The sequence below is a fragment of the Meriones unguiculatus genome, chromosome X (genome assembly GCF_030254825.1).
Source record: "Meriones unguiculatus strain TT.TT164.6M chromosome X, Bangor_MerUng_6.1, whole genome shotgun sequence".
Classification (NCBI taxonomy): Eukaryota; Metazoa; Chordata; class Mammalia; order Rodentia; family Muridae; genus Meriones; species Meriones unguiculatus.
The window spans coordinates 28,685,246-28,889,512 of NC_083369.1; the positions used below are offsets into that span (position 1 = coordinate 28,685,246).

Here is a 204,267-nt window from a genome sequence, read left to right on the forward strand (position 1 = left end):
AGAACATCTTGTTACCTGTTAAATCCAATTTTTATGACCATAAAGGCTTGCAGCTTTTTTTTTTAACCTGAGAAGCTGCTGTTGCCCCTATAAGAGCTTACTGCTTGCACAGAAGCCTTAGACATTTCTCAAAACCTGTTTTAATCCATTTCAGCAGTAGCATCAATCTTAAAGTTGTGTACTATAGGGGCTGGCATCCCATATATGATCTCAAAGGGAATTAAACCTAGTTGGTAAGATGAATTCCTAACCCTATAAAAGGAAATGGAGAGGAGCATCACCCAGTCAGTGCCAGTCTCCAAGGTCAATTTCGTTAAGGTCTCTTTTAATGTTCTGTTCATCCTCTCTACCTGTCCTGAACTTTGGGGCCTATCTGCACAATGCAATCTCCAATCTGCCCCAATAAACTTAGCTACATTCTGAATTACCTTGGACACAAATGCTGGCCTATTCTTTCCTTTTTCTGTACATCTTGGCCAAATTAGTGGGCCTTCTTGTGAATGCTTTGAGACCTGTCAACAGAGTTTGGTAGTAGACTAGGAGACGTTCCCTACCTGCAGGCATGTTGTAATCCCAATTGGGCCTCTTATAGGGAAAGTAATTATCAATATGGGATCTGTAGTTGGAACTCCTGTAGTGTCTGGGACATTTTTGTCTACTTCTGAAATAATACATCCCCACTCCTCTTGGTAAACAAGACCTGTAAAAGCTGCTGGCAATCCTCCCAGGTGGGCTGGTGGGTAAAAAGCAGAGAATTTGGTATTCTGAGTTCTCCAGTTAAACCTGTGATGTGGAAAAAGGCCAGTAATGATGAGATTGATTGCCATTAGCATCTGGAGGGCCCCGTGTCCCATAAGGGAAGGACTGTAGAATCTGCCTCTGGTTCCCCAGCGGGAGAAGGTGCCTGGAGGATATGGGTCCTTGGTGCTGGGCCAGATGGTGGTTCCAACCTGGATAAAGGAGCAGGAGTTAGTTGAGGAGTGGGAAGAGGAGGAGGTGGAAAAATTATCACCATGGGAGTCTCATCCTGCAAAACAGATTGAGGGGGGATGTCTATGGAGCCAGGGCACTGGCCTCTGGTTTTGGAGAGCCTGTGGAAGGAGGATTGTTACTGGGGGTCAGAAAAGGCTTAATCTATGGAGGCAGATGAATAAGTAGATCCTTCCAAACTATAATATGGGGCACTTGGTCTGGGTGCCTGCATACTTTCTGAAAGACTCTATTTCCCATCGCAAGGTCAGTGGGAAGGTGGAAAGTTCCTTCTGGCAACCAGCTCACATTGAAGGTGAGCCATTTTGAGCTACAAAAAAAGTCATTTTTTTTTTCTTTTCTCACATCAACTGAAAGACTGTGAGCTCTAGTTTTAACTTCTCCAAAATGAGTCAGAACCAAGTCAAGAGGTTTGGAGATATTCCGTCCCATATCGTCAGTCAGTGTATTCATCATGAGAATTCAAGAGAACGCAAAGGAAGTAAGGAGAACAATTTCAACAAATAGTAAATCACTCATACACAAAAAAGAACCGGCTGTCTCAGACAAAAACAAAACCAAAGGCGACAACTTACAGCCTATACCCGGGCTAACATCATGGGACAAAACTGAAATCATAAAAACAAAAACAGCTGCAGTTTTAAACAAAAGTAAAATCAAGCACTCTCAACTAGACACAAAACCACAAACAATTAATCACAAAAATTAAACAGTAATTCCAGGCAAAACACCAAGAAAAAAAATTAATCACACACAGAAACCAAGTAAAACTGAAAACCCGGACTTGTCTGCCACAGATGTTCCAGAAAACCGATCCTCACTCCAGTCCCCCTATCCCAGGGTTTCTGAGGCAGAAACAGACAAAACCTGGACTTCCCTGCCACAGAAGTTCCAGGAAACCGATCCTCACTCTGGAGGCAGAAACAGATCCTCACTCCAGTCCCCTTATCCTAGGGGTCCCGAGGAGGCAGAAACTATAGGGCAGCAAAATGTCTTTTGAAGCCCCCACAGCCTAGGCCCTGATACGTCTGTCATACCTAATCTGGCTGCTCCCGTAAGCACCTCGAGGCATTTCAGGATAAGAAACAAAGAATAAAGGCAAACAAACATTTAAAGCAGATGGACAACATAGATGTTTACCCACGGGATTATGCCCTCCGGCCCAGGGTCAGGAGTCCTAGAGGTCTTGAGGCATCCCGGACGAGCCCCCAAATGTTATGCCAGGATCACGGGACCCTCAGAGACCACCAGGAGATGACTCGATGCAATTGCAAGAGAGCTTTATTACGAGAGCCATCAAACTCGGGACCCAAGTCTCACTGGAGCAGCAGTAGAGAAGTGGGACCCCAAGCTCTGAGTGAACAGGATTTGAAGTTTAGCAGGGCAGGGTGACCTTTTCTGAGGCACACAATCTCAATGGCTAAGGCATATAATCACAATGACTATTTTTCTAAACCACATCTGAAACATTGGAGAGAATTTTCCCACCCGATTCTCAACCGATTCCCATTGATTATTGCCAGGGAGTTTGTCTCTATTTTCTATGAAGCATTTATTCTGTTATATTTCCTGGAGGCTGTTGCTAGGAGAGTTAACTTTGGTTTCTGCCAGGTGTACATTCTGTGATATTTCCTGGCACCTGAATTCAGTGCCCAGTCAAGATCTTTATTTCAAAATGGAGTTATATTCAGGCTATCTTAAGCTCTTCAATATGTCTTCCTCTGACTTTTTAAGTCACCACACATGAACACAACATACATACATACATACATACATACATACATACAGGCAACACACTCATATGCACTAAATAAAAACATGTAAATTTTTTAAAAGTATGTTATGAAGAGGCACAGTGTGAGTTTCTATATATGTTGTTGTTTTTGAGGCAGAATTTCTCTGTGTATCCTTGGCTCTCCTGGACTTGCCTTGTTGACCAGGCTGGACTTGGACTCACAGAGATACAGCTGCCTCTGCCTCACTGAGGCAGTATGAGTTTCAATCTATCATGGTTATTATTATTTTCTTTTTTTAAAACAGGGTTCAATTCTCAGCACCTACAATGCAGCTGACAACTGTTTGTATCTCCAGTTCTGGGGTATCTGACAGCCTCACACCAATGCACACTGAATAGAAAAAGGTGTGAGAGATGGCCTGGAGAGATGGATCAGAGATTAAGAACACTGGCTGAGAGGTTAAGAGCATTGCTGTTCATCCAAAGGTCCTAAGTTCAATTCCCAGCAACCACATGGTGGCTCATAACCATCTATAATCAGATCTGGTGCCCTCTTCTGACCTGCTGGCACACATGCAGGCCGTATACTGTATAGGTAATAAATAAATAAATCTTAAAAATATAAATAAAGAGTGAGAGCTTCTTGTGCTTCCTGGGGTTCTGAATTCAGTTCTCAGTACTCACAATCAAACAGCTATACCTATAACTCCAACTCCAGGGGCAGTCAACACCTCTGGCCTCTCTAGAGAACTGCACACAGTCGCATAAACCAATACACAGACATATACACCTAATTTTAAAAAATAAAATTTAAAAACTAAAGAAAACTTCCATGGGGAAGTTTAGTATATCCATGGGGATATACTAAAAGGACATGATCAAATGTAATTTCGGGGCTGAACCTGGTGGCAAAGACCTATTACTTGGTTAATTGGGAAGCCGAGACAAGAGAACGGAAACTCAAGGCCAGGCCTTGGACTCTAAAAACAAACAAACAAAACACGAATAAGGAAACACGAAAAATGCATACTAGGAGAACTGAATAAAGTCCCAGGTTTGGAAACAAAGTGGATGTTCCAATTCCAGTGATTCTTTGTGTGCCACCATGGTGAGCTAAAACATAAAATACGCCTACTTTTGTATGTTTCAAAGGTGTCACAGTTCCTCGAGATGGGACTCAGGTTGGGCTGGAGGCAAGTGCTTTTCCCCCCTAAAGTATTTCACTGGTTCAAGATGTCTATTCAAATATGTATTTATTTTTCTTTTAGATAGGGTCTCCTTGAGTAGCCTGGAACTTTTTATGTATACCAGGCTGGTCTTGAATTCACAGACATGCCTAACTCAGCTTCCTATGCCAGGCAAAATAAAACATTTTTTTAAGTACTGAGAATTGAACCTAGCTAGGTCTCAGAATTCCCATCTACTGACAAGCACTCTCCCAGTGAGCTGTAACCCCAGCTCTTCATATTTACTCCCCCACCCCACCCCCCTCGCCCACCACCTCGACCGATCCTGCCACTCTTTTTCCAGCTGTTTCGTGCCTCTCTACCAGCTTTTAGAATATCTCTCATATCTATGTTGGGGCTGGCTGGGAACTAATCGGAGGGCCTGGCCCACTAGTGCTCCAAAAATAAAAAATAAAAAATAAAAAATTTTAAAAAAGGCTGTGAATTTGTTAAAGGTTGTGAATGTTGAAGTTTCGGGTGCTCGCTTTACTAAGCTTTACATTTTATTATGAAAAAATGTAAATTCAGGATATGTAGGTAGTAATCCACCCCTAGCACAATTCGAAGCAAAGTTCCTGTGGAGAAATGGTACAAACCGGAAAATCCGGTTCCAATCCTTACTTCCGTTTATTGTAACCTTTGACCTGAGGGCAAAAGTCATGTGGAGCCAGAACTTCTTTCCTATTGGAGGAAAAATCTGCCGCTGTTACCCTAGCAACCTGAAGGGTTTCGCGCCTTTTGGGTGGACCAATCACAAACAGTGAAGTGGCGCTCGTTAGTCACTGATCGGTGATCTCTAAGGACAGTCCGCTCTCACCGTTTTTTTTTTTTTCATTTTCAGCTTTAGGGAGGATCTGTAGGTCACGGAGCTGGCCAAGTCACTTTCCTGTGACTGATATATTTGTTTTTGGCCCATGGAGCCCGGCTGGGCTTTGCGGCGTTCCCGGACGCGTGGCGGCACACATGCCGCCATACCTGCCGCCATGTCGGACACGGACAGCGACGAGGACTCTGCCGGAGGAGGCCCGTTTTCTTTAACGGGCTTCCTGTTCGGCAACATCAACGGAGCAGGGCAGCTGGAGGGCGAAAGCGTCCTGGATGATGTGAGACGCGGGCATGGGCCTGAGGCGGAGGGCGGCGGCGCTGGGGACGTCGGGTGGAAGAGTCCAGGCTGTTTGCGAAACTGTAGTAGTAGAGGGCGTTTCAGCCCGTTCTGGGTGCAGGGGTTCAGCCTTCTCTTGGGTTTGGGGACTACTGGAGAGAGAGGCGGGCTCAACTCTGAGGAAGAAAGGGGAGAAAAGAGGAAAACGGTTAAGTGCCGGTCATTTATCCTGAGGGTTTGTTTGAACGTAACATTCTACTTGCCTGGTTGGAAAACTAAGATTTAAACCTCGTAGAGTTCTCAGAACCGCTACTGGGTAAGATCCTTCTTGATGACTTTTGGAACTCTTGCTTTTCTGCCTTTTGGTGATCTGGAATAGCTGCAAAGCCAGGACTATGGCTGAAACCTGTGTTGTTTGGATTTGATCTACATGGAGTTTAGTGGGTTTCCTATGCAATATTTTGATGTGGTGTTCCTTTGAGCACATTGTGGAATAATTTCTTAAATGGATTTGTGACTTTATTATGAGCAAGGGAAATAGACCTTGTGTAGGACCTTCAGGTTTAGTTGTTACTTTCAAGTCTTCTGTTGTCCCTTTTCCAGGAGTGCAAGAAACATCTTGCAGGCTTGGGGACTTTAGGTCTGGGCAGCCTGATCACTGAACTCACAGAGAATGAAGAATTGGCTGGGACTGGTGGTGCCTTGCTAAATGATGAAGGTGAAGTGTGGACCATGGGGAGTATTGTGTGCATCAGGGGAGGAGGCTAGCTACTATACACTTATTTTTAAGTGAGGATTAGCTAAGAAAGTGGTAATTACATACTTTTACTTGAGTTATCTCCTTTTATTTTTTACCCATAGGATGTATTAGGAGTAAAGAAGATGCTGTGGACTATTCAGACATCAATGAGGTGGCAGAAGATGAAAGCCAAAGATATCAGCAGACAATGGGGAGCTTGCAACCCCTTTGCCGAGGTCTCTCAACATAGCTCTGCTTATTCTAGAACTCACTGTGTATGCCATATGATCTCAGGCTGGTAGAGATCCACTCTGCCTCTGTTTCCCAAGTGCTGGGATTAAAGATGCAGGTTTAGTGGAGAGTACCCAGAATTTTGTTTTGTTTTGTTTTTGGATAGGGTCTCATGTGTCACAAGCTGGCCTCAAGCTTCATACATAGCTGAGGACTTGAAGTGTTTGTCAAGGGTTGGTCTTCCTGTTCTTGTGTCCTTTGTATTGGGATAAAAAAACATAGTGACATTTGGTGTAAAGATATGATTTGTCTAGAGATTTGAGAAAATGAGAAATAAGAAAGTAATGGGGAAGCCAGGCGTGGTGATTCTAACCAGCACTCTAGAAGTGGAGGGAGGTGGATCTCTGTAAGTTTGAGACCAACCTGCTGGTCTACATAGTAAGTCGAGGTTAGTCAGAACTACATAGTAGAACAAACGAAAGATAAAACAAAAAAAGATGAAAGTAAAAAGAAATGGGGAAATGAATTAGCTAGTGCTCTTTTTTGTTTAGAGACAAGTTAGGATCTCATCATGTAGCTGGCAGGCATGGAATGTACTTGTAGACCAGATTGGCCTGGAATTCATAGAGATCTCCTTGCCTCTGCCTCCCATGCATTGGGATTAAAGCCATGTGAGTATCTGGCCTCAGCAAGCTTTTTTTGTATATTTGTGGGTTTTTTTGGGTTTCTTTTTTTTTGTTTGTTTTAAGAAATGGAAAACACTGCTAAAAACCAAAACCAAGGTTAAAACAAATTTTGTAGCTTCTTTATATATACATTATTTGAGATTTGATGCCATAACTAGTTTCTAGCCAGCATGATTGTTAAATAATGTAGTAGAATGGAAAGAATAGATTTCAGGGTCAAAGTACTAAAGGTTCTAAATGCAACTCCATATTTCACTTATTATCTGACACTTGAATTTGTGGTTTGTAGTAATCACCCAGTTTTCTTCAGTAATCACTAAAATTGTTAATGCTTTTTGGGAATTTAATTTTTTGGTAACATGATGTGAAAGCATCTAATAACCTCCCCTACTTCCACACCCCTAAAAAGAGCCTTGATAATCAGACTGAAAAGGTTCCTTTAGGCAGCCAAGATGTGGTAAAATTGTAGAGATGAGATATGTTGGGACAAAATATATCTATATAGATTAAAATTGGTAGGGTGAGAAGCTGAGGTAGGTGAATTTGGCTCAGCCTCTATTTATTGTTAATTTAGAATTACATTTTTTTTTTAAATTTTGTGTGTGGAAGCCCATGATCCAACACATAGCTTAATAGAATCAGTTCTTTCCTTCTACCATGTGGGCCCTAGGGATCAAATTCAGGTTGTTAGGATTAGTGGTAGGTGCTTTTACCCACTGAGCCATCCTGCCAGCTCCCTTTGGGGCTTTTTGGTTGCTGCCTTGAGTCATCATGTCTTATAATTTAGACCGGCCTTAAACTTGGTATGTAGTTAAGGATGGCCTTGAACACCTAATCATCCAGCCTCTGACTCCCAAATGTAGAAATTACAGGCGTGTTCCACCATACTGGCTGGTAAGGGTTATTGTTGAAGAAGAGAAATATTCAAAACAAAAGAATATTTGGGCAGGCAAGGTAGTGCATTCCTATAATCTCAATACTTAGGCTACAGAAGACTTTGTGTCAAAACATTAAATACAGAATATGGGGTGCTGGAGAGATGACTCAGCAGTTAAAAGCTCTTCCAGAGGTTCTAAGAGTAATTTCCAACCACATGTCAACTTATAACCATCTATAACGGGATCCAAGCCCCTCTTCTGGTGTGCAAATGTACATGCAGAAAAGCACCCATATACATAAAATATATTAACAGACCTTTGCCCAGTCCTGGTAGTGCTCACCTTTAATCCACAGCAGTTGGGAGGCAGAGGAAGGTGGATCTCTGAATTCAGAGCCACTGTCATGTACAGAGCAAGTGCCAAGACAGTGAGGACTATATAGAAACCTTGTCTTGACAAACCAAAACAAAGAAGCTGGAGAGAGGGCTCAGTGGTTAAGAGCACTAGCTGCACTTCCAAATGGACCCGGGTTCAATTCCCAGCAACCACGTGGAAGCTCACAAGTATCCATAACTCCAGTCCCATGTGTTCTGACACCTTCTTGCCAACACACAGAGAATTAAATTATATAAATTATTTTTAAAAGAACATAACAAAATATATTGTTTAGGACCAATTACTGAATATGGCCAGTAGTTTAAAACACTTGATAAGAGTGATCAGCTGCCAATGATAGACAGAAAAGGTATATTAAGGACTTGGGAACTGTGAAGAAAAAGATCTAGTTTTTTGTTCGTTTAATTTCTTTTTAAACTGGGAAAGAATATTCAACTAGATTGAACAACAGAAAACAAAACCCAATATGATAAGGAAAAGGTTTCAAACAATTCTTGGAAGCTCTTATACCCCATGTAACAGATGAGTATTTGGCTATACTATATCTTTCTGAAGGCAGAAGCTTTATCTTCTATTTTGTTTTTTGTTTTGTTGTTTGTTTTTTGAGATGGCTTCTTACTATGTGGCCCTGGTTAGCCTCAAACTCAGATCTACCTGATTCTGCCTCCTTAGTGCTGATATTAAAGGCTAGTGGCACACACACACACACACACACACACACACCTGATTCTGATGTATTCAGGATACATAACACTTAAAGGATACATAACACTTTCATGGTGCTTTAAATTCTTGAGAGTTGAAGGGAACTCCAGGGTATTGTATAGCATTCTTCATACTAAGGAGATCACCTTGGTTTTACCAGATTATGATGAAGATGACTATGATGCTGACTGTGAAGACTTTGATTGCAAGTTGATGCCTTCCCCACCTCTAAGCCCAGGTTCAATGTTTAAAGAGATGGACCAAGATGGTACTACTGGTGGTAAGTAAAATCAGGGTTTCGGGCATGTTTAAGGGGATTTTAAAATATGTTAGAAAAGGATGGTACTTATAGAAAAAAATTACATAGTGTCAAATGCTGATACTGAATAGAAAATTTCCTTTTAAAATGTTCAGTAACTGACAGTCAAGAAATAATAAGTTAACTCAGTGCTTCTCAAATTAGGCTGCTCATCACAGTTATCTAGATACCTGGTTCTTCTGCAGTGTTTGCTTCAGAAGAGTTTCCAAGAATCTTTTTTTAAGACATGGTCTTATTATGAAGCCCCTCACTGGAATTTTGTATAATAAGCGAGACTGCCTTCAGACCTGTAGTAGCAGTCCTTATATTTCTGCCTTCTTAGTGCTGGGATTACATGTACGAGCTACCACATTCTTTGATCCACCAAGACATTCTGGTGCAACTGAATTATATACTTGTACTTGGAAATTATGTGTTTTGAAAAAAGAAAAAGCTTTTAATCTGGGCATGGTAGTGGACACTTATGTTCCCAGGACTCTGAAGGCAGGAGGATGACTGCTAGTTTGAGGCTACCTAGGACTATGTAACAAAGCACTTTCTTAAAAACCAAACAACCTTCTGGAATGTAGAATCACTTATATTCAGAAATTTCAAAGATTGATAAGGTCTTGAGCTGTCGTTTCACCATTCTTATCCCTGTAATGGTATTAATCCTGTCATAGGTCAAACAATAGGGAAAGAACAACATCTTTTTTTTAAACAGTGCCCCACTGTGTATTGCTGGCTGGCCTTGAACTCACAGAGATTTGCTTGCCTCTGCTTCCTGAGTACTGGGATCAAAGGTGTGTGCCACCATGCCCAGCCTTGTTCTTCTGTATTTTGAGGCTATGTTAATCCACATTTTATAGTTGAAACTTTGAGCCATTTTCTTTAGTTTTTAGAGTAAATGTTATTTAACTTTGTGTATAGAATTCATTTTTTGTTATTCTGTGGGCTTTTAATATTCTCCATTCTATAGATCTCTGAACTGAACATAACAGGGCCTGATTAATGTGAAGTATTACCATAATTTTGCTGTTAATCACAATATTGGGCACAGTCTTGGTCATTTATGGAAAGTAGTAAATGTAGTAACAGTGTTGTTTTCTCTCATCTCAACCCTAGGTTACCAGTTCCAAGGTGAGTGGGGGATGGTGGGAACTAACAATTTGGATGAGTTTTCTGGCCTGCATACTAGCAATCTGGGTGCTTGGGCTACATTCCCTGCCACAGAGCCACACATAGTATCTTAGAAGGGGTTGTTAGCTGAATTTAGGAAATGTGTTCACAGTTCCATGCCAAAGGGTTTTCTCTTCCTTTTGCAGAATCTGAAGATGGAGAAGGCATTGTCTTGCCCTCCATCATTACCCTTTCCTCTTTGGCCTCAGATAAAATGGACTTCAGTAGTTCCTCTGACTCAGAATCTGAGATGGGAGCTCAGGAAACAACACAGGCAGAATCTAAGGATGGAAAGCTGACATTACCATTGGCTGGGATTATGGAGCATGATGACACCAAGCAGTTGCCAAATGTCACAGAAGTTTTTCCAGAATTTAAGCCTGGAAAGGTACTTTGCATGGGGAATGTCCATAATGAAAACTGACTTTTTCCAGATTCCAAGTTCTGTTGTTATAATGCTGAATATACAGTTTATGAGATTTAATGATATTCTTACTCAGTGGCAGATACTTGTTTATATAGGAACTTTTAATGTTGTATTAGATTATTAGTGAAGTTGTATGTATTCATAGGAAATGTAGCTTAGAATTTTTAAAAAACATATTGTTGCTAAACATGATTGTGAATGCTTTTAATCCCAACTTGAGAGGTAGAGGCAGGTGGGTCTCTATGAGTTGTAGGCCAGTTTGTACTACACAGTAAGTTCCAGGACAGCCACGGCTATGTAAAGAGTTCTGTCTCAAAGAACAACAAAAGCAAAGTTGTCCTGTTAGCAGATGGTGAGATGGTTCATTGGTTAAAGGCATTTATATGCATGCCTGAGTGTCTCTGCAGACCCACAGATTATTCGGAGACAACCAACTCTTAAACCATTCACATATGTATTATGGCATGTATACCTGCACACATCCGTGAGTGTGCACACACGCACGCGCGCGCGTGCACACACACACACACACACACAAATTCAATGGCTAAAACAATGAATTTCCTGTTAGATTAAAAAGTGGACCAAGTGTCATAGTTATTGTTCTGTTGCTATGTAGAAACACGATGATCAGTGCAACATATAAAGGAAGGCTTTCATTGGATGCTTCCAGTTTCAGAGGGTTAATCCATGAACATTATGGCAGGGAGCACAGTGGCATCTAAGCAGTAGCTGAGAGCTTATGCCTGGATCTACAGGCAGAGAGAGCTTGAGACTAGGTCTGGCCTGGACTTCTGAAACCTCTAAGCCCACCCCCAGTGACACACCTTCTCCAATAAGGCCATACCCTTTAATCCTTTCCAAACAGTTTCACTAACTGGGAACACAAGATTCAAATATATGTCTCTGTGAGGACCATTCTCTTTCAGACTATCACATCAATCCTAGAAGTATAGATCTTTGATCCCAGCTACTAGGGAAGCTAACTAAGACATAAGGATCATAAGTTCAAGGCTTTCTGGGCTTCAGAGAGAGTACATGAGCAACCTGGGCAGCTTAGTACGACCCTGTCTCAAGAAGATGAAGACTAACCAGGGATGGTGGTACATGCCTTTAAACACAGGTAGAGGCAAGTAGATCTCTGAGTCTAAGGCCAGCCTGTTCTACATAGAAAGTTCCAGGCTAAGGTTGCATAGTGAGACCCAGGTTCAGAAAACAAAAATAAAAAAAGCTAAGGTTTTGGAATGCAGTGCAGTGGTAGAATGCAAGTCCCTAGGTTCAAATCCCAGTACCACCTACCTGTCAAAAAGGAAAAGAAGAAGAAATTGTCCAACTCAGGGATAACACTTTTGTGGTCTGACCTTAGCGTTCCTTCATTTCTTTCCTGCAATGAACAGATCATTGGAGAGTTTTTCAGATACTGAATCTCTGACATACTAGTATGTTCTGTGTTCTAGGTGTTAAACTTTTTACGGCTTTTTGGACCAAGGAAGAATGTCCCATCTGTTTGGAGGAGTGCTCGGAGAAAGAGGAAAAAGAAGCAACGTGAACTTACAATTCAAGAAGAGCAGACCCAGGAGGAATGCTCAGTGGAATTAGAAGTCAACCAGAAATCTCTGTGGAAATATGACTATGCTCCACCTCCCCCCCCAGAGCAATGTCTCTCTGATGATGAAGTAGGCAAAGTAGACATGGGTTTAATGTGTACAAGGGGCCATTTAGAAAGCTCTCTAGTTTATGTCAAAGTTGGAACTAACACTTAGGCATGAAGAGTTCTTTGCTAATTATCACTGAATAATTATGAGTTAAATCCAGTGGTCTAACCTTCCCTGTTGTAACAGAAAATATTTGGTGAGTAGGTTAATGCAGGGAAAAGGTGATACATTGCTAAATACAAAGCTATGACTCATGGACAGAGCATGCCATGATGTACCTCTGTTTTTCATGGTCTAACCCCAGGTTAAAATTCCTGTTCAGTAATCATCCTTGTGGTTCTTTTATGCCAACTTATAATTGTTATTCTCTGTACGCTTAGGTCATTTAGTATAGGAAACTCCACCTCTACGTCTTGAACTCTGTTACAGATCACAATGATGGCTCCTGTGGAATCCAAATTTTCCAAGTCAACTGGAGATACCAATAAGATGAAGGATACCAAACCAAAAGTGGCAGAATGGCGTTATGGACCTGCCCGGTTGTGGTACGATATGCTAGGAGTCCCTGAAGATGGCAGTGGGTTTGACTATGGCTTCAAAGTGAAGAAGACTGAACATGAATCTCCAACAAAATGCGACCTGGTGAAGGTAATCAACTCTGGTATATGAGAGAGGAATCAGTGTGCTTCAGGTTCTATCATTTTTACAAACTTCTCAGCTGGGAACTTCTTGGGTAGAAACTTTAGTAGAAGATTTGCATAGTAGGACATATCATCTTATAACTAGTCCCTATTTTAAGGATTCTGTTTTTGAAATGGGTGCTGTTCCAAAGTGGGAGTTGGAGAGGGGACAGATACTTTTTCAGTATCAGGTAATTTGCACAAGTAAAACACCAAATTTTTCCCTTGCTGGAGTGCGATTCCAGGGTCTTGCACATGCTGGGCAAGCACTCTATGGCTGGGCTACATTCTCAATCCTTGGCTTTTGAAACAGGTTTTCACTGTGTATCCTGGGCTGACCTCAAATTTGGAATTCTCCTGTCAATCTTTCTTTTGTTAGGAATGCAGGTATTGGACACTAAGCCTGGAAAAGCACCACTTGAGATATCTCATGAATCATTTAGGCTCTTCATTGTGAACTTTGACCAGTACTGGTTGATTCATTATTCTTTCTACTTGTACAGAAATTAAGAAAACCTGAGGAAAGCAATGGCGTTGATCTTCTGGCAGATGAAAACTTCCTAATGGTGACACAACTGCATTGGGAAGATGATATCATCTGGGATGGGGAGGATGTGAAGCACAAAGTAACAGAACCTCAGCGTGCAAGTATGGCAGGATGGCTTCCTTCCAGTATGGCTAGGAATGCTACGGCTTACAATGTTCAACAAGGTGTGTCTCTGTGCTGGCAGTACCTAGCACACAGTTCTTCATCTCATTCATCATAACTAATCCTAGTTATTCTCTTTTAGGCTGCTGAGGGATAGTGAAATGTTTTAAATGTCATCCCTGATTTTTTTAAAAATGTTTTTTTAATTTTCATTTTATTTTTATTAATTACAGTTTATTCAATTTGTATCCCAGCTGTAGCCTGCTTCCCCATCCCCTCCAATCACATCCCCCCTCCCTATGCCCCTCCTCCAGTCCACTGAAGGGGAGGCCCTCCTCCACTTCATCTATCTGTAGTCTATCAGGTCTCATCTTCATTGTCTTCCTCTGTGGACTGGTAAGGCTGCTCAACCCTCAGGTGGAGTTGATCAAAGAGCTAGCCCATGTCAGGGACAGTCCCTATTCCTATTATTGGGGAACCCTCTTGGACATTGGGCTGCCATGGGCTACATGTGTGCATTGGTTCTAGTTTATCTCCATGCATGGTACTTGTTTGTAGTATCAGTCTCACAAAAGACTAAAGTGCCTAGATTTTTTGTTCTGTTGGTCTCCTTGTGGAGCTCCTGTCCCCTCCACGTCTTTTTATCTCCCCCTACTTTCATAAAATTCCCTGCACTCTGCCCAAAGTTTGGCAATGAGTCTCAGCATCTGTTTTGATACCCTGCTTGGTAGAGTCTTTCAGAGGCCCTCGATGATAGGTCCTGTCCTGTTCCCTGTTCTCTCCCTCTTCCGATGTCCATCTCATTTGCTTTTCTGAATGAAGATGCTTTTCTGAACATCTTTCCCAGGGTCCTTCTCCTTCCTTAGCTTCTTTAGGTGTATAGATTTTATTATGATTATTCTATATTATATGGCTAATATCCACTTATAAGTGAGTATATACCATGTGTGTATTTCTGCTTCTGGGATACCTCACTCAGGATGATAATTTCTAGATCCCACCATTTGCCTACAAATTTCATGATTTCCTTGTTTTTAATTGCTGAGTGGTATTCCATTGTGTAAATGCACCACAATTTCTGTATTCATTCCTCAACTGAGGTTGTTTACATCTGGTTTGTTTACAGCTTCTTGCTATTACAAATAAAGCTGCTATGAACATGGTTGAGCAAATATTCTTGTTGTACACTTGAGCATCTTTTGGATATATACCTAGGAGTGGTATAGCTGGATCTTGAGGAAGCACTATTTTTAATTGTCTGAGAAAGCAGCAGATTGATTTCCAAAGTGGTTTTACAAGTTTACATTCCCATCAACAATGGAGGAGGACTCCTTTTACTCCACATCCTTTCCAGCATGTGTTGTCTCTTGAGTTTTTTTTATCTTAGTCTGATGAGTGTAAGGTGAAATCTCAGGGTCATTTTCATTTGCACAAGGATGTTGAGCATTTCTTAAGTGTTTCCCTGCTATTAGATGTTCCTCCATCGAGAATTCTCTGTTTAGCTCTGTACCCCATTTTTTAACAGGGTTACTTGATTTGTTGCTGTTTAACTTTTTAAGTTCTTTATATACTCTGGATATTAGCCCTCTGTCAGATATAGGGTTGGTGAAGATTCTTTTCCAATCTGTGGCTGTTGTTTCGTTCTGCTGAAAGTGTCCTTTGCTCTACAGAAGCTTTTCAGTTTCTTGAGGTCCCATTGATTGATTGTTGCTCCTAGAGCCTGTGCTGTTGGTGTTCTGTTCAGGAAGTTGTCCCCTGTGCCAATGAGTTCAAGGTTCTTCCCAACTTTTTCTTCTAACAGGTTTAGTGTGTCTGGTTTTATATTGAGGTCTTTGATCTACTTGGACTTTAGTTTAGTGCAGGGTGATAAGTATGGATCTGTTTGAATTTTTCTACATTTAGATATCCAGTTAGACCAGCACCATTTGTTGAATATGACATCTTTTTTACACTGTATGGTTTTGGCATCTTTGTCAAAGATCAATTATCCATAAGTGTATGGGTTTATTTCAGGGTCTTCTACTTGATTCCATTGACACGCCAGTTGGTTTCTATGCTAGTACTATGCAGTTTTTATTACTCTTGCTCTATAGTTTCTATTACTCTTGCTCTCATCTTGAGATTAGGGGTAGAGATACTTCCAGAAGATCTTTTATTGTAGCGCATTGTTTTAGCAATTCTGTGTTTCTTGATATTTCATATGAAGTTGAGAATTTGTCTTTCAAGTTATATAAAGAATTGTGTTGGTAAGTTGATGGGAAATGCATTGTATCTATAGATTGCTTTTCTTAAGTTGGCCATTTTTACTATGTTAATCCTAGCCCAAGCCATGAGCATGGAAGATCTTTCCATCTTCTGATATCTTCCTCTATTTCTTTCTTCAGAGATTGAAAGTTTTTTTCATACAAGTCTTTGACTTGGTTAGAGTTACACCAAGGTACTTTATGTCCTTTGTGGCTATTTTGAAGGGTGGTGTTTCCCTAATTTCTTTCTCAGCCCTTTTGTCTTTTGTATACAGGAGGGCTACTGATTTTTTTTTTTTTAGTTGATATTGTATCCAGCCACTTGGCTGAAGGTGTTTATCAGCTGTAGGAATTCCCTGGTTGAATTTTTGGGGTCACTCATGTATACTGTCATATCATCTGTAAAGAGTGATATTTTGACTTCTTCTGTTCTGAACTAAATCCACTTGATCTCCTTTAATTGTCTTATTGCTCTAGCAAGGACTTTAAGTACTATGTTAAAGAGGTATGGAGAGAGTATCCGGCCTTGCCTTGTACCTGATTTCACTGGGATTGATTTATGTTTCTCTCTGTTTAGCTTGATGTTGGCTATAGGCTTGCTGTATATTGCCTTTAGGTATGTGCCTTGTATCCCTGATCTCTCCAAGACTTTAAACATATATGAATGTTGGATTTTATCAATTGCTTTTTCAGCATCTAAGGAGATTATCATGTGGTCTTTTTCTTTCAGTTTTTTTATATGGTGGATTACATTGATGGATTTCTGTATATTGAACCACACGTGCATACCTGGGATGAAGCCTACTTGGTCATGGTGGATGATATCTTTGATGTGTTCTTGTATTTTGTTTGCGAGTATTTTATTGAATATTTTTACATCAGTGTTCTTAACAGAGATTATCCTGAAATTCTCTTTCTGTGTTGGGTCTTTGTGAATTTTAGATATCAAGGTGACTGCAGCTTCATAGAATGAGTTTGGTAATGTTCCTTCTGTTTATGTTTTGTGGAATAGTTTAAAGAGTATTGCTGTTTCCTCTTCTTTGAAAGTTTGGTAGAATTCTGTGCTGAAGCCATTTGGCCCTGGGCTTTTTTAGGATGGGATACTTTTGATGAGAATTTCTATTTCCTTAAGGCATATAAGACTATTTACTTTATTTAGCTGGTCTTGATTCAGCTTTGGTAAGTAGATTTGATCAAGAAAATTGTTCATTTCATTTAGATTTTCAAATTTTGTGGCGTATAGGCTTTTAAAGTAAGACCAAATGATTGTATTTCCTCAGTGTCTGTTGTTATGTCTCCCTTTTCACATCTGATTTTATTGATTTGGATGGTGTGTCTCTGCCTTTTAGTTAGTTTGGCTAAGGGTTTGTCTATCTTTTTTTTTTTTTTTTCTTTTTTTCTCAAAAACCAGCCCTTGATTTCATTGATTCTTTGAATTGTTTTGTTGTTGTTGTTGTTGTTGTTTGTTTCTAATTCATTGATTTCAGCCTGTGTTTGATTATATCAAATGGTCTACTCCTCTTGGGTATGTCTACTTCTTGTTTTTCCTAGGGCTTTCAGGTGAGCACTTAAGTTGTTTTGAATTTCTTCCTGAAGACAATTTATCATTTTTCTCAACTAAGTTAAAATAAAGAATACTGTACTTAGCTGGGCAGTTGCTGGCACATGCCTTTGATTCCAGACCTAGGGAGGCAGAGGCAGGTTGATCTCTATGAGTTTGAGGCCAGCCTGGGCTACAGAGTGAGTTCTGGGATAGCAAAGGCTACATAGAGTAACCCTGCACCGAAAAGCCAACCAAGAAACCAAACAAACAAAACCAACCCTCCAACACTTCCAGACACAAAATATGCTTAATAGCATGAAAACAGAGTCAGAAAGGAAAATTTTGATATTTTAAAAATTAGTAGTTATATTAAAATTTTAACTTTTTTTTACATATTTGTGGTTAAGTTTAGTTACTTGATTCATGTTTGACAATGTCTTGCTTTGTATCTGAAGCTAACTGGAGCTCACTGTGTAGCCCAGGATGTCCTACCCTCACCATCCTTGTAATTCAAGTTTCCAAGTGCTACAGTAACAGGTGTTTGTTGCCACTCCTTTTATTTGTTTTTGATAGGGTTGCTATAAAGATTAAACTGACCTGGAACTCAGAGATCCATCTGACTCTGTCTCCTGAGTGGTAGTGTTTTTGGAGACAGGGTCTTGCCTATCTTGTATCCCAGGTTAGATTCAGATTTGCTGGAGTCTTTCTACCGCAGCCCCACAAGTGCTAAGATTACATATGTAAGCCACCACATCCCACCATATATATTGTGGTTTTTCTCTTCCTTTGTTGTTGTTGTTTTTGAGATAGTTTCTCACTGTGTATTCCTGGCTGTCCTGGAACCTTTTATGTGTAGAATAGGCTGGGCAGAAACTTAGATCTGCCTGCCACTGCCTCCCTAGTGCTGGGATGAAAGATGTGTGACACTATGTCTTGTTGATGTTCTCTTAACATAATTTTATATGTAAGTATTCAAAGTCATATATATAAATGGTAGTGACATGGGAAACTTTTATTATTTATGAAATTTTAGAAGAAAAACAGTTTTAAATACCTCAATTGTGGCTATGTTAGAGCTGTCAGTCAGACATGAAAGCACTTTTAAACAAATCCTTGACAATCTCTAAATCTTGGTAATCCTTTGACTAACAATGAGATCAGAGGGACATATTAGAAAGTTGCCTTGATTCTTTAGATTTCCAAGACAGGATTTCACTCTGTATCCTTTGCTGGTCTAGTACTTGACATACATTTACTCCAGGTGCCACGGACCAACCCAGCTGGGTCCCACAACCGTGGGAGAATTCATTCTGTGGACCAGGCTGGCCTATAACTCACAGAGATCTACCTGCCTCTACTTCCCAGAGTGATGGGATTACAGGAGTCTACCACCTCACCTGCATTCTGTCCCCCCCTCCTTTCTGTTTCTCTTTGAGATAAAGTCTTGCTGTGAATCACTGGCTGGCCTCCCTCTGCCTCTCCTTTCCCAAATTCTAGGATCAAAGAAGAGGTCTACCACACCCAAGTCAGTTACCTAATATTGATACAAGATGTTGATATGTAGCCAGTCATGTCTCAAGCTCACAATATTTTTTTCAGTTTCCTGAGAAAAAAACAGTATTTGTATTTTGTGCATAATGTTCTCAGAAATGCATTTTCCTTACTTACTAATAATTGTTTTATTTGCTAATATAGGTTAAAGCCAGTATTTATCACCATAATTTTTATTGCTTTATTTATTATTTCTGTGCATTGGAGTTTTGCCTGCATGGATGTCTGTGTGAGTGTGTCAGATCCCCTAGAACCAGAGTAACAGTTGTAAGCTACCATGTGTGTGTTGGGAGTTGAACCTCAGTCCTCTGGAAAAGGAATTAGTGCTGTTATCTGCTGAGCCATCTCTCCAGTCCCTCACCATAATTACTTAGCTATTCCCTTAGTAAGTAGGCTATTTAAGTTTTAACTATTATACACAATATTGTAATGGACATTTTGTCAGCAGTGGTTTCTGTCTGGTGAGATATACATGATCTCTAGTAGATTCCTTTGAATAGTTTTGTGAATACCTGCACTAATTAGTTCTTTTTTTGTTTGCTAGGATAAAATCTGAAAGGAGTGTTAATGTTTTGTTTGTTTTCTGTCTGTTAACTGTTTTGTCTTCTTTTGGCCAGGTTTTTCAACCTCATTGGATGATGATAAACCTTGGTACTCCATTTTCCCCATTGATAATGAAGATCTGGTGTATGGACGTTGGGAAGACAATATCATTTGGGATGCTCAGGCCATGCCTAGAATTTTGGAGCCTCCTGTCTTGACACTTGATCCCAATGATGAAAACTTGATTTTGGGTATGTTGGTGGCAGAAGCTAATGTTCTCTTATCTTTGACATCATATTGAATTTACATCAAAGGGCAAGAGGTAACAAAAATGTTAGTGAAGGGAAAAACTGGAGAATTGTTAGGTCATGATTTTTAAAAAGCAGTGTTAGAGCTGTCAGTTTCTATTTGAATATTGTTTAGGAAACTCCCATATATGAATGTTGAAAATTATATCTTTGAAGTAGTCATCAGACATGGCTGGGAAGTGGTGGCAACCACCTTAAATCCCAGCATTTGGGAGGCAGAGGCAGATGGATCCCTGAGTTTGAGGCCAGCCTGGACTGCATAGTTAGTTCTAGGACAGCCAGGACTTCACAGATGAACTGTCTCAAAACCAACCAACCAACCAAAAGACATCAGACATGTAGTTTAGCTGGAACAAATTACCAAGTGAAAGTAGTCTGGAAGTGAAGTGAGAGATCTACTTAGAAACTCCAAAAGTTCAGTGGGAAAGGTGACTTTTAGCTGGACCTGGTAGCATGGATCCCAGTTACTTAGGAGGCCAAGGCAAGAAGACTCTAAGTTCAAGGCTACAGAGTGTGTTCCAGGGCAGCTTTGGCAACATAGTAAGATTCTGTTTAAAACTAATGCAAAAAGATGTCAAGAAGGCTGGAGATACAACTCAGTTGTAGAGTCCTTGCCTAGCCTGTATTGTACCTTAGTTTTAATCCTTAGTATTGCACAAAAGGGGAGGAGAAGAGGGGGTAAGAAGAAGGGAAGAAGAAGAGAATGAAGAGGAGGAAAGAAAGATAGTGAGCCTTTAGGGATAGCAAGGAAGAGGAGGAAAGAAAATGAGCATTCAGGGATAGTAATTGCAAAGTCATTTCTTGTTATATCCTCAGAGATCCCTGATGAGAAGGAAGAAGCTACTTCTGATTCCCCTTCCAAGGAGTGTAAGAAAGAACCATCTGTGAAGAAGAGTCGAATTCTCTTAGGAAAAACAGGAGTCATCAAGGAAGAGCCACAGCAGGTTGGTGAAAAGAAAAGGACTTGGTGTTTAGAAGAACAAAGAAAGGTATTAGGAAAGGGTAGTTTGATGATGCTTATTTGATCTGCCATTAGAACATGTCTCAGCCAGAAGTGAAAGATCCATGGAATCTCTCCAATGATGAGTATTACTATCCCAAGCAACAAGGTCTTCGAGGCACTTTTGGAGGGAATATCATTCAGGTACAAATAGCTGCTTTCTTTTGATGGAGGATATGGGTAGATATTGCCTGGGAAAGAGATAGTATTTGCTTTTAACTCTTCTGCTTCCTGTTTAGCACTCGATTCCAGCTGTAGAATTACGGCAGCCCTTCTTTCCCACCCACATGGGACCCATGAAACTCCGGCAGTTCCATCGCCCACCTCTGAAAAAGTACTCCTTTGGGGCATTATCTCAGCCAGGACCACACTCAGTCCAGCCTTTGCTGAAGCACATCAAAAAGAAGGCAAAGGTATAATTGACTCCTGGTTACAAGAAAAGGTCTAAAAGATAAATGGGGTGCAAATTGGGGGACTATACTGGATATTAGACTATATTAGGGAATTGTTTGTTTTCTCAGAGGTGATACAGTTTTATTTTGGTTATTCAGAAGAATGTCCTTATTCTTAGAAGATACATATGGTTATACTTAAGGCTAAAATATTGCAGCTTTCAAAACTGGTTTACTAAAATCTGTAGAAAATTTATAGATAAATGGAGAAAATATTTAAGTAGTGAGATGAAAGATATTCAGAGTACTAGTCTTTCAATTTTAATGATATGTTTGAAAGTTTTTACAATGAAATTGAAAAAATGATATGCAAAGAATGTTTTGGTTTTGTCTCAGATTGGATGATAACAATGTGTGTAGTTTATCTTCCTGTGGGAAATAGGCTGTATTGTCTTCATTCTGGACAGATGAGAGAACAAGAGAGGCAAGCCTCAGGTGGTGGAGAGATGTTTTTTATGCGCACACCTCAGGACCTCACAGGCAAAGATGGAGACCTCATTCTTGCAGAATACAGTGAGGAAAATGGACCATTAATGATGCAAGTTGGCATGGCAACCAAGATTAAAAACTACTATAAACGAGTGAGACTATATTCAAATATTTTTTATGTTTTTTTTGTTGGTGTATGTTTAAAAAAAGAACTCATTTATTTTATTTTATGTGCGTGAGTATTTTGCTGCACAAATGTATGTTTGTGCACTACATATGTGTGTCTGTTGTCTTTGGAGTCCAGAAGAGTGTTTCAGGTCCCCTGGAACTGGAATTGTGGATGGCAATAAGCCATCATGTGAGTGCTGAGACCCAAACCTGGGTCATCTATAAGAACAACAAGTGTTCTTAACCATGGAGCCATCTCTCCAAGCCCTGAAATTTTTGTTATCAACATAACTAATTAGGTTTGTGGTGATAATCTGTGACCATGTATTTTGCCCTACACATTTCTTAGAAGAAAGGAGTGGTATCTCTTGTTAATAGCAAATGCTGCCCTTTTGGAAGATTACATTAGTTTTATTCTATGAGTCTAACTGAGTTCACTATGTTTTTCCTAGAAATCTGGAAAAGATCCTGGAGCCCCAGATTGCAAATATGGACAAACTGTTTATTGTCACACATCTCCTTTCCTGGGCTCTCTTCATCCTGGCCAGTTGCTGCAGGTGACAATTCTTTCCTGTCTTTATTCTGTCCTAAAGAAATTGACAGATCAGGAGCAAGTTTGCCCCCAAAAGAAACAATTTTGTTTGATTGAAATACTGTTCATGTATTAGGTATAAGGAAGTGTGATCCACTAGGAGTGATGGTGGGTGTGGTGGTGTACACCATTAATCTCAGCCCTTGAGAGGCAGAATTTGAGACCAGTGTGGTCTACCTATTGAGTTCCTGGTTATCCAGGGCTGTGTAGTAAGACCCTACCTCAGAAAAGGGGAGGGGTCTGGAGAGGTGACTCAGCAGTTAAGAACACTGGATTCTCTTCCAGAGTACTGAGTTTGATTACCCAGCACCTACACAGCAGCTCAGAAACATCTTTAAGTCTAGTTTGGGGAGATCCGAACCTTCTTCTAGTCTCTATGGGTACTTCATCCTTGTGGTGCACAGACATGGATGAAGGCAAAACACCCATACACATTTAAAAATTTTTAAAAGAATTAAAAATAAATTGTTAGTATAATCCAGTGGACATAAAGTGCAGGAGGATCATAGGTTCAAGGTCATCCCTGGCTATGTAGCAAGTTTGAAGGTTGTCTGGTATATAGGAGACTTTGTCTCAAAAACAAAACCAGCAAAAGAGAAAGATTAGTATAATTTAAAAATGAAGACAAAGTTTTTTCTTGAAAATAATTCTCTGTGTTATTTTTTATATTTTTAGTCTAAATGTAGAATACTGACTTTCTTATATTTGATTTGTGGGGGGTTTCTGTGTGAATGTGTGTGTGTGTCTGTGTTTGTGTGTGTGTCTGTGTGTGGCTTTTTAGAGCTAAGATCTTACTCTACAGCATAGGTTGGCCTGCAATTTACCCAGTAGCCTGGAATGGCCTCAAGCTCTGAGGCAACCCTCAGCCTTATGAGTGCTTAGATTGCAACTATGGGCTACTAGAAAACAGCTTTTGGAAGTACACACTGGCCAGGGTGGTGATGGTGGCAGTGATGGCACACTCCTTTAACTCCAGCACTCAGGAGACAAAAGTGAGCCCATCTCTGAGTTCCAGGCCAGCCTGGCTGGTCTACAGAGTGAGTTCCTGGATAACCAGGGCTGCTGTGGGTGGTGCCTGCTTGTAATCCCAGGACTAGGAGGTCACAGGCAGGAGGACACAAGTTTGAATGGAGCTTCGCCTATAGAGCAAGACCATGTCTCAAAAATGAGAAAAACAAGCAGAAAGAACACCAGGGAGTCTGTGCAGAATTAATGTACGTTATGAGTGTTTTAAATTCTTTTTTTTAATTTTTTATTTAACTCTTATTAATTACACTTTATTTATTTTGTATCCCCCCATAAACCCCTCCCTCCTCCCCTCCCGGTCCCACCCCCTTTCTGCATGAATGCCCTTCCCCAAGTCCACTGATAAGGGAGGTCCTCCTCTATCAGTTCTCATAAGTTTGAGGGACTAGGGATGTCGCTCAGTGATAGAGCGCCCTGGGTTGGTGTCTACCACTGCTACAAGTGGTACGTTTTGATGATAATTAGTTGTGGCCTTGGGAATACTGAGCCCTACTTGAATGTTAGAGTCTTGGCTGGGTAAAGTGCTACTTTTTGTGCTTTCTTCTAAAGGTTATAGTGGGGTCCTTTGGTAATAGCTTTGAAAAAGAATTATGGAAGTCCACAAATGACATGGGATTGCCTAACTCCAGAACTGCCTTTGTTTCCCCCTAACCCCTGTTTCATTTCTCATGCTAATCTTTTCCTTTTTATCGCTTTCTTTTTTGAGACAGGGACTTACTCTGTAGTCTAGAAGCGGCTGTGAACTTGGCATATAGACAAGTCTGAACTTGTAGCAATCCTCCTGCCTCAGTCTCCCAAGTGATAGGATTACAGGTGTGATAGGATTTAAGTGTGTGGCAGTGTCCACAGCAACCTTAATAAAGCATTCCTTTATTCTTACATCTTGTTTATTTATTTCACTGTTACTATTGCTAGCTCATGTGTGCTGCAAATTTCCTTTTTTTAATCATTTTCTTCTAGGTTTGTAGAGACAGGTAGTGCTGGAGGATTAAACCTGCAGCCTTGTGTATGCAAAGCAATTGATCTACTACACAGTCACACCCTTAGCCCCTCTCAGCAGATTCTGATTATTGTTGGCTTGCCTGTTACTGTACTTTTCCTTGAGATTTCTTGTTGGGTTTTAACCAACCCATCTCCTTTAGTGACAACATTTATAGATTCTTTTCTTTTTTTACACTGTATATGAGTGTGTAGATACATGTGCACCCAGAAGGCAGCTGGATCTTTCCCTTTTGTGGTTCTTCAAAATATCACACAAATGGCCCTGATAGTCTTTGAGGGATTTGTAAACTTCTGTCTAAAACTTGAGAAGCCATGTCCCCATCATCTTCACTGTTCTCAGCATTATCTTCAGAGTTTCCATAGAACAGCTGCTTAGACTGAGCGCTCAGGAGCTTTCCCAGTCCAATGTTCCAAACTCCTTTTACAATCCTCCAAAAAAACACAGTCAGGTATGTCACAACCATAGCTTATGATCCTGGTGCCTGTTTCTGTCTTAAGATTTCTGTTGCTGTGACACAGTACCATGACAGACCAGGATTTACATGATGCAAAGAGAGAATTGACTTATGCAAGCTGTCCACTTGGCTTATATTATTAACATACATGTGCTCTCTTGTGTACATGTACACACATATAAACAATGTAAATAAATGAAAAATGTAATTAAAATTGGAAGATTACTTACTATCTTTGGTAATTCCATCTACAATTAATGATTAGAATTTATTTTCTCGTTCAGGTGGTGGTGGCTCATGCCTTAAGTGCTAGCACTTAAGAGGCAGAGGCAGGTGGATCTCTGAGTTGGAGGCCAGTCTGGTCAGGATAGCCAGGACTACACACAGAAACTTTGTCTCAAAACCACCCCACCAAAAAAAAAAAAAGGAAGAATTTAAATTTTCTACCAGTATAAAAATCTTCATTTTTAGTGTTCATTATTAAGATTTTTGAAAAGGGATTTTTTTTTTTTAAATCTGAATTTGTTGTTGTGTCTGTGTGAGGGTGTCGGATCCCCTGGAACTGGAGGTACAGAAAGTTGTGAGCTGCCTTGTGGGTGTTGGGAATTGAACTTGGGTCCTCTGGAAAATCAGCAAGTACTCTTAACCGCTGAGCCATCCCTCCAACACTCATTATTAGGATTTTAAAACAATTTACCTTTAAGCTGTGGGGTGGTGATCACAACTTTAATCCCATCTTTCCGAAGGCAGAGGCAGGTGGATCTCTCTGAGTTTGAGGCTAGCCTGCTCTACAGAGTAAGTTCCAGAATAGCCAGGGCTGTTACACAAAGAAATCCTGTTTCAATAAAAACAATAGAAATGTTATTTGGGTATGTACGCATATGAGTTCACCTGTGGAGACAGAAGAGGATGGGTCTGATTCCTTGTATCTAAAATTATGGGTATTTGTGAGCTGTTAGATATGGGTGATAAGATTAGAACTCCAGGCCTCAGAATAGAATAGCACTTGCTTTTAACTGCTTAGCCCTCTCTCTACCTCTCTTAGGACTTTTTAGTGGTGGGAGATGCCTCTCTTTAGATTCAAAGCCTATAACAATTAATCCCTATCTAGCTTCTACTTTTATCTCAAATATTTCTTATAACTGCACTTCTGTTGTGTCCTTTTAGCATCCATACTTTACTTCATTTTTTAATTAACTAATTATAAGAAAATCTTCTGAAGCCAGGTATGATGGTAGCATGCTAATACTTAACAGTCTCAGTGATACAGGAAAATTGCCTTGTTTTTGAGACTCTCTGGGCTTCTTGAGACCATATCCTTCTAAATTATTTCGTCATCATCTTTTGTGTTTGAGAATGTAGGTTAGGAGAACATTAACATGTTAATTATGAAACTCTTCAAAGCAGACCTATGGAATATAGACATTTTAAGTGTCCTGCACTGTGCAGCTAAGAAAACTTAAGCTCAGAAACTTTGACTTGTGTGACTTCATACAGTGACTCTTAAAGGCTGTTTCTTCTGAATCTAAACTGTTTGTGTCAAGAACTCTCTTATATAGCCTGTGTTGCCTCAGAATTGCTATGTAGCCATCAAGGATGACCTTGATTGAACTCAAACAAACAGCAACAACAAAAGGATGACCTTGAACTTCTGATCCTCTTGCTTCTACTTTTCAAGTGCTGGGATTATGGCTATGTGTTATAACACCTTTCCTCCAGTACCATTAATTAATTAATTTGTGTGTGTATGTATGTATGTGTACTATGTGTGTTCTATCTGTGTGTGTTGAAGCCATAGCCAGATGTCAGTGTTGGTTGTCTTCTTGTAATACTCGCTACCTTATTTTTTGAAATGGTATCATCTCTCATAGATCCCAGAGTACACAGTTCTGCCTAGGCTAGCAGGTTCAAAGGATCTTCTTGTCTCCTCTGTTCATCTTTCTTCTACCACTGGGATAATATACTTATGCCTCTGTTCTCAGCTTTTTTATGTGACTGCTGGGGATGTAAACTCATGTTCTCATACTTGTACATCAAGCTCTTGACTCACTGAACCAGGTCTTAGCCCCATTTTTTTTTTCTTTTTTGTAAGAGGAGTTTTCTCATGCAACCAGGCTGATCTCAAATTTACTATGTAGTCAAAGCTGGCTTTGAGGCCTAATCTTCCTGGTTTTCTTAGCAAAGTTGGCCATTTCAGAATATACCACTGTGCCTACTTTTGAATCATGTTTTTTAATTGAGGGACAATCTCCTGCCATAGCTTAGGCTGGCCTGGAACTTACTATATAGCTCAGGATGGTCTTGATCCTCCTTCCTTCCCCTACAGAATACTAGATTTCAAGCATAAATTGCCATACCTGGCTCTATTTTTAAAGTTTTTCTTTTTGTCTATTAGATTCTAAAAGATAGTGGGTAGAAAAAAACTTTAAAAATAATCTTGTTCTTTATATTCCATAAAATTTACCTATTTTATTGTACAGACTTTAGATCAAAGATACAGATTAAAGTAATTTCTTTCCATTTTCAATAGTTGCCTGAATTTTCTAGAGCTTCTCTGTAAATGACTTTTGTGGTTTGCTTTCATTAGGCATTTGAGAACAACCTTTTTCGTGCTCCAATTTATCTTCATAAGATGCCAGAGACTGACTTCTTGATCATTCGAACACGGCAGGGCTACTATATTCGAGAATTAGTGGATATTTTTGTGGTGGGCCAGCAGTGTCCCTTGTTAGAAGTTCCTGGTCCTAACTCCAAAAGGGCCAATACACACATCCGAGACTTTCTGCAGGTAAAGTTAGAGTTGGTCTAAGATGCTAATAGAAAGATGAAAGCATATCTGAGCTTAGTTGTGGGAATGGAACCTGGTGAGGACTTTTATTCTTTATCTAGTAAAACATATTTGGCTCATTGGACAGGTTTTTATTTATCGCCTCTTTTGGAAGAGTAAAGATAGGCCACGGAGGATCCGGATGGAAGATACAAAAAGAGCCTTTCCATCGCATTCAGAAAGCAGCATCCGGAAAAGGCTAAAGCTCTGTGCTGACTTCAAACGTACAGGTAATCAGTGTGACTACTTGTCTTCTATGATGCTCTCATAATCCCCCAAAATTATGAATTTCAGTTAAAACAAGTCATATCTAATAGAATAGAAATTGATGACTGTCAAAATGAGAGGTACCAAATCATGTAACTAGAGGTTTTCTTTTTTTATAATTTGATGATAATTGGTTACCAATGAAGTCCATGTGAGTATTTACATGTCCTACATAAGATGTAGGAAGCCTTGAAGCAGGGCGTTTGTTAACTCATCATATATAGGGCATTTCTTGTTTCACTGTATGTTTACTGTGATAATGCTTTTGGGTCTTTAGAATTCAGAACAGTTTCCCTGTATCTTTTCCAGGGATAGATTCAAACTGGTGGGTGCTAAAGTCTGATTTTCGTTTGCCGATGGAAGAGGAGATCAGAGCTATGGTATCCCCAGAACAGTGCTGTGCTTATTATAGCATGATAGCTGCAGAGCAGAGACTAAAGGTGAGCCTCTTCTTCTTAGGGACTGCTTATGTCCATATTTGTTTTCAGAGAGATAGAATAGAATACTGTAGAGATGGTAGTTACTAGATTATTTCCAGTTAGTCAACAATTTAAACTGTATGAGATACTTTCTGTCAGCATAGATTCTAAGGAAAGATACAGTGTAGCTAAACGCCAGTGTGAAGCTCATTGAGGGACTTAAGTCATAGTGCCTTTTCTTAGAAATGATCAGCTCATTCAAATGAGTTATATCTCTTTTGTAAAACAAGCAGGGAAAGGTCTTTTCAGATTCCCTGGTAGATGATAGCTGGAAGTATGGTTTAGAGATGCACAGCATATGAGTCTGTCTTAGTTAGGGTTTCTGTTGCTGTGAAGAGTCACCACGACCATGGTTAGTCTTATAAAGGAAAACATTTAACTGGGGTTGGCTTACAGTTTCAGAGGTTTAGTCCATTATCATCATGACAGGAAGCATGACAACATGCAGGCAGACATGGTGCTAAAGAGGTGTCCAGAAGTTCTACATCCAGGTTGGCAGGCAGCAGGAAGAGAGCGACACTGGTGCTGGCTTCAGCATTTGAGACCTCAAAGCCCACTTGCACTGACACACTTCTTCCAACAAGGTCACACCTACTCTAACATGGCCACATCTCCCAATAGTGCCACTCCCTCTGAGCCTATGGAGGCCATTTTCATTGAGACAACTAGAAAGCTAAAACAGAACAAGTACAACTGAAAAATTCTGTAGTTAGGATTTTAGTTTGTTTGCTCTTTAAATGGGCCCTAGCTATCCACATGTCCACATAAGTTCCTTGAAAACTTTTTTATAAGTGATGGAGAGATGGCTCAGTGGTTAAGAGCACTGACTGCTCTTCCAAAGGACCCAGGTTCCATTCTCATCACCAACACGGTAGCTCACAAATGTGTAACTCCAGTTCCAGGGATCCAATACCTTCACACAGACACACATGCAGGTAAAACACCAATTCACATAAAATAAGATATAAATTATTTAAAAGGAGATTCTAGAGAAAACAAACTCTTGTTTGAACCCAAGTCCTTGAACATGGTAGGCAAGCACTCTACCACTGAACTATATCACTAGTGTGTCAAAATTCCTTGGAATTTGGCACATCTTCAAATAGCTCAAGGATGCATAATAGTAATACATACTTCAGCAATTACAGAATCCATTTTCTATGTACAAGACAGCTTGTTTTTTTTTTTTTTTATACATGTGATATTCAGTAACACTTTTCAGAAAAAAAAAACTTGTATTTTGTAGTTGACTTTATTTATGCATAGATTTGTCCTCTTTCAGGATGCTGGCTATGGAGAGAAGTCATTTCTTGCTCATGAAGAAGAAAATGAAGATGATTTCCAGATGAAGATTGATGATGAAGTAGGACTTTAACTTTTTTTTTCTTCTGAGAGAGAATCTTGCTTTGTAATGCAGTCTGGCCTGAAACTTTAAATCTTCCTACTGCTGTCTCCCAAGTGTTGAGAGAACAGACACACCACCATGCCAAAAAACACTTATTTTTAATTGTATATATGGGAGTCTTTGTGTGAGTGTGTGCACATAAGTAAGTGAATGTAGGTGCCTATGGAAGACCAGAGACAGTGGTTTCTCTGTAGGTAGAGTTGGTTGTAAGCTACCTGACATGGGCATTGGGAAGTGAAACCAAGTCCTCTGAAAAAACAGCAAGCTTTCTTAATCTCTAAGCCATCTCTCCAGCCCCTATTGTCTCTCTGTCTGTCTATCTGTCTGTCTGTCTCTCTCTCTCTCTGCATCCATGTCTTTTTATGTTGTCCTTGCTGTAACCAGACTGGCCTAGGATTCTCAAAGATCTGCCTATTTCTGGCTCCCACGTGCTGCGACTAAAGGTGTTTACCACTCACTGCACCTGGATCTGCATTTTTTTTTCTTAATTCAAAGAAGATTTTTAAAGATTTTTTAATTTGAGTGTACCTGTGTACATTGTCCAAAGAGGGGATCATATAGATCCCTTAGAGCTTTAGTTACAGACTTTTGAGAACAGGCTTATGTGGGCGCTTGGATCCAATATCCAGTCCTTATGATTGTACAGCAAATGCTTTTAATCACTGAGCCATCTTTCTGGCCCTCAGCACCCACTTTTATTACTGCTTCTCATTATCTCTTTTAAAATGAAGGTTTGGAGCTTGTGAGTAGCACACATCTGTAATCCTAGCACTCTGGAAGCAGGAGGATCAGATATTCTAGGTTGAGCTCTAATACATAGAGAGTTTCAGGCCAACCTGGGGTAGAGACCCTACAAATAAGTAAAAAGAATAAGGAAGCCATTTGAATAATTGGACAGTCAAATGCAATTGTCTTTCTAACTATGGGCATCATGAATGTGGGTACAACACTACAAACGGAAGTTCTAGGGATAATGGACTGAAGAGCATCACTGTTCCACATAGTTCTGATCCTGGTTGCACTCGGACTCTATTTAATACCATGATTTAAGTACCAGAGAAGACAGCTGAGTGTTGGATATCTGCTATATTTAAGTTGATATTTGGGTAATTTAAGAAATCATGAACATGATCAGGGTAATTATTCTACTCATTTTCGATAGTGGCTAAGCATGAACCAGTGTTTCCCAGAACCCTGAGACTCCTTTTCTTTATCTCAGGTTCGTACTGCTCCTTGGAATACTACAAGGGCTTTCATTGCTGCCATGAATGGCAAATGTCTCCTGGAGGTGACTGGGGTAGCAGATCCCACTGGCTGTGGTGAAGGGTTCTCCTATGTGAAGATTCCAAACAAACCAATACAGCAGAAGGTGAGAGTCTTTGGATTTTTAGAAATCAAAAGAAGAAAGGAGGAGGTTTGGACAGTAGAGATGAATAGATTGGAGGGCCTGGAAATGCTTCATTTGCCAGAATGGCATAGATGCTTACTGTTAGGAGTCACCTTCATATCCTCGTTTTTGTTTGAGATAGGATGATAAGGAGCCTCAGCCAGTGAAAAAGACAGTCACGGGAACAGATGCAGACCTTCGTCGCCTGTCTCTGAAAAACGCCAAGCAACTTCTTTGTAAATTTGGTGTGCCTGAGGAGGAGGTGAGTGTAGATGAGGGAAACTCTGAGTAAGAGTCTTTGTATAGAGACAAAAAGGGTAGGAAGGTGTTGTACAGGTTCATCTGGGGTTTATACACGGGGTAGATCATCCTAAATACTTGACCAAAAGTTTCTAAACTTCATTTAGGTTTTGTGTTCTTGTCTATGTTTCTAATCTTGGCCCTAGTTTGTCATTTTACATCCCTGAATGAGTTATTGATGTTTAGTTCTGTGTTTTTCTCAGAGTAAAAAGTTGTCCCGCTGGGAAGTTATTGATGCAGTACGCACAATATCAACACAACAGGCTCGCTCTGGAGAAGGCCCTATGAGCAAATTTGCCCGTGGATCAAGGTTTTCTATGGCTGAGCATCAAGAGCGTTACAAAGAGGAATGTCAGCGCATCTTTGACCTACAGAACAAGTATGCTGATTCAGTAGTGTAGAAAGTTTAAGGTGGAAAGGGGAGGATCTCTGGACGTGTTTTGTTTTGAACTAATGGTCTTGTACATGCAAGACAAATACTTTATTACTAAACTCTGTCTCCAGCTTCCAGGGACTATGTTTCCATTTTGGGATGAGGTCTTATTATGTAGCCCTGCTGATCTGGAACCTCCTGCTATGTAGGATAGGCTGGCCTCAAATATTTGGTGATCCTCCTGTATCTATCTCCTAAATTCTGGGCCACAGGTATTCATTCTCTACCGGATGCTGTATAATGAAGATGTCACCTAAAAAATGAAAATAGGTGTTTTTGGGTATCTGAAATATCAGACACTGTTTGTAATAATACTGCCAGAGTACCTGATAATGTTTCACTATTTACCAAGGTTTCACTATTTAACTCTGGCTGGCCTGGAACTCGGTATGGAGACCCAGGTGGCCCTGAACCCATCAACTGGCTTCTTGACTCTTGAGTGCTGGGATTAAATGCATGCACAACTTTTTCTTAAAGTTTCTTTTTTTCTTTGGAGACAGGATTTTGCCAGGTAATCCATATTGGTTTCAAGCCTTTAGCAGTTAACCTGCCTTTGCTTCCTGAGTGCTGGGATTATAAGTGTATGGCACACACCTACTGAATCTGCTGTTTTCAAAGTAATTTAGCAAGAACATTGAATGTCAGGAAATGCTAAACTTGAGCTCTTGGTGCTGTGATGGTTCCTGTGGCCTACTTGTGCAGGGCCTAGTTGTTTTAAGTGTGGTGATGGGTATATTGTTTCCTCTAGTGATTTAGTTATGAAAGAATAGTTATATGCTATTAAAACCATCCATGAATGTAAATGTTGTGATGTGTTGGAGAGCTGAGCAGTGCTTGGCAGGCTGAGGCAGGAAGGATAATCAATTTAAGGCATGCTTAGTGTCTGGGGAGAGAGAGCAAACAGTGAGTCTCCTTCAACAAGAATGGCCTGTGTACTAACTTTCAGAGGAAAGTTAGGAATTCTGAAAAAGTTACTGCAATTTTGCAAATCTGTAAAATGTCTAAAAAGGTGTAGTTTTTCTGTCATGGGTTCCATGTCTTTGTGGATATACCCATTCTGAGTATATCTTTTTAAGGTTGATTTTTCAATTTTCTACTCAACTCTACTTCTTTGTACACTCATATTTCCCCTGGTCTTTCACATTTTTCCTCTCTTGCCAGGGTTTTGTCATCAACTGAAGTCTTATCCACAGACACAGACAGCAGCTCAGCTGAAGACAGTGACTTTGAGGAAATGGGAAAGAACATAGAGCACATGCTGCAGAACAAGAAAACAAGCTCTCAGCTATCTCAGGAGCAGGAGGAGCAGGAACGGAAGGAACTCCGGCGGATGCTACTGGGTGAGGGGCTGCTCAGACAAGAAAAGGATCAAAAATGGAGCTTGGGTACCTGCAGGCTATAACTGAGTCCAAGCTGGAGACAAAGTAGGGAATGAGTATAGAGAAACCTGTAGATGAGGTGTTGACATTTTTACTAACTGGACTGCAGTCTGTGGGAGCAGACCACGGTGTGTGTTCTTGTAGCTCATAGCAACTCTGTTTTTAGTAGAACTGTAGTTTTGTGGTGTGCTGAATGTCTCCATTCAACCCCGAGAAGTGGCCATTTGGGTGTTAGTAGGAATGTTTTCAAATAAATTCTTTTGGACCTTGCAGCCACAGGCTCAGCACCAGCAGAAAACAATCACAGAGATGATGATACAGCTTCTGTGACTAGCCTCAACTCTTCTGCCACTGAACGCTGTCTCAAAATTTATCGAACATTTCGAGATGAAGAGGGAAAAATATATGTTCGTTCTGAGACAGTCCGAAAACCAGCTGTTATTGATGCTTATATGCGCATACAGACCACAAAAGATGAAGAATTCATGTGAGTTTGATGTGCTGCTTTTGAGTATGGAAGGGAAAATAATGATGGAGACACAGTATGTGCGTGAGCTGTAGTGATAGGAATACACACTGTTATCCCTCAAACCTGCTGTACATTAGGACCTTCTTGCCTTTAGATCTTTGGATTTGAACAGAGCCAAATCTTTGGGAAAATAACTATGTTTGCTACTTTAGAATTGTGGCGGTTTGGCTTTGCAAAAGTCATCTCTATAATAGGGAGATTCAACAGAAGGAGCACGGATTCTAGACCAGTCTGGGTTGTAAAACATTGTCTCAAAATCAACAGCAAAACCTAAACGATTATTCAGGGCTTTAACTGAGAAATGTTACTCTATACACATGGGGGACTGACTAGCAAGGAAGATGAAGTTTATCTCACTGCAGCCTGGGTGAATTACTTACATTCTGAGATGGGAGCTTTCAGGACAGTCATCTTAATTTAGGTTGCTTACGGTCTTGTATCTTTTCCTGTTCTTTAGTCGAAAATTTGCCCTTTTTGATGAGCAACATCAAGGAGAGATGCGAAAAGAACGTCGCAGGATTCAAGAGCAATTGAGGAGACTTAAACGGAACCAGGAAAAGGAGAAGCTGAAGGGTCCTCCTGAGAAAAAGCCCAAAAAAATGAAGGAACGTCCCGACTTAAAAGTAAGTAGAGTAATATGGGCCTGGTTGGCACCCATCTTTAATCTCACCCCTTGGCAGAGGCAGGCAGATCTCTGAGTTTGAGGCCAGCCCTGTTTACACAGTGAGTTCCAGGACAACCAGTCCTGTTATGCTGAGACAACCGTGTCTTAAAAACAACTGCAGCAAAAGTGAGTATACTATAGCCAGGTGTGGTGGGTCACACTGTCATCTTAGCACTTGATAGGCTGAGGCAGGATTGTGAGTTTGAAAACACTTAATGACTCTGTCTTAAAAAGAAAAGTAAAAGGAGAACAAATGTTTCATGATATGACCATAGCTAACAAAGCAAAGGAAGAAAGCAAGCCTTTTCCCTCAGCTTTTGTCATTTTGGTTACCAGAAATGAAAGCAGCATTGTGGGGTGCTAGATTATATTATTTGATGTGTATTAGGCAAGTGCTCTACTGCTAAGCTAATTCCCCAACCTCACAATCCTTTTCTAAAATGGCAGCTTACTAAAAGAAGGGGCTGGAGAGATGGCTCAGTGGTTAAGAGTGCTTACCATATCAGAGGACTGGGGTTTGGATCTCAGCACTTATGTTGGATAGCTGATAAATGCCTGTAATTCCAGCTTCAAGGGTCTAAAACCTTCCTTCTGGCCTCAGTAGTTTCCTGTGCATGGGCTTGCACACACACCTATACACACCACTACACATACACACAAAAAATGTCTTAAGAAAAGAGTTAGAAAAAGACAATAATACATAGCATCCAGGTTGTTTTTCATCACTTAGGTTAAAGATTCCATGTACTATTATACAATGTACACAATAAGATAAGGTAACTGGTGCAATTAGAGAGAACCATGAACTTATATACAGGAGATCTGAGTCTGGTTCTGCTACTTAATAGCTTTGTGACCTTAACCTTTCCAAAATAAAATAGTGTTTTTATAAAATGGTGTCTGTTCACTGGAAGGTGATGATGAGCTCATTTACTCCCAGCATTCTGGAGGCAAAGACAACTAAGTGTCTCTCTGAGTTCAAGAAGCCAGCCTGTTCTCCAGAGAAACCCCGTCTTGATACACCGCCCCAAATGATGTCTGTTCTTGTTTTCCCCCTGCTGCATATACATTTCTTCCTAATTTTGACATGTTTTACCCTGTATATGTCTAAGGTGTTGATTTTTTTTTTCTGTTGCAGCTGAAATGTGGAGCATGTGGCGCCATCGGGCACATGAGGACAAATAAATTCTGCCCCCTTTATTATCAAACAAATGCTCCACCTTCTAACCCTGTTGCCATGACAGCGGAACAGGAGGAGGAGCTAGAAAAGATAGTGATTCATAATGATAATGAAGAACTTATAAAGGTTGAAGGGACCAAGATCGTTTTGGGAAAACAGCTCATTGAGAGGTAAGGGGTAGCAGGCAGGAAGTGCTGTAGCAGAGATCTGTTCAAGGTTAATGATGGTGGTTGGTAGGTGTAAATGTGATGTTCTTTGAAATAGAACTAGGAGTTACAAGAACTTTGGATTACAAGTAATTTTTGCCAATAATGACAACTACAGTGATTATTAGTGTTTAGTACTTGCCTTTGTACATTCTGTTTTAAGTCTTAGAATTTTTCCATTTTTGTTTGATTTTTGGTTTTTGTTTGTTTGTTTTTGTTTTGTCTTCCATACATGGTTTGTACATAGCCGTGGCAATCCTGGAATTTACTTTGTTGACCAGGCTGGCCTTGAACCCAGTTATCCACCTGCCTCTGCCTCTGAAGTGCCCAGATTAAATGCATGCCACCAAAGCTAGCTAGTTTTAGTATACTAATACTAGTATACTAGTTTTAGTATACAAGTACCTTTAACAGAGTAGTTTTTTTCTTTTGTTGTTTTGCTTTTTTTTTTTTTTTTTCAGCATTGGTAGGCACAATAGGTAAGTAAGTATTCTATCATTTAGCTATGGTCTCAGACCCTTGCATAATTTTTTTAAGGTTTTGCTAAATTACCCATGTTGGCCTCAAACTTCTAGCCTCCCACAAAGCTAGGATTACAGGCATGAAACATCACACCTGGCATGAAGATTACTGAGATAAAATGAGAGACTATAAAGTAAACTATGCTTATTCCCAAACTTCTTGCCTGCAGATAATTTTTCTTTTCTTTTTTTTTCTCTTTTTTTCTCTTTTTTTTTTTTTTTTTTTTTTTCATGATAAGCTTTCTCTGTGTAGCCATGGCTGTCCTGGACCTTCTTTGTATACCAGGCTGGCCTCAAATATATTGATCCATCTGCTTCCCAGAGTGCTGGGATTACAGGCATGTGCCACCATGCCCAGCTGCCCTTAAAGTACATAATGGATAAAAATGGAGATATTCCCGTTTTAAAAATTATAAAACAAACCTGGTTCAGCCCTTTAATCCCAGCACTTAAGAGACAGAGGCAGGTAGATCTCAGAGTTCAGGCCCAGCATGGTCTATAGAGTGAGTTCCAGGATAGCTAGGACTTTACAGGGAAACCCTCTCTTGACTTGCGCCACCAGTATAAACCTATTGAATAATTGAAAGTTCACAATAAATTATTCCAAACTCACCCTGTTCACCTTTTTGCCACATTTGCTTAATCCTTATATACCTGAAATGTTAGTAATCTGAACCATTGAGAAGTAAATTACTCATATCATGATAGTTCACTGATAGTTCACTGTAAACACATATGCTTTTCTAAGAACTGAGATGTAACACATGGTACTGTTACTACAACTAAGAAATTAACATTAATATAGTTATATGCAATACTCTGGCATTTTATTCAAATTATCCAGGTCATCTCATTGTCCTTTATTGGTTCATTTCCTAGTTCTCAATACAATACCAGTTTAAGCATTAGAGTATTTTGAGTCTGTTATAATCTAAAGCTATCCTCACTATTTTTTGTACTCTTTGTGACATGGAGTCTTTTTTTTCCATCATTCAAACCAATTGTTTCACAAAGTACCCCAATTTCTGGATCTTCTTTGAAGAATAGGGATTTATTTTTAAAAAGTGAGAAATCAAGAGTATGAGGGATTCCAAGAGAGTAATTAATACCTGCCTTGTTTTCTACTGATTGGATTCATATTAAATATTTTTGACTAAACGACCCATTTGATATTTTGTATTTTACCACATTTGCAAGCAAATAATGTCAGGTTTTCCCACCATTTTGATCATCTTTCTGTCTGAGGCTGGGGAATGAACCTAGGTTCTTGTATTCACTAGGCAAGTACTCTACCACTGGTCTGTGTCTCTAGACCTCCTAATCATTTTCCTGAAGTAGTAATGCCCAGATAAGTTAGGAAAGGTGTAGTTTTCTTTTTGCAGTTAACATGAGGATGTTCCAACCTTAGTAACTTTACTGGTTTTAGAAACATTGATGATAACTGAGAAGTTATTTTATTTTATTTATTTGTTATGTATTCAGTGTTCTGCCTCCATGTACTCCTGTAGGCCAGAAGAGGGCACTAGATCTTACTATAGATGGTTGTGAGCCACCATGTAGTTGCTGAACTCAGGAATTGAACTCAGGACCTTTAGAGGAGTGGGCAGCTCTTCACCTCTGAGCCATTTCACCAGCCCCTTATGAAGTTATTTTATTGGGACTTGTAAAGTGGTGATTTCTCGAATTCTAGACTTCCTCTACTCTAGCTGTTTCTCTCTCTCTCTCTCTCTCTCTCTCTCTCTCTCTCTCTCTCTTTCTCTTTGGTAAGGAAAACTTCATCCTTTCTATTTTAGATATTACAATGAATTCTACCCCCTCTCTTCCTTTCATTTCTCCTTTGTTTCTTTCCTAGGACTACAGGCATACCTCTTTCTCATTTATGTTGGTTTTATTTGTGCTGTTTTAGCTTTTTGTTTTGTTTTGTTTGAACAAGATCTTGCAGTGTAGAATAGGCTGTCTAGGGACTGTTTGTAGATCAGGCTAGCCTCAAACTCACTGAGGTCCTCCTGCCTCTGATGCCCTGGTACACCACCATGTCCAGACTCATTTATATTCTGAATGAATCAAATGTTCTAGCTTATGTACCCCAGGATAGAGTGTTAGAACTGGAAGGAGTCTTGAAGTGCATTTAGCCTGGTTCCCTCATTTTCTAAATAGGAAACTGAGACAAAATTGTGATTTGCTTAGTTATATATTATTTTGGAGGTCCTCAGGCCCTGTGTAATCTGAGTTTGGCCTTTATCTTCTTTGACTGTTGCCGTCCTGTACTCACACTTTAGGTACTTTGGACCTTTTATTGTAGTTGTTTTATTTCTGGGAACTCTAAAAATGTGTTTTGAGTTATATGGTTTATTTTATGTGTATGAGTGTTTTGCCTACATGTATATAAGTGCACCGATGTGTGGGTCAGGTACCCACAGAGGAACTGGAGTTACTCTAGTTGTGAGCTACCATGTAGGTGCTGGGATCTGGACCAGGATCCTCTCTGTAAGAATAGCAGGTACTTTTAGCTATTGAACCATCTCTCCACCCTTATTTCTGGGAACTAGTGCAAATAACACACTATGACAATGTTGTTGATTGCAGTGCGGATGAAGTTTGCAGAAAATCTCTGGTCCTGAAGTTCCCTAAGCAACAACTTCCTCCTAAGAAAAAATGGCGGGTTGGAACCACTGTTCACTGTGACTATTTGAATGTGAGTATCTGCATTTTCTTCATACCTGATGGGTTCCCATTGATTCCCCAGCCTTCTGTGACATGGTGTTAGTGTCCTATGTTCCCTATGTCTATTCCTTGAGAATTATGTGTACTCTATTATATAACTTACTAACATTCATGAGTTATTTTTGTGTGTTTTGAGACAGGGTTTCTCTGTGTATCCCTGGGACTTTCATGGAACTCACACTGTAGACCAGGCTGGTCTTGAACTCAGAAATCTGCCTGCCCCTGCCTGCCTCTGCCTGCCTAGTGCTGGGTTACCCTCCTTCTTTACATGGAGTGTAGAGATCAAATTATGGTCACTATCTTGTATGGCGAGTGCCCCTCTTTTGGATGTGCATGAGTGCTTTGCCTGCATGTGTATAAGTGTGCTACAACATGCCTGGTGCCAGCAAAGCCCAGAAGTGGGTGCACTGTGCAGTTAGTTGTAAACCACTATATGGGTGCTGGGAAATGAATCCAGGTCCTCTGCAAGAGCAACAAGGAATCTTTACAATTGAGCCATTTCTCCAGCTTACCCCCCACCTCAACTTTGCTTTTATGGTTGGGTTTTCCTCTAGTCCAGGCTGGTCTGGAACTTTACTGTGTAATCTGGGCTAGCCTGGAACTTGCAGCAATCCTCCCACCTTTGCCTTCCAACTGCTGGAATTATAGGCTTAAGCCCTACAAGTCTAGCTTTATTGAAGATGTCTAAAATGTAGCAGTATATTTGAAAATATTTAGGAATTTTTTTTTTGGTCTATCTAAAACATTTGAATTTCTTTCTTCCTTTTTTTTTTTCTAGAAACCTCATAAATCCATTCATCGGCGACGGAGAGACCCTATGGTGACACTGTCTTCTATATTAGAGTCTATCATCAAAGACATAAGAGATCTTCCAAATGTGAGTTCATTACATTAGATGTGTAGGAAAACCAAGACCCTTTTCTTTTTCTGTTTCTTTGTCACACAGCAGTAGTGTATATACTTGTGTGTCCGGAGCTCATAAGTCTCTGGGATTTGTTTTTAAACTATTTAATAGAATATTAGGTAATGTAGACGGACAGCATGTAGGCAGAAGGTCACATGAGTTATAAGAAGATATAGAGCTAATTTTTTCTAGTTTCCATTCATTTTTTTTGTGATAGATATGTGAATTCAAATATCTTGATACTAAAGTAGCAAGAATCATTTTAATATAATTTTTGTTTTATTAATTACACTTTATTCATTTTGTATCCCCCCATAAGCCCCTCCCTCCTCCCCTCCCGATCCCACCCTCCCTCCCCTTTCTGCATGCATGCCACTCCCCAAGTCCACTGATAGGGGAGGTTCTCCTCTCCTTTCTGATCTTAGTCTATCAGTTCACAACAAAAGTGGGTGCATTGTCCTCTACTGTGGCCTGGTAAGGCTGCTCCCCCCTCAGGGGGAGGTGATCAAAGAGCAGGCCAATCAGATTATGTCAGAGGCAGTCCCTCTTCCCATTACTATGTAACCCACTTGGACACTGAACTGCCATGGGCTACATCTGTGAAGGGGTTCTAGGTTATCTCCATGAATAGTCCTTGGTTGGAGTATGAGTCTCTGGGAAGTTCCCTGTGTTCAAATTTTCTTGTTCTGTTGCTCTCCTTGTGGAGACCCTGTCCTCTCCAGCTCTTACTATTTCCCACTTCTTATATAAAATTCCATTCACTCTGCCCAACAGTTGACCATCAGGCTCAGCATCTGCTTTGATAGTCTGCAGGGCAGAGGCTTTCAGAGGCCCTCTGTGGTAGGTTCCTAGTTTGTTTCCTGTTCCTAGTTTGTTTTCTTCTTCTGGCTTTCAGAAGCCCTCTGTAGAAGATTCCTAGGTTGTTTCCTGTTTTCTTCTTCTTCTGATGTCCATCCTCTTTGCCTGTCAGGATGGGGATTGACTGTTTCGGTTAGGTTTCTCTCTCTTGCTTAGTTTTGATAGATGCACAGATTTTAGTGGGTTTGTCCTCTGTTGTATGTCTATATGAGTGAGTATATACCCTGTGTGTCTTTTTGCTTCTGGGACAACTCACTCAGGATAATCCTTTCCAGGTCCTACCATTTACCTGCAAATTTCATGATTTCCTTATTTTTCATTGCTGAGTAATACTCCATTGTATAGATGTACCACTGTTTCTGCATCCATTCTTCAGTTGAGGGGCATCTGGGCTGTTTCCAGCTTCTGGCTATTACAAATAAAGCTGCTACAAACATGGTTGAGCAAATGTCCTTTTTGTGTACTTGAGCCTCTTTTGGATATATGCCCAGGAGTGGTATGGCTGGATCTTGGGAAAGCGCTATTCCTAGTTGTCTGAGAAAGCGCCAGATTGATTTCCAGAGTGGTTGTACTAGTTTACATTCCCACCAGCAGTGGAGGAGGGTTCCCCTTTCTCCACAACCTCTCCAGCATGTGTTATTACTTGAGTTTTTCATCTTGGCCATTCTGATGGGTGTAAGGTGAAATCTCAGGGTCGTTTTGATTTGCATTTCCCTAATGGTTAATGAGGTTGAACATTTCTTTAAGTGCTTCTCTGCCATTCTATATTCCTCTACAGAGAATTCTCTGTTTAGCTGTTTCCCATTTTTTAACTGGATTACTTGGTTTGCTGCTTTTCAGCTTCTTTGGTTCTTTATATATACTGGATATTAGCCCTCTGACAGATAAAGGGTTGGTGAAGATCCTTTCCCACTCTGTAGGCAGTAGTTTGGTTTTGATGACGGTGTCCTTTGCTTTACAGAAGCTTTTCAGTTTCATGAGGTCCCATTTATTGATTGTTGCTCTTAGAGCCTGTCCTGTTGGTGTTCTGTTCAGGAAGTTGTCTACTGTACCAATGAGTTCTAGGGTCTTCTCCACTTTTTTTTTCTAACTGATATAATGTGTCTGATTTTATGTTGAGGTCTTTGATCCACTTGGACTTTAGTTTTGTGTAGGGTGATAAGTATGGATCTATTTGCATTTTAGTGCATGTAGACATCCAGTTATACTAGCATCATTTGTTGAAGATGCTATCTTTTTCCCATTCTATGGTTTTGGCATCTTTGTCAAAGATCAGCTGTCCATAAGTGTGTGGGTTTATTTCTGGGTCTTCTGTTCAGTTCCATTGATCCACCATTCTGTTTCTATGCCATTGCCATGCAGTTTTTATTACTGTTGCTCTATAGTACAACATCAGGGATGGAGATACCTCCTGAAGATCTTTTATTGTAGAGGATTGTTTTAGCAATTCTGGAGTTTCTTGTTATTCCATATTAAGTTTAGAATTTTTCTTTCCAGGTCTGTAAAGAATTGTGTTGGTAATTTTATGGGAATAGCATTGATCTGTAGATTGCTTTTGGTAAGATGGCCATTTTTACTATGTTAATCCTGCCAAGCCAGGAGCATGGGAGATCTTTCCATCTTCTGATATCTTCTAATTATTTCTTCAGAGACTTGAAATTTTTTTCATACAAGTCTTTGACTTCCTTGGTTAGGGTTACTCCGAGGTACCTTAGGTTAATCCGAGGTACCTTATGTCATTTGTGGCTATTGTGAAGGGTGTTGTCTCCCTAATTTCTTTCTCAGCCCTTTTGTCTTTTGTATACAGGAGGGCTACTGATTTTTTTTGAGTTAATTTTTTATCCGGCCACGTTGCAGAAGGTGTTTATCAGCTGTAGGAGTTCCCTGGTAGAGTTTTGGGAGTCACTCACGTATACTATCATATCATCTGCAAATAGTGATAATTTGACTTCTTCCTTTCCAATTTGTATCCCCTTGATCTCCTTCAACTGTCTTATTGCTCTAGCAAGGACTTCCAGAACTATGTTGAAGAGATATGGAGAGAGTGGGCAGCCTTGTCTTGTCCCTGATTTCAGTGGGATTGCTTTAAGTTTCTCTCCATTCATTTTGATGTTGGCTATAGATTTGCTGTATATCGCCTTTACAATGTTTAGATATGTGCCTTGTATCCCTGATGTCTTCAATTCTTTAAACATGAATGGATGTTGGATTTTGTCAAATGCTTTTTCAGCATCTAGGGAGATTATCATGTGTTTTTTTTTTTTCAGTTTGTTAATATGGTGGATTACATTAATGGATTTCCGTATATTGAACCACCCCTGCATACCTGGGATGAAGCCTACTTGGTCATGGTGGATGAATCTTTGATGTGTTCTTATATTCGGTTTGCGAGTATTTTGTTGAGTATTTTTGCATCAATGTTTATAAGGGAGATTGGCCTGAAGTTCTCATTTTTTGTTGGGTCTTTGTGAGTTTTAGGTACCAAGGTGACTGTGGCTTCATAGAATGAGTTTGGTAATATTCCTTCTGTTTTGATTTTGTGGAATAGTTTGAAGAGAACTGGAGTTAGCTCTTTTTTGAACATCTGGTAAAATTCTGCACTGAAACCATCAGGTCCTGAGCTTTTTTTTGGATGGGAGACTTTCGCTGACTGCTTCAATTTCCTTGGGGGATATAGGACTATTTAATTGATTTACCTGGTCCTGATTTAGCTTTCATAAATGGAATCGATCAAGAAAATTGTCCATTTCATTTAAATTTTCAAATTTTGTTGCATATAGACTTTTGAAGTAAGTCCTAATTATTGTTTGAATTTCCTCAGTCTCTGTAGTTATGTCCCCCTTTTCATTTCTGATTTTGTTGATTTGGATGGTGTCTCTCTGCATTTTAGTTAGCTTGGCTAAGGGTTTGTCTATCTTGTTGATTTTCTTGAAGAACCAGCTCTTGGTCTCATTGATTCTTTGAATTGTTTTATTTGTTTCTAATTGATTGATTTCAGCCCTGAGTTTGATTATTTCCAGCCGTCTACTCCTTTTTGGTGTGTCTGCTTCTTCTTTTTCTAGGGTTTTTAAGTGAGCCATTAAGTTGCTTGAATGCGCTGTCTCAAATTTCTTCTTGAAGGCACTTAGTGCTATGAACTTTCCTCTTAGCACTGCCTTCATTGTGTCCCACAAGTTTGGGTATGTTGTGTCTTCATTTTCATTGATTTCTAGGAAGATTTTAATTTCTTTCTTTATTTCTTCCCTGACCCAGCTGTCTTTTAGTAGCAAGTTGTTCAGTTTCCATATATGTGTAGGCTTTTTGCTATTTCTGTTGTTATTGAGGTCCAGCTTTATTCCATGGTGATCAGACAGGATACAAGGGATTATTTCAATCTTCTTGTATCTGTTGAGGCTTGCTTTGTGACCATCTATGTGGTCTATTTTGGAGAAGGTTCCATGAGGTGCTGAGAAGAAGGTAAATTCTTTTGTGTTTGGGTGTAAGGTTCTGTAAATGTCTGTTAGGTCCATTTGATTCATGACCTCTGTTAGAGATCTTGTTTCTTTGTTTAATTTCTGTTTAGTTGACCTGTCCTTTGTTGAGAGTGGGGTGTTGAAGTCTCCCACTATTAATGTGTGGGGATCTATGTGTGGTTTAAGTTTTAGCAATGTTTCTTTCACAAATGTGGGTGCCCTTGTATTTGGGGCATAGATGTTCAGGACTGTGATGCCTTCTTGGTAGAATTTTCCTTTGATGAGTATGAAGTGTCCTTCCCCATCTCTTTTGATTAATTTTGGTTGAAAGTCTGTTTTATCAGATATTAGAATGGCTATTCCTGCTTGCTTCTTGCATCCATTTGCTTGGAAAGCCGTCTTCCATCCCTTTACCCTCAGGTAATGTCTATCTTTGTAACTTAGGTGTGTCTCTTGTATACAACGGATTCCTGGGTTTTGTTTACACATCCATCTGTTAGTCTTCCATTTGTGTTTTTTTTTTTTTTTTTAATTTTTCCAATTCTATCTTTAGGTCTTGAGCTATTTTGATGGTTTCCTTCACCTGTCTGACTGTATTTTCATGTTTTTCCATCAATTCCTTCAGCTGTTTGTTTGAACAATCCACTGTTTCTTTTATTTCATTCAGTGATTTAAGCATTTCCTCTCTAAAGGCCACAGACTGTTTGGCTCCAGCTTCCTCTATTTCTTTTCGTATTTTATTTGTTTCCTCTGTTATCTTCTTCATGAGCATAGATATTAGGTCATCTCCTTGAATTTCAATTATGCTGGGGTGTCTAGGGCTATTTGCCCCTGGATAACTGGGTTCTGGAGATACCATATTGCTCTGGCTTTTGTTGGTTGAACTTTTATGCTGTCCTCTACCCATTGGGCTATCTTAGTTGTTTGAACTTAGTTTCTGGTTGTTTCTGGACTCTTGTAGTGGAGAGAATCCCTTTGGCAGGAAGATGGTTTTTCCTGAAGGAAGCCTTCTCAGCTTTTTGGGTATAGTCACTGGATGGCCGGTGTTTCTCAGGAGTTGCTACAGCTCACCTCAGGCATAGAGACCTGGGTGGTAACTGTGGTCCTGATTAGTCAAGAGGGCTCTCCTCTCACCAGGAGAAATCCTGGAGACAGCTGTCCTGCTTCTGGGTTTCTTGCTGTAAATTTAGTGATCAGCTGCTGTAACCTGTGTGTCCTGTGTTTTCGTCGGTTTTGTTAGGGATAACTGGTTGCCCCTTGGAGCGGTATCTAGGGATTGATCTCAGGGATTGCGGGCTTTTGTAGGTCTGAGGTTGGAGCTCTGTGCCCCAGAACCCAAGTGGTAATCTGTGGAGGGTGAGTAGTGCTATCATGGTAACAGCAGGCTATCTAGGGCACAGCAGTTCCCTGGGTTGGGCCAGTCTGTGGGACCTTTGCCAGGGATATACTGGGCTGCCTAAGTCCGTCCCTTTTACTTCGTTCCTTGTTCCTTGTGAGGGTTTCTCCAGACAGTGACTCTAAGACTCTGGTGTCTTGGGGCACACAGTTCTGTCTGTAAGGAGTAGTTGGTACAAAGCAGGCCTCTGGGCTGGCGGAACATGCGCCCTGCCTGCTAGTCTGCGGGGCCTGGGTTCCCAATATCTCTGTGCTCCCTTCTTAGGCCCGGATCTGTGATGGCTGGGCATACTTGCCTGTTTGCAATCTGCAGTCTGCTAGACTTTCCCCAGGCAAAGTGCCGCTGGTGACCCCAGCAGCACGGTTTCTTCCTTCCCTGTGGGGCCCTCTCCGGGCAGGGGTTCCCAGTCCCTGTTGCACTGGGGTGTGCACCTCGTCTGTACTGGTGAGCTGGACATGCAGTTGCTCAGATGACCCAAGCAGCCCGGTTTCTTCCTTCCCTGTGGGGCCCGCTCCGGACAGGGATTCACAATCTCTTTTGCAGTGGGGCGCACAGCTCATCTGTAAGGGTGAGCTGGGTGCACAGCTCTCAGTGCGGTGGGAGCTCAGTTGCGATGGCGGTGGGTACCCACGGTCCATAAGACCTTCCAGGGAAAGACTGGGTGACCCGTGATCATACTCACAACTTTGCTTCCCCGTGGGGTTTTCTTGCGACTGGGACTCCCAGTCTCAGGCACCCTTGTGCCCACCACTCAGCCCGGGAAAGTGATCGGGACACGCAGGCTTGCGGCTCCAGCCCAGAGACCCAAAGCCCGCATTACCCGGGATTTCTTCCGGGTTCTGGCCATGTGGCCCGAGAGTGGACCTGACTGATTCCCACGCCCTGGGAGCCTCCCCTCACCTGGGAAACATGATCAATGTAGTTTTAGTTCCCAGAGTTCAGTCTCCTGGTCGCTGCACGGAGAGTGCTGTCTCGCTTCTCAGACACAGTGCTCTCCCAGCGCAGCCATCTTAATATAATTTTTTTATTTATTACAGTTTATTCAATTTGTATTCCAACTGTAGCCCCACCCTTGTCCCCTCCCAATCCAGCCCTCACTCTCTACCTCCCTCATCTTGTCCCATGCCCCTTCACCAGTCCATTGCTTAGTGGAAGACCTCCTCCCCTTCTACCTGAATCTAGCCTATCAGGTCTCATCAGGACTGTCTTTCATAGTCTTCCTCTGTGGCCTGGTAAGACTGCTTCCCCTTCAGGGGAAGGTGATCAAAGAGGCAGCCATTGAGTTCATGTCAGGGACAGCCCTTGTTTCACTTACTAGGAAGCCCATTTATAGTCTGAGCTGCCACAGGCTACCTCTGTGCAGGGGGTTTAGGTTATCTCTGAATGGTGCTTGGCTCAAGAATCAGTCTAAGAAAAGAGCCCTGTGCCCAGATTTTTTAGTTCTGTGTTCTCCTTGTGGAGACCCATCTTGGGCATTCTATCTTCCCCTTCTTTCATAAGATACACTGCACTCTGCCCAAACTTTGGCTATGATTCTCAGCATCTACTTTTCTACCCTGCTGTGTAGAGTCTTTCAGAGATCCTCTGTGGTAGGCTCCTGTCTTGATCCTTGTTTTCAACTTCTTCTATGTTTATCCCATTTCTGAATGAAGATTGATCATCTTACCCAGGGTCCTCCTCCTTGCTTAGCTTCTTTAGGTATACAGATTTTAGTATGATTATCCTATATTCATAGGTGGATATATGAATATCCACTTATTAGTGGGTATATACCACTGTGTGTATTTCTGCTTCTGGGATGCCTCACTCCGGATGACCTTTTCTAGTTCCTACCATTTGCCTGCAAATTTCATGATTTCCTTGTTTTTAATTGCTGAATAGTATAACACTGAGTAAATGTACCACAATTTCTATATCAATTCCTCAATTGAGGGACATCTTGTTTGTTTCCAGATTCTGGCTATTACGAATAAAGCTACTACGAACATGGTTGAACACATGTCTTTGTTGTATACTTGAGCACATTTTGGATATATGCCTAGGAGTTGTGTAGCTGGATCTTGAGGAAGCACTATTCCTAATTGCCTGAGAATGTGCCACATTGATTTCAAAAGTGGTTGTACAAGTTTATATTCCCACCAGCAAAAGGGGAGGTTTCCCCTTTCTCCACATCTTCTCCAGAATGTGTTGTTCCTTGAGTTCTTGATCTTAGCTATTCTGATGGGTATAAGGTGAAACGTAAGGGTCATTTTGATTTACATTTCCTTGATGGCTAAGGATGTGTTGAGCATTTCGTTAAGTGTTTCTTAGCCTTTCATTTTTCCTCCATTGAGAATTCTTTGTTTAGCTCTGTACCCCATTTTTAATAGGATTACTTGATTTGTTGCTGTTTAACTTCTTGAGTTCTTTATGTATTCTGGATATTAGCCCTCTGTCAGATATGGGGTTAGTGAAGATCTTTTTCCAATCCATAGGCTGTCATTTTATTCTGAGACGTTTCCTTTGCTTTACAGAAACTTTTCGGTTTCATGAGGTCCCATTTATTAATTATTGATCTTAGAGCCTGTGCTGTTGGTGTTCAGTTCAGCAAGTTGTCTCCTGTGCCATGAGTTCAAAGATCTTCCCAACTTTTTCTTCTAACTGTTTTAGTGTGTCCGGTTTTATGTTGAGGTCTTTCATCCACTTGGACTTTAGTTTTGTGCAGGGTGATAATTTTGGCTTTATTTACATTTTTCTACATGTAGACATCCAGTTAGAGCAGCACCATTTGTTGAAGATGCACTCCATTTTCCATTTTTTGGTTTTGGCATGTTTGTTAAAATCATGTAACCATAAGTGTGTGGGTTTGTTTCTGGGACTTTTATTTTTTATTTTACTTTTATTAATTACAGTTTATTCACTTTGTATCTCCCCTGTACCTCCTCCCCTCCTCCTCTCCCAATTCCCCTTCCCTCTGCCCCACCCGTGTCCCTCTCCCAGTCCACTGAAAAGGGAGGTCCTCCTTCCCTTCCCTCTGATCCTAGTCTATCAGATCTCATCAGGAGTGGCTGCATTGCGATTCCAATGATCCACCAGCCTGTTTCTATGCTAGTACCACACAGTTTTTATTACTGTAGCTCTATAATACAGCTTGAGATGATGAATGGAGATACCTCCAGAAGATCTTTTATTGTAGAAGATTGTTTTAGTGGATTCTGGGGGGTTGTTTGTTTGTCTTGCCATATGACGTTTTGAATTTTTCTTTCAAAGTCTGTAAAGAATTGTGTTGGGAATTGCATTGAATCTGTAGATTGATTTTGGTAAGATGGCCAATTTTATTATATTAATCCTGCTAAGCCATGAGCATGGGAGACCTTTCCATCTTCTGATATCTTCTTCAATTTCTTTTTTCAGAGAGTGGAAGATTTTTTCATACAAGTCTTTGACTTGCTTGGTTAGGTTCACATCAAGGTACTTTATGTCCTTTGTGGCTATTGTGAAGGGTTTTGTCTCCCTAATGTCTTCCTCAGCCCATTTGCCCTCTGTAAACAGTAGGGGTACTGATTTTTTTGAGTTAATTTTGTATCTAGCCACTTTGTTGAAGGTTTTTATCAGCTGAAGGAGTTCTCCCTGGTAGAATTTTTGGGGTCACTCAGGTATACTATCATATCATCTGCAAGTAGCGATACTTTGACTTCTTCCTTTCTAATTTGTATCCCCTTGATCTCCTTTAATTGTCTTATTGCTCTAGCAAGGACTTCAAGAACTATGTTGAAAAAATATGGAGAGAGTGAGCATCCTTGCCTATCACTGATTTCAGTGGGATTGATTTAAGTTTCTGTCCATTTAATTTGATGTTGGCTATAGGCTTGCTGTATATTGCCTTTACTATCTTTAGGTATGTGCCTTGTATCCCTGATCTCTCCCAGACTTTAAACATGAATGGGTGTTGGATTTTGTCAAATGCATTTGCTGCATCTAAGAAGATCATCATGTGTTTTTTTCTTTCCATTTGTTTATATGGTGGATTACATTGATGAATTTTTGTATATTGAACCACCCATGTATGCCTGGGATGAAGCCTACTTGGTCATAGTGTATGATTTCTATGATGTGTTCTTGGATTCAGTTTGTGAGAATTTTGTGGAGTATTTTTGCATCAATGTTCATAAGGGAGATTGGCCTGAAATTCTCTTTCTCTGTTGGGTCTTTGTGAGGTTTAGGTATCAAGGTGACTATGGATTCATAGGATGAGTTTGGTAGTGTTCCTTCTGTTTCTACTTTCTTTTTTCTGAGCCAAAACAATCTTGCCCTGTACTTTTTTTGGATGGGGTACTTTTAATGATAGCTTTTATTTCCTTAGTGGATATAGGACTATTTACTTTATTTACCCAGTCTTCGTTCAGCTTTGGTAAGTGGAATTGATCTAGAAAATTGATAATTTCATTTAATTTTTTTAATAATTTTTATTTTTTATATCAGTTTATTCACTTTGTATCCCACCTGTAGCCCCCTCCCCTATTTACCTGCCTATCACAACTTCCCTCCCTCTTCTTCTCTTATGCCACTCCCCGAGTCCATTGATAGGGGAGGTCCTTCCATCTGACCCTAGTTTATCAGGTCCCATTCAGACTGGCTTCATTGTCTTCTTCAGTGGCCTGATAAGGCTGCTCCCCTCTCAGGTGGTGGGATCAAAGAACCAGCTCATGAGTTCATGTCAGAGACAGTCCCTGTTCCTATCACTGAGGAACTCTCTTGGACACTGAGCTGCCATTGGCTACATATGTACAGGGGTTCTAGGTTATGTCTATGCATGGTCCTTGTTCGGAGTATCAGTCTCTGAAAAGACCCCTGTGCCCAGACTTTTTGGTTCTGTTGCTCTCCTTGTGGAGCTCCTGTCCCTTCCAGGTCTTTCTATTTTGTGTCATATAGGCTTTTGAAGTAAGACTTAATGATTGTTTGAATTTCCTCAGTGTCTGTTGTTATGTCCCCCTTTTCATTTCTGATTTTGCCTAAGGGTTTGTCTATCTTGTTGATTTTCTAAAAAAAAAAAAAAAAAAAAAAAAAAAAAACAAACAACAACAAAAAAAAACAGGTCTTGCTTTCATTGAGTCTTTGAATTGTTCTATTTGTTTCTAATTTATTGATTTCAGCCCTGAGTTTGATTATTTCCAGCCATCTACTCCTATTGGGTGTATCTGTGTCTTTTTTTCCTTGGGTTTTCAGGTGAGCCATTAAGTTACTTATAAGATGTTTCAAATTTCTTCTTGAAAGCACATAGTGCTATGAACTTTCCTCTTAGCACTGCTTTTATTGTTTCCCATATGTTTGGGTGTTTCCCGCCTTCATTTACATTGAATTCAGGAAGTCTTTAATTTCTCTCTTTATTTCTTCCCTGACTCAGCTATCACTGAGTAGCGAGTTGTTCAGTTTCCATGTGAGTGTAGGCTTTTTGCTATTTCTGTTGTTGTTGAGATCCAACTTTAGTCCATGGTAGGATACAAGGGATTATTTCAATCTTCTTATATCTGTTGAGGCTTGCTTTGTGACCAACTGTATGGTTTATTTTGGAGAAGGTTCCATGTGGTGCTGAGAAGAAGGTAAATTCTTTTGTGTTTGGATGAAAAGTTCTGTAGATGTTGTTAGGTCCATTTGATTCATGATTTCTGTTAAAGTCATTGTTTCTTTGTTTAATTTCTGTTTTGTTGACCTGTCCTTTGTTGAGAGTGGGGTGTTGAAGTCTCCCACTATTAATGTGTGGATCTATGTGTTGTTTAAGTTTTATTAATGTTTCTTTTACAAAAATGTGTGCCCTTGTATTTAGGGCATAGATGTTCAGAATTGTGATGTCTTCTTGGTGTAAGTTTCCTTTGATGAGCATGAAGTGACCTTCCTCATGTCTTTTGATTAATTTTGGTTGAAAGCCTATTTTATTAGATATTAGAATGGCTACTTCTGCTTACTTCTTGGGTCTATTTGCTTGGAAAACTGTCTTCCAGCCCTTTACTCTCAGGTAATGTTTGTGACTTAGGTGCATTTCTTATATGCAAAAGATTATTGGGTCTTGTTTAAGTATCCATTCTGTTAGTCTGTGTCTTTTTATTGGACAGTTGAGTCCATTGATGTTGAAAGAGATTAATGACAAGTGGCTGTTAGATCCTTTGATTTTGATGTTGGTTGTGGTAGTTTGTTTGTGTGGTTGGCTACTTTTAGTTTTGCTTTAGTGAGGTTATTTATTTCTTGTATTTTCCTGACTGTAGTTAGCTTTCCTGGGTTGTTTTTTTTCCTTCAAGTATCTTTTGTAAAGCTGGATTTGTGTGTAGGTATTGTTGAAATTTGTTTTTGACATTGAATATCTTGTTTTCTCCATCTATGAGGACTGAGAGTTTTGCTGGATATAGTAGCCTAGGTTGACATCTGTGTTCTCTTAGGGTCTGCATGATATCCATCCAGGCCCTTCTGGCTTTCATAGTCTCTGTTGAGAAGTCAGGTGTGATTCTGATGGGTTTGCCATTATATGTTACTTGGCCTTTTCCCTTTGCAGTTTTTAGCATTTTTTTTTTCTTTGTTCTGTATACTTACTGTTCTGATTATTATGTTGTGGGAGGATTTTCTTTTCTCGTCTAATTCATTAGGTGTTCTGTAGGCCTCTTGTATTCTTATAGGCATTTCCTTTAAGTTGCAGAAATTATCTTCATAGAAGATTTTTCTGGGCCTTGGAGACATGAATCATACTTTTCCTTTATTCCTATTATTTTTAGATATTGTGTTTTCATGTTATCTTGTATTTCCTGGCTGGTTTGTTCTGGGATTTTTTTTTTTTTTTTTAGATTTAACATTTTCTTTGTCAGTTACTTCAGTTTCTTATATTGTTTCTTCCACCCCTGAGATTCTTTCTTCCATCTCTTTTAATCTGTTGATTATGCTTACCTCTGTAGTTCCTGATTTCTTTCCTAAGTTCTTCCTCTCCATGATTTTCTCCATTTGTGTTTTCCTTAATTTTTCCAATTCTATCTTTAGAGCTTGAACTGTTTTGTTGATTTCCTTCACCATTCTAACTTTACTTCCTATTTTTCCTTCAATTCATTCACCTGTTTGTTTCAACAAAGAATCATTTTTTAAATTTTATATGTGTGTGTGTGTGTGTGTGTGTGTGTGTGTATCTGTATGCATATGCAAGTGTCCTTGGACACCAGAGGCTTTGGATCATCTGGAACCAACATTACAGGAGCTTGTAATTCCCTAGACATGGGAACTGAGAACCAAAATTAGGTCCTCTGGAACATCATACTGTGCTATTACAACCACTGAGCCATCTCTCAAGCCTCAAACTTGTATGTCTTATAAGAACAATTTTTTCATTCCATAAGTGTCCAACATATATGGAAAGACAGCTCAAAGGTTAAGAATACATATTGCTGGTGCTGTATAGTTGGCTCAGTGATTAAGAGCATTTGTTGTTGCAAAGGACCCAAGTTCAAGTCCCAGCACCCACATAGAAGCTCACCACCTCTTTAGGCACCAGACATACATGTGGTGCACAGACCGATATATAGGCAAAACATACATACACAGAAAATAATAAAAATAACCCCAAAAAGATTTAAGTAAATACATATTTGCAGAAGACCGTACTTGGTTCCCAGCACCTATGTTGGGTGGCTGACAGCCACCTGTAACTTTAGTTCCAATGAATTCAATACCTTGGTAGGTGTGGTGGTGCATGCCTTTAATTCCAACACTTGGGAGGCAGAGGCAGGCAGGTCTCTGAGTTTGTGGCCAGTCTTGTCTACAGAGCTAGTTCTAGGACAGCCAAAGTTACACAGAGAAACCCTGTCTCAAAAACCAAAGAAAAGAAAAAAAGAAAAAAAAATGGTTTAATGTAAGAAACAAACGTACTACCTCTGACAAATCCCTTGCAGAGTTGGTAAATCAGTATGATATAATTGGTTCTGTCAAGTGGTCTTTGCTCACAAATGTTGCTGGCTCTTTGTTTCCACAGACATACCCTTTCCATACTCCAGTTAATGCAAAGGTTGTAAAGGACTACTACAAAATCATTACTCATCCAATGGATTTACAGACACTCCGTGAAAATGTGCGCAAACAACTCTATCCATCTCGGGAAGAATTCAGAGAGCATTTTGAACTAATTGTGAAAAATAGTGCAACCTATAATGGTAACAGTCCCTTGTTCCTTAACTGCAAATATGACCTTTTAGATTCCTATCTTCTTCATGGTTCTAAATTCAGAGTAGATTACAATAAATGAAAAGCATTTTTGAGTATGAACATCAGGTAGTGTACATTTCAGTCAAGTAATAAGTGTTACTTCTTTTTTGTTTCTTTGTTTTGTTTTTGTGAGACAAGGTTTCTCTGGGTAGCCTTGGATGTCTTGTATACAATTTGTAGACCAGTCTTGATCTCGAACTTACAGAGATCCCTCTGCGCCTGCCTTCCCAAGTGTTGGGATTAAAAAGACCTGTACCACCACTCCTGGTGTGTTACTTCATTTTACTTACACTATTTAATCTTTTTTTTTTTTTAAAGACAAGGTTTCACTGTGTAGCCCTGGCTGGCCTGGAACTAACTATGTAGAACAAACTGGCCTCAAAATCACAGAAATACTTTGGCCTCTTCCTCCCAAATGAGTGCCAGGATTAAAGCCATATTCTACCACACCCAGCCTCCCACTAATTCATTTCTAATGTATTCTCTGGGGAATTGGAGGACTATGTGGTGAAACAGTTGGGGTGAGTAGGGAGACAATAAGGTAAACCTAGGTAAGTTGAAGAGGCATTGGGTGTGGGTGGACTCTACAAAAGATGTTCCTGTGGTGTTGATGATTATTAATACTTATTATTGGTTTATCTTTTAGTTAAACAGTATTGGTTATTCTTAAACCAGCTGTATACCCAAAGCACCACACAGAGACTAGGATTTATTTAATTAACCTAGAACACAATGCTGGGCAATAATTACTCTATCCTAAACCTCCAAGCCCTCATAGCTTCCTCCCATGCAGGTTTCCTACATTATACTTGCTTGGTAGTCATATCTTAGGTCTGGTTCATCTCTCCTGGTATTTCCTCTCCTCTCAGATCTCTCTCCCAGCCTTTCCTCCCATTTACTTCTTTTCTCCTCTGTTCCAGACCAGGCTATCTCACTCTATTCTCTCCACTGCTCAGCATTGGCTGATTATTTTATTGGCAACACGGAGAATAAATAGAAGCATGTTTACACAAACTTGAGACAGCTGATACTTAGAATAAGCATCACAGTGCAGTGTTCCGATTGAAACCAGATAGTGGGGTAGAGAAACAAATATGTGAACTAATAAGGGTATACTATATACATTCCTCATTATACCAACACTGTAGCCATATTTATTTTGTATGTTTTAACTCAGTCTGCATTTTTGTTGCAGGACTAGATGTCGAATTTAAAAAAAAAAAAAAAAGAAAAACCAGGAAAGGCAAGGAGGAAGAAATCAGTGTGCATTAATTCATATATAAATATGGGCATCCAGAGTATAGATAATACTAATAGAGCTATGATGGTCACGTTATTCAATGTCTCGTAACCTGTTCTGTTTTCTTATGTATAAACAGGACAAAAATGATACCTAGATTCTGAAGCTTTCCACATCCAGTCTAACTTATATATCAAATTTCATCTCCAATGACTAGCTTCCATGCCCACTGTAGACTGTAGTCATACTCACAATTATATTTCATTTTAGTATCCCACGTACATTTCCATGTTTTTACATTTTTCTGAAGTTCCCTTTCTTCCTGTCAATGGTGAATTTCCATTCATATTTCCAATTTAAGTCATGTCATCCTCTTCAGAAGACTGATTATTTTTGGATATGGTGGCACATGCCAATAATTCCAACACTTGAGTAGTAGGGGCAGGAGTATCAGGGGTCAAAGTCATCCTTGGTGGCTACATAGTGAGTTCAGGGCCATCTTGGGCTGCATAAGACTCTGTCTCAAAAGTAACAAATAATGACAGCGAGGTCTTTGTTACAAATAAATGCACCTGAGTTCAATCCCCAAAAACCTACAGTGTAAGGAATGAACTGACTCTTGAAAGTTGTTCTGACTACACATGTGCCATGTGTGGCTTATATACCCATATTTACACACACACACACACACACACACATACACACAATGTAATAAATAAAAAGAAGGAAAACTAAAGAAAATTATTTATATGGTAGCTTTTAGGGTAGTCATCTTAATTTAGGTTGCTCATGGTCCTATATGTTTTTCCTGTTATTTACTTGAAAATTTGTCCTTTTTGATAAGCAACATTGAGAAGAGAGCCTGTCACTGAGTTCATGCCAGAAACAGCCCCTGTTCACCTTACTAAGGAACCCACATGTCGACTCATTCTATGGGCTACATCTGAGCATGTGTTTTAGGTTCTCTCCATGCATTGTTCTTTGCTGGGGTATCAGTCTCTGCAGGGCCTTCAAGGGTTAGTTTTATTGGCTCTGTTGGTCTCCTTGTGGAGCTCCTGTCCCCTCCAAGTCTTTCTTTCTCCCCCTTCTTTCATAAGATTCCCTGCACTCTGCCCAAAGTTTGGCTATGAGTCTCAGCCTCTGCTGCAATAACTCAAATCAGTATAGTCTTTCAGAGGCTGTCTATGGTAGGCTCCTGTCCTGTTCTCTGTATTTTCCTGCTTCCAATGTCTATAGCGTTTGTCCTTCTGAGTAAGGATTGAGCATCTTCTCTAGGGTCTTCCTTGTTGTATAGCTTCTTTAGGAGTAGAGGTTTTAATATGTTTATCCTATATTATGAGGCTAATACTCACTTATGAGAGAGTATATACCATGTGTGTCTTTCTGCTTCTGGATTATCTCATTCAAGATGATCTTTTCTAGTTCCTACCATTTGCCTGCAAATTTCATGATTTCCTGTTTTTAGTACCTGAGTAGTATAGCTGTGTGAATGTGTCACGATTTATGTATCCATTCTTCTGATGAGGAACATCTGGGTTGTTTCCAGCTTCTGACTATTATGAATAGACCTGCTATAAACATTGTTGTGCAAATGTCCTTGTTGTGTACTTAAGCATATTTTGGATATATGCCTAGGAATGGTATAGCTGGATCTGGAGGAAGCACTATTGTAATTTTCTGGGAATGCTCCAGATTGATTTCCAAAGTGGTTGTACAAGTTTAAATTCCCACCAGCAATGGAAGAGGTTTCCCCTTTCTCCACATCTTCGCCAGCGTATGTTGTCACTTGAGTTTTTAATCTTAGCCAATCAGATCAGTGTAAGGTGAAAACTCAGGGTCGTATTGATTTGCATTTCCTTGATGACTAAGGATATTGAGCATTTATTTAACTGTTTCTCTGCCATTCAGTATTCTTCTGTTGAGAAGTCTCTGTTTAACTATGTACCCCATTTTTTTTATTGGATTACTTGGCTTATTGTTGTTTAACTTCTTTACGTATTCCAGATATTAGCCCTCTGTCAAGCATAGGGTTGGTGAAGATCTTTTCCCAGGTCGTTTGTTCTGATGAGAGTGTCCTTTGCTTTACAGAAGCTGTTCAGTTTCATGAGGTCTCATTTATTGATTGTTGCTCTTAGAACCTGTGCTGTTGGTGTTCTGTTTAGGACGTTGTCTTCTGTGCCAGTGAGGTCAAGGTTCATCCCACCTTTTTCTTTTAACAGGTTTAGTGTGTCTGGTTTTATGTTGAGGTCTTTGATCCACTTGGACTTTAGTTTTGTGCAGGTCATGAATATGGATCAATTTGCATTTTTCTACATGTAGACAACCATTTAGACAAGTACCATTTGTTGAAGATGCTATCTTTTTTCCATTGTATGGTTTTGGCTTCTTTGTCAGAAATCATGTATGCTTAGATGTTTGGGTTTTATTCTGGGTCTTCTATTTGATTCCATTGATTCTGTTTCTATGCCAGTACCATGCAGTTTTTATTACTGATGCTCTACAGTACAGCTTGAGATCAAGGATGGAGATACCTCCAGAAGATCTGATATTGTACAGAATTGTTTCAGCAATTTTGAGCTTTTTTGTTTTTCCATATGAAACTGAGAATTGTTCTTTCAAGTTATGTAAAGAATTGTGTTGGTAATTTGATGGGAATTGCATTGAATCTGTAGATTGCTTTTGTTAGGATGGCCATTTTCACTACCTTAATCCTACCGATCCATGAGCATGGGAGATCTTTCCATCTTCTGATAGCTTCTTTAGTTGCTTTCTTCAGAGACTTGAAGTTTTTGTTTGTTTGTTTGTTTTTTGTTTTTTCATACATGCCTTTCTCATGCTAGGTTCAAGTAATACCAAGGTACTTTCTGTTCTTTGTGGCTATTGTAAAAGGTGTTGTTTCATTAATTTCTTTCTAAGCCCTTTTGTCTTTTATATACAGGAGGGCTACTGATTGTGTGTGTGTGTGTGTGTGTGTGTGTGTGTGTGTGTTTTAGTTTTGTATCCAGACACTCTGCTGAAGGCGTTTTTCAGCTGAAGGAGTTCTCTAGTAGAATTTTTGGGGTCACTCATGTATACTATCATATCATCTATGAATAGTGATACTTTGACTTCTTCATTTCCAATTTGTATCCCCTTGATCTCTGTTAGCTGTTTTATTGCTCTAGCTAGGTCTTTAAGTACTATGTTGAAGAGATATGGAGAGAGTGAGCAGCATTGCCATGTCCCTGATTTCACTGGGATTGATTCAAGTTTCTCTCTGCTTAGTTTGATGTTGGCTATAGGCTTGCTGTATATTGCTTTTACCACATTTAGTTATGTGCCTTGTATCCCTGATCTCTTTAGAAATTTAAATATGAATGGGTGTCAAATTTTCTCAAATGCTTTTTCAGCATCTATTTTGATGAACATTTGGGTTTTTTTTCCTTCAATTTGTGTTTATGTGGTGGATAACATTGATGGATTTCCATATACTGAACCACCCCTGCATGCCTGGGATAAAGCCTACTTTGTCATGGTGGGTGGTATCTTTTATGTGTTCTTGGATTCAGTTTGTGAGTATTGAGTATTTTTATGTCAATGTTCATAAGAGAGATAGGTCTGAAATTCTCCTTTTTTTGGATCTCTGTGATTTAGGTATCAAGATTACTGTGGCCTCATAGAATGAGTTTGGTAATGTTCATTCTGTTTCTATTTTGTGGAATGGTTGGAAGAGTATTGGTGTCTGCTCTTCTTTGAAGGTCTGGTAGAATTCTGCACTGAAACTATCAGGCCCTGGGCTTTTTATTGGCACAGAGACTTTTGATGACTTCTTCTGTTTCCTTAGGGGATATAGGACTGTTTAGTCTATTTACCTGATCTTGGTTTAGATTTGGTAAATGGAATCAATTTTGAAAGTTGTCCATTTCATTTAGATTTTCAAATTTTGTAGTGTATAGGCTTTTGAAGTAAGACCTAATGGTTCTTTGAATTTTTGCAGTGTCTGTTGTTATGTCCCCCTTTTCATTTCTGATTTTGCTGATTTGGAAAATTTTTCTCTGCCTTTTAGTTAGTTTGCCTAAGGGTCTGTCTATCTTGTTGATTCTTTGAATTGTTTAATTTTTTATTGTTTTATTTGTTTCTAATTTATTGATTTCAGCCCTCAGTTTGATTATATCGAAGGGTCTACTACTCTTGGGTGTGTCTACTTCTTGTTTTTCCTAAGGTTTTTAGGTGTGCCGTTAAGTTGCTTTCATGAGTTGTCTCAAACTTCTTTTTGAAGGCCCTTAGTGCTATGAATTTTCCTCTTATCACTGCTTTCATTGTGTTCCATAAATTTGGGTAAGTTATACCTTCATTTTCATTAAATTTTAGGAAGTCTCTAATTTCTCTTTTTATTTCTTCCCTGGTCCAGCTGTCATTGAGTAGAGAATTGTTTAGGTTCCATGTATGTATCCTGTTGATCTCTGTTAGTTGTTTTTTTTAATTATTATTTTGTTATTTCTGTTGTTGAAGTCTAGTTTTAGGCCTTGGTGGTCTGATAAAATACAAGGGATTATTTCAATCTTCTTGTATCTGTTGATAAATAAAAAAAGGAAAGACTGGCATGTCTACCTAACTTAGTTACTAGGCTGGTGCCTGGGACTTTTAGGTCCTTTAGTAAATGTGTTAAGTGTTGGAAACATTTGTCAGCTTTGAGTTGCCATTTATAATGGTCACTTCTTATTCCTCGGTAGGGCCAAAGCACTCACTGACTCAGATTTCTCAGTCCATGCTGGATCTCTGTGATGAAAAACTCAAAGAGGTAAGAATTAAAGATAAGACAAAGTAGTGGGCATAGTGATATACACCTATAATCCTACCACTTGGGAGTTGGAGATAGGAGGATCGGTAGCTTAAAATTATCCTCAGGTACTTACTGAGTTTAAGATTAGCCTAAGGTACATGGGACTTTGACTCAAAAAATCAAAATAAGCAAATTTAAAACATGAGAAATGCTGTGGTATATGAAGGTGGACAATAGTGGAGTTTAGGAACTAAAGTATTTAACAGAAGGAACAGTGCCTGAGGGAATGACAAATCTCTGGTGTATTTGAGGATAGAGATAAAGATATTATATAGACACTGTCTTCTGTAATTGGGAAAGCCAGTTGCAATGAAGAAAATTCTTTTCTCTAGAATCATGCAGAATTAAGATCCAGAAGCTAGTAACTTTAAGAATGATGATGGAAAATTACTTCCCCAGAGATCTCCTATATCTTACATTACATTTCATTGTTATACCAGAGAAACAGATTTAAAATTTTTTTTTGAGCTTCTTTCTAATCTAGCTTAGGCTGGCTTGGAATTCACTGTATCTAATAGTTGGTGTTAAATTCATGATGCTCCTTCCCCCCCTCAGCTTCCTGAGTTCTAGGATTATAGGTCTGTCTGAGCTACCAGGCCTAGAGACAGTTTAATTTTTAAAAAGTAATCTAAAATAGTTAAAAGATAATGTTTTGGGCTGTTTTTGGTTTGTTTGTTTCTTTCCCTGTGTGCTAGAAACTGAACCAGGGTCTTGCCTTACTAAGTAAGTACTTTACCGCTAAGTTACATCCTCAGGCTCTCTATAAACCCCTGTTCTTACCAGAGAAGGTTGTGGTCCCTTCTAGGTTTGTAAAAGCCCAGGTAATAATGAAACTTGATATTGACATAGATATTTCACCAAAGAAAACATGACTGATAAATATGGAAAACTTTCTCAACTTGGTTGACATAAATTTTGTGTTTAAGCCACACTTAGCTGAGCATTGTAATACATACCTGTAATTGTACCACTTGAGAGTCAGAGGCAGGATGAACACAAGTTCTGGGCCAGCCTGGGCTACACATTGAGACCCGCATCTCAAAATTAACAAAACACCCTCTCCTATTTAGATTTCTCTTTGTGTCTGTTAGAAGGCTAAAGTCCTGTATCCAGTATGGAACTTAAATATTGTTACACAGGGGAGTTGGAGATTCCAAAATCCAAGGTAATCTTTGGCAACATTTCAAGTTCAAGGTTAGCCTGTGACTTATGAGACCCTCTCTTTAAAGAAAGGCTACTGAGACTAAGGATTAAAGATACAGGCAATGAGAATACAAAAGTTTTCATAGTATACAGACTGAAATGAATTTGTTGGATTAAGTTTCCTTACATGGGACTGGAGAGATGGCTCAGAGTTTAGGAATATGTCCTTTTCTTCTAAAGATCCCAGTAACCACATGACAGCTTACAACCATCTGTCGTGAGATCTGGTGCCCTCTTCTGTTGTGCAGGCACAACACTATATAAATAATAAATAAATAAACCTTTTAAAAAGGAGTTTCCTTATATATGTCACTAATCAAGTCATGGTTTCATACTGAATATAAAGCCAGCCTGGAATAAATCGGATATATGCCCTATTAGAAATGCAGAAACAAAGTAATTGTAATAGTAATGTTGTTCTCTAGTCTCAGCATTCATTTTAACAAAAAGAAAATGTTATAAGAGCCTAATTAGTCAAAGATAATTCTTCTTGTAGATAAACTAGTGATGTCTTGGGCTTTTTGTTCTTCATATTATACGAGAATTGAAGGTAAAATACTCTATTTGCTGACATATGTGTTTGTGATTTTTACCTAAAGTATCAATTATCTGGATTGGCCTAAAATTGAATAGTAGATAATTCAAAGGTAAATTTTTGTGGGCTGGAGTCATACACAACTATCTGGACTTTAAACTATATTTAGCTTTTTTTGTGATCACACTTTAAGAAAACTGCGTTCATTTTGCTTTGTTTCATTTCAGAAAGAGGATAAGTTGACACGTTTAGAGAAAGCTATCAACCCCTTGCTTGATGATGATGACCAAGTAGTATTTTCTTTTATTCTGGATAACATTGTCAGTCAGAAAATGATGGCAGTTCCAGATGTAAGTAAACTTTCATGCCAAATATTGTACAGATAGTCCTAAGGGATGGAAAGAAATATACAGGTTAAGACTGTGTATATTAACAGATTCTTTATAATGGTGTACGTCCATAGCAACTGGTGTGTAGTTTTAAATATCAGCCTTTTGCTATATGAATTCATTAACATTGAAAGCAAAGATGCCAAGTGTCTTTGAATATTTTTTATTTTATTATTATTATTTTTTTATCAGTTACATTTTATTAACTCTGTATCCCAGCCGTGTCCCGATCCCTCATTCCCTCCCAGTCCCTCCCTCCCTCCCTCCCTCATCTCCACCGTGCCCCTTTCCAAGTCCACTGATAGGGGGGACCTCCTCCCCATTCATCTGATCCTGTTTTATCAGGTATCTTCAGGACTGGCTGCAAAGCCCTCCTCTGTGGCCTAACAGGACTGCTCCTCCCTTCGGGGGTGGGGAGACCAAAGAGCCAGTCATTGAGTTCCTGTTAGAAATAGTCCTTCCTCACTTTGGGAAACCAATTGGTTACTGAGCTACCACAGGCTACATCTGAGTGGAGGTTCTAGGTTATATCCATACATGGTCCTTGGTTGAATGTCAGTCTCAGAAAAGACCCTGTGCCCAGATATATTTGGTCCTTGTGGAGCTCCTATCCTTTCCCCATCAGACTAGCTCCCCTTCTTTCTTATGATTCCCTGTACTCTGCCAAAGGTTTGGTCATGAGTCTTTGCTTTGAAAACACTGCTAGTTAGAGTCTTTCAGATGCGCTCAGTAGAATCCTGTCATACGTTCAATGCACATCCCATCTGTCTTTCTAAACGAGGATTGATCATCTTACCCCATGTCCGCTCAATTGATTAACTTTTTTAGGTGTATAGATTTCATTATGTTTATCATATCTTATAGGTCTATATAAGTGAGTATATCCCATGTTTGTCTTTCTCCTTCTGGGATATTTCACTCAGAATGATCTTTTCTAGATCCCACCATTTGCCTGCAAATTTCATGATTTCCTCCTTTTTGATTGCTGAGTAGTATTCCATTGTGTAAAAATACCACAATTTCTATACCCATTCCACCGTTGATGGACATCTGGGTTGTTTCCAGGTTCTGGCTATTACAAATAGAGCTGCTATAAACATGGTTGAGCAAGTATCCCTTTTGTGTACTTGAACGAACTTTGGGTATGTATCTAGCAGTGGTATAGCTGGGTCTGGAGGAAGCACTATTCCTAATTGTCTTAGAAAGCGCCAGATAGCTTTCCAGAGTGGTTGTACCAGTTTACATTCCCACCAGCAGTGGAGGAGTGTTCCCCTTTCTCCACAACCTCTCCAGCATGTGTTATCACTTGAGTTTTTCATCTTGGCCATTCTGATGGGTGTAAGGTGATATCTCAGGGTCGTTTTGATTTGCATTTCCCTGATGGCTAATGAGGATGAGCATTTCTTTAAGTGTTTTTCTGCCATTTGATATTCCTCTGTTGAGAATTCTCTGTTTAGCTCTGTTCCCCATTTTTTAATTGGATTACTTGGTTTGCTGCTTTTCAGCTTCTTTAGTTCTTTGTATATACTGGATATTAGTCCTCTGTCAGATAAAGGGTTAGTGAAGATTCTTTCCCAATCTGTAGGCAGTCGTTTTGTTTTGATGACAGTATCCTTTGCTTTACTGAAACTTTAGAGTTTCTTACTTCCTTTTGTCAGTATTTGTATTTGCATACTCTTGAATAGCCTGGGAGGGAGAAGCTGTCAACTAATAGTATGTTCTTGATGTAGAAATGCTCCTATACAAATAACACTACAACATTTTTATTACATTTATTTATCTATGCACATGGGGGAGTATGGCTGTATGGTGTGTGTGGTCAGAACAACTTGGTCAGGTGTGGTGGTACAACCTTTCATCCCAGCACTTGGGAGGCAGAAAGCGGGTACCTACACAGTAAGGCCTTGTCTTTAAAAAAAGAAACAATCGGGCTAGAGAGATGGCTCAGTGGTTAAGAGCACTTGAATACTCTTCCAGAGGTCCTGAGTTCAATTCCCAGCAACCACATGGTGGCTCCTAACCATCTATGTTGAAATCTAATGCCCTCTCCTGACATATAGGTGTATATGCAGATAGACGATTCATACACATAAATAAATTAAAATATTTCAAACAAAAAAACAAACAAAAACCTTGGGGAATTGGGCTTCCCTTCCATCCTTTGGGTTCTGGGAGTTAAATTCAGGTCATTGGGCTTCTTGGTTAGCATCTCTACTCACTAGGCCATCTTACCTATTCACAGAAAACACATTGGTAATTATTCAATGTTTGTTGCTCTTTTTGTTTTCTTTTCTTCAAGTTTTAATCGCAAGACTATCATCTATCATACTGGTTCTTTTGGCTATTTTGTGATACTGCCCCCCCCCAGATATTCTGAATTAAATTTTCTGTTGCATATAGTCATAGTGTTCTGTCTACAGTGCTGTTGTAAAATTCCTAGGTGGAATGACAGAATAAGGAATTTTATTCTATTTTTGCAAAACTTAGTCTTTAACACACAAACAAAAAAGACTTTATTTGTAAGTTTAGAGGATGGAGTCTTACTTTATCAGGCTATAATAATCCTTAATGAGATCTTTAAATAGCAGACAGTTCTCTGTGTGGTTGTGTGTTTCTGTGGAACGAGTCTAGATTTTTCAGCAGAAATATTTGTAATTCAATGAAAATTGGGACTTTCTGGTATAAGTAATGGTTTTCATTTGACTTCCCATGCTTTCTTTTTACTAGTCTTGGCCATTCCATCACCCAGTTAATACATTTGTTCAAGATTATTACAAAGTGATTGTCAGTCCAATGGATTTGGAGACTATACGTAAGGTAAGTGATCTTTATAATCAATGCCTTTTAATAATCAATGCTTATGTATAGATAGCCAAGTGACTGATTGTTTTTTTATTATAGAATATCTCCAAGCACAAGTACCAGAGTCGACAGAGCTTTCTAGATGATGTAAACCTGATTCTGGCCAACAGTGTTAAGTACAATGGTGGGTATTAATTTATTTCTCTTTCATTAGTCTTAACTATCCAGTATTAATTTGCATTATTAACATTTTAAGGCTTAAGCAGCTTTGAGTAGCGATAGCTAAATCAAGTAACTAACTTTACTTCATAAATTCTGTGTTTACATTTATCTTTTTGTTGCAAGGGTGGGAATGCTGTTCAGGTATGCTTTTAGAAGTTAGAGGACAACTAACAGAGAGTTGGTTCTCTGTTTCCACTATGTGGGTTCCGGGGACTGAACCTAGGTTGTCAGGTTTGGCGCTGTTCCATTGAATCTGCTCTCAGTTCAGTTATTGCTTTTTTAAAGTAGGCACATATTTTAGTGTGTGTGTGTTGTAAGAATCACTATTAAGCTTTTAATCATGGAAATCAATCTATGCTTCCTTTAGGAATTGTAGAAAGCATAGGAAAATGAGGCATTGATAAAACTCAAGTGGATGATTCTTGTCCTTTTAGACATCATTGTGTTTCTGTAAGATTAGAGAAGTTACATCCCAACCCTACATGGAACTGAGGCTGAACTGTAGCTGGCTATAGACCATGGCAAACATTGGTGTATGGAATTTTGCTCAGCACCTAAACTGATGCAATAATATGTGCTAAACTCTTTGCTAGCTGCTTAATCTTCTGATAGGAAGGATGGTCTCTGTGTTTAAGTACTTCATACTTCATTTGATAGCTTGTCAAGGGCTATAATAGAAGGATATACAAAGTGCGTTAGAGAGAAAACAATACTTTAACATTAGGGCTAGGAAAGGCTTCATAACTAGTAAAAGTTAAAATTTTTGCTAATCAGGTTTGGTGGCACAAATCTATAATCCCAGCACTTGGGGAGGCAGAGGCAAAAAATAAACAAAAACAAAGCAACCCACAAGGTGGTGGCGCATACCTTAATCTCAACACTTGGGAGGCAGAGGCAAGTGGATCTCTCTGAATTTGAGGCCATTCTGTTCTCAGAGCCAGTTCCAGGACACAAGGGCTACACAAAGAAACCATATCTCACAAAGACAAAACCAAACAAAAGGAAGCAATAAGAATGGAAAGGTGGAACTGATAACACAGATAAAGCAGAATTGATATCTTCATAATTGGACCACAACTGATACCTTCACATGCTACTACTACTGTGTGTGTGTGTGTGTGTGTGTGTGTGTGTGTGTGTGTGTGTGTGTGTGTGTAAAAGAAAGAGAGAAAGAGAAAGAGAGAAAGTTGTTTTATTTTTTTTTTCTTGGCTGGACATCAGAAGAAGAAGAGAGAAAGTTTTAATGGGATATTAGAGTCAAACTGTTTCATTACGGAAAGCCCTGTGGGCCATGTGTGGTGACTCGCACCTTCATTTGTAGCATTCAGGTAGAGGAGACAATCAGATTACAGGTCTCTTTGAGTTCTACATAGAGTTCCAGTCCAGCCAGGATTACACAGTGAGACCCTGTCTCAAAAGCAAATATCAAAATATCCAAAAATGCTGTAGATTATAACCTACGATATGTCTAGCTAGAATAGAAGTATAAATTATTTGACATGATGTTTTGCAGTGATTTCATTTTAGGAGTTGCATTTTAAAATTATTTTTTGAGATGAGAGGAGGATCTTACTGTATTGCCCAGACTGGCCTGCAACTCCTGACTTGAGTGATCCTTCTGCCTCAGCTCCCCAATAACTGAGTCAGTGGGTACACACAGCCATGCTTACTCTTATTTTAATTTTCCATTTGATTTTATGTCCTTAATTCATAATACCACATTATATATAAGAATATTTCCATAGAACTTAAAATTTTCATTCTTTTTTAATGATAGCCAGATTTCTTTGAATATCTACTATTTCTCCCATGCTTTCATTTCCCATTCATGTTTCACTCACTTAGAGCTTTTTCTTTTGTTTTGTTTTGGGGATGGTCTTGCTATGTTGCTCAGGGTAGCCTCAGACTTGGTCATCATCCTCCCTCAGCTTCCTCAGTTCTAGGATTGTAGATTCATATGCCACTGCACCCAGCTTTTTACTGCAGTATAGCCTCTGCTATGCCAAGTAGATCCACTATGTGGACAAGGTCACATAATTGCCCTAGACAGTAAGTAGTTTGCAGTCTCTATCTTGATCTTGCTCCAAGAGTTACAGTCATTTCCCTGAAACTGTATTCTGAGGACAACTGTCCTCCTCCTTAAGCCTTTTCAGATTCCTTTGCTGAATATTCTTATTCATATACTTCAACTTTGTTTTAACTAATTTATATTATTTTTATTTTATGTGTGTTGATGTTTTGCCTGCATGTATGTCTGTGTAAGAGTGCTGGATCCAGGCTGAAGAGATGGCTCAGTGGTTAAGAGAACTGGCTGCTCTTCCAGAGGTCTTGAGTTCAATTCTCAGCACTCATATGGTGGCTCACAACCATCTGTAATGAAATCTGATTCCTTCTTCTGGTGTGCATGAAAACAGAGCACTCATATGCATCAAATGAATGAATAAACGAGTAATTCAGAAAGAAGACTTAAGAAAAAGAGTGTTGGATCCTGGAGTAACAGAAAGTTGTGAGCTGCCATGTTTCTTGCTGGAAACTGAACCCAGGTTCTCTGGAAGAGCAGTCAGTTGCTCTTAACCGCTGAGCCACTTCTCCAGCCCCTACTTCTCTTAGCTTTTTGAGTCAGGGTTTCTCTGTGAATAGCCCTGGTTGTCCTGGGACTATCTCTGTAGACCAGGCTGACCTGGAACTCACAGAGACCCTCCTGCCTGTGTCTCCCAAGTGCGGCATTAAAGGTGTGTGCCATGGCCATCCCCACTGAGCTTCTACCATCTCATTTTTTTTTATTAATTACACTTTATTCACTTTGTATCCCCCCATAAGCCTCTCCCCCCTCTCCTCCCTATCCTACCCTCCCTCCCCCTTCTTCAGGCATGCCCCTCTCCAAGTCCACTGATAAGGGAGGTCCTCCTCTCCTTCCTTCTTATCTTAGTCTATCAGATCTCATCAGGAGTGGCTGCATTGTCATCTTCTGTGGCTTGGTAAGGCTGCTCCCTCCTCAGGGGGAGGTGATCAAAGAGCAGGCCAATCAGATTATGTCAGAGGCATTCCCTCTTCCCATTACTATGGAACCCACTTGGACACTAAACTGCCATGGGCTACATCTGTGCAGGGGTTCTGGGTTATCTCCATGTCTGGTACTTGGTTGGAGTATGAGTCTCTGGGAAGACCCCCGTGTTCAAATTTTTTGGTTCTATTGCTCTCCTTGTGGAGCTCCTGTCCTCTCCAGATCTTACTATTTCCCACTTCTTACATAATATTCCATGCACACTGCCCAACAGTTGGCCATAAGTCTTAGCATCTGCTTTGATAGTCTGCAGGGCAGAGCCTTTCAGAGGCCCTCCATGGCAGGTTTCTAGCTTTTTTTTTCTGTTTTCCTCTTCTTCTGATGTTCTTCCTCTTTGCCTTTCAAGATGGGGATTGAGCATTTTAGTCAGGGTCCTCTCCTTTAATTAGTTTCTTTAGATGTACAGATTTTAGTAGGTTTATCCTATATTGCATGTCTACATGAGTGAGTATATACGGTGTGTATCTTTCTGCTTCTGGGGCAGCTCACTCAGGATGATCCTTTCCAGGTTTCACCATTTACCTACAAATTTCATGATTTCCTTATTTTTCATTGCTGTGTAAATTCCATTGTGTAGATGTACCACAATTTCTGCATCCATTCTTCAGTTGAGGGGCATCTGGGCTATTTCCAGCTTCTGGCTATTACAAATAAAGCTACTATAAACACGGTTGAGCAAGTGTCCTTATTGTGTACTTGAGCCTCTTTTGGATATATGCCTAGGAGTAGTATGGCTGGATCTTGAGGAAACGCTATTCCTAGTTGTCTGAGAAAGTGTTAGATTGATTTCCAGAGTGGTTGTACAAGTTTGCATTCCAACCAGCAGTAAAGGAGGGTTCCCCTTTCTCCACATCCTCTCCAGCATGTGTTGTCACTTGAGTTTTTCATCTTGACCATTCTGATGGGTGTAAGGTGAAATCTCAGGGTCATTTTGATTTGCATTTCCCTGATACCATGTCATTCTTGATGACACTCTATTTTAGACAAAGATTTCTTTTTCCAACTACCTGCTAAAAAATGTTCGTAAGTAAATGTCTGTGAACCATGTGCATGCATTCTCTACAAAAGCCAGAAGAGGATATCAGATTCTCTGGAACTAGAGAGAGATAGTTATGAGCTGCCATGTGGATGCTGGTCATCTGCAAGAGCAGCTAGTGCTCTTAATCACTGAGCCACCTCTCCAACCTCATAAAATAAATATTAGAAAGAAGACCAAAGATAAAAGCACAGTGCTTGAAATGTGCAGTTACAGATGGTTTTGAACCACATGTCAGTGTTGGAAAATGCACTGGAATTCTCTGCCAGAACATCTGTTTTTTGCCCACTGAAGCCCTCTCTTCAGCTCCTGAAAAAGACTTTATTATTCATATAATGGCTTATAATAAATATAGTAGATATGGCTAGAAAGCTTCACATGAATGTGTGATATACTTTTTGTGTTGCTTTAGATCAAGCCCTGGGCCTTGTGCCTGGTAGATAAGCTGTCCCACTAAGCTATATCTCTGGTCCCCTCCCTCCAATGTGGTACACTTTATTCTTTATGTTATGGTAATCGGGAGATATACTCAAGGATCAATCTGTGAAAGCTTTCATTATTGGGCTGGGGATACATTTCAGAGAGCTTTTCTAGAATTCAGGAAGACCTGGGATCAGTACCCAAAACCACCTAAGCTGGATGTGATGGCACATGCCTGTAATCTCAGCACTCAGGAGGAAAAGGCAGGCAGATCTCTGAATTCCAAGGCCAGCCTGGGCTATATAGACCCTGTCTCAAAACAATAAATGAAAGATAAAAAGAGGAGCTTCTCAGTTCTAGGCCATTGGTGTCCTGGAAGATAGTGACCCTTTCTTTTGCCAAATCTTAGTTGTTGTGGTTTTTTAGACATGATCTCAACATGTAGCTTTGGGTGGCCTGGAATTCACTATATATCTTCCTGCCTCTGCCTCTTTAGTGCTTGGATTAAAGGTATGTGCCACAATGCCTGGCTATTAACCCATCTTTTATTTTTTAAGAAACATAAAACCATTGCATTCTTATCTGAAATCATGTGGTAAATGTTGTGTATTAATTAGTTTTTTAAAGTTTTCATGGAGATATAACGTACCCTAGAAAAATGCATATAGGAGCTGGAGACATATCTTAGTTGATAGAGGGTTTGCCTAACATGCATAAAAGTCTCAGTTTAATTGCCAGGAAACATAACTGGGCATGGTGGTGCAGGCCTCTGATGTTAACATTAACTACATGTTTATTTATCTTAAATAAATATCTATTTATTCATTCATTCATTTGTCATTGTAACAATGTATCACTCTATAGCCCTGACTGGCATGGAAGTATGCAAGCCATGCTGGCCTTGAATTAACATAGATCCACCTGCCTCTACCTCTAGAGTACTGGAATTAAAAGACATGTGCCATCACACCTTGTTTAAGGGAATATTATATTAGATATGATACAGTTTGGCTTAAAAATAATTCTTATTTTTCAATTAGTCTTTATATTTTAGACTTGTTCTTGGCCCGTAGCAAAATTTATATAAGCTACAGAGTTCCAGTACACTCCCTACTCCCATTGTCTACTTCCTTATACCAAAGTGGTACAATAATTGCATTAATAGATGAGCCTCCATTGACAACTCCATCTCACCCTGCAACTATAGTTCACATAAGTTTTCTTGTTTGTTAATTGAGGGAGGGTCTCTTTATGTATCCCAGGGAAGCTTAGAGCTTATTGTGTAAAGGAAGATAGAGTGGTGCATGCCAACAGTCCCAGCACTCAGGAGGTGGAGACCAAGGGGATCATGAGCTTGAAGCCAGTCCAGAGCACACAATGAGATCTTGAATCCAAAATAATTAAAGAATAGTCTGGAAAGTGGAAATATAAATGAAACAAGATTAGTGGGGGTACTAATTAGTCTGATTTTTATATTTTTTAAAGTTTTTCCACTTACAGCTAGGTGTGGTGGCAAAGGCAGGTAGACCTCTGTGAGTTTGAGGCCAGGCAGGTCTACATAATGAGTTCCAGGACAGCCAGAGCTATGTAGTGAGACCGTACCTCAAAAAAACGAAAAGAAATCCAGGCACGTTGACATACCCTTATAATCCCAGCACTCTGGGAGGAAGAGGCAATCAGATCTCTGTGAGTTCAAGGCCAGACTGATCTACAAAGTGAGTCCAGGACATCCAGGGTTACAAAAAGAAACCCTTTCTCAAAATCCTAAAAATGAAAAAAGAAGGAAGGAAGGAAGGAAGGAAGGAAGGAAGGAAGGAAGGAAGGAAGGAAGGAAGGAAGGAAGGAAGGAAGGAAGGAAGGAAGGAAGGAAGGGAGAGAGAGAGAGAGAGAGAGAAAAGAAAGAAAAGAGAAAAGGAAGGAAAAAAAGACTGAAGGAAGGAGGGAAAAGAAAACACAAAGAAAAAAACCCAAAAATCAAATGAAAATTTTTATTCATGAAAGCCAAGCAGAAGTTTAAGTTAGGGATTAAACATAGGTTTTCTCAAATCATAAATAATGATATACTATTGGGTAACAAATTGTTTTTAAATTGCAATGTATGAAGGTGGAGAGATAGCTCAGTGATTAATAACACTGGCTGCTCTTACGGAGGACAAAGGTTGACTTTCAAGCACATAATGTAACTCTAGTTCAGCAGCTTTTTCTGGCCTCTTAGAGCATCAGGCATGCATATGGTGTGCAGAAATACACATAGACAAAACACCCACATATATAACAACAGCCAGTTGTGGTGGCATGTACCTATAATTCCAGCATTTGACTAGGAAGACGCAGAGGCAGGCATATCTATGTGAGTTTGAGGCCAATATGGTCTACATAGCTAATCCCAGGAGAGCCAGGGCTACACAGAGAATCCCTGTCTCAAAAATAAATAAATCAACCTTAATAATTATTTTAATAAATAATAAATGTTTTAAATCAGAATGTTATAGAAATGTAAAATTCTTGAATTTACAAAGGTAATGGCATTTTACTTGTTTCATAGGGCCTGAGAGTCAATATACAAAGACTGCCCAGGAAATTGTGAGCGTTTGTTACCAGACATTAACTGAGGTAGGTGATAGAGAAGATCTAGCTTCCTGAAACCTTTCAGTTGTGTCCTTGAGTTTAAAGTTTAACCACCCTGTTTTCTTTCAATGTAAGATTTCAGCTTCTACCCTCATTCCACCATTTTTATCTCTGCTTTGTTTAGGTTATCAGCTGTGTTCTGCTACTAGAAAAAAAACTATCAAGACAGATTTTTTTTCTATTTATATTCTTACTCTATTTGTGTATACACCATAATTTAATCACTCAGGGTATTTTGCTGTTACCTGTATGAGCCCTATCATGCTTTTTGAATATTTTTTAAGTTTATTCACTTTACATTCCAACCTTAGCTTCTCCCTACTCTCCTACTACTACTTCTCCACCTTCTTCCCCTTTTTGTCCTTTCCATTTTTAGAAATGGGGAGCCTCCACCTCCATATCAGTCCACCCTAGTACTTCAGGTCTCATCAGGACTAAGTGCATCCTCTTCCACTGAGGCTAGGCAAGGCACCCCTCTAGGGGGAAGTGATCCAACAGCAGGCAAAAGAGTCCGTGTCAGAAATAGCCCCTGCTCCACTTGCTAGGGGACCCCCATGATGACCAAGCTGCCCAAGCTGCCCATCAGTTACTTATATGTAGGGGGCCTAGGTCCAGACCATGCATGCGCTTTGGTTGGTTCTTCAGTCCCTGTAAGTCCCTGTGGGCCTTTATTAGTGACTCTGTTTGTCTTGTGGAGTTCTTATCCCCTCTGGGTCCTTCTAGCCTTACACCCACACTTCCACAAGGCTCCCCGAGCTCTGTCCCATGTTTGGCTGTGAGTCTCAGCATTTGTTTGTATCCACTGCTAGGTGGAGCCTCTCAGAGGACAGTTATGTTAGTCTACTCTCTGCAAGCATAGCAGAGTGTCATTAATAGTGTCAGGATTTGGCTCTTACCTGTGGGGTAGGTCTCAGGTTGGGCCAGTCATTGGTTGGACATTGCCTGTCTCTGCTCCCTCTTTATCCCTACACATCTTGTAGGCAGGGTAAATATTGAGTCAAAGCTTTTGTGGGTCATTTGGTGTGTCCTTCCCTCTACTAGGAGTCCTGCCTGGCTAGAAGATGGCTACTTCAGTCTCCATGACCCCCACTACTAGGAGTCTTTGAGTAGAGTCACCCCCATATCCTCCCAGGAGCCCACCCTGTCGCAGGTCTCTAGCTTGTCTCAAAGGTGGCCCATCCTTGGTTTCCCTTTTGTCTCCCAGCCCTGTCACCTCCTGCCATTGCTCTTCCCTCATCTGATCCCTACCCTTGATTCCCTTCCTACACCATCTCTTACCCAGTTCCCTCATTCATTCACTTCCGCTGTCTATTCTATTTCCCCTTAGTGAGAGTCAAGCAACCTCCCCTGGACCTTCCTTGTTCTTAGCTTATTTGGGTCTATAGATTGTAATATCTTTGTCCTGTATGATATGGCTAAAATCTGCTTATAAGTGAGTATATACCATGTGTAAGATATTTTTTAAAGATATATTGATTTATGTATTTTATGTATTGGGTGCTCTGTCCGCATGTACACAAGAAGAGAGAATCAGATTCCATTACAGATGGTTGTTGGCCACCATTTTTTTTTTTTTTTTTTTTTGCTGGGAATTGAACTCAGTGCCTCTGGAAGAGCAGACACTGCTTTTAACCATTGAGCCATCTCTCCAGCCCCAAAGATATATTTTTGTCTTTTGTTTATTTTTGTAAGCCCAGTACCTGAATGTTGAATGAAATCATTAATTTTGTTTTTCAGTATGATGAACATTTGACTCAACTTGAGAAAGATATTTGTACAGCTAAAGAAGCAGCTTTGGAGAAAGCAGAATTAGAAAGCCTGGACCCAATGACTCCAGGACCTTATACACCTCAGGTAAGCCAAAGGATTAGGAATTTCTTACAATTTTCTTATGGTTTGGGAAACTGGGAACATGTTAACAGATATGTTTAGTGGGATACCATTCTTCTGTCCTTTCTCTTCATATGCCTTTTGTGTGCTTTACTGTCTTCTCAAAGGCTAAGTTAAGTGAGGCTGTGGGTCCTCACGGCCTTGTTGAATCCAGAAGAGGCAACTATGGGATGAATGAGTTGGGTGGTTGTTTATACTCTGTGAGAACACCAGATTCCTGACTGCTATAGCCAGAGGCATCCTCTAGGTCTCCAGTTGTTTTGTTGGCAAATTGTGGGGTTCTAGGACATCCCTAGAATGTGGGCTGCTCAGCTACAAATGGGCCATATTGTTCTTGTGCCTTCTAGATAGCTGATTGCCTATTACTTTAGAAGTCTGTCAGCATAGCTCTCATCACTCCATTTCCAGAATTAATTCACTTTCATACTAAATGAAGATTGTTTTAAGTTTATTTGTTAGAAGACTAGAAAGCAGGGTGAATAAGAAACTTTTAGTGTTTTTCTGGTCTGACTGATCCTTTTTGGGTGTTTCCTCTATATAACAGTCTTAGAAAGTTGGCATATTTGAAGAACAGACTTTAAATGGAATATTAACAGGTCCTTGGTTTCTATATTGGAGACACGGTGATAGAGTGCAAAGGACATGAGATTTGATGAAAAACAGGTCTGGGTGTGAGTCTTAGCTCTGCTACTTTCTAGTTTTGTGATATTGGGAAATTTAACGTTTCTATTCCCATTTCTGTAAGATGTCCTTTCTGACATTAAATGAGTTAATTTTTATGGCACACAGAAGGTGTCCTGTAAACATTTGTTTCCTTCTTTGTATGGAGGATTTTTCGTAAAGTTTACAGAGGCTCTTTAAAATTATTTTTAATTAAATTTTTATTTTTATATATTGACTGCAGTTTATTTAATTTGTATCCTAGGTGTAGCCCCCTCCATTATTTCCTCCCAATCCCATACTCCCTCCCTCATCTCCTCCCTGCCCCTCTTTAAATCCACTGATAAGGAAAGTCCTCCTCCCCTTCTATTTGACCCTACCTTATCAAGTCTCTTCAGGACTAGCTGCAATCTCCTCCTCTGTGGCCTAGCAAGGCTCCTCCTCCCTTGGGGGTGGAGGTCAAAGAGCCAGCCACTGAGTTCATGTCAGAGACAGTGCCTGTTCCCTTACTAGGGAACCCTCTTGGATACTGAGCTGCCATGGGCTACATCAAAGCAGTGGTTCTAGGTTGTATCCACGCATGGTCCTTGGTTGGAGAAACAGTCTCAGAAAACACCCCTGTGCCGAGGTATATTTGGTCTATGTGGGGCTCCTGTCCTCTCCATGTCTTACTAACTCCCCCTTCTTTCATAAGATTTCCTGCACTGTGCCCAGAGCTTGGTTATGAGTCTCAGCATCTGCTTTGATACACTGCTAGGTAGAGTCTTTCAGAGGCCCTCTATGGTAGGCTCCTGTCATGTTACTTGTTTTCTCCTACTTCCAGTGTCCATCCCATTTGTCCTTCTAAGTGAGGATTGATCATCTTACCGCAGGTCCTCCTCCTTCTTTAGTTTCTTTACATGTGCAGATTTTAGTATGTTTATCCTATCTTATAGGTCTAGTATCCACTTATAAGTGAGTATATACCATGTGTGTCTTTCTCCTTCTGAGATACTTTGCTCAGGATGATCTTTTCTAGATCCCACCACTTGCCTGCAAATTTCATGATTTCCTTGTTTTTGATTGCTGAATAATACTCTATTGTGTAGATGTACCACAATTTCTGTATCCATTCCTTCGTTGAGGGACATCTGGGTTGTTTCCAGGTTCTGGCTATTATGGATAAAGCTGCTACAAATAAGGCTGAGCAAATGTCCTTGTTGTGTACTTAAGAATCTTTTGGATATATGCCCAGGAGTGGTATAGCTGGATCTTGAGGAACCACTATTCCTAATTGACTGAGAAAGTGCCAGATTGATTTGCAAAGTGATTGTACAAGTTTACATTCCCACTAGCAAAGGAGGAGGTTTCCTCTTTCTCCATATCCTCTCTAGCATGTGTCACTTGAGTTTTTTTATCTTAACCATTCTGATGGGTGTAAGATGATATATCAAGGTCATTTTGATTTGCATCTCTCTGATGGCTAAGGACGTTGAGCATTTCTTTAAGTGTTCCACTGCCTTTCTATATTCCTCTACAGAGAATTCTCTGTTTAGCTCTGTTCCCCATTTTTTTTAATTGGATTGCTTGATTTGTTGATGCTCACTTAACTTATTTAGTTCTTTATATATTCTGGCTATTAGCCCTCTGTCAGATCCAGGGTTGGCGAGGATCCTTTTCCAATCTGTAGGCTGTCTTTTTGTTCTGATGACAGTGTCTTTTGCTTTACAGAAGCTTTTCAGCTTCATGAGGTCCCATTTATTGATTGTTGCTCTTAGAGCCTGTGCTGTTGCTGTTCTGTTCAGGAAGTTGTCTCCTGTGCCAATGAGTTCTAGGCTCTTCCCCACTTTCTCTTCTAACCGATTTAGTGAGTCTGTTTTTATGTTGAGGTCTTTGATCCACTTGGACTTTAGTTTTGTGCAAGGTTATAAGTATGAATCTATTTTCATTTTTCTGCATGTAGACATCCAGTTGGACCAGCACCATTTGTTGTAGATGCTGTCCTTTTTCCATTGAATGGTTTTGGCTTCTTTGTCAAAAATCAAGTATCCATAGGCATATGGGTTTATTTCTGTGTCTTCTATTCTTTTCCATTGATCCACCATTCTGTTTCTACGCCAGTACCATGCAGTTTTTATTATTATTGCTCTATAGTACAGCTTGAGGTCGTGATGGAAATACCTCCAGACGATCTGTTATTGTACAGGATCGTTTTGGACATTCTGGGTTTTTTGTTTTTCCATATGAAGTTGAGAATTTTTCTTTCAAGGTCTGTAAAGAATTGTGTTGGTATTTTGATGGGAATTGCATTAAATCTGTAGATTGCTTTTGGCAGATGGCCATTTTCACTATGTTAATCCTACTAATCCATGAGCAGAGGAGATCTTTCCATCTTCTGAATTCTTATATAATTTCTTTCTTCAGAGACTTGAAGTTTTTTTCAAACAGGTCTTACACTTGCTTGGTTAGAGTCACACCAAGGTACTTCATGCTGTTAGTGGCTCTTGTGAAGGGTGTTGATTCCCTAATTTCTTTCTCGGCCCTTTTGTCTTTGGTATACAGGAGGGCTTCTGATTTTTTTCTTTGAGTTAATTTTGTATCCAGCCACATCAGCTAAAGGAGTTCTCTGGAAGAATTTTTGGGGTCACTCATGTATGCTATCATACAATCTGCAAATAGTTAAACTTTGACTTCTTCCTTTCCTATTCGTATCCTCTTGATCTCCTTTAGTTGTCTGATTGTTCTAGCTAGGACTTCAAGTACCATGTTGAAGAGATACAGAGAGAGTGGGCAGCCTTGCCTTGTCCCTGACTTCAGTGGGCTTGATTTACGTTTCTCTCCGTTGAGTTTGATGTTGGCTATAGGCTTGCTGTATATTGTCTCTACAGTGTTTAGTTAGGTGCCTTGTATCCCTGATCTCTCCAAGACTTTAAACATGAATGGGTGTTGGACTTTGTCAAATGCTTTTTCAGCATCTAAGGAGATGATCATGTGAGTTTTGTTTTTTTTTTCAGTTTGTTTATGTGGTGGATCACATTGATGGATTTCCGTATATTGAATCACCCTTGCATGCCTGGGATGAAGCCTACTTGGTCATAGTGGATGATATCTTTTATGTGTTTTGGATTTGGTTTGCAAGTATTTTATTGAGTATTTTTGCATCAGTGTTCATAAGAGAGATAGGTCTGAAGTTCTCTTTTTTGTTGGGACTTAGTGTGGTTTCGGTACCAAGGCGTCTGTGGCCTCATAGAATGAGTTTGGTAATGTTCCTTCTGTTTCTATTTTGTGGAAAAGTTTGAAGAGAATTGGAGTAAGCACTTCTTTGAAGGTCTGGTAGAATTCTGCACTGAAACCATCTAGGGCTATTTTTTTGAAGGGAGGCTATTGATGACTGCTTCTATTTCCTTGGGGGATATAGGGCTATTCAGTCTTTCTACCTGATCTTGACTTAATTTTGGTAGATGGAATCTATCAAGAAAATGTCCATTTCCTTTAGTTTTCAAAATTTGTGGCATATAGGCTTTTGTAGTACAACCTAATAATTGCTTGGATTTCCTCAGTGTCTGTAGTTATGTCCCCCTTTTCATTTCTAATATGCTGATTTGGATAGTTTTTCTCTGCCTTTTAGTTAGTTTAGCTAAGGGTTTGTCTGTCTTGGTTTCACTGATTCTTTGAATAGTTTTATTTGATTCTAATTTATTGATTTCAGCCCTGAGTTTGATTATTTCCAGCTGTATGCTCCTCTTGTGTGTATCTGTTTTTTTCCCCATAGGGCTTTCAGTTGGGCCATTATGTTGCTTATATGAGATGTTAAAAATTTCTTGTTGAAGGTACTTAGTGCTATTAATTTTCCTCTGAGTACTGCTTTCATTGTGTCTCCAAAATTTGGGTATGTTGTACCTTCATTTTCATTGAATTCTAGGAAGTTTTTAACTTATTTCTTTATTTCTTCCTTAATCCAGCTGTCATTGTTCAGTTTCCATATGCATGTAGGCTTTTTGCTATTTCCGTTGTTGTTGAGGTCCAGCTTTAGTCCATGGTGGTCAGATAGAATACAGGGGATTATTTCAATCTTCTTGTATCTGTTGAGGCTTGCTTTCTGGCCAACTATATGGTCTGTTTTGGAAAGGGTCCCATGTGTGCAATTTCAGAGTTTCAGATCCTTTGCCCCTAAGATATGCTGCATGCTTGTCACCGCCATCTTTGATCCCCTTAGGCTCTTTCAAATTTAACTGAATACTTTAATGAAGAATGTTTCTAATTTCTATAGGATTATTTTTCATTCTACCAAGGTTTCACTCTGAACTTCAGTGCAGCATACATGATCTCTGTTGGATTTTTGCTGTCTCTGTGTCTCATTCACACACTTTGCCTATCTATCTTTTACTCTCTCCTTCATCCCAAACATAGGTTACTGAGGGTAACCAGGTATAAAGAACCCTCAGATACTTCTTCAAGGCCCAGAACAAGGAAATGCTCTTGGAGTTGTATGGGCACATTGGGTCAAGGGGGCTTGGGTGAGTGATGGTACCCAGGAAGGCCTTGTTTGCTAATAGGCTTATGTTTGCACAAGGTACTTTCTGGTAAGTTAGAGCTTGGGTAGTAGCCATCTTTCTCCAGTAGAATATAACCACCAAGTGGTATGTGCTTTTCTCAGGTCTTGAATAATCATAAACTCAGACCATTGGTAGATCAAACTTTGTCTTTCCTGAGCAATAGCTGCTTTTGGTGTAGTTAGTGATCTATGGAGAGTATGGTACAGATAGCACTGCTTCATTCTTTTCAGTTCACATACTCATCATTCCCTTCACTTAAGTGTGTAAATTTTAAGATAGCCCAACTCACTGCTTGTTAACTCAAGGAAAATAGATTCCCCATGTGTGACCACCCTTACTCATTACTATGTAAAATCGAAACATTATTAGAAAGTATCTAGAAAGATTATTCTGTCAGACCAGGCATGTTAGTGCTCACCTGTGATCCCAGAACCCTGGGAGGCAGAGGCAGACAGATCTCTGTGAGTTTGAGACCAGCCTGGTCTACAAAGTTAGTCCAGGATAGCCAAGGCTACATAGAAAAACCCTGTCTCAAAAACCTACTAAACTTGCACTGAGTTCACTACTTTGGAGTTATTAATTTTACAGTTTCCCAGAACCCTTTCTTCACTCTACATTTTAAATATTGCAAAAAGTTTATCTGTGTGCTAATGTTTTAGATTCTGTTTTGCATTTATTTTGGAAAGTCTGATTTTCTCAGTTAATCTTGTTTTCTTGCTTGTTTACGGAACAGCACATATGTGGTTGTACATTTGTTTCTTTGAGACAGGGTCTAGCTTTGTGGTCCAAACTGGCCTTAATTTTGTGTTCTTCCTGATTGAACTTTTCTGGTGCTGGGAATAAAGGCTTGTTCTACTGTTCTTTGCTCATGAGCAAGTTTATTATTTTTTAATCAAAGTATTACTATGGTTAGGGACTATTAGAAGATGGGGCTGGAGAGATGGCTCAGCCAGTTAAGAATGCTTGCTACTCTTTCAGAAGACCTCACTTTGGCTTCCAGCAACCACGTTCTGTGGCTTGCTGTCTTAACTCCACATCTAGAAATTCTGACACCTTCCAGCCATTAAAGACACTGCACTCATATGCACAAACCACACTCAGACATGCACATATACACATGATTTTTTAAGGGATCCTCCTGCCTCTGCCTCCCAAGTGCTGGGATTAAAGGCACACTCTACCACAGCCCAGCCACATAAGTCTTTTTCAAAGATTGCTTTATTCATTATTTCTACAATATTCTGCCTGCATGTGTGCCTGCAGACCAGAAGAGGGCATCAGATCTCGTCATAGATGGTTGAGAGCCACCATGTGCTTGCTGGGAGTTTAACTCAGGACCTTTAGAAGAACAGCCAGTGCTCTTAACCTCTATGCCATCTCTCAAGTAACATTCAGCCACATAATTTTTTTAAAGAAATAAATACAATCCTTTTAAAAAGAAAATTGTAAGATACAAATAAGAGGTGTGATACTTCTTATCAGTTCCATCTTTCATAATATCAACCACAAAATATTTTGAGGGTTTTTATATCGGTGGTATGTGTGTTTATTTGTATGAATATAATTTAAAGTGAAATTGATGAATATTATTTTTCTTTTTCTATTGACTTCATGAATGTTTTATGTAGTCCTTCTTATTATTGACTAGAATCCATCTGCTAAATCTCTGCTCTTTTCTGAGATGATAAGAGGGAAGCTCTCATTTATTGAGTTACAGGTATTGAGTACACATAGCTCTTAATTCTCACTGCAACCATGTGAGGTCGCTATTATATCCATGTCTCACAGTTCATGAAAACAGGGTGGTTAATTATGGCAGAGCCAAGACTCATTTCACGGCTGTTTACTCCAAAGCCCATGATTTTTTTCCCATGGAATTTTGTTCTGATTCATTGTCCACAAACTCATAAATGTTAAACCATTCCATGTTCTTGTTGAAATTTAAATTCCTTTGTCTAGTTTCCTTACATGTGTCTAAGTCAATAAAAATATTACTAATGTGAATCCCTGAGCTTAAAAACAGCAAGGCAAGGCTTAGAAGAAGAAAATAGGTTACTGAGCAGAGAGGCTGTTACTTCATGAACTTGTTCCTAAGCTTTATGCATTTCTGCTTAATTTTTGAACATATATACTAGATGCCAGTCTGCTAGAGTGGTTTTTGTTTGTAGGATTCTAAAGCATTGTCTACATTGTTATACCGGGCTGTGTTTCCTCTTTTACTTGTTTGTCTTGCATGTCCCTTTTCTTCAGTGAATGTTATAAAGGAGAATTCTTTGCATTTCTTCTAGCCATTTCCTTGGTAGAAACTAAGTTGTATCTTTTATGCCACAGCCTCCTGATTTGTATGATAACAGCATGTCTCTCAGTGTTTCTCAAGATGCTTCTGTTTATCAAGATGAGAGCAATATATCTGTCTTGGATATTCCCAGTGCAATTTCAGAAAAACAGCTAACACAGGTAGGATGTTATTTCTCTTTGGGAGATAGGTGGTCTGCCTGGTGGGTGAATGTGGAGGGCTGGGCTGATACCATGCATACATGAAGGATAGCTGGATCCTTTGGTCCTGCAAACAAGGCTTTGAAATGTGACTTAAGCACAAGAGACCTTCAGGGAAAGTATTTGAGGCATCAGAGCAGTCTAAAAGGTGACTGACTAGAAAGGCCAGCTGCATTCAGACACAGGGTTCACAACCACTGGTGTCCTGTTTTGTGTCTCTTATAAGTTATAACCCAAATTGAAATATGCATAATTTTAACTGTACTTTTCCAGAGCTATCAAAACATAATTCTCATCTAAAACTACACCTACTCTCAAGGTTCCATAAAAGAGTACAAAATCCAGAAGGGGTTTCAATCTCAAAAGTTTGGGTCAGAAAGGAAACGTTCCCTTCTGATGAAAGTTAGGAGTGTACCAAAAACATTCCTGTTCTTTGGTTTGTCTTGCCCTGTCTCTTATTTCCACAGAATGACTGGGGAAAATGCACAAGCCTTGGGCTGTGTAAACAACCTGCTCTAGCAGTGAAGGTGGCATGGATATCAGGGCAGTACATCTGTACTATGTAAAGAACCCTTTGTTAACTCCTACAGGCATATCCCTCAATGATGTGCTATTTGTGTTCCTTGCTCAGATTCTACAGGGCCAGGGTAGGCTGGGTGAGGAAGACTCTGGTGAAGATATTAAAGGCAATGAGGAGGAGAAGGAGGAGGAGGATGGGAAACCTATGACTCCAGCCCCAGTGAGTATGCTTACAGAAAGCTTATGGTTACATTATATATTTGTATGATAGGAGCCCTAGAAGTGCAGGGCAGGCATCTCATTCTGACTTTAATCCTTGAAATGAGCTAGACAAATCCATTCAATTCATTATTTAACTTCTTGTGAGGCAGTAAATGGGATGTGGGGGAAAGAAGGTATGCTGGTCTCTTAGTGACTGGACTGCCACCTGGACTTGTTTAGGAAGGTGAAGACAGAGATGGTGGTCTTGCATATGAAGAGGAAGGAACTATACTACAGCCCCAAGCCAGTATCCTGTATGAAGATTTGCTCATGTCTGAAGGAGAAGATGATGAGGAAGATGCTAGGGATGAAGAAGAAGAAGAAGAAGAAGAAGAATATAACCCTTACTTTAGTAAGTCTTGCTCCTTTACTTCTGTTTCTGTATACCTCAGGGTGTGTATCTCAGGAGTAAATATAAAAGTCTTTGCCACTTCCTATGTGTGATTATATAAAAAGCCATCTCTTTTATTGGAGTCCTTCTAGTATAACCTGAGAGTACTGAACACACATTCATTGGATGATCATCTCCATTAACCATAGGAGAAGTGAAGATGAACAGGCACAGGAGATAACAGTGGAAAAGTCAGTGCCCATGTCACAGCTTTGAAGAGTTGTGTTTGGGAACAGGAAAGGAAAAGTAAGCAAAATAATGGAAATGGTAAAAGTGTTGGAGATGATAGCAAACAGGTAGATTAGACTAATATAGAGGAAATAAGTTACCTGACTTCAGTTTCTGTAGCTCTTGCCACTATTGACCTTTGGTAGTTAAAAGAGATGCCTGAGAGGTGAGGACTATAGACTCAAAGTCTGTATAGACTAGTTTTGGAGTGCTAGGCTGAAGATGCTAATTCTGACCAGAATTACCATTTCTGAAGCTAGAGAGATGGCTCAGAGGTTAAGAGCACACTGGTTGTTCTTCCAAAGGTCCTGAGTTCAATTCCCAGCAACCACATGATGGCTCACAACCATCTCTAATGAGATCTGGTGTAATCTTCTGGCATGCAGGCAGAACACTGTATACATAATAAATAAATAAATCTTAAGAAAAAAAGTATTTCTATTTCTTTCTATTTTTAATTTTTAGTTTCTTTTTTGGTTTCTATCTTGTCCTATTTTTATTTTTATTTTTTTTATTAATTACACTTTATTCACTTTGTATCCCCTCATAAGCCCCTCCCTCCTCCCTAATTTTTACTTTTTTAATATTAATCACAGGTTATTTACTTTGTATCCCAGCTATAGCCCCCTCTCTCATTCCCTCCCAATCTCACCCTCCTTCCCTCATCTCCTCCCTGTCCCTTTCCAAGACCACTGCTAGGGGAGGACCTCCTCCCCTTCCATCTGATCCTAGCTCATCAGATATCTTCAGGACTGGCTGCAGTGTCCTCCTAGCAAGGCTGTTCCTCCCTCGGGGGACGAGGGGAGGTAAAGGAGCCAGTCATTGAGTTCATGTCAGAAACAGTTCCTGTTCCCCTTACTATGGAAACCCACTTGAATACTGAGCTACCATGGGCTACATCGGAGCAGGAGTTCTAGGTTATATCCATACATGGTCCTTGGTTGGAGAAATAGTCTCATAGAGTACCCCTGTGCCCTGATATATTTTGTCCTTCTATTTCTTTCTTTAGGTCTTATTTTGTTTTTATTATTTTAAACATACTATCTCATACATGCTAGGCAAACACTGTAGCTCTGAGCCATTCCCCTAGTCCATCAAGCTTATATATGAATCAACCACAATCTGTTTTGTTGTTTTTTTTTTTTTAACAGCTATTCAGCTAAGTGAAAGTGGAAGTGACTCTGATGTGGGACCTGACAGATCATCTTTTCCTGGAAAAGAGCAAAATTCATAATCTGAATTGTGGTGCCCACCGAATGTATATGGCTTTCTCTTTACCAAGAAACTGAAGTCTTATATATACAGGTCATCTAGCATGATCTCAAAGTTGTTGTTGTTGTTTTTTTCCTCATTGCTTTAATATTATTATGGAGTTATTACCTCTATGTTTATTTCTTTGTACACACACAGAGAAAGACACACAATGCATGTATGTTTTTGAAATAAATTTTCACTATGCATACCCAGGCTGTCCTAGAACTCATTATTCTCCTGCTTCAGAGATTACTGGCATGTTCCCCTACATCAAATTAGTCATTGATCTTCTTGATTTTCTTGAGTTCTCCACATTTGGACAGGAGCCTTAATTCCAAAGTCTATTTGTCATGATCCCCAAAGTCGCTTGCTCCCCTCCTATGACCAGCCACTTTTCTAAGGATGTTGTGGTTGTTGGATGTTGTGGAGAACAGTTTTGGTACTAGGATTCATTAGCACTGTTTTGTTAACATTTATCCAGTATTTCTATGATAGTTCTAATAGTATAGTTAGAATTCACCTCCCTTCCCACATGCTAGCTAGACTGGCCTTGAATGCTCAAGATCAAGTTATTCACTGACCTCAGCCTCCTCCCTAGTAGAATCTGGAACATACATCACCACACACAATAGCTGCATTGTGTAAATGTACCACAGTTTCTGTATCCATTCCACCGTTGAGGGACATCTAGGTTGTTTCTAGCTTCTGGCTATTACAATAATACTGCTTTGAACATGGTTGAGCAAATGTACTTACTGAATGGTGGGGTATATTTTGGGTATATGCCTAGGGAAAAGTGTAGCAGGATCTCGAGATAGCACTATTCCCAGTATTTTGAGAAAGCACCAGGTTGATTTGCAAAGTGGTTGTACAAGTTTACATGCCCACCAGCAATGGAGGAGTGTTCCCCTTTCTCCACATCCTCTCCAGCATGTGTTGTCACTTGAGCTTTTGATCTTAGCCTTTCTGATTAGCGTAAGGTGAAATCTCAGGGTTGTTTTGATTTGCATTTCCCTGATGACTAAGGATGTTGAACATTTCTTTTAAGTGTTTCTCTGACATTTGATATTCCTGTGTTGAGAAATCTCTGTTAGCTCCTTATCCCATTTTGCAATTGAATTACTTACCTTGGTGGTGTTTAACCTCTTCAGTTCTTTATATAGTCTGGATATTAGCCCTCTGTTAGATGTAGGGTTGATGCAGATATTTTCCCAGTCTGTTGGCTGTCATTTTGTTCAGATAACAGTGTTCTTTGCTTTACAGAAGCTTTTCGGTTTCATGAGGTCCCATTTATTAATTGCTGATCTTAGAGCCTGTGCTGTTGGTTTTCTGTTCAGGAAGTTGTCTTCCTGTGCCAATGAGGTCAAGGCTCTTCCCCACTTTTTCTTCTAACACATTTAGTGTGTCTGATTTTATGTTGAGTATTTGGTCCATTTCAACTTTAATTTTGTGCAGGGTGATATATTTGCATTTTTCTACATGTAGACATCCAGGTAGGCCAGCACCATTTGTTGAAGATGCTGTCTATTTTCCACTATTTTGGCTTCTTAGTAAAAAATTAAGTTTCCATAGGGTTTATTACTTGGTTTTGATTTTATTTCATTGATCCACTGGAATCCTTATGGAAGAAGAGGGAGATAGAAAGTACTGGAGGGATCAGGAACTCCACAAGGAGAGCAGCAAAACCAAAATACATGGGCCCAGGGGTCCCTACATGGACCGATAATCCACCCAAGAACCATGCATGGAGAGGACCTAGACCCCTGTTCAAAGAAAGCCCATTGGCTACTCATTTCCCAGTAAGGGGTACAGGGGATGTCTCTGACATGAACTCAGTGGCCAGCTCTTTGATCACCTTACCCAGGGTCCTCCTTCTAGCTCAGCTTCATTAGGTGTACAGATTTTAGTATGTTTATCTTATATTATTTGCCTAGTATCCACTTATAAGTGAGTATATACCATGTGTGTCTTTCTGCTACTGGGGTACCTCACTCAGGATGATCTTTTCTAGATCCCACCATTTGCCTGCAAATTTCATGATTTCCTTGTTTTTAATTGCTGAGTAGTATTCCATTGTGTAAATGTACCACAATTTCTGTATCCATTAGTCTGTTGAGGCACATCTAGGTTGTTTCCGGATTCTGGCAATTATGAAGAAAGCTGCTATGGACATGGTTTAGCAAATGTCCATGTTGTGTACTTGAGCATCTTTTGGATATATGCCTAGAAGTGGTATAGCTGGATCTTAAGGAAGCACTATTCCTAATTGTCTGAGAAAGTGCCAGATTAAATTCCAAAGTTTTTGTACAAGTTTACATTTCCACCAGCAATGGAGGAGGATTCCCCTTTCTCCACAACCTCTTCAGCATGTGTTGTCACTTGAGTTATTGATCTTAGCCATTCTGATGGGTATAAGGCAGAATTTCAGAGTTATTTTGATTTACATTTCCCTGATGACTAAGGACATTGAGCATTTCTCTAGGTGTCTCTCTGCCATTCTATATTCCAATACAGAGAATTCTCTGTTTATCTCTGTACCCCATTTTTACTAATTATTTTTATTTTATTAATTACCATTTATTCACTTTGTATCCCCCCTGTAGTCCCCTCCCTCCTCTCCTTCCAATCCCACCCTCCCTTCTTCCCCACCTATGCCCCTCCTCCAGTCCACTGATAAGGGAGGGCCTCCTCCCCTTCCCTCTGATCCTAGTCTATCAGGAGTGGCTCTTTTCTCTTCCTCTGTGGCCTGGAAAGGCTGCTCCCCCCTCAGGGGGAGGTGATCAAAGAGCAGGCTGATCAGTTCATGTCAGAGACAGTCCCTGTTCCTATTACTATGGAACCCACTTGGACACTGAACTGCCATGGGCTATCTCTGTGCAGGGGTTCCAGGCCATCTCCATGAGTGGTCCTTGGCTGGAGTATGCTGAATATTGTCTTTACTATGTTTAGGTATATGCCTTGTATCCCTGATCTCTCCAAGATTTTAAACATGAATGGGTATTGGATTTTGTCAAGTGCTTTTTCAGCATCTAAGGAGATGATCATGTGGTTTTTCTCCTTCAGTTTGTTTATATGGTGGATTAAATTGTTGGATTTCTGTATATTGAACCAACCATCCCTGCATGCCTGAGATGAAGCTTACTTGGTCATGGTGGATGATATCTTTTATGTGTTTTTGGATTCAGTTTGCAAGTATTTTGTTGAGTATTTTTGCATCAATGTTCATAAGAGTCATAGATGTAAAATTCCCCTTTTTTGTTGAGTCTTTGTGTGGTTTAGGTATCGAGGTGACTGTAGCTGCATAGAAAGAGTTTGGTAATGTTCCTTCTATTTCTATGTTGTGGAATAGTTTGAAGAGAATTGGAGTTATCTCTTCTTTGAAGATCTTATAGAATTCCATGCTGAAACCATCTTGCCGTGGACTTTTTTTTTTTTTTGGAAGGAAGACTTGATGACTGTTTCTATTGGGAGATATAGGACTATTCAATCTATTTACCTAATCTTGAATTAACTTTGGTAAATGGAATCTATCAAGAAAATTGTCCATTTCATTTAGATTTTCAAATTTTGTGGCATTTTGTTGTAAGACCTAATGATTGGATCTCCTTAGTGTCTGTTGTTATGTCCCCCTTTTCATTTCTGATTTTGCTGATTTGGATAGTTTCTCTCTGCCTTTTAGTTAGTTTGGCTGAAGGTTTGTCTATCTTGTTGATTTTCTCAAAGAACCAGCTCTTGGTCTCATTGATTCTTTGAATTGTTTTCTTTGTTTTTAATTTACAGATTTTAGCCCCAAGCTTGAATATTTTGAGCTGTCTACTCCTCTTTGGTGTGTCTGATTCTTCTTTTTTTTTTTTTTCACTAGGGCTTTTAAGTGAGCCATTAAGTTGCTTGTATGAGATGGTTTAAATTTCTTTTTGAAGGTACTTAGTGCTATGAATTTTCCTTGAAGTCTGCACAACATCTGCCCAGGCCCTTCAGTGGTCCGCAGACCTCGGTGGCCATGTGGACCTGGTGGACCTTAGTGGCCTGGCAGACCTGGGTGTTCTGTACAGCTGGGTGCCCACCACTGAGGGAATGGATGGCCAGTACAGTCACTGACTGAGCGGCCCTGTGGAGCTCGTACAGCTGCTTGTGGACCCTGGACCTGGAAGACTGGTAGCTGCTGCTGCAGAACTAGGAGGCCCACCTCTGCTTTCTCAGTCACTGAACCAGGGAGTTCTGTGCTATGAGCCACAGGCACTGCAGGACACCTCTGCCAATTAGGAGGGAGGTCCAACAAGGGGAAGTGCAGGGGGATAGAATGTTTGTCACTCTCAGTCCCCAGAGAAGTGTGCGGGTGACCTGGATCTAAATGGTCTTAGCTCCCGTGTTGCCCCTCTCTCCAAGGAAGCCTCATTGTTGATGTTCTGACTTCAGCTGTCCCTCCACTCACCAATTTTGGAGTTTCAGATCCTCTGCCTCTGAGATACAGTGTGCACTGGTCATCACCATCTCGGATCCTCAAGCTACACAACTTTATCTCAACAAATAAATTACTGGGTCTGTTTTGATGTTAATGGGTTAGAAAACAGAGAAGAATAGAGGTGGAGGTGGCCTTCTTTGTGACAGTTAATGATGAAAGACGTGTGAGTGATCTTTAGGGGACATACACAAGACAGCCCCCATCTTCATCAGCTTTATGACCCTGGGTAATCATTGTAGCTTTGCAGAACTAGTACTAGCCAGGCATTGTGGTATGCAACTGTTACCTCAGCTTTGGTGGCTGAGGAAGAAGGACTGCTGTGTGTCTTAGGTTAGCCTGTGCTAAACAGTGAATTCTAGGCCTGCTTGGACCAATGTGAGAGTCTCTCAAACAAACAAATGAAATAATTTATCTATAAAATGCATGCTCTGGTTGTTAAGATGATCCAGCTGGTGAAAGTGCTTACTGCCCAGCTTGATTATCCCAGCCATAATTATGTCCCTGGGATAAACGTACTACAAGAAGAGAACTGTGTTCTCTGATATCAACATGTGGGCTCTGGCATGTCCATGCCTCCATATATACCTACATATATGCACAAATAAATAAAAGTGTAATAATTTTTTAAAAACAAAAATTCAGGCTCCTTTACCAACACTACAGAAAAACAAAGAAAGCCTGACAATTCTTACATGATTCTGGTGAAACTGGAAAGCAGTCACATACTGAACTTGGTGTCTAGTATGTGGGAAACACCCAATAAACACTAGTTTTTATGTAAAATCTAATTTGCAAGAAGGAGGGCAGCCTGTGAAGCTGAAGATGTTAATCAGAGGTCATCTCATGATTTATTTGTCAGGAAAGTAAGCGCTGTTCTGAGCATTAATTAAAACAAATGAGGACAATTACCAAAAACCAGTTAAGCTGAAGCCAGTATTAATTCCACTAATAGTCTTCAGGAAGCATCTTAAGTATGATCTCCTGTTGAAGATGCCTCAGGTAGCAGCTATGCACAAGTACTTTATTAGGAGGTCCACTAATTAAGAGGCTGAATCTGCTAACATCTAATTGTGCAATTTGCAAATATTTTCTCCATCACAACATCTTGTAATTCTGTGAATTATGTCCCATTAAAAATTATTGCTAAAAGTCAGTTTACTTGTATTTTCCTGCATAGCATTTTTGGTTTGTGTTGTTTGTGGTTCTACAGATTGAACCCAAAGTGTCTGTGTATTAAGCAAATGCTTGGCCATTGAGCTACATTCCCAATTCCCAATGATTCTTTTTTTAAACTTCTCTGAGACAGAATCTCGTTTGTAGCCCTGGTTGGCCCTGAAGTCTCAACAATCTCCCTGCCTGCCTTTGCTTTTGCATTTTAAAAAAGAAACTGGCAACAGGAAATACATTTTCATTACAAAAGCCATCTCAATCATGCCATCCAAACAATAAAAAGCCTATAATTTCTGGTTGGTAACTGTCAAATTGGAGGACTTGATAATTTCTTTTTCATGTGGGGAGGGAGCTGGAGGCAGGCAGACAGTCACTGTGTAGCTCTGCCTAGCCTGCAACTAACAATGTAGACCAGACTGGTTCTGAACTTAACAGAGATCTGCCTTTCCCTGCTTCTCCAGTGCTGGGATTAAAGACAGGTGCCACCATTTTCAGCTCATTCTAACTGGATCAAAGATGAAAGCTTAAAATGGATTTCAACGTACCAACCCCCTTTTCCAAAGATCTGAGACAAATGTTTCATCTCTGTGTATCCAAGAGGGTGAATTTCAGGTTTGGTTGAGGACCAAACCTGGTTAAATGAAAGGTCAGTTAATTGGCAAAACAGCCCAAATTTACAGGAAATGTCATCCACAATGAACAGGGACAGCAGAAAAGGCCAGTGCTTCAAATGTCCATGTGGGCATTTACCCTATCAAGGGGTTTATCATTAGACTAAAAAGTGGACAGAGACTACCCAAAAGCTCTGGAGCAGTAAGCCAAATCTTACCCTGCATGAAGGGCAAAGGGCAAACAGGAGGAAGAAACTATTGAGAAGATTCAGTACAAGCAATCTTGCATATAGATTTCATTAAAATAGTCCTCAGGGAAATGCAAATCAAAACAACCCTGAGATTTCATCTTATACCCATCAGAATGGCTAAGATCAAACACTCAATTGACAACACCTGCTAGAGAGGATGTGGAGAAGGGAACCCTCTTACATTGCTGGTGGAAATCAATCTGGAGCTTTCTCAGAAAATTAGAAATAGTGCTAGCTCAAGATCCAGCTATACCTCTCCTAGGCATATATCCAAAATATGTTTAACTATTCAACAAGGATATTCGCTCAACCATGTTTGTAGCAGTTCTGTTTATAATACCCAGAAGCTGGAAACAAACTAGATGTCCATCAATGGAGGAATGGATGCACAAATTGTGGTACATTTACACAGTGTAATACTACTCAGCTATTAAAAACAAGGAAATCATGAAATTTGCAGGCAAATGGTGGGAACTAGAAAATATCACTGAGAAAAGATCATCTTCAGTGAGGTAATCCAGAAACAGAAAGACACACAGGTATATACTCACTCATAAGTAGATATTAGCCACATAATATAGGATAAAATACTAAAATCTATACCCTAAAGAAGCTAAATAACAAACAAGACCCTAGGGAAAATGTTCAATCCTCATTCAGAAGCACAAAATATGACAGACATCAGAAGCAGGAGAAGACAGGGAACAGGACAGGAGTCTACTACAGTTGGCCTCTGAAAGACTATTGATTGAGATGTCGAAGCAGAGACTCATAGCCAAACTTTGGACAGAGTTCAGGGAAAGAAGGGGGAGATAGAAAGACCTGGAGGGGACAGGATCTCCAAAAGGAGACCATCAGAGAGGGAAAAAAAACTGATCTCTGGAGGCCCTGCAGAGACTGATAATCCAACGAAGGACAATGCATGGAAAGGACATAAAACCCTGGCTCAGAATGTAGCACATTGACTCAGAGTCATTAGTAAGGGGAGCAAGGGCTGTCTCTGCCATGACTCAGCGACTTGCTCTCTGATCACCTGCCACGGGGGTGGTACAGCCTTGCCAGGTTACAGAAGAAGAAAATGCAACCAGTCCTGATGAGACCTGATAGTCTAGGGTCAAATAGAAGGGAAGGAAGATCTCATTTACCAGTGTACTAGGGAAGGCACATAGGGGAAGAAGAGGGAGCAAGGGTGGGATTGGGAGGAGATGGGGGAGGGTGACACAGCAGGGATACACATTGAATAAATCGTAATAAATAATAATAAAGAAATATATTAACATAAACAAGAAAAATTACACATCCACATGCATGCATCTCAGATTGTAGATTGCTTCTGATAGGACGGCCATTTTCACTATGTTAATCCTACCGATCCATAAGCAGAGGAGATCTTTCCATCTTCTGGTATCTTCTTTCATTGTTTCTTCAGAGACTTGAACTTTTTGTTTATTTTTTTTTCATACAGGTCTTTAACATGCTTGGTGAGAGTCACACCAAGGTACTTTATGTCATTTGTGGCTATTGTGAAGGTTGTTGTTTCCCTAATTTCTTTCTTAGCCCTTTTGTCTTTTGTATACAAGAGGGCTTCTGATGTTTGCCAGATAATTTTGTATCCAGCCACTTTGCTGAAGGCATTTATCAGCTGAAGGAGTTCTCTGGTAGAATTTTTGGGTCACTCATGTATACTATCATATCATCTGTTAATAATGATATTTTGGATTCTTTCTGTCCAATATGAATTCCCTCTATTTCCTTTAGTTGTATTATTGCTCTAGCTAGGATGTCAAGTACTATGTTGAAGAGATATGGAGAGAGTGGGTAGCCTTGCATTGTCCCTGATTTCAGTGTGATTGATTTAAGTTTCTTTTTAGTTTGATGTTTGCTATAGGCTAACTGTATATTGTCTGTCGGGAGCCACACCTCTGGCAGCTGCTTTGAAATTTAAATCTCAGCAGAGACTGCTTTTACCAGGCCTTCACTAAGTCAGGGAAGAATTTGCAAGTCCATCTCCTTTTGTTTGTGACAGCAGGTGGGATAGCTTGTGAAGATCACACCTCTTCCTCAGGCTCCTCATGGAAATTAACCCATTGTTCTGAGATGTTTCTACTCTGGCTTAAAAGCTCTACAATAAAAAGACAGGCCAGCTGTTGCTGCTAAGTTGCTGCTAGTTTTTGCTGCAGAGGCTTAAGGCTTGCTATTTGTAGCTGCTTTCTGCTAAGGTGGCTTTTTGCTATGGCTATCGAGTCCGGACCTTCTTAAAAAAGCCTCCTGTGTGCTGTGTGTTTTTTTATTAATTTTAATCCTCACTCCCGACTCAAGAACCGTTCGACTCTGCTGGCTGGCTCCGGCAATTGTCTTTACTATATTTAGGTATGTGCCTTGTATCTCTGATCTCTCCAAATCATTAAACATGAATGGGTGTTGGATTTTGTCAAATGCTTTTTCGAAATCTGAGGAGATGATCATGTGGGTTTTTCTTTTTCCTTCAGTTTGTTTATGTGGTGGAATACATTGAGGGATTTCCATATGTTGAACCACCCTTGCATGCCTGAGATAAAGCCTACTTAGTCATGGTGGATGATATCTTTTATGTGTTCTTGGATTCAGTTTGTAAGTATTTTGTTGAGTATTTTTGCATCAATGTTCATAAGAGTCATAGATGTAAAATTCTCATTTTTTATTGAGTCTTTTTGTGGTTTAGGTATCAAGGTGACTGTGGCTTCATAGAAAGAGTTTGGTAGTGTTCCTTCTATTTCTATGTTGTTGAATAGTTTGAAGAGAATTGGAGTTAGCTCTTCTTTGAAAGTCTGGTAGAATTCTACCCTGAAACCATCAGGCCCTGGGCATTTTTTGGCAGGGAGACTTTTGATTATTGCTTCTATTTCTTTGGATGATATAGGACTGTTTAGTCTATTTACCTGCTCTTGGTTTAGCTTTTGTAAATGAAAGTTAACAAGGATATTGTCCATTTAATTTAGATTTTCAAATTTTGTGGCTTCTGAACTAAGATCTAATAATTCTTCGAATTTCCTCAGAGTCTGTTGTTATGCCCCCTTTTTGTTTCTGATTTTACTGATTTGGATAGTGTCTCTCTGCCTTTTAGTTAGTTTGGCTAAGGGTTTCTATATCTTGTTGATTTTCTCAAAAAAAAAGTTCTTGTTTTCATTGATTCTTTGAATTGATTTATTTGTTTCTAATTTATTGATTTCAGCCCTGAGTTTGATTATTTCTAACTGTCTGCTCCTCTTGGGTTTGTCTGCTTCTTTTTTTCCCTAGGTCTTTCAGGTGTGCTGTTATGGTGCTTGTATGAGGTGTCTCAAACTTCTTTCTGAAGGCACATAGTGCTATGAACTTTCCTTTTAGCACTGCTGTCATTGTATCCCATAAATTTGGGTATGTTGCCTTCATTTTCATTGAATTTTAGGAAGTCTCTAATTTGTTTTAGTTTATTTCTTTCTTGATCCAGCTGTTGTTGAGAAGATAGTTGTTTAGTTTCCATGCATGTATGGCTTTCTGCTATTTCTGTTGTTGTTGAGGTCTAGTTTTAGACCATGGTGATTTGATAGGATACATGGGATTGTTTCAATCTTTTTGTATCTGTTGAGGCTTCCTTTGTGTCCGACTATATGGTCAATTTTGGAGAAGCTTCCATGGGTTGCTGAGAAGAAGGTATACTCTTTTGTGTTTGGGTGAAAGGTTCTATAGACATCTATTAGGTCCATTTGATTTAAGAATCATTATTTTCCTATTTGGCTTTTGCCTTGATGATCTGTTTCTTGGTGAAACTGGTGTTGAAGTTTCCCACTGTTAAAATATTGGGATTGATGTGTGATTTAAGCTTTAATAATGGTTCATTTATGAATGCAGGTGCTCTTGTATTTAGGGCATAGATGTTCAGGATTGGGATGTCCTCATGTTTTTTTTTTTTCCTTTGATGAGAATTCAGTGTCCCTCCTCGTCTTTTTTGATTAATTTTGGTTGAAAGTCTATTTTATTAGACATTAGGATAGCTACTCCAGCTTGTTTTCTGAATTGGTTTGCTGGAAAAACACTTTTTCCAGCCCTTTACTAAGAGGTAGTTCTGTCATTGTTGCAAAAGTGAGTTTCTTGGATATGGTGAGAGACCAAAAGATAAATTAGTAGCTATTATTAAGACCTGAAGTGGGTGGGTGGAGAAGTCCAGTAATGCCCTGAGGGGAAGGACTGCCTTACTATATTCTTTCCCCACCCACTAGAGATACAGTTGCTAGGAAACTGGACCATCCCCCTTGGGAGGGAAACCAGATCATTAATGGCCTGGGAACCTTCCTATAGCTAATCGTTTCAAAATGTAGCATTTTGACCAATAGATGCTTGCCAGGCAGGAATCATCCCTGCCTTGGGCATGCTGGGAGGGACCAGAATCTTTAAATCACCCAACTAACCTGGGTACAGTGCACTCAGCTCCCACTGCTTACGCGGTGGGGGGTAGTGTGGGCCCAAGCTGCAGCTTGTAATTTACAATAAAAAGAACCTCATGTATTTACAGCGGAGTCTAGTTATTCCTGGTCTTTTGGGGTTTGAGAACTGGGCAGAACATTTTGGGGCCTCGTTCGAGATCCCAAGACTCCAGGAACCTGACCTGGAGGTTTTTTATGCCGGCCGTAAGTGTCTAAATGTCTCTGTGCATTGTCTGTATGTGCAGTACTTTCTGTATTCTATTCTAAAAATTCCTCAGAGCTCGGGGTGTCAGTATCTGGGTAGCAAGACGTGATCAATGTGGACACACTGGTGGTCACAGCTGCGGAAGTTCAGGGGCACGCCCCTAGCGTCATCAGTATTTTCAGTATTTTGGTGGGTAATCTGTACTGCCTGGTCCCAGTGAGCACCACTCGGTATCTCCTGGGGCAACAGCCCACTCTCGGTGTCTCCTGGGGCATCAGGGCCCATGCCTCCTGCACCCAATGCAGGAGGAATCAGTATGTTCGGCCTGCCCCAGAAGAGTCAGTTTTGGTCCTGGGAAATTTGGCCAGCTGGTGAGTTTTTTGTCTCAATGTCTCTATACAGTATTTGTTTGTGTCTACCTTCTGTTTTCTGTTCTGAAAGGCCTCATGAAACTTGGTTAAGATGTGTGCCTATTTGTTTATAAGGTCTATGAATGCATATGTATAGGTTACCACGTGGTATATGAAGTGCCTCAGTGCTTCACTGCCATCTTGACTTTACCATGTGGCTTATAACGTGACCACCATCTTGGTATGGGTAAAAAAAAAAATGGGAACCTTAGTCAAATAATTCTTATTTCCTTCGAGATTAAAAGAATGAGTTATTTTAAATTGGTATTGGTTTTAGAAATTAAATTGTTTGCACTGGTAAATTCTGGTTTTAAAATCTGGTTTTGACTTTTAAGATTATGGTTATGCCTTGTGACTTCTCTCCTACAAAAGGGGTACGTTATTTTGATATTGCAAGAACGGGTTTTAAAAAAAAAGTTTAAATGTTTAAGGCTATAAGAAAACGTTTAAAGTTTATCAGGCATTTGGGTATGACAATGATCTTGGGTAGTCTAACAGAAAATTTGAAAGTTTTTTGATCCTTTGGGGGAGATCAAAAAACGTTGGTATTTATTTATTTTACTAAACCAAGCCATATGGTTTGCACTAATTGAGAAAATTGCAGTTTTTAAAATGTATCTTGTGGAGAGCTGTTTGTTTGTTAAGCTGCTTTGTTTATGGAAAAACATGTTTTCACCTAGTTCCTTCAAACTTGTTCTAAGTTCCTTAGAGTTTGTTTATGTTACCTTTATGTTATCTGCTACAGGGAAGTTATTTTAAAAAAGAATTTGGCAGTTTCAGAACTTTTTGTATTAATGTAACTTGTTTTTGTTTTGCCTATCAAAAGCAAATCGTGGATGCTGGGCTCCAGCAGGATCATGTCAGGATGGAACAGATTTTGATGAGAGTTTTTATGTTATATAAAAAGCAAGAGAGAGAGAGCAAGAAAATAAGAATGTCTGGTTAAGCCAGAAGAACGAAGCTAGGAACCTGAAGGTATATGGAATGTTGTAGAAGGTTAGTGGATGTATTATAAAAAGCCAGAGAGTTAATATGATTTGAGAAAGAACTGTATTTAAATGTGTTGTACTTCATTTAAAAGGCTGGTGATTCTTCATTGCAAAATGTTTTTTATGCTCTTTTAAGGAAAAAAATTCTGTCTGATAGGTTTGGTATGGCTAAAATAATTTATACAGTTTAAAATTGTTCTGTACTGTTCTGTTATGCAGTTGGTTCTAAAACTTATTTGATCACTATGGTAAAACTTTTGGTTGTGGGGGATTGTGGATGCTCCACAGTGTTTGCTGTATCATCAGCAGCACATTAATGGCTATGTTTGGTATTGTCAGTCGCAGCTTGTGCTAACACATGGCTAGCCGCCATGATGGTTCAGGGATAGAGAGCACGTGAATCTGTAGTTTTGCTGCCATATTTGTTTAGGACTTCCAGCTGAGTTCAGTTACACATGGCCAGCCGCCATGCTGGTCTGGAGATAAAGAGGGTGGAGCCATGAGTTTGCGATCATCTTTGTTTAGGTCTCTGAGTTATGTTTAGTCCTCTGATTAGTGCTAAATGCAAAGCTTTTTACTGTTCAATTTTAATGCAAGTGGTAGGATCAACAAGATTTGCTAGCCTCTCAATGAACTGTAGCTGATTAAAAGGTTTGCTTTGATTTTAGTTCAGAAAGAGCAGATTTAAAGTCATGCTAAATACTGCAGTTGAGCCTTACCTAGTCTCTTTGTTCAGGTTTTTTTTTTTTAAGGTTAAGCCTAGAATGGGTAACTATGAAGTTTGCCTATTTGTCTTAAAAATATATAGTTCTAGAACATGCATCTCAGAAATATGCTAGAACTAGATTGTATAGCATTCTGTTTTATAGGACACAGTTTAGAGCAGATGATAAAAACAAAGAGTAGCTTAGCTCAGATTTGCTGGCCCTCAAGCTTGTCAGAGATCTGATAAATATGGCATTTTAACTGTGTAAGCTTATTGTGACAGAAAGTCCGGAAATCCTGGCAGTAGCTCCCCAAGTTCTCCGAGAAGATTTGGGCACAACGACAGATGACTGCGACTCTGGATTGTGGTATGCTAACCACTGGACATACTGCCTCAACTGGCCCACTGCTAGGGCCAAGCCTAAACTGTGGACAAAGCCGTGGACACCTTGAGAGCTATTGTCTCACATTGTGAGAGGCAAGGTGAGGTCAATCTCTCATGTTCCTCAGAACAGAAGCAGTCTCTCATCTGTGCCTAGCTGGACCACCTCTGCCCATGATGTTATGAGACCACAGGAGCCAGGGATACTGCCTAGGTGATGGACTAACTAATCATCTCTTTCATTTTGATTGGCACATGGATTGGTATATTTGTTTATCTTATAATTTATCCTTCTCAGGTCTCTGATCACTTTGACGGCTAGGCTAAGCTTATGGTAGCTTTTCAGCTAAAGAACAGACAATTAGATCCACTGTTAGCTCATTGATCAGTTCATTAGCTAGAACTACTAGGTACTAGATCTCTAATTTAGTAAGGAAAACAGGTTTGCCTTGCTCACAGAATTCATGTTAGTTGCCTGTGTCTTAAGATATATATAGCTGGATAAAAAATATGGAGCTTATGTAGGGTCTGAGGATATAGGAGTTTAGGTTGTAAAAATCTAGAGAGTGTTGTTATTTAGTCTGAAAAAATGTTTCAGGGTTAATAAATTCAAAAAAGATTGGAGAGTCTAAGTTGATATTTTGAGGTATAATTATGAGTTATAAAAATACAAAAAAATAATTTAAAACACATTAAAAATGGGAGATACTTTAGATTCCCCCCCCCCTTTGCTACTGTTGTGCTTATGTTATAAGATTTCAGAAGTTTGGAGTTTTGGCATTAATCAATAAAGTTCTGATAATTTGATGGAGCCCCGACTGCTTATTATTCATTCATCAGCTTGAGATTTTAATTTCCTTTGGTTGGCTTCTGGAGATAGACTTAAAGGTGCTTCTCGTCATGTTAAAAACATCTGTTTAAAACATTAAAACACATGTTAAAAACATTGTGTATATCTGACCCAAAAGTCATAGCTTTTAGTATGGTATTCTTAATATCTGCCATTTCTGGGGTAGATTTTGACACAGGAATATCTTAAACCTATTCCTTCTAGTTACTTTATAAAGAAAAATCCAAACATCCAGGGTTTAGCACTAAAGCCATTAATGTATTTCTGCCTAACTTTCCAGTGTAAACATGGAAATGGGGGCTAAAAGTAGATGCTGAGTGTATGAAAAATGGCCAAGCTCCATTCGTGGCTAATTACCAACAGCTATGCCCACAGAAAAAGTATTAACGAGTTCCAGACCGTGGATACACTTAAGTTGTTTATAAAGGTTATAAAACAAACAGCTAACTGATACTCATTCAGTGGGATGAAGTTTTACCTGTTACTCTCAGAATGTTATATTAGATTTGCTAAATATATATTTCCTTTTGTGTACCAAAAAATAAAAAAGAAAGAAAAATTTCATATGAGTTTCAGGATGTGACCTGGATCTGGCATAGCTCAAAAGGATCGCAGATGAGATTTTCCCTGGTCTTTCCCATTTAATAAACAAACTTTAACTTCTGTCTCCAGTCTGAATTTGTCTCAGCAGAGACAGGTGATGCTTAGAATGAGTATTACAATGCAATGTCCAGATTGAAACCAGAGAGTAGGGGAGAGAAATCGGCATTTTAATGAACAAGGGTAAGGTGTATACATTTCAAAAGAATATTATCCTAACAATTCTGTTAGTCTGTGGCTTTTTATTGGAGACTTGAGTCCACTGACTCAAGTTGAGAGATAATAGTTGTAAGTATTTAGGCACCTACTTCTGCATTGCCTAGCAACCTATGATGTCATCATGTGTCACCAGCCAGGTGGCCACACCTTGCAGGCATTGTTACTTCGGTTCTTAAAGGGACCAACCCACCACGTTGTCCACCTCTTGCTCTCTCTTGGCCTCTCTTGCCTTCTTGCCCTCTTGCCCTCTGTTAGGCCACCTTGCTCCCTTCCCCTATCATGTCTCCCTCTCTCCTTCTCTCTCTTCAAATAAACCTCTCCATCTAATAAACCTCTTTCATATAAGATCTGTTGTGTGCCTCATCATTATTTAATTTGTCCCAACAATAGTGACTAATGCATGTTAGTTCCTTGTATTGTTGAATTTATGGTGATAGTGTGTATGTGTGCTTGTTTTCTTTAGATTTTGTTGTTGTTGTTGTTGTTGTTATGAGGTTATTTATGTCCTGCATTTTCTTAGCTGTAGTTGATTTCATTAGGTGGAGTTTTCCTTCTAGTATCTTTTATAAGGCTGGGTTGCTCTTGAGACACCTTGACAGGTCACTGACTCCTACCTAATAGTCCATTCGTCTATTCCTACAGATTCTCCTCTGGGATGTCTTCTGGAGAATTTCAGATTTCTACACTTAGTGCCTGTTTTAATGGCCTCTAAGCTTACACAGTTCTGTAAACAAACTTGGCCTCAATTTCCTTAGATCACAGATCCAAAGCAAAACCTTTTTGATTACTGCCAGAGACTGGGTAAATGGAGGCTCCCTCAGGTAAATGGAGGTTCCCATGTTCAAGTCTCTTTGGTCCAAACCTTTCACCCGTTTGCTCTCCCAAAAGTTTTAGACATACACCTAAAGAAATTTTCTCCATAACCCACCTAACTTTGTCTTCTGCCTATAAATATGTTCCAATATTCTGTCAGACCCAGGTGTTTCCTATATCCATCACAGAGCCAAAGCAGCTACCACAAGTGTTCCAGTCTGACCTCACGGACATCCATCAAGCCAGACCTGCACCTTCCATCCCAGCCATGGATATTCTCACAGATCCTGGACAGCATCAATATAGCCTGTTCTTCCTGAACTTGGCCACCATTTCAGCCTTTGACCTCCCTATAATGCCTCCAGTGTCAGCAGGAAGTAGCCAGAAGAGAATCTATACCTGTTATTCAATTATTACTAACAAAAAGCTGGAATGGTGTGCTTCAGGACCAGGACAGGCAGCTCCAGGTTCTCCCAGCATTCCTCAGTCCCTACCTGCTGCCTTGTGTGGCTAGGAATTTTCTACTGGCAATCCTCTACCATGAACTTTCCAGGGCAGGGGGTTCCCTGCCTCCTCTTAGCCATGTAATCTGGACGTTTTGTTACTATTATTTCTCTCCATCCTTCTCTCTTTCTCTCTCTCTCTCTCCCTTGCATGGCAACCAAGAGCTGCTTCCAGTGAACCTACTTTTATGTGCTTTAACTTGCCTTCCATGAGAAGCAGCCCAAGCTCCACATTTTTAATTATAGAAAAAGGGAAGAATGTTAGTATTTAGACAGCTTGCTTCTGGTTTGCCTAACAACCTATGATGTCATCATTTGTCGCCCACCAGTTGTTGCACCTTGCAGACTTGATTAAGTTTCTCCTTAAAAAGATCCACCGCCACTTTGTTGCCCTCTTGCTCTCTTACTCTCCTGCTCTATATCCTTTCTCTGTTGGGATACCCCTTCCTTTCCCCCATCATGTCTTTCTCTCTCTCTCTCTCTCTCTCTCTCTCTCTCTCTCTCTCTCTCTCTCTCTCTCTCTCATCTTCCTCAAATAAACCTCTTTCATATAAAATCTGTTGTGCACCTCATCATTTCATTGGTCCTAACAGTAACCCCAGCTTTTCATTGTTAGAAATCGTGTGGGTGAGAGTTACAAGGCAGGTTCACAAATCACACCACTAGACTGGTTCCACATGGGAGGTTTATTAGAGGAAGGGAAAGGTGTCACAGAGAGATGAAGCAAAAGAGAAAGAGAGAGGAGAGGAGCTTGGCGAGTTCTCTTGTAAGGTGACCCAGAGCATGCACAGGTGGTTCCAGGTGATCAGCGGGTAGTCTTCTTGGTGGCTTCACAAATGCCTGATAACCGGTTTGTCAGGTCCCTTAGAGCTGGTGGTAGAGATGCCTGCTTATGGATCTCAAAATTCCTCCCTTTTTGTTTTGTTAAAAAGTGAGGAGCTAGGAAGGGGTGATGGTGGGGGGAGGGCACAGGGATGACTTTTTGCTCTTCAAGCTACTTCCTGCCAATTAGGGGCATTGTCATTCTCAGGGTACAGCTGGTCCCCACCATCAGAGTCATTGTCATCTGGTTCTGTGGGCAGAGGTTGATAATCCTGTAAGAGTAACTGATTACTGGTTTGGTTAGAGAAATTTTGCATTTGTTGTTGGAAGAATGTAGAGAGGAAGTTAATTAAACAGGGTGCAAAAAGCAAAAGGAGAAAGACAAGCAGGAGAGTTGAGACAAAGGGCAGAATCCATTTCCATATGGGACTCTCAAAGGGCCAAGAGCTAGAGGACTCAAGCTGTTCCCTTCATTTTTTGTAAATCTATCAGGAGTTCTTGGATTTTGTCTTTTACTGTACCCAACTGGTTGACATAAAAACAGCATTCCTCCTAGAGGAAGATGCAAAGGCCACCTTCTTTAGCTGTGAGGAGATCCAGACTGCATCAGTTTTGAAGTACTACTGCTGCCAGCGGGTCAGTCTGTCCTTGGAGGGTTAGTATTGTCTGAGCCACTTGCTAAAGATCCTGGATGAACTGGGAAGAAAGCTGATAATACAGTTAGTGAGATGGTTAGTCCTGCTGTTCCGGCCCCTAGAGCTGTCGTGATTCCTGCAGCAGCCAGCAGGGGCAGGATTTGAATTGCCCTCTTATCCTGCTTGGCAGCTATTGAGTCCACCACTGGGATTGGTAGGGGCTCCTTTTCATTTATCACCCCCAGCTCAGGGAAGAGGAGTACCAGTGTGCAAACTACTGACCAACCAGCAGGCAGACGATGGTAGACCTGAGTGCCACAAAGAATCGAGGTATTATTAGCAGTAGGGCATTGGGGTTGAGATGAGGTATCAAGGATTATAGTTTTATTGCATTCTAAGGAATTTAGAATTCCTCCAGAGTGTGTCCCGGATTCCTTGAAACAGTTTGCCATGCCAAAGAGGGTGATATGAAAAACGTAGTGGGTTGTGACAACATCAGAGTCAGGGCAGTTGGTAAATGGTGAAGTGAGGTTGCTTGACAGAGTCACCACAGAAGCTGTCAGCGGTACTTCTGAGTTGGTCCCAGGTGGTACACACAGCCAGCAAACTTTAAAATGGCCTGGTTGGATCACATTAAGGAGCTGGTAGGCTGAGGTCAGGGTCTGAAGTAGGAGATGAAACGACAGGTTGTGTTATTTAGGAGAGGGGATGTTAGAGAGGTAATGATCTTAGAGGAGTGTTTAATTATCTTTTCTACTTCTCCCATCCCCAGGGATTGGGTAATTGGGACATATTTTCACTGAATATGGATAGTACTTATCGGTAGATCGGGTATGTAGCAGCGGTAGAGTTTTCCAAGATACCTGCTTCCCATCTGGGATCGCACGGGTCTTGGATGTATAAGTAAAGAGTCTTTTTGTACAGGTGAAGGAGCTTCTGTGCTGGTAAGTGAATTTGGCAAGACCAGTATGGGCAGCCTCCATACCTGTCCGGCCATTTTTTGCAGTGATCCTTTGTTTGATCAAAGAGAAAGCAAACAAAAATTCTATCAAATAAGAGGGTAAGGATAGATGTGGGGGTGATGGCTATTTCAATCGGCTCCTGACAGCCTCTCATAGAACAATTTCCTGACCCTATTTGGAGAGACTGTTTATTATCAATGATGGTTTCTTGAACCTCAAATTTCCATATGTAGGGATTACCTTGGACAGAAATAGGCAAGAAGAAGAGGAGGAAAAATACATATCCAATCCAGAAGGGTCTAACATAGCTCCTGTGATGAGGCCTCATTTTTCTGGAACTGGAGACAAGGTAGTTGATCTTGGCATCTTTTGGAGCTTGAGGGAGCAGGGTCCTGTTGGAGTTGATATGTAGGAAGGGGCATTATCTTGAGGAGAGGGGGTGAAAGGCTTAAGGTAGGATAGATGAATCCAATGAGGGAAGCCCTCAAGCTTAGCAGCTGTGGGGGTCACAAAAATCACTTTGAATGGGCCCTGACATTTAGGAGAAAGCGTTGGGAACTTTGGTTTGGAGGGCAGAGACCTGGTCCCCAATGTTAATAGGAGATGGACAGGGGTTAGTGTATGGCCGTGATAAACAGTGGTAGGTAAAGACCCATAGAAGAGAATGGAGATGACAGAGTAAGGGAGTAAGTAGGTGGTCAGGGAGAGGAGAGGATTTAGCTGAAAGACTGGGAATTAAGACTGATCTCTCATATATGAGCTCAAAAGGTGAGATAGAGTTTTTTTGAGGAGAGCTCGTAGCCTGAAAAGAGCCAGGGGGAGGAGTTTTACCCAATCAAGGTGAAACTCTTATGATAGTCTAACAAGAGTGTTCTTTAGGGATAGGTTAGTTCGTTCTATCTTTCCTGAAGACTGAGGATGGTATGGAATATGAAAATACCAAGGAATGTTAAGGCTTTAGATAAGGTCTGGGAAACCTGAGAAGTGAACTCAGGGCCATTGTCCGACTGGAGGGAGGTAGGAATTCCAAAACGTGGGATAATCTCACAGAGAAGATCGGAAACTGTCTGAGCTCTTTTGTTAGTAGTGTGGAAAGCCTCCGCCCATCCTGAGAATGTGTCCACCAAGACCAGGAGGTACCAGACACGTCTGATTGCTGGCATGTGGGTAAAATCAAGTTGCCAGTCAGTCCCAGGAAGAGAGCCTCTAGCCTTCTGGGTAGGGGAAGGGGGGCTATGATATCCTGAGTTAGGATCTGAGGTCTGGCAGATCTTACAAGAAGCAGTAATGGTCTTTAGGAAGCACAAGTCCTCAGAGGTAGGCTGCAGGTGAGCCCTGATGAAGTTAGACAAGGCTTGACTGTTAGGATGAAAGAGCTGGTGTAGATAGGACAGAATCTGACGAGTGTCAGGAGAGGGCGGGGGAGATATGGGTTGTAGTGTAAGGATGTTTTGTGGTGAGAGGGATGATTATAGGCCTTTAAGGGCTGCAGCCTTAGCTGCCTTGTCAGCCCAGCGATTCCCTTTGGAAACTATGGAATCGTCTGTCCAGTGGGACCTGCAGTGGACGATTCCAATGGCTGTGGGAAGATGGGAGACTTTTAGCATGGCCATAATTTGGCCTGCATTGGTTACAGATCCTCCCTTTGCTGTAAGTAACCCACGCTCTCTCCAGATGGCAGCATTGGAGAGAAGAATATGAAAGGCATATTTAGAGTCTGTGTAGATGTTAAGGGATTGTCCCTGGGCTAATTGGAAAGCACGGGTAAGAGCTATTAGTTTGGCCTGTTGATTAGTGGTGTGGGCAGGGAAGGCTTGTGCCTCAACCATCTCAGTATCTGACACTATAGCATAACCGGCTTTTCAAGCTCCCTCGTGTACAAAGGAGCTGCCATCTGTATACCAGGTATAGATGGCCTGAGGCAATGTGCCCTCCTGTATGTGTGAGGGGTGGAGCAATAGTTCCTTTAAAGTTTCAATGCAAAAGTGAGATGGGGAATAGTCAGAGTTAGGTCAAGGAAGAAGGTTTGAAATATTAAGAGGTAAATATGGTTGGAAAGTGAAGGTAGAGTCTTTTATTAGTGCCACTTGGAGGGAAAGGACCCTGGAAGGAGGTTAAGTTTGTAAGCCTTTATATGTTAAAAAGTGAGACAGATTGTGAGAAGAGAAGACAGAAATGGGTGACCCAAAAGTTAGTTGTTTGACTCTCAAATAAGCAGCTCTGCAGCCGCTAGGGCATGAATACAGGGTGCCCATCCCTGGACTGTCAGGTCTAATTTTTTTGGTATGCTACAGGTGCAAAGGAGGACCCCAATTGGTGACCCAGGGCTCCAAGGGCATATCTCTCTTTTTCTGTTACATACAGGGAGAAGGGACGCATTAGGTCTGGAAGATGTAAGGCCAGGGCCTCAAGAAGAGCCTGTTGGAGCCTCCAAAAGGGCTTAGTAACAGGTTTAAGAAGGGGTTCATGCAAAGGGCCTAAGGCTGCCTCATATAAGTCGCAGGAGAGAAGGGAAAAGGAGGGGACCCAGGACCATAAAAAACCGGCCATTCCCTGAAATGATAAGATTTCTTCTTTATTAGAGGGAACTGCCAGAGACCATATTAGGTCTTTTCTGTCCAGGGTGATGCCCTTATGGGTTGGAGTTTATGATAGTCCCAGGATTAGTGACCTCAGAAATGGATAATTGGACCTTGGAGGGTGAGACCCGATAGCCCCTGCTGGATAGGAAATTTAGAAGAGCAGAAGTGTTAGTTTGGCTAACTTGTAAGGATGGGCAACAGAGGAGAAGGTCATCTACATACTGTATAAGTTTAGATTTAGGGAGAGACAAGGAGAGTAGATCAGAGGCTAGGACTTGGCCAAAAAGGTGTGGGCTGTCCAGGAATCCCTGGGGTAAAGCAGTCCAGGTAAGCTGAGTAGAAACAAGGGTGTCAGGGTTAGTCCAGGTAAAGGCAAAGATATTTTGTGACTGGGTGTCTAAAGGAATAGAGAAAAATGCATCCTTGAGATCCAGAACTGAGAAATGGAAGGTACCTGAGGGGATAGTGGAGAGAAGAGTATAGAGGTTAGCTACTACAGTGTGGAGAGGAACGACTGCAGAGTAGCCAGAGATCTTGAACCAGGCAATAGGTTCCATTGGGCTTTTTAACCATGAGTATGGGGGTGTTAAAAGGAGAGGAAGTGGGGTGGAGGAGTTTTTTTCTTAGAAGTTCAGCAAAAATAGGATTAAGTCCCCTAAGACTCTTGAAAGGAAGTGGGTATTGAGCCTGCACAATATACTGGGTGGGGTTCTATAGATGAATGACTACAGGGGAATGGTATCTTGCCACAGAGGGGTTTTGGACATCCCCGACTTGGGGGTCCACTTGAGAGGCTGGTAAAGGAAGTGCTGTATCACAACTGGTAGGTAGGGTAACTAGGAGAAAGAGACAGGACGCTGGCGAGCTCAGGGTCAGGCAAATGGGTGGAGTAAAGAGATAGAGGCTCCCACTTTGGCTAAAAAGTCCCTTCCTATTAAGGGAACTGGACAGGCTGGCATTACTAAAAAGGAATGAGTCAAAGGAACTCTCCTAGAAACACAATTAAGTGGTGGAGTCCGGCAAAGCTGGCATGGTTGTCCCCCTACTCCAACAATAGAGGAACTACAAGGAGAGGTTAGTCCCCAGTACTCCGTTAGGACTGAGTAAGTCCCTCCGGAGTCCACAAGGAAGGAGATGGCCCACCCTGATACCATGGTAATTACCTGTAACTCCCTGTTAGTGATGGCAGTGGTCAGGTCAAAGGAACCCAGGCACTTTCAGTCTTCCATAGCCAGGCCAAGGATATCGGCCGGAGGGCGATCTGGGAGTGATGTCCTTATATCATGGGAGAAAAGGTGGCAATCAACACCACAATGTCCCTCTTGGTGGCATTTTGGACATAGCCCCGATGGCTTGCGGTGGTTAGAGCAAGTCTTGCCCCAGTGATCCTTCTGACCACATTTGGGGCAGGGGTGTGGTGGTCCTCATGTAGGACAAGCTTGGGCCCAATGACTTATTTGACAACATTTGAGACAGGGACCTGGTGGTCCTCGTGCCTTAGAAGGCAAGGGAGCCTGGTAGTGGCCGAGGCCGGTGGGATGGCCTCGGCCAGCATTTGGTATTTTTGTTTGTGGGCTCTTTCATCTCTTCTGTGGAACACCTTAAAGGCCAGTGCTAATACCTCTGCCTGTAGAGTCAGAGGCCCCTTCTCCAAGGATTTAAGCTTAGCCCTGATGTTGGGGTAACTTTGGGAGAAAAAATAGGTCATTAGGAGTTGTTTGCCCTCTGTGCTTTTGGGATCTATATTAATGTGTTGTAAGAGGGCCTTTGTAAGGCGCTCTAAGAATTGAGATGGGTTTTCTTTTCTGTCCTGAATGACCTCCTGGAGCTTTTCATAATTAACTGGCTTAAGGGCTGCCTTGCAGAGACCAGCCAGGAGGCAGGTCGTGAATTGATCTCTGGCTAAGATGCCTCCCAGAGTATTATAATTCCATTGTGGATCCTGGTTGGGTACCACCTCAGCCCTGACCAGGTGTGAAGCATTTGTTTGGTGAACCTCATCTGCATGAGTTCCAGCCCGTTCCCAAACTCACCTGCATTCCTCAGGTAAATATATCATGGAAGGTAAGGCTATAAGATTGAGTGAGATATTGAAGTTCTTTAATGAAAGTAGAAGGATTAGAGGTATAGGATCCTAACCTTTTTTCTACTTGAGAAAGTTCAGTTAATGAGAAGGGAACGTACACCCTAATTAAGCCGTCTATACCTGCTACTTCCCACAAGGGAAGAATTGAGGCTGGCTTTTGCTGAGTAGAGGGAGTGGGGGAGTGGACTTTGCTATAGAGTGAGAATGGGTAGTAGGTGGGCTAATAGTTGTTGGTGAGGTGAAAGTTTGTGTCAGAGTGAGGCGACTAGGACAGTCTGTTGCCAGGGAAGGGAGTGAGGGTTTTGGAGAAACCGAAGGAGAAGAGGAGAGAGTAGAAGGGGAGGGGAAAGGTGCCAGAGATTGTGAGGATTCTGGAGGAGCAGGAGGGGGAGAGGCTGGGGTAGGGGAGAATAAAGCACTGGAGGTTGTGGGGATTTTGGATAAGCTGGAGTTTGGGAGACTGGGCAGGAGAGGAAGGAGAAGGCACCGGAGGTTGTGAGGATTCTGGAGAAACTGGAGGCTGAGAGCGGTGAGGTGGAGCTTCATCTGCAGGGTCAAATGTAGAGAACTCTTGGGGTTGACCCTTATAGCTAGAAGAAATTGGGTAGGAGGACAGGAAGAACAGAGAGGAGGTTTAGAGTGGGGAAGAGAGAAAGCTTGAACATAGGGTACCTCCTTCCATTTACCAGATTGCTGGCAGAAATTAAGAAGATCTCGTATAATATTGGGATTTAATGTGCCGTTAATTGGCCAATTTGAACCCTTACCTAAAGAGTATGTAGACCAAATCTTATTACAGAGACATATGAGTTTAGAAGCCTTTAACTCAGGCTCCATGAGTAAGGTTTTAAAATTCTCCAGAAGACATCTTATCTGGAGGGACGGGCGTCTGGGCGTTTCCCATTGGGAGTCAGAGAAGTCAGGGACCTTCCAAAGGTGTCCCAAAGAGAAGGTGTGACTCAAGCAAGAGGTCCTACGTGGTCCAATAGCTCATCAGCTTTTGGCCAAAGACTGAGGAGCAGATGGCCAGCAGGCACGGCCAAGAGCATGATAGTTTGCCTAGTGCTAGGTCTTCCCACTAGAGAGGGGGAGAAGAAACCGTGTGCGAGTGGGGAAGCTCCCCCAAGGGAGAATGAGGCCCTAAAATGGAGGTCAGTAGAGAGGGTCAACCCTAGACAGTTAAGACTATGGCTGGGGGAGTCCCTCTGTCTCAAAAGATAGTATGAAGTTGCCGGAGCTCAGCGGTCAAGCTTCCCCTACTAAGAGAAGTGTTTTTTGCTGAAAAAAAATGGGGAGAACTCACCAATCCAGCCAGTGTTGCATGCAGTAACTAGCAGTCTGGTAGCCAGGAAAGGAAGTTCCAAAACCAGGGAAAGGGGAGGAGTCCCACCTTCTGAGATAGGCAATAACCTACTCCGGCCAATGCACCAATGTTAGAAATTGTGCCAGGTGAGAGTTACATGGGCAGTTCACAAATCACACCACGAGACCGGTTCCATGTAGGATGTTTATTAGGGGAAGGGAAAGGGGTCGCAGAAAGTCAAGGCAAAAGAGAAAGAGAGAGGAGAGGGGCTCCATCAAAGTGGCTGGATACAAAATAAACTCAAAAATATCAGTAGCCCTCCTGTATATGATAAAAGGGCTTAGAAAGAAATTAAGGAAATAACATCCTTTACAATAGCCACAAAGAACATAAAGTACCTTGGTGTGAGTCTAACCAAGCATGTGAATGACCTGTTTGAGAAAATTTCAAGTCTCTGAAGAAAGAATTAAAAGAAGATATCAGAAGATGGAAAGATCTCCCATGCTCCTGGCTTGGCAGGATTAACATTGTGAAAATGGCCATCTTACAAAAAGCAATCTACAGATTCAATGCAATTCCCATCAAAATACCAACACAATTCTTTATAGACCTGGAAAGAAAAATTCTCAACTTCATATTGAAAAACAAACAAAAAAAATGCTAAAGCAATCCTGTAATAAAAGATCTTCTGGAGGTATATCCATCCCTGATCTTAAGTTGTACTATAGAGCAACAGTTATAAAAACTGCATGGTACTGGCATAATATCAGAATAGTGGATCAATGGAACCGAACAGAGGACCCAGAAATCAACCCACACATTTATGGAAACCTGATCGTTGACAAAGATGCCAAAACCATACAGTGGAAAAAAGACAGCATCTTCAACAAATGGTGCTGATCTAACTGGATGTCTACATGTAGAAAAATGCAAATAGATCCATACTCATCACTCTGCACAAAACTAAAGTCCAAGTAGATCAAAGACCTCAACATAAAACCAGACACACTAAACATGTTAGAAGAAAAGGTGGGGAAGAACCCTGAATTCATTGGTACAGGAGACAACTTCCTGAACAGAACACCAGCAGCACAGTCTCTAAGAACAACAATCAATAAATGGGACCTTATGAAACTGAAAAGCTTCTGTAAGGCAAAGGACACTGTCATCAAAACAAAACGACAGCTTACAGACTGGGAAAGCATCTTCACAAACACTATATCTGACAAAGGACTAATATCCACTGTATATAAAGAACACAAGAAGCTAAACAGCAACGAATCAAGTAATCCAATTAAAAAATGTGGTACAGAGCTAAGCATAGAATTCTCAATAGAGTAATATTGACTGACAGAGAAACACTTAAAGAAATGTTCAACATCCTTAGTCATCAGGGAAATGCAAATCAAAACGACCCTGAGATTTCACTTTACACCCACCAGAATGGCTAAGATCAAAAACTCAAGGGACAACACATGCTGGAAAGGATGTGGAGAAAGGGGAACCCTCCATTGCTGGTGCGAATGTAAACTTGTACCACCACTTTGGAAGTCAATCTGGTGCTTTCTCAGACAATTAGGAATAGTGCTTCCTCAAGATCCAGCTATACCACTCCTAGGCATATATCAAAAAGACGTTCAAGTATACAGTAAGGACATTTGCTCAACCATGGTTTTAGCAGCTTCATTTGTAATAGCCAGAAGCTGGAAACAACCCAGATGCTCCTCAGTTGAGGAATGGATACAGAAATTGTGGTACATCTACACAATAGAATATTACTCAGCAATAAAAAATGAGGAAATCATGAAATTTACAGGTAAATGGTGGCATCTAGAAATTATCATGCTGTGTGAGGTATCCCAGAAGCAGAAAGACACACAGGATATATACTCACTCATAAGTGGATATTAGACATATAATATAGGATAAACATACTAAAATCTGTACACCTAAGGAAGCTAATCAGGAAGGAGGACTCTGGCTAAGATGCTCAATTCCCATTCAGAAAGGCAAAGAGGATGGATATCGGAGGAGAGAGAAAGCAATGAACAGGACAGGAGCCTACCACAGAGGGTCTCTGAAAAGCTCTACCCTGCAGGGTATCAAGGCAGATGTTGAGACTCATAGCCAAACTTTGGGCAGAGTGCAGGGAATCTTATGAAAGAAGTGGGAGATAGTAAGACCTGGAGAGGACAGGAGCTCCACAAGGAGAACAACAGATCCAAAAAGTCTGGGCACAGGGGTCTTTTCTCAGACCAATTCTCCAGCCAAGGACCACTCATGGAGATGGCCTGGAACCCCTGCACAGAGTTAGCACATGGCAGTTCAGTGTCCAAATGGGTTCCATTGTAATGGGAACAGGGAATATCTCTGACAGGAACTGATTGGCCTGCTCTTTGATCACCTCCCCCTGAGGGGGAAGCAGTCTTACCAGGCCACAGAGGAAGACAATGCAACCATTCCTGATGAGATCTGATAGACTAGGATCAGAGGGAAGGGGAGGAGGACCTCCCTTAGCAGTGGACTTGGGGAGGGGCATGGGTGGGGAAGAGGGAGGGAGGGTGAGATTGGGAAGGGAGGAGGTAGGAAGGTACAGGGAGGATACAAAGTGAATAAACTATAATTAATAAAATTTAAAATAAATAAATAAAAGAGAACATGAGCTGTTCTTCTAAAGGTCCTGAATTCAATTCCCAGTAACCCCATGGTGGCTTATAACCATCTATAGTGAGATCTGGTGCCCTCTTCTGGTGTGCAGGCAGAACACTGTATAAATAATAAATAAATAAACTTTCTAAAAGGAAGTTTCCTTACATAAGTCACTAATCAAGCCAGGGTTATATACTGAATGTAAAGCCAGCCTAGGATTAATCGGATAGATACCCTATTAGAAAAACAAACAAACAAAAAAAAACCATTAACTAATAGTAATGTTCTGTAGTCTCAGCATTCATTTTATAGAGAAGACAATGTTATAAAAGCCTAATTTGCCAAAGATAATTCTTATTGTAGCTAAACTAGTGATAATCTTGGGCTTTCTGTTCTTGATATTATACAAGAATGGGATGTAGAATACTGTATTTACTGACATGTCTGTTTGTGATTCTTTAGTTACAGTATCATTTATCTAGATTGGTCTAAAATTGAATAGTAGATAATACAAAGGTAAATTTTTGTGGACTGAAATCATACACATCTAGCTGGACTTTAAATTATCTTTAGCCTTTTTTTGGTGATCACACTTTAGGAAAACTGCCTTCATTTTGCTTTGTTTCATTTCAGAAAGAGGATAAGTTGGCACGTTTAGAGAAAGCTATCAATCCCTTGCTTGATGATGATGACCAAGTAGGATTTTCTTTTATTCTGGATAACATTCTCACTCAGAAAATGATGGCAGTTCCAGATGTAAGTAAATTTCATGCCAAATATTGTACGGATAGCCCTAAGGGATGGAAAGAAGTATATAGGTTAAGGGTGTGTGCATTAACAGATTCTCTATAATAGTGTATGTCACAGGAACTGGTGTGTAGTTTTAAATATCAACCTTTTGCTATATGAATTCATTAACATTGAAAGAAAAGATGCCAAATGTCTTTGAATATTAAGAGATTCTTACTTCCTTTTGTCAGTATTTAGTATTTACATTCTCTTGAATAGCCTGGGAGAGAAAATCTGTTAACTAGTAGTAGGTTCTTGATGTAGAAATGCTCCTGTACAAATAACAATTTCAACATTTTTATTACGTTTATTTATATGTGCATGTTGGGGAGAAAGGCTTAAGTCATGGTTTGTGTGTGGTCAGAACAACTTGGTTAGGTGTGGTGATACAACCTTTAATCCCAGCACTTGGGAGGCAGAAAGCAGGTACCTACACAGTAGAACCTTGTTTTTAAAAACAAACAGATGAGACAGGATAAGCTAGGGTCAGATGGACGGGGAGGAGGACCTCCCCTATACATTGGACTTGAAGAGGGTCATAGGAGGAGATGAGGGAGGTAGAGTGGGATTGGGAGGGGAGAAGGGAGGGGGCTACAGCTGGGATACAAAATGAAGAAACTGTAATTAATATAACTCCATTTTTGAAATAAAGATTTTGACTGGGAGCTGAACTCAGGTACCAGGAAATATCACAGAATGTACACCTGGCAGAAAACAAAGTTAACTCTCTTAGCAACAGCCTCCAGGAAATATCACAGAATAAATGCTTCACAGAAAATAGAGACAAACTCCCTGGCAATAATCAATGAGAATCGGTTGAGAATCGGGTGGGAAAATTCTCCCCAATATTCCAGATATAGTTCAGAAGAATAGCAATTATGATTGTATGCCTCAGGTAATTGTAATTCAAAGAAGGTCACCTCGCCTCTTTAACTTTTACCTAATCCTGTAATGTCAAGGCATACCCCCCCCGTTTGCTGTCATGGAAACATGTGGCCCCCTGCTTGCTGTCATGGAAACCCCCTGATCACAGACTTTCCATTTAAAAATCCTGCTCACTCAGAGCTCAAAGTCCCACTTCTCTACTGCTGCGTCAGTGAGATTTGGGTCCGAAGTTTGATTGTTCTTGTAATAAGCTCTCTTGCTATTTCATCGAGTCGTCTCCTGGTGGTCTCTGATGGTCCAGTGATCCTGACATTACAATCGCAGCACTTCAGGGGCAGAGGCAGGCAGATAACTTGTGTTTGAGGACAACCTGGTATATATAGATGGTGAGTTCCAAAATAGTCGTGACTATGAGAAACTTTGCCTCAAAAAACATGAAAATAAATAAAATAAAATAAAATGTGGAAAGATAAGTTCCACTCAGGCACAGTGTAGCAGATATGTGATGGCTGCTTTTCCCCACTCCTCCCTCATGGTTAAAGGACCAGTGCTGACTGGCATAAACTAAACTCTACTCAGTGAGCCTTGGCAACAGTGCCCAGAAGCACAGTGATTGGAGCCAACTTTAGCCAACCCTTAGCCAACTGTTAAGTAAGCCAACTGTTAGCCAACTGTTAGCCAACCCTTAGCCAACTGTTAAGAGCCCCAGGATAGTCCAGGAAACAGTAACAACTCAGCTTATGGTGCGCTATTGTTTGAGGTGGCTTGGAATCGACCTGGCAGTGACAACATATTGGCAAACCGTGACGGTAACCCACACTTTCTAGTTATGTCTCTATGAATGTAGCAGGTGTGTGGCAGCCAAAATGGAGTTGGTAGCTGAATTGCTGTTTGGTGCTGAGTCTGAGCAGTGGACTTTTGCCTCCTGGCCCTGGCAGACATGGGTCTAATCTAAAGCTCAGTATCTAAGAGACCGACCGACCTTGGCAGTCCTACAGCAGAGAGCTCTGACCCTGAGAACTAGATAATAAACTTCGTGCAACCATGGAAACCAGACAGCAAATTCTGTGTAACCTTGAGTGAATCCTTGGATGTTTTGCCAAGTGAAGCTGTTGCCATGAGAAACTGCTTGTAATTTTCTGCTATGTAAGTGTTGTTTTTATGATTATTAAACGACACCTTGATCAGAGTCTAAAAAAAAAAAGTGTAAGAGAGTTGGATCCAGGCTGGAGACATGACTCGGTGGTTAAGAGCACTGGCTGCTCTTCCAGAGGTTTTGAGTTCAATTCCCAACACACACATGGTGGCTCACAGCTGTCGGTAATGAAATCTGATTCCCTCTTCTGGTGTGCATGAAAACAGAGCACTCATGTCCATCAAATAAATTCATTAATTAAAAAAAGAGACTTTAAAAAAAATCTATTTATTTTATGCATTTGGTGTTTAGCCTGCATGTATTTCTGTGTGAGGGTGTCAGAACTTTGAGTTACACACAGTTTTGAGCTGCGATGTGGATGTTGGGAATTGAACCCAGGACCTCTGGAAGAGCATTCAGTTCTATTAACCACTGAGCCACCTCTCAGCCCCCTAGGAAAACAGACTTTATAAAAAGAAAAGAGTATTGGATCCTGGAGTTACAGACAGTGGTGAGTTGCCATGTGGATGTTGGGAATTGAGCCCAGGTCCATCTGGAAGAGAAGCCAGTGCTCTTAAACATTGAGCCATCTCTTCAACCCCTACCTCTCTTGGATTTTTGAGACAGGGTTTCTGTGTATAGCCCTGGTTGTCCTGGAACTATCTCTGTAGACCATGCTGACCTGGAACTCACAGAGACCCTCCTGTCTATGTCTCCCAAGTGCTGAGATTAAAGGTGTGTGACATGGCCACCCCCACTGGGTTTCTACCATCACTTTCTTGATGACACTATATTCTACACAAAGATTTATGTCTCCAACCACCTGCTAAAAAGTGTTGTTTTTTTTTTAAAAAAATCATAACTACATGTCTGTGTACCAAGTGCATGCATTCTCTACAAATGTCAGAAGAGGACATCAGATTCTCTGGGACTGGAGAGAGATAGTTATGAGCTGCCATGTGGATGCTGGTCCTCTGCAAGAGCAGCCAATGGTCTTAATCACTGAGGCACCTCTCCAGCCTCATAAAATAAATATTAGAAAGAAAGACCAAAGGGCCAAAGATGAAGGCACAGTGCTTGGAAAGTGAGGTGATGCTGTAGAATGTGGAGGAAGAAATATCCATTTCAAGTATAAGAGAGCTGCTAAGGTCAAGTCTGGGGAGTTGGTTAGCAATTAGTGTTTCATTATTGATTGAATTGAATGTTCAGCATAGTGTTCCTTGTCACTCTTTATCAGTGGTTCCTTTACCTACACTTTTGTAGCACTGTAAGCTTTATTAAAAATTGAAGTTTGGGCTGGGCATAGTGGCAGCTTAACTTTAATCCCAGCACACTATGAGCAGAGGCAGGAGGATCTCTGAGAGTTTGGGGCCAGCATAATGGTGAGTTCCAGGCCAGGCCAGCTCGAGTTACATAGTGAGATTCTGTGTCACTGTATATCTCTGGCTACCTGGAATTTCCTTTGTAGACCGCTGTATCTGTCTTACACTAAGTGCTTAAAAATGAATATTTAGCTGGGCGGTGGTGGCACATGTCTTTAACCCTAGCACTGGGGAGGAAGAGGCAGGAAGATCTCTGTGAGTTCAAGGCCAGCCTGATCTACAGATCAGAGTCCTAGGACAGCCAGGGCTACACAGAGAAACCCTGTCTCAGAAAAATGTTTAAAGCAAGGCATAATGGTGCATGCCCATAGTCCTAGCTACTAAAATACTTTGGATCTTGGGACCAGCCTGAACAACATAATAAAGACCCTGTCTCAAGAAAAGTCAATCAGAAAAAGTATTTTGGGGCTTCATATTACTACTTTTTTTTGCCATTTAAATTTTTATTTTTTTTAATTTTTTTTATTTTTTTATTTATTATTATTATTATTATTATTTTATCAGTTACATTTTATTAACTCTGTATCCCAGCCATGTCCCTCCCTCCCTCCCTATATTACTACTTTTTCTAATTCTAGAGATTTGAGATGAGAAAAGGTTTGAGAAGGTTCATTTGAAAGTTTTTTTTAAAAAAGGCAAGGTAGATCCTGATCTACATAGTAAGTTCCAGGCCAGCCAGGGCCATATCTAAGACCCTGTCTCAGAAAATATAAACAACAAACCTTAGTCGTAATAGCCTCTTTTAAAATATTGCCAAGTATCTTTGCTTGTTGGAGACATGTTATCAAGAAATGAAAATTTCAAATCATTTGTTTTTGCCAACAAAGATACAGAAGCCAGATGCTGGGGTAAAAAAAAAAAAAAAAAAAAAAAAAACCTTGCTAGATCAAAGGGGCAGGGAAAGCACCCATACAACTTTCCTACTCAGCTCATAACCCAGAGGAGAGCTTGCTGGCTCAGCCCAGGAGGAGAAAGCCAAAAGCCTAAAAGCCAGAACTAAAGAGCTCCTTCTTCTCTATGCTGTCTTAAATACCCTCCAACTCAGAGCCCCTCCTTTCTACTTAATCCCTGCCAGCTGGTTTATTCCTCCTCCTCTTGACCTAGGGTTAACTTTATTAAATTCTGTGAACAGAAAGGCTTGTGGGAGGGCAGAGCTACAACATAATCACCTGTTTACAATAAACAGATAGTGCTTGGATAAAAGGAGTGTGTTGTGGCTGAACAACACAAAATAAAAGACAGGTTTTTACAGTTCACAGAGACAGGGTCTCACTTAGTAGTCTTGGCTAGTCTTAAATTCATAGGGTTCTGCCTGCATTTGCCTCCTGAGTGCTGGAATTAGAGGCATGTGCCATCACATTCAGCTTATTTTATTCTTGCTATATAACACTGGCTGATCTAGAATTTGGTTATGGAGACCAGGCTGAACTCTTAAGTGTTGGTATTATTTTTATTTTCTGCTTGTTTTATTTTGTTTTGAGCAATATTCATTTTCTAAGGAGGGAATTATTTCTAGTATGGTAAAAACAGTATTAAAGGAACTATAGCCTAGGAGTAATTGCAAACCTGTTTACCTACTAAACAGGTGATTTTCCTTGACATTTTACAGCTATCTAGCAATACTAATGCTTGCTTTCTCCTCTCCTTGCTTTGTTTGCTTCTTCTCACATTACTGTATGCACAGGGGGAAAAGGATTTTTTTTTATCTTGATGACATCTTGGTTTACTAAAGAAGTCATTGAAATTGCCACTATTTAAGAACATGTGAATATGAATTGTATGCGATTCCCTACACTCTACAAATCTTTATGTAACTAAGTAAACTCTAAGTAAATATATTTTTTTCCGTAAGAAAATTGAAATTCCTTTGGTCATGATTTAATAAAAAAGGGAAATATACTCAAATAGTTCTTTTTGTTAGTGTGTAACTTAATCTGTTGGGCAGAATAATAATTTATCCTATCTTTCCTGGTAATTATGGCACCATTCTGGAAACAACTGGTGTGAGTGTTTGTGTGTAATTCTCCCTCCCAGTAGCCTCAAGACTTTTCTTGTTCCCAGAGAGGCCCTTTTACTTTTGTGTGTCTCTTTAACTTTTTCCCTCCAAATCTATAAAACCGAAAGCTGATCATCCTACTTTAATAAGTTCCTGATGTATTTCATTATATAGAATGGTATTTTTAGCTTTATGGAAGTGGATATGAACCTTTTGATAATTTTATTCTACCCTGAAAAAGATACATTACATATATAATTTTGTTTAAGAAGTTTGTGAATCTCTTTGCTCCCTTACTTCTTTACTGAAGAACTGCTGCTATAGCCAACAGTAAGAAAATGTCTGGGTATTTTTATTCACTTATATCAATAGTAGTTTACCAAATCTAGTTCAATGCTACTTTTCTTAGAATAGCATAATGGAATTAAACAGCTGGAAACCCTGTAACTCCTGAACAAAGGCTATCTAAAACTAGGAGCAGTAACAAATGGCTAGTGATAAAAACAGGTAGAGAAGGGATATCATTTGTAAATTAATTTTTTATATTCTAGGGGAATTGTTAGTGACTATTTCTTTAGAGATGTTTGCTTCAAAAGAAGTAGGAAGGGAAGATAGCTTTTCAAAATGATTTCCAGAGAGAAACATTGCAAACATATAAAGTTAATTGCCCTTTTGTTATAACTAACATGTTGTGAAACTGATCTGTGTTTACATGTTGAAACTGAGGCAGAATAAAAGCTGAATTCCTAACCCAGGTCCTTGTAGGCATGAGAACAAGTATACAGAAACTGGTGTTATATTAGCTCAATTTAAGGGGACCTGTAGCCTATGTGCAACCTTGATTTGTCTATGTCATTACACAACCATCACATGAAAGCTTGATGAATCTAAGTCTGGATATAAATTCTGTCCCTTAAAAGTGTGTGTGTGTGTGTGTGTGTGTGTGTGTGTTCATTTATGTGCCTATTTGCAGGCACAGAGACTAGAAGGCATTGGGTGTCCTTTTCTCTCATTCTCTGCGTATTCCTTTAAGGCAGGTTCTCTTCTTGAACCTGCACCTTGGTCTTGTTAGGCACGAAGCCAGCAAGCTCCAGCAATCCTGTCTCTGTTTTGCTCAGGTCTGCTGTTACTGATGTTTGGATACTCAGCTTATTATGCATATGCTGGGATCTGACTCTAGTCTTCATGATTGCAGAACAAATGTTCTTTACCACTGAGCCATCTCTCTGGGTCTGCAATACATTTTTATTAAGACAGAGTCTCATCAGGTGGTGGCGGCGGCATTGCACTCCTTTAATCCCAGCATTCTGGAGGCAGAGGCAGGCGGATCTCTGACTTTGAAACCAGCCTGGTCTACAGAGTGAGTTCCAGGATAGCCAGGGCTACACAGAAAAACCCTTTCTCGGGGGTGGCAGTGGTGGAGGTGTGGGTGGAGTCTCACTCTATAGGTTGGGTAGGAACTTGTAACACTCCTCCGGCCTCAACCTCCCAAGTGCTAGAATTACAGGCATGAGCCACCATGTCTGGCTTGTTGAGGACCTTTGTAGTCTCTTTTCCATCAGCTTTTTGAGTATTAAGCTACTGGTCGATTAGAACTAGGAGAACAAAAATCCAGAAACAAGCTGTTTCATTGTGGGTGTTGGGGAAGAAGGTAGGTGAGACAGTATCTTGCTGTTATAGGTTGTACTGGCCTCCTGCTTCAGCCTCTCTAATACTGAGATAAATGGGCAAGGCCACTACACTGTTCTTAATTATGTGTGTCCTTAATATTTTGATGATTCTTCCTGGTTTATTTGTGTCTGGCATAAGGATACATCTATTATTATTGGTTTTTTTTGTTGTTGTTATTTTGTTTGGTTTTGTTTTTTGAGATGGTGTTTCTCTCTATAGCCCTGGCTGTGCTAGAATTTTCTCTGTAGGCCAGGCTGGCCTCAAACTCAGAGGTCTGCCTACCTCTGCCGCCCAAGTGCTGGGATTTAAGGTATGCACCACCATCACCCAGTGTCGTTTTTATTTTGCGTCTTTATGTGTCTGTGGCGAAAGTTGAACTAGGGCCTTGCACATGCCAGAAAAGTACTCCACCAGCAAACTATATCCCCAGTTCTGTCTGATTTTTTTTTTCTAAAGATTTTGCTGTGTGTGGTGATGGATACCTTTAATCCCGGGACTTGGAAAGCAGAGATATGAGGATCTTTGTGCGTTGGAGGCCAGCCTGGTCTACATAACAAATTTCAGGATAGACAAGACTGCTTAGAGAGACACTGTCTGAAAAAATAAAATAGAATGTTTTTATTTGTGTAGTGGTGTGTGTGTGTGAGATAAAGAGAGAGAAAGAGAGAATTAATATGGGTGCCCTCGGGGGCCAAAAGAGGACATTGAATCTCTTAGAACAGTTGTCTGTGAGTCACCTAATGTGGGTGATTAGATCAAAACTCAGGTCCTCTTCAAGAGCAAAAAGTATTCTTAACTGCTGAGCCATCTCCAGCCCATGGATCTTAGAAATATGATACAAGGTCTCTAAGGTTTACATGCCAGACTGAAATTTAACTGTAGTCCAGGTTAGCTTTGAGTTCATACCCTCCCTTCCCAGCACTGAGATGCAGGCATACATACAGTATCATGCCTGGCTCCATTTCACATATTTAGAGAACAGATAGTATATACCTAGATGTTTTACTTGAGAAGGAATTGTTGTCTCTGGGTTTATTTTATGTGTATGAATGTTTTGGTCTCGTGTCTTTCTCTGCACCACGTGCATACCTGGCACCCAGTGTGGTCATGCATGCCTGTAATCTCAGGGCTCAGGAGGAAAAGGCAGGCAGATCTCTGTGAGTTCCAAGGGCAGCCTGGGCTACATAGGGAGAGCCTGTCTCTAAACAATAAATGAAAGATAAAAAGAGGAGCTGCTACTCAGTTCCAGGCCATTGGTGTCCTGGAAGATGTTGACCCTTTGTTTTGCCAAATCTTAATTGTTGTGGTTTTTTAGACATGGTCTCACCATGTAGTTTTGGGTGGCCTGGGATTCACTATATATCTTCCTACCTCTGCCTCCTAAGTGTTTGGATTAAGGTATGTGCCACTATGCCTGGCAGTAACTTGTCTTTTAATTTTTAAGAAACATATAACCATTGGGTCCTTATCTGAAATCATGTTGTAAATGTTGTGCATTAAGTAGGTTTTTAAAGTTTTCATGAATATATAAAACATATCCTAGAAAAGTGCACATAGCAGCTGGAGACGTATCTTAGTTGATAGAGGGTTTGCCTAGCATGCATAAAGCTCTGGGTTCAATCTCCAGGAAAACAAAACTGGGCATGGTGGTGCAGGCCTGTGGTTTTAACATTAACTACATGTTCATTTATCTTAAAGAAATATTTATTTATTCATTCATTTGTCATTGTGACAGTGTATCACTGTATAACCCTGACTGGCATGGAAGTATGTAAGCCACGCTAGCCTTGAATATACATAGATCCACCTGCCTCTACCTCTAGAGTACTGGAATTAAAGAAATGTGCCAACACATCTTGTTTAAGAGATTATTATTTTATATATGATATAGTCTGGCTTAAAAAGTAGTAGTTATTTTTCAAGCAGTCTTTCTATTTTAGAGTAGTTCTAGGTCCACAGCATAATTGATACAAGCTACCGAGTTCCAGTGCACTCCCTACTCCCACTGTCAGCATCCTTACTTCAAAGTGGTACAATAGTTGCATTAATAGATGAGCCTCCATTCACAACTCCATATCACCCTGCAACTATAGTTCACATATGTTTTCTTGTTTGTTTATTTGAGGGAGGGTCTCTTTATGTATCCCAGGGAAGCTTAGAGCTTATTGTGTAAAGGAAGATAGAGTGGTGCATGCTGACAGTCCCAGCACTCAGGAGGTGGAGACCAAGGGGATCATGAGCTTGAAGCCAGTCCGGAGCACACAATGAGATCTTGAATCCAAAATAATTAGAGAAGAGTCAGGAAAATGGAAATATAAATGAAGTAAGATAGTTGTTTAAGCTGGTTAATTGGGGTAAGAATTAGTCTGATTTTATATTTTAAAAAGTTTTTCCAATTAAAGCTAGGTGTGGTGGCAAAGGCAGTGAGATCTCTGTGAATTTGAGGCCAGCCAGATCTACGTAATGAGTTCCAGGACAACCAGAGCTACATAGTGAGACCTTGCCTCAAAAAAAGAAAAAGAAAAAGAAAGCCAGGCACGTTGGCACACCCTGGTAATCCCATCACTCTGGGTGGAAGAGGCAGTCTGATCTCTGTGAGTTGGAGGCCAGCCTAGTCTGCAAAGTGAGTCCAGGACATCCAGGGTTACAAAAAGAAACCTTGTCTCGAAAAACCAAACAAAACCAGAGAGAGAAAGAGAGAGAGAGAGAGAGAGAGAGAGAGAGAGAGAGAGAGGAAAGAAAGAAAGGAAGGAAGGAAGGAAGGAAGGAAGGAAGGAAGGAAGGAAGGAAGGAAGGAAGGAAGGAAGGAAGGAAAAGAAAAAAGACAATGAAAAAAACCCAAAAATCAAATGACAATTTTTATTTATGAAAGTCAAGCAGAATTTTAAGTTCACGATTAAACATAGGTTTTCTGAATCATAAATAACAATATACTATTGGGTAACAAAGTCTAAAATTCTTGTTTTTAAATTGCAATGTATGAGACTGGAGAGATGTCTCAATGATTAATAACACTGGCTGCTCTTACAGAGGACCTAGGTTGACTTTCCAGCACATACTGTAACTCTAGTTCAACAGCCTTTTCTGGCCTCTTAGGACACCAGGCATGCATATGGTGTGCAGAAATACACATGGACAAGACACCCACATACACAACATAGAAATAAACATTAGCAACCAGGTGCGGTGGTACATGCCTTTAATCCCAGCACTCAGGGAGGCAGAGGCAGGTAGATCTCTATGATTTCAAGGCCAGTGTGGTCTATAAAGTGAGTCCAGGACAGCCAAGGCTACACAAAGAAACCCTGTCTCAAAAAAGAAAAAAAAATTTAGCCAGGTGGTAGTATTTTAAACTGCAGAGGCAGGCATATCTATGTGAGTTTGAGGCCAATATGGTCTACATAGCTAATCCCAGGAGAGCCAGGGCTACACAGAGAAACCCTGTCTCAAAAATAAATAAATCAACCTTAATAATTATTTTAATAAATAATAAATGTTTTAAATCAGAATGTTATAGAAATGTAAATTTCTTGAATTTACAAAGGTAATGGCATTCTACTTGTTTCATAGGGCCTGAGAGTCAATATACAAAGACTGCTCAGGAGATTGTGAACGTTTGTTACCAGACATTAACCGAGGTAGGTGCAGCTTCCTGAAACCTTTCTGTTGTGTCCTTCAGTTTGAAGTTTTCCCTGACTACCCTGTTTTCTTTCAAATGTAAGATTCCACTTTCTATCCTCATTCCATTATTTCTATCTCTGCTTTGTTTAAGTTATCAACTGTGTTACTAGAATAGAAACACTATCAAGACAGCGATATTTTTTTCTATCTATATTCTTACTCTATCTGTGTATACACCATACTTTCAACACTCAGGGTATTTTGCTGTTACCTGTATGAGCTGTACCAGTATACGTTTTTGGATTTTCTTAAGTTTATTTATTCACTTTACATTCCAACCACAACCCTTCCCATCTGCTAAATCTCTGCTCTTTTCAGGGATGATAAGAGAGAAGCTCTCATTTATTGAGTACCAGATATAGAGTACACATAGCTCTTAATTCTCCCTGCAGCCATATGAGGTAGATATTATATCCATGTCTCACAGTTCAGGAAAACAGGGTGGTTAATTATGGTAGAGCCAAGACTCAATCCAAGGCTGTTTACTCCAAAGCCCATGATTTTCTTTCCTATATCATTTTGCTCTGAAGCATTGTCCACAAGCTCTTCAACTGTCAAACCATTCCATGCTCTTGTTGAAATTTAAATTCCTTTGTCCAGTTTCCTAACATGTCTCTTTGTCACTAAAACTATTACTAATATGAATCCCTGAGCTTTAAAACAGCATAGCAAGGCTTAGAAGAAGAAAGTAGGTTACTGAGCAGAGAGGCTGTTAGTTCACAAACTTGTCCCTAAGCTTTATGCATTTCTGCTTAATTTTTGAACATATAAGCTAGATGCCAGTCTGCCAGAGTATATTATTCATAGGAGTCTAAAGAATTGTCTACAGAGTTATACCAGCCTGTGTTTCCTCTTTTACTGGTTTGTCTTGAATGTCCCTTTTCTTCAGTGAATGTTATAAAGGAGAATTCTTTGCATTTCTTCTAGCCATTTCCTTGGTAGAAGCTAAGTTGTATCTTTTATGCCACAGCCTCCTGATTTGTATGATAACAGCATGTCTCTCGGTGTTTCTCAAGATGCTTCTGTTTATCAAGATGAGAGCAATATGTCTGTCTTGGATATTCTCGGTGCTATTTCAGAAAAGCAACTAACACAGGTAGGATGTTATTTCTCTTTGGGAGATAGGTGGTTTGCCTGGCGGGTGAATATGGAGGGCTGGGCTGATACCATGCATACATGAAGGATAGCTAGATCCTTTGGCCCTGCAAACAAGGCTTTGAAATGTGGCTTAAGCACACGAGACCTTCAGGGAAAGTATTTGAGGCATCAGAGCAGCCTATTAGGGGACTGACTAGAAAGGCCAGCTGCATTCAGACACAGGGTTCACAACTACTGGTGTCCTGTTTTCTGTCTCTTATAAGTTATAAACCAAATTAAAATATGCATAATTTTAACTGCACTTTTCCAGAGCTATCAAAACATAATTCTCATCTAAAACTACACCTACTCTCAAGGTTCCATAAAAGAGTACAAAATCCAGAAGGGGTTTCTATCTCAAAAGTTTGGGTCAGAAAGGAAACGTTCCCTTCTGATGACAGTTAGGAGTGCACCAAAAGCATTCTTGTTCTTTGGTTTGTCTTGCCCTGTCTCTTATTTCCACAGAATGACTGGGGAAAATGCACATGCCTTGGGCTGTGTAAACAACCTGCTCTAGCAGTGGAGGTGGCATGGATATCAGGGCAGTACATCTGTACTATGTAAAGAACCCTTGGTTAACAACTCCTACAGGCACATCCCTCAATGATGTGCTATTTGTGTTCCTTACTCAGATTCTACAGGGCCAGGGTAGGCTGGGTGAGGAAGACTCTGGTGAAGATATTAAAGGCAGTGAGGAGGAGAAGGAGGAGGAAGAGGAGGAAGAGGGAAACCTAAGACTCCAGCCCCCATGAGTATGCCTACAGAAAGTTTATGGTTACATTATACATTTATATGATAGGAGCCCTAGTAGTGCAGGGCAGGCCATATTCCAAGGTGATATCATAGTCTTTCTATAGTGAGTCTCATTCTGACTTTAATCCTTGAAATGAGCTAGACAAATCCATTCACTATAATTATTTAACTTCTTGTGAGGCAGCAAATGGGATGTGGGGGAAAGAAGGTATGCTGGTCTCTTAGTGACTGGACTGCCACCTGGACTTGTTTAGGAAGGTGAAGACAGAGATGGTGATCTTGCAGATGAAGAGGAAGGAACTGTACAGCAGCCCCAGGCCAGTGTCCTGTATGAGGATTTGCTCATGTCTGAAGGAGAGGATAATGAGGAAGAAGCTGGGAATGATGAAGAAGAATATAACTCTTTCTTTGGTGAGTTTTTGCTCCTTTACTTTTGTTTATTTATCTCAGTGTTGTACCTCTGGACTGAATAGGAAAGTCTTTGCTACTTCCTATGTGCTATTATAAAAAAGATATCTGTTTTATTGGAGTCCAATGGTAGACATGAGAGTACTGAACACACACTCAGAAGAAGATTAAGTCCATTAGTCAGAGGGAAATTGAGGGTAAACAGGCACAGGAGGTAACAGTGGAAAAGTCAGTACCCAAGTCGCAGCTTTGAAGGGTTGTGTTTGGGAACAGGAAAGGAAAAGTAAGCAAAATAATAGAAATTTTAAAGTAAAAGTATTGGTTATGATAGTAAACAGGTAGATTAGACTAAGATGGAGGAAATAAGTTACTTGACTTCAGTTTCTGTAGCTCTTGCCACTATTGACCTTTGGTAGTTAAAAGAGATGCCTGAGAGGTGAGGACTATAGACTCAAAGTCTGTATAGACTATTGTTGGAGTGCTAGGCTGAAGACGTTAATTCTGACCAGAATTACAATTTCTGAGGCTGGAGAAATGGCTCAGAGGTTAAAAACACACTGGCTGCTCCTTCAAAAGTTCTGAGGTCAATTCCCAGCAACCACATGGTGGCTCATAACCATTTATAATAAGATCTTGTTCCCTCTTCTGGTGCAGGCAGAATACAGTATACATAATAAATAAATAAATCAGGGGTTCTAAGATGGCGGTGACCAGTGTGCACCATATCTGAGGGGCACAGGATCCAAAACTGCAAAATTGGTTGGGGGGGGGCAGCTGAAGCCAGAACATCCACACTGAGGCTTCCTGGGCAAGAGGGAACATCCTGGGAGCTCAGACAGTTTGGATCCAGGTCATCTGTGGACATCTCCAGGGACCGAGAGTGGAGAATATTCAACCTCCTGCACTTCCCCTTTCCCCAAGTATGGGTACCCCTGCTCAGCAAGGTGGCCAGCAGTCTGCCCTAAGCACTGAGACTGCAGTGATTGCCCAAAGCACAAGCCTCTGCATTAACTGACTGAATGAAAAGGCATGGGTGGGCCTCCTAAGGGACTGTGGCTGCAGTGGGGTGGCAGCTAGTCCAAATACAAACCTCCACTTGCTGAATGACTAAAACAGCACAGACGGGCCTCCCAGAACTGCCGCTAGCATGAGAAAGCAGCTAGTACAAGCTGGGACCTCCACGCACTCTGTGACTGAGCTACAGAGGCATACCAGCCAGGCGGCCAAACCGTGAATACCACTGAGCTAATAGATCTCCTACACTCTCATTTGCCCCTGCAGATCCAAATCTGAGAATAGAGAACAGGAGGATCCACTCTGCTTTCTAATTAGGCCTTCAATTTAGTGAGTCCTTGCAGAGCCCCAGAACAAGGGTCCCTCTATGCTACCAGCCAGATATCAGATCCCTCCCACCCACACACCCACTGTGGACAATATAATGATCCTTGGGACAGCTTTCTCAACATTGAAGCCCCAGCTCTGTGGGTCTCCCAGTGGAGTCCAGGCAAACAATTCCTGGAGCCCAGACAGATCTGAATACTAGGAGGACAGTACAACAGGCCTGTAGGACACTGAGGTATTCAGGGTACCTGCTCATGTGCATTGCACCCTCGAACAGTGCCAGCATCTGCACCTCCCCCACCCGCTCCATGCTTAAGCGCCACCTTTCAGGCATCTACAAGCTCTAGCACAGTCTCCCTCAAGGCACACTGCCAAACACATGCCTGTGCTTGCCCATATCCTAAGACCTTCCTCCCTGAGCTACAGCTGAAACACCAACATCCACTCTCAAACCATGTCTCATCTTCCTGGAGAATACCCCAGACATCAGAGACAGACAGACCCAGTCTGAACTACAGACTCCAGGAACAAACAGTGAAGATTACAGACAAGCAGATGGCTACAGGTCAGAGTAAGAACACATCCAACAAAAATCAGTACATCATGGCTTCACCAGCAACCCCCAAACCAAATGGATATTTTAATTCATTGGAAACACAGGAAAATGATTTTAAAGCTATACTTATCCAGTTATTAGGGCACGTAAAGATGATATGAACAAAGCTCTCAGTGATACACAGGCAAATGCAGGCAAACAAATAGAGGCACAATTAGTGGCATATAGAGAAGAAATGAACAAAAAAAATAGAGGTCATAATGGAAAGACAAGAATCCACATTCAAACAGATGAAGGAAATGGTGCAAAACATGAAAACAGAATTAGAATCAATAAAGAAAACACAAACAGAGAAACCCCTGGAGCTGGAGAACTTAGAGAAAAAATCAGGAACCACAAAGGTAAGCATCACCAACAGAATACAAGAGATAGAAGAGAGAATCTCAGGCGTTGAAGATAAAATTGCAGAAATGGATACATCTCTCAAAGAAAAAATAAAATCAAAAAAGTTCCAAAAAAAAAAAAAAAACATCCAAGCAATGAAAGACACCATGAAAAGAAGAAATCTAAGAATAATAGGAATAGACGAAAAAGAAGATTACAGGCTCTGAGGTCCAGGAAATATTATTAAGAATATCATAGGAGAAAATTTCCCCAACTTAAAGAGATGTTGATAAACATGCAAGAGGCCTACAGAACACCAAATAGACTAGACCAGAAAAGAAGCTCCTCATGTCACATAATAGTCAAAGCACTAAATCTACAGAACTAATAAAAAATATTAAAATCAGCAAGGGAAAAAGGCCAAGTTACATATAAAGATACACCTATCAGAATCACACCAGACTTCTCAACAGAAACTATGAAAGCCAGAAGGGCCTGGGAAGATGTCATGCAGACTCTAAGAGACTACAGATGCCACCCCAGAATACTATACCCAGCAAGGCTTTTGATCAATTTAGATGGAGAAAACAAAATATTCCATGACAAAACTAAACTTAAACAATATCTACAGAGCAACCCAGCCCTACAGAAGATACTAGAAGGAAAACTCCAATCCAAATAAAATCAACTACACCCAAGAAAACACAGGATACAGATAGCTTCCCAACAAAGAATTAAAAGAAAACAGGCATTGAAACACAGTAACACCACCAACTCCACAATAAAAAGAACTATCATTCATTGGTCACTATTATCTATCAACATCCAACAGGCTCAACTCTCCAATAAAAAGACACAGACTGGGGATCCAAGATGGTGGCAACAATAGGACACTGTTATCTGATGAGCAGGACAGCAGTGACAGCACAGCTACCAACATATTGAACTCTGGGCCCTAAACACACCAGTGACTGTGTTTTCCAGGTTTGAGGAAACCACATGGTATGGGAAGAAATCGGGTCCATTCTCAGGTCACCCAGCTAAACCCTGGAAGAGTTTCTGGATCCCAGCAGGCTCAGGGTCACCATCCCAGAGCCACATACCTGTGTGCTCTGATCACCATCCCAGACTGAACTATGGACTCTACAACACCAGAGACTGGGATTTCCAGTCGAAAGAAAACCCCACGGAGAAAGAAGCAGTCAGGACTGACTTCAGGTCACCCAGACAATTCCTGGAAAAGGACTTGAGGGTCTGGCAGGTGCTCAGCCACCAACTCAGAGACCTGCCTGTGTGCCTGACTCACCATTCCAGACAGAACTGTGGGCCCCAGGGCACCAGTGACTGGGGATCTCTGTTGAGAAGAAATCCAGAGTTGAGGAAAAACAGCAGGTCTGACCTCAGGGCACTCAGCCAAATCCCCCTACCCCCCCCCCAAAAAAAAAAACGTTCTTGGGAAAAGTTCCTGGGTTCCTATAGGTTCCCAGACGCCAGCCAATTCCGGGAAACTCGCCTGTATCTGCGTGCCCTACTCACTAACCCAGACAGAACTGTGAACCCCAAAATACCACAGACTGGTACTCCCTGTCTGGAGGAAATACCACGGTGGGGGGAACATCAGGTCTAACATCAGAACATCAAGCTCCAGAAAAGTTTCTGGGCTCCCTCAGGCTACAAACCCTAGCCTTCTGCTGCATGCAGGACTGCTGCACTCACATCCCACTGATTACCATGTGGATACTGGGGCAAAGAGCTATAACCTCAGACCTACAGAAGGCTGGGATCCATGTGTTCAGCCTCAGACACTGAACCAAGGCACAAACTCTCTCCCTAGCTAAACTAACCAAACCACAGGGCTCCCTGCCTCTTCAAGAGTGCTGGGCCCAGAAAACACAGAGTAAGAGCAGCAGCAACCCACCAAATTCAGAGCAAGTAACCCAGTGGCAGGGCAGCTGTCTCCAGGACTTTACCTGGTGAGAGAAGACCCCCTCCCCTGACTAGCAACAACTATAGTTACCACACATGTCCATACACATGGGGTGAGCTGTGGAAATTCCTGAGAAGCACCAGCCATTTGGTGACCTTACCCAAAAAGCTGAGGAGGCCCCCTTCAGGAACAAACATCTTCCTGTCAAGAGGATTCTCCCCACCCAAAGGATTCCAGGAAGTATCAGAAACTAACAGCCAACACCTGAGACAGCCAGATGGGTAGAGGCAAGCATAAAATCAAAACCAACAAAAGCCAAAGACATATGGCATCTCCAGAACCCAGTTATCCAGGGGCAAGCAGCCCTGGACACCTTATCATAAGTGAAATTCAGGAAGATGACCTTACATCTATGCTTATGAAGAGGTTAATGGAGGAAACAAATGAATGCATAAAGAATAAGAGGAAGGTAAAGTCAAACAGATTATGGCCATCCATCAAGAAATGTAGGAAGATAAAGTCAAATAGAGTATGGCCATCTGTAAAGAAATACAGAAAGATGCAACCAAACACTTTGTGGCCTTCAAAGAGGAAATAATTAAGTCACTGAAAAAAATAAAAGAAACAGAGGAATGTTCAAACAAACGTGTACGAATTGAAGGAAAATACAGTCAGACAGGTGAAGGAAATCAACAAAATGGTTCAAGATCTGAAGATAGAATTGGAAAAATTAAAAAAAAAAACAAACAGAGGAAATCATGGACAGGAAAAACTTAGGGAAGAAAACAGAAATTATAGAGGTAAGCATAACCAAGAGACTACAACAGATGGAAGAAAGAAACTCAGGTGTGGAAGATACAATGGAAGAAATGGATGTATCTGTCAAAGAAAATGTTGAATCTAAAAATTCCTAACAAAACCATCCAAGGAATCCAAGATAACATGAAAAGACAAAACCTAAGAATAATATGAATAGAGGAAAAAGAAAATTCACCTCTCCAAGACCCAATAAATATTTTCAACAAAATCATAGAAGATAATTTCCCCAACTTAAAGGAGAACACTATAAGCATACAAGAGGCCTACAGAACACCTAATAAATTAGACCAGAAAAGAAAATCCTCCCACCACTAATAATCAGAACAGTTTAAGTATAGAGAACAAAGAAAAAAATACTAAAAGCTGCCAGGGAAAAAGGTCAAGAAACATATAATGGCAAACCCATCAAAATCACACCTGACTTCTCGACAAAGACTATGAAAGCCAGAAGGGTCTGGACGGATATCATGCAGACCCTAAGAGAACACAGATGTCAGCCCAGGCTGCTATATCCAGCAAAACTCTCAGTCATCATAGATGGAGAAAGCAAGATATTCAAAGACAAAAAAAAATTTAAACGACAACTACCCACAAATCCAGTGTTACAGAAGATACTAGAAGGAAAAATACAACTCAAGAAAACTAATTACTTTCAGGAAAATGCAGGAAATAAATAGCCTCACCACAGCAAAACTAAAAGTAGCCAAGCAGACAAACACAGTACTACAACCAACATCAAAATCAAAGGATGTAGCAGCCACTGGTCACTAATCTCTTTCAACATGAATAGAATCTACTTTCCAATAAAAAAAAAAAATGGACTAACAGAATGGATGTGGGAACAAGACTCAACAATCTGCTGCATGCAAGAAACACACCTAAATCACAAAGGTAAATGTTACCTAAGACTAAAAGGCTGCAAGACAATTTTCCAAGAAAATGGACCCAGGAAGCAAGCAAGAGTAGACCTTCTAATATCTGATAAAATAGACTTTCAACCAAAAATAATCAAAAGAGATGGGGATGGACACCTCATACTCATCAAGGGAAAATTCCACCAGGAAGACATCACAATCCTGAACATCTATGACCTAAATAAAAGAGCACTCACATTTGTAAAAGAAACATTAATAAAACTTAAACCACACATAGATCTGCACATTAATAGTGGGAGACATTAACACCCCATAATCAACAAAGGACAGGTCAAAAAAAAAAACAGAAATTAAATTAAACAAAGAAACAATAACTCTAACAGAGGTCATTAATAAAATGGACCTAACAGACATCTACAGAAACTTTCACCCAAACACAGAAGAATTTACCTTCTTCTCAGCACCACATGGAACCTTCTCCAAAATAGACCATATAGGTGGTCACAAAGCAAGCCTCAACAGATACAAGAAAATTGAAATAATCCCTTGTATCCTATCTGATCACCGTGGACTAAGGCTGGACCCCAACAACAAAAGAAATAGCAAAAAGCCTACACTCATATGGAAACTGAACAACTCACTACTCAGTGATAGCTGGGTCAGGGAAGAAATAAAGAAAGAAATAAAAGTCTTCCTAGAATTCAATGAAAATGAAGGCAACATACCCAAATTTATTGGACATGATGAAAGCAGTGTAAAGAGGAAAGTTCATAGCACTAAATGCCTTTGAGAAGAAATTCAAAATATCTCATTCAAGCAACTTAATGGCTCACCTAAAAGCCCTAGAGGAAAAAGAAGCAGACACACCAAGGAGGAGTAGCTGATTGGAATAATCAAACTCAGGGCTGAAATCAATCAATTAGAAACAAACAAAACAATTCAAAGAATCAATGAAACCAAGAGCTGGTTCTTTCAGAAAATCAACAACATAGACAAACACTTAGCCAAACTAACTAGCAGGCAAAAAGATAATACCCAAATTAACAAAATCAGAAATGAAAAGGGGGACATAATAACAGACACTGAGGAAATCCAAACAATCATTAGGACTTACTTCAAAAGTCTGTATGCCACAAAATTTAAAAATCAAAATGAAATGGACAATTTTCTTGATCGATTCCATTTACCAAAGCTGAATTAAGACCAAGTAAATCGATTAAATAGTCCTATATTCCCTAAGAAAATAGAAACTGTCATCAAAATCTCCATCCAAAAAGGCCCAGGGCCAGATGGTTTCAGCGCAGAATTCTACCAGACCTTCAAAGAAGAGCTAAAACCAATACTCTTCAAACTATTCCACAAAATAGAAACACTACCAAACTCATTCTATGAAGCGACAGTCATATTGGTACATAAACCCCACAAAGACCCAACAAAGAAGAAGAACTTCAGGCCAATCTCCTTAATGAACAGTGATGAAAAAATAGTAAACAAAATATTTGCAAATCAAATCTAAGAACACATCAAAGATATCATCCACTATGACCAAGTAGGCTTCATCCCAGGTATGCAGGGGTGGTAAAATATACTGAAATTCATCAATGTAATCTGCCATATAAACAAATGGAAAGGAAAAAAAAACTACATGATAATCTTAGATGCAGAAAAAGTATTTGACAAAAATCCAACACTCATTCATGTTTAATGTCCTGGAGAGATGAGGGAAACAAGTCACACACCTAAACTTCGTAACAGCAATATACAGCAAGCCTATAGTCAACATCAAACTAAATGGAGAGAAAGTTAAATCAAGCTCACTGAAATCAGAGACAATTCAAAGTTGCCCACTCTCTCCATATCTCTTAAACATAGTACTTGGAAGTCCTTCCTAGAGCAATAAGACAAGTAAAGGAGAGCAAGGGGATTCAGTTTGGAAAGGAAGAAATCAAAGTATCACTATTTGCAGATGATATGATAGTATACCTGAGTGACCCCAAAAATTCTACCAGGGAACTCCTACAGCTGATAAACACCTTCAGCGAAGTGGCTGGATACAAAATTAACGAAAAAAAAAAAAAATCGGTAGCCCTCCTGTATACAGAAGACAAATGGGCTGAGAAAGAAATTAGGGAAACAACACCCTTCACAATATCCACAAAGGACATAAAGTACTTTGGTGTAACTCTAACCAAGAAGTCAAAGACTTCAAGTCTCTGAAAAAAGAAATAGAAGAAGATCTAAGAAGATGGAAAAAATCTCCCATAGTCATGGTTTGGCAGGATTAACATAGTAAAAATGGCCATCTTACCAAAAGCAATTTACAGATAGAAAGCAATTCTCATCAAGTTACTAATACAATTCTTTACAGACCTTGAATAAATTCTCAACTTCATATGGAATAACAAGAAACCCAGAATCGCTAAAACAATCCTCTACAATTAAAGATCTCCTGGAGGTATATCTATCCTGATCTCAAGTTGTACTATAGAGCAACAGTAATAAAAACTGCATGGTACTGGAGTTGAAACAGGCTGGTGGATCATTGGAATCAAAAGAAGACCCATAAATAAACCCACACACTTATGGACACCTGATCTTTGACAAAGATGCCAAAACCATACAACGGAAAAAAAGATAGCATCTTCAACAAATGGTGCTTGTCTATCTGGATATCTACGTGTAGGAAAATGCAAATAGATCCATATTTAACTCCCTGCACAAAACTAAAGTCCAAGTTGATCAAGACCTCAACATAAAACCAGACACACTAAACCTGTTAGAAGAAAAAGTGGAGAAGAGCCTTGAGCTCATTGGCACAGGAGACAACTTCCTGAACAGAACACCAATAGCACAGGCTCTAAGATCAACAATCAATACATGGGACGTCATGAAACTTAAAATTTGCTGTAAAGCAGAGGACACAATTTTCAGAACTAAAGGACACCCAAAGGATTGGAAAAGAATCTTCACCAAACCTATTTCTGACAGAGGGATAATATCCAGAATATATCTAAAATCAAGAGGTTAATCAGCAACAAATCAAGTAATCCAATTTAAAAAATTGGGTACGGAGGTAAACAGAAAATTCTCAATAGAGGAATATCGACTGGCAGAGAAAAACTTAAAGAAATGTTCAATGTCCATAGTCATCAGAGAAATGAAAATCAAAACAACCCTGAGATTTCACCTTACACCCTCAGAATTGCTAAGATCAAAAACTCAAGGGACAACACATGCTGGAGGGGATGTGGAGAAAGGGAAACCCTCCTTCATTGCTGGTGGGAATGTAAACTTGTACCACCACTTTGGAAATCAATCTGGCGCTTTCTCAGACAATTAGAAATAGTGCTTCCTCAAGATCCAGCGTCCTAGGCATATATCCAAAAGATGCTCAAGTATACAACAAGGACATTTGCTCAACCATGTTCATAGCAGCTTTATTTGTAATACCCAGAACCTGGAAACAACCCAGATGTCCCTCAGTTGAGGAATGGATACAGAAATTGTGGTAAATGTACACAATGGAATACTACTCAGCAATTGAAAACAAGGAAATCATGAAATTTGCAGGCAAATGGTAGAAAAGATCATCCTGAGTGAGGTATTTCTGAAGCAGAAAGACACACATGATATAGACTCACTTATAAGTGGATAATAGACATAGTATAGGATAATCATACTAAAATCTGTACACCTAAAGAAGCTAAGCAAGAAGGAGGACCCTGGGTAAGATGATCAATCTTCATTCAGAAAGGCAAATTGGATAGACATGGGAAGAAGGTGAAAACAAGGAACAATACTGGAGCCTACCACAGAGGGCCTCTGAAAGACTCTACCCAGCAGGGTATTAAAGCAGATGCTGACCCTCATAACCAAACTTTGGGCAGAGTACACAGAATCTTATGAAAGAAGGGGGAGATAGAAAGACTTGAAGTGAACAGGAGAACCACAGGGAGAACAGAACCAAAACATCTGGGCCTAGGGTCTTTTATGAGACTGGTACTCCAAGCAAGGACCACTCATGGAGATAACTTGGACCCCTGCACAGAGGTAGCCCATGGCAGCTCAATATCCAAATGCACTCCTACTAAGGGGAACAGGGGCTGTCTCTCACATGAACTCAGTGGCTGGCTCTTTGATCACCTGCCCCTGACAGGGGAGCAGAGTGACCAGCCCACAGAGGGAGACTATGAAAGACAGTCCTGATGAAACCTGATAGGCTAGAGTCAGATGAAAGGGGAGGAGGTCCTCCACTATCAGTGGACTGGGGAAGAGGCATGGAAGGAGATGAGGGAGGGAGGGAGGGAGGGCAGAATTGGGAGGGAACGAGGGTTGGGCTACAGCTGTGATACAAAGTGAATAAATTGTAATAAAAATTATATTAAAATTTTTTTAAAGATACAGACTAACAAGTCATGAGCATGATTAACAAGGTATATCTTTTGAGTTGGGGTGAAGAGTTCTATAGACATCAATTAGGACCATTTGATTTAGGACCTCTATAAGTGTCATTATTTCCCTATTTAGCTTCTGTGTAGATGATAGAAGAAAACAGGAAACAAGTTAGGAACCTGCCACAGAGGGTCTCTGAAAGGTTTTGCCCTGCAGACTATCAAAGCAGATGCTGGAGACTTATGGCCAACTGTTGGGCAGAGTGCATGGAATCTTATGAAAGAAGTGGGAAATAGTAAGATCTTGTGAGGACAGGAGCTCCACAAGGAGAGCAATAGAACAAAAAAATTTGAACACAGGGGTCTTTTCAAATACTTATACTCCAACCAAGTACCATGCATGGAGATAACCTAGAACCCCTGCACAGATGTAGCCCATAGCAGTTCATTGTCCAAGTGGGTTCCATAGTAATGGGAAGAGGGACTGCCTCTGACATGAACTGATTGGCCTGCTCTTTGATCACCTCCCCCTGAGGAGGGAGCAGCCTTACCAGGCCACAGAAGATGACAATGCAGCCACTCCTGATGAGACCTAATTGACCAGGATCAGAAGGAAGGAGAGGAAGACCTCCCTTATCAGTGGTCTTGGGGAGGTGCATGGGTGGAGAAGGGGAAGGGAAGGGAAGATTAGGAGGGGAGGAGGGGGGTTTATGGGGAGATACAAAGTGAATAAAGTGTAATTAATAAAAATGAAAAAAAGAAAAAAATTAAAATTAAAAAAAAAAGATATACCTTCTTTTCATCTCCTCATGGAACCTTCTCAAAAATTGACCATATATTTGGGCACAAAGCAAGCCTCAACAGATACAAGAAGATCAAAATAATCCTTTGTATCCTATCAGACCACCATGACCTAAAAGTAGAACTCAAAAACAACAAAAATAACAAAAAGCCTACATACACATGGAGACTAAACAACTCTCTACTCAGTGACAGCTTGGTCAGGGAAGAAGTGAAAAAGGGAATTAGAGACTTCCCAAAATTCAATGAAAATGAAGACACATCTTCCCAAACCTATGGGACACAATTTAGGCAGTGCTAAAAGGCAAGTCCACAGCACTAAGTGCTTTCAAGAAGAAATTTGAAACATATCATACAATCAATTTAATGGCATGCCTTAAAGCCCTAGGGGAAAAAAAGAGCAGACACACACAAGAGGAGTACATGATTAAAAATAACCAAATCCAGAGCTCAAATCAATGAATTAGAAACAAAGAAAACAATTCAAAGAATCAATGAAACCAAGAGTTGGTTCTTTGAGAAAAATAAACAAGATAGACAAACACTTGGTCAAACTAACTAAAAGGCAGAGAGAAACTACCCAGATCAGCAAAATCAAAAATGTAAAGGGGGCTATGAGGACAGACACTGAGGAAATCTAGACAATCATTAGGTCTTACTAAAAAGCCTATATGCCATAAAATTTGAAAATCTGAATGAAATGAACAATTTTCTTGATAGATTCCATCTACCAAAATTAAATCAAAATCAGGTAAATGGATTAAAAAGCCCTATATCTCCCAAGGAAATAGAAGCTGTCATCAAAAGTCTTCCTTCCAGAAAGAATGCAGGGCCAGATGGTTTCAGTACATGATTCTACCAGACCCTCAAAGAAGAGCTAGCTACAGTTCTTCTCAAACTGTTCCACAAAATAGAAACAGAAGGAACGCTACCAAACTCATTCTATGAAGCCACAGTCACACTGGTACCTAAACCACACAAAGACCCAACAAAAAAGAGAACTTCAGACCTCTCTCTTATGAAAGTTGATGCAAAAATACTCAGTAAAATACTTGCAAACCAAATCCAAGAACACATAAAAGATATCATCAACCATGACCAAGTAGGCTTTATCCCAGGCATCAGGGGTGGTTCAATATACAGATATCTGTCACTATAATCCACCATATAAACAAACTGAAGGAGAAAAACCACATGATCATCTCCTTAGGTACTGAAAAAGCATTTGAGAAAATCCAACACCCATTCACGTTTAAAGTCTTGGAGAGATCAGGAATACAAGGCACATACCTAAACATAGTAAAGACAGTATACAGCAAGCTTATAGCCAACATCAAACTAAATGGAGAAAAACTTAAATCAATCCCACTTAAATCAGGGACAAGGCAAGGCTGTCCACTCTCTCTGTATCTCTTCAACATAGTACTTGAAGTCTTAGCCAAAGCACTAAGACAACTAAAGGAGATCAAGGGGATACAAATCAGAAAGGAAGAAGTCGGAGGGCGGAGCCAAGATGGCGACTAGCACACACAGTTTCTGAGCGGTGGGATACCTGATCTTCTGAGTTGGAGAATGGAAGGACCCCCAACCCAGGAAAACCACAGCGAGGCTTTCTGAACAACAGGGAACATCTCAGGAGGTGAAAACTTTGGCCTCTGGTCACCCGGAGACTTGCTTGGGGAAGGAGAGAAACGATCCTTTGTTCTTGCGGCACTCCCTTCCCCCAGACCTCCTTCCTCCTCGGCACAGCGGCACAGCGGACTCATCTTTCTCAGCACAGACCTAACTGCCTGGGGTATACAGCCGCTGAGACGGAGCCCCAAGCACTTTAGCGGCAGACAAAAGCCAGCAGTACGTGTCCCGGAGTCCCAGATTCGCGCAGCGGCTGCACCATCCTCCCAGGGCACGAATCTGCTAGACACCACACTAGCTCCGCAGGATCGCCATCACTGACGGTACGGCCCGCCCAATCCCACAGTGACAGAGAATACGCTATATACTCACCAAAACCAGGCAGAAACGTCATACAACCTGGACACACCAGGCGCTGGGCCTCCCAAGCTTGGAGAGCACAACGAAGAGATCCCAGGACTTCCCAGAAAGCATTGGGACTAGCAACCCAGTCTCCAGTTACAGTGGGACGTGGCGGCGGAGCAGCACTGAACTGGCGGGGCACCACAGCCCTCCAGTTTAAGACTAACCAGGGCCAAACCAGAGAACAGAGAGCCGGGTTACCCCATCCCTGCTGAAGTGACCACCCTGAAATCTCCAGCTGCAGCAAGACCTCAGAACCTGGCAGTGACAGCAGCACAGAACTGGCGGAACACATCAAAGAAGCAGGGCCAAACCAGAGAGCAGAGAGCCCTGGATACCAAGATCTCTGCCAAGAGACCTGCCTGTAAGTGAGTGCACCCTTGAGAATCTGCAGTTCCCCAGATCCTGGGTCCTTCTAAATCAGAAGCCAGGCATCGAACCCCCCTCCCACCCACATACCCACTTTGGGAAACAGAGGGGCACTAGGGACATTGAAGTTCCTGCCCTGTGGGCCTGATTGAGGAGTTAAGACAGTTAATGCCAGAAATTGCGCTGCGATCATCATTAGCGCTGCAATCATCATTAGCGCCTGCGACATATACAGTGCAGAGCCCCTCCCACACACTCAAGGGTTCAACATTAGCCATCACTCTGTCCCTCGAGAAACTCATCCACGCACACTTACACACACAGACACAAACACACGTGCGCGCGCACACACGCTTGCATTTGCCCCGTTTGCGCCTGCGTACTTTCCTCCCACAGGTACAGCTAGTCCTCAGCACACGCTGAGAGTGCTCAGCTTCCTGAAGAACTCTCCTGACACCAGAGAGAGACAGCACCAGTCTGATCTGCAGAATCCAAAAACAAACAGGGAAGATTTCAGATAAGCCAATGGCCAGAGGTAGGCGAAAGAACACTTCCAACATAAATCAGGACATCATGACTTCACCAGCAAACCCCAAAATCGATGGATACTCCAATTCAGCAGAAGCACAGGAAAATGATTTTGAAGCCATGCTTGCCCAATTATTTGAGGCTCATAAGGAGGAAATGAACAAGTCTTTCAAAGAGATGGCCAGTCAATTGGAGGCAAAGAAAGAAGAAATAGACAATATCCTTAAAGAAACACAGGCAAACAGAGCCAAACAAATAGATACACAAGTAGAGGGAAAATTAGTGGCATATAAGAAGGAAATGAAAAAAGAAATAGAGGCCATCGTAAAGAGACAGGAATCCAAATTCAAACACATGAAAGAAATGGTGCAAGGCATGAAAACAGAATTAGAATCAATAAAGAAAACACAAAATGAGAAAACCCTTGAGCTGGAGAACTTGGAGAAAAGATCAGGAACCACAAAAGTAAGCATCACCAACAGAATACAAGAGATGGAAGAGAGAATCTCTGGAGCTGAAGACACACTTGCAGAAATGGATACTTCTCTCAAAGAAAAAGTAAAATCAGAAAAGTTCCAATCACAAAATATCCAAGAAATCAGGATGCTATGAAAAGACAAAATCTAAGAATAATAGGAATTCACGAAAAAGAAGACTCCAGACTCCAAGGTCCAGAAAATATTTTCAAGAAAATCATAGAAGAAAATTTTCCCAACTTAAAGAAAGAGATGTCCATAAATATACAAGAGGCCTACAGAACTCCAAATAGACTAGACCAGAAAAGAAACACATCATGTCACATCATAGTCAAAACACTAAATCTACAGAACAAAGAAAAGATATTAAAAGCAGCAAGGGAAAAAGGCCAAGTAACATATGAAGGTAGACCTATCAGAATCACACCGGACTTCTCATCAGAAACTATGAAAGCCAGAAGGGCCTGGGCAAGTGTCATGGAGACTCTAAGAGATCACAAATGTCAACCCAGACTACTATACCCTGCAAAGCTTTCAATCAACATAGATGGAGAAAACAAAATATTCCATGACAAAACTAAATTTACACAATATCTACACAGCAAACCATCCCTACAGAAGATACTAGAAGGAAAACTCCAATCCAATGAAGACAAATTCACCCAAGAAAACAGGGCATACAGATAATGTCCCAACAAAAATGAAAAGAAAACAAGCAATGAAACAGGGTTATATCATCGACTCCATTACAAAAGGAACTAACATGCATTGGTCACTGTTATCAATCAATATCAATGGACTCAACTCACCAATAAAAAGACACAGGCTAACAGAATGGTTAAGGAAACAGGATCCAACATTCTGTTGCATCCAAGAAACACACCTATGCAACAAAGACAAACACTACCTCAGAGTAAAGGGCTGGAAAACTGTTTTTCAAACAAATGGTTCCAGAAAACAAGCTGGAGTAGCCATCCTAATATCTAATAAAATAGACTTTCAACCCAAGTTAATCAAAAAAGATAAGGAGGGCCACTATATTCTCATCAAAGGAAAAATCCACCAAGAGGACATCACAATCTTGAATATCTATGCCCCAAATATAAGAGCACCGACATTCGTAAATAAAACATTATTAAAGCTTAAATCATACATTGATCCTAATACCTTAATAGTGGGAGACTTCAACACTCCACTCTCACCAAGGGACAGATCAACTAGACAGACACCAAATAGCGATATAAAAGCACTCACAGAATCCCTAAATCAAATGGACCTAATAGACATCTACAGATCATTTCACCCAAACTCAAAAGAGTACACCTTCTTTTCAGCACCGCATAGAACCTTTTCCAAAATAGACCATATAGTGAGTGGGTCACAAAGCAAGCCTCAACAGATACAAAAGGATTGAAATAATCCCTTGTATACTATCTGACCACCATGGACTAAAGCTAGACATCAACAACAACAGAAACAACAAAAAGCCGACACGCACATGGAAACTGAACAACTTACTACTCAATGACAGCTGGGTTAAGGAAGAAATAAAGAAAGAAATTAAAGACTTCCTAGAATTCAATGAAAAGGAAGGCACAACATACCCAAATTTATGGGACACATTCAAAGCAGTGCTCAGAGGAAAATTTATAGCACTAAGTGCCTGCAAGAAGAAATTCGTAACATCACATACAAACAACTTAATGGCCCAACTGAAAACCCTAGAAAAAAAAGAAGCAGATACACCCAAGAGAAGCAGACGGCTGGAAATAATCAAACTAAGGGCTGAAATCAATCAACTAGAAACAAATAAAACTATCCAAAGAATCAATGAAACAAAAAGCTGGTTCTTTGAGAAAATCAACAAGATAGACAAACCCTTAGCCAAACTAACTAAAAAGCAGAGAGAAACTATCCAGATCAGCAAAATCAGAAATGAAAATGGGGACATAACCACAGACACTGAGGAAATCCAAACAATTATTAGGTCATACTACAAAAGCCTATATGCCACAAAATTTGAGAATCTAAATGAAATGGATAATTTTCTTGAAAGATTCCATCTACCAAAACTAAGTCAAGATCAGGTAGAAAGACTGAATAGCCCTATATCTCCCAAGGAAATCGAAGCAGTCATTAACAGTCTCCCCTCGAAAAAAAGCCCTGGACCAGATGGCTTCAGCGCAGAATTCTACAAGACCTTCAAAGAAGTGCTAACTCCAATTCTCCTCAAGCTATTCCACAAAATAGAAACAGAAGGAACACTACCAAACTCATTCTATGAAGCCACAGTCACCTTAATACCTAAACCACACAAAGACCCAACAAAAAAAGAGAACTTCAGGCCTATCTCTCTTATGAACATTGACGCAAAAATACTCAATTAAATACTTGCAAACCGTATCCAAGAACACATCAAAGATATCATCCACCATGACCAAGTAAGCTTCATCCCTGGCATGCAAGGGTGGTTCAACATACGGAAATCCATCAATGTAATCCACTACATAAACAAACTGAAGGAGAAAAACCACATGATCATCTCCTTAGATGCCGAAAAAGCATTTGACAAAGTCCAACACCCATTCATGTTTAAAGTCTTGGAGAGATCAGGGATACAAGGCACATACCTAAACATAGTAAAGGCAATATATAGCAAGCCTATAGCTAACATCAAGCTCAATGGAGAGAAACTTAAATCAATCCCACTGAAATCAGGGACAAGACAAGGCTGTCCATTGTCCCCATATCTCTTCAACATAGTACTTGAAGTCCTAGCCAGAGCAATAAGACAACTAAAGGAGATCAAGGGGATACAAATCGGAAAGGAAGAGGTCAAAGTATCACTATTTGCAGATGATATGATAGTATACATGAGCGACCCCAAAAATTCAACCAGAGAACTCCTTCAGCTGATAAACACCTTCAGCAAAGTGGAAGGATACAAAATCAACTCAAAAAAATCAGAAGCCCTCCTATATACCAAAGACAAAAAGGCTGAGAAAGAAATTAGGGAAACAACACCCTTCACAATAGCCACTAATAACATAAAGTACCTTGGTGTGACTCTAACCAAGCAAGTGAAAGACCTGTTTGAGAAAAACTTCAAGTCTCTGAAGAAAGAAATCGAAGAAGATATCAGAAGATGGAAAGATCTCCCGTGCTCATGGATTGGTAGGATTAACATTGTGAAAATGGCCATACTGCCAAAAGCAATCTACAGATTCAATGCAATTCCCTTCAAAATACGAACTCAATTCTTTACAGACCTTGAAAAACAGATTCTCAGCTTCATATGGAGAAACAAAAAACCCAGAGTCTCCAAAATGATCCTGTACAACAACAGATCATCTGGAGGTATCTCCATTCCTGATCTCAAGCTGTACTACAGGGCAACAGTAATAAAAACTGCATGGTATTGGCATAGAAACAGAAAGGAGGATCAATGGAACCGCATAGAAGACCCAGAAATAAATCCACACACCTATGAATACTCGATATTTGACAAAGAAGCCAAATCCATTCAATGGAAAAAAGACAGCATCTTCAACAAATGGTGCTGGACCAACTGGATGTCTACATGCAGAAAAATGAAAATAGATCCATATTTATCACCCTGCACAAAACTAAAGTCAAAGTGGATCAAGGACCTCAACATAAAACCAGATACCCTAAATCAATTGGAAAAAAAAGTGGGGAACAGCCTAGAACTCATTGGCACAGGAGACAACTTCCTGAACAGAACACCAACAGCACAGGCTCTAAGAGCAACAATCAATAAATGGGACCTCATGAAACTGAAAAGTTTCTGTAAAGCAAAGGATACCGTCATCAAAACAAAACGACTGCCTACAGATTGGGAAAGAATCTTCACTAACCCTTTATCTGACAGAGGACTAATATCCAGTATATACAAAGAACTAAAGAAGCTGAAAAGCAGCAATCCAAGTAATCCAATTAAAAAATGGGGAACAGAGCTAAACAGAGAATTCTCGACAGAGGAATATCGGATGGCAGAAAAACACTTAAAGAAATGCTCATCCTCATTAACCATCAGGGAAATGCAAATCAAAACGACCCTGAGATATCACCTTACACCCATCAGAATGGCCAAGATGAAAAACTCAAGCGATAACACATGCTGGAGAGGTTGTGGAAAAAGGGGAACCCTCTTCCACTGCTGGTGGGAATGTAAACTGGTACAACCACTCTGGAAAGCTATCTGGCGCTTTCTAAGACAAATAGGAATAGTGCTTCCTCCAGACCCAGCTATACCACTGCTAGGTATATACCCAAAGTTTGTTCAAGTACACAAAAAGGACACTTGCTCAACCATGTTTATAGCAGCTCTATTTGTAATAGCCAGAACCTGGAAACAACCCAGATGTCCATCAACGGTGGAATGGGTACAGAAATTGTGGTATTTTTATACAATGGAATACTACTCAGCAATCAAAAAGGAGGAAATCATGAAATTTGCCGGCAAATGGTGGGATCTAGAAAAGATCATTCTGAGTGAAATATCCCAGAAGGAGAAAGACAAACATGGGATATACTCACTTATATAGACCTATAAGATATGATAAACATAATGAAATCTATACACCTAAAAAAGATAATCAATTGAGCGGACATGGGGTAAGATGATCAATCCTCGTTTAGAAAGACAGATGGGATGTGCATTGAACGTATGACAGGAATCTACTGAGCGCATCTGAAAGACTCTAACTAGCAGTGTTTTCAAAGCAAAGACTCATGACCAAACCTTTGGCAGAGTACAGGGAATCATAAGAAAGAAGGGGAGTTAGTCTAATGGGGAAAGGATAGGAGCTCCACAAGGACCAAATATATCTGGGCACAGGGTCTTTTCTGAGACTGACATTCAACCAAGGACCATGTATGGATATAACCTAGAACCTCCACTCAGATGTAGCCTGTGGTAGCTCAGTAACCAATTGGTTTCCCAAAGTGAGGGGAACAAGGACTATTTCTAACAGGAACTCAATGACTGGCTCTTTGGTCTCCCCACCCCCGAAGGGAGGAGCAGTCCTGTTAGGCCACAGAGGAGGGCTTTGCAGCCAGTCCTGAAGATACCTGATAAAACAGGATCAGATGAATGGGGAGGAGGTCCCCCCTATCAGTGGACTTGGAAAGGGGCACGGTGGAGATGAGGGAGGGAGGGAGGGAGGGAGGGACTGGGAGGGAATGAGGGATCGGGACACGGCTGGGATACAGAGTTAATAAAATGTAACTGATAAAAAAAATAAAAATTAAAAAAAAAGGAAGAAGTCAAAGTATCACTATTTGCAGAGGATATGATAGTATACATGAGCAACCCTAAATATTCAACCAGAGAACTCCTTCAGATGACAAATACCTTCAGCAAAGTGGCTGGATGCAAAATTAACTCAAAAAATCAATAGCTATCCTGTATAATAAAGACAAAAGGGCCAAGAAAGAAATTAGGGAAACAACTCCCCTTATGATAGCACTAATAACATCTAGTACCTTGGTGTGACTCAGACAGGAGTTTAAGCCAACACAAAGTCTTCATTAGCCAGCAGACAACTACACTGAGTGTTCAGGATCCTAGTGTGGCACTGAGCCTTTCTCAGGGTGAGCTTGTAGGCACAAAAACCATGTCCTGGCCTGACATGCTTCAGAATGGAGCCATGTTACCCTGGGGAGAATCTTCTATAATAGTCAACTAGATCAAGATCACTATGATTCATGTTTTTATTAGTATTTCTACATTATCCTTGCTAAAATCTATGGCTTACACTCAGGACACTGAGGCAGGCGGACTGCCATGAGTCCAGTCCAGGGCTGCAGAGCAAGACCCTGTCTCAAAAAAAAAAAAAAAGACCCTGTAATGGAGACAGGGTCTTGCTAGGGCAGGGACATAGTGGGAGAGGAGTGAGGGAGGGTGGGAACAGGAGGAGATGAGGGAGAAGCCTACAACAAGATACAAAGTGAATAAATTATAATAAATACAAAGAAAAAGGAAAAATCTATGGCTGTGACTGTGGATTTATCTTTTTGTTGTTGATTTGTGTTTGTTTTGAGAGAGGGTCTCATTATGTAGCTCTATGTCGTGGAAACTTGCACCAGAACTAACAGAGATCCTCCTGCTCCTGCCTCCTGAGTGCTGAGATTAAAGACACACACTAGCACACCTAGCCCCTGGAACCCTGCTGTGTTGCTGCAAATGGAACCTGAGGTCTCACACATGCTAGGTGAGGACCCTCCTCCCCTTCACTGAGCTGCACTCCTCAGGCAAGCTTTGATTCTTTGTCATTTTACTGACTGCTTAAGCATTCATAGGGTAAACAGAGTACTTGTAAGAAGTATTGTACCATTGGACATGGTGGTACACACCTTTAGAAGCAGGAGCTGGGAAGCAGAGGCAGAAGTGAGTAGATCAAGGCCTGCCTGGTTTACACACTGAGTTCCAGGCCAGCCAAGGCTAGCTCAGCCACCTCCCTGTAATGAATAAACAAACAAGCAAACAAACAATCAACTAAATAAATACACTCCTAGGTAAGGTATATATACGTGTGTGTGTGTGTGTGTGTGTGTGTGGTTGTGTGTGAAACAACAATAAAGAAGAGAGCATAAATTTTCAGGGGAGTTGGAGGGAGGAAAGGGAGGTGCCTAAGTGATGTGGATGCATGGCTCATGTATGAAGTTCTTAAGAAAAAATAAAATTATTTTAAAAATTCTCTGAGTGTGGTAGAGCACACCTTTACCCTCAGCACATGATAGGCAGGTGCAGGTGGATCTCTGCATGTTTGAGGCCAGCCTGGACTCCATAATTTGTTCCAGACCTGCCAGGGACACAGCAACACCTTATCTCAAAAATAATGAAGTTCTTGAGGCTGCGGAGATGGCTCGGCGGTTAAGAGTCCTTGCAGAAGACCCAGGCTCCATTCCCAGCACCCACATGGTGGCTTGCAACTGTCCACAACTCCAGTTCCGGGCGATCCGATGCCTTCTTCTGACCTCCCTGGGCAACAGGCATGCGAGTGGTGCACATTCATACATAAAATGAAACACTCACATACACAAAATAAGAACAAAAATAAAATTTAAAAATCTGGTCTTAGAGCATTTTCATCACCATCCAAAATTGCCTGTTTTTGTGTCTCCATGTTCCGACCTCCATGGTTGCTAGAACTGTGTCTTTCCTGAACACTTAAATTGGAGCATACATGTCAGCCCGGTGTGGTGGACATGACTGTAATCCCAGCATTCGGGAGTTCAAGGCCGACCTGGTCTACAAAGTAGGTCCTGGACAGCCAGGGCTACACCAAGAAACCCTGTCTCAGAAAAACAAATTTTAAAAAAAGGACCATACCTGTGGTGAGACTAGTCCTCTACTCCTAGTTACAATACCTTCATTTTGCCTTGGTGGCAGGTGAAGGGGGTCAGCGGGGGCGAGGGAGGACAGTTGGTTTTTGTTTTTTTGAGACAGGGTTTTTCTCTATGGCCCTGACTGTCCTGGAACTCGCTGGGTAGACCAGGCTGGCCTCCCTCGAACTCAGAATCTACCTGCCTCAGCCTCTCGACTCTGAGATTCAAGTCACGTGCCAGCAACACCTGGCAAGGAACTCCATGCTATAACGAGTCACCAGGTAGCCACTGTATGTGCCCGACTTCGGTAAAACTGCCCACAGTTGGACAATGTTTGCTGAATCTGGAGCCGTCCCCCATAAGGACAAAAATGGGCTGTATGCAAAGATCACATTCTCAGAATCTGGTTCAAGCCTGGGGTCCCTTCTGCTGTGACAACACTAGGTGGCGCTCAAAACTCAGGTTTGTTAATTCTGCTGTAACCTCAGAGCCACAAAACCGGAGGTTGGGAGGTAGGAGCGCGGCAACTTTGGCAGAATTCAATGGTCCACATTTGTCCTTCCCTCTGTAAACCAGTTTCTAATAAACTCTTCTTCGGCAGTGGCACTAACCCAGGAACTTGCAGTGCTAGGTAAGCATTCTCAAAATAAGTCCTAATTCCAGCCCCATAACCTCTGTTATTGAAGATGCTGCACTGGTTTGAACGATTCTTGGAGCTCTTAGTGCCATCCCAGCATGGAGTCAGATATGGGCTCTTTTCGGACTTTTGACTAAAATCGTGTGTGGAGTCAGATGTTAATTTACATCTCCCACGGATTGTCTCACGAGAGAATGTCATCTTTCGTGGCTAGTTCAGGTTATCCTATTACAATGTGCATTAGTATTTAGTCTACTCTTATGCCCAATTACAATTCTTTGGGGGTTTTCTTTGTTCTGTTTTGTTTGAGGCAGAGTGTCCCGTAGCCAAGTCTAGCTTTCAACTCATGAGGCTGTGTGGACCTCCCAAGTGCTGGGATGACAAGGATATGTGTCACCACACCCAACTCAGCATATAGTCTTTGGTGTTCACTGTATTTTTCTTCTTTGTATAGAACCTATTTTTTACTGTGTTTAATTATGTGTAGGTGTATGTGTCTGTGTGTGTGTGTACATAGATACTAGAGGCTTAGGGTTCCCTGGAGCTGGAGTTACAGATGGTTGTGAGCCACCTGACATCGGGTCTGGAAATCTAACTTGGTTCTGGAGGAGCAGCAAGTGCTCTTATCTGCTGAGCCATCTCTCCAGTCCCTTCTTTTATGTTTCAGCTTTTCTTCTTTTGAAATTTAACTTTTTGTTAATTTTTAATTTTTTGTTGATTTAAGTTTATTTTCTGTTTCTTGGTTTCTTAAAAAAATATTTAATTTACTCTTACTTCTGTGCATGGGGGGGGGGGGAGGGGGGTCATGTCGTTGGTGTGTGATGGAGTTGCAGGCCAGAAGAAGGTATCTGGTCTTTTGGAGCTGGAGCTACAAGAAGTTGTGAACTGCCCAGTGTGCATGCTGGGAACCAAACCTGGGTTCCATTATACACTTAACCACCGAGCCACCACTCCAGCCCCTTGTCTTCCAATTTTCTTGGCATGTTTATGAGACTTACACGTAAGTATTGGGAAAATCAACGTTTCATTGTTTTTAGTGGCCTGGTAGTCATCAGTCACAGATACATGAAAAATTTGTTTCTGTTTCTGCCACTATAAAGCTGCCATAAATGTGTGTCTTTTTTGATGTTCGCTGGTATTTATCTCAATGACTGGCATTTACCTATCAGTCATTGGGTAGGTATACAGCTTCCTCTTTTAACGTTATCAGTCTATTTTTATCACACTCTGGCATGTAAATCCCAGTGCTTCCAAACCCTGCCCATTATTTAGTATTTCCAGTGGCGTTCATTTTGGCTATTCTAGTGGATATACATAGTCATAGTCCACTATAGTTTTTATTTTCACTGCTCTGATAACAGATGACTTGAGCACTTTTTCATTTAGTCATAGTTATGTATATATGTTCCACTGTGATGGGTTCCGTTTTATGCTTTCTGCCATTTATTTTTGAGATGTCTCACCGTGTAGCCTAGGCTATCCTCAAACTCATATTAACCTTCCTGCCTCAACTTCCTGGGTGCTTGTATTAGAGTCTTGAGCAACTACACCTGGCAAACTGTTTGGTGTTGTTGATCTCATGTTGCTCTGGCTAGCCCTGAGCTTGCAGTGTAGACCATACTGGTCTTGAACTTGTGATGATCCTCTTCTTCCTGCCTACCAAATGTTCAAATTATAGGTGCATACCACTATTCTCAGCTTTTCTTTCAAATGTTTATTTCATTTTATTATTTTTTGGTTTTGTTTTTACATTTTTAATCTTCTTATTTTATGTGTATAGGTGTATGACCTGCGTGGCCATAAGAGGATATCAGAGTCCCTGCCAGTGGAGTTGCAGCCTGTTTGAAGTCATCATGTGGGTGCTGGGAATTGAATCTGGGTCTTCTGGAACAGCAGCAAGAGCTCTTAACCACTGAGCTATCCCTCCAGCTCCCCTCTTTCCAACCTGTGTGTGTGTGTGCTTGCGGGTTAATTTCTTTTTATTTTATTTTTTTCCTTTGACGGGGTGTCACTATACAGCCTTGGCTGGCCTCAAACTCACAGAGATCCACCTGCCTCTGCTGCCTGGGTGCAGGGATTAAAGTTGTGCACAAATACACCCAGTCCCTTCCAGTTCCTCTTTTTGTTTTATTTGGCTTTTGGATGTTTTTTGTTTGTCTTTAGAGAGGGTCATTACACAGCCCTGGCTATCCTGAAACTCACTATGTAAACCAGGCTGGCCTGGAACTCACAGAGATCCATCTTCCTATGCCTCCCTAGTGCTGGGACTAAAGGTGAGCACCTTTGTGCTGGCTTCCTGCTCCCTTTTAAAATGCCTTTTGAGATACGGTCTGGCTATGTTGCTTAAGCAGCAACTGTTTTGCTGCTCAGGTCAACTAGAACTGCAACCTGCGATGCCACAGCCTCTTCCCTCTTCCCTTCTGCTCTTGGGCTGCTTTCTGAGTGTTGAGTTATAAAATTATTTGCATATTCTGGGCCCCAAGCTTTTGGTACAGACATGTACTGTAGGTATTTTCTGTCAGTCTATGCATGCATGTCCTTTCACTTCCTTAAATAAAACTGACAGACATTTTAGCCTTGAAGTCTAATATTTTTCCTGCTTTTTAATCCACTCGAGTGTAATTACTCTTTGCATGTATTCTTTTGTTTTGGTTTGGGATTTTTTTTTTTTCTGAGACAGGGTTTCTCTGTGTAGCCCTGGCTGTCCTGGAACTCGCTGGGTAGACCAGGCTGGCCTTCAGCTCTTAGAGACACCTGTCTCTGCCTCTTGATTACTGGGATTAAAGGATTGTACCACCACAGCACACCATATTCTTTTTAAAATTATTTCTCATATTTTTTGAGATTATAAATACATAACTTCCCTCCTCCCGTATCTTCCTCCAAACTCCCTTATATACTCCTTCTTGCTATCTCTGGCCTCTTTTTTCATTAATTGTTGCTATAAACCTATATGTATATACATCTATCTTCCTAAATACCACATGCTCAGTTTGTATAATGTATAATGTATGTTTTCACAGCTGACCATTGGAATCAGATACCGATTGGGCTCTTCCCCAGGGAAGACTATTTCCCCTGCTCTCAGAGTTTCTTAGTTGCCTGTAGTTCTTTGTGGAGGGTGAGGCCTGGAGGGCTTTCCCCACTCTATGTTACCATGTCTACTGCTGTTGACCTCGTTTCTTTTCTTTTATCACTTTATATCTTTTGTTATTATTAGGAGTGGCATTTGTTTTCTGTAAGTGCTCTTAATAGCTGAACCACCTCTCCATCCTCATGATTCAGGTATAATTTATAAGTAGTCATTTTGATATAAATGCTTTCTTTGTTTAATGAAGTGGTAAGTTTGTTGTTTGGAGTTCAACCTTATTGTGAGGTATCCACCAGAGAAGATTGCTTGGACATGGGTTTAAGCCAATAGAAAGCTTTTATAAAGTGGCCAGGGACTACACTGGGTTTTCTGGGTTCCAGTGTAGCACTGAGCCTTTCTCAGGGTGAGCTTTTAAGCACACAAAATCGTGTTCTGGGTTGACATTCTTTAGTTAACAGCTAGCCAGAAGTATAACCATGGAAGCAAAAAAGAAACAAACAAAAAACCAAGGCTAGTACACTTAGAGACTTTCCGGAACTATGGACTTTGATGGATTAGGTCTTTGTTTTAGTTTTGGCAGGTGGTACTATCTATGTGCTGAGGGTTACAGTACTATTGTACTTCCATCATGGAGTCAGTTGTGCTAAGATCTGTTACAACTGGAAATGATGAATTTCCTATTACCTTTCACTTTGATTTCTCAGTTAAGTGCATTGATTAAGGTTACCAGGAAACCTGGGGGTGTAACTGAGGGCAGAACATTTGCCTAGCATGCACAAGGCCCTGATTCAAATTCCCATTATCAAGGTGGGGAAAAAGATGCTATCCTAAGCTTAAATGGTAGCTAAATTGAAATTAGGTTCTGAGGAATAAGAGGAAGACTGCCAGCCAGGTATGGTGACACATACCTTTAATCCCAGAACTCCGGAGGCAGAGACAGGCAGATCTCTGTGAGTTCTACACCAGCTTGGTCTACATAGTGAGTTCAAGGAAAGCCATGGCTACATAGAGAGATCCTGTCTCAAAAACAAAACAAGATATATAGACAGACCATAACATCCCCTGTACCCTACCCTTCCTGCCCAAAGAAAAAAGAATGCAGAAAAAGAGCGATTCAAACTGGGTTTCAGTGGTGCATGCAAGAAGTGGAGGTGTGAGTTAAAATTAGGAGAGAACCTAGAAGAAATGCACACCTAAAGTAGCTTAAAGGCTGAAGGAAAAGCTGGGTGCACACCCAGTGGTAGACAGTCTGCCCAGAGTACACAGTACAGGAAACAGTCGGGGCTGTCGAGATGGCTCAGCGGATAAAGGTGCTGCCAAGCCTGCCAAGCCTGACCACATGAGTTCAATCCCCGGGACCCACATGGTGGAAGAAGAGAATAGATTCCACTACCAGCATTGTGGGAAATGAATGTTCCTATTACATCATAGGAATATAACAATGATATGAAAAGATAACAAAAGAGATGGCAAAGTGCCATGGCTCTCACCTGTACTCCCAGTATTCATGAGGCTTAGGGAGGAGATCAGAAGTTGAAGGTTTCTCTTGGCTACATAGTGAGTGTGAAGCCAACTAGGGATACATGACACCTTTTCTCAAAAATCCAGAAGAGGAAAGGGGAATAGGGGGGAAAGGAAGAAAAACAGGAAGGAAAGGAAAGGGGAGGGAGGGAAAAGAGAGGAAGAAAGGAAGAAGGGCAGGAGGAAGGGAGGAAGGAGGCCAGGCATAGTATCCCACCCTTGTAATCTCAGCACTTGGAAAAAAATACAAATAAGCTGAAGATGTACCTCAGTAGAAGGCCTGCACAGTGGGCACAAAGTCCCGTGTTCTAGTCCCCAGTATGGCATAACCACCTGTGCTGCTGCACATTTCTGATCTCAGCACTCTGAAGGTAGGAACAGGAGGATCAGAAGTTCAAAGCTGTCATTGGCCACAGAGCAAGGTGGAGGCCAGCCTGGGACATGTGACACTCTATTTAAAAAGAAAAAATCAGCAAGTAAAATTATTCCAGCTTTTAGGAGACTAAAGCAGGAGACCACTAGGAGCCTGAGGCCAGCTTGGATTGCACAGTTAGTTTCGGACCAGCCTAGGCTAAGGCCCTAAGGTCACAAAGTAAATGAATAAATACATACTCCAAGACTCAAAACAGTGTGGATTATAATATCATTTGTAAAAGGGGAAGACCAAGATTATGAACAACTGCTTGTGGAGATGCTCATTCAGTCTACAGGAAGTTAGTTAAATGGCTTGTTTCCTGGAAAGAGAAATGTATGATTTAGAGACCAGAGGGAGATTTTTTTCTCTTCTCTCTCTAAATTCTTGGTTTAGTAAGGCCTTGTTTATTCTATTTTATTTTTCTGCTCTTTATTTTTTTTAATTCTTCTCTCATATATTACATCCTGACTACAATTTCCCCTCCCTCCTCTCCTCCCAATCCTCTCACATACACCTTCCCCCTCCCCCGGATACAATCTTCCTCTGCTTCCCTTCAGAAAAGCGCAGACCTCCCAGAGTATCAACCAAACACACAATATCAAGTTATAATATTACTAGGCACCTCCTCTCATATTAAGGCTGGACAGGGCAACCAAGTAGGAAGAAAAGGGGCCTCAGAACAAGCAAAGGAGCCAGAGACAGCCCCTGCTCCCACTGTTAGGAGTCCCACAAGAACACCACGTTAAACATATATGAAGAGGACCTAGCTCAGACCAATACAGGGTCCCTAATCATCACTTCAGTTTCTGTGAGCTCCCTTGAGCACTGGTTAGTTGATTCTGTGGGTCATGTTCTCGTGATGTCCTCGATCCCTCTGGCTCCTATAATCCTTTCTCCCCTCTTCTGAAGGATAACCAAAGCCCAGCCTTGTGGGAATGTCAAGGTAAGCCTTTTGGAGGGCCATAGGGAATGACGAGTGAAGCATCCTTCTACTCCTGGGACTCGTCGAAAGGTCCTGATCCACTGCACACAGTGTTGATCTACTAGGGACTCCTAGCACACTAGTGAAGTCTCAAAATGGATCCGAGGATAGGACAGTGACTGCTTCCCCCTTCTTTATGGAAGTCTCCTAAGGTGACCCCCCCCATCTCCCACATTTCCTTATAGTGCTACCACCATGATTGATTGTTCCTGGTGCTTGAGGCTAGCATGGAACGGTCTGATTGGTCTTTCAATCATTTAAAGGCTGTTACACTGGACAATAAAGTTAGATCTGCACCTTTGAGTCTGGTCTCCAGAGTCTGATTCCTGGGATTCTGCTCCACCACTACTCAGCCCACTTCCCCTTGGTTCCTGATCCCCACACAGCCTAATGTTTAGCTGTGGGTTTCTGCCTCCATTTCCAACAGTTGCTGGATGAACCCTCTCTGGTGGTGATTATACGCATCTACAAGCACACAAGAGTATCATTAGGAATCACTTTATTGACTTTTGTCTGGTTGTGCTTGGTTCCATCCTGGTCTCTGGGCGATCGACCTTCTGGGGCTCGGTCCTCCAGGCTCTGTTAGGTGTGGGCTCTCTCTCCTGGCATGGGTGTCAAGTTGGGCCAGTCCTTGGTCAGCGTCTCCCACAATTTCTCCACCACCTTTACCCCAGCACATATTGGTGTCTTTTTAATTTGATTTTTTAAAAATATTTCAGGTGTAGAGCAATTGCTTGGCAGTTAGGAGCACTGCTGTTAGGCTGCTCCTGCAGAGGACCCAGGTTCATTTCCCAGCACCACATGTTGGCCCACAACCATCTGTAACTCCAGTTTCAGGAGAGTAAATGCCTCTCACCACTGCAGGCATGAGATGAGATACACACATGGTGCACAGACAAATATGCAGGTAAAACACTCATATGCATTATATATATGCATGTATTTATATTGGTTTTTGAGTCAGGGTACTTGCATGGAGCCCTGGCTGTCCTGGAACTCTCTCTGTGTAGACCATGTGGTACTCACAGAGATCCATCTGCTTCTGCCTCCTGAGTACTGGGGTTAAAGGTGTATGCCACCACCACCTAGCTAATTTTAAAAAATTAAATATTTCAGAGGACTGGATTGGTCAGGAGTATTACTGCTCTTACAGAAGACCCGAGTTCGAGTCCCAACACCACACCAGGAGGCTCATAATCACCCATCACTCCAGATCCAGGGAGATCTAGCCCCCTCTACTGGCCACCATGGGCACTGCACTCTTGTGCACATATCCCTTCCCTCAATAATACACAATTAACTCTAATAAAGATATATCTTTAAAAAATATTTCACCTGGGTTGTGATGGTGCACATCTTAATCCCAGCACTTGGCAGAGAGAGAGGCAGGCAGATTTCTGTGTGTTAGAGGCTAGCTATGGCTTCATAGTGAGACCCTACCTCAAACACACACACACACACATACATAGAAATAAAAAGATTTCAGGCAAGTCAGTGAAGGCACAAGCCTTTCATTCCAGCACTTGAAAGACAAAGGCAGGAGGCCAGCCTGATCTACAGAGCAAGTTACAGGACAGCCAAGGCTACAACAGAGAAACCCTGTCTTAAAAAAAGAAGGATGAGGAGGAGGAGAAAGAAGAGGAATAAAGAAGTAAGGAACAAGAAAGGAAGGAGGGAAGGAAGGAAGAAGTAAAGAAAGGAAGGAAGGAAGCTTTTTTTCTAGATACTTCTGACATGCCAACTTCACTCACAAAAATGCATTTGCATTGAACAGCCCCCACACCACACTCAAATTTGGGATGTAGCAGGCTTAGGTGTATCTGGAAGGCTTCCCCCAGGATTTGGCTAAATGAGATTGCCTTTGCAGTCAGGGCAGTCTACTGCTCTGACCTATGAATGGAGAGGACTGTACTCCTGTGTAAGAAGACATTATTTTGCAGACAGTTTCTAAAAACCAAAACCATTATTATTATTATTATTATTATTATTATTATTATTATGTGTATGTGGTCACTATGGAGAACTTTTCTTATGAATGTGAGGCAGGACAATTCTGGGGAGTGATTTCTCTTCTTCCACCGTGAGAGTTCCAGGGATCTAACACAAGCCTGAGGGCTTGTCCACAAGTGCAAATACCTTAGTTGAGCAAATTTTCTGGCCCTTTTGTATAACTGTTAATAAAGGATTATTAAGCCATATGTAGGGGTATACACCCGTGATCATGAGACTCTGGCAGTAGAAGCAGGTAGATCACTTATCTGAAGCAAGCTTGACTTAAAGATAGAGCCTGTGTCTCAAATAAAGAAACAACAAGACTAAGAATGGGCTCTATCCTCAGCAGTATATAAACTTGAGGTGGCATGGTAGTACATATAGACTTGTTATCCCAGCACTTGTGAGGTGGAGACAGGAGAATCTTGAGTTTAAGGCCAACCAGAGTTACAAAGGAGTTTTCTCACATATGCAAAAAGATAAACTATAGTTAAAATATTACTTTTTAGAATATTTTTCATTGAGATAGAATTACATCACTTTGCCCCTTCCTTTCTTTCCTCCAGCCCCTCCCAGGTACCCTCACTCCAACCCAACCATGCACCCCCCCAAAGTTGATAGCCTCTTTTTTTTATTATTTTTACATACACACAGGCACACATACACATGTATGTGTGTGTACAAATATTTAAATACAACCTGCTTAGTCTGTTTCTGTTCTTTGTGTATATGTTGTTTTAGAGCTCACCACTCTGCATTGGAAAATTATGACAGGATTCATTCCTGAGAGAGGCTAATTATCCTTCTCCCAGCAGTTATCAGTTGCCTGTAGGTCTTTGTCTAGGGGTGGGACCCTGTGAAATCGTCCCCCTTCCATGTTAACAGGTCCATTGAGATTGTCATTGCTCTGGTCTTGTTTAGGCAGCCATTTCTAGGAGGCACTGTTTCATAGCAAACTCCTGGTGTTCAGCCTCTTAGAATCTTCTGCCCCCTCCTCCTCGATGTTCCTTGCATCATAGACACAGAAGCTGTGATTCAAATGTTTCTGTTAGGGCTGGGCTCCCCAAGATCTGTTCATCTCTGTATTGTATCCAGTTGTGGTTTTCTGTGATTTTCTCCATCTGCCATAAAGAGAGGCTTCTCTGATGAGGGGTGGATATACGCTTATCAGTGAGTAAAGGATAAGGTTTAGAATGTAGTAGGGAATTTTGCTGACCTAGCAAAGTGGCAGTAGCAGATTCTTTGCTAAGGTCCATGACCTCACTAGCCCCTGAAACTTGGCTGGGTTTTTGGTTCCAACCACGATTTCCCTCCTTTTGGGTGGGCCTCTTAGGCAGCTGTTGTTTGGCACCCACACGTGAGTACCACCTACTGCACCTCCACAGCTACCTTCCCTTCCTGGTAACTGACATGGTTCACAGGTGTTGCAGCTGGGTGGGACTATTTCGCTGCTTTCCTCTATTGGCAGCTTGTGTAATACTTCTGTTGCCATGGAAGCTAGAGTGTAGGAGGGAGCTTTCAATTCTTCTGAATCCTGTGTCCCAAGTGTCTTCAGTACCTGCAGCAATCGGGGCCACCCTCCACTTGAGAGGCAACCACGGGGTACAGGGATGGCCTAGTCTTGAGGGTCACATGGACTATGCTGACCAAACACTCCAAGGGAGGTTCACAGTGCCTGGTACAAGAATGTTTGTTATCTTTGTCACTGAATATATGCCAGAGGATTAACGACAGGAATATACAAACAGCTTTTTAAAAATCAAGGAAACGGATGACCCAAGTAAAACATGGGGTTGGGGGGGTGGGGCTGGAGAGATGGCTCAGATGTTAAAAGGACTGGCTGCTTTTCCAGAGGACCTGGGTTCAATTCCCAGCTCCCACAGGGCAGCTCACAACTGTCTGTAGCTCCAGTTCCAGGATATCTGGCACCTTCACTGATACACATGCAAGCAAAACACCAATGCACATAAAATAAAAATAAGTATTTTCATAAAAATGGGGAAGGGATATAAAGAGTTTTCAGTAGAAGAGAGTATCGAAGCAGATACTGAGACTCATAGCCAAACTTTGGGTAGAGTGCAGGGAATCTTATGAAAGAAGGGGGAGATGGAAAGACCTGGAGGGGACAGGAGCTCCACAAGGAGAACACAGAACCAAAAAATCTGGGCACAGGGGTCTTTTCTGAGACTGATACTCCAACCAAGAACCATACATGGAGATAACCTAGAACTCCTGCACAGACGTAGCCCATGCAGTTCAGTGTCCAAGTGGGTTCCATAGTAATAGGAACAGGGACTGTCTCTGACATGAACTTGCAAAACCTGCACTCCCAGTGCAGGTTTTGCATGTGGTGCGTTGGCCGGGAAACCGACGCGACCCTTCCCCAACCCTCACCAGACCGAGTTCGGAGGTCAGGTTAAAACAGGTTAGTCATTTTGTTTGTTTGACCTCAGGTTTCTGCAGATTCTGTTTTGTTCAGTTTTTCTGGCTATTTCGATTGACGGGCGTGTCAGATAGTCGAAAAGCCGGAAAGCTGGAGGACGCTCCAGGTTCCGTTTGTTGGGAGGTTGGATCAGAGACGGTCCTCCTCCCGTCTGAGTCTGATTTTCGTAGGGACTGGCCGGGGAGCCGTTCCGTTAGGGCACTGTGGTATCACCCACAAGGGCGTCCTTGTCTGATTGCTTGTTTGGTTCTTTTTGTCTCTGTTCTTGTTGCCTCTCTGACTTTTCTGACGGACGATTTCATTATGGCACAGACGGTGGCTACACCCTTATCTCTCACCCTTGACCACTTCTCAGAAGTAAAATATAGGGCACATAATCTCTCAGTAAAAGTTAAAAAAGCAAAGTGGCAAGCCTTTTGCTCCTCGGAATGGCCTGCTTTTCAGGTTGGATGGCCACCGGAGGGCACCTTTCACCTTGACACGATTCTTGCTGTTAAGACTAAGACTCTCCAAGCGGAGGGGGGCCATCCTGATCAGGTACCTTATGTCCTAACCTGGGAGGATATTGTTCGCCATCCACCCCCCTGGGTGCGCCCCTTTGTTCTCCCCACAGAGACTCCGTCGACAACTGTTTGTGCCGTTAAAAAAGAGAAAAAAAAAGTGCTCACTTCTCCAGAAGCAGACCTCCTCCTTCTTGACCTTCCACCCCCTTATCCGCCAGCCATGGCCCCTACCCCTGCCAGTTCCCTGGCTGGTTCTCCTGCCAGACCTCCAACCGTTTCCCCTGTCAGTTTCCCGGAGGCTGTCAGTTCTCCCTCGGGGCCTAAGGCGGGGCTAGCATGTAACTTTCCTAGTCCCCTCTCACGTCCCTCAGCAGGAGCTGTCGGTCCCTCAGCACTGCCGCTGCAGACACCATCGGCGCCGCAGACACCGCCAGAGGTTCCACTGCACTCACCAGCTGACCCTGCTCAAAATGAAAGGGGCCCAGCAGCTGGAACGCAAAGCCGCAGAGCAACCCAGCTGGACTCCGTGGCTCTCCCGTTGCGAGCCTATGGATTTCCAGAGGGGGATGGACAATACCCTCTTCAGTACTGGCCTTTTTCCACAGCTGATCTCTACAATTGGAAGGCTCACAATCCCCCTTTTTCTGAGAACCCCCAAGCCTTGACTGACTTGTTTGAATCTGTCCTTTTCTCTCACCAGCCCACTTGGGATGATTGCCAACAGCTTTTACAGACACTCCTGACTACCGAGAAAAGGGGACGAGTTCTTTTAAAAGCAAGGAAAAATGTCCCGGGGGCAGATGGGAGGCCTACAGTTCTCCCCGATGAGATTAATAATGGGTTTCCTCTCTCTCGTCCTGATTGGGATTACAATACACCAGAGGGTAGGCAGCACTTAAAGGTTTACCGCCAGACTCTAATGGCGGGTCTCCGTGGGGCTGCTCGAAGACCCACCAATTTGACTAAGGTAAAAAAAGTGGTCCAGGGGCCGGAGGAATCTCCTGCAGCCTACTTAGAACGGCTGATGGATGCATTCCGCCGGTTTACTCCCTATGACCCTGCTTCAGATGAGCACAGGGCAACAGTAGCTGTATCTTTCATAGATCAGTCAGCTAGGGATATTCGTAAAAAACTTCAAAAATTAAAAGGTCTGCAGGATAAGTCGTTAAAGGATTTAGTGCAAGTAGCAAAAAAAGTCTTCTATAGTCAAAACACAAAACAAAAAAAAAAAAACAGGAGATAAGAGAGAGAGAGAGAGAGAGAGAGAGAGAGACAAGAGGCAGGAAAAAAATTGACTAAGATTCTGGCCACCGTAGTTCAGGAAAGTCGTACTAAAAGGGAGAGAGTTCCTGACAACCGTAAGGGCCCTTTGTCTAAGGACCGGTGTGCCTACTGCAAGGAGATGGGACACTGGAGGAGGGATTGCCCCAAAAGAAAGAAAAAGCAGCTAAATTCTCGAGCCACAGAGACCAGGGTCCTGACCTTAAACAATGACAGCGATTAGGGAGGACGGGGTTCGGTTCCCCTCCCCGAACCCAGGGTAACCCTCAAGGTGGAGGGAAAGCCAGTCCATTTTCTAGTGGATACTGGCGCTCAGCATTCAGTTCTGTTGCAAGACTCAGGGGCTAAGAAAAAAAAAATCATGGGTTCAAGGGGCCACTAGATGTAAGCAATATACATGGACTACCTGAAAAACAGTGGACCTCGGAGTGGGCCTGGTATCCCACTCATTCTTAGTCATGCCTGACTGCCCATACCCATTGCTGGGACGGGATATCCTGACCAAAATAGGAGCCCACATCTATTTTAACCCAGAAGGCCCACAGGTTACAGATAAGAGAGGGGATCCTATTCACGTACTTACAATTCACTTAAAAGATAAATACCGGCTATTTAAAAATTTAAAAGAGGGGAAAAAAGACATTGACTGGTGGGTAAAAAAATACCCTGAGGCCTGGGCTGAAACAGCTGGCTTAGGAAAAGCAAGAAAGCAACCGCCAGTCCAGATAGAGCAGCCCCAGTTGCAGTGCGGCAGTATCCAATGTCTAAGGAAGCCCATGATGGGATTCGCTCTCATATACAGCGACTCCTTGACCTAGGGGTTTTAAAAAGGTGTCAATCTACTTAAAATACTCCATTACTGCCGGTCCGGAAGCCTGGGAACAACGATTATCGGCCTGTGCAAGACCTGAGGGAAGTTAACAAACAGGTTATGGACTTACATCCAACAGTCCCCAACCCGTATAACCTGCTGAGCTCCCTTCCCCCTGACAGAGCCATTCTAGACCTTAAAGATGCATTCTTTTGTCTTCAACTTAGCCCTGCCAGCCAAGACATTTTCGCTTTTGAATGAAAAGATCCTGACTCCGGGGTCTCGGGCCAACTAACATGGACTCGACTTCCCCAAGGATTTAAGATTTCTCCTACCATTTTGATGAAGCCCTGCACCAAGACCTGGCACACTTCTGGGCCACAAATACTCAGGTAACTCTTCTCCAGTACGTGGATGACATCTTACTAGCTGCAGATTGTCAGAAAACCTGTCTCAAAGCCACTGGCCAACTGTTACAAGAATTGGGCGAACTTGGCTATAGAGCATCAGCAAAAAAGGCCCAGATATGCCGAAAACAGGTCAGTTACCTGGGGTATATACTAAAAAAAAAAAAAAAAAAAAAAAAAAAAAAAAAAAAAAAAAAAAAATGGTTATCGGAGGCTAAAAAAGAGACTGTGTTTCATATTCCCCCTCCGCAAACTACAAAACAACTGAGGGAATTTCTTGGTACAGCGGGGTTTTGCCGATTATGGATTCCTGGGTTCGCTAAAAAGGCAGCCCCTCTGTATGCCCTTACAAAGGGCAATGACTCTTTTTCCTGGGGAAAAGATGAACAGGCTGCATTTAATAATATTAAACAGGCTTTAATGTCAGCTCCAGCCTTGGGACTTCCTGATGTCACTAAACCTTTTCATCTCTATGTGGCCGAGAACCAGGGAATGGCTAAAGGGGTGTTAACTCAAAAGATTGGACCCTGGAAGAGACCGGTAGCTTATCTATCTAAAAAGCTTGATCCAGTAGCAGCAGGATGGCCGACCTGCCTTGGATAATAGCAGCAGTCGCCGCATTGGTAAAGGATGCTAACAAGCTGACCTTGGGACAAGATCTTACTGTTTATGCCCCTCATGCCCTCGAGAGTGTTGTCAGACAGCCACCTGATCGCTGGCTCACGAATGCGCGCATGACTCATTATCAAACTTTGCTTTTGAATAATGACAGGATTACTTTTGCCCCAGCAACGGGGCTAAACCCTGCCACCCTGTTACCAGATCCAGAGATTCAGCCCCCAGAGCATGATTGCTTGCAGGTGTTGGCGGAGGAACAGGGATGGCAAAAGGACTTAAAAGATCAGCCTCTGCCAGATGCTGAGGTGACATATTACACAGATGGGAGTAGCTTTTTGGAAAATGACAAAAGAAAAGCGGGAGCAGCGGTGGTGGATGGACACAAGGTAATGTGGGCCCAAGCGCTGCCTGAAGGCACCTCTGCTCAACGAGCAGAACTAATTGCCTTAACTCATGCATTAACTTTGGGGAAAGACAAAAAGATAAACATCTACACTGACAGCAGGTATGCCTTTGCTACGGCCCATGTGCACGGGGCCATCTACCAGCAGAGAGGCCTATTAACGTCAGCCGGTAAAGAAATTAAAAATAAAAATGAAATCTTGGCCTTGCTCAATGCCTTACTACTGCCCACCAAGGTAAGCATAATTCACTGCCTGGGACATCAGAAGGAAAATTCCAAGGCAGCAAAGGGAAATAACATGGCTGATCAGGAGGCTAAAGCAGCTGCTAGAGGAAGTCCTGCTCCAATGATATTAACTACTAAATTGCCAGAAAAGAAACAGCTAAAATACTCGGAGGATGACCTGGAGCAAATACAGAAAAAACAAGGGACATTTGATGCTAATGTGGGAGCATGGATTGACTCCAAAGGTAAGGTCATTTTGCCACAGGAAGATGCTAAGAGACTAATAGCACAAATGCATCAATGGACTCATTTAGGGGCAAAAAAATTGACTAAAATTGTTCTCCAATCTCCTTACCGAATACTAAACCTCACTACTCTAACCGAAAAAGTGACTCAGACATGTATCCCTTGCCAAAAGGTAAACATAGGAAAAAATTTCCAAAGCTCGGAAAAATGGTTAAAAAAAAACTAGACCTGAAATGCATTGGGAAGTGGACTTTACCGAGATCAAGCCGGCCAGGTATAAAAATAAATATCTTCTAGTCTTTGTAGATACCTTCTCAGGATGAGTGAAAGCTTTTCCCACCAAGAAAGAGACTGCTCTGGTTGTAGCCAAGAAGATTTTAAAAGACATTTTTCCCCGGTTTGGAGTTCCAAAGGTAATCGGGTCAGACAATGGGCCGGCCTTCGTTGCTCAGGTAAGTCAGGAGGTGGCCAGATTTTTGGGGACTAATTGAAAATTACATTGTGCATATAGACCCCAAAGTTCAGGACAGGTAAAAAAAATAAATAAAACTCTAAAAGAGACCCTTACTAAATTGACCATGGAGACTGGCGGTGACTGGGTGGTACTCCTCCCTCTGGCTCTTTTTAGGGTCAGGAATACTCCTTCCTTGTTAAATCTCACGCCTTTTAAACTATTGTATGGAGTTCCTGCTCCCTTGACTCTCCTGGGAGACCCTCTTGACATAACTAGTGGTAACTCTGACTTGTTGTCCAGGTTAAAGGGACTGCAGCTTATTCAAAAAGAAATCTAAAACAAGGTTGGCAGTGCATATGCACCAGGATCCTTAGAGGTGCCACATCAGTTCCAAGTTGGAGACTTGGTTTATGTTCGGCGACACCGTAGTCAAAATTTGAAACCCCGGTGAAAAGGTCCTTACTGCATCCTGCTCACCACCCCAACGGCTGTAAAGGTAAAAGGCATTGCTGCTTGGATCCACGCATCACACGTCAAACCCGCTCCAGAGGACTCCACTTCTGACTGAAAAATCCAGCCCAGTGACAATCCCTTAAAACTTAAACTTGTTAAAAATGTTAGCCGTGGGTGATATCCACAAACTGCTGGTGCTTTTGGCTCTGTTAAGCACTTACAATACTTGCTTGGGCTCCAGTCCTCACCAGCCCAAACTTTTGACTTGGGAAGTAACTAATCAGAGACATATTATAATTTGGTCTGTTTCAAAGATAGCCCCACCCTTCACATGGTGGCCGGACTTGTACCCTGACCTTTGTAAAATGGCTCTAGGAGCACCTGCTAACTGGGATTTGCAAAGCCACCTAGACCCCAACGTGGTTCCTGGGGACCATAGACGTGGGTCTTTTAGTGAGAAAAGGGGCTTAGATCCCTGGGGGGGGCTGCGGGACCACCAACCACCGCAGTATGCTGCGAGTCCTAACCTTTTATGTATGTCCAGGACCTCACCAGCAACCTAAAATGGTAAACAAATGTGGGGGGAGAAATGACTTCTACTGCAAAAATTGGGGGTGTAAAACCACTGGCGATACTTACTGGAAGCCTACCTCCAGTTGGGATTACATTGTTGTTAAAGCTAATTACAGTCATACTCAGCCCCCAGACTGGGGACCAAACAATAGGTGGACTAATCAGCCAATATGTACCACCTGGTGCCACCCCCTGCTAATCAGGTTCACAGACGCTGAAAAACAGATTTCAACTAACTGGGTGACGGGGTTCACTTGGGGCCTACGAATATATAAAAAAAGATATGATGATGGGTTACTTTTCACCATCAAATTAAAAATAACAGCCCCATCTGCTGAAGTAGGGCCAAATAAAGCTGGCCCTCACCTGGTTCCCCCAGTGAAAGTGGACCCCCAGACCCCCATGTCCAACAACCCCCTCACTGACTCCTAACTCAAAAATGGATAAAGATTCTTCTTCCCCTAAGCCTCCTGAACCATACATTACTTCCCTAACACAGGGGGCCTTTCAGGCCCTAAATAATACCAACCCCAAGGTTACTGAGTCTTGTTGGTTATGCTTTGGAATTGCTCCCCCATATTATAAAGAAATTGCCTTTACAGATGAGATAAGTACCTCCCAAGAGGCAACAGCCTGCCGTTGGACGCAAAGGGAGGCTAGACTTTCCCTGTCTGCCGTTTCAGGGCAAGGACTCTGTGTAGGTAAAGTTCCCCCCAGTCATCAGTTTTTATGCAACCAAACCTATGATGTTGCAGGTTTGTCTGGGTACCTCATACCACCAATCGATGGATGGTGGGCCTGTGCAACAGGGATCACTACTTGTGTCAGTACTCAGGTGCTTGTCAATTCATCTGACTACTGTGTCCTGGTCCAGGTAATCCCCCGAGTCACCTATCACCCGTATAAAGAGCTCTTCCAATACTGGGACTCTGTGGGGGAACCGCTGATACGAACAAAAAGAGACCTGGAAATTTCCTTAGCCATAATGCTTGGGGTCGGGCTAAGAGCAGTAGGGACAGCAGCTGGAGGGTCGGCTATAGCCCTCCGACATAGCGGGTTAAATGAGCTTAGGGCAGCTGTTGATGAGGACATAAAAAGATTAAAAAGCACAATTAGAGAGCTCAAAGATTCCTTACAGTCATTATCAGAGATGGTGTTACAAAACAAAAGGGGCTTAGATTTATTGTTTTTGCAACAAGGAGGTTTATGCGCGGCCCTAAAAAAAGAATGCTGTTTCTATGTCAACCATACTGGAGTTGTCACTGAGACCCTAGATAAGGTCAAAGAGGGCTTAAAAAAAAAAAGCGAGAACGAGCCCAAAGCCTAGGATGGTTTGAAGGATGGTTTAATTCCTCTCCATGGATGACCACTTTAATCTCCACCTTGCTAGGCCCTTTGCTAATTCTTCTCCTGATTGTAACTCTTGGCCCCTGCATTCTTAATAAGCTAGTCAATTTTGTGAGAGAACGGATCAGTACTGTTCAGGTCCTTATGCTTCGACAGCAGTATCAGCAATTAGAGATGCAGGCTAAATCTAGCCTGTAATTTTAGGGTTAAAATTATGCCAAAAAAAATAAATAAAAAATGGGACCATCCCAAATTAAAAAAAAACAAACAAACAAACAACTAGACCTTAAATAAGGGCCAGTTAAAAAAAAAAAAAGCAAGTCAGGCAATTTAGGGAAAGACTGTCCTTAAAGCTGTAAGCGGCCTGCTACAAAACCGAGAGATAAAAAAAGAGGGAAAGACTGTCCTTAAAGCTATGAGTTCCATGGGCTGGAGAGATGGCTCAGTGGTTAAGAACAGTACTTACTATTCCAAAGGACCCAGGTTCAATTCCCAGTACCCATATTACAGCTTACAACTGTCTGTACCACCAATTCCAAGGGATCTAACACCTTCACACTAACAGACATAAAATAAAGTTAAATAAATTATTAAAAAAAAAAAAAAAAGCTATGAGTTCCCCGCCACAGCTGCCAACCGCATAACTGCTATCTTTTCTGCTAACTAATCAATGTAAAGGCCTGAAATAAAAACTCTGTGCTTTGTATGCTCGGGTCGTCTCCTGCTTTGAAGGGACGACCCCCATCGCAATCAAAATAAACTGCCTCTTGCTTTTACATCAAACCGCGGTCTGTGAGTCACTTTGGGGGAGGGAGCAGTACGGACCCTACACCGGAAGTGCAGGTTTTACAAACTCAGTGGCTGGCTCTTTGATCAGTTCACCCTCAGGGGAGTGCAGCCTTACCAGGCCACAGAGGAAGACAATGAAGCCACTCCTGATGAGACCTGATAGGCTAGGGTCAGATGGAAGGGGAGGAGGCCTCCCCTATCAGTGGACTTGGGGAGGGGCATGGGAGGAGAAGAGGGATGGAGGGTGGGATTGGGAAGGGACAAGGGAGGGAGCTACAGGTGGGATACAAGGGAATAAACTGTAATTAATTAAAAAAATAAAATATTTCTCCTAAAAAATATCTCAAAAATTGTTCATTGTCCTTAGAAATTAGATAAATGTAAATTAAACGTTGGGATTTTTCTCACAGTCCAAATGGCTCCAGTCAATAAAATGCTGGTGAGGGTGTGAAAAAAGAGGAACCCTCATTCATTGTTGGCAGAATTACAAATTGGTGAAGCCACTCTGGAAATCAGCATGGAGAGTTCTCAAATACCTAAAAATAAAACTACTGTATGACCCAGCTATACCACTCATGGCATCTGCCCAAAGACTTGACACCCTTCTCCACAGATACTTGCTCAGCCATGTTCATTGCTGCTCTGCTTACAACAGCTAGGAAATGGAAACAGACTAAGTGTTCTTCAGCCTGATCTTTTTTTTTTTTTTTCAATGCAGTTTATTCAGGAACCTTGAACAATCCTCGGACCCTGGGGAAAGCCAGCCCACAGCTTTAAAACTTTGGTACATATACACTTTGGATACTATCCACATATGAAGAAAAACAGAACTTGCAGGTAAACAGACGGACATGGAAAAGATCATATTCAGTGAGTTAACTAGACCCGGAAGGACAAAATTGACAGGCTCTCTCACTGTGGTTTCCTGGCTTCAAATCCTCATATGTAAGTATACAACATGGAGCATCAACAGAAACCAGGAAAGAGTAAAAGGACCATTGTGGTGTGTGTTGGGCTTCCGAAGGGACTAACAAGACACAGCTGATAGGAAATACAAAACAGAAAAACTGGGAGTGGGCTCCAACTGAGGGCAAATGGGGGATGAGGAACAAATAACACCAAGGTTGTTTGATAAAACCTCAAGAAATCATGATTTTGTATTTACCTAAACTAAACCTAACGCATAGGAATATGTATGCATATATGAATACATGTATATGCAAGTGAAGGGAGAGGGGGAGAGTGTGTGTATCTTTTGTTTTGTTTCATTTTGTTTTTCCAGACACTGTTTCTCTGTGTGGCCCTGGCTGTCCTGGAACTCTTTCTGTAGAACAGGCTGGCCTTGAAGTCAGAGAGCCATCTGACTCCTGAGTGTCTGGACTAAAGGCACGTGCACCACCACCCAGTGTGTGTGTACCTTTTTAAAATTTTTATTTTATTTTTATTAATTACAGTTTATTCACTTTGTACCCCAGCTGTAGCCCCCTTCCCCAGCCCCTCCCAATCCCACCCTTCCTCCCTTTTCTTCTCCTATTCCCCTCCCCAAGTCCACTGATAGGGAGGTTCTCCTCCCCTTCTCTCTGACCCTATTCTATCAGGTCTCATCAGGAGTGGCTGCACTGTCTTCCTCTGTGGCCTGGTAAGGCTGCTCCCCCCTTAGGTGGAGGTGATCCATGAGCCAGCCCATGAGTTCATGTCAGAGACAGGCCCTGTGTGTATCTTCAAGGAAAGTGAGGCACATGGGCTGATGATCGTATCCATGAGAATTTAAGTTTCAAACAATGATTATGGGCTGGAAAGATATCTCAGTGGTTAAGCGCACTGGCTGCTCTTCCAGAGGACCTGGGTTCAGTCCACAGCACCTACATGACAGCTCACAACGTAACTCATGTTCCAGAGGATCCGACACTGTCCCCCTACATGTGGATGGGTCTGTGCACATGAGTACTGGTGTTTGCAGATGCCAGAGGCACCAGGTCTCCATGGAACTGGAGTTACAGATGGTTATGAGTCACCTCATGGGGGTGCTAGGAATTGAACTCAGATCCTCTGCAAGGGCAGCGTATGCTCATAATCTCTAAACCATCACTCTAGCCTTAAGAATTTAATTTTATAAATGTAGAGACAAAACCTCAAACAATTTTATGAAACCATTAGACATGGAGAAGGAACTAAGGCAAAAAGTGAAATCAATCATGAATCTTACCTGGGAAAGGAAAAGATTATACACACTGAATAACTATTATGTGCAGAAAAATATGTTTAAATGTTTGTCTTAGTCAGGATTTCTATTGCTATGATGAAACACCATGACCAAAAAGCAAGTTGGGAAGAAAGGGTTTATTCATCTACACTTTCACATTATAGCCCATCACTGAAGGAAGCCAGGACAGGAACTCCAACAGGGCGGGGACCTGAGGCAGGAGCTGATGCAGAGGCCACAGAGGGGTGCTGCTCACTGGCTTGCTCCACATGGGCTGTTCTGCCTGCTTTCTTACAGAACCCAGGGCCACCAGCCCAGGGATGGCACCACCCATATCAGTCACTACTAATTAAAGTGCTCACAGGCTTGCGTACAGCCTGATCTTTTTTTTTTTTTCAATGCAGTTTATTCAGGAACCTTGAACAATCCTCGGACCCTGGGGAAAGCAAGCCCACAGCTTAAATAGCCTCTGGGTAGCCAACCCAGGCGTGCCACGTGGGCAATGCAGATAGGTCCACATACATGGAAGCAAGCCAGATCCTCAGCCTTAGCCAAATGTGGAATTGTCTGTGACAGAGAGCACTCACCATCGGGAAGGTGGAAGGCGGAAACCAGCTCCATCTTTAAGGCATAGCATTCCGCAGCTCTCTACAGTTCCCCCTTTTTGTTTTAGACGCATCAGGCAAGAGTAGAGGTCTGATCTCTGATATTAGAAATAAATTGGGACTTTGTACCGATGTTCATTTAGGTGTCATCCACCCAAAGAGCATCAGACCCGTCTGATACCTTTTTCTCAGAGGCGGGACCTGGGGCATCAACCCGCATGCAATCAGAAATGCTCTTCTCTGGGTCCAAAGCGGCTGACCCTGAGTGCAGTGCTTAGCCTCACATCCTGAGTGTAACATTTTAGCTTTTTATGGTATCCAACCATGCTTGGGGAGAATGTCCTGCTTCAATGGCTGTAAAGGCCTGAATGATCATGGCTGCATCACACTGTTGTGAGACTCTAATCTTGCATATATACAACAGGCAAACCAAGGAGACCAACACCAGAAGGCCTGCTAACGCTCCCATGCCCGCCCATTCCTTCAGATGATTCATGGCTGCAGCAATCCATGATGATAATCCTGTGGCTAGTCCTGCGTCCACTCTGGTAGAATTTACTGTGACAATGGCCACTCTCAGCTGCTCCATCGTAGTATCGAATTCTCCAGTCCAATTACCTAAAATATAGCTTGACAATTGTTTAGACAGTTTTGCAGCACAGGAAAAATTCTCATGTTATATGCTAGTGACTCAAAGTCCAGCATATTTTCATTGACAGCCAAGTTGAGTGATTTGCCATAGGGTATCAATTTGCTCCTGCTCGAGGTCACTCCTCTGATTGAACACCATCAAGCTTCCTTTTAGTTGAGCATTAATTCCTTTATGTACAACTAAGGCATGAGCTACATTGGCTAAATGATTGTTCAGGGTCTGAGCAGTCTGCCCAGTATGACTCATGGCTAATGCCCCGGTGGTAGCTCCAACAGCCGCCAATGAGATGGTAGTAACAATGGTGGCTGTAGTTCCAAGATCCCTTTTCTGTCTGAAGAGAGTCATAGCGTGAGGGGCATCAACGGGCACAGGCACCCAGTGAGGCATGCGAGTAACCAGGGCATACCTAAATTTACTAGCATTCCAGCATTGGGCAAAAAAGCAAGTATGATTACCACAATTACTTGGCTCTATCTGGCTAATAATGAATAAAAATGGGGGATATAGACAAACAGGTGTGGGCTTATAGGAAATATTATGAGAAGCCTTAACCCCCTCGTTGGAACATCCTGTGTCAGTTCTAGAACTAGCAGTGGTGGTGTCCGAGCTCTGAGTAGGTTCAGGAGACCATTGCCCCCAGGGGTGAGACGTACTCCATGCCAATTGACTAACTCCATGTTTTCCTCCACTTTTGAAAGTCATTTAAGGTTCTTAAATTATTTTTTCCCTTTTTTTTTAAATTTTTCATCAATTATACTTTATTCATTCTGCATCCCCCCATAAGCCCCTCCCTCCTCCCTCTGCTTGCATGCCACTCCCCAAGTCCACTAATAGGGGAGGTTCTCCTCTCCTTTCTGATCTTAGTCTGTCAGTTCACATCAAAAGTGGCTGCATTGTCCTCTACTATGGCCTGGTAAGGCTGCTCCCCGCCAGAGGGAGGTGATCAAAGAGCAGGCCAATCAGATTATGTCAGAGGCAGTCCCTATTCACATTACTATGTAACCCAATTGGACTCTGGACTGCCCTGGGCTACATCTGTGCAGGGGTTCTGGGTTATCTCCATGAATAGTCCTTGGTTGGAGTATGAGTCTCTGGGAAGTTCCCTGTGTTCAAATTCTCTTGTTCTGTTGCTCTCCTTGTGGAGACCCTGTCCTCTCCAGCTCTTACTATTTCCCAGTTCTTACCTAAAATTCCATTCACTCTGCCCAACAGTTGCCCATCAGGCTCAGCATCTACTTTGATAGTCTGAAGGACAGAGGCTTTCAGAGGCCCTCTGTGGTAGGTTCCTAGGTTGTTTCCTGTTTTCTTCTTCTTCTGATGTCCATCCTCTTTGCCTTTCAGGATGGGGATTGGACATTTTAGTTAGGGTCCTCTCTCTTGCTTAGTTTCTTTAGATGCACAGGTTTTAGTGGGTTTGTCTTATGTTGTATGTCTATATGAGTGAGTATATACCATGTGTGTCTTTTTGCTTCTGGGACAACTCACTTAGGATGATCCTTTCCAGATCCCACCATTTACCTGCGAATTTCATGATTTCCTTATTTTTCATTGCTGAGTAATATTCCATTGTGTAGATGTACCACAATTTCTGCATCCATTCTTCAGTTGAGGGGCATCTGGGTTGTTTCCAGCTTCTGGCTATTACAAATAAAGCTGCTACAAACATGGTTGAGCAAATGTCCTTTTTGTGTACTTGAGCCTCTTTTGGATATATGCCCAGTAGTGGTATGGCTGGATCTTGAGGAAGCGCTATTCCTAGTTGTCTGAGAAAGCGCCAGATTGATTTCCAGGGTGGATGTACAAGTTTACATTCCCACCAGCAGTGGAGAAGGGTTCCCCTTTCTCCACAACCTCTCCATCATGTGTTGTCACTTGAGTTTTTGATCTTGGCCGTTCTCATGGGTGTAAGGTGAAATCTCAGGGTTGTTTTGATTTGCATTTCCCTAATGGCTAGTGAGGTTGAGCATTTCTTTAAGTGCTTCTCTGCCATTCGGTATTCCTCTACAGAGAATTCTCTGTTTAGCTCTGTTCCCCATTTTTTAAGTGGATTACTTGGTTTTTCTGCTTTTCAGCTTCTTTAGTTCTTTATGTATACTGTATATGAGTCCTCTGTCAGATAAAGGGTTGGTGAGGATTCTTTCCCAATCTGTAGGTGGTCGCTTTGTTTTGATGACGGTGTCCTTTGCTTTGCAGAAGCTTTTCAGTTTCCTGAGGTCCCATTTATTGACTGTTGCTCTTAGAGCCTGTCCTGTTGGTGTTCTGTTCAGGAAGTTTTCCCCTGTACCAATGAGTTCTAGGGTATTTCCCACTTTTTTTTCAAGCCGATTTAATGTGTCTGGTTTTATGTTGAGGTCTTTGATCCACTTGGACTTCAGTTTTGTGCAGGGTGACAAGTATGGATCTATTTTCATTTTTCTACATGTAGACATCCAGTTAGACCAGCACCATTTGTTGAAGATGCTATCTTTTTTCCATTGTATGGTTTTGGCGTCTTTGTCAAAGATCAGGTGTCCATAAGTGTGTGGGTTTACTTCTGGGTCCTCTGTTCGGTTCCATTGATCCACCATTCTGTTTCTATGCCAGTATCATGCAGTTTTTAAAACTGTTGCTCTATAGTACAACTTAAGATCAGGGATGGAGATACCTCCAGAAGATCTTTTATTGTAGAGGATTGTTTTAGCAATTCTGGGTTTCTTGTTATTCCATATGAAGTTGAGAATTTTTCTTTCCAGGTCTGTAAAGAATTGTGTTGGTAATTTGGTGGGCATTGCATTGAATCTGTAGATTGCTTTTGGTAAGATGGCCATTTTTACTATGTTAATCTTGCCAAGCCATGAGCATGGGAGATCTTTCCATCTTCTCATATCTTCTTCTAATTCTTTCTTCAGAGATTTGAAATTTTTTTCATACAAGTCTTTGACTTCCTTGGTTAGGGTTACTCCGAGGTACCTTATGTCATTTGTGGCTATTGTGAAGGGTGTTGTTTCCCTAATTTCTTTCTCAGCCCTTTTGTCTTTTGTATACAGGAGGGCTACTGATTTTTTTGAGTTAATTTTGTATCCGGCCACTTACCTGAAGGTGTTCATCAGCTGTAGGAGTTCCCTGGTAGAGTTTTTGGGGTCACTCACGTTTACTATCATATCACCTGCAAATAGTGATAATTTGACTTCTTCCTTTCCCATCTGTATCCCCTTGATCTCCTTCAACTGTCTTATTGCTCTAGCAAGGACTTCCAGAACTATGTTGAAGAGATATGGAGAGAGTGGGCAGCCTTGTCTTGTCCCTGATTTCAGTGGGATTGCTTTAAGTTTCTCTCCGTTCAGTTTGATGTTGGCTATAGGCTTGCTGTATATTGCCTTTACTATGTTTAGATATGTGCCTTGTATCCCTGATCTCTCCAATACTTTGAACATGAATGGATGTTGGATTTTGTCAAAGGCTTTTTCAGCATCTAGGGAGATTATCATGTGTTTTTTTTTCTTTCAGTTTGTTAATATGGTGGATCACATTGATGGATTTCCGTATATTGAACCACCCCTGCATACCTGGGATGAAGCCTACTTGGTCATAGTCGATAATATCTTTGATGTGTTCTTGGATTCGGTTTGCAAGTATTTTATTAAGTATTTTTGCATCAATGTTCATAAGGGAGATTGGCCGGAAATTCTCTTTCTTTGTTGAGTCTTTGTGAGGTTTAGGTACCAAGGTGACTGTGGCTTCATAGAATGAATTTGGTAATATTCCTTCTGTTTCTATTTTGTGGAATAGTTTGAAGAGAATTGGTGTTAGCTCTTCTTTGAAGGTCTGGTAGAATTCTGCGCTGAAGCCATCTGGTCCTGGGCTTTTTTTGGATGGGAGACTTTTGATGACCGCTTCTATTTCTTTGGGGGATATAGGACTATTTAGTTAATTTACCTGGTCCTGATTCAGCTTTGGTAAGTCAAATCGATCAATAAAATTGTCCATTTCATTTAGATTTTCAAATTTTGTGGCATATAGACTTTTGAAGTAAGACCTAATGATTGTTTGGATTTCCTCAGTGTCTGTAGTTATATCCCCCTTTTCATTTCTGATTTTGTTGATTTGGGTGGTGTCTCTCTGCCTTTTAGTTAGCCTGGCTAAGGGTTTGTCAATCTTGTTGATTTTCTCAAAGAACCAGCTCTTGGTTTCATTGATTCTTTGAATTGTTTGTTTCCAATTGATTGATTTCAGCCCTGGGTTTGATTATTTCCAGCCGTCTACTCCTTCTTGGTGTGTCTGCTTCTTCTTTTTCTAGGGTTTTTAAGTGAGCCATTAGGGTGCTTGAATGAGCTGTCTGGAATTTCTTCTTGAAGGCACTTAGTGCTATGAACTTTCCTCTTAGCACTGCTTTCATTGTGTCCCACAAGTTCGGGTATGTTGTGTCTTCATTTTCATTGATTTCTAGAAAGACTTTAATTTCTTTCTTTATTTCTTCCCTGACCCAGCTGTCATTTAGTAACAAGTTGTTCAGTTTCCATGTGTGTGTAGGCTTTTTGTTATTTCTGTTATTGTTGAGGTCCAGCTTTATTCCATGGTGATCAGACAAGATACATGGGATTATTTCAATCTTCTTGTATCTGTTGAGGCTTGCTTTGTGACCCACTATATGGTCTATTTTGGAGAAGGTTCCATGAGGTGCTGAGAAGAAGGTAAATTCTTTTGTGTTTGGGTGTAAAGTTCTGTAAATGTCTGTTAGGTCCATTTGATTCATGACCTCAGTCAGAGACATTGTTCTTTGTTTAATTTCTGTTTTGTTGACCTGTCCTTTGTTGAGAGTGGGGTGTTGAAGTCTCCCACTATTAATGTGTGGGGATCTATATGTGCTTTAAATTTTATCAATGTTTCTTTCACAAATGTGGGTGCCCTTGTATTTGGGGCATAGATGTTCAGGATTGTGATGTCTTCCTGGTGGAATTTTCCCTTGATGAGTATGAAGTGTCCTTCCCCATCTCTTTTGATTAATTTTGGTTGAAAGTTTATTTTATCAGATATTAGAATGGCTACTCCTGCTTGCTTCTTGGGTCCGTTTGCTTGGAAAGTCGTCTTCCAACCCTTTACCCTCAGGTAATGTCTATCTTTGTGTCTTAGGTGTGTTTCTTGTATGCAACAGATTGCTGGGTTTTGTTTACGTATCCATTCTGTTAATCTGTGTCTTTTTATTGGAGAGTTGAGTCCATTGATGTTGAGAGAGATTAATGACCAGTGGCTGTTAGATCTCTTGATTTTGATGTTGGCTGTGGTCATACTGTTGTGTGCTTGGTTGCTTTTTGTTTTACTGAAGTGAGGTTATTTATTTCCTGTGTTTTCTTGAATGTAGCTAGCTTTCTTGGGTTGTATTTTCCCTTCCAGTGTCTTCTGTAATGCTGGATTTGTTTGTAGGTATTGTTGAAATTTGTTTTTGTCATTGAATATCTTGTTTTCTCCATCTATGAGGACTGAGAGTTTTGCGGGATATAGTAGCCTTGGCTGACATCTGTGTTCTCTTAGGGTCTGCATGATATCCGTCCAGGTCCTTCTGGCTTTCATAGTCTCTGTTGAAAAGTCAGGAGTGCTTCTAATGGGTTTGCCATTATATGTTACTTGGCCTTTTTCCCTTGCAGCTTTTAGTATTTTTTCTTTGTTCTGTATACTTACTGTTTTGATTATTATGTGGGGGGAGGCTTTTCTTTTCTGGTCAAATTTGTTGGGTGTTCTGTAGGCCTCATGTATTCTAATTGTCCTCTCCTTTAACTTGGGGAAATTTTCTTCAAGATTTTGTTGAAAATATTTTCTGGGCCTTGGAGAAGGGAGTCTTCTTTTTCCTCTATACCTATTATTCTTAGGTTTTGTCTTTTTATATTGTCTTGCATTTCTTGGACGGTCTGTGTCAGGAATTTTTCGGATTTAACATTTTCTTTGACAGATACATCGATTTCTTCCATTGTATCTTCTACACCTGAGATTCTTTCTTCCATCTCTTGTAGTCTGTTGGTTATGCTTATCTCTGTAGTTCCTGTTTTCTTCCCTAGATTCTTCCTTTCCATTATTTCTTCCATTTGTGTTTTCTTTAATTTTTCTAATTCTATCTTCAGGTCTTGAGTTGTTTTGTTTACTTCCTTCACCTGTCTGATTGTACTTTCCTGTTTTTCTTTTAGTTCCTTCAACTCTGTTTCTATCATTTCATTCAGTGTTTTAAGCATTTCCTTTCTAAAGGCCATAAACTGTTTGGCTGCAGCTTCCTCTATTTCTTTACGGATGGCAATATTCTGTTTGAGTTTATCTTCCTCTATGTCTTTACGAATCTTATTTGTTTCCTCTGTTATCATCTTCATGAGCATACATGTTAGGTCATCTTCTTGGATTTCAGTTATGGTGTGGTGTCCAGGGCTACTTGCCCCTGGGTAACTGGCTTCTGGAGATGCCATATTGCTCTGTCTTTTGTTGCTTGAGCTTTTACGCTGGCCTCTACCCATTGTGTTATCTTAGGTGTTTGGGGTTATTTTCTGGTGGTTCCTGGGGATCCTGTGGTGGAGAGAATCCCCTTTGCAGTGAAAGACTCCCAAGAGCCTATCTAGACGGGGAGACCCCGCTTCCCAAGGAACAGCGAGACCAGCCTTCGGATGCAAGCCGCAAGAGGTTTATTTTGATACACGGGTACCCGGGGCGACCAAGCCTATCGGAGGACTTGCGCGCCTCTCGGTTGGGGTGACGGGTTTTTATAGGGCTCGGGAGCAGGAAGCGCGGTTACAGAAGCGAGAAGCATAGTTACAGGGGTCTGATTGGGTGGTTTGAACAAAGCCGTAGTTAAGTCACGTACCCAGAACAGGGAAGGCGGGAAGGCAGATTGTGAGCCGAGTCACGTACCCGGAACCGGGAAGGCGGGAAAGAATGCAGCGAGGTAGCTCTCCCTTCAGGGAACTTACTGCTATACCGCGCCTACTCTACATAGTGTTAACAATCGCTGCTTATCTTTTGGTCTCTCAGCAGAAAGCTGGTTTTTCCTGAAGGATGTCTTCTCAGCTTTTTGGGTATAGTCCCTGGATGGCTGGTGTTTTTTCAGGAGTTGCTCACCTCAGGGATATAGACCTGAGTGGTAACTGTGGTCTTTGTTAGTCAAGAGGGTTCTCCTCTCACCCAGGGAAGTCCTGAGGGCAGCTGCCCTGTTTCTGGGTTTCTTGTTGTAAATTTAATGATCAGCTGCTGTGACCCAGTTGGACATCAGGCACGCCTCAACTGTTTGTGCCTGTGATTGGAGCACAGCTGAGTGCTGGCGCCTCGGCCCCACTAGACTGCTAGACTTTTTCTAGGGAAGGATTGGGTGATTTAGGTCAGTAGTTTCCTTCCTTCCCCGTGGATTCTCTGGAGACACGGACTCCCAGTGTCTTTTTTTGCCCTGGTGCACACTGCTCAGTGTCCGCCAGCTGGCTGGCCACAGAAACTGCCTGTGCCTGGAGCACAGCTGTGTGATGGCGGCTCAGTCTCTGCCAGCTGTCTGGTGCTCAGAAACTGCCTGTGTCTGCCTTTGCGGCTTTTGGGAGCCTGAGTGCCTCCCTGAGCTGGGTAATTTTCCAGGGACCTTTTCAGGTTGGGGGTGAGCTGAGTGCTCTGAGATCAGACCCACCGTTTCTATCTCCGGCGGCGAATCAGGCGCGCAGGCAGGCAGGGCTCTGTGCCGGAACCTGGGTCCCCGGCTCTGGCTCCGGGCTGGCTCCTGGGGTGCCCGTGGAACCAGCCCGAGTCTTTTCCAGGGGATGTCTGGGTGACCTAAGGCCGGTCCCAATCGTTTCCTGTACCCTGGGGTTATTTCTCGACTGAAAATTCCAGTCTCTGATAGTGTGGTGCACACGGTTCAGTCTGGGACCGTGACCAGAGACACTGGCTTGTGGCTCTGGGCTGGGGCTGGGGCTGGTGGCCGGCAGCCAAGCGTCTGGCGGAACCGGGATCTCTTCCACGGTTTAGCCGGGTGAGTTAAAAGCTGATTGAATCCCCCACCGTGGGGTATCCTCTCACCTGGGAAACACAATGACTGTGTTTTATGGCCGAGAGTTCTGATTGCTGGTCACTGTGCTGATCCTGCTGTGCTGCTGCTCAGAATGAGAGTCCTCCCGGCGCCGCCATCTTGCCCCTCCCAGCCTGATCTTGTGGAGGCATTTTCTGATTTGAGGCTTCCTCCTCTGAAGAGGGCATCAGGCTGGACATGGTGGTGCCTGCCTTTAATCAGAGAACTTGGGCAGGGGGAGGGGCAGGTGCAGTTGGATCTCTGTAAATCCAGGTCGGCCTGGTCTACACAGAGAAACCCTGTCTCAAGAAGAAAAAGAGTAGGAAGAGGGAGGGGTGGGGAGAAGGAAGCACCGTGTGTTTCCCGGAACTGGAGTTATATATGGATGGCTGTGAACCACCGTGGGGGTGCCAGGAATTGAACCTGACTCCTCTGCATGACAACAGGTGCTTTTAACCACGGAGTCATCTCTCCAGCATCCCTTGTTTTCTTAGGACATGGATGCCTCACCATGTAGCTCATTTTGGCACCAAACTTGACACTGGCTGGACTTGAACTCTCCTGTCTTCTGGTGAGTTAATTGATATATATTTTCTTTTTTTTTTTTTTTTTACTTGATTTTTTTTTCTTTGTTTATTTTTTTTTATGTTTTATTTTTATTTTATTTTATTTTATTTTATCAGTTACATTTTATTAACTCTGTATCCCAGCCGTGTCCCGATCCCTCATTCCCTCCCAGTCCCTCCCTCCCTCCCTCCCTCATCTCCACCGTGCCCCTTTCCAAGTCCACTGATGGGGGGGACCTCCTCCCCATTCATCTGATCCTGTTTTATCAGGTATCTTCAGGACTGGCTGCAAAGCCCTCCTCTGTGGCCTAACAGGACTGCTCCTCCCTTCAAGTTTCAAGAGAAACTTTTGTTAATTTGAACTGTATTTAGTATTTTAAAGGTTTTCCAGGTGGACATGGTGGTGGAGGTCTCAAACAGGTGTGTGTGTGTGTGTGTGTGTGTGTGTGTGTGTGTGTGTGTGTGCTGGTGCGTGCTCCTGTGTGTGTGATTTCTACATAAAGAGATTTTCCAGGCCTCGTTGTCATTCTCTGCCTTTTGCCACAGACCCTTAGTTCTCCTAAGCTCTGCATTGCAGCAAGCTGACCACCAGAGGGAGCAGGTTCTCGGCCTTCCTACACAGCTGGCTTCAGGCTGAGTTTGGCAAAGGGAAACAATGGCAGGAGACTGGCAGGCAAGAGGAAGGAAAAGCAGGGTATTCATTCCTCTCTTCTCCTCCCTGCCCTCCAACCGCAGGCACGGTTGCTCTGTGGCGCCAGCTTTTTTGTTAATCCTTAGGTTGATTCACAGTCCCCTGTGGGGCTTCTCAGTGCCTGTCATTGTGTTACTACTAAATTTTCTCTGTGGTTCCTACTTTCCAGGTGGAAACCTAGGTGCTATTTCCAGTATCATACCAGAAACAACTTGCTAGACATTATTTCTTTTCAAATAGATTGTATTGCTCTATTTTAAAGAAGTTACTCTGTGTGTGTTTGTGTGTGTGTGTACGTATGTCAGGACAGCTTATCCACAGCTTGGAAAGCCTGCTATCAGCAGCCAAGGTAAGGGCAGTTTTTTTGTTGTTGTTGTTTTGTTTTTTGTTTGTTTGTTTGTTTTGTTTTTTGCTCAGTGGCTAGCTTTGTCATCTTTGAAGTAAACTCAATATGGAGGTTCTTCGATGCCAATCATATTCTTTGAAGTAGATTGGACGGAGCTGCCAGAAGCAGACGTGTTTATGTCAGAAACTCTTTTATTATTAAAACATCTTAAATGCCATATTCTGTAGACCTCTACGTGTTTGAAGACCACCTATCTATCTCAGTATATATGAATAGACAAATGTTATTTACTGTATGTTTAACTTGAAAACATACAAGAGCCTAAATAAAGCTTATTTTTTTTAATTAACTAAACTAATACCTAAGAAGACCACAAGTAAGATTGTTTACAGATGTCTAACTTGCATTTTAATTATCCTAAACAGTTTACAATAGTAGCTTTCATAAGACCACAACTTTACATTTCCAGATAAGTTCGGTATGTACAATACCTTAACCAAGAGCTGAACAAAATAACCTTAAATTTCTATCGATGAACAATAATCATACCAATATAAAAATATTTGAAACCTGTCGCTTTCTTAGAAGGAGATACAATAATCTACCTTTTATCCTATCATCCGATGCCTCCTTCCATTTCCCCCGAAGCCCCTCAAGGAGATACAATAATCTATCCTTTTTTGCCCTCAGGGGCAATAGGGATATAAAGGCAAAGAACCAAAAATGCCAGTGTCTATTTTGTCAGCAATACTTAGTTGCAGGGTTTTGTTGTTGTTGTTGTTTGTTTGGTTTGGTTTTGTTTTTGCTTGCTTGTTAAAGACATTATCAATGAACCAAATGCTTTTCAGATCAGTAGGTTTTTCTCTGTAACTTGGTGATTCCCAGCTGCTCTTTTCTGAAATGGCACATACTTTTTGCTGCTGAGCCTTGTAAACTATCTGCAGCTGGCAAAACCAAACCCCTGCTAGAGCACAAGACAGTCTTAGTTAACAGCTGTGGACAAACCGAAGCAGCTTGATAGCCCACACCTCGGATTAAAAGAAAAACAGTCTGGTAACTTGTTTTTTTAAAGAAGCCGAAACTCGGTCCCACTCCGCCACAGGCTCACCCTGCGCGTCTGTTTGCTGCTCAGTCACAGCATCCTCCCCCTAAGCAAGGGAAGACGAGATCGCCATCATTGACAATGGCTCTGGCATGTGCAAAGCTGGCTTTGCCGGCAAGGAGGACCCCAAGACCATGTTTCCGTCCATCATCAGGCATCCCCGACACCAGGGTGTCATGGTGGGCACGGGCCAGAAGGACTCCTAAGCGGGTGATGGGGCCCAGAGCAAGAGGGGCATCCTGACCCTGAAGTGCCCCATCGAACACGGCATCGTCACCAACAGGGACGGCATGGAGAAGATCACCACACCTTCTACAACAAGCTGCATGTGGCCCGTGAGGAGCACCCCGTGCTGCTTGCTGACCGAGGCCCCTCTGAACCCCAAAGCGGACAGGGAGACGATGACGCAGATAGTGTTTGAGACCTTCCACACCCTGTACGTGGCCGTTCAGGGGGTGCTGTCTGCATTCATCTCCAGGTGCACCACTGGCGTTGTCATGGTGACGGGGGTCTCTCTCTCTCTCTCTCACACACACACACACACACACACACACACACACACACACACAGTGCCCATGTCTGGGGGCTACGCCCTTCCCCACGCCATCTTTTGTCTGGACCTGGCTGGCCGGGACCTGAACCACTACCTCATGAAGGTCCTGACCAAGCTTGGCTGCAGCTTCACCACCACGGCCAAGCAGGAGGCTGTGGGCGACATTAAGGAGAAGCTGTGCTACGTTGCCCTGGATTTCGAGCAAGAAATGGCTACTGCAGCATCCTCCTCCTCCTTGGAGAAGAGCTACGAGCTGCCTGGTGGGTAATGAGCACTTCCAGTGCCCACCCAGGGGCCCTCTTCCAGCCTTCCTTCCTGTGCATGGAGTCCTGTGGCATCCACAAGGCCACCTTCAGTCCATCATGTAGTGCAATGTGGACATCCGCAAGGACCTGTACGGCAACACAGTGCTGTCTGGACGGACCACCATATATCCAGGCATTGCTGACAGAATGCTGAAGGAGATCACAGCCCTAGCACCCAGCACAATGACGATTAAGATCATTGCTCCTCCTGAGCACAAGTGCTCAGTCTGGATTGGTGGCTCCATCCTGGCCTCCATGTCCACCTTCCAGCAGATATGGATCAGCAAGCAGGAATATGACCAGTTGGGCCCTTCCATCATCCACCGCAAATGCTTCTAGATGAGCAGGTGCCAGGCATCTGCTGCATGAGCTGATTGTCAAGTATCGACTTGCCCTGGCAAATGTACACACCTCGTGCTAGCCTCATGAAACTGGAACAAGCCTGGGAAAAGAAATTTGTCCCTGAAGCCTGTATCGCTATCAGCACTGGGTCATAGAATCAGCAACAGATTTTTGACCTTGTGCTCGAGTTAACTGTTTCCGTGGTGTATGTTTAATACCCTGTGCATATCTTGATTTAGTCCTGGTCCACGTGGCTCGGTGGCTTGGTGGCTGGGGAGAGCACACTGTGGAAGAGACACCCCAGCCTGGTGGATCAGTGTGAGCACCATGTAGAGATCTGTGCAGGGTATCACCCAACAGCTGACTTCCAGGATTTCTCAAGGCTGGCAAGGGTTCCTGACCCACTTGCCACTTCCATCTTGCTGGTCTAACAGGGCGGGAAAGTCCGAACCTTAGGACCCAGGTTCCATTTTGGTTTTTTACCTCCTGACCACGGGTTGTTACTTGCCTTGAGAAGGATTACATTGACTCCTGTAAATGTATTCATCCTTCTAATTTATGTAGGGTTTTCTGTACTCAGTTCTTTAGAAATAACAAATTTTTGCTTTTCTACTGTTACAGTGAGAACATTAGGCCCCCAGCAACACATCATTATGTAAAGAAAAATAAAAGTGCTGCAGTAATTGGGAAAAAAAAAAAAGAAACAAAACCTCTCCCTACTTCCTCCCCTCTATAGTTCAAAAAAGAAATACATAAAAAGAGCGAACAAAAAGCAAATTGACCTTGAAACTAAAGAGTGAGAAACAGACAACTTTCACAAGGAAGAAAATGAAACTTTCGTATTGAGTAGAGAATATAAAGAATTAATTAAATTAAAAAGGAGTGGCTCTATTCACGCTAAGAATTTAAAAAGTAAATTTGTAGAAGATGGACAGCTGTATAAAAAAAGATAGAAAAGCGAGCAAAAAGGAGAGCAATTTACCTTGAAATTAAAGAGCAAGAAGCAGAAAACTTCCACAAGGAGCTGTATTTAACATATACAAGAGAACAGAGATGAAGGTAGCATTGTCAATGGCTTCACAGATTTTAAGAATGAACCAGCAACCCAGCAATAACAAACACAACAGCAAATGCAGCAGCAGCAGGAGGAGGAGGAGGAGGAGGAGGGAGAAGGAGGAAGAGGAGGAAGGACCAGCAAGGGCAGTGGGGCAGCAGCCACCCCAGCCCCTCTTAGGGCTTTCCCATTTATACCCTCTCCAGAGTCCCCCAAATTAAACTATCTACAGCTGGCAAAGAACACACCTCTGCTAATCACCTGCTGTGACGCAGCCTCTTATCGCACACCTGGGGGTACAACAAAAACAGTCACATAACATTACTTGTTTTTAAAGAAAACAGAACTCTCACTACAACAGTATTGTCCCTGTCGCTTCTTTTTATTTATGTGTATGTGTGTTTTGTGAACTTGTATGTCTGTGCAACATGTGTGTGCCTGTGGAAGACAGAAAAGATTATTTTGATCCCCTGGGACTGGAGTTATAGACAGTTCTGAACTACTATGTGGATGCTAGGAACTGAACCCACACATTCATGCAGGCAAACTACACACACACACACACACACACACACACACACACCCTCAAAGCCTGCCACCAGCACTGCATCCAGCAAGGCTCTACCTCCTAATGGTTCCCAAAGTCCCACAGATAGCACCACCAACTGGGGACCAAGTATTCAAATCTGTGAGCCTATGGGGGCACTTCTCGCTGTGTGTGTGTGTGTGTGTGTGTGTGTGTGTGTGTGTGTGTGTATGGATACGTGTTTGTGTATTTGCCATTGGTTGTCCTGCTCTACCACTTTTCACTTACTCCTTTTAAACAAGGTCTGTCCCTGAACGTGGAGCTAGATTGGTTGCCAGCAAGACTCAGGGACTCTCCTGTCTTCAATCCCACATGCTGAGTTTACTGGTGTGGCCACAGCCAGCTTTTTAAAAAATTGAAAATTGCTGCACGTGGCGGATTATGCCTTTAATTCCAACATTTGGGATCAGAGATATGGTGCTGGGAACCAAACGTGGGTCCTGTGCAACAGCAGTAGGTGCCTTAATAAATGGATTTAACTGCTAACTATCTCACCACTGCTTTGCCCAAGGTTTATAAAGCAAGATACTGAGAGTTGGGTTAAATTACTAGCCAGATGCTGTGGCATATGCCAGTAATCCCAACTACTGAAGTGGATTGTATGTGTACTAGGGCAGAGGATAGTGAAGTTTCAAGACCAGATATTCCTGTGTATAAAGCCCTGACTGCCCTGGAGCTTGCTTTGTAGACCAGCCTGGCCTTGAACCTACGGAGATCTGCCTGCCTCTACCTCCCAAGTGCTGGAATTAAAGGCATGCATCAATACCAAAACCTAGCCCACAGTAAGTCCTTTTAACTAGGGAAACATCATTATAGCCTCCTCTCTCTCACACACACACACACAAAGGTTTATAAAGATTTTTTTTTTATTCAGTGTCCCACCTGCATGGGTGCCTGCTGGCCAGAAGAGGGCACCAGATCTCATTGTAGATGGTTATGATCCACCATGTGGTTGCTGGAAATTGGACTCAGGACCTCTGAAAGAACAGCCAGTGCCCTTAACCTCTGAGCCATTTCCCCAGCCCTCTCTCAAAGATTTATTAATCCCAGGACTCAGGAGGCAGAGGGAGAAAACTGTGAGCTGGAGGCCAACCTGGTTGACATAGTTCCAGGAGAGCTGGAGCTACATAGTACAACCTTGTCTCACAGAAAGAGGCGATTTATTTTTAATTAGTTGTATTCATTTTATTTAGATTTATTTAATTTTATTCTCTCTTCTATATTGTTGTTTCACACACACACACACACACGTGTATATATATATATATATATATATATACCTTACCTACGGAGTATATTTATTTAGTTGTTTGTTTGCTTGTTTGCTTATTCATTACAGGGAGGTGGTTGAGCTAGCCTTGGCTGGCCTGGAACTCAGTGTGTAAACCAGGCAGGCCTTGATCTACTCACTTCTGCCTCTGCCTCCCAGCTCCTGCTTCTAAAGGTGTGTACCACCATGTCCAATGGTACAATACTTCTTACGAGTACTCTGTTTACCCTATGAATGCTTAAGCAGTCAGTAAAATGACAAAGAATCAAAGCTTGCCTGAGGAGTGCAGCTCAGTGAAGGGGAGGAGGGTCCTCACCTAGCATGTGTGAGACCTCAGGTTCCATTTGCAGCAACACAGCAGGGTTCCAGGGGCTAGGTGTGCTAGTGTGTGTCTTTAATCTCAGCACTCAGGAGGCAGGAGCAGGAGGATCTCTGTTAGTTCTGGTGCAAGTTTCCACGACATAGAGCTACATAATGAGACCCTCTCTCAAAACAAACACAAATCAACAACAAAAAGATAAATCCACAGTCACAGCCATAGATTTTTCCTTTTTCTTCGTATTTATTATAATTTATTCACTTTGTATCTTGTTGTAGGCTTCTCCCTCATCTCCTCCTGTTCCCACCCTCCCTCACTCCTCTCCCACTATGTCCCTGCCCTAGCAAGACCCTGTCTCCATTACAGGGTCTTTTTTTTTTTTTTTTTTGAGACAGGGTCTTGCTCTGCAGCCCTGGACTGGACTCATGGCAGTCCTCCTGCCTCAGTGTCCTGAGTGTAAGCCACAGATTTTAGCAAGGATAATGTAGAAATACTAATAAAAACATGAATCACAGTGATCTTGATCTAGTTGACTTTTATAGAAGATTCTCCCCAGGGTAACATGGCTCCATTCTGAAGCATATCAGGCCAGGACATGGTTTTTGTGCCTACAAGCTCACCCTGAGAAAGGCTCAGTGCCACACTAGGATCCTGAACACTCAGTGTAGTTGTCTGCTGGCTAATGAAGACTTTGTGTTGGCTTAAACTCCTGTCTGAGTCACACCAAGGTACTAGATGTTATTAGTGCTATCATAAGGGGTGTTGTTTCCCTAATTTCTTTCTTGGCCCTTTTGTCTTTATTATACAGGATAGCTATTGATTTTTTGAGTTAATTTTGCATCCAGCCACTTTGCTGAAGGTATTTGTCATCTGAAGGAGTTCTCTGGTTGAATTTTTAGGGTTGCTCATGTATACTATCATATCCTCTGCAAATAGTGATACTTTGACTTCTTCCTTTCTGATTTGTATCCCCTTGATCTCCTTTAGTTGTCTTAGTGCTTTGGCTAAGACTTCAAGTACTATGTTGAAGAGATACAGAGAGAGTGGACAGCCTTGCCTTGTCCCTGATTTAAGTGGGATTGATTTAAGTTTCTCTCCATTTAGTTTGATGTTGGCTATAGGCTTGCTGTATACTGTCTTTACTATGTTTAGGTATGTGCCTTGTATTCCATATCTCTCCAAGACTTTAAATGTGAATGGGTGTTGGATTTTCTCAAATGCTTTTTCAGTACCTAAGGAGATGATCATGTGGTTTTTCTCCTTCAGTTTGTTTATATGGTGGATTATAGTGACAGATATCTGTATATTGAACCACCCCTGATGCCTGGGATAAAGCCTACTTGGTCATGGTTGATGATATTTTTTATGTGTTCTTGGATTTGGTTTGCAAGTATTTTACTGAGTATTTTTGCATCAACTTTCATAAGAGAGAGGTTTGAAGTTCTCTTTTTTGTTGGGTCTTTGTGTGGTTTAGGTACCAGTGTGACTGTGGCTTCATAGAATGAGTTTGGTAGCGTTCCTTCTGTTTCTATTTTGTGGAACAGTTTGAAGAGAACTGTAGTTAGCTCTTCTTTGAGGGTCTGGTAGAATTCTGTACTGAACCCATCTGGCCCTGCACTCTTTCTGGAAGGGAGACCTTTGATGACTGCTTTCTATTTCCTTGGGGGTTATAGTACTATTCAGTCTTTCTATCTGATCTTGATTTAATTTTGGTAGATGGAATCTATCAAGAAAATTGTCCGTTTCATTTAGATTTTCAGTGGACTTGGAGAGGGGCATGGGAGGAGATGGGGGGTAGGATTGGGAAGGAATGAGGGAAGAGAGAAGGGGCTACAGCTGGGATAAAACGTGAATAAAGTGTAATTAATATAAAAAATAAAAATTAAAAAATAAACCTCATTCAGGTCAATTTAGACATAACAGTTGCCATTTATTGAATTTGTGTGGATATGTATTGCTTTAGCATATAGTTGCTGAGAAATTATCATATATTCTATGGTGATTTAAGTAATATGGATTGGTAATTAAATTTATTTTTATATCAAACCTATGGGTTAAGTACTGTTTTTGATAGTATGAAAAACAAGGCAGTGCTCAAAGGCATTGAGTACCCAGCCCACCCGTATAACCATAGAAAGAGGGAGCATTGTGATGACCGTGCTTCAGGTAACTTTCTATATTAAAGAACCATATGAAATATATATATATATATATTGATAAATCTACTGTGATCAGCTTGTGGTTATATCTGTGAGATATTTTCCTAACTGCTTATTGATGTGAGAGGGTCCAGCCCATTTGGGGCAGTTTACTCCTTGGAAGGGGGGTCCTGGTTGTATGCAAAGGTAACTGAACAAGCCAGAGGCAGCAAGCCAGTAAGCAGCATTCTCCATGGACTCTGCCTTGAGTTTCTACTGTAGCTTTCCAAGATGACCGACTTTAACCTGTAAGAAAATAAATACTTGAATACTGGAAAAAAAAAAAACCCTCCTGTCTGAGCAGTCTTCTCTGGTGAGTACCCCACACCACCAGTAAATGGGCAAATGTATTCATTTTTACGTGTACAATGACTGCTTACCATAACTGAACACAGTCTAGGTCACAATGCAAGTATTTATTTGGTTTTTAAGACAAGGTTTCCCTGAATAGCCCCAGCTGTCCTGGATCTCACTCTGTAGACCACATCTACCTGCATCGCCCTGCCTGAGCTGCCTTTTTTCCTGTGTTTCCCTCTACATGATTTGAGACGAGTTTTTTTCAGTGTGGGATGACTAGAGGTTCTTCTGTTAGTGCCATGGCCTTGATAACCATCAGACCTTGAAAAGGCTGTGTCCTAAGTCTTTTGTGTGGTCATTTCCCTTCTCATGCACATCTTACCTTGGGTCAGACCACAAGTTTCATCCCCTAGTAAAACAAAAAGCAAATATATATATAGCAAAATCGAAAACAAAACAGCAGCAACAACAAAAAACCTGTCATGCCAAGCATTGTCAGGCAATTTTGGGCTATCTTCTGAGGCTTCTGCCATGGTCCTTACCTGTTCTGAGTCTATAAGGATAGCCTTGCTTGCTCCCATCCTCAGTGATTTCCTTACTTCTCAACTCTGAATGCTTCTCAGTTGCTCCAGCTTTAAAATTGGTGTGCATATATTTAGAATATTTTATTTTTGATTATTTATCTGTTAGGAGCATATGTACAGTGAGTGAAGGTGACATCAGAGACCAGAGGTGCTGGATCCCCTGGATCTGGAGTTACACATGGTTGTGAACTACTTAATGTGGGTGCTGGGAAGAGAACTCAGGACTTCTGGGAAAGCAGTAAGCACTTGTAACTACTGAGCCATTTCTCTAGTCCTCCAGAGGAACTGTAAATTTCCCAAAATAGTTGGTTTATGACATTTAAACACACACATATAAGGTACTTCAATCATATTTTTAAAGTATCGGGCCATTTTGCACTTAGATGTAATTTTTTAACAGCAAAGTAGTGGGTTTCCTTATGAAATTTTAACATGTCTTTGGTTTGTTTGACCCTCTCCTCACCCCTTCCTCTCTTCCATCTCCCTGTCTTCCATCCCCACTCAAACCTTTCCACACTCTGTTGGTGTATTTGTTTTATCTATTGGGTTGGGTTCTTAACCTCTACCTCCCTTCCAACCCTTATTCCACTCTTATCTCTTCCAACTCCCAACACTAGGTAGGAGAGAAAGAAGATGAGGTGGGGGGGGGGTGTAGACCTCTATACACTACTTCCTGCTGATCAGGAACACAGAGTTCCCTGAGGCAAGTCCAACATTCATTGTCAGAATCTCCAGCAGTTGAGCCAACCAGCAATCCAGCAATAGAAAATGCAGCAGCAGGACAAACCAGCAGCAGGTGCCCTAGGCATTCTATGGCTCCCATTTGGACACTCTCCAGAGTCCCCAGATTTAAACTATCTGCAGCTGGCAAAGTGCATGCTCCTGCTAGTGCAAGAGGCAAATCCTAATCAGCTGCTGTGAAGCAGCCTCTTACCACAGCCCTGGGATTAAAACAAAAACAGTCACATAAACAGGGTTTGGTGTCCCATGCCTATAAATAACCCCAACACTCAGGGGACAGATGCAGGTGGGTCTCTCAGTTCGAGGCCAGTCTGGTCTACACAGCGAGTTCAGGACAGCCAGCGCTACACAGAGAAACCCTATCTCAAAAAAAAAAATCACAAAAGGTTTTTTTTCCTCCCAAGACAAGGTTTCTCTGTGTAGCCTTGGTTGTCCTGGACTTGCTTTGTCAACCAGGCTGGCCTCGAACTCATAGAGATCCGCCTGCCCCTGCCACCCTGATTGATGAGATTGCAGACTTGTGCCACTGTGCCCAGTGATACCTAGGTTTTTTTTTTAATCTATTTATATACTATGTATACAGTATTCTGCCTGCATGTATGCCTGAACACGAGAAGAGAGCATGAAATCTCATCATAGATGGTTATGAGCCAGCATGTGGTTGCTGGGAATTGAACTCAGGACCTCTGCAAGAGCAGCCAGTGCTGTTAACATCTGAGCCAGCCCCATAACTATGTTTTAAAAGAAACCAGACTTTCACTACATTCAACCCATTAGTCCAGAAAATGGCCTTTTCTCTAACATTAATATACTATATAAAACAAGAATAATTATGAGAACAAATGAGAATTATGTTTACAATGTTCAGTATTTGTCAACCCTGGACAAAGTACTCCACTATCTATCTTAATCTTGTAAGTCCAAAGTTTTTAACCTATAACCCAACAACCCACTGCCATGGCAGCAATCAATCAAAGTGGCCTACCGCCCCCTGAATGCCAGAGCTGTCAGTCCAGTTCCTGAACATCATCCCACAAAAGCTTTGAGGGTGTGCTGCAGGAGTTGTCAGAACCCCTATTTCTGGCATGCACAAGACTGCCTAGACAGAAACAGACAATATGTTAGCTCCTGGGGCTGGAGACATGGCTCAGTGGTTAAGAGCATTGCCTGCTATTCCAAAGGGCCCATGTTCAATTCCCAGCACCCACATGGCAGCTCACAATTGTCTGTAATGCCAGTTTCAAGGGATCTGAGACCTTCACACTAATGCACATAGAATAAAATTAAATAAATAATTAAAAAAAGTTGGCTCCTGCCAGAGCACAGACACCTCCTCCACAAGAGCTGTCTAAGGTGACCTTTTAGCCTCAGCCCACTGCCAGCACAGGAGCTGCTCATGATGGCAGCTCCTCCTCCCCAGTCTTAGCTATTCATGCTGCAGAGAAAGGCTTTCCTGCCATGGACTCCCACTGCAAACTGGGAAAACTTGGCAAATGCTCCCTGAGCACTGTGAATCTTGGTAAGATTTGTCTTTGTCCTAAAAGGAAGGGTCAGCCAGTAGTCATGGCACAGAGCTTGGAAAAGTGACCTTTAGCTTGTGTTGGCAATTCAATGTGAAATGACTAAGGTTGGGCTTGGGTTAAAAGAACAGTCTGTGCTTCTTCCTCAGTCCTACCTGCGAGGTAAATGCCATCTCTTCTGTGGCACCATGGCTGCTCTCCCACCTCTAGTGAAGCCCAAGACAGTCAAAAAGAGGACCTGAAGTTCATCAGGCAGCAGTCAGACCAACATTCCAGATTAAGTGAAATGGGGTCACAGGGTTGGGGTGGAACCCAGTGATGAACAACAGGGTGCAGAGAAGAGTCAAGGGCCAGATCCTGATGCCCAACATTGGATACAGGAGCAACAAGAAAGCCAAGAACATGCTCCCTAGTGGCTTCCAGAAGTTACAGGTCCAGTGTCAAGGAAAATGGTGCTGATGTCAACAAATATTACCATGCTGAGATTGCTCACTATGTTTCCTTTCCAAGAACTGAAAAGGCATGGTAGAAAGAGCTGCACAGGTGGCCATCAGAATCACCAATCCCAATGCCAGACTATGCAGAGAAGAAAATGAAAAGATGCCTTGTGAGCATATTTTATTTATGTGCTAATAAACCCACAAAAACATGAAAAAAGAAAGAATAGTCTGCTCTTGGAGAAGACTAGAGTTTGATTCCCCATCTGGGCAGCTCACAAGTCCTCGTAACCGGCTCTGTAGGCACATGCCTTCTTCCATATAACACCCCACCCTACTAGAGGCACAAAATTTAAACAAAAAAGATTCTTTTTAAGGAAAATAGGCTGGAGTGAGGGAGATGGCTCTGTGGTTAACAGCACTGGCTGGTCCTCCAGTGGACCCAGGTTCAATTCTTAGCACACACCTGGAGGCTCACAAATGTCTCTAACACCAGTTCCAGAGGATCTAACACCCTCATACAGAGAGACATACATGTAAGACACCAGTGCAGATAAAATAGAAATAATTTTTAACAATTAAAACAATACGGAAAATATATTAGGCATGGTGATGCACGCTTTTAATCTCAGTGCTCAGGAGGGAGAAGCAGCTGGATCCCTGAGTTTGAGGCCAGTCTGGTCTACATAGTGAATTCCAGCAAATAAAGGGCTCCACAGAGACATTCCATCTCAAAGAAAGTTAACAAACAAACCAACCTAATTCTATTTGTAGTTTAAGATGATTTCTATTTGTAGCTTAAGCTTTTCCGTAGTCTTGAGGGTCTTAGAAAATACAGTACAGGGGCAGGAGAAATGGCTCAGTGGTTAAGAGCCCTCATTGCTTTTTCTGAAGGTCCTGAGTTCAATTCCTAGCATCCATATGGCAGCTCAACTATCTGATGCCATCTTGTGGTGTGCAGATGTATGTGCAGACAAAATACTTTCCTATACAAAAAGTTTAAGACTCCAAGGGGGACAAGATGGCGGCGCCAGGAGAACATTGCGTCTGAGGGAGCAGGACAACATTTTCCATACAGCGACCAAGAGACTGAACTCTGGGCACTAAAACAATAGTGACCGTGTTTCCCAGGTGAGAGGAGTGGGAATCAGGCGGGTCCACTCTCAGGTCACCCAGCCAGAACCCAGAAGAATCCTGGGTCACGCAGGCAATAATAGGTCACCGGACCAGAGCCACACGCCCAGGCTGATCAGTGGGCACAAAAAAACACCAGAGACCGGGAGACCCAGTCATGAGAAAAATCCACGGGGAAGGAAGGCAGTGGGACTGGCCACGGGTCACCAAGTCTTTACCTGGAAAAGGTCTCTCAGGCTGGTGGATACAAGCCGCCATCACTGAACTAGGCTCAAGCCACGAGCACAGAGAGGTGCTGTGCACCCAGCTCTCCAGCATAGACGGAGCTGTGTGCCCCAGTGCAACAGAGACTGGTAGTGCCTCTCAGAAGAGGGCCCCACAGGGAAGGAAGGAAACAGTGCTGACTTAGGCCACCCAGGCTCTGCCTGGGGAAGGTCTTGCAGACCAGCAGGTATGAGCCGCCATCACTGAACTGGGCTCAAGTCCCGAACATAGAGAGTTGTTGCACATCCAAGCCCTCTGGCAGAGACAGAGCTGTCAGCCCCAGGACACCAGAAGCTTGGAGTTACTGTTGGGAGAAATCCTCACAGGGAACAAAGCAAAGTGGACAGAATTAGGCCACACAGTATATCCTTGGAAAAGGTCCCACAGACTGGCCCAACCCAGAGACCTGCTGTGCACCAGATAGCCTGCTGTTACCAGGAGAGCAGTACCCACCCGCCACAGATTAATTTTACAGCAAGAAACCCAGAAGCAGGGCAGCTGTCTCCAGGACTTCTCTGGGTGATAGGAGAGCCCTCTAGACTAACTAGGACCACAGTTACCACTCAGGTCTCTATGCCTGAGGTGAGCAGCAGCAACTCCTGAAAAACACCAGCCATACAGTGACTATACCCAAAAAGCTGAGGAGACTTCCTCCAGGAAAAAACATCTTCCTGCCAAGGGGATTCTCTCCACCACAGGATCCCAGGAACCACCAGAAACTAACTCCAAACATCTAAGATAGCCCAATGGTTAGAGGCCAGCATAAAAGCTCAACAATATGGCATCTCCAGATCCCAGTTATCCAGGGGCAAGTAGCCCTAGACACCCCAGCATAATTGAAATTCAAGACGATGATCTAACATCTATGCTCATGAAAAGGATAACAGAGGAAACTAATAAAATGTGTAAAGACCTAGAGGAAGATAAAAACAAACAGATTATGGCCATCTGTAAAGAAATAGAAGAAGATAAAGAAAAACAGATTATGGCCATCCATGAAGAAATACAGGAAATTGCAGCCAAACAGTTTGTGGCCTTTAGAGAGGAAATACTTAAATCACTGAAAGAAATAAAAGAAACAGAGGATTGTTCAAACAAACAGCTGAAGGAATTGAAGGAAAATACAGTCAGACAGGTGAAGGAAATCAACAAAATGGCTCAAGACCTGAAGATAGAATTGGAAAAATTAAAGAAAACACAAATGGAGGAAATTATGGAGAGAAAGAACTTAGGAAAGAAAACAGGAACTACAGAGATAAACGTAACCAATAGACTACAAGAGATGGAAGAAAGAATCTCAGGTGTGGAAGATACAATGGAAAAAAAAATCGATGTATCTCTCAAAAAAATGTTAAATCCAAAAAATTCCTGACACAGACCATCCAAGAAATTCAAGACAACATAAAAAAACAAAACCTAAGAATAATAGGAATAGAGGAAAAAGAAGATTCCCTCCTCCAAGGCCCAGAAAACATTTTCAACAAAATGATTGAAGAAAATTTCCCCAACTTAAAGGAGAGGCCAATAAGAATACAAGAGGCCTACAGAACACACAATAAATTAGACCAGAAAAGAAAATCCTCCTGCCACATAATAATCAAAACATTAAGTATATAGAACAAAGAAAAAATACTAAAAGCTGCAAAGGAAAAATGCCAAGTAACATATAATGGCAAACCCATTAGAATCACACCTGACTTTTCAACAGAAACTGTGAAAGCCAGAATGGCCTGGACAGATATCATGCAGACCCTAAGTGAACACAGATGTCAGCCCAGACTACTATACCCTGCAAAACTGAGTCCTCATAGACAGAAAAAAACAACATATTCAATGACAAAAACAAATTTCAACAATACCTACACACAAATTCAGCATTACAGAAGACACTAGAAGGGAAAATACAACCCAAGAAAACTATCTACTTTCAAGGAAACACAGGAAATAATTAACCTCACTACAGTAAAACAAAAAGCAACCAAGCATACAAACTTATGACCACAGCCAAAATTAAAATCAAAGAATCCAACAGCCACTGGTCATTAATCTCTCTCAACATCAATGGACTCAATTCTCCAATAAAAAGACACAGACTAACAGAATGGAAGCATAAACAAGACCCAACAATCTGTTTCATACAAGAAAGACACCTAAGGCACAAAGATAGACATTACCTGAGGATACAGGGTTAGAACACGGCTTTCCAAGCAAATGGACCAAAGAAGCAAGCATGAGTAGCCATTCTAATATCTGATAAAATAGACTTTCAACCAAAAATAATCAAAAGAGATGGGGAAGGACACTTCATACTGATCAAGGGAAAATTCCACCAGGAAGACATCACAATCCTGAACATCTATGCCCCAAATACAAGGGCACCCACATTTGTAAAAGAAACATTGATAACATTTAACCACACAGAGATCCCCACACATTAACAGTGGGAGACTGGAGACTTCAACACCCACAATCGACAAATGACAGGTCAACAAAAGAGAAATTAAATTAAACAAAGAAACAATAACTCTAACAGAGGTCATTAATAAAATGGAGCTAACATATATCTACAGAAACTTTCACCCAAACACAGAATTTACCTTCTTCTTCTCAGCACCTCATGGAACCTTCTCCAAAATAGACCATATAGGTGGTCACAAAGCAAGCCTCGACAGATACAAGAATATTGAAATAATCCCTTGTATCCTATCTGATCACCGTGGACTAAAGCTGGACCCCAACAACAAAAGAAATAGCAAAAATCCTACACTCATATGGAAACTGAACAACTCGCTACTCAGTGATAGATGGTTCAGGGAAGAAAAAAGAAAGAAATAAAAGTCTTCCTAGAATTCAATGAAAATGAAGGCAACATACCCAAACTTCTTGGACATGATGAAAGCAGTGTAAAGAGGAAAGTTCATAGCACAAAGTGCCTTCGAGAAGAAATTCAAACTATCTCATTCAAGCAACTTAATAGCTCACCTAAAAGCCTTAGAGAAAAAAAAGAAGCAGACACACCAAGGAGGAGTAGCTGGCTGGAAATAATCAAACTCAAGACTGAAATCAATCAATTAGAAACAAATAAAACAATTCAAAGAATCAATGAAACCAAGAGCTGGTTCTTTCAGAAAATCAACAAGATAGACAAACCCTTAGCCAAGTTAACTAAAATGCAGAGAGACACCATCCAAATCAACAAAATCAGAAATGAAAACGGGGATATAACAACAGACACTGAGGAAATCCAAACAATCATTAGGACTTACTTCAAGAGTCTGTAAGCCACAAAATTTGAAAATCTAAATGAAATGGACAATTTTCTTGACCAATTCCACTTACCAAGAATCAAGACCAGGTAAATCAATTAAATAGTCCTATATTCCCCAAGGAAATAGAATTGGTCATAAAAAGTCTCCCATCAAATAAAACTCCAGGACCAGATGGTTTCAGCGCAGAATTCTACCAGACCTTCAAAGAAGAGCTAACTCCAGTTCTCTTCAAACTGTTCCACAAAATAGAAACAGAAGGAACACTACCAAACTCATTCTATGAAGCCACAGTCACCTTGGTACCTAAACCTCACAAAGACCCAACAAAAAAAGAGGATTTCAGGCCAATCTCCATTATGAACATTCATGCAAAGATACTCAACAAAATACTTGCAAACTGAACACAAGATCACATCAAAGATATCATCCACTATGACCAAGTAGGCTTCATCCCAGGCATCAGGGGTGGTTCAATATACGGAAATCCATCAATGTGATCCACCATATAAACAAACTGAAAGAAAAAAAAAAAAAACACATGATAATCTCCCTAGATGCTGAAAAAGCATTTGACAAAATCCAACATCCATTCATGTTTAAAGTATTGGAGAGATCAGGGATACAAGGCACATATCTAAACATAGTAAAGGCAATATACAGCAAACCCATAGCCAACATCAAACTAAATGGAGAGAAACTTAAAGAAATCCCACTAAAATCAGGGACAAGGCAAGGGTGCCCACTCTCTCCATATCTCTTCAACATAGTTCTGGAAGTCCTTGCTAGAGCAATAAGACAGTTGAAGGAGATCAAGGGGATACACATGGGAAAGGAAGAAGTCAAATTCTCATTATTTGCAGATGATATGATAGTATACCTGAGTGACCCCAAAAACTCTACCAGGGAACTCCTACAGCTGATAAACACCTTCTGCAAAGTGGATGGATAAAAAATTAACTCAAAAAAGTCAGTAGCCCTCCTGTATACAAAAGACAAAAGTGCTGAGATAGAAATTAGGGAGACAACACCCTTCACAATAGTCACAAATGACATAAAGTACCTTGGTGTAACCCTAACAACTCAAGTCAAAGACTTGTATGAAAAAAAAAAATTCACGTCTGAAGGAAGAATTAGAAGAAGATATCAGAAGATGGAAAGATCTCCCATGCTCCTGGCTTGGCAGGATTAACATAGTAAAAATGGCCATCTTACCAAAAGCAATCTACAGATCAATGCTATTCCCATAAAATTACCAACACAGTTCTTTACAGACCTGGAAAGAAAAATTCTAAACTTAATATGGAATAACAAGAAACTCCAGAATTGCTAAAACAATCCTCTACAATAAAAGATCTTCTGGAGGTATCTCCATCCCTGATGTTGTACTATAGAGCAACAGTAATAAAAACTGCATGGCAATGGCATAGAAACAGAATGGTGGATCAATGGAACTGAACAGAAGACCCAGAAATAAACCCACACACTTATGGACAGCTGATCTTTGACAAAGATGCCAAAACCATACAATGGGAAAAAGATAGCATCTTCAACAAATGATGCTAGTATAATTGGATGTCTACATGTACTAAAATGCAAATAGATCCATACTTATCACCCTACACAAAACTAAAGTCCAAGTGGATCAAAGACCTCAACATAAAATCAGACACATTATATCAGTTAGAAAAAAAAGTGGAGAAGACCCTAGAACTCATTGGTACAGTAGACAACTTCCTGAACAGAACACCAACAGGACAGGCTCTAAGAGCAACAATCAATAAATGGGACCTCATGAAACTGAAAAGCTTCTGTAAAGCAAAGGACACCGTCATCAAAACCAAACTACTGCCTACAGAGTGGGAAAGGATCTTCACCAACCCTTTATCTGTCAGAGGGCTAATATCCAGTATATATAAAGAACCAAAGAAGCTGAAAAGCAGCAAACCAAGTAATCCAGTTCAAAAATGGGGAACAGAGCTAAACAGAGAATTCTCTGTAGAGGAATATAGAATGGCAGAGAAGCACTTAAAGAAATGTTCAACCTCATTAACCATTAGGGAAATGCAAATCAAAATGACCCTGAGATTTTACCTTACACCCATCAGAATGGCCAAGATGAAAAACTCAAGTAACAACACATGCTGGAGAGGTTGTGGAGAAAGGGGAACCCTTCTCCACTGCTGGTGGGAATGTAAACTAGTACAACCACTCTGGGAATCAATCTGGCGCTTTCTCAGACTACTAGGAATAGCACTTCCTCAAGACCCAGCCATACCACTCCTAGGCATATGTCCAAAAGAGGCTCAAGCACACAATGAGGACATTTGCTCAACCATGTTTGTAGCAGCTTTATTTGTAATAGCCAGAAGCTGGAAACAGCCCAGATGCCCCTCAACTGAAGAATGGATGCAGAAATTGTGGTACATCTATACAATGGAGTATTACTCAGCAATGAAAAATAAGGAAATCATGAAATTTGCAGGTAAATGGTGGGACCTGGAAAGGATCATCCTGAGTGAGCTGTTCCAGAAGTAGAAAGACACACACGGTATATACTCACTCATATAGGCATATAATATAGAAAAAACCTACTAAAATCTGTACATCTAATGAAACTAATTAAGGGAGAGGACCCTGACTAAAATGCTCAATCCCCTTCCCAAAAGGCAAAGAGGATGGACATCAGAAGAAGAAAACAGGAAACAAGCTAGAAACCTGCCACAGGAGTGCCTCTGAAAGGCTCTGCCCTGCAGACTGTCAAAGCAGATGCTGAGACTTATGGCCAACTGTTGGGCAGAGTGCATGAAATCTTATGTAAGAAATGGGAAATAGTAAGATCTGGAGAGGACAGGAACTCCACAAAGAGAGCAACAAAACCAGAAAATTTGAACACAGGGGTCTTCCCAGAGACTTATACTTCAACCAAGTATTATGCATGGAGATAACCTAGAACCCCTGCACAGATGTAGCCCATGGCAATTTAGTGTTCAAGTGGGTTCCACAGTAATGGGAACAGGGACTGACTCTGACATAAACTGTGTGGCCTGCTCTTTGATCACCTCCCCCTGAGGGGGAGGAGCAGCCTTACCAGGCCACAGAAGATGACAATGCAGCCACTTCTGATGAGATCTGATAGACTAAGATCAGAAGAAAGGAGAGGGGGACCTCCCCTATCAGTGGACTTGGGGAGGGGCATGCGTGAAGAAGGGGAAGGAAAGGTGGGATTGGGAGGGGAGGAGGGAGGGGCTTATGGAGGTATACAAAGTGAATAAAGGGTAATTAATAAAAGTAAAAAAAAATAACTCCAGAAAAGTCATAAAAACAGAATTATGACTAGGAACCATAAAATAAGATTATGAAGTACCAAGAATGAATTCAATAAATACAAATGTGTAAATTAAAAAAAAAAAGAGTAACGCTCGTGGGAGTCGTATGTTACCAGGGAAGGCACTCGAGTGAGGCACAGAGACCAGTGTCAATGCAAACAGCAAGAGGTTTATTGAAACCAACATGTTGGGGTCTCCTGCACCGTAAGGAGAGGCGACCCTGAGGAACAAAACCTTTGGGTTTTTATAGGCAACTTTGGAAATAGCAACAGGGTAATTTTTCATTGGTGGATATTCTGGGTCTAGCTACGTGCTTGAGCCAGTATGCTCAGGATTAAGCTGCCCGATTTGCAGTTTCTCCAAGGACTGCTTACCCCCACCTGTGTCCTTGGGGGCTTTTCCAGCAACAGTCTGTGTGAATGTGCCAAGGTCTGCCTGAATATATGTCCTTGGGGTTTTTCCAGCAACTGTCTGTCTGTGAGGTTTGAGTCCTGGGGCGGGGTAGGGGGGCAGGCAGAGGGAAGAGGTGTACCCTGCACTTAGCAATTAGTGGAAAGTTCCCAGTTTTCCCAGTTTTCTAGCTAGATCTCTTCAAAAGTACATAATTAAATAAGTATTTTTAAAAATAGAAACTACAGTACAATATTTGCTAAATGTAATCTGAATGTCATATTGTCTGTGGTCCCACATACTTAGGTTGAGATGGGAGAATCACTTGGCAACTAAAATCTATGATTTCAAGGCTAGCCTTTGCAACATAATTCTCACACAGAAAAATTGCTGCTAGTTCTCTATTGAGGGGGACAGTAAGAAAGGGTTTCTTTGCCTCTGCTTTCCAAGTACATGCTGGGATCAAAGGTGTGTGCCACCATTGCCCAGCAAGTTGTTAAATCTAATAATCACATAAGCAGCTGCTATGCTCTTTCTGCACGACTAGGTGTGCAATTAATTTCATTTTCAAAATATAACATAAAACAAAAACCATTGGACTGAAGTTGGACAAGCCAACAGAGAAGTAAAAGAGCCCCAGAGAAGGCACAAGATTCAGAGACCCACTTGTTCATGCATTTAGGAGTGCCATAAAATGTGTAATAAAATGAAGGCTATAGTGTTAGGTTTCTTGTTGTTCTTGTTGTTTTGTTTTTTTTTTTTTTTCAAGAGAAGATTCCTCTGTGTGTAGCCCTTGCTGGCTGTAACTTGAACTTGCTTTGCAGAGCAGGCTGACCTTTCACTCTCACAGAGTTTTCTGCCTCCTGAGTGCTAGCAAGAAAGGCTTGTGCCAGTGGCTCATTTTTTTCTCGTTTATTTATTATTCATTTATTTATTATACCTCATTCTGCCTGCATGTGTGCCTATGCACCAAAAGAGTACAACCAGATCTCACTGGTTATGATGGTTATGAGCAAGCATGTGGTTGCTGGCAGTTGAACTCAAGACCTTTGGAAGAACAGCCAATGTTCTTAACCACTGAGCCATCTTTCCAGCCCCTATTTTACTTATTATAGTACTAGAATGTGAACCATGCCTCATGTGTACTAGGTAAGCATCCTATCACTGAGTAACAGCCCACGTGGATTATATATATTTTTGAGACAAAGTCTCATCACATAGCTTTGACTGGAATCTTACAAGTGCTGCTGTCACAGGCGTGAGCTACCACATCCAGCGTGGACATATTTTTGTTTATTTTGTGTGGGCATGTAAACATGTGTGTGGAGGTGAGAGATGACAACTTTCAGGCCTTGGTTTCCTTCTCCCACTAAGTGTGTCCTAGGAATCAAACTCAGGACATCAGACTTACTGGTAAACTCCTATACCCACTACATTATCCTGCCAGTCCTGGACATATGCTCTTCCATTTTTATTTTATGTGTATGAGTGTTTTGCCTAAATGGATGTATGTGTACCGTGTGTGTACAGAGAACATGGAGGCCAGAAGAGGGTGACAGAACTCCTGAAACTGGAGTTACAGGCAGTTGTGGCCATCATGTGGGTGCTGAGAACCAAACCCCAGTCCTCTGCAAGAACAGCAAGTGCTCTTAACTGCTAAGCCATTTTTTTCAGCCCCTGGAGATATATGTTTTATTCTCTTGGGTACAAAATTAGGAAAGGAATAACTACATCACAGGCAAATTAATAGAAAACCATGTTTATTGGTGCTGGAGATTGCACCTAGGGCCTAGTACATGCTAAGCACATACGACCACTGTGTTTTATTACACCTCTAGTCTCTAAAACCGTGTTTCAAGATAGGTTTGTTTCTGGGTGTGGTGGTACATGCTTTTAATCCAATTACCAACAGAGGGAGAGTTACAGGACAGCCAGAATTGTATAACAGCAAAACTTTATCTAAAATTCAAATCAAAACAAATAAACAAGCATATATAGGTATTTGTAACACCAAGACTAGCCAAAGTCACTTTCACCATACTACCAGCCTCTATCTACCTCCCGCTGAATCTACTTTTCCTCCAGCAGAACCACCCAGGAGGCAATATAATACACTGAATGTGTTAAAAGGTCATCCCAGGAACTGGAGAGGTAACTCAGTAGTTAAGACTACTTGCTGCTCTTGCAGAGGACCCGAGTTTGGCTCCCAGCATCCTCATTAGATGGTTCACAACCATCTGTAATTCCAGTTCCAATCCTTTTCGGTTTCTTCAATGCCCACACACGTACACATAAACATACTGTGTGTGTGTAATTAAAATAAAATAGGGAGCGGAAAGATGGCTCAGTGCTCCAGAACGCTTACTGCTAAGGGCCCAGCACAGGGCTCAGCATTAGTACCCAGCACCCACATGTTGGCTTACTTCCTGTAACTGTCTTTCCATGGGATCTGATACCTTCTGGCCTCTAAGGGTTTCTATATGCCTTTGGTACAAATAAACTATGCATCCACACACACATAACATCTTTAAAAACAAAAACAAAAACAAAAACAAAACAAAACAAAACAAAACAAAACAAAACACCTCTTTATAAGAAAAAAATACAGCCAGGCAAGGGTAGTACTTGTTTTTAAACTCAACACTCCTGACCTGACCCGCAGATCTGTCACTGGAGATCCTGAATGGGGGAGTGGGAATGAAAAGGGGGACAAGGGCACAAGAAATGAAGACCAAGACAGTATCTCTGATCAAAGTCTCTGTTTATTCAAATTTTCCATACAACTATATAGGCAGGGTGAAAGGAATGTAACTGCCTTTGGCAGGGTTACTAAGTGACTAGAAATCACAGGATGGCCCATCAAGATGTGCTAATAATGGTTGTTTGGAAAGTTCCTCAGAAGTGTTACTTAGGAAGCCCTGAGGGAGAGGAGGATTTAAGGTATTTCAGGAAGATGATCTTATCGAAAGCCCCAGGTCAGCCAGGAATGCACTATTGTAACCAAGCGGTAGGCCGCTCAAGCCAGATGCCAAAATTCAGGGGGCAGCAAGGTGCCAGAAGGCCCCCGACACACTCCAGAGGTAGAGGAAGAGGCAGGTAAATCTCTGTGACTTCAAGGCCAGCACAGTCTACAGAAGAAGTTCCAGGAAAGCCAAGGGCTACACAGAGAAACTCTGTCTCAGAAAACCAAACCAAACCAAACCATCCAAAACCTTAAAAACAAAACTAAAAATAAAGGGGCTGGAGAGATGGTTCAGTGGTTAAGTGGATTTACTGCCTTTACAGAAGACCCAAGTTCACTTTCTAGCACTCATATGGCAACTGACAACTGTCTGTAACTCCAGATGCTGGTAATCAGATGTCTTCCTCTGACTTCTGAAGTCACCAGGCATGAACACACTGTACATACATACATGTAGGCAACACACTCATATGCATTAAATAAAAATAAGTAAATTTAAAAATGTTATGAAGAGGCACTGTGTGAGTTTTCATGTATGTTGTTTTTGAGGCAGGGTTTCTTTGTGTATCCTTGGCTGTCTTGGACTTGTTTTGAAGACCAGGTTGGACTTGAACTCACAGAGATCCACGTGCCTCTGCCTCACTGAGGCAGTATGAGTTTCAATCTATCATGGTAATTATTATTATTTTCTTTTTTGAGACAGGGTTCAATTCCCAGCACCCACATTGCAGCTCACAACTGTTTGTAACTCCAGTTCCTGGGGATCTGACACTCTCATACCGATGTACACAGAATAAAGTGTGAGAGCTGGCCTGGAGGGATGGCTCAGAGGTTAAGAGCACTGGCTCTTCTTCCAAAGGTCTTGAGTTCAATTCCCAGCATCCATATGGTGGCTCATAATCATCTATAATCAGATCTGGTTCCCTATTCTGACTTGCTGGCACACATTCAGGCAGAAAAATGTATAAATAATTAACAAATCTTAAAAAAGTGAAAGAGTGAGACCTCGCTGCTCTTCCTGAGGACCTGAATTCACTTTTCAGTACTCACTGAGACTAGAGAATGAAAACTCATGGTAAGGCCTAGGACTCTGTCTCAAAGCAAACAAATGAAACAAGGAAACAAAAGAAAACAACAACAACAAAAAAAAAATCACAAAAAAATGCATACTAGGAGAACTGAATAAAGTCCCAGGTTGGGAAACAAAGATGATGTTTCAATTCCAGTGATTTTTGTGTGCCACCATTGTGGGCTAAAACATAAAATATGCCTACTTTTGTATGTTAGAAGGTGCCACAGTTCCTGGGGAGGGAACTCAGGTTGGACTGGAGGCAGGTGTCTTTACCCACTGAAGCATTTCGCTGGTTGAAGATGTCTATTCAAATATGTACTTATTTTTCTTTTAGATAGGGTCTCC

General features: G+C 41.4%; 1 protein-coding gene and 1 pseudogene across 1 annotated transcript; both read left to right on the forward strand.

The window, feature by feature from the left end:
* The first annotated feature begins 4,934 nt into the window (after window positions 1-4,934).
* On the forward strand, window positions 4,935-125,681 carry LOC110544180 (transcription initiation factor TFIID subunit 1-like). Its single transcript, XM_060375510.1, has 41 exons — window positions 4,935-5,054; window positions 5,657-5,771; window positions 5,915-6,028; window positions 8,849-8,968; window positions 10,312-10,553; window positions 12,050-12,268; window positions 12,677-12,895; window positions 13,431-13,638; window positions 19,531-19,707; window positions 20,581-20,708; window positions 20,801-20,908; window positions 21,004-21,177; window positions 21,624-21,797; window positions 22,266-22,370; window positions 27,476-27,676; window positions 27,804-27,945; window positions 28,292-28,422; window positions 29,744-29,824; window positions 31,086-31,235; window positions 31,396-31,515; window positions 31,757-31,932; window positions 33,148-33,326; window positions 33,639-33,852; window positions 34,352-34,517; window positions 35,697-35,908; window positions 39,052-39,160; window positions 39,968-40,066; window positions 53,781-53,958; window positions 59,963-60,030; window positions 62,038-62,160; window positions 64,927-65,016; window positions 65,101-65,185; window positions 72,289-72,356; window positions 74,109-74,225; window positions 81,788-81,913; window positions 82,584-82,691; window positions 82,913-83,084; window positions 84,503-84,537; window positions 112,887-113,009; window positions 124,763-124,888; window positions 125,562-125,681. The coding sequence occupies exons 1-41, from the start codon at window positions 4,935-4,937 to the stop codon at window positions 125,679-125,681; spliced, it is 5,742 nt and encodes a 1,913-aa protein (XP_060231493.1).
* Window positions 125,682-178,346: 52,665 nt separating this feature from the next.
* Window positions 178,347-182,594, forward strand: LOC132649862 (actin, cytoplasmic 2-like; annotated as a pseudogene).
* Window positions 182,595-204,267: the final 21,673 nt, after the last annotated feature.

What these genes read in the sequence shown, in the direction of transcription:
- LOC110544180 (XM_060375510.1), top strand. Translation starts at nt 4,935, where the DNA reads ATGTCGGACACGGACAGCGACGAGGACTCTGCCGGAGGAGGCCCGTTT. An exon ending in TTGGTGTGCCTGAGGAGGAG is followed by an intron (nt 31,516 to 31,756) that starts GTGAGTGTAGAT and finishes TGTTTTTCTCAG; the next exon opens with AGTAAAAAGTTGTCCCGCTG. An exon ending in ATTTGGAGACTATACGTAAG is followed by an intron (nt 65,017 to 65,100) that starts GTAAGTGATCTT and finishes TTTTTATTATAG; the next exon opens with AATATCTCCAAGCACAAGTA.